Source organism: Meriones unguiculatus, chromosome 18 (genome assembly GCF_030254825.1).
Source record: "Meriones unguiculatus strain TT.TT164.6M chromosome 18, Bangor_MerUng_6.1, whole genome shotgun sequence".
Classification (NCBI taxonomy): domain Eukaryota; kingdom Metazoa; phylum Chordata; class Mammalia; order Rodentia; family Muridae; genus Meriones; species Meriones unguiculatus.
Window position 1 is genome coordinate 36,707,995 of NC_083365.1, and position 283,259 is coordinate 36,991,253.

The 283,259-nt window shown below is 41.3% G+C and overlaps 4 protein-coding genes and 1 long non-coding RNA gene across 16 annotated transcripts; 4 read left to right on the forward strand and 1 right to left on the reverse strand.

Moving 5' to 3' along the window:
* The first annotated feature begins 17,350 nt into the window (after window positions 1-17,350).
* Qser1 (glutamine and serine rich 1) lies at window positions 17,351-80,884 on the forward strand. 3 transcript variants are annotated; one of them, XM_021646361.2, is made up of 12 exons: window positions 17,356-17,742; window positions 43,900-44,006; window positions 46,591-50,268; window positions 60,039-60,355; window positions 61,793-61,909; window positions 62,526-62,659; window positions 63,779-63,996; window positions 69,021-69,158; window positions 70,500-70,597; window positions 73,173-73,325; window positions 75,398-75,493; window positions 77,055-80,884. In XM_021646361.2, the coding sequence occupies exons 1-12, from the start codon at window positions 17,582-17,584 to the stop codon at window positions 77,193-77,195; spliced, it is 5,358 nt and encodes a 1,785-aa protein (XP_021502036.2). In that variant the 5' UTR covers window positions 17,356-17,581; the 3' UTR covers window positions 77,196-80,884. The 3 variants fall into 3 exon arrangements, 2 of the variants coding, with proteins under 2 accessions (XP_021502036.2, XP_060227841.1); XM_060371858.1 differs by having other exon boundaries at window positions 17,609-17,742; window positions 46,566-50,268; XR_009587443.1 differs by lacking the exons at window positions 73,173-73,325; window positions 75,398-75,493; window positions 77,055-80,884 and having other exon boundaries at window positions 17,351-17,742; window positions 63,779-63,968.
* A 10,515-nt stretch (window positions 80,885-91,399) lies between these two features.
* Depdc7 (DEP domain containing 7) lies at window positions 91,400-115,810 on the forward strand. 7 transcript variants are annotated; one of them, XM_060371391.1, is made up of 12 exons: window positions 91,457-91,580; window positions 92,962-93,114; window positions 93,202-93,338; window positions 94,446-94,543; window positions 103,516-103,906; window positions 105,582-105,709; window positions 106,457-106,646; window positions 113,273-113,484; window positions 114,237-114,379; window positions 114,523-114,648; window positions 114,735-114,813; window positions 115,495-115,810. In XM_060371391.1, the coding sequence occupies exons 4-12, from the start codon at window positions 94,471-94,473 to the stop codon at window positions 115,686-115,688; spliced, it is 1,536 nt and encodes a 511-aa protein (XP_060227374.1). In that variant the 5' UTR covers window positions 91,457-91,580; window positions 92,962-93,114; window positions 93,202-93,338; window positions 94,446-94,470; the 3' UTR covers window positions 115,689-115,810. The 7 variants fall into 7 exon arrangements, 6 of the variants coding, with proteins under 6 accessions (XP_021502045.1, XP_060227376.1, XP_060227374.1 ...); XM_060371392.1 differs by having other exon boundaries at window positions 93,228-93,338; XM_060371390.1 differs by having other exon boundaries at window positions 92,962-93,338.
* Window positions 115,811-121,727: 5,917 nt separating this feature from the next.
* Window positions 121,728-154,702, forward strand: Tcp11l1 (t-complex 11 like 1). Of its 3 annotated transcripts, none has more exons than XM_021646365.2 (11): window positions 121,728-121,869; window positions 125,627-125,755; window positions 126,196-126,382; window positions 135,862-135,994; window positions 137,830-137,950; window positions 138,862-139,082; window positions 143,142-143,278; window positions 145,197-145,393; window positions 147,844-148,025; window positions 150,150-150,322; window positions 152,642-154,702. In XM_021646365.2, exons 3-11 carry the CDS (start codon window positions 126,220-126,222, stop codon window positions 152,839-152,841), a joined length of 1,527 nt encoding a protein of 508 aa, XP_021502040.1. In that variant the 5' UTR covers window positions 121,728-121,869; window positions 125,627-125,755; window positions 126,196-126,219; the 3' UTR covers window positions 152,842-154,702. The 3 variants fall into 3 exon arrangements, with proteins under 3 accessions (XP_021502040.1, XP_021502041.1, XP_060228068.1); XM_021646366.2 differs by lacking the exon at window positions 121,728-121,869 and adding an exon at window positions 123,119-123,357; XM_060372085.1 differs by lacking the exons at window positions 121,728-121,869; window positions 125,627-125,755 and adding an exon at window positions 129,334-129,442 and having other exon boundaries at window positions 126,253-126,382.
* A 533-nt stretch (window positions 154,703-155,235) lies between these two features.
* On the reverse strand, window positions 155,236-226,971 carry Cstf3 (cleavage stimulation factor subunit 3). The gene is made up of 21 exons (XM_021646368.2): window positions 226,736-226,971; window positions 211,020-211,121; window positions 210,803-210,898; window positions 175,588-175,620; window positions 173,476-173,573; window positions 172,562-172,628; window positions 172,385-172,419; window positions 172,177-172,303; window positions 170,758-170,835; window positions 169,414-169,576; window positions 167,142-167,251; window positions 166,195-166,311; window positions 165,761-165,835; window positions 165,038-165,181; window positions 163,524-163,626; window positions 161,394-161,463; window positions 159,997-160,192; window positions 157,091-157,244; window positions 156,388-156,482; window positions 156,193-156,253; window positions 155,236-155,953 (listed from the first exon to the last, which is right to left on the reverse strand). Exons 1-21 carry the CDS (start codon window positions 226,760-226,762, stop codon window positions 155,751-155,753), a joined length of 2,154 nt encoding a protein of 717 aa, XP_021502043.1. The 5' UTR covers window positions 226,763-226,971; the 3' UTR covers window positions 155,236-155,750.
* A 161-nt stretch (window positions 226,972-227,132) lies between these two features.
* On the forward strand, window positions 227,133-231,264 carry LOC132649023 (uncharacterized). Of its 2 annotated transcripts, none has more exons than XR_009587416.1 (3): window positions 227,133-227,595; window positions 227,788-227,924; window positions 231,126-231,264. It is a non-coding gene; the product is annotated as an uncharacterized LOC132649023 (long non-coding RNA). The 2 variants fall into 2 exon arrangements; XR_009587417.1 differs by having other exon boundaries at window positions 227,133-227,358.
* The last annotated feature ends 51,995 nt before the right edge of the window (window positions 231,265-283,259 follow it).

Sequence of the window (283,259 nt, forward strand, 5' to 3'; positions counted from 1 at the left end):
TCTGCCTTTGCTTTCTTTTTCCCTTTCTCTAGGAAGCACCCCCCCCCCAAATTCCTGCCCAGCCATGAGCTCTTTATTACAACCAAGAGACAAGTGAGGAAGGACAAATACTTACAAAATATAAGACTCGCGATAGGCCATAAAAATAACAATTCCAAGATCTGGCTAGTACTCAGCTCCCTGCTGGTTGAGCAATCAACAATTGAATACACAGAGACACACCTCCACACAATATACCCCATAAGAGAGCACCTGAGGTGGTTTGTTGTTTTTAACAAAATCTCAATTACTCGATTTTACCGATTAAAGTCTTGGGAGCAAAATGCTGGAGTGAAAGCTGCTATCTCAGAGAGGCAGAGAAAGTGCCCAGCTGACCTTCCTTCTCAGCCAGTGTCCCCTCAAACCCAATGTCCCTCCTCTTCATCTCTCTATCCATCTTCCTGACTTCCTCTGTTTTTTTCCAGTGTTTACTCCCTGTCAACTGGTTGCTTGCCCTGCCTCTTGATGTATAGTTGACTTTATTTATCTTGTTTAAAATATTCAAGGATTAAAGGTGTGTGCTAGGGTTGAGCAACACCACAACTGAAAACAGGTTTTTTGATTAAACCACACAATCTCAGGGTTCACAGTGTGATCAAATATCACACAACACTTCTCCCTTTTTGTCTAAATAAAAAGGAAAGATTTTTTTAACTCTAATACAGTAAAACTGTTTACAATAATGAAGCTATTTCTGCCAAGCTTTCAACAATGTTCAGTGTGGTAGTTTTCGGCAGTTTTAGGATTAAGTATTTTTGAGTTCAAAGTTCTGTAAATTGTTTGTGTCAGTCTTCTATGAACTCAGCAATTTAAATGTCTGGAGCAGTTCATAGTCCAGAGCTGATATTTGGAATGTGTTTGTCAGGTTACTGGCAATCCTGGCCAGGAAGAATGCAGCAATCAACCCAAAGGTGTCCACTGTTTACACAGAACCTGGCAGCAGAAGATGCATGGGGCAGTTTTTCCCAGTGGTTATTGTCACCACAATCCAGGAGAATTCGTCATGGCAGGGCCCCATCATCTTCTTGGAGACCTCAAAGGTTACTGTTAAAAATGGTCATGGTAGCTGGCAGGGTGACACAGGCCTTTAATCCCAGCACTAAGAAAAGCAGAGGCAGTTGGATCAATGTGAGTTTGAGGCCATCCTGGTCTACAAAGCAAGTCCAGGAAAGCCAAGGCTACACAGAGAAACCCTGTCTTGAAAAACCAAACAAAAAAATGTTCATGGTTTACTGTAGAAAACATGAACATTTTAACTGTCATATTTAGCAGATAACTGAAAGGTTTGAAGACCATAGGTTTGTTTGTTTTTGTTTGTTTGTTTGTTTGTTTTGTTTTGTTTTTTCAAGACAAGTTTTTAGCCCTGTCTGTCCTGGAACTCACTTTGTAGACCAGGCTGGCCTTGAACTCACAGAGATCTGCCTGCCTCTGCCTTCCAAGTTCTGAGATCAATGTACATCTGACGTAGGTACACAAACTTGTTCCTAGTTATCTGCTTCCTACTCAAACCTGAAAACACATACAGAAAGCTAGATAAATCTTATTTCTACAATTAGCACTACTACTACAATTGATTACTAGTATCATGGCAAAGTCTATATACACCTTATAGGCATATATATATATCATATAGGTTTTATTTGTACCTTGAGAAATAGGTAATATTTGTACTTTGAGAAAAGTTTTAAAGAGTCAAATGAAAACCAAATGATTATGAGATTGGTGGCAATGGAATAGTTTCTTATTTTTTGTTTTCCTCTGTCCCAAACCAAATGGCTCTTCTGACATAAGACAGAAATTTTGGATTTTCCTTTAACAAGCATGCATGGTTTTAGAAAAAGGAGAGAGCCACACTCCAACTTCAAGGCCAGTTTTAATTTTTAATTGAATTGCAACAACATAAAGACCATTTGTCATTTATGTCTATAGAGGGCAGCAGAGATGAGCTGGGGGCTGTGATACCTCTTGGTCAATTTACTCTTTTTCTTGGGACGTTTTTCTTCAGGGGCTTCATTTGTGTAGTGGTCTCCACAAACTCTTTTTTTTTTTTTAAGATTTATTTATTTATTATTTATATGGTGCTCTGCCTGCATTTGTGCCTGCAGGCACCAGATCTCATTACAGATGGTTGTGAAGTACCATATGGTTGCTGAGAATTGAACTCAGGACCTTTGGAAGAACAGCCAGTGTTCCTAACCTGTGAGTCATCTCTCTAGCCCTCCAGATTCTTTAGTTGGATGTTTTTATTTTCCTGGAAAGATAAAAACAAAAACCCTGCCTCAACCCTAACTACATGGTTTTTGTTTGTTTGTTTGTTTGTTTGTTTGGCAAGTTATGTCTTTCCTAGGGAAAAATGTTTTTGACAACAGAAGAACTATTATCTTTCTATTGAAGTTTTAAAAAATTATTTTGAAAATTTGAAACTAAATATATCTTAGTATGTATGGATAAATATACCTAAATTCCTTTTCCTCTTTACATATAAATTTAAAGTTTAAGTGTATTTCTTTTTAGATCACAAAGGATATTCACTTTAAATTTCAGGCTGCCTTTTCCAAGCAGCTTTTGATTTTAAGTCACTGTACTTCTCATGTGCCCGTGTGTGCCTCCCAAGCGCTGGGATTAAAAGTATGAACCACCGCCTGGCTCTAGATTCCTTATAACAGTTATTCTCATAGGATTTGTCCTGATTTAACTTGGTTTTCCATTTCCCCTGATTTTTTAGTGTTAGGCGTAAACTTTCAAGTTTTTGAATTTGTGATCTCTCATTCTTGCAGATTTATTATGAATTTGTTCCCTGGAAAAAATTTAATGTTCTAGTTTTAACTAAACATGATGTCAATTTGTTTACTAGCGCAGTATTTTCAGGTGTTCTGTCTATCGTGAGCTACATAAAATGTCTTGTAGCTAGCTTTGCTAGGCTTTGCTAGGTTTTGCCATTTGCATTCATACCTCCTATGACCAGGGTTATCTGACAGTTAGTGGTTTTCCACTTTGATTGCACTATGAACTGCAGAAGAATAGAGGTTTTCGTTTTGCTTTCCTAGTTATTTGTCTTATAGCCAATAGTGATGCACCGATTTTGTGGTTCGCTTCTCAGTACTGGCCATCCCATACCCCGGTCTATAGACTGCCACTTTCATTAGTTTTGGTTCCATCAGTGGTTGATGAACCATCAGTAAGCCATGCGTTAGCCAAATGCTGTGACCATTCTGTCGGTCCCCACAGTTCAATGGGTGCCTCTTTTGAGGGAGGAGGGAGCAGTTTAGGAATGGGGATTATAGACAACTGAGCTATTTCCTCAGTGTGGGAAGGTAGAGACCCCTTGGCTACCACATCCTGGTCACGAAGCAGTTCAGATAGGTACCAGTTCCACCGTAACACCTTCCCTTCCATAGCTAAGCCTGCGAAGGATCTGCCTTGGAGTAAATTCAATCCATCACTGTAAGGAGCGCCATATAGAGTGGATGGCAGTGACTTGAGTATGAGGTTCTCCATGCCTCAAAAATGTCCAGATCTGTTTCTCGAAGAGAGAATATTCTCTGTTTATAGAATGTGTTTGCAATAGAAGCCAACAGGCAAAATGTTGGTGGACTCTTTATGAAGAGTCCCCGGTTGCCGATTCACCAATAACTATGACATCTGTAATTAGGTTATCACCTTGTTCAGCACTGGTCAGGTTTGACTGCACAAAGATGAGTGTACCGACATTTGCAAAAGATGCTTTTTGTTCCTGTCCCCACTGGAAATTAGCTGCCTTCCTAGCAACCCTGTAGAGGGTTTTTATAATAGTCTATAAACATGTGATTTCTCTAGTGTGCAAACATACCAATTAGCCGCTGTATCTGAGATTTGTCGCGGGGTGATGGGATGAAAGGTGTGCACTGCCACCACCTTGTTCCCTGTAACTCCAGAAATTAGAAGACAACTAACTTCTATAGATCTGACTGTCTCTGCTGGGATGAAAGGCATGGGCTAACACTGCCCTGCTCAAATATTTTCTTAGCTCCAAATCATCCCAACTCTTTGAGACTTAGAAAACAAGTTTGAACTGTAGTAACCCTTTGAATTTACTTAAAACATTTTAAATTTCTTAACTGTGTTCTTAATACCAAACAACAAAAATATCCTTTTTTAGTGAAGAAGAAAACTCAAGATCTGATGTCCAAGATGCTGTAGGCTTGCCAGGCAGTGGTTATAGCGGAAAGCCACCTGTAGTGGCTTTCTAGACTCTACTTTATTTGTATTCAATAGACTCTACTTTATTTATTTCAGTTCTTTTCTAGACTCTACTTTATTTGGGGTGTTTAGGTCACTACCTCCCTCCCACCAACCCCCCATCCTTAAGTAGGACAGAGGAAAGGTTAGTGGAGAGAGGGGGGCCACGCCCCTTTAATTCTCCTATTAGTAAGGGTCAAGGGGTTATTTTAGGGCTCCATACCAAACCCTGTCAACCACAGAGGCAGCTAGCAGTCTCCTCCATGCCACTGTGCCCCGAAGCGTTTCTTTCCATCTGTTTGTCTGCTCCAAACTGCCACTGGGTCTCTGGTCTCTCCAAACTGTTCCACGCCACACAGCAACACCGAGTACCACACTGAAGGCCTCAAGGTCCCTTTCTGGCTCTCATATTTTCCTAAACCACGCCCTTCTCCATGCGGCATGTGGAAGGCCGTTACCAGCTGGCAAAGATCACACCCCACATGTGACAGTTAACAGGTGTGGACAAACTATAGCCCAACTAAAATCTCACATTTGGGATTAAAACAAAAGCATACTTACATAACATACAAAGAAAACACAAAACTTTCATTACAAGTGGTGGCACATGCCTTTAATCCCAGCACTTGGGAGGCAGAGGCAGGCTGAGCTCTGTGAGTTCAAGGCCAGCCTGGTCTACAAAGTGAGTCTAGGACAGCCAAGGCTACACAGGAAAACTTTGTCTCAGAAAAAAAGAAAGAAAGATGGTGTGGGCCGAGTAACAATCTACAGTCTAACATTCAAAGATGGAATTAAGACATGTGGTTTAAGAAAACCCATTTTTGGGGCTGGAGAGATGGCTCAGTGCTTAAGGGCACTTTTTGTCCTTCCAAAGGACCTGGGTTCAATTCCCAGCACCTACATGGCAGCTCACAACTGTCTGTAACCCCAATTCCAAGGGATCTGACACCTACACACTAATGCACACAAAATAAAAAATTATTAAAAGAAAACCCATTTTCCAGGGATGGAGAGATGGCTTAGCAGATAAGAGCACTCATTCACTGCTCCTCCAGGGTTCCTGAGTTCAATTCCCAGCAACCACATGGTGGCTCACAACCATCTATATTGGAATCTGATACCCTCTTCTGGCATGCAGGCATCTACATGCAGATAGAGCACTCATACATAAAATAAATAAATAAAATCTAAAAGAAAGAAAGAAAACAAAAACCCATTTTTTATTTCATGTCAGTAAGGCAAGTGTGCCTTTGGAAAATTATCATTCGAAAATATTATTTTTTATTTTTATTTTTCATGCCTGTATAACAACATGGTCTAGGGCTTTGTATTTGGTTGTTAATTATTTTGTTCCCTGAGGTCTGCTTGTTACAAGCAAACTACCGTGTACCTCAAATGCTGCTATGTAGCCTTGCCTCTAAAATTATTCCTGATTGGCTAAATAAAAGGCCTATACACCTGGGCAGGGCAGAAGTGAGTGGCAGAGCTAAGGTTCTCAGGCTTTGAGGACAGAAGGAGAAGGGAAGGAGCGAGACAGGGAGAGGACAAAGAAGGAAGCAGAACTGCTGTGGGATAGGAAAGAGCCGCGTGGCCCGGGAGGAAGAACTGAGGATTGGCATGGAGAGAAGCAGCCCAGATGGAAAACAAGTGCAAGTATTTTATGGGGATATTGGATGGAAAGTGGCCCAGATAGGATTATTAAAGCAAATGACGTGGAGTTTGGGGCTGAGAGGTAACAGGGTAGCTTAAACAAGACTTGTTTAAATACAAAAGGTCTGTGTCTTTTATTGATGGGTAGCAGATTAGTAATAATCGCCCTAATAATTATAGGCTTTTAACAATAAACATTATTAGCATTTATATTTCCTACAACATGCCTGATCAGATGAAAGGCATTTGATAGCCTTTATAAGTTAATTTGGACTGAATGACCAAGCTGTTACCACTCTTTATTCGGAAGATCTCTTTTCAAATCTCATCTTTATCCATTTTGACGGTATCCCCAGCTTTTTTTCTCCTGTGGAAACAAAGACAAAAACCTCTTCCCCATCATAACACATATCCCGGTTTACATTCTGAGGTCAACACATCTTTAAAATATACAGGTTGATTTAATTCAGCAGTTTTTCCCCTACTATCCAATATCTCTCTGTAGCCATTGTTTCTTTTCCATTAGCATTTAAACAATTTAAAGCTAATAAAGCACTGTGTAATCTATTTCTGGAGGTCTTTATTACCCCTATGTACTTATTAAGCGTAGCTTTTACAGTATGATGAGATCTTTCTATAATTGCTTAGCCTGTAGGATTTTGCAGTATACCTATAATATGATTTATGTTGTAATATTTTTTAAAAAATGTTTAATTTTACTAGAGATATATGCTGGGGCATTGTCAGTCTTAATTTGTATAGGTATCCACATAATAGACATAAATTATAATGAATATGTAATTACAGAATCAGCCTTTCAGAACTTAAAGCACTTGCCCATTGAAATCCTGGATATATATCTATGGTATGGTGCAAATACTTTAATTTTCCAAACTCTGCCAAAGGAAACACATCCATTTAGAAAACTTCATTTGTTTGGGTACATTTTGGATTACTTCCTGCAGGTAACAGAGTTTGATTATATAAAGAACAAGTAGGACATCACCTCATAATCTACTTGGCTTGTTGTCGAGTAACAGAAATCTTTCTTCCCGCTTTTGCTGTCAACATGGTGTTTCTTATAAGATTCTGAGCCTTCTAGAATATTTCCTATTAATAGCTGATTAATTTCATCATTACCTTGTGCTAGAGGGCCTGATAGACTCACCTGGGATCTGATAAGTATTATATACAATGGATCGTTTCTATTTCTGATTACTTGTTGTAGTTGAATAAATAGTGAAAGTAATTCTGAAGTGGTTTCAATATGTAAAACAACTCTTTCTGCATATTGAGAGCCCGTAACTATATTAAGATATTGAGGAAAATCTAGTACTACCATGAGAATGGCATACAGCTCTGCTTTTTTAACTGAATCATAAAGGCTCTGAGCCACTTTACTTATTTTTCCTGACTTATAACCTGCTTTTCCTGATTTATTTACATCTATATAGAATGTAAGGGCTCAAGAAATTGGTGTTCCTTTTACCATATGAGGGAGAATCCAATTAGTTCTTTCTGTAAACTGAAGTCTCTTGCTTTTAAGATATTTGTTATTAATCTCTCCCAAAAAACTACTGCAAGCTCTTTGCCAATATTCATTTTCTGCTGATAATGAGGCAAGTTCAGCATTAGTGAAAAGGTACCACAATTTCTGCTAGGTCTATTCCTGCTAATTGGCAAAGTCTCATTTTTTTTTTCCTTTCAGAATCAATTCAGAATCCTTTTTTACATAGGTCTTTAATTTTTTACTCTGTTTGTGTGCTAAAATATCCATTCTAAGAGAGTGTCTTCTCTCTGCATAAGAATTTCTGTAGGGGAATGAAGAGAGGGCAAAATAACTAAAATACAATCCAGCTTTGGATTCAAGAAACCCATATATGCATCTTGTAATCTCTTTTCTGCCAGAGCCAATTCTCTCTCAGCCTTAGCTGCTAATTTCCTTGGACTATTTAAGTCCTTATCACCTTGTTTTAAATAAATGATTTAGCTCTTGAGTACTTAATCCAATTGAGGGTCATAGCCAGTTAACAACTCCTAGCAATTTTTAAAAATCACTAAGAGTTTGTAATTGATCCCCTGATTTGTACTCTTTGTAGTCAAATTTCCTGTAAACCCATCTTATATCCTAGATAATTGAAAGAATTTCCTCTTTGTAATTTTTCAGCAGGACTTTGTAGTCTCCAGCAAGACAAAATTCTCTTTGTCAAACATTTTTCTCTAAGGTATCCGTATCTGAATCAGCCAGTAAGATATCACCCATATAATGATACGTTTTAGATTGAGGAAACTGTTTATGAATTATTTCTAAGGGCTGTTGTACAAACTATTGACACAAGGTAGGGCTGTTTAGCAGTCCTTGCAGTTAAAACTGTCCAATGTTATCTCTTTATTGGACAACTATTAGTATAAGTAGGTTCTGAGAAAGCAAACCTTTTCCTATCCTTATGCAAAGGGATTGTGAAAAATCAATGTTTTAAATAAATTACTATCATAGGCCATTTGCTGATTAAGTGATCCTTAACAAGATTTTGAGTCTTTAGACTTTAGAGAAACTCCACTTCTCAAAGAATGCTTCCAAAGAGGCAGGCCTCAAGAGATATCTTTCTTAATTCCAGTGCTGTCTCCCTGGGGATTGTAGCAAGCAACAGAGTCACCAAAGATGACTGACAAGAGCAAGCTTTAGCGACAGAGAAAATGATAGTGGAACTTCATTCCGATTTTCAGCATGATTTTTTTTTTTTAAGAGATAGGGTCTCTCTATATTTCATACACTGGCCCCAAACTCTTCTAGTCAAGTGATTCTCTCTGCCTCAGTCCCTCATCAAGGATCATAAATATGTATAGCCCTGTCTGTCTCATTTCTGTTGTTTTAATTCTCAATGATGGTTTAAGAGATTGAGATTAGGGACTGGAGAGATGGCTCAGCAGTTAAGGGCAATGTTGAGAGACCAAAGGATTCAAAATTAGTTTTTTTTTTTTTTTGGGGGGGGGTTGGTTTAAAGTTTAAAGCACAAGCCTGAACAAAGGCTAGCCAGGTGGAGACATGTCTTTTCTCCTCACTGCATTCTTTTCCTGCTCACTAGAGATACAGTTGCTAGGAAACAAGCCTGTCTCCCCCAGGACAGTCAAGGGAAGACAGACCATTAATGGTTTGGGGGCCTTCCTATAGCCAATCAATTCAAAATGCAATATCCCCTTTTGTGTTTCAACCATAGGCACTTGCCAGACGGGAATCCCCCTGCTTTGGGCGTGCTGGGAGGGACTGGAATCTATAAATCAACCACTTAACCTGAGCACGAGGCTCTCTGCTCTCCACCACTCTGGTGGTGAGGGTGGGAGCCCAAGCTAGCTTGTAATAAAAAGATCCTCATGTGTTTTGCAACAGATTCAACTCCTGGTGGTCTTTTGGGCTTTCATGAATCAGGCACAACACTGTCTGCTCTTCCAAAGGTCCTGGGTTCAATTCCCAGCAACCACATGGTGGCTCACAATCATCTATTCTGGGATATGATGTCCTCTTCTGCCATGCAGATAGAGCACTCATCTACATAAAAAAAAAAAGTCTTTAAAATTTTTCAATAAAAAAAGAGAGATTGAAATTAAGAGTTGTGGTGGGAAAGTCAGAGCTGATAGTGCCCCTCAATACAAGAAAGAAAATAGAACACTAAACCCCTTCACCATAATCTACCCATTTCTCTCAAACAAATCACTCAAAATCAAATTTGAAATATGACCTTTTTCAATCTTTTCTACACTATGGTTGGTCTATTTGTAAAATAGGAAATGTATGGATTTATAGACTATATTTCTTTTTTTAATTATTTATTTATTATGTATACAATATCTACATGTATGCCTTCACATCAGAAGAGGGCGCCAGATCTCATTATAGATGGTTGTGAGCCACCATGTGGTTGCTGGGAATTGAACTCAGGACCTCTGGAAGAGCAGATAGTGCTCTCAATCACTGAGCCATCTCTCCAGGCCTAGACTATATTTCTAATCAAGCAACTCCAAATATTGCATTTCCCAGTAAGTTAATGAACAACAACAACAACAACAACAAAAAGCCACCTCAAAAAAGGTGGGGTTCTGCGGTTCTCTCCAACTGAATCCTTCTGTTACCTGGAAGGCATATGTATCTAACACAATAGCTATAATAAACCCCTCCCTACACACACACACACACACACACAACTGCAAACATACTTAAAAGGTTATAACATTGGGGGCAGGTTTTCAAAATTGACTATGTGATTCTCAAGTGAGAATTTTGTAAAAGACAGCGTTGTGTGGCAATATCAAAAAGCTGGACGTGAGCCTGCAGAATGGCTCAGTGGGAATATGTATTTGATGCCTGTGGAGAGCGGAGAGAATGCAATCGCCATTACAAGATGGCGCCGACATCCGGCCTCGGCCCTAGTAAACAAGTAATAGAGCGCATGTGCAAGTTGCGAAAGCGCGCCAAGTCACTGCCCAGCCCGGGGTGTCATATGGGGCAATGAGCAAGCAGCCAATCAGCGGAGTACACGCCGCCCTAGGGTGTATTTAAGCAGCACCATTTTGGGGCTTGGGGTCTTCCTCCTTTCGTCGCTTGACTGTAATAAAGCTTGCTGCAGAAGGATCCTGTTGTCCGCGTGCGTTCTTGCTGGCGAGACGATTACGAGGGTCGCAACAGATGCCAACCCAAAAGACCTAAAGATAAAAGACCCAGTTGGTAGCAGGAGAAAATATAATTTTGTAAATTGTCCTCTGACCTCTATATGAGTACCATGACACAAGTGGAGCCCACTCACACATATACATTGCACACACACACACTCATAGTTAAAAAAAAGATTTACTTATTTTCATGTATATGAGTACTTTGACAGCTATGAGCTACCATGTGGGTGCTAGGAATCAGACTCTGGTCCACTGCAAGAACAGTAAATGCTCTTAACTATACTAAGCCACTTCTCCATCCCCATTATTGTTGGCTTTTGAGACTGGGCCTCGCTGTAGGCCTGCCTGACCTGAAACTTGTTTTGTATAGCTCAAGCTGGGCCTGGAATTCACAGAGATCTACCTGCCTCTATCTCCTCAGTTCTGAGACTACTGGCTGCACCACCACACCAGGCTAAATGCAATAATCCAAAAGAAGAAAATAGGCCAGACAGGAAGTCATAGACTGTTGAGCTTGTTACTTACAAAATAAAGACAATAAACTCTTTGGTCTAACACTCGAGGCTTCCTATCAGTCAACATAATGATTTCGTCTAGAATGGGAGCCGAGTGGGAAATGCGGAACATTGTGTTGCTGTTTCATTTTAACATAACTTCACGGTATACCTATGCTCTGAGAAGAGCGAAAGCGCACACTTCCTGAAAATTGCAGAGAGAGTCTTTCAGAGTTTTCTTCAGAGCAGAGTACTTTGGGGCCCCCCATGTGGACACACAATATTTTCCTTGAGATATCATCTACATTTGGGTGCTGGAGAGATGGCTCAGTAGATAAGAGCACTGTCTGCAATTCCAGAGTACCTGGGTTCAGTTCCCAGCATCCACATGGTGGCACACAACGCTATAATTTCAATTCCAGGATATCTGATGCCCTCTTCTGGCCCCCTCAAGTACAGGGCACACATGTGTTATGTATAGAGACATACTCAGGCAAAATACACATACACACACACATATTTATTTATTTATCTATCTATCTATTTATTTATTTATTTATTTTTGAGACAAGGTATTTCTGTGTAGCTTTGATTGTCCTGGACTCACTTTGTAGACCAGGCTGTCCATGAACTCACAGCAATCCACCTGCCTTTGCCTCCTTGAGTGTTGGATTAAAGGCATGCTCCACCGTGCCTGGCTTCACAAACACTTTTTTTTTTTTTGAGATAGGCTCTCTCTGTGGAGCCATGGCTGTGCTAGAACTCACTCTGTAGACCAAGCTGGCTTTTTCCTCTACCTCCTGAGTGCTAGGATTAAAGGCGTGTGCCACTGCTACCCATCTTCACACACACATTGTTAAAGAGAGGTTAACTACAGACAGAAAGGAGAGGGGTCATCAAACTGCATGAGCAGCATCAGTTCTTAAAGTGTCGGAATCTGTCAATGTGCTGTACTTCTTTCTCTTCATACACTGAAAACTTGGAAGTTTGGACATTTTAATTCTTCACGAGCGTCTTAGTTACTTTTCTACTGCTGTGAAGAGATTCCATGATTAAGGCAGCTTATAAAAGAAAGCGTTCATTGGGGGCTTACTTGTAGCTTAATAGGGTGAGTCCATGATCATCAGGGCACAGATCATGGGAACAAGGCATGCTAAGCTAATGGAACAGTAGCTCAGAGCTTATGTGTTGAGAAAAAAACCACAAGGCAGACAGAGAGCTAACTATGAATGGCAATGGTGTGGGTTTTGGAACCTCAAAGCCCATCCTCAGGGCCACACCTCCTCCAACAAGGCCACACCTTCTAATCCTTCCTAAACAGGTCCACCAATCACTGACCAAGAACTGAAACACACGACCTAACATTCCAAGCTACTAAAAAGGTAAGAGTTCCAGCTAGACCTGTCAATCACCTGATTCACTTCATGCCTTGTGAAAGAGAAAGGAGGAATTATCCCTTTACATGAATAACGTACTTTTCATTCTTAACTCTATCTCTTGTGCAGTTACCTATGGAGCTATATTCATTCAGCTCTGTTAAGGTCTGCCCACTTTTCTGTATCCTAACTCTGAAAATTGTAAGCATTCGCCCCCCCCCCCCCCATCTCTTTATCCCCTCTTCTCATATGCTGTTTTATGCCTGGGCACGCTTTCCCAAATACTCTGAATTTTCTCACTTTTTTTCTCTGAAGTTTCTGGTCCTCACTTCCACCCTGTGGCTACTTACAAACTGAATGGTTCTCTGTTTCTTTTCCTCCTCCAGGCGGCTGCTGCGGAGGGTTTGCTTTAAACATTATTAAAGTTGTTTCCAAGCTCCTGTTTCTGTTTGCAAGTTCTTTTCTTATTATGAGTAAGGACTCTACAAAGAAACCGCAATTTCCCAGGATATCTATGGCAACCCAGGTCGTGCTCCGCAAAATTTCAGGTGCTAGTTAATAGAAGGGGCTAGAGAGGCTTAGTGCTAGAGGTACAGTGAATTAAAAGCAGCCTGTCTTAGTGTTCCATCGCTGTGAAGAGACAACATGACCACAGAAATGCTTGTAAAGGAACACATTTAGTTGGGGCTGGCTTACAGGTTTAGTCCATTGAGCATCATTTCGGGAAGCATGATAGCGTGCAGGCAGACATGGTGCCGGAGAGGTAGATCAGAGTTCTATACCAAGATTGGCAGACAGAGGGAAGAGAGCCGTTGGTCCTGGCTTGGGTTTCTGAAACCTCAAAGGCTGCCTCCCTCTCCACGACAAGCTTCCTCTAACAAAGTCACACCTACGCCATCAAGGCCACACCTCCCAGCCCTTCCCAGGTAGTTCCTTCTTGATAACCGAGCATTCAAACATCCATTAGCCTTTGGGGGCCATTTCTAGTGAAACCGCCACATAACCCTTGCTTTGATGGAACCCGCGATCTGTGAGGGGGAAATGGTGGGTTACAACCAGTTGCGATTCAGTGCTAGCGTTAACTACAGCAGAAATTAGAGCCATGCGGTAGCTTACTTGAGAGACGGGCAGGAAGATTGCCGTAACTTCTTGGGTCACAGAAATGCCGGACAAATGGCTGACTGAACACTGTCCTGATCTCCGGTGTTCTCTCAGTACCTGTGGCTCCTCCCAGCACTTCTCACCCTGCCCCCTATTCTAAACCTCTCCTCTCAGGAGGCTGCGCTTTGGTTACCCTCGCCCACTCTCATTTCTCTATTCCCTAGCTGTTTTGCCTAGCTGGGCCTCTTGGTCTCTCGGACCCTGCCCCTTCATTTGATCGTGGGTGCTTGTCTTGCTCTCCTTCCCTGTTTCTCCTCTCCTGGTCTAGTTTAGTCTGTCAGCCATGTTCAGCCTGTACTCTTCCCTCTGTCTGGTTTCTCTTTTATATCTACAATAAAAATCTCCTTACTTTAGGAGTAGTCGTGCTCTCTTCCTTTTATTTCCTTTTTTTCATTCAGAGCTATAACGCATAGTGAGTTCCAGGCCAGTTTGGGAAGCATAACCAACCAACCAATAAATGAACAAAACACATAGTGGTAATTAAAATAAAGCACCACGGGCTGGAGAGACGGCTCAGGGGTTAAGGGCACTGGCTGCTCTTCCAGAGGTCCTGAGTTCAATTCCCAGCAATCATATGGTGGCTCACAACCATCTATAATGAGATCTGCTGCCCTCTTCTGGTGTGCAGGTGTACATGCAGCTAGAACATTGTATACATAATTAAAAAAAATCTTTAAAAAAAAAATAAAGCATCATAGAACAACTGAAATCTAAGCAACTGATTTTGCCTGGAGGAGTTGGGGTACCACCATGGAAGGTTTATCATTTCAAATGAGTCTTTAAGGAGGTAATGAGTTAGTGCTTTATACTGAAAAAAAAAAAAAAAAAAGGATTTTTAAAGAGTACTGGCTAACTCTTCCAGAGGACCTGACCTGAGTTCAATTCCCAGCACCCACACAAGCAGCTCAAAACTGCTTTTAAAAATCCAGTTCCAGGCAATTGGATGCTGTTTTCTGGCCCTTTCTGGCCCCTGGCATGCACATGGTGCACAGACATACAAAACACCCATGCACATACAATAATAATAGCCTCAATTTTATTCATTGATTGATTTCTCGAGACAGCTTTGGCTGTCCTGGAACTTGCTCTTTAGACCAAGCTGGCCTTGAAATGACAAAGATCCTCTTGCCTCTGCCTCCCTTTAGTGATGGGACTAAAGGCATGAACCACCACCATGCTTTACTTTTTGTTTTCTTTCTTTCTTTTGTTTGTTTTGGTTTGGTTTTTGTTTTTTGAGACAGGGTTTCTCTGTGTAGCCTCGGCTGTCCTGCCTGCCTCTACCTCCCCGAGTGTTTGGGATTACAGGCCTGCACCACTGCACCTGGCTTATCTTTGGTTTTCAAAGATAAGGTCTCACTGTATAACAGCACTGGTTGTTCTGGAACTTGCTTTGTAGACTAAGCTAGCCTCGAACTCACACAGATCTTCCTGCTGGGATTAAAGGATTGTGCCCATCCTGGACAAAAAGCCTTATTATTATTTTTTTTAAAGCAAACAAACTACCTTGTCATATTTTTAATTATTTTGTAACCCAGGGCACAAGTACTATCTGTAAGATACAACGCTCCAACATCCCCCTCTGCCCCCAACTTCTGGACCTGGAAAAGGCCTGAAATAGCTTGGTGAAAAGTTTGCAATGCTGGGGCATCCTTCTGAAGATCATTCATTCAGAATGAGTTTAAAAGTCAAATGTAGGGGCTAGAGAGATGGTGGTTGAGAGTGCTGTCTGCTCTTCCAAAGGACCTGGGTTCAATTCCCAGCACCCACAGTAGTTCACAACTGTCTGTAATGCCAGTTTCAAGGGATCTGACACCTTCACACTAAATGCACATAAGATAAAAAATTAAATAAGTTATTAAAAAAACAAAAAGTCATTAAAAAAATTTAAAAAAAGTCAAATATACATGGCCTTGCCATCTTAAAAGATTTGCTTACCTTTATCGGAGAACCACATTGTGCTCTATAAAAGCATGTATTTGTTATAGTAAAATATTAAATGATATTCACAGACATGAACAGTTGAGAATACTCTTGTATTGATTTTGAGTTAAACAAGTTTTTATTCAGCAGGCAAAGGAACATAGGATGATAGGAGCAGTATTATTTCAAAATACTAAAAATTTTCCTTAATGTCTTTTCTCTGATTTATGTGGCATAAACAAACTACATAACGGTGTGAGAGACTATAAAGGTTTTATTGGCGCTTGTTTGAGTTTTTTCTGTAAACTCACCCTGAGTACCAGTTGTGGGTATCTTAAACTAAGTTCCATAAAACATTTACAGCATGCCACTCCGTTTCCTACACTTTCCATGGAGACAAAAATTTAGCTTGTAAAAGTACTTGTAAATATAATGGCTAGTTGTGAAAACTTGTTTCATTTAAGTTCCAGGTCTCTCTCATCGGCTGGAAGAAAACTAAATGTTGTAAAGGATATTTGAGGTACTTCTCAGAAGGATCTGAGATTTGGCAAATTCCTTCCCCAAGGAAAACCACTTTCCAAAGATATCCTTGGTAAATGCTTTCTAGGATTAACACGAAACTGGCAAAGGTCACTTGCGTCCACACCTTCGGATTCATTTGTAAATAACCTCTACTTTTTTTTTTTTTTGCTTTCCTACCCAGGTGCTCGGCTGCCTTACAGGTGCCCCAGGGCTTAAACTAAAGACTGCATAGAAACAAAAGGACGTAGGAGCCGGGAGGAAAGCGTAGTCTTGCTGAATAAAATCAGTCTCGGAAGGGATAGCAGACATAATACGAGGTATTACGGAAGTTCAGATAGTCACCAGCGATAGTGTTAACTTTATTAGGTCTTCCGCTACGCTTGTCTGATTGGCTTAAACACCTTTGTGTTAGCCTTTATCTTGAGGGATAGATCTCTCTGCTAGGCACGTGATAGGTGTTAAACCAATATTGATTTTTGATTTTTTTTTTTTAAGGGAGATAGTCCTTAAATCTGAGCTTCCCGGTTACTTTTAACTTTCAATTTATGGCTCACGAGCCAAAAAACTCCTATGCTCCCTGAATTTCATTACTCATAAGGAGAGACGGCTTGGATAGGCACAGCCTCAAAGTCATTAAATTACACACATCACACAGCTTGGAAGTCAGATAAGGCAGTGTTTGGGCAGAGCCCTGCAGAGATTACAAATCTTGAGCAGAAAACGCCAGCACAGAGTGCGCAGTGAGTTCAAATGTATTGTAATTAAAGTCATCCAGATGGTAGTTGGATTAATCAATGATGAAGCAGTATTTATCTTGGGATAGAAGATTGTGAACTCCAGAGTGAGGAAATCCCCAAGGTGGGGGGTGGAGACAGTTAATAAGCGCCCCTGGGAAAGGCCCATTCAGCGAGGGCTGGAAAAAAATCGTTTGAATTTGAATCAATTTGAATAGTAAATCTCCCCCAGGAAGCAGGAACCAGACCCTCCAAGCTCGGCAAACTTTGGGAGGAAGCGAGTACTGTAAAGCAAGCAGCTCCTAGTCTGTGGTTTGGGGCGCAGAGAAAGAAACTGCAAGCTGGGGATTGAGCGTTTGAGTCCCTGTAACGACAGCGCTGGCAGCCTTTCTCCGGCTCCGCAGGACGCCGGTGCCCGGCCGCGTAGGCCTCGTCTCCTGAGCTAAGGGGTGGCCCCCGCGCAGCCCTCGTCCCGCCCGGCCCCGACTCCGCAAGCCCCAAGCGCGGGGCGCCGAGGGGGCGGGGCGACGAGCGGGCGGAGGGCGCGGGAGGTGCATCCTGGGAAATCCAACAACATGGGGCCACTGGGCTGCGGGCGCCGTGGCCGCCGCGAGTCCCGGCCGCAGGCGCCGCCGCTCGCCTAACGTCCGAGCCGAGGGCCCGCCCGCCCGCCGCAGCCCGGCGCCTCCGCCCAGCCTCCCCCGCCCCCCGGCCGCGCCATGTGAGGGGCCGCTCCCGCCACCGCCTCTTCCTCCCCGCGCCTCCCGCCTGCCCGCCCCCCGCCGCCTCAGCCCCCGCCATGGACGCGCACTACGCGCCCGCGGGCTTCGCCGAGCCTCCCGCGCCCCCCGCCAGCGTCGCCACGCAGCCCGCCGCCCCCGCCTGGGCCTACGAAGCCCGGGTCCCGGCCGCCGCCTCCAGCCCCGGCTGCAGCGGCAGCAGCCCCAGCCTCAAGGCCAGGTAGAGAGGGTGGGCGCGGGGTCTCCCTGGGCCGGGAAAGGCCGCGGATGCGTCGGGGCCCTGCGCCGCCCCGCTCGGGGCCCGGGACGGGTGGGGAGCCTTCGGGACGCCCTCCATCGCTCTCGGGAGAGGCGGTGGACAACTCCCGGCGGGTGGTCCCGGCAGGGAGGGGGCGCGGGGTGCGGGGTTCCCTCCTGGGGCGAGTCGGGGAGCGCGGCTGGAGGGGAGGCTGGGCGGGATGGAGGGGTGCAGTCGCTTCTTGGTACCGGACTCCCACATGTGAAGTTTCGGGCTTCCAGGCTGAAGTCAGTATCTGGGGAACTCGGACTGACTCCGGGGAAGGCCTAGCGGGGCGCCGCGGAGTCCCGGGCAGTGACATTCCATTGTATTGGAACCTGGGTGGCCGACAATATGGTGTTGGGGGCCTCGGCAGGGTGAAGGTGGGGTCGGTGGCAGGGGATGAGGAGCGGGGCCGAGTCGCTGACACTGCGGGGGACCTGGAGTGGCTGGGCTGCAAGGAAACCCCCCAGGGCGGGACGCCACTGTACTGCAGGGGCTGGGTGACATATGTTTGCAGTGGTGGCCCTGTTCCACGCGTCCAAAGTTGCTCTTGGGTTTCCTCTCCTTCTAACAACGGCAGGAAGTCAAGAATCCCTCTTTGCTCTCTGCGTCTGGGGGTGACTTGAGTGTTGGGAAGCATTGAGGGCTGGTAGTCAAAGAACACTCTAAAGGTCGAAGACCCAAAGCGTGCTTCTCAGTCTCGGCTCCAGCATGGCCAAAGGACCACAAAATGTGGACTCGTGTTTGATCCTTAAGCAGTACCACATTGAAACGGTCCCATTCGAATGATAACTGGAAGGCGTGGTTTGGTTTGGAGGCTTTGGGAGCGGGGTATTTTTAAAGCCACCTCTCCTGAACAATACTGAATCTGGTAGGTACAGCTTCTGACCCAAGAACAGGGAAATCCTGGCTTGCTAATGACTTCATCTTCAGCTACCAGCAGGAAGCTTCGTGCCTAGATGATCTCACCAGGTTTATAAAATGATTTTAACGACACGAGTGAACTTTTTGGTTCACTTTCCACATTACAGTATTCTCATTACCTTTGTTTTTGAGAAAGTGTCCCTTTCGTGATTTAGAATAGGTGTGTAAAGAGTAACTGGTCTTTGTCTTAGTTTGTACCTTGGAATTATTCCGAAAGAACGAAAAAATACTGCTTCAACAAAAGGGTAATAATAAACCTCAGAAAATCTTAGCCCTTTTGTTTTAAAGAGCCAGGATTTAAAAAGAGAAAGTGATTTTTCCAGTTTCGGGCTAACTGGTGAGATGCTGAGGTCTTTGTGAAATAGGTATAGTTTTGTGTTGTTGTAAGTAAGCCATTTTGAAGAATTTTAGAGATGATATTATTTGGTTAAAAATAACCTTCCTTGGTTATTTTTGGTGATAGTTTATCATTTTACAGAGAAGAGTTGCTTTATCTATCATAATTTAAAAATTAATTTTCTCTTCTGTGAACAGCAGTGATATGTGTAGCATTTCTTGTATCTCAAGTAAAAAATGTTTTATTAGGTGAATAACACTGAAATGCTGCCTAGTTATTGTCTGTTAATTTCTTTGAGCAAAGTATCTCTGAGGCAGGAAACAAACTGGCTGGTCATATTTTCCAAATTTTATCAGAGTAATAAAATAACTCCTGAAGGATCTTTGAAAACAAGCTTAAAAAATTTTTGTTATTGCTTTTTGGATGTTACTAGCACTTAAATGCAAGCCCCCTCCCCATTGCTTTAAAACATTTTGGAGGGGTGTGGTCAGCCAAATTATAGCATAGAAAATGCAGGCTTTCCCCCTCCCCCACAAAACCTGCTTTGTTAACATCTTGTGCTAGGATCAGGCCATCTGTACAGGACTGCTCACACTTCTTAATTGTATTTTACTTTTCCTAAAACGTCTTCTTTGATTTCAGTTACATCAGAAATACTGTATCTGGAATGGGCCTTCAGAGTCCATAAATATCAAGCATTTCAGAAGCTTCATCATATTTTTACATTTTAAAAAGCTGTTCCATAATTCATGTATCAGTTGAATGTTTTTGTTTCCCTTTTGTGGCAGTTTCTTTTGAAGGTGCAAATGAACACTAGCTGTGATGATGTAATATGGATATTTATCCATAAAGAATTAGCTTGTCTGACACCTTATTTCCTGTAACTTACTCAGAAACTGACAGATGGTAATGGCATTCACTTGTTACTGACATGGGATCTCACATTCTACGTTATGTCTTTGCTTGTTCCCAAAATGCATTTTCATCACTCTGCAGAAAGGTACCTGATAGATCATGAGTTTGAAACAATATTTTCTTTGCTACAACAGCTCCATCAGATGTTAGGTTTTTATTATTTGTTTATTTAGGTTTTTTTTTTTAATTTGTTTTTTTTTCCTAGACAAGGCTTTTGTGGAACTTACTTTGTAGATCACACTAGCCTCAAACTCACAGAGATCTGTCTTTCTCCGTTTCCCAAGTGTTGGGATTAAAGGTGACCATTATGACCAGCCATATTTGATTGTTTTAACAGTTGGAAAATGATGAGAAAGTCCAGTTTGTTTGTTTGTCTCTATGGAGAAGATTTTGGGCCCTAAGTGTTGGTAAAATAGCACTTGGTGGCTACTTGTGTAGTTTCAGGCTAGGAACTGGTCTTGTGCATTTCAACTTGCTTGTGTCCCTCAGTTTTAGAAACCAAATGATCATATGCGTTGCCCATCATCATGACTTTCTAGGAGGTTGTTTGCTTTTGTGCTTTCAACATGGATGCTCTAAGGAAATAAACTGAAGGGATTAAGAAAAAGGCTGAGGTTTATAAATCATATAAGTGAAAAAGAATAGGCACTTTTATCTGTACAGAAAGAAACAGAGAAGTGAAGATATATTTAACTGTAGCAGGGCTAGACAGGCATCTGTAATCCCAGTATAGAGGAGGATTGCTTTGAGTTCAAGGCCAGCCTGGTTTGCAGTGTCTCTCATCCCTACAGAAGGCCATAAGGCTTGGTGACAACACACAGAACTCTCAGGTTTCTGGACTGAGCAACTGGATGGCTGGAGGTGTGGACAGAGATAATCTGTAAGGAGAAATAGAGGTGAGATGAGTGTAAAAACATGAGCTCATCATTAAATGACCTTTACATCTCAAGTAAAAGGTCAGAGAGATCGTGGACTATGTGCTCAAGGAGGTTTGAACTGAAAACAAATAAGGTCATCTCCTTTGAGGTGGCATTTAAAAACACATCAATCCAGAGCTTTGAGTAAACATGAGGGATTTAGTTAGAAGAGGAATTAAAAGCTAGTCAAGAACAAGGAAAAGCTGTGGGTCAGAGATGGTGAAGGAGAACCAGGAAAGTACAGTGCAGTTGAAAGAAGGATGTTCAGTTCATAGCAAAAAGGACACTGAAATAGGATACTGGTATTGTTTCTATGCCAAATCATGAAAGCTTATTTAACTGTCACATGGGTGAATGACACCATGAGACTTTTACCATTCAGCAGTGCAGTGCAATGGCTAAACATCAAGGTTCAAGACTAACAATGCCCAAGTTTAAATCTCAGCCTCAAGACCTAGAAGCTCTGTGGCTTCAGACATATTGCTTAGTATGTCTGTCTCAGGTTCCTTGTCCATAAAAGAAACATAGAAAGAATATATACTGTAGGATTGAAGAGATGGCTCAGCAATTATGACCATTTACTGCTCTTGCAGGGACCCAAGTTTGCCTCAGTTCCCACCACCCACATAACACCTCACACATCTGAAATTTATCAGTTCCAGGAGATTTGATGCACTCCTCTGGGACACCATGCATACACATGATACACATACCTGATAGATGTGAGGGAATGTTGCCTTTATCTTTAAATATATTTCTTCAGTGCAAGCTCAAGAAATGTAATGACTTGTATTCATTCGCTCATTAAAATGTTCTGAGCATCTGAGTTCCTGATACTAGACCAAGTTTACAGGTACCACAGAAATAGGAAAGACACTGTCCTTCCTCTTAAAGAACTTGTGCTCTACAAGGGTGACAGGGTAATTAATATGTTTGTTACTTGTCTGCTTGGCTTCTAAATGTTAACATGAACCAGGCTTAGAGTTCCAAACTTTTCTCTCCACTTGCTCTAGCTGAACTTGATATGAATGAGGTGATATTCAAATTTATATCTTTTATTTTTTGCATCTTGCTCCTGCTGTTAAATAGGTGTTTTGAATATATATGTGCATATAAATATATATATATATATATACATATATATATATATATATATATATATAAATTCTAAAGCATGATTATCTTTTCCATCTTAGTAAATGCTACCACTGTTTACCATAATCCCCACAGGAATTATTGTAGTTGTTTTCTGTTGCTTTCCTTGCTTCTATTTTAGGCCCTCTAAATTTTGTGGGGTTTGTGTGTGTGTGTGTGTGTGTGTATGTGTGTGTGTGTGTGTGAGTGAGTATGAATGTTTTGCCTGCGTGTGTGTATGTGTACCATATGCATTCAGTGCTCTTAGAGGTCAGAGGAGGATGTAGGAACTGGAGTTATGGATCATTGTGAGCCACCATATGAGTACTGGAAATCTAACCTGACCAGTGCTTTTAACCTTTGAGCTATGTGTGCAGCCCCTACCCCATTTTATTTGGTATAGAATAGGCAGAGTTAACGTTTCAAAACTCAAACCAGGTAGTGCATTATCTTGATTAAAGCCTTCCAGTGTTACTCAGTGTCAACCTTGTTGGCCTATGAGGCCTTCTGTTGTCTGAGCCTCAACTAATTTTGAAGTCTTATCACACATTTCTCACATTGCACCATTCTTGCAGCCAGGTTGGCTTTTTCTCCAGAAACTTGCTGAAATTATGACTTCTGGTCTGACTGTTATTTCACCTGGAGTTGTCTTCGCTTTACTGTTTCTAGGTATTTCAGCCCTTTCCCAGATGTTTTCCTGACTGCTTTGATGGAGAGGCACAGAACCAGTTAGTAGTTCTCGTCGCTATCAGAATGTAGTTTCTCCTTCACATCATCATCTTTGAATTAATTCTACTGACTGTCCTGTAAGTTTTTAGTATTGCTGCACTTTCACCACCTCACTAGCCCTACTGCTAGAATACACATTTCATGAGACTGGGATTCATTTTGTAATTGATAGCATAAGCTAAAGAGTAGGAATATTTGGGTTTGTATTTTGACTCAGTTTCAGTATGATTTTCAACAAGTGCCTTGGTTCCCTTTATAGAATGAGGGCAGTAGCTTAGAAAGGCGTTTAAAGCCATGTCAGCGTGTACTGCAGTGCGAACAGCCAGCGCTGGTGCATGCTGAGTGCCAGCAAACATTCAGAGAATGGAGTAATAACTGCTTCCAGGTACTCACTTTGTTTCTTTTTGGGAGAGGTACAGATATGGCTGTGGGGACTTACAGGGAACATTCTTCTAGTTAAGATCATTGTGGAACATTTGCCAATTAAATTACACAGAAGCTGACTTGCATTGTTAGTGTTTTCTAAGAGAAAGGATTAACACTAAGGAGGAGCTTTCAAGAACAAGCAAGTGTTCAAGAGGAGGGACATGGACTCTGCTCCGCTAGTTTGGGCCTGGCCTTTGAACTGGCACAGCATCAGTTCTGTCACAGTCAGTCTGTGTTGTCATTAGGGGAGGGAGACTATATAACAGTATGTTTCATTTTGGGGGTTCACCAGAGTTATACTACCCCAGAATGAGTACTGGAATTTAGGGGGCTTTAGAGTTTAGTCTGTAATCTTTAGGGAACTTGAAAGGATCTTATAGGAAGATGATACTGTGAATGAATTGACTTGTTTTTTTCTTTTTTTTCCTCAGTTATTTATTTTATTCACTTTACATCTTTGTAGCCCCTTCTCTCCTCCTCTGCCAGTCCTACACCCTCCCCCTTTTCTAAGGCTTATTTTTATTTATGTGGTATGTTCTGTGCAAGTGTATGCCACTTGTTTGAAGATGCCTTTGGGGCAAAGGAGGGTGTTAGATCCACTGGAACTGGAATTAAAGGCAAATGTGGGTGATCAGCAGTGACCTCCAGTCCTCTAGAAAAGCAGCAAGTGCTCTTAAGAGCTACCTTTCTAGTAACCTCCCCCCAATTTAAATAAGTCCTGATGAGTTTTTTTTTTTTTCCTTCCTTCCTTCTAACACTTGTATTTACTTTGAGGTATTTGTTTGTACATGGCAAGACTGAAGAAATGTGAGTTCAGGAGTTTGTATAGAGACAATAAAGACTATCAGATATAAGATTTTAGTGAGTAAAGTATTTATTCTCAGCCCTTAGCTGAAAACTGTATAGCGTTTATGAAGTGCATGTCAGTGCACTGACTAGTAATTTTAGTATGGGTGTTTGCTTATATACATCTGTGTACATGTGCATACGCAGCACCCTCAGAGGCCTGAAGGAGGGTGTTGGATCCCGAGAACTGGCGTCACAAATGATTATGAGCTGCTCTGTGGGTACTGGGAATTGAACATGTGTTCTCCGGAAGAACAGCAAGTGTTCTTAACCACCAAGTCATTAATGCCTTTAATTAATTAATTAATTAAATTAATTCAAAGTTATTAATGCCTTTGAATTGGTTTAATAAGATTAACTTAGAAGTTAATTACAGACTTGCTTAGAATTGGCAGAAGTAGGAAACAGGTTGTGAGATTGGAGGCCTCCATCAGACAAGAGGGAGGCAGTAGAGTTTATAGTGATGCTGGGATAGAAAGGACGAGGGATGGGTCGGTGAGGCGGCTCAATCTGTAAAGGTGTTTATAAGCCTGGTGGCCTGAGTTCAGTCCCCGAAACTGTAATGGGGGCAGGAGAGGACTGACTCCGTTCAGTTGTCCTCTGACCACCATGTCTGCCCATGGGACATTTGCCTCTTCCAGAATAAAAGGAAGGAGTCAATGGAGGAATAAACAAAAAGATAGCATTAGCAGGGGTTGTTGGTAGCATTCATATTAAAGAATAAGAGAAAGTTGTGTTTTGATTAGTTTGAGAATTTCATAACAATGTGTTTTGATCATGCTCATGCACCTTTCCCAACTCTTGTGTTTTGAGATAGGGTCTTACTGTATAGTCTGGCTGGCCTGGAGTTTTCTACATAAATCCACCTACTTGTGCCTCGAAATTGCTGGGATTAAAGGCATATGTCACTTTTCTTTTTCTAAAGGTATATTACTTTTAATGTGTGTGAGTATTTTGCTTTCTTGTATGTCTGCAGCATATGTATGTACTGCTTATGGAAGCCGAAGAGGGCATCACCCAGAACTGGAGTTACAGACTGTTGTTAGCTGCCATCTGGGTACTGGGGATCGAACTGTGCTTTTAATACTAAACCATCTTTCCAGCCCTACCACCAGCGTTTTTTTGTTTTTAATTTATTTATTATTTATGCAGTGTTTCCCCTGCATGTATGCCTGCATGTCAGAAGAGGGTACCAGGTCTCAGTGTAGATGGTTGTGAACCACCATGTGGTTGCTGGGAATTGAACTTAGTACCATTGGAAGAAGAGCCAGTGCTCTTATCCTCTTAACCATCTCTACAGCCCCCAACCACCAGTGTTTTTAAGTGAGAAATTGTTCATAAGTTTGTCAGTATTTAAAACGAGGTTTTTGTGTGTATGTGTGTTATGAAATGTATTCATGTCATTGTGCATACACATGTGTGTACGTGGAGACCAGAGGTAATTGGTATCTTTACCGCTCTCTACCTTAGTTTTTGTGACAGGGTCTGTTAGTGAACCTGGAGTTCATTGTTGAACTATCTGGCTGGCCAGGGAGTCTAGGGATCTGCCTGTTTCTTCCTCCTAAAAGGCTGCAATAACAGATGCATGCCACCATGCCTGGCTTTTTTGTGGGTGCTGGGTATCCAGTTCAGTCTCATGCCTGAATACCAAGTACTTTACCAGCTGAGTCAGCTCCCTAGCTCCCAGCCTTTTTTAACATACGTGTTAACATACATATTTATTGTATACATAAACAAATGCTGATTCACTTTTGTCAGTAACTGCTGTACAACTCTTGTAGGCATTAAAGATTCAGTGGCAAGTCATATAGAAAAAAACTTTGTTCTTATAATTCTAGCATGCTTGGGCTCAAGTAAGAGGATCTTATGTTCCAAGTAGCTGGCCAGGACAAAATTAAGGTTTTGTAGGGTTTTTGTTTGCTTGTTTAATTTGAGATGCAGTCATTTAACTCATGCTTGCCTCAATCCGGCTGTGTAGCTGAGAATGACCTTGAACCTTTTGATCTTTCTTCCACTTCCCAAGTGTTAGGATCACTCCTGTTTGTGTTACCATGTAATTGGCAAGAATCTTTGTCCTTGTTGATCTTAACTCTCTAGCTATTAGGTGGAGGAGCAGTTAAGTAAGAACATTCCCTTTTTGAGGAAGCAGCTCGGGAAGCAACAGGTGTAAATGTCCTAAGGCAAGAAGTTTGACAGTTCCCTTCCCTGATAGAATCTTCCTGGTCCTGCAGAGTCACCTAAAGGACTTGCTGAAAACACTGGCTCCTGGCCCTGCTCCAGAGTTTCTGAATCAGTACACTGGGATACAACCCTGTAATTTGCATTCCTAACAAGTGCCTAGGTGATTCTGTTGCTGCTTATTTAAAGACCACACTGATGTGGATCTTATCTCTCTTGGCAGCTTACGTTAGAGCTACCTCTTCAGAGAGCTTTTCTGACCACTAAATTTATTTTTAATTATGTGTAGGTGTCTGCATGTGGGTATGTGATTACAGATGCTATAAGAGGTGTCAAAGTGCTAGTAGTTGGAATTACAAAAAGTTAGGATCCTTTCCAGGTGGTGGTAGTCGCACACACCTTTAATTCCAGGAGGCAGAGATAAGTAGATCTTTGAGTTTGAGGCTAGCTTGGTCTACAGAGTGAGTTCCAGGAAAGCCAAGGCTATACAGAGAAACCCTGTCTCGAAAAACCAAAATCAACAAACAAACAAACCCCCAACTTATGATCCTCCTGGCATGAGTCTTTCTATCTTGGTTGGTGTAGCTCTCTTACAGACATGCCCAGAGATTTGTTTCAAATTTGTTTGATTTAAAAAATGTTATTAAATTGACAATGAAGTGGACCTTTACAATTCCACCCCTTGTCAACTTGACATGTAATCATCGCTTTTTTTAATTAAATTTCATTTTATTAATTATACTTTATTCACTTTGTATCCCCCCATAAGCCTCTCCCTCCTCCCTTCCCAATCCCAGCCTCCCTCCCCCTTCTTCACGCATGCCCCTCCCCAAGTCCACTGATAGGGGAGGTCTTCCTCTCCTTCCTTCTGATCTTAGTCTATCAGATCACATCAGGAGTGGCTGCATTGTCATCTTCTGTGGCCTGGTAAGGCTGCTCCCCCCTCAGGGGGAGGTGATCAAAGAGCAGGCCAATCAGATTATGTCAGAGGCAGTCCCTCTTTCCATTACTATGTAACCCACTTAGACACTAAACTGCCATGGGCTACATCTGTGCAGGGGTTCTAGGTTATCTCCATGCATGGTACTTGGTTGGAGTATGAGTCTCTGGGAAGACCCCTGTGTTCAAATTTTCTGGTTCTGTTGCTCTCCTTGTGGGGTTCCTGTCCTCTCCAGATCTTACAATTTCCCACTTCTTTCATAAGATTCCATGCACTCTGCCCAAGAGTTGGCCATAAGTCTCGGCGTCTGCTTTGATAGTCTGCAGGGCAGAGCCTTTCAGAGGCCCTCTGTGGTAGGTTCCTAGCTTGTTTGCTGTTTTCTTCTTCTTCTGATGTCCATCCTCTTTGCCTTTCGGGATGGGGATTGAGCGTTTTAGTCAGGCTCCTTCCTTTCTCTTGATTAGTTTCTTTAGATGTACAGGTAATCATCGCTTTTAAGCCATGACTTTCCACGTTCTGTCCCCATAGGCTCAGTGCCATCTCAGTGAAAAATGTGTTCAGTCCAACTTCAAAAGTGCCCATGGTAGTTAACAGTTCCAACATTGTTTAAAAGTCCAAAGTTCAAATCTTAACTGAGAGTCAAAGCACCCTCTCAACTGTGAAAGTTTCACTCTTTAAATATGAAACGATACAGTAAACATTCTCATTCCAAAAAAGAAGAACCGGACACAGTGAGAAATGATTGGATCGGGCCTGGAGAGATGACTCAGTGGTTAAGATCCCTGGCTGCTCTTCTAGAGGACCCAGATTCTATTCCCAGAACCAGCTCAAAGCTGACTATAACTCCAGTTCTGAGGGATCTGACATCCTCAAACACATACATCCAATGCAGGCAAAAATCAAATAAACATAAAAAAATAAATTATATATTATTTAAGAAGGAGAAGATCAATGCATAGACCAAAACCCAGCAAGAAAAAAAAAAAGTAGATTCTGCATCTAAACTATAATTCTGTTTAGGCATGTACTAGCTTTCCTTCTCTGTGACAGAATACCTTAGCAGATTATTGATTTATAAGGAGAAAAGTTTGATTTTGGCTAATAGTTTCATCCATGGTAGCTTAAACTTTCACCTTGGGCCTGGGGTGCCACAGATCATGGCAGGAACATGTGGTAGACTCAGAGCCACGACTTCATTGCTAGAAAGCAAAGAGACTGGAAGGGCAGGAAGGTTGAGTTCCGTTATGCCCTTCAGAGGACACAATTCCAGTGACTAACTTCTGTAAATCTTCTTTCCATTGGCCTTCATGATCAACATCAGGTCTGGAAAGAAAGCTCCACAGTTAAGAGGCACTTGTTTCTCTTGGAGAGGACCCAAGTTTGGTTCCCAGCACCCACATATTGTCTCACAGCCATCCAGAACTCTAGTCTCTGACCTTCTTCTGACCTCCCCAAGTACCAGCCGTTCAAGTGGTACAGATATACATATGCAGGTATAATACTTATATAGAAAATCTGTTTTTTGTTTTGTTTTGTTTTTAAGATCAAAACTATAACAAGATTTTTATCTTGGCTTATCTTTAAAAAAAAAACTTTTGCATTTTTTTTTTTTGAGATGGGGGATTAACTATGTACCCCTGGGTGGTCTTGAACTCATAAAGATCTTCCTGCCTCTGCTTCCCAAGTAATGGGATTAAAGGCATGCACCACCACAACCAGCTTAAATATTTTTTTACACTTATATATATGTATTTGTGTGTATTTATATGTATGGATGTGTGTGCCACAGTATGATCAGAGGACAAATTGGAAGAGGTGGTTTGTAGCAGTCATTTTAAAAACTACTTTATTTGGAGTATTTAGGCCTCAACCTCCTTTCCAACTTCCCAATACTACGTGGGAGAGAGAAGGTTAGTGGGGAGAGAGGGACCCTTTACTTTGTCTGGCTGTTTATGGTGAAGGGGTTCTTTAGGGCTCTATACCAATCTCTGTCAACCACAGATGCAGCCAGCAGTCTCCTTCATGCTGCTGTGCCCCGAAGTGTTTCTCTCTGTCTGTTTCTGGTCTCTCCACACTGCTTCACACCACACACCAACACCTTCTCTTTCTCGGCTCTCATATTTATACCCTCGGAATTCTAGACCACACCTTCCCCATGCGGCATGTGGAAGGCTGGTAAAGATTATGCCCCACAGGTGACAGTTAACAGATGTGGACAAACTAAAGCCCAGCTAAAATCTCACACTTGGGATTAAAACAAAAGCATATTTACATAACATGACTGAAACCCAAACTTCTATTGCAGTGGTTCTTACTTGCTGACCCATCTCTCTATCCCTGACTTATGGCATAGTGGTTCACACCTTTAATCCCAGCATTCTGGTGGCAGAGATGGGAGAGTCTCTGAGTTTGAGGCCAGCCTGGTCTACAAAGTGAGTCCAGGACAGCCAAGGCTACACAGCGAAACCCTGCCTCAAATAATAATAATAATAATAATAATAATAATAATAATATATTTATATAACAATAATATATTATTGTTTATCCTTCTCTACTAGTACTTGTTTCATTATATCTTATAGACTAGACAGTTGTATGCTATCCATTTTCTCCCTATTAAATGACAGAAATCTTGTCTTGGGTATGCCGTATACTGGTATGTACATATACCCTAAATAAATACACAGGTACTTGAGCTGAAATTTTCCCTTGGGGAAAAACTTAAGTATAGCTAAATGGGTACATAAATATTTAAAGCTGTACTTCCAGTATAGGAAATTTGTAAAAGAAAAAAAAATATATATATATATATATATTAAAGCTTCTCATTTATTTGTGTGTGTGTGTGTGTGTGTACATGTGTACACTCAAATGCTAGAAGAGGGTGTCATGTCCCTGGAATTGGAGTTACAGGTGATTGTAAACCACCTGACATGGGAATTGTACCTTTGTCTTGTTCTTTTCTTTTTTCTTTTCTTTGTCTTATTTTATTTTCTTCTTTCCTTACCTCTCCTTTCCTCTTTCCTTTCCTCTTCCCTTCCCTTTCCTTTCAAGACAAGGTTTCTCTGTGCAGCCTTGGCTGTTCTGGACTGGCTTTGTAGACCAGGCTGGCCTTGAACTCACAGAGATCTGCCTGCTTCTGCCTCCGCAAGTCCTGGGCTTACAGGCATGAGCCACGGAGCCTGCCCAGCTAAAACTCTCCTTTAAAAAAAAAATATTTATTTTATATATATGAGTGCTCTATTTGTATGCCAGAAGAGGGCATCAGATCACGTTATAGATGGTTGTGAGGCACCATGTGGTTGCTGGGAATTGAACTCAGGACCTCTGAAAGAGCAGACAGTTCTTTTGACTGCTGAGCCATCTCTCCAGCTGTCAGGTCTTTTCTAAGAGCAGTATACATTCTTAAAAACCTACTCATTTCTTCAGCCTCCCCATGCCCCTGTGCTTTGTTTTCATATTTTTCATTTATGGAGAGTATGTGTGCGCACACATGTGTGTGTTTGCTAATATGTATACCACATATGTATAGTGTTCAAGGAGACCAGCAGAGGTCATCAGATAACCCTGCAAGTTGTGAGTCACCAAATGTGCTAGGCATTGAACCCAGATCCTCTACAAGAATGTCAAATGCTTTTAACTGCTGAGCTATCTCTCCAGCTACCTTTGACTATATATTGTATCTGTGTTTTTACTATAAATACATTGTGTGTGTGTGTGTGTGTGTGTGTGTGTGTGTGTGCGCGCGTAGAAGTCAGTAAACAACTTGTGGGGGTTAGTTCTTTGCCGTGGCAGGTACATTTACTCACTGAGACATCGTGCTCTGGCCTAAAGAGTTTTTAAACAAAAAAATTTAAGATCAAAGCCAAATATAATTTAAAATGAAAAAGGCAAGTAGATATAGACTATAAATTGACATTTTACACATTTTTTTCCCCTGCCTGCTCTCACTTTTTCCTGCATCCTTTGTACCATTATTTTGTTTCTTGCTCTGGTTGATTTGTCTTAGCCTTCTGGTCTACAGGAGGGTGGTGAGGAGCTATATAATATATTTACATGGTTAATACACACATATTTTGGTTATAATTACTCTCTTCCCCAGTTTCTCTTTGTGTCTGAGCTCAGTGTAGAATTTATAATTTTTTGAGACACCAATTCCCAAGATTTAGTTCTGCTTTCTCATTTTCCTTGTAGGTTCATTCTTAATCTGTCCCACAAATCTACATTTAATGTGTTTGATTGCAAAAATACAAACTGTAATTGCTGACTTGTTTTCTTTAAGTAGAATAGACCTGGTCCCTCTAATTCTAATGATTTTTTTTTTTTAAGACAGGGTTTCTCTGTGTAGCCCTGCCTGTCTTGAAACTCTATGTAGACCAGACTGGTCTTGAATTTACAGAGATCCACCTGCCTCTGCCTCTGTGCCACTGTGCTTTTTGCGTATTAATAATAGCTTAAGTAGAAATAAGGAAAGATGAGACTTCAGTTTGAATTTAGAAAACATCCTTGACTGTGGCAATTATTATTGTTGATCATAAGTGTATCTTACAAATAAGTATATCTTACAAACTCTCCTCTGTCTGCTTGTCATGTACCATGTTCAAGCAATCTCTTGTACTTAACACATCCTTAATAAACCCTAAATGGTAATGATCCAGCTTCCACCTTGACTTGTTTGTTTGTTTTGTTTCTTTTGAGACAGGGTTTCTCTGTGTAGCCTCAGCTGCCCTGAACTTTGTAGACCAGGCTGGCCCCGAACTTACGGAGATCCTCCTGACTCTGCCTCCCTGTGTGCTGGGATAACAGGCATACACCACCATGCCTGGCTTCCACCTTGACTCTTTTTGAGTCCTCTTTCCCATAAGTTGTTTTGGCCAATGGCTCGCAGTTGTGCTCTGAGGGTGTTTGTGTGTAGCTGCTTTATCGTCACAATTCCCTGTCTCATTTGTTCAGGAAGGTTCTATGTAATGGAAGTCTCGGTTTCTTTGTATGTTATGAAAATGTGTTTTTGTCTTAATTCCAAGTGTGGGATTTTAGTTGGGCTATAGTTTGTCCACACCTGTTAATTGTCACTTGCGGAGTGTGATCTTTGCCAGCTGGTAATGGCTTATTCCATGCCGCATGGATAAGGGTGTGGTTTAGGACTCAGAGAATAAATATGAGGCCGAGAAAGAGACTGTGGTGTGTTTGGTGGCGTGTGGTGTGTTTGGTGGCGTCCGGTGTATTTTGGTGTTGGTGTGTGGCATGGAACAGTTTGGAGACCAGAGATGGGTGGTATGGCAGTTTGGAGCAGACACACGATTAAGAGAGTAACGCTTCGGGGCACAGTGGTGTGGGGGAGGTAACTAGCTGCTTCTGTGGTTGGTGGAGATGGTATAAAGCCCTAAGAGAACCCCTTGACCCTAACTAGCCGGGAGAAGTAAAGGGCTCTGGGCCCTCCTCTCTCCACTAACCTTTTCTCTCTCCTACTTAAGGTTGGGGGGTTGGTGGGAGGGAGGTAGTGGCCTAAACACCCCAAATAAAGTAGAGTCTAGAAAAGACCACTACAGCTGGCTTTCCCTACATTTTTGCTTTGAGGCTTTGCTGTTTTCTGCAGGTAATCAGTTGCTACCAGTGATCGTCTTGAACTCTTTCTTTCTTAATTTTGTGCAGGGGATTGAACCAAGGTCACATGCTAGGCATGTGCCCTAATCATGACCTACACCTCTCAGCTACACTGTCAGCATTGTCTCTGGGCTCAGTCCTAACTCTTGAAAGTTTTCACAGTGAATTTGTAGTATACCCTCTCAAACTTCATTTATCTCACTACAGATTTTTAGAGCCTCTTGATGATAAAATAGCAAGTTTTTTCCTTATTTTTCACTGTTTGCCCCTGATAACCTCATAGCATCCTCTAGTAGAAGAATGTAGAATGCTTTACAGCTCTGCTAGTACATTTATATAATTTCATTTCCAGGGCCTTTCGCTACTCACTTTGTGGATTCTTGTCCTTCTTCCACCCTTCTCTACCCCTTTACTTCTTCTCAACCCCCTTAACACTAGATAAGAGAAAAGAAGATAGAGGGGAAAGATGGTGAAATTATCAAACTACTTCCTGCTGATTAGAGGCATCGAATTTCTTGGGGCAAGTTTGTTCTTCACCGTCTGGAGATCTAGTTTCTTCCTCTCATTTCTTAGCATACATCTACTTGACAAAATGCAACCAACAGCAGCCAGCTCAACCAGCCATCCGTCTGTCAGGGCCCTAATATTTATATACTCTCTGAAGAATCCCCAGAATTCCAAACATGCACTAGAAGAAAACTATCTGTAGCTGGCAAAACCACACCAGCTGCCAGAGCATGAGTCAAACCATAGTTACCTGCTGTGAAGCAGCCCAATATCCTCACACCTGGGATTTAAATGAAACTATTCCCATAATATCTCTGTGGGGCTTTTTGAGACAGGGTTTCTCTGTGACCCTTGGCTACCCTGGAATTCGCTCTATAGACCAGGCTGGCCTTGAACTCACTAAGAGCCACCTGCCTCTGCCTCCCTAGCCTCCCTAGCCTAATCCTAGTGCTGGGATTAAAGGACTGAGCCACCATTTCCTGCTGCTTGCTGTATTTCTTTCTTTTTCTTCTTCTTTTTTTTTTTTTTTTAGAAACCAAATTCCCCCCCCCCCCAAAAAAAAAGGAAACCAAATTTCCCACTACACCTTTGTATATGCTGTTTCATATTCTTAGGATACTTCTTTCTTTCCTTAGATAATTTTGTTTCTTTCTTTCAATATTCAGGTATCATTTTCTAGGGAAAGTCTTCTCGTAAAGTATTGTTTTTGTTTCCTCATGCTTTTTTTTTTTATCCTCATGCTTTTTTATATATCTGGTTTTTGTTTTTTGTTTTTTTGTTTTGTTTTGTTTTTTTGGGTTTTTTTAGTCTCTGGTATAACAACACCTGATTATCAGTAAATGTCATTGTATAGATACAACCCATAGGTGCAATAATAATGGCACTGGTTGAACATTTATGATGTGCCAAATGTAGTAATGTGCAAAATGGTGCTTATATGTTTCTTCAGTTTACGATTACAGCAGTCTGTCAGAAGCAGGGCCAGCTGTTGGTTATTACCCCTGCTTTTCATTTTTTAAAAAGATTTATTTATTTATTTATTTATTTATTTATTTATGTATGTATACAATATTCTGCCTGCCTGTACACCTGAACGCCAGAAGAGGGCACCAGACCTCATTATAGTTGGTTGTGAGCCACCAACTATATTGAATTGGGAATTGAACTCGGGAGGAGCAAGCAGTGTTCTTAACCTCTGCCATCTCTCATTATTACCCATGCTTAATAATGAGGAAACTAAAGTTTCTGTGGTTAGCCTCAAGTCACAGAATTTCTAAGTAATCAAAAACAAGGGGCTGAAGAGATGTCTCTGTGGTAAGAGCACCTCTTCTACAGGACCCAGGTTCAATTCCCATCACCCGCATGGCAGCTCACAACTGTCTGTAACTCCAGTTTCAGGGAATCCAGACATGTATGCAGGTAAAACGCCAGTGCACGTAAAATAAAAATAAATGAGTAAAAAAGTCTCAGAGATTCTTCAATTTATTTTTCACATTTTAATGAATAATCATTCATAAGCTATAGAGCTTATGGATGTTTTTAAGTCTTGGGCTATGATTAGCTAAAATAGAGATTATAGAATATTTGAGTTGTAAGTGTGATGGGCATTCTAGAGAACAAATAACAGTTTAGTTCAGTGCATTTACTGAGGTTTTTTGTTTGTTTTATTTTTTTGAGACAAGGTTTTGTCTGTGTAGCCTTGGCTGTCTTGGAACTCACTTTGTAGAAATGGCTGGCCTCAAACTCACAAAGAACCACCTGCCTCTGCCTATCCAGTGCTGGGATTAAAGGAATGCCCCATCACTGTCCTGCTAGTGTTTATTTTTGTACAGATTTTTTAAAAAATATTTATTTCATTTTTAATTGTGTGTTTGTGTGTACGTGTGCATGCATGCATATATAAGTGCTGGTGTCCACAGAGTTTAGAAGAGGAAATCGGAATCAGATCCTCTGGAGCTGGAGTTAGGGGCAGTTTTGAGCTAACTGAAAAGGGTGCTGGATCCAAGGCCCTGTGCAAGTACTCCCTCTTAGCAGCTGAGCCATCTCCACCCCAAGATCTTTTTAGTTAAGAAAACAGTCTTCCGTGTTTTGCTATGTGTGTATGTTGTGTGCATGTCTATGCCCGGTGTCCATGGGAGCGAGGGGACAGGGTTGGAAATGCACATGGTTGTGATCAGCCCTGTACTTGCTGGGAACTGAACCCTGGTCCTCTGGAAGAACAGCAAGTGTTTTTAACCATTTAGCTGTCTTTCCAGCTCCAAATTTTATACTGAAAAATATTATAAAGTAAAATATCTTAACTGGGAATATTAGAACTATAAAGAGCTGTGGGCTTTACAGGTAGGAGAACTAGTGCTCTAGAGGCCCCATGTTCTCCCAGAGTTTCAGTAGCAGCTGTAGAGTCAGGACTGATACTCGGGTTCCTGACTTTCAGTTCAGGACTTTTCCTCAACTGTGGAAAGATGATATTGCTAAGACTTAAAAAAAAAAAAAAGGAACTTTAAAGAGAATGTTGTTTTCTTTGTATTCTAGTTTCCAGTGGCTAAATTCTTTAACACAAAGAGAACAAAGTGATATGATTTCTTAGGACAAAATCATTCATTGATTGTTTAAATGTCTTACCATTTATTTGAAAGATCTAGCTTGTTTATCTAGGATTTAACACATTTCATGGAACTTTTAATTGATTTTTAAACTTGGAATGTGTCTTATTTCTTACAGACAAAGGGTAGGCTACTGAAGGAGTATTTTATATTATTAGTATATAGATATAACCCAAAATATGGCATTTTTAAAGCAATATAGTCAAGCATTTGTTCTTTATGCTCACAATTCCATCTTTATGACAGGAATTGCCATTTTAGATGTGTGGGTTTTGTTGTTTGTTTCAGATTTCTCATAGGCTTTAAAGTAAGTAATGTGTGTTTCACATTTTTTCAGGGGATATTTTTATTTAATTTGTATAGGTGTTTTCATCTGCATGTATGCATTTACCATGTGTGTGCAGTGCCCATGGAGGTCAGAAGAGGGCATCAGATCCTCTCTAACTAGAATTACAGACAAATGTAGTTTATGGGAAGCAAACCTGGGGCATCTGGAAAAGCAGCCGTGCTCTTGCCACTGAGCTAGCTTCCTAGCCCTTTAAAGCGGTTTGGCTTTGTTGTTGGTCATGGTTTTGTTTTTAATCTTTAAGGTTTGTTTTATGTGTGTCAGTATTTTGCCCCAGTGTGTGGACCATGTGCATGCCTGATGCCTACAGAGATCAGAAGCAGATATCAGATCTGGTTGTGGACAGTTGTGATGTCACCATTTGTGTGCTGAAAGTTGAGCTCTTTAACTACAAAGCCAACTCTCACAGCCCTTCTCAACTATTTTAAAACTTTAGTTTTTATTTAGTTTTTTTTTTTTTTTTTTTTTGAGTAGGCAAGATGACTTAGCAGGTAAATATGCTTGCTGTATAATCCTGACAATCTGAATTCAAGTCTGGAACCCATTTAAAGGTGTGGTTTTTTTAACCTCCACAAAAGTGCTGTGTCCTGTGATAGCCCCCCCCATTATAATAATAGTCAATTAGTGAAATTAGTTTTCTTTGTTAAAGCTAATTAGATTTAAACATTAGGAAAAAGCTGGGTGGTGAATCTCTGAGTTCAAGGCAGCCTGGTTTACAGAGTTCCAGGACAGCCAGGGCTATGTACTGGCTAGTTTTGTGTGTCAACTTGACACAAGTTAGAGTCATCAGAGAGGGGCTTTGTTTTAATCTCAGGTGTAGGATAAGAGGCTGCTTCACAGTAGTTGACTGATTTGCCTCGTGCTCTGCCTTGCTCTGTGGTTTTTCTAGCTGCAGATAGTTCTGCTAGTATGTGAAGTTTGGAATTCTGGTAACTGTTGAGAGGGTATAGAAATGCTAGATTGCTGAGAGTGGGGTTTGTTGTTTACTGGTTAGTGGTTAGATTCTGCTGGTTGCAGTTTGTCAAGTAATTGTGTGAAAAGAAATGAGAAAAAGAAATTAGATATCCTGATGGTGAAGATTAAACTTGCCCCAAGGAATTCTGTGCCCTTAATCAACAGGAAGTAGTCTGACAATAATTTCACCCTTTTCCCCTCTGTCCTTTTTTCTCTCCTTTCTAGTATTAAGGGGTTAGAAGAGGGTGGAAAAGGGTGGAAGAGAGAATGGAAGCCACAAAGTAGCAAACGCTAGCTTCAAGTGGCACCAAATGTGGAGCACTAGATACTGCAAGACTTTCTTGGACCTGCCAGTGGTTTAAATGAGGCATGGAGACTTGTCCTGGTTTAAAGCTTAGGCCTTTTGCTGGGTCAGTTTCCCAGCAACTATTTAAATTTTACCCAGCTATTCTATTATTTACCTCCCTGTTGCACACCTTCCTGGTTTTTATTCTCCCTCCTCATCTTGCCAGTTTGCATCTCCTTGAAGCCCTTCCCGCCCCTGCAGTGGCCATCTTTATCACAGCCAGTCACCGGACACACCTCTTAGATTGCCTCTAGGCTTAGAGGGCTGTTGCCCTGAAGTATCTGAGCAGGTGTGGAAGGACAAGTATTTACAAATATAAAACTGACTGGGCGTGGTGGCGCATGCCTTTGATCCCAGCACTCAGAGAAAAGCAGAGGCAGACAGATCACTGAATTCCAGGCCAGCCTGGTCTAGAGTCCAGGACAGCCGAGGCTACACAGAGAAACCCTATCTTGAAAAACCAAAATAATTCAAATACAACACTGGTGATGAGTCATAGAAATGACAGTACCAAAATCCTGCTAGCACTTAGCCCTCTAGAGGTACAGAATTATCAACTGAAAATACAGAGACACACCTTCACACAGTGTGAGGGAAAGTCACCCTGGGTTCTATAAGAAGGCAGGCTGAGCAAGCCAGTAAGCAGCACCCCTTTGTGGCTTCTGCATCAGCTTGTGCTTTCAGGATCCTGCCCTGCTTGCGTGCTTGTCCTGACTTCCTTTAATAAGGAACAGCAGTATGGAAGTATAAGCTAAATCAACCTTTTTCTCCCCAACTCGGTTTTTTGGCCATGGTATTTCATCACAGCAATAGAAACCCTGACTGACAATTATTTTATACTTAAAACAGAGTAGAGAGTAGTAATTGAATAATGTTTTTGGTTTGTTTTGATTTTGAGGGAAAAGCCAATTTTTCAGCTTAAATGACAGCAAATAAAGGAAGATGATAGTTTCTCCTTCAACATCCTGACTCACTGTATCCTACAACTGTGTTCCTCCCACTCGTGCTTGTGTGGCATGGAGGTGGAAGACTGGGACACATCTCTTTGTTTGTTTTCTTTAGGCCTCCGTTCGAGGTAGTGTTTAGAGAGGAGATGGGGAGGTTAATAAAGGTCTTAGGGAAGGCTGTGTTAGGATTTTGAAACTAAACCAGCTTCTGGGTTGCCTAGTAACCTATGACGTCATCGTGTCGCTGGCCAGGTGGCCACACCTGGAAGGCGTGGTTACCTTCCCCTTTAAAGGGACCAGCCGGCCATGTGGTCCCTTTCTTGGTCGCTCTTGCCCTCTTCCCCTTCTCTTGGCCCTCTCCTCTTTCTCTATCGCGGCTCTCTCTCTCTCTCTCTCTGTCTTTCCCCCTCCCTTCTCTGCCTCTCTTCATATCCACCTAATAAACCCCTTTCATATAAAAGATCTGTTGTGATCATCATGATTTAAATCGTACCCCTTACAGGCTGTGTGGAACTTTAAATACTCAAAAAATTTTTTTCTAAGCTCTTCCAAATACAGAAATTAGAAACAGTATCTGTATTGTGAAGAAATATTTTTTTTCACGATAGAGTTAAAAAATAAATTGACCATTGATTAAAACTAGTAGGAGTGGTTGTCTTTTTCATGGCACCTCCTCGGTGGTCCGCTGAGTCAGGATGAAGCTGAGTGTGTCCTTCCTTGCCACTCGCTGTCTGACGCTCATTGAGGTGGACTGTGAGCACAAGCTTCATACATTCTGTGAGAAGGGTATGGCTACAAAAGTAGCTGCTGCTCCGCCCCCTCTGCTGCCCCACCATTTCCTCTTCTGACAACCCTGGCCCAGTCTCCCCAATCTTTCAAGCTTCTGCATGGCTTCTGGCCTTCACCTGCAGGTACCTGACAGCGGTTTGTTCCCACCTCCTTTTTCCTGCCTCAGCTAATACGCCATTGGCTTTTTATTGACAGTGATGCTTCCATACAGACACAGGAGATTCCTTCTACATTGTTCGCCTTAGTATTTTCTGAATTCATCCTTTTTGGGTCTCGGTGCTACACACCTGTAATCCCAGCACTCGGGGAGGCAGAAGCTGTCCCATCTCATCTCTGTGCGTACGGGGCCTGCCTGTTCTACTAAGTGAGTCCAAGACAGCCGAGGCTACACAAAGAAACCCTGTAGAAAAAAACAAAACAAACATCCTTTTTGTGTCTTAACAGTACACTATTATATGGCTTTCTCATGTTTTGTTCACTCATTTATCAGTTGTTGGACATAAAGTTTGTTTCTACTTTTTGTTTGTTAGGAAAATGCTGTCAGCATTTGTGTTGCAAGTTTTTTGTGAGTCTTTTTAGTCTCTTAAGAGTGGGATTGCTGGGCCATAGAGTGAAAAAGAGGTTAGGGTTGTTAACTTTGTGATCTAGAATCACCTGAGTCTCAAAGAAGGATTATCTAGGTCTGGTTGGTGTGTTTGAGTGAGTGCGTGTGTGTAGATTATTTTTATTAGTTAATTGATGTTGAAGGAGCAGCCTGGAAGCAGGCAGCAGCATTCCCTGGATCTGGATCCTATATGTGGAGAAAGCTGGTTGAGCGGTGAGTTACACGCTTATGTTCTGTTTTCTTCCTGCTCTTGACTAGATAGTGACTAGTTGGTTCAAGTTCCTGCCACCCTGACTTTCCCTGCACTGATGGAATTGGGCGCCAAAATAAGCCCTTTTTCTTCTGAGTTAATGGGGTATTTTATTAGCAATAAAAGAAACTACCAGGGTTTTTTTTTTATATCTTTTAAATTTCAAAAAGGGAAAAAATAATTCTTTGAGACATTAGGTTAGACAAAGACTTTGATTTTAGCCAAAATGACAAACTGTATTTAGTAAATTAAAATTAAATACTGCTATATTGAAAATATTTTTAGAACAAGCTATGGATTGGGAGAAAATATTTGTATTTCTCTAAGGAGTTGATTCTAGAATATGTAAGCAACTCAAAATTAATAAGAAACAGCCCACATAAAATTGGACAAAAGACTTGTGTAAAATTTGACTAGAAATTTCTTCATGCCAGATGAGGAATGTGCTCAACATTGTTAATTATTAAATGTAATGAGATATCACTGCAAATCAATCAACTAGAATGACTGAAGAAATATGTGGGGAGCATGCATGTGTAGGCAGAGGCAGGTGGATTTCTGTGAGTTTGAGGCTAGCCCAGTCTACATAGAGAGTTCCAGGCCAGTCAAGACATTGTCTCAAAGTGTGAGCGAAAAAAAATCAAAACAACCCTGAGATTTCACCTTACCCCCATCAGAATGGCTAAGATCAAAAGCTCAAGTGACAGCACATAGCTGGAGAGGATGTGGAGAAAGGGGAGCCCTCCTCCACTGCTGGTGGGAATGCAAACGTGTACAACCACTTTGGGAATCAATCTGGTGCTTTCTCGATTAGGAATGGTGCTTCCTCAAGATCCAGCTATAACACTCCTAGACATATATCTAAAATATGCTCAAGTACACAACAAGAACATTTGCTCACCTATGTTTATAGCAGCTTTATTCGTAATAGTAAGAACCTGGAAACAACCCAGATGTCTCTCAGTTGAAGAATAGATATAGAAATTGTGGTACGTTTCCATAGTGGAATACTTAGCAATTAAAAACAAGGAAATTGTGAAATTAGCAGGCAAATGGTGGGACCTAGAAAAGATCATCCTGAGTGAGGTATTCCAGAAGCAAAAAGACACACATGGTATATGCTCATTTATAAGTAGATATTAGACATATAATATAGGATAAACATACTAAAATCTGTACATCTGAAGAAGCTAAGCAAGAAGGAGGACCCTGGGTAAGATGATCAATCCTCACTCAGACAAACGGGATAGGCATTGGAAGAAGGAGAAAACAGGAAACAGGACAGGAGTCAACCACAGAGGGCCTCTGAAAGACTCTACCCAGCAGGGTTTCAAAGCAGATGCTGAGACTCATAACCAAACTTTGGCAGAGTGCAGGGAATCATTTGAAAGAAGGGGGAGATAGAAAGACCTGGAGAGGACAGGTGCTCCACAAGGAGAGCAATACAGGTATCTTTTCTGAGGCTGATACTCCTACCAAGGACCATTCATTGCTATAACCTAGAAAACCTAGAACCCTGCTCAGACATAGCCAATGGCAGCTCAGTCTCCAAGTGGGTCCCCTACTAAGGGGAAAAGGGACTGTCTCTGACATGAATTCAGTGGCTGGCTCTTTGATCACCTCCCCCTGAGGGGGGGAGCAGCCTTACCAGGCCACAGAGGAGGACAGTGCAGCCAGTCCTGAGGAGACCTGATAAGCTAGAGTCAAATGGAAGGGGAGGAGGACCTCCCCTATGAGTGGACTTGGAGAGGGGCATGGGAGCAGATGAGGGAAAGAGGGTGGGAATGGGAGGGAAGGAGGGTGGGGCTACACCTGGGATACAAAACAAATAAATAATTAATATAAAAAATAAAAATTTAATTAAACAAGTGATCGAAAATCATCACAAAGCCCATTATTTTGTACAATTAAAATAATGGAATTTTTAAAATAAGAGCAGTTTATTTCTGAAGATTTTCCACTTAGAAATTTCAGACTAATGTTGAATTTGGATAAGTGAAAAGCAAGAGTGTGAAACTGCCAAACTACTTTTAGTTGGGCAAAAAGTGTTTTGTTCTTGTTGAGATAGGAACTCACTTTAGTGCTGATAGCCTAAAACTTTCAAAGATCCTTTGCTTTTGCCTGCCAGTCCTAGGGTTAAAGGTGTGTACCACCATGACACCTTGGTCAAAGAACTTGGATAAAACCTCTTTATGTTCTCTGGATATTTATTCTCTGCCAAATGTGTATCTCCCATTCCATAGGCTGTCTCTTCACTCTGGTGATGTTTCCTTTTGCGTGTAGGAACTTTTAGTTTTATTAAGTCCTGTTTGTTTAATTCTTGTTTCCTGAGCCATTGGAGACACATTCACAAAGTGGTTATTGATGCCTATAAGTAGACTTTATAAAAATCAAGAAATTAAGTACTACCCACTAGAGTCTGGAGAGGTAGCTCAGATGTCAAGAGCACCTAGTGTTCTTGCAGAGGACCAGGGTGGTTCCCAGCACTGACATGAGAGCTTACAACTCTATGTAAGTCCAGTTCTAGGGGATCTCACACTGTCTTCTGGCATCTTAGAGCTCCTCTATGCACGAGAAACATAAACTCACACAGGCGTGGATACATACATATAAAAATAACAAATCTGGGGGCTGGAGAGATGGCTCAGAGGTTAAGAGCACTGTCTGCTCTTCCAGAGGTCCTGAGTTCAATTCCCAGCAACCACATGGTGGCTCACAACCATCTATAATGAGATTCGGTGCCCTCTTCTGTCATGCAGATGTATATGCAAAATAGAGCACTCATATGTAAAATAAAGAAATAAAAAAAATAACAAATCTAAAGCTACACACTAAGAGGTAACCCATATAAATGGACCAATGAATTAAACATTTCTAATCCTTAGCTATCAAAACCATGGTGAGACTGCTCTTACCCCAGGTTACTATCTAAAAAATAAAACACAAGTAGAGGTGGTTGGAAAACACACACACACACAGAAACACACACAAATGTAGGGGGATTTGAATTAGTCCATATATTCTAGAAGTCATTATTGAGATTCCTCAAAGAACTAAAACTCCATACCATCCTGGTATACTATCAACATCATCATAGTGCAGAAATACCTGCAGTGTTGGGGATGTTGTTTTAGACCGTCGGTATTCACAATAGCCAGATTGTGATATTGGGTTAGGTGCCTCTCAGTGCGATAAGGAATGTGACATAAGTATCTGTTACACATGTACAAAAATGTCATTGTGAAAACATTGTTTTATTTTTACCAGTTTAATTTCTGTATCTTCAGAAAAGTATAAGACATGATAAGGGACTATTTTTGAAGAGGAAGGTAATGACTAGGATGGAAAGAGAAATGGAAGATGGGAATCCAGTGAAATATGAAAGTGCAAAGCATTATTCTTTCTAACCAATGTACTGATTTTAAAACATCTTTGTTTTGGCACTGTCTATATAATGATCAAGTTGCGTTGTGCTTATTAGGCCAGCATATTAGCTTATCAAACTCAGCGAACCTGTTCCTTAAAATGAATATGTTCCAATATGTAAACTATAATAAGCTTACTGTTTATTTTTAGTGCTAGGATCCAATGCAGGGCCTTCCGGTTGCAGCCCCCCCCCCCCCCCCCCAATCCGTGCCTGTGAAGTTTATTTCTGTTTTATGCTTTGGGCTTTTGCTATTTCCAGGTGTTTTTTGGGTAAAGCAACTTGCAACTGCTATTGCTCTTCTGTAAATACTTTGATTATCTCATTTTGGCTATATGTTTGTTTTGTTTTTTTAATACTGTCCTCTCTCATTTAAGCTATGAAGATGGACATGCTTCACAGTCTGAATCGGATATCCTACAGAGACAGACATTCACAGCCTCTCATCAGCTTCCTGGATATGCCACCACTCCTCAAGCAACTGGTAATAGTTCTTTTGTTAATTATATTGTGATTTTGGGTCTTTAGAGTGAATAAGAAGAAAAATCAGCTTTCATATTTTGGTTTATAATATGTAAGACATCTATGCCATGGAAATGTTAAAATGAAAGGGAGATAAGGTTTAGTTTAATGACACAGCATCTATGTAATTAATAAACAAGCATGCTTTTCTTTTTTGTACTTCTGGAGGCTTAAAATGTACTTAGCCAGAGCCAGGCATAGTGGTACACACTTTTAATCTCAGCACTCAAGAGGCAGATGCAGGTGGACCTCTTGTGAGTCCAAAGCCACCTTAGTCTACATTATGAGCTCTGGGACAGCCAGAGCTACATAGTGAGACCTTGTCAAGAAAACAGCAACATATACACACAGCCAATATAGTATTTGTTTTCTTTTCAAAATAAAACAGACTTGGTAGATGTAAATTTGGGGCCCGCTTTTCAGAAATTACTTTTTAAAATAAGACCAGGAATCTGCCTTTATTTAAGTGAACATTTTTCCTTAGAGATACTTTCTTCTACCTTAGATCTTTGGGGAACACTTTATATGAGAACAAGCAACACTATATAGCACTAACACTAGAGATTCTCCTGTGATGAGTTTTCTGTCTTCTGAGTCCCAGAGTGATCAGGCTGCTTCATCAGGAACTCTTTTACCACAATTTAGGGCCCCATCCTGCCAGGCAGATGTTTAATACCCCTCCCATCTTCACAATTTGAAAATTGTCTGAATAACACTGAGTTAAAATAAAATAAGATGTTATAGTCTTATGACTATAGTAGTGTGGCTGTGAGGGTTATTAATTATTGATTTTTCTAATGTACCTTAATACCCGGAACTTTTTATAATTTTAAAAATAAAAGAATTTAATGGGGCTGGAGAGATGGCTCAGAGGTTAAGAACACTCGTTGCTTTTTCAGAGGTCCTGAGTTCAATTCCCAGCAACCACATGGTGGCTCACAACCATCTATAATGAGATCTGGTGCCCTCTTCTGTCGTGGAGGCAGAACACTGTGTACTTAATAAACAAATCTTAAAAAAGAAAAAGAAAAGAATTTATTAATAACTGAACTTCAGTTTTTGCTTGTTTTTGTTACAGATCTCAGTATTTAACCTTGAATTGATGATTCTCCTGTCTTGAATTACTTGCAGGCATTATCACACAGAGCCTAGAAATTCTTTTTCACATTGATTAAAAATGAAGACATTGAAGCTGGGCATGCCTTTAATCTCAGTGTTTGGGGAGGCAGAGGGATGTTCAAGACCAGCCTGGTTTACAAAGTGAGTCCAGGACTGCCAAGAGTATATAGAGAAACCCTGTCTCAAAAAACAAACAGACAGACAAAAACCAAAAAAAAAAAAAAAAACTAACAAGTTGCCAGGTGGTGGTGGCTCACACCTTTAATTCCAGGACATGGAGGCAAAGGCAGGTAAATCCCTCAGGTTGGTTCAAGGCCAACCTGGTCTACAGAATGAGTTCCAGCACAGCCAAAGGTACACTCAGAGAAACTCTGTCTCACAAAACCAAAGCAAGGAAACAAAAGAAACTAACAAGTTCATATTGAAGGTTTGGTAATTATAAAAGATAAACTCAGTTTATATTTTATACTTAAAGTAGTTCCTTACCAGTTTGACAGGAGCAAAAATTAAGCTTTATTTTAATGTCTTCATAGGTAGTTGGCGAAAATATGCCTTAGTAATTAAGAAAACTTGCTACTTTTCCTGAGGACCTGAATTTGACACACATCAAGTGGCTCATAACCATCTGTAATTCCAGCTCCAGGGGATCTGATGCTTCTGGCCTCAGAAGCACAGACGTTGGGTACATGACCTCAGTGCATGTGTGTATATGTGCACGCGCACACACATTCATAAATAACTAAAACTAATAAAAACAAAAACAAAAAATTTATTTTGGTTTTTCAAGATATGGTTTCTTTGTGCAGCCTTGGCTGTCCTGGGCTCACTTTGTAGACCATGCTGTTCTTAACTCACAGAGATCTGCCTGCCTCTGCTTCCCGAAATGCTGGGGTTGTAGATCCTGAAATGTGTAGCCTCTTCTTGACATTACATTATTAATTAATAGTTTGATTTTTTTCATAACAATTATGTGTCTTTTGTTGTTGGACAGTTCATGAAAGGTCAATACATGGAGTGTAAGAGATTTCTTCAGTGAATGTAATTTGGTTTGGTTAAAAAAAAACCTTACAGAGTTAACATCTCTATTATTTTTTCATTTATTATGTTAGGTATAGGCAGTAGTTAATCTTAATTTTAATATTTTGTACATTTTGCTTTATTTTGTTTTAGGAATTTGGAGTAAATTAATTGCTACAGGCATCTTAATTTTGTCCAATTCTGTATGTGTAAACTCACCTATTTTAAGTGTTTTTGCTGTGTCTTTCACAACAAGCTAATTTTAAGTATAATTTTAAAAATTTACACACAGATCCAATATGTGAGGCTTTTTAGCCCATGGACAGACATTTCAATGTGCTGAGAGCTGTCAACATTTATGTAAATATCTGCTATAATTATGTAGGGTTTTTTGTGTGCTTTCTTCGTAGGCATGCATTCCTCAGCAGCAACTGAGCTGTTTGTTACAGGACCCTTGCCAACCACTGGAACGCTTCCACCACCGGCCCTGTCTGCTTATCAGCATCCAGCTACCTTTAGCAATAGAAACTTTGTGACCACCTCACCTTTGGTGCTTCAAGATTCAACTTTTAACACTACATCAAATGGGATTTTAAACCCTCATGACCCTTTGCTACAAATTAAGACTTCCCAGGGAACTGTTGCAACTGCTTTGGCATTTGAGCGCCTGGGCAGTTCTGCACTAAGCAATAGCATACCACCTCAGTCTTCAACATATCGCTCAGCGCAAGAGTCAGCACCCCATCTTTTACAACCTCAATTTAGTTTGTTGCCTTCAACACTTGGGGGAGCCCAGCAAACCCCTCAAGCCTACAGTTCAGCTCTTTTTACTAGTTCTGCTGCTTCCGTTGAAAGAGCCCTTCTTCGAGAATGCAGTGTCATTAAACACCACCAGCGGCCTTCAGTTACCCAGTCTATTCCGGCACAGCTGACTGGTTCACAGCACCCCCTACACAGTTACCTGTCAAGCGCAAGTATTGGTAATTTTCAGGAACCATCCAGGCAGTCTTTATCCTGCAGCTCAGTTCGAGATTCTACTCAGGTGAGCAGTGGAGTGGTGCAGCAGAAGACCACTCACGTCTCAGCAGGCCTTGCTCAGTCTTACTCATCGGTAATTCCGTCATCAGGCTATGTTCCTTCTGCTACAAAAGTAGATGGCTGTTCTACAGAACAACCACTAACATCAGCTACAGTTCCGAAGCCTCAAAGTGTAATTCCTTCTGTGCAAACACTAAACTATTCTAAACCTTTACATAACCAGAGCTCTGTAATATCAGGTCAAGCACAAATTTATTCTACAGCACAGCTACCAAGCCTTTTATCAGTCAGTCAGTCCCAAAATTATGGTTTAGTGCAGCCACATAATGTGCCATCGATTGTTCATTCACAGGTTTATAGGTCCAGCAGGGTTGAGAAATTGCCATCCTTATACAAAACATTGACTTTTTCTGGATCATCTCAGCCTGTAACCTCTGAAAACCAGACACTTAGTTATTCATCCAATCAGCAAGAGGTATTATCTTTAGTTACAAATGAGAATTACCCTGCTCAAACAAGAGACTTATCATCAGTCAGCCAGTCTCAAGATTATTCATCTGGTCACTCTCAGGGTTTATCACCAGTTAGCCAAACACAAGTCAATTATTCATCTCAGTCACAAGTTTTGTCAGTTGTTAGCCCTTCAGAAAGCTATGCGTCAGGACAGTCTCTGACATTAACAGCCTCTTCTCTTTCTTATTCTTCTGCCTCTCGGGGTCAGAGCTTGCCAGATTCTAGCCCAACACCAAATTATATATCTATGCATTCATCCCCAAATGCTCAGACCCAAGGATCTTCACCTCCTCAGCCCCAAAAGTTTTTGCCTACTGTGCAGTCGTCCTTTGCATCCTCTGCTTGTGGTCAGCCATTACAGAATAGCATACCGTCCCCTGATCCAAAGTCTTACGCTGAGAGAAAAATTGACTCAAATGTGTATACATCTTCAAAGCAAGATGATTTTCCAATGCAAAAATTACAGGCCTTGCAGTCACAAGCATCTCTCGAGTCATCAAGTCAAAGGCTAGCTGATGGGGAAGTGAGTGCTCATGAGGCTGTTTATAAGACACCAAAGGCAGATGATTGCTATTCTCAGAATGTGACCAGAAATAACTCTCACCTTGAAGACCAACTTGGAGTTGCTCTCCAGGGTTCAAAACAAGAAAACATGATTGCCTCAGTGACGCAACTTAACCAGCAAAGTGGCCAGCCCAATAATGCAGTAGTCCCTGATCTTAAGAAGGCAACTAATATAATGCAAACTCCACAGATAAGCTTGAACACTAAAGACCTCAACCAGCAGCACTCTCTCATACACAAGATGCATGAAGCAAAGGTTCAGGAACAGCATGATCAAATAATTGGTGCCTCATCTCAGATTCAGATTCCAAATCATGCTTTAAGGCATAGTCATCAGGCTCTTCCTAATACACCAGTCCTTTTAGATTCTACCTGTGACTTACAGATTCTTCAGCAGGCTGGGATTCTACAGGCTAGCCTGGGACAAGCAAAGGCATCCTTACAAGTACAGCGTGTTCAGAGTCCTCAACAGATAGTCCATCCTTTCCTTCAGATGGATGGTCATATCATCCAGAGCAATGGTGAGCATACTCAGCAGCAGCTCCATCCTCAAAATTCTGATATTATGAAACTGGACCTCCCTGAATCTTCAAAACCTTTGCAGCAGCTAACAAGGAAGGGCCCTTTCAGTGAAACCAGTCAACACGATTCAAAGAATCAGTTTGTTTCTCTGGGATCGATATGCTTCCCAGAGGCAATGCTTCTTAGTGATGAAAGAAATATTTTGTCAAATGTAGATGATATCTTAGCAGCTACAGCAGCAGCTTGTGGGGTTACACCTTCTGATTTTTCCAAGTCAGCTTCAACTGAAACCATGCAGGCTGTTGAAGGTGGTGATTCTAAGTCTCATTTTCAGCAGTCATTAGATGTCAGGCATGTGAATTCAGATTTTAACTCCATAACAGCTACAGTAGGAAAGCCACAGACTATTAATGACATTTCCTTAGATGGAAATCAGGTTGCTGTAAACCTTTCATCGGTACCCACTGTTCAGTCAAAAACAGTCCTTGATCAACAGCATATGGAAACACCTAGTCAAAATATGCCAACTAAAGTACCTTCAGCCATGGTTGGACCAGGTCATGAAGTCCAGGAGCAAAGTTCTGACCCATTCAAGAAACAGTTGGCTATAAATAATGAGTCTAAAGAAGATAATGAAATTCCTGTTGACAGTGCATTGAGTAATAACAGAAGTCAAGAATTTGTCTCTAGTAGTCAGAGCATAAGTGGAGAGAATGCAGCATCTGAGAGTGATTTTACCCTAGTGGGTGATGACAGTGGTGTGTCGATGAACCATAGAAGGAGCACACTTGCACTGCTTGCCATGGCCCAATCTGGGGATGCAGCCAGTGCTAAGACAGAAGATGAAAAGCAAGATGTAACGTATTTTAACCTTCCAAAGAAAAAAGCTAAAGGAAATGGGCAAGGTAAAGAGGAAGAGGATAGTCAAAAACAACTGAAAAAGTCTGCCCAAGGGAAGCGCCAGAACCCTAGGGGGACAGACATCTATTTGCCACATATTCCACCTTCCTCAGAAAGCTGCGATGAAGGTTACCAGCATCAAGAAAAGATGAGGCGGAAAATCAAAGAAGTAGAGGAAAAGCAGCCAGAAGTCAAAACAGGATTTATTGCTTCTTTTTTAGACTTCCTGAAGTGTGGGCCCAAGCAGCAGTTTTCCACCCTTGCTGTTAGAATACCTAATAGGACCAGACGATCAGGAACCCAAGTCACCCGTACCCAGTGTCCCCCACCAATTGCAAAGATGTCACCTGCAACACCTGCACTATTACCATCTGAGACTGGAGTGGTCAGCGCATCAGAAAAAGTTGACAGTGAACTTAAAAATTTAGAACAGTCATCTTCATTTTCTTCTGATGAGGAAGATCCTGGCATGTGTGGCCATGATACCTATAAGAACACCTCTACTCCCTTAACTGCGTGGGATGCTACTTCTGATAAAACAAAGAAAACAGGTAAAGTTTTAAACAGCTTTATAGCTATCACATCCCACGTTAGTTTTCTAGGTATGGCATACACTTTAAAATTTTTTAGTTCTGCAGATATATACAGTTCTGCAAATATATCTTACAGTCAAGAAGATAGCTGAGGGATTTGCTTTTTGACTTTTGCATGTAGGATTTTGGTTATGCCACAAAGAATCACCTTACACAGTCTGGTATCTGCATTTCTCCAAGCATAGACATTTTAAGTTAGTTTTAGAGTAGGAAGTGTTGTGTAACATAGGTTCTCTGTTTTCTTAATATCTCAGTTTTACCCAAATATTAGCATTTTAATATTAGATGTGGTTGTATACAAAATGCATGTGAATCTGGCTAAGAGAGACCTTTAGAATTCTCTGCTTCCTCCTGACTGTATTCCCAAATCATGGGATAGACACTTTACTTTTTCCTTCAATTAACAAGAAAGGTTTTGAGAAGTACCTTCGATAAACAGTTGACAAGAAAGTACACTTTTTTTTTTTAAGTTGGTTCTCACTATATAGACCAGGCTGACTTTGAACTCTGAGATGATATTAAAGGTATGAGCCACCAGTGCAGCTACAATTTACAATGTGACAGGAACAAGGGTCAGGATATGCACACAAGATTGGGCTGGAGAGATGATGGTTCAGCAGTTAAGAGCACTTACTGCTTTCCCAGAGGATGTGGGTTTGATTTCTCTAGCACCCATGTTGGGAGTAACACAGCGATGGGTTAACTTCAGTTCCAGGGGACATCTGATGTCTCTGGCTTCTTTGGGTACCTGCACTCTTGTTCCCAGTTACACACATGCACATCATTAAAAATAAAAGAGAAAGAGAGGCACCCAGGTGATATAACAAGTAAACTACCGATACCCATGAGACTAGTGACTAGTAAGAGACAGACTGGCATGTGAACCTAGTTTGTCTGATTTTAGAGCCTGTATTCCTACTGAGCTCTTGTGTTAATAGGAGTTTTAAGACTGTTTTATAGAGGATTGGAGAGATGGCTTTGAGGTAAGAGCGCTGGCTTCTCTTGTAGAGGTACTGAGTGCAATTTCCAGTAACCGCATGGTGGCTCACAACCATCTATAATGAGATCTGGTGCCCTCTTCTGGTGTGCAAGTGTACATGGAGACAACATTGTATACATAATACTTTTTTTTAAGACTTTTGTAATATGCTTCTTGGTGTCTAGACTCGAGGCTGTCTGCTTTAAGGTGTTATGAAATAATTGTTATCCTAAAAGAGTCTCATTTGTAGGTACGAGTCCCTATCTCAAAAAACAAAGCAAGCCTTGTGTGGTGGCTCATGCCTTTAATCTCAGCATTAGGAGGCAGAGGCAGGAGGATATCTGTGAATTCAAGCTCAGCCTGGTCTACATAGTGAATTCCAGGCTAGCCAGGGCTGCTTGGTGTGAGACTGTCTCAAAAAAAAAAAAAAGAAAAAAAAAGACAAAGACAAACAAAAGCACAACTCACTTTATGCCATAGGAAAATTCAGCATGAAGTCAGTCTTTAGATTTAAAGGTATTACTGTGGATGTGGCCAATCCTAGTAAGGTTTTAAGTCCCTCCCAATTCAGAATGCTTTGTTTTTACTATTCTGTTTCTTCTTAGGTTTATAGAACAAACCTTTTCAATCTCTGGTATAAATGTAAATTGTTCTACATCTTGTTGCCTCATTGGTAAAACCCCATTGTATATACAACGTTTTCTTCATCTGCTTCCCTCTCCCCCTCTCTGTTTTTGTTTATTTTTTATATATTTTTTATAATTTATTTATTTTATATCCCAATTGTAATCTCCTCCAGCATCTCCTCCCAGTCCCACCCTTCCTCCCTCTTCCCACCTTCCCTTTTCCCCCAATCCTTTCCCCTAGTCCACTGAAACTGGGATTCCTCCTCCCCTGCCATCTGACCCTAGCTTACCAAGTCTTATCTGGACTGCCTGGATCCTCTTCCTTTGTGGCCTGGCAAGGCTGCATCACCAGGGGGAAGTGATCAAAGAGCAGACAACCCAGTTCATGACAGAGACAGTCTTTGCTCTCCTTACTAGGGAACCCACATGGAGACTGAGCTACTACCAGCTACATCTGAACAGGAGGTCTAGGTCCTCTCCATACATGGTCCTTGGTTGGTGTATCAGTCTCTGCAAAGCCCACATGGGCCCGGAATTTTTTTTTTTTTTTTTTTTTTTTTGCTTTGTTGGTGTCCTTGTGGGGCTCTTGTCCCCTCCAGGTCCTTCTATGCCCCCCTTCTTCCATAAGACTCCTTGCATTCTGCCCAGAGTTTGGCTGTCTCAGCATCTGCTTTAACCTCCTGTTGGGTGATCCCCTTTCAGAGGACATCTGTGGTAGGCTCCCGTTCTGTTCCCTCTCTTCCACTGCTTCTGCTGTCTATCCTATTTGTCCTTCTGAATGAGATTTAAGCATACTTCTTAGGGTCCTCCTTGTTGTTTAGCTTCTTTTAGGTAGATCTGTAAATTTTAGTATGTTTATCCTATATTATATGGCTAATATATGCTTACAAATGAGTACATACCATGAATGTCTTTCTGGTTCTGGGTTACGACACTCAGGATGGTCTTTTCTAGTTCCATCCTTTTGCCTGCAGCTTTCATGATTTCCTTATTTTTAATAGCTGAGTAGTATTCCACTGGGTAAATGTGCCACAATTTCTGTATCAATTCTTCCAATGAGGAATATCTAGGTTGTTTCCAATTCTGGTTGTCACAAATAAAGCTGTTATGAACATAGTTGAGCAGATGTCCTTATTGAATGGTGGGGCATTTTTTGGGTATATGCCCAGGAGTGGTATAGCTGGATCTTGAGGTAGGACTATTCCTAATTGTCTGAGAAAGCGCCAGATTGATTTCCAAAGTGGTTGTACGAGGTTACATTCCCACCAGCAATTTCTCCATATCCTCTCCAATATGTGTTTTCACTTGAGTGCTTGATCTTAGCCATTCTGGTAGTTGTAGGATGGAATTTCAGGGTCTTTTTGATTTGCAATTCCCTGATGACTAAGGACATTGAACATTTCTTTTAAGTGTTTTTTCTGCCATTCAATATTCCTCTGTTGAGATTCTCTGTTTAGCTCTATACCCCATTTTTTAATTGAGTTGTTTGATTTGTTTGTGTCTAATTTCTTTAGTTCTTTATATAGTCTGGATATTAGCCCTCTGTCAGATATAGGGTTGGTGAAGATCCTTTCCCTGTCTGTAGGCTGTCATTTTGTTCTGATGACAATGTCCTTTGCTTTACAGAAGCTTTTCCGTTTCATGAGGTCCCATTTATTGATTGTTGATCTTAGAGCCTGTGCTGTTGGTATTCTGTTCAGGAAGTTGTCTCCTGTGCTGATGAGTTCCAGGCTCTTCCCACTTTTTCTTCCAACACATTTAGTGTGTCCGGTTTTATGTTGAGGTCTTTGATCCACTTGGACTTCAGTTTTGTGCAGGGTGACAGATGTGTCTATTTGCATTTTCTCCATGTGGACATCCAGTTAGACCAGCACTGTGTGTTGAAGATGGTATCTATTTGCATGGTTTTGGCATCTTTGTCAAAAATCAGGTGTCTGTAGGTGTGTGGGCTTATTTCTGGGTCTTCAACTTGATTTTATTGACCCACCAGTTTCTATGCCAGTTACCCTGCAGTTTTTATTACTGTTGTTCTGTAGTACAGCTTGAGATCAGGAATGGAGATACCTCCAGACGATCTATGTTAATCCTGCCAAGCCATGAACATGGGAGATCTTATCTCCGCCCCTGTATTGCTTGAAATTTTAATATTATTTATTTCTTTCTGTTTAAATATTTCTTGGAGGGGCTGGAGAGCTGGCTCAGCAGTTAAGAGCACTGTCTGCTTGCACTACCAGAGGTCCTGAGTTCAATTCCCAGCAACCACATGATGGCTTAGAGCCATCTATACAGGGATCTAATGCCCTCTTTTGGCATGAAAGTATACATGGATATAGAGCACTAATCGAAATGAATGAATGAATGAACAAATGAATGAATGAATGAATGAAGTCTTGGAGGGAGCTGGAGTTCAGCAGTTAAGATAACTGGCTGATCTTCCAGGGGACCCGGATTCAATTCTTAGCATCCATGTGGTAACTGACAACCACCTGTAACTTCATGTAGGGATCTGATGCAGTTGTGAACAGTTACAGACAGTTGTGAACCACCTGACCTGGGTGCTGGAATTGGTCCTCTGGAAAAGCATTCAGTGCTTGTAGTTGCTAGGTCATCTTTCCCACCCTTTTTTCTTATTCTTTAGGTTGTCTCTTCATTCTTGCAGTTGTTTGCTTTGTGTACTGAAGCTTTTTGATTCTGCACAATCCTACTTGCCATTTCTTTCCATTTTTCCCCTGTATTGGAAACCTAATCTGAGTCCTAACCTGTTTCTATGTTTTGAAGTATGTGCACACGTGCTTGTGTTCTTTTCTTCCTTCCTTCTTTGTTTTTTACATTTATTTTGTATGTTCGTGTGGGAGGGATATACCCGTTCCACAGTGCACGTGTGGCAGTCGGGGGAGCAACTTGAGTTACCTTTCTTCCCCCAACGACTAAACTCGGGCTCAAATTTCATGTTTTCAGTTAAGCTCTTTCATCTGCTGTGAATTAATTTTTGATAGGGTTAAAAAGTAGTGATGTAGTTTTTCTTCCAAATGTGCTGTCCAGTTTTTCCAGCACCATTTTTTGAAGAGGCCATTTTCTCCAATGAATGTTTCTAGCACCTGTGTTGAAATTCAGGTCACTCTGGCTGTGGGTCTGATTTTTGTGCCAGTTCTATGTTTTTGTTAGTAGTGTGATATGAAATCAGGGATTATGTAATTTCTGGCATTGCTCCTTGTGCTCAGGCATTCTTTAGCTGGTGGAGGTCCTTATGCTCCAACAGCATAAGGACAATGGAATGTTTGCAGGTTTTGTTTTGGTTTGTTTTTAGATTCGGCCTCTTGTATTCTATGCTGGTCTTTTTAAAATTTGCCATGCATCTGAAGATGACCTTGAACTTGTGATCTCCCTGCCTCTACTTCTGAGTGCTGGTGCATGGGCACATGCCCCATGCAGTGTTGAGAATGAAACCCAAAGTTTTTATACAAGCTGAGCAAGCATCCTGCCAGCCTGCTTACATCCTGTGCTGTCTCATTGGAGTTGTGATGGTGACTGTACTAAACTGGGTTTTTATCCTATGTTTCCTTAATATCAAAATCTTAATTCTTTCCCTTGTCTTCCTTTGCTGATATAATCTCCTTTTTGGTTCTTGACTTTAATACTTAATTATTGTATTTTCTGTCTACTGAATGATATCTAAGTTTTTACATTTCTTTATACCATACACTGGCCATATCACATTAATTGTATTTATAATAATCAGTTTTTAAATGATTTGTTATTTCGTTTTTTTTTTAATTCTATGTGCATAGGTGTTTTGCTTGTATGTATGTCTGTGTACTACTTACATGACTTTACCCATAGAGCCATCTTTCTAGCTTCATTGATTTCTTTTTTAACCAAAGAGCTGTGAATAGTGTTCAAACATTATTTTTCTATTAGATGGTTCCTTATTATTTTAAAAGTTAATTTATGGTTTTATTTTACCTAGTTTAAGCTCAGTTGTATACATAAAAATGTTATGAAAAAAATTTCTTTTGAGACAAGGTTTTACTATGTAGCCCTGGCTGTCTGGAACTCACTGTATAGACCAGGCTGGCCTTGAACTCACTGAGATCCACCTGTCTCTCTCTCCCACATACTGGGATTAAAGATATACAACATCACACCCTTTAGAATTTTATGAATTTTGTCAATGGCCTGGTAAAAATTCCACGAGTGCAAAGTACAAGCAAATACTTGTTTTTATTACTCAAATATTTTCTATATCTTTTAAATTTTTTCTAAAGAAGCCAGCAGGTGTAGTGGTGTACATTTTTAATTCTAGAACTTGGGAGGTAAAGGCAGGCAGGTATCTGTGAGTTTGAGGACAGCCTAGCCAGGACAGCCAGAGCTATATATATAGTAATACACTACCACCATCAGGCTTGGGGGAAAAATAAATAGAAAATTTCAAAAGAAAGAAAATAGATATATATTCTTGGAGGAAAACATTCCACCTAGAATTTCTCAGGGGTCAGATGAGATAATTCAGTGAATAAGGTTCAGACTACAAGAAGTCTTGAGTTCAGTCCTGGAACCCAATGTAAAGCTGGAAGGAAAGAACTGACTCCTCCAAACAAGCCCTGTAGCATGCATGCACGCGCGCGCGAGTGCGCACACATACACACACACACACATACACACACACACACACACACACACACACACACACACACGTACACGTAAACCACATATAATAAACAAGTAAAAGAAAAAAGAGAAAGTAAACACTTCAGGAATTATGAAAGTGGGTAGTTGAAACAAGTATATCAGTATTTGTGATTTTCAAGGTTGGGTTATATACTTATGAGATGACATATTCTCTTTTTCTTTGTTACTTATTTACATACTTATTTTTGCAGTACTGAAGGTAGGTTCCAAGGCCTAGCACATGCTAGGCAAGTATTCTACCACTAGCCACTAGCTTATATACTCAGTGGGAATTTACTTGACATATTTTGAACTTGTGTGATTGGGTACTTTTGTTTTTTTTTTTTTTTTCTTTTTTTTTTGTTTTGTTTTTGTTTTTGTTTTGAGACAGGATTTCTCTGTGTAGCCCTGGCTGTGCTGGGATTTTTTTTTTTTTTCATATCTTTTCTCCATTTTAATCAATCGTGCCCAGCCCAGGTTGCATAAAATGTTCCTAGTCAAGATTTTCTTTTTCTATATCAAATTTCTCCTTTTCCCTTTTTCATGATTTCTGTTTCTAACATTGCCATTCTAGTTTTGTTGTTTTTAGCGTTTTAAAATGTATGTTTTCATTTCTTTTGGAACATTTTTTTTCTTATGCAGCATAAATCATATGGAAATATTCAAATGTGCAAAGCAAAACACTCAGTATGTTTTCATAAATTTGAAAATACGGACATTATTTAAGCTATCCATATTTTCTGAAAACTTACTACAGTGTATCCAAGACTGTATACCGAGCACTTTCTAGTATAAGAAGACAAATCATCAATTTTTAAAATGAGCAAAGGGGGCTAGAGTTGGTTTAGTGGTTAAGGGCACGTATTGCTCTATCACAGTATAAATTCCAGTACCCTTATTGGGTGCCTCATAAAGACCTGTAGTTCCAGCTCCAAAGGCTTCTAGCTTATTTTAAAAAATGGGCAAAGGGTATAAACATTTGAACAAAATATTAAAAATTATCAATAACTGGACACAGGGGCACACATCTTTAATTTGTAAGTTCAAGGGTATCTTGGTCTATATGCAGAGTTTCAAGCCATCCAGGGCTATACTGAGTTCCTGTCTGAAAATATAAATAAATAGGCTTGGGCATGTTACTGTATGCCTTTAATCCCAGCACTCAGGAGGCTGAGGCAGTTGGATGTCTGAATTCAAGGCCAGCCTAGTGTATATATTGAGTGCTAGGACATCCAGGGCTACACAGAGAAACCCTGTTTTAATGTGTTTAAACAAAGATTTATTTATTTATTATTTAAATAGCATTCTATCTGCATGTGTGCCTATGTACCAGAAGAAGGCACCAGATCTCACTATAAATGGTTGTAAGCCACCATGTGGTTGCTGGGAATTGAGCTCAGGACCAACAGCCAATGTTCTTAACCTCTGAGCCATCTCTCCAGCCCCTTGATTATTCCTTTTAATGTCTTTAAACAATATTTGATAATTTTCACATACTTTTTATGCTCATATAAATTTGATTCTAGATATTTTATTCACTTCAATGCTCTTTTAGGTGAAATTATTTTCTTAATACCGTTTTTGGTTTGTTCCTTACAACTTAATAGACACACATTTGTAGATTGGTCTTTAATATGTCCTAATAATGTTCCTGACTTTGGTTTCTAGTAGTTTTTCAGTAAATTCCTTATGATTTCTGTATGTGCAAGGTTATGTCATCTAATTTTTCTTTAATAATTTCTTTAGATAAGAGCTGGGGAAGAACTACCCAGTGTTCTTCATTAGGTGTAATGTTAGCTGTGGGTTTTGTAAATGTCCCCTGAAGCTGAGGAATTTCTATTTTTGAGTTGATGACTTTTTTTTTTTTTTTTTTTTTTTTTTTTTTAGCAAGAAAAAGAACTAAATTTTGCAAAATACTTTTTCTGTGCCTCTTGATGGTCCTGTAATTTTCTTTTTTCTCCCATTGTACTGCTTACATAGTATATTATGTGAATTAAATTTCTAAAATTGCTAATACTAGCTCATACTAGTACAGCCAGGCAGTGATGGTGCACACCTTTAATCCCAACACTCAGAAGGTAGAGACAGGTGGATCCCTGAGTTAAAGGGCAGCCTGGTCTACAGAGTGAGTGCCAGGACAGCCAAGGCTATATAGAGAAAACCTGTCTCAAAAAAAACAAAACAAAAGAAAAAAACAAAAAGCACACTTTTACTTGTGTATTTATTCTTATTATTTATTTTTAAATTGTTTATTATTTATTTTTATGTTGTGGATTGACATCATGGCTTGTGCCTGCTGGAATGGACTCTATCACTAAGCTACAACAACTGTCTCTTGTATAACTCTTTAAATGTTGATGTGTTCACTGGATTTTGTTGAAGGTTTTTGTGTTTATATCATTAGAGATATTAACCATTGTTATTATTATTACTGTTGTTACATTGTCTAGTCTTCATATTAGAATAACACTGTATTGCTGGGCATGGTTATTCATGCTTCTGATCCCAGTACTCTGGAGGCAGAGGAAGTGGATCTTTGAGTTCAGAGCCAGCCTAGGCTATTCTGATCCTCTGTCCTAATAAAGTGAGTTATTTCTGGAGTTTTTTAAGTATTATTTCCTTCATTTTTGGTAGAATTCAACAGTCAAGTCTGTGGGGCTTGTGCCTTTTCTTTATAGGATAATTTTTAATTATTTTCATTTTTCTTATTGACTAATTTGTCTATTCATATTCATTCTTCCTGAGGTTTTTTTTGTTAATAGTTTGTCTTTCTAGGAGTTTGTCTATTTCATCTAACTTATTTATTTTGCTAGTATAACGTTTTTCATAGTACTGCTTTATTTTAGTAGTTCCTGGTGCTGTTTTAAAGTACTTGTTTGTGTGAAGGCCAGGGTTGGATGCATGTAAGTCTGTGCACTATGTGCATACCCAGTGCCCATGGAAGTCAGAGAGGGCATCAGAGCTCCTGGAACTGGAATTAGAGACAGCTTTGAGCTGCCATGTAGGCATTGGCAGTCTAACCAGGGTCCTCTGGAAAAGGAGCCAGTACTCTCTTAACTACTCCATCCTACTTAAGCTCTCCAGCCTGTTTCTTTTCTTTTCTGTATCCTATTATCCTTCCTTCTTGGAGGTCTCAAAGCCTTGGCTCTCTGACCTTTCCTTATTTTCTATCATTTTAGTGTATCTCTGTCTTTTGAAATTACTTTGATGTTTAATGTAGTTTGAGGCAAGGATAGGTAGGTCATAGCTGCGAGTTTGCATTGCAATCTTCTTATTCAGATTCAATTTGCACCTCTTTGATTCTTGGACTAAAAACCATTTCTTAATTTCTTTTCATGGAATTGTTTCCAAGCAGTTGATTACAAAAATAACTTACGTTAATGTTTCAGACTTCACTCAAAATATATAACTTTTTAAATATTTGTCAGTGTTGTACTTATGTGGTTCAATTTCAGAAGCTCTATCTGTGGTCAATCCTGGTGCATCTGCCGAGGCTGCTGGTGCTGCTCCCGCTTCTTCCACTGTTGGTGCAGTTAAACAAGATGTTCATCTGACTTCATCGGCTGTAAGCACCCTGGAAAATGCAAACTCCACAGAACCCCCCACAGCCATTGAGCTTGATAGTCTTCCTTCAGACCAGTTGGCAAAAGGACAGGAAACAGTTGCAATAGAAGGTTTTACAGACGAGGAAAATATAGAGAGTGGAGGAGAAGGTCAATACAGAGAACGTGATGAATTTGTCGTAAAGATAGAAGACATTGAGACGTTTAAGGTGAGTGAATGTTCCCAGCTTTAAAGGGCCTAGTTTGAGTTCTTGTGTTTTCATGATGATTTTGAGTATTCTGTTACTATGTTTGATAAGGTTGGACTGAATGTCTGATTTATACTTTAATTAATTTATTTAGCCTCTTACTCTGTAGCCCAGGTTTGCACTATGGCAAGGGCTATCACACCCAGCTGGTGTTGTGTTTTGAGATGGGAGTCTCATGTAGTTCAGGCTGGCCATAGACATGTCATGAATCTGAGGATGACTTTGAATTCTAGCCTCCATCCCTGAAATACTGGGATTGTAGGCATGTACTTACTATCTTACACAGATTTAGGCTGTCCTTAGGACTGAATCAGGACTTTGCATATGCTAGGAGATCTACTTTACTAACTAAGCTACATCTCGAGTCCAAATTTTAGCGCTTCGAATCTCAAGACATCCAACTGAATATATTATTAGGGAGTTTAAGAAAATGTTTATATAATTTAAAGAAATAACAGAACTAACATAAACATGAAATTGAATTTAATTTCATAATTTAAATTGTAATACCATGAGTGGTACAGTTAGTACAGAACTCTCAAGTCAAACTTCTTTTGATTTTTGTTTGTTTGTTTGTTTTGTTTTGAGATAGGCTCTTGTTACATAGCCTGATAACTCTCTCTGTATTCTTCAGGATAGTCTTGAACTACTACTGGCAAGTCTGTTGACTCAGCCTTCCAAGTTTTGGGATAACAGGTTGCCACCATACTTAAGTAGCCATATTTAATATGTTTTTGGATTTTTGTTCATTTGTTTTTACTGGTATTGTTTTTAAGTCGGAATGGAAAACAATGGATTTAGAACAAGGAAGATTATAACATTCAAATTGTCTATGATCCTACCATTCACAATTAACTCTTATTGTGACTGTAATATTTATTTTGGCTATTATAAAACTACACAAATGACAAGATAATACCATTAGCGGTTTTTTCCAGTCATTTTAGTTTAGAGAATAATTAAAGAGTAATGGGATTCTTGTCAGTGAGCTCCTTTTTCTTGGGAAAACTGAAATAGAGACTGAATACAACCATTTTTAAGAGCTGGGTTTAGCTCTATGGCAAACTCCACTCACTTTTTTAGCATGCTTAATCAAGTCCTTGATTTTGGTACCACAAGGGTGTGAAGTGGGGGGTGATTATTATAGAAACTCAGACATAGATAAGAAAAGTTATGCTGGATGTGATGGTACATACCATTAATACCAGTATCCAGCAGGCAGAGGCAGGTCAGTTCTGTACGTTTGAAGTCAGCCTGGTCTACATACAAATTCCAGCACAGCCAGGGCTTTTCACACACACCCCCTTCCACTCCCCACCACCAAAAAAGAATGAAAACATTCTTTAAATATAAGCATGTTGGTATTTTTGTAAATGTATTTAATTATGTTTATTATAGGAGGCTTTAAATATAGGAAAAGAGCCCCCAGCTATTTGGAAAGTCCAGAAAGCTTTGTTACAGAAATTTGTTCCTGAAATTCGAGATGGGCAAAGAGAATTTGCAGCTACAAATAGTGTAAGTAAAATGCTTGATTTCATCAGCTTTTCTAAACTGACCCTCAAGGATGAAATGAGGTAGGGTTAGATGTACTGACATTATTTCTGATATAGCACTGGCTTCCCTTGCAGAGGACCTGGATTCCATTCCTAATACTCACATGGCAGTTGTAACTGTAACTCCAGCTCTGGGGGATTCTATGCCCTCTTCTGACTTCTGAGGATACATGCACTCACATGCACAAATCCACACAGATACACATACACATATTTAAACAAATGAAAAGAGTAACAGAGCTGGGGGGAGCTCAGCAATCAACAGCACACACTGCTCCTGAAGAGGACCTGAATTCACGTTAGGTTGCTCACAGCTTCCTGTACCTCCAGCTTCTTGTCGGGCACCTGCACTCACTTGCACATGCTCCTTCTCTCTCTCTCTCTCTCTCACACACACACACACACACACACACATACACGCTCACTCTCTCCATCAGCCCTTTCTCAAAATGAGTATAAAAGTAGTCTGCTTACGGCAGACTACTGAAAAATACAAAGGATAGCTGGCAGTGAGGTCAGCAAAGGAATATTGATGTGTAGATGATATAATTATATAATTCAAATACTTCTTTCTTTAGTACCTTGGGTATTTTGGAAATGCAAAAACTAAATACAAAAGGATATATGTGAAGTTCATTGAAAATGCAAACAAAAAGGAGTATGTCAGAGTATGTTCCAAAAAGCCAAGAACTAAGCCTTCACAAACTATCAGGTATTGTTTTATGTCATGTATCTATGGGCTTATTTGGGTGTTGTTATTGTTGAAACAATCACATCAATTAAAGAGGCTGAGAATGCTGCAGTACCTTTTGCAGGAACCCTTTTCAAAGAAGGAAGTGAGCATTGTAAAGCTAGTAACTTTCTCTGGTGTGATAGATACTTCCTTTGGGTCTTTTTGGTGTCACTATAGTAAATGGGAAAAACAGAAGGTACAAAATGTTTTAAATCAAGCCAGGTATGATGATGGGCGCCTTTAATTCCAGCACTCAGGAAGGCAGAGGCAGGCATATCTCTGTGGGTTTGAGGCCAGCCTGGTCTACAAAGTGAGTCCAGGACAGCTGAGGCTACATACAGAAACCCTGTCTCAGGGGGGTGGGGGGGGGTGGAGTTTTAAATTTATGTCTTTACGACAACCTCTCTGAGGCCCTCTTTTGCATCCATAAAATGAAAGTACTGAATGAATGACAGGTCTACAGCAAGGTAATTGGGGACATACAGACCTGTGCATTACTAGGTCGCATCTAGTAGAATTCTGATCACAGATCAGTGTGCGTTGGTGGTCTGCAGCATGAATCTGGGAGGTAACTGGTATGATTTTGTCATGGGTGTTAGAATGTGGCTATGACCCTAGATACTCCCACCCATCTACGGTCATAAGTAGATCTAGTTGAATTAAGATCACTACCTGTTTTCATGCTGCTGACCCAGTTGTCATGGTAGATTTTAACCACATAAATAGATTCAGTCTAGGACAGATCTTCAGGGGCTCTCGGACAGATGCATTTGCATGTGTACATCAACCTAGTACCACCAGAACATGAGAGCTAGATTTGGCTTTCTGTACCTCATATTCTCTGGAAAATCTATTCATAAGGTGTTTGGTGGGGGTAAAGAAGATTGAGTGATTAGCCCCTTAATAACTGAACATAGAGTGTCAGCATTGATCTATTTCATGAAAATGCTACGGGAGTTACTTGAGTACATAGCACATGGACTTTATTTTGGCGGTGTTGGTATGAGCATGTTTAATCTTTTATTCATAAACGTCATTTTTCTTATTGCAGTTTTAAAAGATTTAATGATGTTAATGAAATTTGTTTTAACATTGCAGAAATGTTCCATCTAAGCCAAGTAGTATCAGTAAAACTTCTGACCCACCAGTATCAAAAACTGCAACTACAAAAGCCCCTGCCACAAAACCCAAAGTTAAACAGCTCAAAATAAAGGCTGAGCCACCACCAAAGAAAAGGAAGAAATGGAAAGAAGAATTTTCATCATCACAATCTGAATCATCTCCTGAGGTCCGTTCTAGCAGTAGTGAGGATGAGGGTGAGTTCCCCAAGAAATTAGTATTTTGATACTTTCAGACAGTGTGCAGGAATGGAGGGAGACAATGGTGATGGCAGTTCAGACTGGATCTTTTTACCAGCAAATTGATGCCATTGCACGAAGTTCCTTATGCTTTGCACAAATCATGCCCTACAGAATACACTTGGCCTACACCTGTAGCTCTCTAAGTTAGGAAAGGCAGAACTCACCGTGGTGTGTCCTCCAGTGAGGAATGCCAATTAGCTACTCTGTCTCAGGATTACAAAGAATCGTCTAGTCCTCACACTGGTGGCCGAGAGGATCTGGGCAAGTCCCAGCCCCCTTACCAGGCAACTCGCAACTGCCTATAACTGCAGTTCTTGCACACACATGGTGCACATAAGGAAAGAAACAAATCTCTTTGATTTTTTAATTTACTATTTATTATAATTTATTCACTTTGTATCCCAGCTGTAGCCCCCTCCCTCCTCTCCTCCCAATCCCACCCTCCCTCATTTATCTCCTCCCTGCCTCTCCCCTACTCCACTGATAGGGGATGTCCTCCTCCCCTTCCATCTGATCCTAGTCTATCAAGTCTCATCAGGAGTGGCTGCATCATCTTCCTCTGTGGCCTGGTAAGGCTGCTCCCCCCTCAGGGGAAGGTGATCAGAGAGTCAGGCACTGAGTACATGTCAGAGGCAGTCCTTGTTCCCCTTACTAGGGAACCCACCTGGAGACTAAGTCTGTGGGCTACATCTGAGCAGGAGGTTTTTGTTTTGTTTTGTTTTGTTTTGTTTTTTTAAATATCTTTAATTTTTTTTTTTAATGGCACACACTGCTGGACTGTGGTCATCCACCTGATGGTAAAGCCCTATAGCAAAGCCCACTGGTGCCCTGCTTTGTCCTCTAACTAGGGTTGTGCTCTAATGTCAGGGTGCATTCATCTTAAGACTATAAAACATCAAGGTGTCTTTACCTTAAATACTTATTGAGATGCTGTGGTGGCTTCTAAATTATGAACAATTGAGCAGGAGTTTTAAGTCCTCTCCATGCATGGTCCTTGGTTGGGGTATCAGTCTCTGCAGGGCCCCCAGGGCCCAGTTAATAAACAAATCTTAAAGAAAAAAAATCCTTAGTCCCTAAATTCTACATCTGTGTTTATGCCAGAATGAAAAAGGAAACAAAGCTAGGTTGAAACAACCCAAACTATAGTTAATTAATTAATATGAGAACATATGACATATTAAGTATATCTATCAGTATTTGCCATATTAGAGTTTAAACATGTACAGTGCAAGAATACAGCACATATTCCATTAGCTAGCAAAGCATGGAGTATTGTATATATAAGAAATTTCAAACAGTTCAGCAGAGGTTGGCAGACTGGCTCATAGACCTATCTGTTGCTACCCAGCTTTTGTGAGTATTTTTATTGAAACACAGCCCCACAGATACTGTTTGGAAATACATGGTTTTATGGAGTTGCAGTTTTGAGTTGTTAGTACAGAGACCATGTGACCAGAAAAACCTAAAGGATCCACTACAGAAAATTTTACTAACCGTTATTCCTCTAAAACGTGCTAATGAAGACAAAGAAAGATGGAGAGAAAGTGGAAGGCCATTCAAGCCATACTAAGTCTGAAAAGTTTGGGGTCTTTATGAACAAAGGAGAATTTTTGGAGGAATTCAAGTATAAAGCAACATGATAAACATTGGAATTTAATTATTAGACCTAGTTTCAGGTAAAAAAGTTACCAGAACCTAAGTAATGGCAACAGGAATAGAAGAGGAGACACCCGAAATTGAGGATGTGATCTTCTAGCACTTAAATGAAGGATTAATTGGTTGTTGGGGATATAGTTTAGGTTGATATCTAGGATGGTTTCTGAGTTACAGGTGTCATTGTCTGGGAGCTATTCATAGAAGTGATTTGAGTAGAAAAAATCCTCAGTATTAAAATCTACTTTAAATGTTTTGTTTTGTTTTGCAACAGACTCTCTAAGTAGTCCTGGTTGTCATGGAGCTGGCTATGTAGACCAGGCTGTCTTGGATCCTCCTGCCTGTGCCTCCTAAATGCTGGGCTTGAGCATGTGTGGTTTTGTTGTTGCTGACGTTGTTAGTTGCTGTGACAAACATGCAGTGTGTGCACACATTCAAGATAAGTGTAAATTTAAATAGTCAAGGTAGAAGCATATATCACTATTAGGAGGAAGTTCACTGCCAAATACATATTTAAAACATTATTTGTACTTTTTGCAGTTAGCAGTACTCATTGCTTAGAATAAGAGGAGTTCCGTTCTGGATTTGTAGTAATACAGATTCCTCAGGTAACAAGAAAAATTTACTTGCATAAGTAACAAGGCAGACCACTAGGTGTCACTAGTTAAGCATCTAATAATATGGGTTTATATGCTGGTGATTTTATTTTCACATTTAGGATTTATGTGTATGTTTGCATGCATGTGTGTGTAGGTATGCATATGTTATGGCACACATGGAGGTCAGGGGAGAACTTTGAGGGAATCAGTTCCCTTCTGCCTTGTGGGTTTCAAGAATTACTCCAGTCATTAGGTTGGTCCTGGAATATTTAAAAAATAACATTCAGGTTTGGGAGGCGTGGCTGAGAAGTAGAGTGTTTGTCTGGCATGCGTGGGAACCTGAGTTCAGTCATCATCAGTGAGCCTTTACATATTGGGAAGCCATTGAGCTTACAGTAATGGGTACAAGTTTTCTAGAATTTTAAATTTTACTCTGAATCATCTGTGGTTTTACATTGGCAAATACTGTCAGGTTTGTTTCTGCTTTTGAGACGTAATCTCACTGTGTGGCTCTGGCTGACCTCAAACTCACAGAGATCCAGCTGCCTCTGTCCCTAAAGTGCTGAGGTACGAGCCATCATGTCCAGCCTGGTTTTTGCTTTGGAGACAGGGTTCTCACTACTTAGAACTAACAGAAATCTGTTTGCCTGTTTCCTGAATGCTAGGATTAAAGGCTTTTACCACCATAATTGGAGTTAACTTTTAAAATTGTTAATCATTATGTGGTGTGTGTGTGTGGTTGTGTGTGTGTCTGTGTCTCTGTCTGTCTGTCTGTCTTGTCTATCCATGTTCACCTGGTGACTGGATATGGGTTTGTGTATTTGAGTAAGGTGCTTGCAGAGGTCAAAGGGTGCATTGAGTCCCTTGGAATTGGAGTTACATTTAATACTGAAGTTTTTGCCATTGAATTTAAATGAAATTTTTCATATGAATAGGCTATTTTTGCAGTAAAAAAATTTAATATATGTCACTAGAAGTGACATTTTAAGTGTAGATATAAAGAACTATCTTTGTGTGGGTCTTGTAGTGTTTTGTTTGGTTTGGTTTCTTAAAACCAGAGTCTCTAGAGTCTTAGGTGGCCTGCAACGTACGCAGACCAGTTTGACCTAGAATTAATAGAGCTCCTTCTGCCTCTGCCTACCATCACTATGGCAACTCTTGGTTTCTGTACTAGATAAGTCATTGTCTAGTTGTCTGAGGTATGGGATGTCAGAAGAGAAATGGGTTCTCACCTGACCTATGTCAGATGCTACAGTGGTGCCAGGCCGAAGTCACCTGGGAAGTTTTTCATATGTGTAAGCTTTAACACCATTTTTTTTTTTTTTAGTTTAAATTTATTTTAATTTAATTTATTCACTTTACATTCTGATTGTAGCCCCCTCTCTGATCTCCTCCTGGTACCACGCTCCCTTCCTCTTTTTCCCTCTCCCCTCATCCTCTGAAAGGGGTAGCCCTCCTCCCCTATCATCTGACCCCAGCCCATCAAGTCTCATCAGGACTGCATGTGTCCTCTTCATCTGTGGCCTGGCAAGGCTGCCCTACCCAGGGGTAATTGATCAAAGATCAGGCAGCAGAATCCATTTCTGAGATAGCCTCTGTTCCCCTTACTGAGATAGCCTCTGTTCCCCTTACTAGGGAACCCACATGGAAGCTGAGCTGCCTATCGGCTACAATTGAACAGGGGGTCTAGGTCCTCTCCATGCATGGTTCTTGGTTGTTCTCTGCAGCCTACCCCTGAGCCCAGATTTTTTGCCTCTGTTCGTCTCCTTGTGAAATTCCTATCCCCTCCGGGTCTTTCTAGCCTTTAACACCACTCTTTTTTGGTTTTTCGAGTCAGGGTTTCTCTGTGTAGCCCTGGCTGTCCTGGACTCACTTTATAAACCAGGCTGGCCTAGTGCTCACAGAGATCTGCCTTCCTCTGTCTCCTCAGCGCTGGGATTACAGGTGTGCACCACTATCCCCAGCCTTTAACATCTCTTAACTCCACTGCTAGTAAGGATCTGTTTTAGAAAGCTACCGCTCTGGGCTTTGTCCTGTATCACAGCCCCACAGTGCTGGCTCAAAGACACACACCTATAATCTTAGCACTTGGGAGGTTGATGCTTTTGAAGACTGAGTGCTGAACTGGAACTACAGAACTAGAAAAGCTCTACTGTGAATGTGAGTGTTATGTGTACCAGGCTGGTCTTAAATTTGGTAAATTGCTGTTGATGACCTTGAATTCCTGATCTTCCTTCCTACCTACTAGTGCTGGGATTTCAGGTGTGCATCTCCACAATTCAATTCATCTGGGATGTTTTTGTCTGTGTTAGCATGTTCATGTGTGTGTTGATGTACATGTGTAGGCCAGAGATTGGTGTCACCTTATTTTTTGAGACAGAATCTTCCATTGAATCTGGAGCCTAATGATTGGGCAAGGCTGGCTGGCTAGCAAGCTTCCAAGGATCCTTCTGTCTCCACCTTTCCAGCACTGGGATTCAAAGTGTGTGCCACTACACTTGGCTTTTTAATGAGGGTAACTGGGGATCTGAATTCAGATTTTCATGCTTCATAGCTAACACTTTACTGAGCCATCTCCCCCAACCCTGACTGGGTTGTCTCTAAACGAAGAATCAGGAAGGCTTAAATTGGAAGAAATTGTGTCCAATCTTGTTTATAGGGTATAAAGACAAATAATAATAAAATCAGGAAGGAAAAATTTAGTACCCTATTTCTTATTCATCCTAGAATTTGATCCTCCAGCTCCTTTTGTCACTCGATTTCTGAACACAAGAGCAATGAAGGAAACTTTCAAAAGTTACATGGAATTGCTTGTTAGCATTGCTCTGGATCCTGACACCATGCAAGCCCTAGAGAAGAGCAATGGTAATGGACTGCTGAGAAGCACATTCAAACCTTTTTTGTTTGTTTAATGGCGTTTTCTCACTGTTGTCTCTTTTGTTTTGTTTTTTATTCTTGGGTTTTGTTTGTTTTGAAACAGTGTCTCATTGTGTAAACAAGGCTGTGTTGAACTCAGAGATCCCTATTCCTCTGCCTCCCTAGTACTAAGTACTGTGTATGCTACAATACTGACATTATTTTTCCCTAGTGCTTGCCTGTTACGTATTTATGTGTATTGTAATTTAACAGTCTAATAACTGCAGGTATTTAATACATTATCAAAAGTGATTAATTTGTTACTGTCATATTGTTACTCTCCCCTTCTCGACTCATTCTGGATAATGGGTTACAATTCTTTTTCTTCCCCTTCATTGTCTTTACCTCAAATTAGAGTGAACTAAGAATATCTCAGCTAGGTATGGTGGTATACACCTTTAATCATAGCGCTCAGGAGTCAGAGGCAGGTGTATCTCTGTGAGTTCTAGGCCAGCCGTGAGACCCAGTCTCAAAGAAACAAAATCTTTGAGTGGGATTATAGTTAATGGCAAGGCACTTACCTAGCTAGTATGTGCAAGGCCCTGACTGCATCTTTAGTACTAGCCAGAAAAACAAGTCTTGTTCATACTCAATGTTTTACGTAATTTTAGTATATTAAACCAGTTTTTATCTTGTAGTATTACTACAAAATAATAAATGAGATTTAAATGATAATAATAAAAGAGGTTTAGAAAAACTAATCATCTTCTTAGCAATCTTTTTTTTTTTTTTTTTTTATGAGCTAAGGAGCCAGGAGTGGTGGTGTACAAATTTAATCCCAGCACTTGAGAGAGAGGCAGATGCAGGTAGATTGAAGCTACCTGGTCTATATAGCATGTTCTGTGCCAGCCAGAGCTATATAATGAGAACGTGTCCCCCCAAAAAGAAATAACAGGCAGGACTTTGCTAACACATGCCTTTGCCATGCATAGTTGCTGCTTTCTTATTGCTTTGATAAACCTACTTTGCAGGCTGACCTTTGTTGTGAAAGCCTTTGTTTTGTTTTGTTTGTTAGAGATAGAGTTTCTCTGTATAGCCTGGCAGTCCTGGAACTCACTCTGTAGACTAGGCTGGCCTTAAGCTCAGAGATCTGCCTGCCTCAACATCCAGTGTACTGTTATTAAAGACATGTACTACCACATCTGGCTTGATTTAAATATCTATTTCTTAAAAGCTGTATTTCATATAAACCAACAAATTTAATGTCTTCTAAGATACAGATAGTTTGAAGGGGAAAAGGGTCAGCACATATTTATATTAATAGTTTATCTTATTAAATTGATATTTCAGATGAGCTTCTTTTACCACATATGAAAAAAATAGATGGAATGCTCAATGATAACCGGAAAAGACTTCTTGTGAATCTTCATTTGGACCAGTCATTCAAGGTACTTCTTGGTGTTGATTAGCAAACCTCAGGGCAGTCAGTCCCAAACAAATAGAAAAATTGACTAAAGTCATTCTCACTTCTGCATATTTTAAAGATTGATGTAATTTATGCATATGAGTGCTCTATTTGCATGTGTGTTTGAATGACGACAGAAGAGAGCATTAGATCCCAGTATAGATGGTTTTGAGCCATTCTGTGGTTGCTAGGAGTTGAATCATGGTCCTCTGGAAGAGCAGCCGGTGCTCTTAACCACTGAGCCTTATTTTCCCCCCTGCAATGTTTTTAAATATAACAGCATATGCTATTTATTCACTATGAATCTGTTTAGCATACTTTTAGTTTTTATGTTTAAATTCATTTTTCAGTCATTTATTTGTAATGTTCCTCCTATAAAATGTTTTTCATGTTTCCCAAAACATGTTTCTCCCTTAACTTGCCATAATCAAGTCTTGTATTTCTTTTAAATTATTTTCCAAGCTATAGTTTATTTTCTCTATATGGATTGCTGTTTTGCTTACATGTATTTTCTGCAAAAATGTGCGTGCAATCCTCTTAAAACTTCTAAAAAACCTATACTTTTTGGGCTGGAGAGATGACTCAGCATATAAGAGTACTCAATGCTTTTCCAGCACCCACAGTGTCTCACGACCATCTGTAACTCTAGTCTTGGGATCCAATGCCCTCTTCTGCCACACACGTGACACACAGATATACACTCAGGCAAAACACTGTATACATAAAATAATAAAAAATCTTTAAAATTCTAAGAAATTTTAAGCTTAACATTGTGTCTATAACTAAATATTAACTGGGTGTATAGGAACATACCCATAATTTTAGCACTTGGAAGGTGGCGGCAGAAAGATGTGGAATTCTAGTTTTCACTATGAATGTATCTTAGCAACATAAGTTGGTATTTCTATTACCTGAAATACAAAACTGAAAGATATTCTGGACTCAGAAACTTTATCATAAAAGCTACTCAGTCCAGAACACTTCCCAACGTTCCTTTTTAATGTGTAACATCATCCTGAACTATTTGATTATGTCTACTTGGCCAAAAGTTTGTTGTTTTCTTTGTTGATAGTAATTACATTCACTTGTAAGAAAAGTTAAATACTCTTGAAATGCTTTAAATAGAAGATTAAGAAAAATCTTTTCTTTAGAAATAATTTGCATCATGAGAATATGTTGGATTATAGAGGTTGAGACAGGAGGACGATCATGAATTCTGGGCCAGATTGGCTTCCATAATAAGATTCTATTTTAAAAAATAAATAAGCAAAAGAAATGTGTAATACAGAGGTATAGGGGTGTATAGTTCAGTGAATGGTAGAATGCTTGCCTAAAATACCTTAAGTCCCAGGTTCAATGCTCTATACAACCCCCAAATAAGGAAGAGAAATGGAAATTGGTGCCACTTGCTATGATAAAGTTGGTGCCTTTTAAATTTAGATTCATTTGTCTTTTATGTTTCTGAGTATTTTACTTGCATGCATATAAGTGCACCACAGGCATGCAGTGCCTTCAGAGGTCAGAAGTCAGTGTTTGATCTCCCTAGAACTGTAATTACAAACAGTTGTAAGCCTTCATGTGGGGCGCTAGGAACCAATCCTTGTCCTCTGCAAAAGTAGTCTTTAACCACTAACACCTCTCTCTCTGGTCCCAGTATATCCTACAGCTTCCAAAGTTAGTGATACTCTGTCTTTACCCTTAAGCATCTTGTCCTCATTGAAAATGTCAGTTTTCTCCTTTTGTCTCTAGTGACCTACTGCCAATAAGTTTCAAATTTGCAACCTGTTTTTCATCTTTAAATTTTATTTGTTTTGACTGGCAGTTCTAGACCCAGAATTATTTAAGCACAGGGTGGGGGTTGTTTGTTTTGGGGTGTTTTGTTTTAAAGATCTATTATGTATACAGTGTTCTGCCTGCATGCCAGAAGGTAGCATGATTTAGAGCCACCATGTTGGTAGGTTTTAAAGAATAGACTGAGACTGGTTCTGCCGTGTCAGTGGCGGCTCCCTGTGTATGGACAGAATGCCATCAAACTCTGGCTTGGGGTCTTACCTCACAGGTGCTTTCTGGGCAGTCCAAGGAAGCAGAACTGAAGGAGAAGAAAAAAAATATACAGCCTAATTCTTACTGTCATTTTCCTCATCCTCATTTAGAATCTAATAACTTCACTGTAGCTGGTTTGCCTCTGGTTCAGGGTGTTAGTCATGGCTTAAGTGTTAAGAGCTTTGAAGAGATGCATATATCCCTGTTTTCCCTATTTTCCAATCAGAGAGGCATTATTAGTACTAACTCAGGAGTTTCTTCAGCATGGTGTGCTGCTGCTTTAAAAAAAAAAAAAAATCAGGCCATATAATTAGCCCAGATTCAAGGAATGGGGAGACAGAATCCATACCTTGTGGAGGAAAGTACAAGAAATTGTACCTGCATCCCCGCTGTGACCATCCACATGTGTACCTGAGTGTGCTTGTGTGTATATGAATTTTGAACGGCTGGAAAGAACCTGGACATTCACGTTAGTTTTCTTCTGATGTTAGTTATTATTCTTCATTATTTTAAAGAATGCTTTGGAAAGTTTTCCTGAACTAACAATTATTACGCGAGACTCTAAAGCAAAAAGTGGAGGATCTGCTATTTCTAAAATCAAGATGAATGGCAAAACTTACAATAAGAAAACCCTAAGGACTTCTAAAACAACCACTAAGTCTGCACAGGTAAGAACATATTGCTTAATGAATATATACCTTTTTCACTTAACACAGCTCCTAGGAAACCATTAAAAGAAGCAAATGTTTTATCATGAAGGGTCAGGTCCATGCGGTAGGAATAAGCAGTTGTGGTCTGAGGAGCAGGCACTCTGTTGTTTTTGTCCTCTGTGTGCCATGAACTGTATCTGGCAAATTGTGAGTGCTCACAGAATTTATAAAATAGACTATAAGAGAAAGTATCCCATGTTTAAGCTTATGTGTTTCTATATAGTTTTGAACCATTTTTAATTTATTAAAAAGTATCTGCAACATGTTTTGAAGTTTAAAAAATGTTTTCTGGGCTGGATAGTGGTGGTGGTGAGCACCTTTAACCCCAGCAATCAGGAGGCAGAGGCAGATGGATCGCTGAGTTTCAGATGAGCATGGTCTACAGAGTGAGTTCAGGACACCCAGGGCTAAAACAGAAACCCTGTCCCAGAGAAAGGGGGTGTGGGGTTGGGGGCGATAGAATGAATTCCGTAAGCCAGGCATGGTGGTACATGCCTGAATCCCAGTAGTTGGTAGGTAGAAGCAGAAAGTTTCTGCAGTGTAGCAATTCCAAGGATATAGGAGACCCTGTTCCAAAATAAAAACTATTTTCTATAGAATTACATTCACAAATGTAAGAAGTATGTAGTTACTGCATATAAGAACAATCAAGAGGCCAGGCACGGTGGCCCATGTCTGTAATTCCAGCACTCAGTGACAGAGGCAGGCAGATCTCTGTGAGTTCGAGGCCAGCCTGGTCTACAATTCAAGTCCAGGACAGCCAAGGCTACACGGAAAAACTCTGTCTCAAAAAACAAAACAATCCATAGGACCAGATGTGGTGTCACACACCTTTACTCTCAGAGAGGCAGTGGGATCTCTGTGAGTTCTAGAACAGCCAGGGCTATAATGAGTGACCCTGTCTCAGAAAAAACAAAACAGTGGTATTTGTTATTTTTCTTTCCTTTTTTTGTTTGTTTGAGACAAGGTCTCAAGATGCTGGCCTGGAGTTTGCTGTTTAAACCAGGCTAGCTTGAAACTCACAGACCCATGTGTTTCTGAAGGGCTAGGATTAATAATGCCACCATGCTTGCTTTAAAATTATTTAATTTATTCAAAGAAAAATAGACCCATTGATTGTCTCTCAGACAACTACAACAAAATGCTTTGTGTATTTATAGTGTGCAAATACAGTTCTAAGTACTGGAGGACTGGAGAGATGCCTCAATCACATCTATATACATAATCAAAAGTAATAAAATAAATCTAAAGCACTAGGGGTACCATAGTAAAGGGTAGTAAAAAATCCATGCTTTCATATAATTTCTATTTAGGGAATAAAGGTATACAGATACAATAAGCACAAAGTTATCCAGGTTGTAGGTAGGTAAAAATAAGTTGGAACTGGTGTGGATGCTGTTGATCAGTTTGTAGTGGGTGATCCCTTTCTTGTTAGAAAATAAAATGTTTCTTAAATTTATATATCTAAACCTAGCCTAGAGGAAAGACGAAAGGCTATGTAACATGCCGTCAGCCTTATTTATCTCTGAAGCCATAATAGAAATATTTTACTCTGCCCCTGCAATGGTAGTTCCTGTTTACAATTACATCTTAATTGCTTGGGAGGCAAATGGCAGGAGGATCAGGGGTTCAAGGCCAGCCTCAGCTTCATGAACCCAGTTTTAAAAAGGAAACAGAGATCCTGGAATAATCCTAGCACTGGGGAGGCAGAGGCCGGTGGTTCTGAGTCCCAGGCCAGCCAGAGCTGCAGGAGAAGACCCTGCTGCTACAGGTGCGGGGGGTGGCAGGAAGGCTGCCTTTTTGTTATCTGAAATGTTTCTATTTAGATTGTTCTATAATGCTAGTTTGTTTTTCAAATAGCATATGCTCATAACATGATAAAAGATGCATTAAATGTAATTTAAATTTAAACTTCTGTGAATATTAACACAACCTCATACCTAGCTATATAATACATTTTTCCAGGTTATTTTTTTGACTTTAACTCTGATGTTTCATGAAAAGTACCTATAAACTTCTTTCTTTTTTAGGAGTTTGCTGTAGATCCAGAGAAAATACAGTTATATTCTTTATATCATTCACTCCATCATTATAAATACCATGTTTATCTGATATGTAAGAATGAGGTAATTTCTTTTTATTTATTTAAAATGAAATAACATGTTTTTCTGAATTTTCATTGTTTGTTTGGGTTTGCTGTTGATGTTTCTCTGTGTAGCCCTGGCTGTCCTGGAACTCACTCTGTAGAGCAGGCTGGCCTCAAACTCACAGAGATCTGCCTCTGTCTCTAGTGCTGGGATTAAAGATGTGCGCCACCACTCTCTGCTCAGCAAAACCTATTCTAATCAGTACTATCAAGGAGTTTTTTTCTTTTTTTTTTAATTTAATTTTACTTTGTGTGTTTTGCCTGTATATATGTCTGTACACCATGTTTGTAATATGATTTCAGAAGTCAGAAGAGGGGGCATCAGATCCTCTGGAGCTAAAGTACAGACAGCGTGAGCCACCATGTGGATGCTGGGAACCAAACCCAGGTTTTCAATGCAATAACTGCTCTTAACTATTGAGCCTTCTCCAGCTTCATAGTACTGAGTTATGTATGTCAGGTTAAATTATCACAGAGCTGTACCTGAGATGTTAACGCAACTACCTCAAATAGAAAGATGTTCTTGGTTTGTTGTTGTTGTTTTCAAGACAGGGTTTCTCTGTGTAGACTTGACTATCCTATAATTGCTTTGTAGACAAGGCTGGCCTAGAACTCACAGCAATCCACCTGCCTCCCCAAGTGCTGGGATTACAGGTATGTGCTACCATGCCTGGCTAGAAAGATGTTCTTAAATCTAAAGGAGAGAGCCGAGGTGGTGGATGCAAACTAGATTGCCTATTTTTATAGTGATCTGAGATAGAGTTGACATCAGTATTTGTCATTGGGTAGGCAGTAACATAGCTCAGTGGTTTAGAGCACTGGCTGTTCTACCCGAGGACCTGGGTTTCTGGCATCCATATGTCAACCATTGTAACTCCAAGGAATCTGACACCCTTTTATGGCCTCTGTAGGCATTAGGCATGTAAGTGGGTGCATATACATGCATGTAGGCAAAACACCAACTTATATGAAATAGTATTTGTCATTGGCTTTTAATAAAAGTGGAAGGAATTGAGGAAGCATGAAGCAGCAGGGCATGGTGGCTCACACCTTTGATCCCAGCACGTGGAGGCAGAGGCAGGTGGAGCTCTGGCAGTTTGAGCCCAGCCTGGTCTACAGAGCTAGTTCCAGGACAGACGCTGCTACACAGAGAAACCCTGTCTTGAAAAACAAAAAAGCATGAAGCACTTTACTAAGACTTTTACCTGCCCTTTTGATCTCATCTGAAATTATCTGAAAAAAAAAAAAAAAATCATTTGCTATGACTGGGGATAAGCGTGGGTGAAAGTGATCAGCCTGAAAGCATGTGCACGCCTTTAATCTTAGCACTCAGGAGGCAGAGGCAAGAGGATCGCTGTGAGTTCGAAGCCAGGTCTATGTAGTGAGTTCTGGGCTAGCCAGGACTACATAGTGAGGCCTTTTCTCATTTCGAACAGACAGACAAAAAAAGGTAGTATTTGCAGGTATGTTTCTAAGGCCTTAGAAAGGATTTAAGTTTCAAGTGATATGTGTAAACTAATGCAACCATTTCTTTATTTTAGATATCATCTGTGCAGAAAAAAAATGAAGATTTAGGACAGGAAGAAATTGTTCAGCTTTGTATGAAAAATGTAAAGTGGGTGGAGGACCTATTTGAAAAATTTGGAGAACTTCTAAATCATGTACAACAGAAATGTTCCTAACATTTCCACAAAAACCTGTTTTTATAGCACTAATGAATTGTGGAAGGATAGTGTCACAGATAATCAACTCTCCAGCAGTGGCCTCTTGCGGCATCCCCACTGCCTGGGGAACCAGACCTCTGTTGAGGACAGTGGTGCTGCCACAGAAGCCAGTCTTTTTATCCTAATGAATGATTTTTCTACTTTTTAAACTGTGGGGTGATTGAGTTTTTGTTTTCAGAAACATCTATTGGCAAATGATAAAGTGTGCACTAAATATAATTTTATTGCGAAAGAAATAACATTGAAGTGACTGGACTTTCCCCCATGACTGAAATGAATGAAAGAGGTGGTATAAAGCATTTGTGTACACTGTGTAAATGATCTGGTATGCCGTGGCATCCTGTAGGAGAATGTCTTCAGTGTAAAACAAGCTCAGAAGCTGCGCTCTGCTCTGTGGACTCGTTTAACATGTCCAGGAATCTGGGCGTGGAACTGTGCAATTCTGTGACTGCTTTTTGTGTCGAGTTATATTGTGATGAAAAAGTGACGTACTATTTTCCCTGTTTCAAAGAAAAGTATTTTTGTTTATAGTGTGTTCTTCCTTTGGAAATTTTTCAATTATACATTTTATTTTACTAATAGTTGTATTTTTCACAAAGAAAATGTGGTTTTAATTGTTCCCTCTCTATACTTCATTGTTTTCAGTAAACCCTGTGTAGGTACATGTCATTAGCATTGTAGATTCTGTCTTGAAGTGGCCATATTTGTTCATATAGTTTTGCCCTAGTGTTACTCAGAATCTTCATTTGGTGCTAGAATTAGTTTAGCTTTATAAATGGGACTGTGTGAAACACTGCATTTAATTTCATTTCATAAAATAAATTTCTTACCAAACTAGCACTTGATTTATACTGATTTGTCAAGGTAAAAATGAGCTGTTGCTGGGCATAGTAGTGAATGCCTTTCATGCCAGCTCGGGAGGCAGAGGCCAACCCGGCCTACATTGAGAGCTGCAGCACAGCCGGGGCCACATGCTGAGGATGAGAGCTTGTCCCCTCACACCCCCAAAATTAACTGCTGCTACATTTGATGGCCCAGTGGGTAAAGGCATGTGCAGTGAAGCCTGGCAACGCACACTGTGGAAGAAGAGAGCCAACTTCCCAGAAGTCATGTCTGCGCGCACACACACACACACACACACACACACACGCTCAGCGGTATGCAGTGTTACACACAGCTCTCTAACTCTCAGAACTGGAAGTGGAGTTCTCCTTCGGTGCCTTTAGCCCTTACACACACTAGTGTAGCCTTCTTGAGTTTGATAGCATTTCAAGTGGTTTAGCCGAATGTATTAGGTTCAACATGACCTCGTGCTGTTTATTTTTGTTGCCGACAGGATGCCTTGTTTGTGAAGAAGATTTAATAGTGTCGTTCTAAACGATGGCCTTTTTTAGGATTCTAAGGAAGTTATCAATCATCATACCTTTGTTTTGTCACCATTTAGTGCCTTACTCCCCATCTAGAAAGCAGTGGTACTGTTCAGTGGCCAAATAAGACATGCTCATGTGGACACACTTGTCTGGTTTTGAGAACAGGTCATCCTTACACTTAAAACGCCAGTGAACTGCCCAGAATTGAAGTGAACACGCCACCTGATTTCAGAATGCCACTCGCAACGCTGGGTGAAAATGAGCACCTCAGTTAGGCTTACACACTTATTTCTGGTAATCATCGTACTAAAAGCAATATCCTTAACATTTGTACCTGCTGGTAGACTCTCTAGTATTAAGTAATGGGAGTTTCTCTCCAGGGTCAAATGTTCCATTTCTGAAAGTTTTAGAAAACTTACTTTGAGAACAAAAGCAACCTATTAGGCCTTTTTAATATAACGTATCTGGGTGATGCCGTTGGCAGGAGAATCGTCAAGCAGAGGAGAACAGGAAACAGCCATATTCCATTCTGATAGTATTGACCCTGGATCCAGTATCTTTCCAAGAGGGAGTTGATATGCTTATATACCTTTACCTTCATCTTGAATTAAAGTTAAAGGTACATGTTTGAATTTCATTATGATGAATAAATTTCTTAAGGTAAATCTTACTACAAAAATATCCTTTTTGTTGTTGTTGTTGTTTAAAGCAGGGTCTCACACTCTAACCCAAGCTGGTCAAAACTCACTGTCTAGTCCAAGCTGGCTCCAGATTCATGGCAGTCCACCTGCCTCAGCCACTAGAATGCTGGGATCATAGGCATGAGCCACTATGCCTGGCTTTCCCTTTCTTTTTGAGGGCAATTGCCGTCAACCTGTTGTATTCCCATTAATAAAACACACTTCACAGTGTAGAAGGCCAAGAGACCCTGTTTAGATGCATTGTCACCTCATTTATTCTCAATAGCATAGGAAAGCAGCCAACCTCAGGCCTTAGAGAAAAATAGGACTATATCATAACCATACACCAGTTCTTTCTCTGTAGGAAGCTAAGTACTTAGTTGGTTAGTGTTTGCCAGGGAAATGTATGATATAGGAAAACGTTTAGGTTGTAGAAAAAGAGGTAAAGCACATGTTGCCATAAGCTAGGAGAATGTTAAAGATTGGATTCTAGCTGTAGAGCTCTGGAGGGTTGGGAAATGTAGCTCAGTGAAAAGCACTTGGCTAGCATGTCTTGGGGCCCTGGGTTCCCTCCCCAACCTCCATCCCTCAAGCACACTTAGAGATCTGGGGTAATTCCATGTAAAAAGTATTCTATGTTGATATTTGTTACTAGCCCAGAAAAGTGGTTGCCAAAGGGGCTTCCTTGCCATTTTGATATAAACTAGTTACTATTTGATCCCTAATAAGACTAAATTTATGGTGATTTATCACAGTAAGGTGAACTAGAAACTGTCCATTTTCCTATTATTTTTGCCAAATTGAAGATATTGGTAAGGTAGGAATTAATCATGTTTTAAAATGTGTAATAATTTTTCCCATTATTTTGAAAGCTCTAAATTTATTTAAATTTCTACAACTTGAAAATGTATAGAAGGGTTTATACATTAAGGCTATTTTCAAAGCTTCACATTTTAAAACTAATTTTTCTATTAATTTACTATTTATTTTCCTTGAAGCAGATAAATTCCAACCTATAGCTCTAAAGATATACCCATAAAGTTGTTTTTGTTTGCTTTGTTTGCTTGTTGGTATCCATTACTGGTTCAGATGAGTGGTTAATAAAGGGTCTCCTTCCCACTTTCCTTATAGTCTGGTCTCTAGGGAAACTCACTGAGTCCCTCATGAGATCAACACTCGGGTTATTGATGCAGCTTTGTTTCAGATGTGTAGATAACAAACTTATTGTATTTGCAGAATGCATTTTTTTGTTTGTTTGTTTTAAATGTTTTAGTTCACAAAAATGCTTTTCAAATACAGTGAAGTAGCCCAGGATAGCTGCTCCCGTGTCAGGCATAATTGACACAACTGCACAAATGGACAATGTGTAACTCTGGTCTGTGCATTAACTCAGATGCACAACTCTTGACATCTGTGTTCACAAATGCATGTTTTTGAAAATCACCTCTATAACAACTAAGAATAAAAAGAAACCTGCATTTGTAGGCCAGAATTTTCAGTTGGTCCATTATACCTAATGTATGGAAATGTGAAAGACAATTTTGTACATTTGTTACTAACTCAGATCATTAAAGTGAAAACCATTTTTTAAACAAAATCAGAATGTGTTTGGGTTTTTTACACTTTTAAGAATTGAAAGCAGCAGATATTGTATAAGTTATATATTGTGTTTTTCTTGGAGAATATATAAAGTATTACCAGACTAGGTTGTATAGTGCCAGCGCTTGGAAGGCAGAGGCAAGCAGATCCCTTGAGTTGAAGGCCTGCTAAGGCTATATTGTGAAACCGTGTCTCAAAACAAACCCTAAACCCAAGTATTTCAAGTGAAGTTAACATGTAATATTTTGTAACTAGGTTAGGCCACTATTAAAAACACTACCTTACAAGTGCTAGAGAGATGGCTCAGCCATTAAACACTTGTTCTTACAGGGGAGCTGGGTTTGATTCCCAGCACCCACATGGCAGATCACACCCATTCATCCCTCCAGAGAATCTGACACCCTCTTCTGACCTCCACAAGCGCCAGGCACGTAAGACAGAAACATACATGCAGACAAACACTCGTGCACATAAATTTTTTTTTTAATCAGCTGTAAAAGTATTTTAGGATCCTGTAAATAGCCTACACTTTGCTCTATTAGCTCTGAAATTGCTGCTCATTCTTGAGAGAGCTTGTTGGCTAAGTGCATGCTTTCAGAGGACCCAGCTACTCTTACCAGTCCCCAACAGGCAGCTCATTCAAAAGCATCAATTAACAGAGGATCCAACATGCCCTTCTCACCAGGAACACATACATATATGCAGGCAAAACACCAAATAAAAAGGAAAGTTGCTCAAATGATCTGTATTGCAAAGCTAAAGGGTAGCTCTTACACTGTGTTTTGTTAATGTTTCATTACTATCTGATTTTAGCATTATATAAAAACTTACTTTGAATCTCAGAGTAGTTCTCTGGGCTCAACTGTTTAACCTTGTCGTTGAGATGTTTCTGGGCCTGTGATGTGGCTCAGCAGCTAGAACACATTCCTTGTGAGTCTGGTCTGAGTTTGATCTCTAGAACCTATGCAGAGCTGTAGGGAAAACACTCCACAAAACTGTCCTCTCATCTCCATATGTGCTCCTTGGCATGTCCACATCCTCTACCCCATCATACACAAAATTAAAAAACAATACTGCTTTTTTGTCTTCCAAATAGAAATATTTTATTTAAAAAAAAACAAAACTGTAATGCTCTGTTGCTAATAAAAGTGAAAGAAAGTCAAAGAAAGTGTGGGAAAGAATAGATAATCTTCCTCCACAAAGTTGGTGAAGGCCTAAAATGTGCCTTCAGTTCCCAAACATGGGGAAGTCACAAGGCTTGGCATTATGGATTACCCTGTTTTGTGGCTCAGCTTTAATTAAATCACCAATTTCAAAAAGAACTACGTTGAAATGAGAAGCATACTCTAAAAGGTGGTTTAGGTTATTGATCATTTTTAGTTATATGTACACATATATATTTATATATGTATATATAAATACATACATTATATGTATTTAAATATATATAAATGTCCTCTTCAGCTATGACGAATTAATTATTCAGTGCTGAGTGGTTTCAAATGAAAGGAAGGTACAATTACCTATTGGTCTGTTAAGCCTTATCTATTTTCTGATGTTTATCAGGAGTCAAGAAATTGCCGTGTTACGTGTGTTACACATAGCTATGCTGCCTGGGGAGGTGACTGTTTTTACTCAAATGGAGATTGTTCTTTAATTTGACATCTAGCTGTATTTAGGACAAGAAAATGACAAAAATCAGTTAACTTCCCACTGCATTCACAACTCTGACCACCTCTATTTTTAAAAAGATGTGTATGGGGTTTTTGTTTGTGTGTATGTGCACTTGGTGCCTGGTGGCCAAGGAGGCTGGAGGAACTCTGGATCCCCAGGGCTAGAGCTGCAGTTGTAAGGCAGTGTCTGTAGGTGCCGGGCCCTGGAATGGAGCAGGGGTGAGCCTAGCCACCGAGCCATCTCCAGCCCCCACCTCTTCACACATTTTAAAAGTAGCATACAAAGTAACTTGCTTCACTCTAGACTATTATAATCATCCTATTTTGATCTTACTCATCCTGTTCATCCCCTAACCCACTGCCCTCCCTCATCTACCTCTCCTGCTAGTCCCCTTTTCAAATAGTCCTGTCTTCTGTTTCCACATCACATGCATTCTATCGCCCTTTCCCTGCCCTCCTTAAGATTTCTTCCCTCATCCTATTTCTACTTTCATGACCACACATGCACACACTCACAAACTGAGATTCTCCAGGAGAACACAGTATCCGAGTCTGCCTTATTTTGCTTAACATGCCTTCCAGTTCTTTCCACACATTACAGGCCTGTGAGTCTGTGTGGAAACAGGGCCTCTAAAGAGATGGTGAAGATTAAATAAGGGTGGATACCAAGTCCCATAGTAATGTGAGTGGGGGAGTTATGAGTGCACACTGCTCTTTGCAGAGGATCTGAGCTCAGTTCCCAGGACCCTCGGTAAGAGGCTCACAAATGGCTGGAACATCAGCTCTATCTAGGGGATGCAACTACCCCACACACATGAACAAACAGCACTGCTACCCACTCTGACGCCTGTGAGAATACATTCATACACAATGAAAATAATACTAGGAAATGTTTAGGTTGTTAAAATGGCAACAACACACACTTAAATTCTGTACGAGCCCCTGTGGCCTTAGGACATCCTACTAGGAATCACACAAGACTACTTTCACGTGAAGATCACCATTTCTACATCTTTGAGAGCTAGACTTCTCAACCATATTAACTGTAATCCGGTCAGACACACCTCAGGAACCAATGCCTGATGTCATTACATCCCTTAGCAACTGTCTGAAGACAGTGACTTCAAAACCCACCCCAATCCTAAACAGAGTAAAGACAATGGAGTGTCCCCACTTTCGAGAAGCCCCAAAGCACCTTGGGTATCCCTTATTGTTCCTCCACCCAGCCCTCCCTGCCTAAACGCTTGTGCTTTAAAACTACACTGTGATCTAATAAACTCCAAACCTGGCCATACTGCCTCATTCTGGAATTATTTTGTAGTGAAGCCAAGAATCAGGGATTGTCTGGGGGCCAGGGGCCAGGGGCCAGGGGGTGGTCTGTTGGGAGTGAAGTCTTTGTGCACTGTGTAAAGATTGTCCTTGTAAACTCCACATTTGGCTAAGGCTGAGGATCTGGCTTGCTTCCATGTATGTGGACCTATCTGCATTGCCCACGTGGCACGCTGGGGTTGGCTACTCAGAGGCTATTTAAGCTGTGGGCTGGCTTTCCCCAGGGTCCGATGATTGTTCAAGGTTCCTGAATAAACTGCATTGAAAAAAAAAAAAGATTGTCCTTGTATATTCAAATGTTGATTTCTGTGCAGGTACAGATCTGTTCACAAGCAGGAATTTGGTACTCTTTTTTTTTTTTTTTTTTTTTTTGAAGCATCTCCTGTCTCAATATTTTGTAAACACTACTCCATTACCTTCTGATTGGTTTTAATAAAAATCTGATGGCCAATAAACTGAGGCAGGATTAGAAGGCTGTCTTCTGGGCTAGGAAATGGGGGTGGGGTCCCAGATAGGAACCGGAAAGAGGCAGATTCACCAGAGTGGAACTAAGATGCAGGTGCCAGAATGAGACTAAGATGATAGGTAACAGGCCTTGTGGCAGGAAGTAGGCCAGGCCAGTGTTAGAGTAACCGAGAACCTGCCCAGCCATAGTTCCATAAGCTTTTGATTAATGGAAAGGTCTCCGTGTCATTATTCAGAGCAAGGGCGGCCATAGAAAAAAATCATACTTTTACAGGGCTCCCTAAACGGGAGCTCAGGCTGCTGGTTAACAGTGCTTACCCTTTCCTGGGCTTTTGACTGGTTTGTTTAGGTGACTGGCTGGATTAACGCAGTGAATTCCCTATCTCCAGCCCACAGCTTCTGAGGTCCACTTCTCAGCGGGAGACTCCCCTAATTAATGGCCTATTGTTCTATCGTTCTCATCAGTTCTGCAACCTAAACAGATTGAGGTTTGGTGTTTGTTCTGACCCCAGGAAGCTTCTTTCCAGGGTTCTGTCCTAGAAACCACCTGGCTCACAGGCTATTATCTTCAGTCTCCTCCTCCCAGTTGCCTCTCCCCACTCCCACACTGTGCTGTTCTTGTGTCTTGTGAGAGGCTTGCTTCTCTCCTTGCATGGAAGATCAGTTCCTTTCAAAAAGAGTCGGGGTTTCTCTGTGCAGACCGGGCTGTCCTGGATTCACTTTGGAGACCACACTTGCCTTGAACTCACAGAGATCCACCTGTCTCTGCCTCCCGGAGTGCTTATGCCATGGTGCCCGACTCAAATTAGCTTTCTTATGATCTGCTTCTCTAAGAGGATCACAGAAAGATCCTCTCACTAGGAGCTCAGCGCTGCTTAGAGTCAAGTAGTACGAGCAGGGAGTTCAGCCCAAGGGAGCGCCTCTCTCAGCCAGTGATGAGTGCAGCTATAACAGGCTGCTGGGAAATACTGATACTCTGCTCTTCTAAGCAACGAAGCTCTTCAGTTGAGGTCCTCTGGTGTGGCACCTCTGCCTAACTCAGAAAAGCTTTATTCATTTGCTTCAGAGACTGTATTACCTGTAGCTTACCATTACCGCAGTTTGCAGAGGATTGAAATGGTTAGGTATATTTCTTTGTTTTGGGTTTTGGTTTTTGTTTCCCCTCCACCTCCCAGACAGGGTTTCTCTGTATAGTCCTGGAACTCATTCTGTAGACCAGGCTGGCTTTGAACTCATAAGAGATCTAGCTGCCTCTGCCTCCCGAGTGCTGGGATCAAAGGTGTGCGCCACCACTGCTTGGTTGGTTAGGTATATTTCTTAACATGTCTGTGTGTGGTTATGCAAACAGATTCAGGTGCCCTAGCTAGCCTGAGGCATTGGATCATCCCCTGGGCCTGGAGTTAGGAGTTCTGAGCTGTCTGACATTGTGCTGAAAACTGAACTCAGGTCTGGAAAATCAGTAGATATCTTATTTTATTTAATCTTATTTATTTATTTATTATTTATTTATACAGTTATTTATTTATGCATCCTACCTGCATGCCAGAAGGGGGCACCAGAACCCATTATAGATGGTTATGAGCCATCATATAGTTGCTGGGAACTGGACTCAGGACCTCTGGAAGAACAGCGAGTGCTCTTAACCTCTGAGCCATCTCTCCAGCCCCTCAAGGAGATACTCTTAACTGCCTAGCCACCTTTCCCTTAAACAGTTGTTTTAAAAGATGATTTTGATCCGGGCAGTGGTGGTGCACACCTTTAACCCCAGCACTCACAGCGGGGGTGGGGGGGGCCAGGGGGATCTGAGTTTGAAACAGGCCTGCTCTACAAAGTGAGTCCAGGACAGCCAGTGCTACACAAAGAAACCCTGTCTCATAAAAACAAAGAAAGATGGTTCTGGGGGCCAGCGAGATAGCTCGGTGGCTAAGGTGCCTGCTGCCAACCCCTAGGACCTTCATTCAGTTCACAGTGTAGGAGAGAATGGACTTCTGCCCGCTTTCCCCTGCTCTCTACTCTCACTCTGTGCCACGAATATATACCCTTGTAGGCATACACAATGAGAAAAAAATATATGTGTGATAATAAATATCAAACTGAATAATAATCTAACTCACAAGCAACAAAAATAAAATTATGATTTTTGGTGCTCTCTATAAAATAACAAATATACATTTTACTCTCTTTTCGTGTCCAGTGTTTTCCTTATACATATATAGTATTTATAAATGTTAAATATCACAAGATATAGCTTATTTTTCTGAGAACAATAAACTCTCTTTCCTTTGACTGAGAACTAAACATTTGCTGAGGAAAAAAAAAAACACAAGAGTACTATCACGCTCAGTTTTTCTTTACTTACTCGCTTGTTGGTTTGAGACATGGCCTCACTGTGTAGTTCCTGCTGACCTGGAACTCACTATGCAGACCAGTCTCACATCAAACTAACAGAGCCTCCTGCCTCTGCCTCCATGGTGCTGGCATCAAAGTGTGTATCACCACACCAGCCATATTTGTTTGGTTGCTTGGGTTTTGTTTGTTTGTTTGTTTTTGTTTTTTGTGTTGTTTTGTTTTGATTTGATTTTTGAGACAGGGTTGTAGCCTTGGCTGTAGACCAGGCTGGCCTTGAACTCAGATCCACCTGCCTCTCCCTTCCAAGTGCTGGGATCAAAGGTGTCTGCCAGCATGACTGGCTTCTAGCCAGTTTTTTAATTCAGGCTCCTGGGAAGCAAAGCAGGTCCTCACACCTGCTCAGCAAGCATTTCACTGACCGCCAACTAGCTCCCCAGCCATGTTCATCAGGTCTTTAACAGTAAGAAATTTGAAGTTTTAACTAATGTTGAACAGACTCAACAGAAAAATGTCTAGCATCCAATTTTGTAATGTATGTATAAAAATTTTTAACAGAAGTGATAGAAACTTGAAATAACTACCCCAACATCTCTTAGACCATCTATGGTATGTGGCAAGCTCCTACCTCAAAACAAAGAAAAAACCAGACTGGGGATGTGAGTGGTGGCATAGTGTCGCTTACCGTGACAAGGCTCTGGATTCCAGCTCCAGAATTGGGAGAAAAGAAAAAGATTCGGCACCACTAAATCAGCAAAGACAGGCACATTTTTAAGATGTCAGGGTTGCGGAAAAGCCTGAACTCTGGTGGATTGTAGTGGGAATGTAAAATGGCAGGACCATTGCTGATAAAAAGAGAGAAGTTCCTCAAAAATAAATAAATAAAATTAAACAAAATTATAATATGATACAGAAATCTCATTTCTGGGTATATACCATCTGGAGAATCTGTGTATTTGAATTGCTGGGGGGGGGCAGGAACTTGGTTTTATGCGCACTAAGCAAGTGTTTCAGCACTGACCTCTTTCTCCAGCTCTGAAAATAGAATCTTGAAGAGGTATTCGCACACCCATGTTCCCTGGAGCATTCATAAGCATCAAGAACTGGAAACAGCCCAGCAGCAGCGGCACACGCCCTCAGTCCCTCGGGAGGCAGAGGCAGGTGGATCTTTGTAAGTTTGGGAGCCTGGTCTACACAGCGAGTTCCAGCATAGTCAGGGCTTCACAGAGAAACCTTTTTCTCAAACAAAACAAAACAGAAGAGGAGGAGGAGGAAACAGCTGGAGTATCCATCGATAGAAGAAAACATAAGGAGCAGGGCAGTAGTGGTGCATGCCTTTAGTCCTGCACTTGGGAGGCAGAGGCAGGGGGATCTCTGTAAGTTTGAGGCCAGCCTGGTCTACATAGGGAGTCCCAGGAGACAGCCAGGACTATACAGAGAAACTCTACCTTGAAAAATAAAATAAAATATTGACACACAGATGACAAAAAAATAAAACCTAAACAAACAAACAAACAAAAAACCTGTTTTTTGGACAGAACAGGGTAGGTGCACATATGAATTCACAGTGATTATGACAACATACATAAACCCTGTCCAAACCCAAGACCAAAAATAAGTGGGGGGAAGGGAAGGAGGGATATGGGCACAAAGTCCCACCCCTAATTGAGGAGCTAATCACTTGTTTTGTTTCCAGACAGAGTTTCTCTGTGTAGCCCTTGCTACCCTGGAATTCACTCTGAAGACCAGGCTGGCCTCCAACTCAGAGATCCACCTGCCTCTGCCTCCCACGTGCTAGGATCAAAGGTGTACACCACTTCAGCCTTTTTTGTTTTTTTTTAATAGAACCCAGGACCACCAGTCCAGATGTGTCTCCTCCACCCACGGTGCGCTGGGCCCTCCCACATCAATCACTAATTAAGAAAACGTCCTACCAGCTTGCCTACAGCTGGATCTTATGGAGGCCTTTTTTGTCAATTGGGAGTGCTCAAGGTGCTAAAGTAGTGAGGAGACTGAGGCAGGAGAATTGCGGGAGCCCAGGAATGCAAAGCCAGCCTACATATGCCTTTGAGCCCAGCACTCTCAGCAGACAGAGGAAGCAGAGCTCTGTGAGTTCACAGCTAACCTGGTCTACATAGAAAGTTCTAGGCAGCCAGAGCTACACTGTGAGACCCCGCCTAAAATGAGCAAATAAATAAACAAACAGAAAACCTTTAAATTGAAAAAGAAATTATGATATCATAAAACCTGCCTGAAGCAGTGTGGCTCAGTGGTATAGTAATTGTCAATCTGTGCCCCACGGTTAGAGCCCTCGATTTGCACAAAGAGACAAACAAAGATGAATCCCCTCCCCCCAGTCATCAGTGTTTTTACACTGCTGGAGAAAACAGATTTCTCTTTTTTTATATTCATGCCAGCACAGAATAGACGAATGAATCATAAACTTTCTGTTCTGTTTTCTACCTCTTGACTGGCTCAGACTTGTTTTTTTGACCAACTTTACATCAAGTGAAGCTTTTCCCATAAGCTAGACATAGCTGACCGGTTTGAGAAATAGCTAAAGATGAAAGTGATTTTAAAGCATTCTGTACACGGAGTACAAACAGTGTTCCTGAGCCAGCCCCGGGTGGAATGTGCCTGTAATCCTAGCACTTGGGAGGCTGAGGATCTCAAGCTTGAGGCCAGCCTGGGCTACATGTGGAGTGGAGTGGAAGGTACGGGTGTAAGAGAAACCTCCAAACAAAAACCAATGTGTAATATTAACAGTCTGGGTGCAAGATGCCAATATTTTTATAGTATATGAAGAAAAAAGAAACAGAGCAAAACAGGCCAAAGGCTTTGCAGCTGTATACGGCATTAAAAAGGGATGGAAAGAGGGGAAAGAAATTTACTCTCTGTAATACTTGCTAGTTACAAGAGGAATTAAAGGTTTTTTGGTGGTTTCCTAAACACATTTTTAAAAACTACGAAAGCTGGTGTGCTGGCGCGTGAGTGTAGGTGTCCCCGGCTGAGAATCAAACCCAGGGCCCTGTGCAAGCCAGACAATTGTTCTACCACTTACCTACAGACATCCCAGCCCAAAGGGTTTACTAGAACAACCAAATCATCTGCTCCATTCCTAAGACTACACAGATGGGAGAGAAACCTGAGAGGCTGCTGGAGTTCCCAGTTTGGTAGGCAATTAGATAGATGCTTGCTGAAATGATTAGATGTGTACAAATGGGACCTGGGTCGCAGTGTCGCTTGCCTATAATCCCAGCACTTGGGAGGCAGAGGCAGGGGGACTGTTGTAAATTTGAAGCTAACTTGAACTACACATATGGTGAGTTCCAAGCCACCATAGGTTATACAGCAAAACCCTACTTCAAAACAAAATATAGAAATGAATAATAATGTTTAATATGTGCTACAAATAGAGGGATAAATCTGTGCAGTGAAGAAAGTGGGTACATTCAATGTAGATAGAAATGCCAGCATTCTAATTAGGATAGACAAGCAGCACAGACTTGTGGGAAAAATGCCTTGGGAATACATAACATTTCAAAATGGTCACTAGGCTAACCTGCCTTTTTCAAAAGGCCCAAGATTAGTGTTTGTCAAGATTTGTTTTCCAGGATGGAGAAATGGCTCAGTGGTTATGAGACTTTGCCGTGCAATCATGACGATGGAGACCTGATTCGCGCGTCTGCAGAGGCCAGAAGAGGGCGTCAGAAACTCTGGTGCTCAGTCCTGGTTGTGAGCAGGTCCACCGGTACTGGGAACCGAACTAGTGCGGCAAGAGCTCTTCTTATCTGCTGAGTCATCTCTCCGCTCCCCCAAAAGGTTGGGAGGTAGAGAAAGGGCGAGCAGTTGTGAGCACATGCCTTTATTCCCAGCACTCAGGAAACAGGCAACCAGAAATTTTCAAGTTCGGGGCCAGCCTGGTCTACAGAGCAAATTCTAGGACCGCCAGGATATATACTAAGCCTTGTCTTTCTTCAAAAGAAGAAGGAACGGAAAAGAAAAAAAAAAAAAAAAAAAAAAAAAAAGGAGCACGCATCAGTCGTTTGGGTTAATGATCTCCTACACCATTTAACCTTTCGGACTCAGCCAGCTTTGAGCTCCTGGTTTCGTGCCTCAACTAACCACGGATCTGAGGCACTTCGAGCAACAACCCTCTCTCTCCTCCCACTCTCCCCTTCCCGCAGCGTGTCCCAGGCTCCCCAGACCCAGGGTTAATTTAGAAGCAACACAGATTTCCTTGGCAGGCGGCCCCATAATCTTTCCTTGAGGTCCTTTGACCTCTAGACGTTGCTCTCCCGGGCCAGATAAGGTTCTGTTTGCTCTTTAGAGGGACTGGATGGAAAAAACTCCCAAGTATTTATTATCGTGACACACGTGGAAGCCCTTAATGTCGGTTCAGGCAATCCTCATTAAAAGCCCAGACAACCTGGTCCTAGCACTCGCAGGTGAGGGCACCGGGACTGGGAGCAGTGAGGCTCGCGTCGGGGTGCGGGCAGACCCCGGAGAGACAACTTAGAGCTAGCGGGTCTAGCCTCGGGCTAGTGCGGACTGGCCTGGGAAAAGCCACGCCCAGCCAAGCGCTTTTTACCTGGGCACCGCCCGCCTGGAGCGGCCTGGGGCTTTCTGGACCGCAGAGGCGGCAGCCTGGGAGTCGGCCCGCGGGACACGTGATCGGGAGGGGCGGAGCCGGCCTGGAGCCCCGCCCCCCGGGACCAGTTAAGCGGAGGCTGGCGCGCGGGCGGGCAGTCTGCGGAGCCAGGGGCCGGAGCAGCCTCGCGGACGGCGGAGTGAAGCTGACCTCGGTCATGGCCACGGTTCGGGACAAGGCGGCGGCGCTGAACCTGTCGGCTCTGCAGAGCCCCGCGCAGAGGCCTCCCGGTGGGTCGGAGGGCGGCGGGAGCGCGGGCTGTGGGCGGGTGGTGCGGCCGCGGAGGTCCGCGCTCTCCCCGTGGGTGGCCACCGACCCTGCCGCAGCTAGAGCCCAGCGTTTTGGGAACTTTCCCGAACCTCGCTCGCGGCGGGACCCGGTGACAAGCGCAGACAGTTTCCTGGCCAGCGTCTGGAGCCCCGACTCTGACTGCTTGGTAGGACCAGACGTCTGTGGCGCCCCAGACTCTGACGACGAAGTGTATATTGTGCGAATCTAACACTTACTGTACATGCAGTGTCTCGGTGAATCTGTTTTGTCTTTTTTTTTTTTTTTTCTTTTCTTTGATAGTTACGTGACTTTGGGAGGGAGACAAATTTTTGAATCTTGGAGGGCGGGTTTACGATCGTTGATGAACTGAATCAGATAATCCGTTCTAAAATTCCGATACTCTTGTACCTCTATTCTGCAAATAGGGTGGCTTGGGATATTTGGCTTTGTTTGGATAAGGTGCGACCTTTCCCCCCTTCTGGAGCTGCGGTTCAGAGAGCTGAAGAAATTGGCTCTCTACCAAAGCTTTTCATTTGTAAAATGCCAATTTGTGAAGCAGTGATTCCTTCCTCTAGGTCAGATGAGTGTATCTCCGAGGCCTCACTTTTGGATTTGACTTACTGGCTAATGCTCCATGTAATCTCTAATATCTTAATGATGAATTTTGCTAGAGAACTACTTGCCGTTTGATTTTCCCAGTACAGGTTGTAAAACCGTCTATAGAGGCCAGCTGTAGTGGTTGGCAAATGCTCTCAGCCCCAGCAGTGGGAAAGCAGAGGCAGGCAGTTCTCTGAATTCCAAGTCAGCCTGGTGTACACAGCAAGTTCCAAGCCAGACAGAGTTTGAAGATGAGGCTGTCTCAGAAAACAAGCAAACAAGAAACTGACTGTGTTCTGCCTTCACTTACAAGGCTCCGATCATTCTATCACTTGAAATGATACTGAATTGTTGAAATCTTTAGACTCTCTCTAGTAAGTGAGGTTCCCGAGTTCACCTACTTAAACATGAAGGTCTTTTTAATTTTTTTAAATTTATTTGCTCATTTATTTTGGTTTTTTGAGGCAGGGTTTTTCTGTGTAGCCCCAGCTGTCCTGGAACTCGCTCTGTAGACCAGGCTGGCCTGGAACTCCTAGAAATCCAGCTGCCTCCATCCCCAAGTGCGCCACCACCAGCTGGCCAATGGAGGTCTTTTCTAACTGAAATGTCAGTTCTGTGCTTCGGACATCTGTGAACAGGTTTTTAGATGGCGAGAGGGAATACATTTTGGAACTATGTAGATGACTCACAGAGAAAAGTGTTGACCTGTTGGCTAGCAGGTTTTTTTTTTTTTTTTTTTTGAAGGAAAAGACTGCTTACTGTCCTCTGCCCTGGAGACGTAGGGCTGAGGGCTCTGCTGCCTGTTCTCAACACTCTCACAGCTGGAATTCCGATTTGCTAATGTTTATTTACCCCTCTTCTACCCTGAGCTGCTTTGTCACAGTCCTTATGAGCAAGGTAATGGGAGCCTAGGGCTTTGGTTCCTTGCCATTCATTTTCTTTCCGTGTGCTCTGGCAAGCAGCTTTGTACTTTTCCCTTTTCAGGGATTAGTGACTCTTTATACTTTCAGTGGGCTATAAGCATGAGCAGGAACCTGACGGATGAGGAAGAAAAAGGGTTTTGTGCTAATCTTCAGCCAGAACATAAGACACCTGTATTAATACAGACCAACAAGAAGGCGGTATGTTATCGTGTTATCCCTTTATACTGTAACCTAAGTCTTGAGTTTGCCTGGTGTCACTTTTCCAGGGAGCTCAGAATACTCCCGTATGCTTTTTCATTAATCTCTGAATTAAAGGGGGGCCAAAGGCTGCTTTTGCTGATGCTCCTTTTAGCACATGTTAAAATCATTCTTGTCAGTAGAAATGTATTTTGTACCTACAGTCAGCCTTTCTGGAGGCATGTCAGAGTCAGTTTCTCCCTGAGGCCAAATAGGAAAGCAAACTTTGGACTGTCAAAGGCAATATCCAGTAAAAGTTGCAGTGTCTGTTTCTGTTGCATCGGAAAGTTTCCCGCTTGGCCTCAGCTGCCCAGGTGTAACACAAACCTCTGTGATATTTACTGTTTTCATGAAGTTTCATTTATTACTTACTAAATATTTCTGAGTAATTTTTTAGATTAATTTATTTCATTTTTTATGTTTATGAGTGTTTTGCCTGCTTGTGTGTATGCACACCAAGTGTGTACCTGGCCCAAGGAGGACAGAAGGTGCAGAGAGTCCTCTGGAACTGGATGTACAGATGATCGTAGCCATCATATGGGTTTCAGGAACTGAAACTAGGTTCTCTGCAAGAGCAGCAAGTGCCCTTAACTGCTGAGCATCTTTCTAGCTGCTGTTAAGGGGGCTGCAGAGATGACTCAGCAGTTAAGAGCACTGTCTGCCCTTCCAAAGGACCCGGATTCAATTCCTAGTACCCACATGGCAGCTCACAACTGTCTGTACCCCCAAATCCAAGGAATCTGACACCGTCACACTAATGTACATATAATAAAACAAAATAAATTATTAAAAAAAAAAAGCACTGGCTTCTCTTCCAGAGAACTCTGGTTTGACTCTTAGCACCCCCATAAAGGGTCACAACTGTCTGTAACTCCAGTTCCAGGAGTATCCTGACCTCCTCTTCTGGCCTCTGCAGGCACCAGTCAAGCACTTATACACATAAAATGATAAAATAAAATTGAAAAAAACAAATTTATGTAAATTACATAAGCATTCTTTCACTGGACTATACCCCCAGATCTTTTTGGGGGGAGAGTGGGTAAAAGATCCTTTTATGTTTATGTCTAGGTTTGTGTCTGCCCCATGAGAGCAGATGACCACAGAGCCCGGAAGAGGCTGTCACATCTTCTGTATCTGGAGTCACAGGTGGTTGTGCCCTATCACATGTGAGTGCTGGCAACTGGACTCAAGGCCTCTGAGCACCAAGTAGTCTTAACTTCTGGGCCACCTCTCCCATCCCTGCTGTTTGTTGACGAATGAGGACGGGATTGTCTGTTGTGGCTCAAACTTGCCGAAAGTTGGACATCCCTTACCTCAGCCTCCTAGATGCTGAGATTGCATGTGTGTACCATTATCTTCAGCAAACTGTATTGTATCTCTTAAATAAAATTCCCTCACATCCTAAATAATTTAATGGTGGTGAGTGCTTTTAATCTTAGCAGTAGGGAGACAGAGGCAGGTGGATCTCTAAGTTCAAGACTGGCCAGGGCTATATAGGGAGATCTGTCTCAAAAAACAACAACAACAAACAGTCCTCTGCTGTGCTTTCTGTGTCTTTTCATCCTTTGAGGAAATAGCTTTGGCTGCATGTATTTTGGACTTGACATCAAGGTCCACATGGAAAGAGTATCTTCCATTAGTATGGTCCTGAGTGAACAGATACATATTGATAGATCATTATTAACCGAAAAGGTTTCTTTTCTTTTTCTTTTTGTTTCACGTGCATTGGTGTTTTGGCTGCATGTATGTTTGTCTGAGGGTGTTGGATCCCCTGAAGCAGGAGCTACAGACAGTCGTGAGCTATCATGTGGGTGCTGGGAATTGAACTCCAGTCCTCTGGAAGTGCTGTTAACAGCCAGTGCTATTAACTGCACTCTTAACCATCTCTCCAGCCCTTTTTTTAAGTTGTGTTCTTTGTCCATTTTCTCTTCAGTGAGTTTCTGCAGGATATTATAACTATATTGCATTAGGTTGTCATGTCTCCTTGGGCTCCTCTAGACACTGACAGTCTCCTCCCTGGTTTTAGCTGACAACCATTGGGTTAACCTTTACAAGTGGTTTTTAGTAGTTAGCAATAATCTACAACTAACAAATGTTCATTAACCAGTGTTAACGCAGTACTGAGATGCCCCGTAATGTTGCTAAGTAATTTGAACTCTACAACTGTAAACAAACAAACAAAAACTTAAAAAATGTGCACCAGCTTTATTTCTTAAAGTTTTGTGCGAAAAGATGAGTTATTTTAATGACTTTTTAAAAGCTCAGTCCAAAGCTCTAGAGTGAAAATGTGATTGCGTACTTATTTATAAGTAGTATATTTTAGAAGGGCATGATGACACACACCTTTAATCTCAGAACTTGGGAAGGCAGAGCAGGCAGATCTCTGAGTTAAAAAACAGCCTGGTCTACGAGGTGGGTTTTAGGACTGCCAGAACCGAATAGTAAGACCATTTCAAGAGCAAACGGAACAAAGAGGTGTTGTGTGCCTATGACCCTCTGTCACGGTCTGCTTAGAGAACAGATGTGTTGATCTGTTCGTAGGAGCTTGTGTGATTTGGGTTGCTTCTTCCTTAGCTAGGCTTTTCACAGTAAGGGCGACTGCTGTTTTCCTGGTTGATCTTGATTGTCCCTTATAATCTTTGAGTAAGTGTACCACTGTCCTACCATCGTAGATTTATGAGTTGTCTTTAAAGGAATTATTGGTTAAAAACTTTATTAATTACTATGTGTTATTAAAAATGATGATCAGTTTTTCAGATAAATGACTAAAGGTTGGAATTATCTTGAAAATGTAATTTGTTGGTAAACTTGGGGCTAGAGTTCACATATCCGTGAGAGGCAAGTCTTGCCAAAGAGCTGTTTTCAAGCAAATAAAAATGTTTAATAGGCTAGATTTAACCGGGCACTTAGGAGGATGTGCAACCAACCCAGGCATGGCAGTTCATGGCTGCTCTTCACTTAGGAGTAAGCCGCAGCTTCATAGCAAGCTTGAGCCAACCTGGGTCATAAGGCAGTGTCTCAACAAGAACAAAGAGGGGACGATGATGTTAGAGATCTGGTTTAAAGTAACTTCTGAGCCTCTGGTTAGGCCACCTGCTGAGTTCTGTATCCAACAAGGTTCAGTGTGTCCTCACGCTTTATTTCTTTCCTATAGAACGTCCTTCTGTTTGATATTTAGTATTTTTATCTAAATGAAGGAAGTGCAAATTCAGTCTTTAAATTCTTGTAATTAGCAGTGTAGATCTGAAACCAGGCTTACCTAGATTATTCAACTGTTGTATTAGTTGGTCACGAAACTAACCTAGAGAGTTAAGTCTCTAATCCAGAGAGTTTAGTCTCTACTTTTTTCTCTTTCTTTCTTTCTCTCTTTCTCTCTTTCTCTCTCTCTCTCTCTTCTTTTTTCTTTCTTTTCTCTCTCTTTCTTTTTGTGACCGGTTTCTCTGTGTAGCCTTGGCTGTCCTGGACTCACTGTGTAGACCAGGCTGTCCTCGAACTCACAGAGATCCACCTGCCCTGCCTCCCTGAGTGCTGGGATCACAGGCGTGTACCACTGCATCTGGCTGAGCTTAAATCTCTTAACCAGAGTCACTGAAGCTTAGCTTTAGATTCTTAGATTCCTTTGGTTGGAATGTTTTAAAATTTTTTAAGTAATTTTAATTTCATATGTAAGGGTCTTTTACCTGCGTGTAAGTCTATATCATATGTGTGTGTGGAAGCCAGAAAAAGGTGTCAGGTGCCCTGGAACTGGAGTTACAGATGGTTGTGAGCTGTCCTGCAGGTGCTGCTACTCAAACCCAGGTCCTCTGGAAGAGTATCCAGTGCTTAACCGCTGAGCCAGCCCAAGTCCTGATGCTTTAGGACACAGTTGACCAAATGTTAGGAAGCTTCAAGATGTAGAATTTTATTTATTTATTTTGATATTTTTTTGAGGCAGGGTTTTAGCTCTTGCTGGCCCAGAATTCAGAGATGGGTCTGCCTCTGCCTCTGGCTACCGAGGGCTACAATTAAAGGTGTTCACAGTCCCTGGCTTCAAGATACAGGGTTTTCATGAGTCGTCCAGCTCATATGCTGCTGAGGCTGGAGGACAGACCGAAGCTTCAGCTGTGACTACTACACTCACAGCACAATCACTGTGTACTTTTGTCTCTTGATGTCTGTCTAGAAACTACAGCAAGTCAGTTTTATTCTGCTGACGTTCGTTTTCGGATCTGGATGGGTGATAGGCACTATCCTAAGCAGCACTGGTTGGGGGGAGACGTCACCACTTAAGAAAACTGGTTATCCTGGTAGACAAATTTTGGCACATTTGACTTGTCAAGTCCAAGGTACATGGTGTATTGCTGTATCTGTATGAACTTGAGCTCTGGGTCTGTGGGTGGTGATGCTTGAGGGAAAATATCCCGGAATGCAGTGTTTGGGAATTAATGGTCAGTGAGAACGGCAGGGACCTGAAAGCACTGACTTCTCTCATGCCTGGAGGCCTCTGGAGACATTATGTGGCACACAGGTGCTGACTGCCCTGACCTGTTCTTTAATCTTTCTTACAGTCTTATCCAACATGAAAGCTTCCTGATTCCCACATTTTAGTAGCAAGCTAATATGGGGAACTTTATTCCTCACTTCTTACTTAATTTCCTGTGTAAGATTAGCTTTTTCCATGTCATTTGGGCTGTATGCCCCTCCCTGTCACCATTCTTCGGTTGTCTTACTAATTTAAAATCAGCGACTTGGCCTTACTTTTTAGGATTCATGTACTAACCTACTTTGTGACTCAAGTGTTTTAACTTTTGTATCTTTAGCACTGTCACTAACACAGCTGGGTATGAGAACAGTGCCTGTATACCAATTACTTGGTTTACAAGGATCATTTGAACCTAGGAGTACTGGGCCAGCCTGGGCAATATTAAGACTCTGTCTTTAAAAAGGGAAAGAAAATTTCTTGAACTTTCTATGTAACCAAAGATGACCTTGATTTTCTGATCCTCTCATCTCACCAGTGTGTGAGCTGGCAGGCTGTTGTGTGACACCAGTGCATTTATTAGGGTTACTTGCAGGAGTATGGAGGAAGGATCACTTAAAGGAGCTAGGATGGAAGCAGCTGCAACCCCAGAAAGCCCACCCCAGCTCACAGAAGCTGGAAATAAGGAGCTCACTGCACACCTGACTCAGTTCAGATGGTCTCTGCAGCCTCACAAGTCCTCAGTGCTTCTATAACCTTGAGAAATACCTCTGCCCGGTTTCAGAGACTTCCTGAGGCTTTTGAGTTGTTTGTCTCCTCAGTCTTAAGGAGCTTCTGTTTAGAACAGCAGTTCTCAACTTGGGGGTTGCAGCCCCTTTGGTAAACCTCTATGTATACCTACATTATGATCTATAACAGTAACAAAGTTATGCAGCACCAGTGAAAATGTTGCACAGCATGAGGAACTGTAGTAAAGGTGGCAGCATTAGAAGGGTTGAGGACCACTGCTTTAGAACTTAAGCAGCTTTGGGCATAGGTCTGCACCATCAAAGTGCCGGGTATCAAACCCAGAGTTTTGTGCATGCTACACAAGCACTGCCAACTGAGCTGTATTCCCAGCACCTAATAACTAACTTAAAATGAAAATATGTTAAGAATTAGGAAAAGCTAGTATGTAATTACTATCTGTGTAACCCAGGCAAGTTTAACACACTCAACCTCAGTTTTCTGAAAATAGGATGATTAGTAACTAATTCAAAGAGACATATATCTGGTTAAGTTAGAGAAGACAGTTTGTCATACTATATGTTGGTGTTACTGATAATGATACAATGAAGATTTGAAGCCCACCTGCAGTCTCAGAACCTGAGAGGTTGAGGCAGGAGTATCATCAGTTCAAGGCCAAACTACTACATGGAGAGAGCCAGGCCAGCCTGGGCTACAGCATGAGTTCCAGGACAGCCAGGGTTATACAGTGAAACCCTGTCTCAAAAAACAAAAACAAAACAAAAAGACGTCTCAAGTCTCAAACACAAACAAAAAAACCAAAAACATTTGAAAGATTAGAGAGCCGGCATTAAGTCAAACCTCATTGTGATCTCTGGTATTTTAGGTAAATTAAGAACTTGGACTGTTGGGCACCCCGGATCTCTGAGTTTGAGACTAGCCTGGGATGCATAGGGAGACCCTGCCCAACCGCCAGAAAAGGAGGGAGGGGGCAGAAGCAGGTATTTGTGGCTGGGTTAGTGCAGCTAATCCTGAGTTCTGGATACCAGTTCTAAGAGTCCCCCAAACACTGACTGCAGCTTTACTGAGCAGGAAACTCTGGACTGCTGTCAGTCTAGTTATAGCTTACAGATTCTCATAATAGTCTCCATTCTTTGACTCTTGAAACTGCTTACCTACTATCTGTAAGGCTGGCAGCAGTTCCCCACTACACTAAAATTATCCTTAATTTTTGTTTGATGTCTTCCTTTCTTTTTTCTTTTCTTTTTTTTTTTTTTTTTTTTTTGGAGATAGGGTCTCATTCTTTAGCCCTGACTGTTCTGGAACTCAACTGTGTAGACAGGCTGGCCTCCAACTCACATAGATACACCTGCCTCTACTTCCAAAGTGGTGGGGTTAAAGGTGTGCACCACCATGCCAAGATATCATTCATTTTTTAAAAGATTTATTTATTATGTAAACAGTATTCTGCCTGCATGTCCACCTGCACACCAGAAGAAGGCACCAAATCTCACTATAGATGGTTGTGAGCCTCCATGTAGTTGCTGGGAATTGAACTCAGCCAGTGCTCTAAACCTCTCAGCCATCTCTCCAGCCCATTGTCTTCATTCTTAAACTTTAAAATTGAAAACAATCTCACTTATCATCTTGAACTAAGATAATAATAAGTAGGTAATAAATTATTCATCTTTTGGTTTTGAAAACCCACAAAGAAATAGCAGAGGGCTTTGTATATGTGCTATTAATTTTCATAGGAAAAAAGTTACATTTGCTCACAGTTACAAAATTATGCTCTTAAGTAATGTAGTGTAATGACTCATTATGCTCCTTGCACTTCAGCACAGAAGGCAGATCCCAAATGATGAGCTTAAAATTCATGGCTCCAGGGTACAGCCTGATGGCAGAACACATGCTGGGTGTGTGCTGCAGTACTCAGTTCAGTCCCCAGCGCAAAGGGAAAAGAGCGGAAAAATAATTATGTCTCCATTGCAGTAAAAAGAGATTTAAGGTAGATGAGCTGGCTCAGCAGTAAGAGGGGTTGCCACCAAGCTTAGTGGCCTGAGTTCCAGCTCAGAAACTACATGTTGGAAAGAGAACCAAGTGAGTTTTGCCAGTTATCCTTCACCCCCCATACACATGCTTTGGCCTGCACATGCCCACACAAAAAAAGTTAAAAAAAAACTTTAGCTGAGGTTTAATGTTCTTCAGGAGTTGTCTTCTGTCTTCATCAGATGTATTCTCTGCTAAAAATGTAGGAAGAAGGGCTGGAAAGATGGCTTTAGCAACAGGAGTGCTTGCTCACAATCAGGATGACCGGGCTTTGGGCCCCAGCACTCACAGAGCAATGTTGGGTGTCCTGTGCCTGGACTTGGAATGTGGCTTTGCACACATGCCTGTGCGCGCACACATACATACACTTTTAAATTTCCTTCCTTTCAGGTAGTGGTTCCTTCAGTGCTCCGGCTCTGGATTCCTTACTTTCAGACTCTGCGAGTAAGTGCTAACTTCCTCGCTTCTCTGCCAAGAGACCCTGCACATAAAGGGAGCAGGTGGAGTTTTGTTTTTTGGTAACAGAAGCCGAGCCTTAATTAGGACTGCTGGATTTTGAGAGGATCTTGAGAACTGTAGCTCAGAAGAGCATACCCTGAGTGTGTAAAGGGTGGAGGGGAGGGGAGAGCGGCAGAGCTACCGAGTGTATGATTGACTAAGTAGCTGGGTTCAGTGCCTTTAGCCCAGTAAAACCCAAGGATCGTTGTCTTTCCTTTTTCTTTTCTTCTGTGCATTTTTTTTTTTTTTTTTTGCCAAATAATCAGTTTTATTTAAGGACAAAATATGGGAAATTTTCTCATTTTAGTTTACTTTGTTTGTAGGTCAGATGACAACTTGTGGGGATCAGTTCTGTTCTCCAATGTGGGTTCTGGGGCTGAGCACAGTTGTCAGGCTTAGGGGAAGAACCTTCACCTGCTGAGTCATCTTGCTAGCTTGGAATTTTTTTTCTCTTACATTAAAAAAAAAATTGTTTGTTTTTTAAATGTGTATGTGCGTGCCTATAAAGCCTATACATGGAGGTCAGAGGACAGCTTTTGGGAGTCAGTTTTCTCGTGCCCCCGTATTGGTTCTGGGGATTGAATCCAGGCGATCAGGTTTGGCAGCAATTGTTTTTACCCACTGAGCCATCTCACCAGCCTGGTAGGAAAGTTTCCAAAGCTTATTTCCCGTGTGTGTGTGTTGGGCAGAAATCTTGTTCACCTTTATCTTTTGAAATAGTTAATAAACTTGTTGTTACTTTGCCCGGCTTGCTAGGTATTTAAGTTAGAAGCCTGCAAAACAGGAAGCTTTAGAAACATTAGTTTGTTCTTGTAGCCCAAGTGTGTGTGTGTGTGTGTGTGTGTTTGAATGACAATTGAGTCAATTCCAAAACAATTTCAGTGTGCTTGGAAGTGGCATATATCCTGTGAATACATTTTGTATCTCAATTTCAAGATGCTATCTGCCTCAGAGGTTACTGCTGAAGACCGGATAATTGGACAATCTTGCATGTAGCTGCTGGTAGATGATCTTCCCCTCCTGATTTCACTTCCTGATGCAGCTCCCTGCACATGCCACTCTGGACTTACTGGGCTATTCTAGGAGAGTGCATGCCCTTGGGCCTTTGGATTTTCTGTTCTCTGTTTTGGTGTCTGTACAGCTAACTTCCTGGTTTTACTCCAATCCCTATTGAGATACAATTATCGGAAAAGTGATTTTCTGGTTTCTGCGTTTATTTATTTGTTTGTTTGTTTATTTAATTATTTGGTCTTTGTGATTTTGTGTCTCCAGAGCTTGGGGCTGAATCCAGGGTCTTTCACTCACTAGGCAAACATTTTGCCACTGAGCTAAGTTTCCAACCTTTCCTGACATCCCATTTAAAATAGCATTTTCAGCTGGCTGTGGTGCACACCTTAAATCACAGCATCAGGAGGCAGAGGCAGAAGGACCTTTGAGTTTGAGGACAGCCAGTAGGACATAGATCCTGTCTCAAAAACACTGCCAAACAACTAAACAAGCAGCATTCTCAAGGATTGGAGATGGCTCAGTGTGTGAGAGCACTGGCTGCCCTTCCAAAGGACCCAGGTTCAATTCCCAGTACCCACATGCAGCTCACAGTCACCTGTAACTCCAGTTCCAGAGATCAACACTCTCTTCTAGGCTCTTCCTCAGGGACTAGGCAGTCCATGGTGCACTACACACACACACACACACACACACACACACACACGCAAAATACTCATACACATTAAGGCAAAAATGTAGTACTATTCTCAGGTCATCAAGGTGGCTCAGCATGTAGACACACTGCTGCCAAGCCTGATGGCCTGAGTTAGATCTCCAGGACACTTGGCAGAAGGAGAAACCGTGTCCCTGCAAGTTGTCCTTTGGCCTTGGTGTGAGTGCTGGGCTGGCATATGCGTGCCCACACACAACCCCATAGAAGCTTTGAGCGCATGCACACTAAATGTAGTGAAATGGCATTCTCTTATTCAGCCGTTGCTGCTCCCCCCCACCCATGTGTGTGCCTGTCTGTCTTTTGACAGGGCCTCACGGGTGATCCTTCTGCCTCAGCCTCCTGAGTGCCAGTGTCACAGGCGAGCCGCCATGCCCAGCAGCTGTTTTCCTTCCAGCCCTGGTTGAACACATACATGTTGTCTGGCTTGCTGATCGTGTTTTTAAATTAGCAGAGCAGACTTTACTATGTTCACCACTGTGTCTACCACACAGTACAACATTTAGTGTGTTGCAGGCACTAAATTTTTAAATAAATTGCCACCAATAACAATATTTCAATAATGTGCCCTTCTAATTTCCTTTTATTATGGCTTTTGGAAACTGCTTCCTTCTCTCCAGGAACTGCTTAAACCATATTAGAACAAACAAATGGCTAATGCACAGTGTCTCTGATTTCTCCCCTTTTAGGCTTCAGTGTGGCCCAAAGGCCATTTGGAGCCACGTACGTGTGGAGCAGCATCATAAACACCCTTCAAACCCAAGTGGAGGTGAAGAAACGGAGGTACCACTTAAAGCGGCACAATGACTGCTTCGTCGGCTCGGAGGCTGTGGACGTCATTTGCTCTCACTTAATTCAGAATAAATTCTTTGGTGACGTCGATATTCCTCGGGCCAAAGTGGTGAGAGTGTGTCAAGCTCTTATGGACTACAAAGTATTCGAAGCAGTTCCAACCAGAGTCTTCGGGAGAGACAGAAAGCCTACCTTTGAAGACAGCAGTTGCAGCCTGTATAGATTCACCACAGTTCCTAATCAGGACAGTCAGTTAGGCAATGAGAACAAAGTGTATTCCCCTTCCAGGTGAGTCCTGGCCTAAGGTTATCCCGATGGGCATAGTAGCAGAATTTTTTCTACTTTTTAAAAAAGATCGTAAGTGATAATTTTGACTAAAATCTAATCCTGGTAAATTTAATAAAATACACCAAAATGTTGGTAATGTTCTGGGCATATCCTAAACTTTACTTGTTCACACTGGTAATTTTGCAAAAAGCCAACAAGCTTTGTTTTGTTGGCCGGCAGAGAAATACCCAGCTCCTAGAGCATCGTTAGACTCTAGAAAGTGGTGGATTCGAAATGTGAAAGGTGAATGAGATCTACAGCTTCATGTGACATTTTAAAGGATTTGGGTGATTTTGGCTTGTGGGGTTTTTTGTTTTTAATTTTTGAGACAAGTTCTCCCTATATGGGGTTCAGACACTCCTGAATCCCTAAGCTCAAACCATCCTCCTACCCCAGCCTCCTGAGTAGCTGGGACCACAGGTGAGGGACACTGATCTGGAATGGTAAGAAAATTGGGACTTGGTCATATAGGTGTTGAAGGGGCCACAAAGATGAGCAGGGTGGGGTTGTGTTTTATTTAGAGAGGTCATTTTGGACTGAAAATGGTACCTAGTAGTCAGTGAGAACTAGGTAAGCAATGTTACATGCTATGGAAGGCTGCAAAAAAAGTGGTAGATAAAAGAGGGAGTCCCTAAAGACACAATGTGGGGACCAGTGATCAAAATAAGAGTGGATCACACTCCTATGGTTTGGTTTGGGTTTTTGAGGCATGGTTTCTCTGTGTAGCCTTGGCTGTTCTGGACTTGCTTTGTAGACCATGCCAGCCTCAAACTCACAGAGATCCGCCTGCCTCTGTCTCCCCGAGTGCTGGGATTACAGGCGTGCGCCACCATGCCTAGCTCATGGCCCATACTCTTCAAATGTATCTTCGTGCTTTGCTTGAAATTCTTGAAACCAAAAGTTTGCAACTATGGTGACTTTAGAAAGAACATTTTGTACATAAATATTCTATAATGCTGTTAGGGTCTTCAGCAGTATTTGGTAATGAAGCATATTAATATTTCTATAGGAAACAAAGGAGTATTCATATCAATTAGGATAAACAAAGACTGACAATTTCAGGATATTTTTTGTTTTTATTTGGTGCTTGTTTTGAGATAGGGTCTCACTGTAGAGCCCAGGCTGGACCACAACTTGCTGTAGATAGGAAGAAGCCAGCTCACACTAAACCAAAATTCTCTTGCCTCTATATATGGAGAGGCTAGAATTAGAAGTTTTACCACCAGGCCTGGCTCAGTTTTAGTGTGTTTTAAAGTTGGTGATACAATTGTATCATTGACTTACATCTAAATAAAAGTTGAGGAGATGCTATTTAGAGTATTTGTGTTTTAGAGCAGGATATAGTGATACCTGCCTGTAATCCCTCTGTTGGGGATGTGGAGGCCAGAGGATCAGGAGTTTAGGGCCAGGTTTATGGTGAGGTTGAGACCAGCTTGGGACTGCAAGAGATCCTGACCCAGGAGAACCAGTAGAGAGAGTGAGTGGGTGTTTTGGGATTGAATCAAAGACTCATGAAAAGTATTCTGTTCCACTTGGAATTTTCATGTGTTATGCTTTGGGTTTGAAAAATGAGCTCCCTACACTCTTGCAGCTCTAATACTAAGTCATTTCTGTGGACATATGAACTTTATTTTAGGTGCTCAGATGCATTGTTTAAGTCATCTGATATCAAGTCAAACAGTTTGGAGGACCTATGGGAAAATCTGAGTTTAAAGCCTGCCAACTGCCCTCGAATACATGCCTCCACCAGGCTGTCTCCTCAAGGTAAACTAATGGTGCAGAGTGGGAAGTAGAAGACTCAGCAGACACAGTTGTTGACAGCATTTCCTCCTAGCCATTATTTGAATTTTAATACTCAAGTGGAGAAAGAGCGTGCTGTGCGTTAGGCCTGTTTGTGTTAAGCCTCAACAGAAGTCTATTATTGTGAACAACACACCAGTGTTAGGACTTTTGAACACTGACTTTTGTCCATCAGCTGGCAGTGGCTCAAGTCCGAAATGTTTTGCATGCAGATTCTTACTTAATGTATGCTCTCGGACGTTTCTTTTCCTAAGACTTTATTAGGTTGCCTGAAAAGCTGGGAATCGTATTTAAAGTATTAAAGGATGCTTATGTTCTTCCTTGTGGCCATGGAATGTAGCCTGATGATTTTGATTTCCACTCTCCCTCCCCTGTCCTGGTTGAGTGGAAAGCCCGAGTTTTGAGATTGAATGAGCCATTCTTTCGTCCGAAGTCCTTATGAACATGGTATACTGCTTGATCTCTTATCTCCGACATATTGCTTTATATGGTACAAAGAATGACAAGAATTTCTGTGGTCCAGAGCCTGTTCTCCTACACTTTAAACAAGTCTTGGATTGTTTTGTTAGAAGCAGGCACTGCATGAGTTAGGGTGGCCTGGGACCCCACTTTTGGCCATACATTTACTAGTTAGACCTGCCTAGACAGGCACTTCGGTGAGTGTGGAATGACTATTAATTGCTACTTCCCACTTCATTGTTTTCTGTGTAGTCATCAGTGCAGTATGGCAAGAAGAGACAATTGGACGTCTACTGCAACTTGTCGACCTTCCGTTTCTTGACTCCTTACTCAAACAGCAAGAGGTTGCATCTCAAGCCCCTCAGTGTAAGAGACAGCCTGACATGTTCAAGACCAGTAACTATCTGGATCGAGGAATTCTCAGGGCCTATGGTGACTCTCAGTACGTGCCAATAATACAATTATTTCATGTTTGTGCACAGGTAGAGTGTTTGCCCAGTGTGCATAAATTGTGGGTTCAAGCCTCAGCATTGACTAAAATTAGGTGTGGTACCCCACACCTGTTATCCAGCATTTAGGAAATAGAGGCAGAAATTACCTTCAGCTACATAGCTACATAGCTAGTTTGAGCTACATGAGACCCTGTATTCATAATCCTAACATTTGGGAGACAGAGGCAGGCAGATAGATCTCTGTGAGTTTGGGGCCAGCCAGGGTCTTATACATGCTGAGAATATCTCAAAAACTGGTGTGTGTGCGTGTGTGCGTGCATGCGTGTGTGCGTGCATGCGTGTGTGCGTGCGTGCGTGCGTGTGTGTGCGCACGCACACACGCACGCACTAAGAACATATCAAAATAAAAAACAAAGCAAAATGGTGTGTGTCCTAAGATTTCTTTTTAATTTTTTATTAATTATAATTATTCACTTTGTAATCCAGCTGTAGCCCCCTTCCTCATCCACTCCTAATCCCATCTACCCTCCCTCTTCTCCTTCCATGCTCCTTACCCAGTCCACTGATAGGGGAGATCCTCCTCCCCTTCCCTCTGACCCTAGCCTATTAGGTCTTATCAGGACTGGCTGCATTGTCTTCCTCTGTGGCCTGGTAAGGGTGCTCCCCCATCAGTAGGGGTCGGTGATCAATAAGCCAGCCACTGCATTCATGTCAGAGACAGCCCCTGTTCCCCTCGCTAGGGAACCCTCTTGGAGACTGAGCTGCCATGGGCTACATCTGAGCAGGGATTCTAGTTGATCTTCATGCATGGTCCTTGGTTGGGGTACCAGTCTCAGAAAAGATCCCTGGGCCCAGATTTTTTGGTTCTGTTGCTCTCCTTGTGGAGCTCCTTTCCCCTCCAGGTCTTTCTTTCTCCCACTTCTTTAATAAGATTCTCTGCACTCTGCCCAAACTTTGGCTGTGAGTCTCAGAGTCTGCTTTAATACCCTGCTGGGTAGAGTCATTCAGAGTCACTCTGTGTTAGGCTCCTGTCCTGTTCCCTGTTTTCTCCCTCTTCCAATGTCCATCCGTTTGCCTTTCTGAATGAGGATTGATCATCTTACCCAGGGTCCTCCTTCTTGCTTAGCTTCTTTAGGTGTACAGATTTTAGTATGTTTATCCTATATTATATGTCTAATATCCACTTATAAGTGAGTATATACCATGTGTGTCTTTCTGCTTCTGAGTTACCTCACTTGGGATGATCTTTTTTAGTTCCCACCATTTGCCAGAAAATTTCATGATTTTTAATTGCAGAGTAGTATTTCATTGTGTAAATGTACCACAATTTCTATATCCATTCCTCTGTTAAGGAACATCTGGGTTGTTTCCAGATTCTGGCTATTATGGATAGAGCTGCTAAGAACATGGTTGAGCAAAATGTCCTTGTTGAGCATTTTTTGGATATATGCCTAGGAGTGGTATAGCTGGATCTTGAAGCACTATTCCTAATTTTCTGAGAAAGTGCCAGAATGATTTCCAAAGTAGTTGTAAAAATTTACACTCCTACCAGCAATGGAGGAAAGTTCCCCTTTCTCCACATCCTCTGCAGCATGTGTTGTCACTTGAGTTTTTCATCTTAGCCATTCTGATGGGTGTAAAGTGAAATCTCAGGGTCTTTTTGATTTGCATTTCCCTGATGACTAACGATGTTGAACATTTCTTTAAGTGTTTCTCTGCCATTTGATATTCCTCTACAGAGAATTCTGTTTAGCTCTGTATCTCATTTTTTAATTGGATTACTTGGTTTGTTGGTGTTTAACTTCTTGAGTTCTTTATATATTCTGGATATTAGCCCTCTGTCAGATAAAGGGTTGGTGAAGATCCTTTTCCAGTCTGTAGGCTGTTTTTTTGTTCTGATGACAGTGTCCTTTGCTTTACAGAAGCTTTTCTGTTTCATGAGGTCCCATTTATTGATTGTTGATCTTAGAGCCTGTGCTGTTAGTGTTTTGTTCAGGAAATTGTCTCCTGTGCCAATGAGTTCAAGGCTCTTCCCCACTTTTTCTTCTGACAGGTTTAGTGTGTCTGGTTTTATGTTGAGGTCTTTGATCCACTTGGATTTTAGTTTTGTGCAGGGTAAGAAATATGAATATATTTGCATTTTTCTACATATAGACATCCAGTTAAACCAGCACCATTTGTTGAAGATGCTGTCTTTTTTCCATTGTATGGTTTTGGCTCTTTTGTCAAAAATCAAGTATTTGTAGGTGTGTGGTTTTATTTCTATTCAATTCCATTGATCCACCATTCTGTTTCTATGCCAGTACCATGCAGTTTTTATTACTCTTGCTCTATGGTACAGCTTGAGATCAGGGATGGAGATACCTCCAGACTATCTGTATTGGATTGTTTTAGCAATTCTGTTTTTGTTGTTTGTTTGTTTTTCCTTATGAAATACAGAATTGTTCTTTCAAGGTCTATAAAGAATTTTGTTGGTATTTTGATGGGAATTGCATTGAATCTGTAGATTGCTTTTGGCAGGATGGCCATTTTCACTATGTTAGTCCTACCAATCCATGAGCATGGGAGATCTTTCCATCTTCCGATATCTTCAGTTTCTTTCTTCAGAGGCTTGAAGTTTTTTTCATACAGGTCTTTCACTTGCTTGGTTAGAGTCTCACCAAGGTACTTTGTTTTTAGTGGCTATCATGAAGGGTGTTGCTTCCCTACTTTCTTTCTCAGCCTTTTTGTCTTTTGTATACAAGAGGGCTACTGATTTCTTTTTTTTTTTTTAGTTGATTTTGTATCCATACACTTTGCTGAAGGTATTTATCAGCTGAGGGAGTTCTCTGGTAGAATTTTTGGGGTCACTCATGTATACTATCATATCATCTGCGAATAATGATACTTTGACTTCTTCCTTTCCAATTTGTATTCCCGATCTGCTTTAGTTGTCTTATTGCTCTAGCTTAGGACTTCAAGTACTATGTTGAAGAGATACGGAGAGAGTAGGCAACCATGCCTTGTCCCTGATTTCAATGGGATTGATTTATGTTTTTTCTCCATTTAGTTTGATGTTGGCTATAGGCTTGCTGATAATGCCTTTAGTATTTTTAGGTATGTGCCTTGTATCCCTGATCTCTCCAAGACTTTAAACATGAATTGGTGTTGGATTTTGGCAAATGCTTTTTTATCACTTAAGAAGCTGATCATGTGGTTTTTCTCCTTCAATTTATTTATATGGTGGATTATATTGATTGATTTCCATATATTGAACCACCCCTGCCTATCTGAGATGAAGCCTACTTAGTCATGGTGGATGATATCTTTTATGTGTTCTTGGATTCGGTTTGCGAGTCTTTTATTGAGTGTTTTTGCATCAATGTTCATAAGAGAGATAAGTCTGAAGTTGTTGTTGGGTCTTTGTATGGTTTAGGTATCAAGGTGACTGTGGTCTCATAGAATGAGTTTGGTAATATTCTTTCTCTTTCTATTTTGTGGAATAATTTGAAGAGTATTGCAGTTAACTCTTCTTTGAAGGTCTGGTAGAATTCTGTGCTGAAACCATCTGGCCCAGGGCTTTTTTTGGAAGGGAGACTTTTGATGACTGCTTCTATTTCCTTGGGGGGATATAGGACTATTTAATCTATTTACCTGAACTTGATTTAATTTTGGTAAATGCAGTCCTCAAGAAAATTGTCCATTTCATTTAGATTTTCAAATTTTGTGGCATATAGGCTTTTGTTGTACGACCTAATGATTTTTTTGATTTCCTCAGCATCTGTTGTCATGTCCCCTTTTTCGTTTCTGATTTTGCTGATTTGGATAGAAAGGCAGTTTCTCTCTGCCTTTTAGTTAGCTTGGCTAAGGGTTTGTCTAGCTTGTTGATTTTTCTTAAAGAACCTGCTCTTGGATTCGTGATTCTTTGAATTGTTTTGTTTCTAATTTATTGACTTCAGCTCTGAGTTTCATTATTTCCAATGGTCTATTCCTTTTGGGTGTCTTTTTTTCTAGGGCTTTTAGGTGACCTGTTAAGTCACCTGTAAGAGATGTCTCAAACTTCTTTCTGAAGGCACTTAGTGCTATGAACTTTCCTCTTAGCACTGCTTTCATTGTGTCCCATAAATTTAGGTAAGTCATGCCTTCATTTTTATAGAATTTTAGAAAGTCTCTAGGAATTGTACTCAGGACCTCTGGAAGAGCAGACAGTGTTCTTAACCTCTGAACCATTTCTCTAACCCCAGGAAGTCTCCAAATTTTTTTTTTTAATTTCTCCCTTGACCCAGGGGGGATTTAAAAGAGAGTTGTTCAGTTTCCATGTGTACGTAGGCTTTTTGTTATTTCTGTTGTTGTTGAGGTCTAGTTTTAGGCCATGGTGGTCTGATAGGATACAAGGGATTATTTCTATCTTCTTATATCTGTTGAGGTTTGCTTTGTGCTGACTATGTGGTCAATTTTGGAGAAGGTTCTGTGAGGTGCTGAGAAGAAGGTATACTCTTGAGTTTGGGTGAAAAGTTCTGTAGACATCTATTAGGTCCAGTTGATTTAAGCCTTCTGTAAGTGTCACTGTTTCCCTACTTAGGTTCTGTCTAAATTTTCTGTCCCTTGGGGAGAGTAGAGTGTTAAGGTTTACAAATGCAAGGTGCTCTTGTATTTGGGGCATGGACTGTCCTAAGATTTCTAACAGACTTAAAATGAACAGATTTGACGAATTTTTGTAATCTTGATTCTTGAGAATGCTTGTTAAATAAGTTAATTAACTAGTTTTCCAAGTAACTCTTTCACCTCCAGCCATCATTTTGAACATAAATCTCTTTTTAGTTGTTTTGTTTTGTTTTCAAAACAAGATCTCTCTGTATACCCTTGGCTGTCCTGGAACTCGCTCTGTAGACCAGGCTGTCCGCAGACTCACAGAGATCCACACTGCCTTCTGAGTGCTGGGATTACAGGTGTGCACCACCACCACCCGGCAAGATTTGTAGTCTGATAGTACAGTACTAAGAGCAGACGTAGCTTAAGGAAAATAACTTGAAATATTCTTCTCCTAAGTAAAGCTGTTAAAGATTAAAATGGCTGTTCATCACGGTGGCACATACCTCGTGATCCCAGCACTCAGGGAGGCCAGAGGAAGCATACGAGGCCAGCCTGGTCTACAAAACAAGTCCAGGACAGAGAAACCCTGTCTCAAAAAGCAAACAAAATACACAAAAAGGTAAAAAACAAAACAAAACAAACAAAAAACCAAGATTAAAATAACTTCTGTGAATTCAGTTGGTTTAATGATTAATTATTTTGCTTCCATAGGTAGTGTTCCAGTTCAGTTAAGGAAATGGAAGTGTTTAAGGAGGGCAACGTTCTCCTTCCTAGCTCTGCATTTCCATAATCATTAATATGAAAGGTTGAATGCTAACAGATAACTTAAAGAGCCTGGTGTGCTGGCATATACCTTTAATGCCAACACTAGAGAGGCAGAGGCAGGCAGATCTCTGAGTCTCAGGTCAGCCTGGTCCAAATAGTGAGTTTCTGGCCAACCAAGGCTACACACAAAGACCCTGTCTCAAAAAAAAAAAAAGTTAAAAAAAATTTAAGGCTTAAAACTTATGTGAAAGTGTTGATTTTAATGTAATAGCTATTAAGTCCTGCTTAGATAATGGAAAGCTCATTCTACACATTTACATTTCTACAACCTAAAGTAATGTGGAGATAGTTTTATAATTACCGTAATGTTCAGAATTTGTGCTAGAAATGACCTTAAAGATGTCTAGCTTCATCTTTTTTATAAACCTAGCTATCTGTGGCAGTAAAGAATGTGTAATAAATTTAAAGATATCTGGCTTTATTATTTTCTTTCTAAACCCTAGAGTCTATGGCAATAGAAGACATATAACAAATTTATTGAAATAAAGCACTTTCTGGGTGGGGATGTAGCTCAGGTGGTAGAGTGTCTGCCTCATTTACACATCCCTGGCTTTAGTCTCCAAACACCTGCTAATATGGTAGTAAATGCTTATAATCCAGGCACTCAGGAGGATCAAAAGTTCACAGTCATCCTCACCTTCATAGGGAGGTAAAGGCCAGCCTGGGCTATAAGAGACCGTAAACTCCCAAAGAACGTTTTTACCTGTTGATTTGATTGTTTTGAAATGTTATCTTGCCTCTAAAAGAAAACAAACAAAACAACAAAAACAAAACAAGAAACGTCTTTTTTTTTCATCCTCTGCTCTGTGGTAGGTTAAAGCTGGAGACAGCAGGTCTACAGGTGACTGAAGTTAGCAGCACTGTATGGTAGGGTTACTTACAGTTTTAAGAGTCATGTCTGAAACCAGATGTGGGTGAAGCACACATCTGTAATCCTAGCACTGGGGAGAATCAGGATTGGGAATCTGAGGCCAGGTTTTAATTTTGATGACCTTCACATCCTCAGTGTAGTTAATGGTATTTTTTTACATACGGAAAATGCAATGTAGCTAATTTTTAAAACCTGTCATACACATTTTAGGTGTATGGTAAATGATTCTACTGTCTTTAAGTGTGGACCATTTAATCCTAGTGGCCAGCTTGAAATAAGTAAGGAATTAGATACTATGTGTCTATTTTTCTTTGCTTTTTACAGTAACCCTTTTCTCCCTTGCTCTAGGGAGGATGAATGGGTCTCTGCAGCTATCGACTGCTTGGAGTATCTTCCCGACCAGATGGTTGTGGACATAAGCAGGAATTTTCCTGAGCAACCAGACAGAACAGACTTAGTGAAGGAACTCCTGTTTGATGCTATTGGCAAATATTACAGTACTAGGGAGCCTCTGTTAAACCACCTGTGTGATGTTCATAACGGAATAGCAGAGCTCCTAGGTAAGTGAGCGCCTACCAGATACCAGAGTCCTCAAAACGAACCTAATCAGTACTCTGTTGAGCTTGGAGGGGACCCGGGTTAGTCTACAGAGAGTGATTTGTTTTAACACATCTGGGGGTTACCTAAGACCTGAGCAACTCCAGAGGGCTATAGGAACTTTGGCTGCCTCAGAGCACTGCACGCCTCGGCAGGAGCGGCAGTTCTCTGTTGTACAGGAGTTACCAGCATGACCCTGCAGCCCCTCCAAGAGGGCAACGCTCTGCCCTTTCTGATCTACACAGTCACACTGCCACATGGATTTTGAAAACAAAACTGGGAATTTCAGAGAATCCCCTCTATTTTTCTTAGGTCTAGTTTTCAGCATTATATACATAGTACGCCCTCAAAATGTGTTTGAGAAATAGAGTGGGAATTTACAAAGTCAAGAGTTATACTTACAATCTGTGACAGGGGCCTATGGTATCAGTTGCTGATTTGAGAACAGGCTGTCTTTATGGTTTTGGTCATCCATTTTATTTTTATTTATTTAAATTGCACTTATTTGTGAATATGTATGTATGCATGCTGTGGCACAAATGTGGAGGTCAAAGGACAAATTTCTGGAGTTGGTTTGCTCCTGTTTTTGTTCCCACTTTTTGTTTTTGTTTTTGGAAATAACTTTGAGGAAGTATACTGCTTAACATGAACTGTAATGAGTTTTTTTCATTTTAATATTTGGTTAATTAAGCAATTTTTTTTCTTTTGGCTAAAGTAAATGGGAAGACTGAAATAGCCTTAGAGGCTACTCAGCTGTTTCTGAAGCTTCTGGATTCCCAAAATAGGGAAGAATTTAGAAGACTGCTTTACTTCATGGCTGTTGCAGCACATCCTTCCGAATTTAAATTACAGAAAGAAGTAAGTCTGTTCAAATGTTAATTGTTTTCAGTGTCCTCAGCGTCCGGTATGCTACAGTGACAGCCTATTTCTATTTGATATCCCTTTAGTACTAAACCTAGCCTTTCAAATACATAGCATGAGGTATGTCTTCATTCTTACAGAGTGACAATCGGATGGCTGTGAAAAGGGTGTTCTCAAAAGCTATTGTCAACAATAAAAACTTATCCAAAGGCAAAACTGATCTTCTGGTACTCTTCCTAATGGATCACCAAAAAGATGTTTTCAAGGTAAGACTCTGACAGTAACTAATTGTGTTTACTTGTAACTGATTAAAATGTACTTGAATAATTGTCCTGTGTCACTCCTTTTTAAGATTCCTGGAACTCTACATAAAATTGTGAGTGTTAAGCTTCTGGCCATACAAAAAGGAAGAGATCCTAGTAAAGACACAGGTAATTAAAGAATATTATCTGCATGGTCTCTCCCCCCAGCCCCCAGGCAAGATCTCATTGCAGCCCAGGCTGGTTATGGCTATATAGCCAAAGATGACTTTAAAGTCCTGGTCCTCCCGCCTCTGACTTCCACGTGCCCAAATCACAAGCGTTTGAGGCCACTCCTAGCTTAATGTTTTCATCATCTTCCAAATACAAGTCTATAGTGCTGATTTGAAATTATTTTTGCAATGATTAGTTTCAACTAATTTGAAACATTCCCCTCAATTTTCTAAGCTTAGCAGAGTGCTTCCTGGGTTAAAACAACTTCCATATTCTTGTCTGTTTTAAGACCTTTAAAAGTCATATTTCTTACCTAATCTCAGTCTCTCTCTTTTTCTCTGTCTCTCTGTCTTTCTCTGCACATGTGTAGGTCAGAGGACAATTTTCAGGAGTTGATTCTCTGCTTCTACCATAAGGGTCACAAGGATTGAACTCAGGTCATCAGGCTTAGAGGCAAGTGCCTTTCCCACGAGTCATCTCATAGGCTGGCTAAAACAGTTTGACCAGGGTTATCTTTACCCTCTCTAAAGCATTTTATAGAATGTCAAAGGAAAATAAAAAGGAAATAGCGCATTATTTTTCTAGTTAAATGTGAAGACTAGAGTCATTGACTGGGACTTTCTGCTTTTAAACCTGAAGGCTATATTTACTGCCAGAGAATTAATGGAAGTGACTACTGTAGCAGTACCCAGAAGAAAACCAAAGATGAACTTTTGAGCTTACTAAAGACTATTGATGAGGACTCAAAACTCTCTGCCAAAGAGAAGAAGAAACTGCTGGGCCAGTTCCATAAGTGTCATCCAGACATCTTCACTGAGTATTTTGGAGACTGAGTTTCTAATGTCTATATGTATGTGCAGTTGTATATTTTAAGGGCAAATTATGTATCCTAAAGATATTTGTAAGCTTGGATGTTTAAATATGAAGTTGTACTTAATAAAACTTTTTATACCCATATGTGTCAAGAACTGTTACTCAGAGGGTGGACTGCTGTAAGGCTGACCTGTTAGGTGAGTTATTTATAATTATGTCCAGTTTATATAGAGAATCATAGGGAATTAGAGAATAGAGCAGCCATGTGTTTATGTAAGTACTGGGGCTGGAGAGATGACTTAGCAGTGAAGAGTACTTGTTGCTCTTGCAGAAGACCTGGGTTTGGGTCCCAGCACCTTCATAAGCATGTGTAACTCCAGTCTCAGGGCCCTGCAACACCTTCTGACCTGTGTGGGCAATGTACTCACCTGTTCACGTAGGAAGTACTTCACAGGAAATCTAGATACATATTAGTAAGGATATTGATTTGTTTTGTCCAGTCAGGGTCTCTGTGTAAAATAGGCTGGCCTAGAATTCCTCCTGCCTCTCTGTCCCAAGTGCTGGAACTAAGCGTGTGCACCTCCACACCCATCATTTTTGTATTTTAGGAAGGTTCTCCGTTAAGGCGTAAAACAGAAACTGACAATTTTAACAGTGGATTTTCTAATTATCATAAGTAAACTACAGAGAGTTTTTTTTTTTTAAAGATTGTACCCATGTTTCTGAAAATTTAAACACTTTAAGCTTATTTTGGGGCTTTCAAGTATATAAAAATGAGACTGGAATAATGAACTCACACGTGTGCACATCAACAGTATAAACCAGCCAGGCATGGTCCGAGGTTAATCCCAGCACTCAGAGGCAGAGGCAGGTGGATCACTGTGAGTTTGAGGCCAGCCTGGTCTACAAAGCGAGTCCAGGAGAGCCAAGGCTACACAGAGAAATCCTGTCTCAAAAAAACAAAAGCCCACAGTATTGACCAGCCTCTCTCTTTTTTAAAGATTTATTATTTATACAGCATTCTGTCTACATGTATACCTGTGCACCAGATCTCACTACAGATGGTTGTGAGCCACCATGTGGTTGCTGGGAATTGAACTCAGGACGTTTAGGAAGAATAGCCCGTGTTCTTAATCTCTGAGCCATCTCTCCAGCCCAACCACAGTCTCTTAAAGAGCAGTCTTGTTTACTCTGTATCCTTGTCCATTCTTTGTTCTCATTCTGGTACATTTCAGACATAGCACACCCTTTCACCACATCTGTCCAAAGTGTTAAAACCTAATCACTAGCAGGATGTGGTGGCTTACACCTTTAATCCCAGAATTTGGGAGGCAGAGGCAAGTGGATGTCTTATTACATAGTTTTTCAGGACAGCCAGGGCTAAAAACACCTGTCTCAAAAACAAAAATAACAACGGCTAATCACTGTCAGAATTCTGCAGTTCCTTAATGTCAAGACTAATACCAATATGCAGTCTGTGCTCCAGCTTCTCAGGGTTATTCCAATAGGGATCCAAACAGTGTTCATAAATTGCAATCAACTGACTTGGCAATTACATTAATCTTTCACTTCCTTTGTGTCCAGTATTTCTTGTAAATTGTAGAGTGAAGGTTTTAAGCTACCAACGTAATGATTATTTTGGATTAACTACACTGACTGGGCATGTTAAGTGGACAAGTACTATAAAATACCACTGTAATATAACTGAAATCTTTTTTTCTCCTCTGTTAACATTTTACGAGACTGAATTTTATGTTTTTGTTTAGCCTAATTTTTCTTTGTGAGTGCATGTATGAGTGTTCTGGGATGTACATGTGGAGGCCAGGGGCCTACTGCCTTTTGCAACTTGGTTCTCTCCTGCCAGTTTCTGAGGTGGAGTCTCTTGTTTCGGCTTTGCTTTCTGCATACTCTAGGCCAGCTGGCTCTAGCTTCTAGGCAATTTGCCCCCTTCCCATCTCAATAGGATTGCTGGGATTACAGGTGTGAACTGGGCTCAAACTCCAAAAGTAACTGAGGAAGACATTGGACTGACCCTTCTGTATCTACCTCCCAAGGGCTAGGATGAGCAGTGTGTGCCATCACACAGTGTAAGCAAGGCTGGGGATGAAACCTAGGGCTTCATGCATGCCAAGCAAGCACTCTTGACTGAGCTACTTCCCAGTTAATTTCACTTGGGGCTTACGCCATGACTTGGTGGATGAAGACACCTGCCACCAAGCCTGATGAGCCGAGCTCAATCCTCAGGACCCATGTGGTAGGAGAGGACCAATTCTGTTTTCCTCTGTTCACCTGTGTGCCACAGCACAGGTGACCACACACACACACACACACACGTACAAAATCAGTGTAATAGGAAACATCTTAAAGTGGTAGGGAGAACTTGAATAGTGTTCCAATCTGCTGGCATACGATGGGTGACTTCTTATTTGCTGATGAAACTAACAGCAGGTAGTTTTCAAACAGGCTGACAACTATAATATATATGATACCAATTATCTTAGGAAAGCTAGGTTTGGAGTACAATTAAGAAAAAGCTGTAAAAGTGGTGAAAGAGGCTGGGCGCTGGTGGCACATGCCTTTAATCCCAGCACTCAGGCAGAGGCAGGTGAATCTCTGAGTTCAAGAGCAGCCTGGTCTACAGAGTGAATTCCAGGACAGCCAAAATTACACTCAGAAACCCTGTCTCGAAAAACAAAAAGAAAGAAAGTGATAAAAGAAGGGCTGGAGAGATGGCTCTGCGATTAAGAGCATGGATGCTCTTCCAGAAGACCCAGGTTCAAGTCCCATCATGGCATCTCAATTGTCTACCTCCACTTCCAGAGGAACCCTCAGACATTCATGAAGGCAAAACACCAATGCATATAAAAACACTTTTTTAAAAAAGTGGTGAAAGAAAAAGATCATGATAGATTTCAGAACAAGGCTACGGAGATTACTGAGACCCACGTAGTTGGAGCAGCTGCACGCTGTTTTGCAATCTTTTTTTTGCACATAACTAAAGCATGAATCTTTGGCTGTGAGAACTAATACCTTCAGGAAAAGACAGGAACATTTAGTTTCTAACTGCTAGCACTGTTCATGCTTTTTTGAGACAGGGTTTTTCTGTGTAAGTCTGTGGAACTCCCTGTAGACCAGGCTGGCCTCAAACTCAGTAGCCTGCCTGCCTCTGCCTCCCGAGTGCTGGGATTATGGGCCTTCACCACCATGCCAACTTGTTCGTGCTTTTCTATTTACTTTTTTTTTAATTTATTTTTATTTTTTATTATTTATTCTTTTATTTTGTACTGGCATTTTGCCTGCATGTCTGTGCACAATTCGTGTGTGAGTGGTTCAGATCCCCTGGAACTGAAGGTATAAGCCGTGTGGGCTGCCATGTAGAAGCTGGGCATCGAACCAGATTCTTTGTAGAAGAGCAGTCAGTGCTCTTAACTGCTGAGCCATGGCTCCAGCACTTGTTCATGCTTCTTGAAGAAGCAACATTCTAACAATGATCATTCCATGGAAAAATTCTAATAAAATCAGTTTAAAGCCAGATGGCCTGTGTCTAATCCCAGTACTGCAGCAGCTGAAAACAGGAAGGTTGTGCTTCCAGCTTAGCCTGAGCTTCACAGCAAGATCTCGTCTGGGATATGTGTGGGGAGGGTGGGGGTGACTTACCTCAAGAGTAATAAAAAATAAAAAAAATATATATTACATTTATGCATGTGTGTGTGCACTCAAGCGTACATGTCAAGATCAGTACAATTTGGAGTAGGATTCAGAACTCTTCTTCCACCGTGAGGATCAAACTCAGGTCATCAGCAATCTCCTTTACCCACTGAGCCAGCTCATTAGCCCAAGAACAGGATATTCAAATGTTAAATCTATCATTTTCTGAAGACATTATGAACTTTAAGCCATAGCACCAGTACCACTCTGAAAACCTTGGAGAACTGTGCTGGCTCACTAGAACTGTCCATACTGTCAGCTCTGCTCTCATTCATCCATGATGCCTGCTAAGGGGCCCAACCCCACGTGAGTACTCCATGTTTAGGTGATTGTGAGCTTGGCCTCCTTTCGGCAGGGTAGACTGAGGCTGAGCACCTCATCCAAAGGCAGCCTCCTGTAGACCAATGAGACAGGCTTTATGCAAAAGCCAGTTTGGCTGGCGAACTTCTACCCAGGCAAATCTAAAGCATGAAGGAGCAACACTGAGAAACCAGAAACAAGAAATTCTGTGTGTTCCCAGGGGGTGACAGTAACTCACCTCCAGGACATCTGTTAACTTTTCTTCCTCCAAATGCAGCCTGGCACTGAGCTGCCTTTATCTCAAGGTTAATTTGAGTTTCCAGTCTTTACAGCCACAGATTAAACTGGCACATGAGTGAGTGTTTATAATATTTAGGGGGAAAAGATTACAGATGAATCATCCTGGCCAGGCAGCGGTGGCACATGCCTTTAATCCCAGCACTCAGAAGGTAGAGGCAGGTGGATCTCTGTGAGTTCAAGGCCAACCTGGTCTACAAGGCAAGTTCAGGATAGCAAGGGCTACAGAGAAACTCTGTCTTGAAAAAAAACAAAAACAAAAAACAGATGAATTTCCCTAAATAGAATGGTTTTGGTATTGTTTCTAGCCTCTCCAAGGAAGACTTAGTTTTAGAAACTCTTCAAGAAAGGTAGATGTCTGTGTTCCATTCTGGCTGCATGTTTGAATCACCTGGAAAGCTTTCCATTCTTGCCTGGCATCACCGATATAGTTTTTAGATGACACAGTTTTAGAATTTCTGCACCAGCTGGGCATGGTGGCACATGCCTTTAATGTCAGCACTTGGAAGACAGCGGCAAGTGGGTAGTAAGAATTTGGTAATTTTGGTTTCTTTAAAAAATAACCGGAGCTGGGCGTAGTGGCACATGCCTTTAATCACAGCACTTGGAAGCAGAAGCAGGTTTGAGGCCTGCCTAGTCTACAGAGGGAGTTCCAGGATAGACAGGGCTCTGTCACACAGAGAAACCCTGTTACACAAAAACAAACAAAAACAAAAACCCCACAGAAATATTATGGGAATACGTTTTCATTTTAATCCCAGGTGTGGAAATATAGAGCCGCTTCACAGCAGGTGTCTAAAAACAAATACATTTAAACCTTGAATTTATGTATAAGGAGAAAGGGGAATATAGGTATATTTTTCCATACTAATATATGTTTAGCTTCAAATATTCAAAATAGTTTTTAAAATTTCAATTGAAAGATAATACTTTTTCTGTTGCCAAAAAACTATTTTGCCCTAGGAAAGACATAACCCACTAAAAAAGGAAACCCCCAGAGTTAGGGTTTGGGCAGGGTTTTGTTTTTATCTTTCTAGGAAAATAAAAGCATCCAACTAAGGAATCCAGAGACCACTAACAAATGAAGCACACGAAGAAAAAGGATGGCTTGTAATGGAAAGTTTTGGTGTCTTTAAAAACTCAGTTATGATATGTAAACAGGTTTCTGTGTTAACCCAGGTGTGGGATATGCGACTGATTCAGATGGTCCACAGCAGCAAACTATTTGCCTCGTGCTGGCTCTGAAAGGAGCTCTCTGCCAGCTGCAGATAGTTTAGTTCTGAGGACTCTGGAGAGAGAATAAATGCCAGAGCCCAGAGACAGAAAGGGGGCTCTAAGGAAGAGGGTTGCTGGCACTCCCGCCTGCTGAAGGTGACGTAGATGATGGACTACTCAAAATTTCAAAGTCCTGGCAGGAAAGGTGGCTTGTGAGGCACCTTACCTTTCCGTTCACTCTTCTCCCGAGCCCCAGGCGGCACGCCTCGGCTTTTCCGTACAGCAACATGGCGCCTCCCTGTGCCGCGTGAGTGTCTCGGAGCCGCCTGACCCCGCGCTCCCGCGGCCGGCACCCGACCCGACCCCGCTGCAGACCCCGCGCCAGCCTTCCCACACACAAGCACCCTAAACAAGGCCCAGCTCGGAGCCACCGATTGCCGAGCCGCGGCGTGACGCCGGGCGAGTTGTCCCGTCCGTCCGTACAGGAGCCAGGCGCCGCCCCACGCTGGGCAGGCTCACCCCGCCTCCCACGGCCCCAGCGCCGAGGAGCGGTCGCCGTGGCCGCTGCCCACCGGAGCGCGGCCGGGAGGACGGCACGGCGAGCCAGGCGGCCCGGGAGGGCTCGAGGCCCAGCTCCCGCCCGCCGCGGCGCCCGCCCCGCGGGATCCGCCGCCGTCGCAGGTGAGCCGGGCGGTCGTGGAGCCGGCGGGTTAGCGCGGGAGGGCGCCGTGGTGGTGGTGATGATGATGGTGGGGGTAGCACTGGCCTTTCTCGGCGGTCGGGCCCCGGGGGATGCCGAGTGGAAGCGGAGAGGAGACGGCGCTGGGAGGAGAGGCCCGTGGCCCAGGCCGCAGTCCGGGCTCGCCCCTGCCGCTCCCTCCCTCGCCCGCCCAAACAGCTGTTTACAACGGAATGTGGACGCGGTTCCTGGCTGGCTGGCGCGGGTGGGCAGAGGGCTTCCTCTCACCTAGAGACCCTTTCTGGAGGATTCTTTTGTGTTCAGCTGGGGCCCCGCGTGCAGCTCTGACAGATGCGGGTCCCCGTGCCAGGATCCTCCCCTCTGTTTTCTGGTAGGGTTGTCTGGTTGTTGAGCGAATGAATGAGAGCAATTGACCCCCGGATGCATCGTACAGCGCTTTAATTGCATAGGTGCCAGTCGTGGAGTGGTCGTTGTGTGCCAGCCTGTGGTCGCCGTGTAGTTTTAGCCATTAAATGAGGAGGCACGTTAACTGTAGAAAACTGAAGCCACACAGCCTCCAAAGAGCCGGAATCGGACTTGAGTAGTGACGGGAGAATAGGACATTAAAAAAAAAAATTGATCACTTTTACTAGAGTTATTGGCAGTTTTACACCGCGGGTCCAGTACTGCCCTGAACACCTTGGGCAGCCTCTCCCAGTACAATGACATCACACAGATGACACAGGGATTTATGGCTATCAACAAATGGGTATCTGTTTGCCCGGATTGGGGCTAGTACAGATAATACTAATAGAGCATTTGTGGAGAATATGGTTAGTCTTGGCTCCTGGGGAATTCAAAATCTAGGCAGTTTTGTTTTGTTTTTATAAGTAAAAATTAACACTTTCCCCATCTGACCCCTAACACTTCTTTCCCATCTTTACCACCTGCCACTTTTGCATTTTGGGTGCCATGGTTCTGCCAGAGGAATGAAACATGCCCCTTCTCACCTCCCATCCCCACCCCACTTTATAGCTGGGTGAAATTCTACTCCTTTCAAAGATAGGTCACATGTCCTCTTTTCTGGGAAGGTTTTCTCAGCTTCTTCCTGTTATTCAGAATAGCAGCGTCATGCTACTTTTGAGTTTCATGTGGCTCCCTGTGAGCGTATCTGTCTCCGGCTGGATTGTTTTCATCTTTCTAACCCAATTTAAATAATCGTATTTGAACGGAATTATGGCAGTGATGGATGCCAGCTGTCTAACAATCAGCCCTGCAGGACTTTGGAGAAAAGTGTAAACATTCACAAGGTTGAAGGATCCACCCTGGAGAGAGAGAACCTGAACAGAGTGTTGGGGGCAGTCTCCTGAGCTTCAGAGAGTCTTGCCTTTCTTCCTTTCTGCACCCAGTGAATGACCTCACCTGGGCAGCGTCTTGGCCTGTGAAGAGGATAAAGTTAGATGTGATTTTGTTTCTTATACAAGCTGAAGGTAATGCTATACATTGGTTCTGTCGCACTTCTGAACTCTAGTAGGATTTAGGACAATGAAAAGACGGGTTTTGGAAGGAAAAGTTGGGTCAGTGTGGTAACACGAGCCTTTCATCCGAGAACTCAGGAGACTGGGGCTGGCAGCTCTCTCAGAGTTCCGGGCCAACCTGGTCAACATAGTAAGGCCTAGTATGAAGCCAGAGAGCTCCATAGAGGGATTGTCTCCAAAAAAACGTGTTTGGCGGCGGCAGGGGTGGTGGTGGTGGTAGACATGCTGATACGGATGCAACTGGATTAGAAAGGTAAAATGCAGCTGTGCATGGTGGTAACCCCTTACTCCCAGCTCTCAAGAGGCAGAGTCAGAGGGATCTCTGTGAGGTGGTGACCAGCCTGCTCTCTGTATAGAGTTTCAAGCTAGCCAGGGTTGTGAAATGTTGTCTCAAAAAAAAAAGTATGTAAGGGGGCATTATTTTGGCTCACAGTCCAGCAGGAGCATGAGGTAGCTGGACACATTACATTCATGGTCAAGAAACAGAGACATGCTCATGCACGGCTCCCTCCCTCCCTTTTGTCTGACCAGAACCCCAGCTCAGGAACCAGTGCTGCCCACATGTGAATGAGAGTCTTCCCATCTCCGTGAACATCAAAAAAATCTCTTACAAGCATGCCCACGAGTTAGCCTAATCTAGACCGTTCGCAGAGGGTCCAATCCACACTGAAGCTACATGTCGTCACCAAGTGACAGTTGAGGCCGACTCTCACAACAGGCCTAAAAATTTCAATCCCTGTAACCTTTTTTATTTAATAGAGGTCTCTGGAGGTTTTGGGTCATTAGACCAAATGGTTCTTTCTTTCCAGTGTTCAGAAGTGTGTCAAATCTCTTTACAAATTACTATACTTCTTTAGATACTTTTAACTATCACCCCAAGTGTATAATTAAGCCAAATCAGTGTTTATTATGATAGTTTGTGATCTTCAAAGTGTCATTTTCAGTGATGTAAATACAGAAGCATTGTTTTTCTTAACTAGAAATAGCCTGAAAGTAGAAGGTGGGGAGGATTTAAAAACAAAACAAAACAAAAAACCAAAACTTGAATGTAATGAAAAGGTTCCTTTATGGGGCTGAAGAAGGCTCAGCAGTCAAGAGCACAGGCTGCTGTTCCAGAGAAGCCAGGTTTGGTTCCCAACATCCTCACAACCACCTGTTAACCCCAGTTCTGGGTTATCTGGTGGCGTCTTCTACATACCTGCAGGCAAATACTCATCCACATAAAAATAAATAGATCTTGAGCTGGGGCTCAGCAGTCACGAGCACTGGCTGCTCTTCCAGAGGCTGAAGCTTTGATTCTCGGCACCCACATGGTGTCTTACTACCATCTGTAATTCCAGTTTTAGGGGATCCAGTGTCCTGTTGTGACCAGCTCAGCCACTAGGCATACATGAAGGCAAAAACACTCATACATATAAAATAAATCTTTTGACAAGATGCCTTTATTGACTGGTTCAGACTGGAGTGTCAGGTAGTTTTCACGTTCTTATCAGCAATTAATAGAATGAAAACCCAGTCACATCCCTTCTGATTGCGTGCAGCTTTCTACTTCTGTTCTTTTGTTGATTAGCAACTACTTGAAAATACATGCCTCACTCATTTCCCTTTAACACGTTATGGAGTCTAGCCAGGACAATTTGTCACCGCAATTAACTAATTAGTTTGGGTCTTGAGATAGGGTCTCCCTATGTAGGTAGGCCTGCTCACTATGTAGACCAGACTGGCCTCTAACTCACAGAGATCCACCTGCCTCTGCAGTTATTCATTATCTTTTTAATCTAGAGGAAGGGTTGTGTATGTGTGTTCACCTGCACATGGAAGCCAGAGATGAGCTCTGAGTATCTCACAGGCCTGGTACTGGGCCTAGATTTCCAGCGTACTGGGCATCTGAACTTAGTCCTTTGTGCTCTCTCCCCAACCTCCATTCCCAGTTACTTTTGTCCACAGGATAGGACTAGGAAGCCATCCATCGCCTCAGCACAGGACGTTTAGTAAGAACAGCCCGTGTTCTTAATCTCTGAGCCATCTCCAGCCCAACCACAGTCGCTTAAAGAGCAGTCTTGTTTACTCTGTATCCTTGTCTATTCTTTGTTCTCGTTCCAGTACATTTCAGACATAGCACTTCCGTTCACCACATCTGTTTTAACATCTGTGTGTTAAAACCTAATCACTAGCAGCATTATTTCCAGTGACTGATATTTTGTTGTTTGTTTTCACTTAGTGACGCTGGCCTTGAGGTTGTTCCTTCCTCCACCTCCCAAGTGTTAGGATTGCAAGAGTGTGTGAGCAGGTCCAGCTTTCCGGTGACATCTCCTGTAAGCTCAGCACAGAAGGCAAGACTATGTTTCAGGTGGGTGTGGTGGTGCACAGCTTACAGACCTAGCATTTATGAATTGGAGGCAGGAGGACTGTGAGTTCAAGGCCAGACTTGGCTACATAGAAAGCTCAAGGACGGTAGGGGCTACACAGTGAAACACCAGCTTCAATAAAGACTTATGACTGAATCTCACTACTCTTTGCAGAAGCAGGCAGTTTAAGTCTTCTGTCATTCACACACACACACCCCCAACTTGTGACTTGATACTCAGAAGTAGGAGACAGACATTCCAGTTCTTCTCGATGGCTTACAGATGTCATTGGCTAAGTGTGTTTAATCACTGAGGTAGAGTATAAAGGAATGAAACCCTAGCAAGCCTGTTGAGAAAAGTGAAACTCAGGGACTAAGGGTTTGCCAGTAGTCAGTCAGTGGCATGGCATGAACAAGTTTGGCTCATTGTCTTTCTTTCCTAGGAAAGCAAATAGACTTAACTGAGGATGTCTGAAAACCTTGACAAGTCCCATTTAAGTGAAGCAGGAGAGTCAAAGCCGGATGCCTCTGAGCAAGGCCTGGAAGGAGCTCTGGAGTGCTCTGATGAAGCCTTACAGAAAAGAATAAAGGCAGATTCACCCAGTCCCCAGAGAGTGGGAAGACCTCACTGTAAGCAAACTTGACTTTGATTGTATTTTCAAATGGCTTCCTTGTGCTTGCGGCTCTGAACTAAGTTCTCATAGTATGACAAGCTTGCCAATGACTGGCAGTTGACAATAGTAGCAGTTTCCCAACTACTGCTGCTGCGTACTGCCTAGCTACTTGTGGGTTTACAGTTGCATGAGAAGTTAAAATTTTAGAACAGTGAATGTCCCATCTCTCTCCAGCCTCAGTGGCATTCCACTTTCTCTGAAGTAGTCTGCGAAACAGGAAGGTAGAGTCAAACAGTAGCTTTATGAATGAAAAGTCTGAGGCGCCTTTGAGCCAGGACTGTGTTTGTGCAGGTTAAAGAAATAATGAGTGAGTTTACCACACCTTAAATTCATTTCCCCAGGGCTTGGTTCTCACAGGCAGAGTGAGTGTGGAAATCACTAAGGTCCCAGCAGGGGGTAGGCCTCCTAGCTGAAAAGTGGCAAGCTCCGCCTGGATGCCCATCAGTTGCCCGGCTTATGTCTTTTATTAAGACAAACTTTTTGAAGTGAATCCAAAAATGCAGGTCTTGAGCGGGAGTGTCATAGTCTAAGAATGTCGGTGTTGATGTTATCAAACTGTAAATGAACAGTCGGTCTGCAGCCTGGCAAGGACAAATATTTTGGGGTTTTGAGATATGTTTCTAAAATAATAAAAGCCATTCCAGAATAGTTGATCAGTCAACATAGTTTTCTTATAGCTTGGACACACAAGTGAGCCTGTTTTCCTAGTTTATGGTCACATAGACTGATAAAGTAGCACAGATTGTGTCTAGGGAGGGTCACTGTAATAATGGCACCTGGTGTGCATATATGACTTACTGTCTCTGTGTGTGTAGAGGTGGTTTTCCATCTTTAACTCTACCTCCTAGGGTAGTTGTGAACCTTAGATGAATTCCTGTAAAGCACTGAGAACAGTGCTGCTTTTTTTTTTTTTTCTCCTCTTTGAGAACAGTGCTTAGAAGCAGTAAATGCTCAGTGAACATCAGTGGCTGTCACTACTACTAGTATTATTCATTGGCTGCATCTTCTGATGTGGATGCTATCATTTGAGTCTGAAATGGCCTCTAGAGGTCCATGTGTTAAAAGCTGGGATCCAGCTGTGGCACAATTGTAGTGAGAATTTTGGTTACTTGAAAAAACACAGAAATAAGACAGGCGTGGTGGCTCACGATTATAATCTCAGCACTCAGCGAAGTAGAGGCAGGTGGTTCTCTCCGAGTTTGAGGCCAGCCTGGTCTACAAAGTAAGTCCTGGACAGCCAAGGCTACACAAAGAAACTCTGTCTCAAAACAAACTAACAAAGCCACAGAAATATTATAGGAATAAGTCTTCATTTTAATCCCAGGGCTGCTTCACAGCAGGTGACTATCATTTCCCTTGTGCTCTAGCAGGGCCATGAATTTGCCAGCTGCAGATAGTTTCTGCAAGTGTGTGACATTTGAAATTCTGGGGACTTTTCAGAAATTATATAAATGCCAGGACCCTGAGAGGCAGGGGGCTGTTGGCTGAGGTTTGTTAAGTAATTGTGTGCAAAGAAAAAGCCAGAAGAAATTGATATGCTGACGGTGAAGATCAAACCTGCACCAAGGAACTTGACATCCCTATCAGCAGAGATAATGTTGCCCCCTTTTCAGCCTCTTTGACTTTATGCAAGGCTCTTTTCTTTTCTTAATCTCCTTTTTTCTCTCATATCTAGTGTTAGGGAGTTGAAAGGGGTAAAAGAAAAGGGGTGGAAAAGGATGGAAGAAAGAACAACACCCAAAGTAGCAAGCACACTGTGAGGGACAGAGACTTTAGGGGGAAGGTCCCTGGGAACTGCTCTTGGGGGTTGTTAGAGCCCAGCTGCTTCTTCATTCTGCTTCTCCTCTAGGCTACTGAGCTGAATCATGTGGACCTTGCCATTATGTGTAGTTCACCTCGGATGCAAAAGGATGGGTCCACTAGATCAGGGGCTGGGACTTGCAAAAGTGTAAGCCAGCTCCCACCCCAAATATTTTCTGAGATCCCGCCTCCTGTAGATCAGGCTGGCCTCAAATTCTCTCTGTACCTAAGAGTAACCATGAACTCTCGATCCTTCTATCTCCGTGTGTGTGTGTGAGTGTGAGTCAAGGTCTCATTCTCTAGGCTGCCCTGGAGCTCACTTTGTGGGTTGGCCTTTAACCATGTAGTCTGTCTCAGCCCCTGAGTGCTAGGATTACTGGTGTGAGCTACCAACAACTTTTTCTCTTGAGTTGGTTTATCTCCAATATTCCCTACAGTAGCAGAAAACTAACCGCTACTGCTAACATGGTTTCTATTAACTGTAATTTCCAATAAATGAGATTTTTTTTTTGCATTCTGTCAATGATGGCATGAGTCTAAATTAATGTGAAGCTGGTATTGGGCTACATTATTTGAAAATACATGTGCTTATGTCTATGACAAGAGTATTTTCCTAGGACCCATGATCAAGTTTTCAGGGAGCCAGAAGCTGCTAAAAAAGACCCAAGTTTCATTTCCAGCACCTACATTGGGCGACTTACAATAGTCTATAACTCTAGCTCTAAGAAATCCAATTTTTTTTCCCCACTTTGGGTTCCAGCACTCACATTCATATAGATGTACGTAGACACACACAATTCTTTTAAAAATTATTTTAAAAATTGATATTAGAGTTGGGTGGTGGTGGCGGCACACACCTTTGATTTCCAGCACTCAGGTGGCAGAGGCAGGTAGATCTCTGAATTTGGGGACTGCTTGGTCTATAGAGTGAGTTCTAGGATAGGATTACACAGAAACCCTGTCTGAAAACAGACAAGCAAACAAAAAATTGATGTTTCATTAAAAAAAATAATTGAAATTTAGGTTAGGATTGGGACAAAATTTCCAGCAGTTTCTTGAAAGACCTTAAACGTGCTTCTGTTATTTTTTACTACATATGTATAACAGTGTTCTCAGAATGTACAATTACAAAATCAGTGTCCTTCAACTTTGAAAAACATCGAAGATGCTGCTTGTACTTCAGTGTCAACTGGTCAACCAAGCTTTAATTCCTTTTGTAAGCATATCTATCTTATTAGCATGCAAAGGCTTGCCTTCCTTCCTTCTTTATTTCCTTCCTTCCTTCCTTCCTTCCTTCCTTCCTTCCTTCCTTCCTTCTTTCTTTTTGTTTGAGTCAGGATTTCTAGGTGTGACCCTGCCTGTCTTGGAACTCGCTTTGTAGACCAGGCTGGCATGTGTAGGTGCCCATTGAGGCCGGGGAGGTGGGCAGATCGCCCTGAGCTGGACTGCAGGCTGGTGTCAGCCACCCACATGGTGGTGGGAACTAAACCTGGGTCCTCCAGAATGCTAGCAAGTGCTCTAAAGAAATGCTTTAAGCTGAGGCACACACCTTTTAATCCCAGCATTCAGGGAGGCAGGGGCAGGCAGATCTGAGTTTGAGGCCAGCCTGGTCTACAAAGTGAGTCTAGGACAGCTAAGGCTACACAGAGAAACACTGTTTAAAAAAAAATGCTTTAAAATACAATTCTTTATGGTTTATTAACAGTAAATGTTGAATGTGTATATGTGGTTTTTAATGCCCTATGTATCCTGGGTCAAATAAAAGTTAGAGCGAAAAAGAATTATAAGAGGCAGGTGGTAATGGTGCTTGCCTTTAATCTCAGGAGGCAGAGGCAGGCAGATGGATCTCTGAGTTCGAAGACAGCCTGATCTACAGAGTGAGTGCTAGGACAGCCAGAGCTACACAGAGAAACCATGTCATTCATTCATTCATTATGTATATAGTGTCCTGTCTACATGTTAGAAGAGGGCACCAGATCTCATTATAGATGCTTGTAAGCTACCATGTGGTTGCTGGGAATTGAACTCAGGACCTTTGGAAGAGCATCCAGTGTTCATATCCTTTTAGCCATCTCTCCAGTCCCCAAGAAACCCTGTCTTGAAAAAACAACCAACCAACAGCAAAAGTTGGGTCTAGAGAGATGGCTCAGTGATTAAGAGCACTATCTGCTCTTCTGAAGGACAGGAGTTCAGTTCCCAACTACCCGCATGACCGTTCATAACTGTTATTCCAGTTCCAGGGAATCTGACATCTTCACACCAATGCACGTAAAATAAAAATAAATTCTGAAAAAAAAAAAAGTCACAAATAGGAAAGGTTTACAAAGCCTCATGCAGCCAGGTGTTAGTGTTGCATATCTTTAATCCCGGCACTCAGCGGGTAGAGGCAGCTGGAGCTCTGTGAGTTCTAGGCCAACCTGGTCTATACATTCTAGGACAACCAGAACTACAAAAAACAACAAAAAACCTGATGGAGGTTAATAATGCTTGACATTTGATGTTGATAAGCTTGGGGAAAATAGTAACCAGTATCTGTATATCTTATATCAGTTTCAATTACGTAACCCTGAGCAAGATGTATACATGTATTTACACACACATGTGTGTGAGTGTATCTCAAATCCTTGGGTTCCTTTGACTTTACAAATGGACGGTGCAGCTGTCACAGCATGGTTGGATGACATTTATAACTGCACCACAACCTTGAGCTGCTAGGATATGGCCATCAGCTCCCAGAATTCTCTTGTGCCCCTTGGCAGCAAATCTCTTCCGTCCATCGCAGCCCTTGGTAACCACTGATCTGCTTTCTGTATAATCTTGCTGTTTGTGTAACTTTATATAAATGGAATTTTAGAGCTGATGTGGCTCAGTGAGAAAAGGTGCTCCCTGCCAAGCCCCCTGACTTAAAGGTTCAATCTTGGGCACCTGCATCATGGAAAGAGAGAACAGACTCGCACCACTTGTCCTCTGCGTCCATACACATGTGGTGGCATGAACACGTAACAAACAAAACACTTGAGTATTTTAAAATAATTAAAAAAATAGCATTTTAGTGAATATGGTTATTTATATCTGACGCTATCACTTGAGATAGTTCTCTCGAAATTTGTGGTTTTGCATTAAACAGTAGTTCCTTTTTATTGCCAAGTAACATTTCATGTTTGGTTTTCTGAGACAGGGTTTTTCTCTGTAAAAGCCCTGACTGTCCTAGACTCACTTTGTAGACCAGGTTAGTCTTGAACTCACAAAGATTTGCCTACCTTTGCTAGTTTTTCAAATGCAAATTATTTGGGGGTTCCTTAAAGCTTATACTTCCCTCCCAATTCCCCAACCACAGGTGGGGGGGGAAAGAAGATTGTAAGGGAAAAAGGGGGCATAGCCCTCTTTACCTCTCCCTGCTGGGTAGGGTCGTAGGATTCTTTTGGGGGCAATACCAATATCCATCGTCAGGAAATCCAGAAGTCCAGGTAACCAGCAAACGGTAAACATAGCAGCAGGATGAACCAGCAGCAAGCAGTTGTCCTCCAACTCTTCCAAGGGACTACCTCTTCTTCCTCTGGGCTATCCTCTTTATAGCCCTCAGAATTCAACTAATTCCAGCTGGCAAAGAGCACGCTCTGCATGAGACAACAGGTGTGCCCAAACTAAAACCATTTGGGATTATAACAAAAACATGTTTCTATATCACAAACCAGAACATTCACAACATGCCTCTGCCTCCCAAGTACTGGGATTAAAAGTGTGTACCACCTCACCTGCTCACCATTTCTTTATTCTTCTGCAAATGATAGACATTTGAATTTATCAAGGTTTTGTGAGTAAGATTGTTAATATATGGGTACAAGTCTGAATATGACCTTATTTTCTGTTTGTTGGCTAATGGATTAGGAGTGGGGTTTCTGAGTCATGTGGTAAGTGGTTTTCTTTATAAAAAAAACCGTCAGGAGGGCTGAGAATATAGATCAAATGGCAAAGTGTTTGCTCAAGCAGAAGGATCTGAATTTGAATTTCCATAAGCCACATAAAACAGCTAGATATGGTGGCTGGCACATGCTTGTAATTCCAGACCAGAAGAGGCAGAGACGGATCAGCAGAACTTGCTGTCCGGACAGCATAGCGCACAAGGCGAGTTCCAAGTTCCAGACCCTGGCTCACAAAACAAGACCGATGGCTTCTGGGAAATGACATTCAAGATTGACCTGTTGCACATACATGTGCGTACACACACACACACACACACACACCACATCAACTGCTGCTTCATATCTCACCTCCACATGTTAAGTCTAGACACGATCTTTGTGCCTAGTTCAGGGTATTTGGCATGGTCAGGTATGCTTCTGGCCAGAACTAGTACATACGTAGTTACAGCTCACTCTGTTTAACTTGCATTTCCCTAGTGACAATTAGCATCTTTCCATGTACTTAGTAGGCATTTGTGTATCTTCTTTGAAGAACTGTGTGTTTGAATCTTTTGCTCACTTTTATTGGATACTTGTCTATTGTTGAATTCTGGGCTCTCGTAGAGCTGGTTTTATGTCTCTCAGGTGCTTTACCTGTGTTTTCTCTGGAGGCATACTTCCATGTTCTTAGTAGGTCTTTCACACAGTACGTGTGTTTTTGGTTTTTTCAAAACAGGGTTTCTCTGGGTAGCCCTGGCTGTCCTGGACTTGCTTTGTATACCAGGCTGGTCTTGATTTACCGGCCTCTGCCCCCGTGAGTGCTGGGATGACAAGCATGCGCCACTGCACCTGACTTGGAATACAAATTCTAAATAGAAGTCTAATTTATTAGTTTTTCTTAGTTTGAGCTTTTTGTATTGTAAAATTACTGCAGAGGCTTTTTCTACACATATTCTAGCTCTCAGATAATGCCATGGAGGTCTATTACATTTATTCATAAGGTTTAAAGCACTGTACCTGGGCAGATACTCACCCAGTCTACCCCGACTATGCTGGCCTAGCCTACTTCCCAGCCATTTGCTATATTACCTGCCAGCTTAGTCTTGCCTTGGCTGTTCCTGCTCCGTGTTTGTCTTCATGGCTCTTGGTGACCTTCTCCTCATGGCAACCTTCTCCTTTTCTCTCGCCTCTACCTGAGACTCCCTAACTGGAAGAAGTCCTACCTCAACTCTCCTCTTCTGCTCAGTTACTGGCTGTTCAGCTCTTTATAAACCATTTAGAGACGATGAGAACAACTTTTATACAACAGTGAGACAGAAGATTGTTCAGTAGCCATGACAATGTACACATCTGGGCTGCAACCAGATCTCCGGGCACAGAAATCGGCCTTTGAATACACAGTGCGCTAAGCCGCCCCTACCACTGTATCCTACAATACGCTCCTTAATCTAAGATCACAGACTTTCTTTCATCTTCTAAAACTTTTATTATCTTAGCTGTTTTATCGAGTTCATAACTCAATTTGAATTGGTTTTTATTTATCTTGGAGAAAAGAATGGAGGGTCTTTTTTATGTCATTGTTCTTGGGGATTTTTGTTATTAATTTGTTTTGGGAGAGGGTCTCTCTCTCTCTCTGTACAACAGGCTAGCCTTGAGTCTAGATTTGCCTGTTTTTGCCTCCTGAGTCCTGAGATTAAAAGTGCACCATCCACAGGGTGGTGGTGGCACGAGCCTTTAATCCCAGCACTCAGGAGGCAGAGGGAGGCAGATCTCTGTGAGTGAGGCCAGCCTGATCTACAGAGTGAGTTCCATGACAACCAGGGCTACACAGAGAAACCCTGTCTCACCTCCCGCCTAAAAAAAAAAAAGGTGTGCACCATTACACCCAGCTGAGTGTCTTTTGGTTTTCTAAGAGTTTAAATATATAAATAAATTTATATACACTGTTTATTTCTGTATTCTCTGTCAATCTATATGTCTGTGTATGTGAAACTTTATAGTCTTAATGATTATAGCTTGACAGAAAGTCTTGAAATCAGCAAAAATTTTCCAGGCTTCTTTCTAGAACAGTCTTGGCTCTCTGGGTCTTTTGCACTTCCATAAAAATTTTAGAGTCAATTAGGAAATTTCAAAAAAGTCTTCTGGGATTTTGGTAGAACATGTTTAACAATAGATTGACTTAGAGAAAACTAACATCTCCATATACTATCAAGAATTGAAAAAGTATTATCTAGGGACATTTATTTAATAAAAGTATTTTTGGGACATTTATTATATTTTATATAGGTATGATATTAATTTTATTTTGTAGTAATATTTTCTGGAAATGTTAAGAACTTTATGAGGAAGAATTTTAAATACTTCTACTACTTCTCCATATATGATTCAGTGAAGTGTTTTTTTTTTTTTTTGGAACCAAACAGGATATAGACAACTCTTAGATTTGGTTCCCTTTTTAGGAGGAAGAGGGGAACAAAGGGAAAGAATAAAGTTGGAAGGAAACTTATTTTTCTTTAGCCTAGAAACTTCTCATATGTTAAACCCTGGGCAGAGCAGTGACATTGCTTATCAGGTTTGAAGGGTAGAGCGTATCACCATGGGGGGGATCTTGGTGATTTTTTTTTGAGGTTTTGATTTAGCAGGTCTGTATACCATAGAATTCTAGTATCTCCTACCTCCAGTCTGTTCATTGGCAAGCTACAGAGATCTCTGTCTTAAACCAGGTTTAGATTTTGAGACAGTGTCATATCTATAACCCAGGCTGGTTTTCAACTTTAACTCCTGAACTCCTGATCCTCCTGCCTCTACCTCCCAACTTCTGGAATTGTGGGGCCTCTCATACTGCTTGTTTGTGTGTGTAGCTTTGACTGTCCTGCAATGAGCTCTGTAGACCAGGCTGGCCTTGAAAGCAGAAAGATCCACCTGCCTCTGCCTCCTGAGTATTGGGATTAAGGTAACTTTTTATTTTTAAAAATTTTAACATTTAATGTGTGTGTGAGTGTGATGTGTCTGTGTAGTCTCTGCGAAGGTTATTGAACAAGTGGATTTGGTTCTCTTACCATATGGGTCCCAGGGATTGAACTCAGGTTGTCAGCCTTGGTAGCAAGCACCTTTACATGCTGAGCCATCTCGTGACTCCTAGGACATTGGCTTCAACCTTACTTAAGAATTAATGCTATTTCAATTTTGGGAACTATCAGTGTTAGTGCAAAAGTAAGTTGTTTATGTGAGCAGAAAAGATCTTTTAAAAATATACTTGTTTTTATCTGTTTATGGGCTCACACATACCAGAGTGCACATGTGAAGGTCAGAGGAGTCAGTTCTGACCTTCTACCCTGAGGGTTCCAGGGATGAGTCTCCAATCAACAGGCTTGGCAGGCAGGCCCCTTAACCCACTGAGTTATCTTACACCCAGAGAAGGTGTAAGGTCTTAAATCTGCTACTTTTCTTTTGGGAAGACAGGATTTCACAGAGGCAGATCATAAACCTTCAGCTTATTGGAGTAATGAAAACCTGTAATTTAAATTTCCAGTCCCAGTTTGCTGTACTGTTTTCCACTGAGCAGTCTTAGTGGCAGCCATGTTTTGTGTAAATGCTCATTACTTTTAGCATTCTAGGTAAAAGAAAAATAAAAAGCTAACCCTGTTGTTTGCAATGTTGGGGTACAGTTATTACTGCAGCTGCCATCTTGGGCCTTAGCTTAACAGAGTTTACACTGCTTTTTTTGTTACAGCTAGCCCTTCTCGGCTTGTCACTGTAGAGGAACTTCTAGAAACAGCAAAAGGAGTCACCAACATGGCTCTGGCCCACGAAATTGTAGTAAATGGAGACTTCCGGATCAACGCTGTTGAGTTAGCAGAAGGCAGGTGCGTGCGTGGACTTGTTTATTGGAGCATTTCCCAGTTCCGGGACTGGCTTATCCTTCGATGCCAGCGTGTTCAAGTACATTCTTCCTTTTGTCCATCAGTGAGAAAAGTCTTCCTAGGTAGGCGTGACTTGTGAATGTGGGTCTGAAAGCCACACATGGTTCAGGATTCAAAGAAAGCATCTGGTCTGTGAGGACCTTCGATGCCATCTTTTCCCTGTCAGGACTTAGCCATTTCTTTCCTTCTTTTCTCAATGTTTTTAGTGCATTTTTATTCTTCTCCTTGTAACTGTGTCATTGTACTGTAGATGTCATCTAACTTGCACCCTTAGCCAGATTTTAAACTATGTGAAGACAAGGAAGCCAGGTGAGGAGGTACATGACCAACACTCAGAAAGTGGAGGCAGGAGGATCAGTTCAAGGTCATCCTCAACTGTGTAGTAATTTAGAAGCCAGGCTATAGGCATCCCTGTCTCAAAAACAAACAAAAAAAACAAACCAAGATAATAACAAAGATTAAGGCTGGAGAGATGGCTCAATAGTTAAGAGTGCTTACTGCTCTTGCAAGAGGACTGAGTTCAGTTTCATGCACCTATGCCGGCCAGGGTACAGCTGCCTGGAGCTCCACTTCCAGGTGATCCATCGCCTTCGGCCTCTATAGACACCTGTGTTCACATGTGTATCATAGGAACTTGCTGAGGTCAGAGAAACTAAAATTAGCAACTCTCAATTTTCCAGTCTCGAGAAATTTTACCATTTAAAATTTTATGTGCATGGATGTTTTTCTTTCATGTATTTATATGGAACATGTACATGCCTGGTGCCCACAGCGGTCAGAAGAGTGTTGGATTTCCTGGACTGGAGTTGTGGGTGCTGAGAAATAAGTCCATGTCTTCTGCAAGAACAGAAAATGCCCTTAGCCATCTCTCCAGGCTCCTAGTCTCCGTTCCCTATGGAACGATTAGCGCTATGCTAGTTACTTGGCTTTATGTTGGCTGCTAAGTGAGGGGAAAGCTACTCTTCTTTGGTTCTTTGTTTTGTTATTTTGATTTTTCAGGACAGGGTTTCTCTGTGTAGCCTCGGCTGTCCTAGACTCACTTTGTAGACCAGTCTGGCCTCGAACTCAGAGATCCACCTGCCTCTGCCTCGCTGAGTGCTGGGATTATCGGCTGGGATTATTATTATTTCTTTAACTTTTTGTCTTTTCTTTATATATATCTATATCTATATATGTCAGTTTATTTACTTTATATCCCAAGGGTGCCCGCTCCTTTCCTTCTTCTCAGTCCCCACACTTCCTTCCCTCCCCCTTCTCTCCCTTTCTCCCTAGAAAAGGGCAGCCCCCTTCCACGTGTTAACCTTCCCCAGCACATCAAATCACATGAGGTCTGAGCATAGCTTCATCCCTTGAGGCCAGGCAAGGCAGTACAGCCAGGGGGAAGTGATCCAAAAGCAGGTAACAGAGTCCATGTTAGAAACGGCTCCCCCTCTACTCACCAGGTGCATATTTCCTTGGTTCCAATGGTTTTGAAGATTTGTTGCCCTGTAGCCATAGAATTTATGGTTTTGAAAGTGATTTTATTTTATTTATTTTTTTTTTAAGATTTATTTATTATTTATACAACATTCTGCCTGTACTCCAGATCTCCCTATAGATGACTGTGAGCCACCATGTGGTTGCTGGGACTTGAACTCAGGACGTTTGGAAGAACAGCGAGTGTTCTTAACCTCTGAGCCATCTCTCCAGCCCTGAAAGTGATTTTAAACTCACACATATATAATGTATATTATATATATATATAATATTTGTCTTTTTATTTTTCCTATTGTCTTCAGCTTGGAGAAGAGAGTAAAGGAGATTGTGCATAAAGCATTCTGGGATTGTTTGAGTGTCCAGCTAAGTGAAGATCCCCCAACATATGACCATGCCATCAAACTTGTTGGAGAGATCAAGGAGGTGAGAGGAAGAGTGAGTGGGGCTTAGGGAGTATTCATTCAGCGTCTGTTATTATACCAGAAGATTAAAGAGATCGAGGGCCACAAAGTTAAATTATTTGAAGGAAGGGTTTTTGACTTGGCAGCACTGCCCTTTAAAAAAATTTTTTTTCAACCAAGCCATGATAACTTGAAGGTACTACTTTTGTATAACAAAGAAAACGTCCATATTATTTAGAGACTACAAACTTGGATTATGACATAATGGAGTATTTATAAACTTTTACTAGGTATGGGCGTATTCAATTTGGTCCCATTTGGACCAATTCAATGTTGGTCAAAAAGTGACTGCACCTTGGGCTAGAGAAGGCAGTGGAGGTAGATGGAAGGACTGTTTCTGCAGTGGCTTTAGCTTTCATATTGAAGAATTATTACTTGGGAAAATTGGACTCAGTGGTTGCCTCACAGGCTTCCATAGTAACTGTCTTATTACTAATAAGTTTGTAATAAGGAACTTATTACTAATAAGCAAAGGAACTTATTACTAATAAGTTTTAGCCAAACATCGTAACACAAACCTATGATCCTAGCACTTTGGGAAGCTGAGGCAGAAGGATAGCTAGCTTGTAGCCATATGCAGCAAAGACCTTGCCTCAAAGGACAGACACAAACCAACCAACAAACTCCCAGGTTTTTGTTTTGTTTCGTTTTGCATCCAGGTGATTGATCAAATATGAATGGAGCCTAAATAGCTATTTTAAATGATTTGTGTGCATGTTTGTAGATTTGTTAAATAAGAGGCTAAAAATATGTGCTACATTATAATAGCAGTTGGTGATCCTTTACTTTTGAATAGTAATATATTCTTTATGTATAATAAAAATGATGCCTGATGGAGAAATCCTGATTGAATTTAGCTGTGCTCTCTCGTAGACTCTGTTATCATTCTTGCTGCCTGGTCACACTAGACTAAGAAACCAAATAACAGAAGTATTGGATCTGGAGCTGATAAAACAAGAAGCAGAGAATGGGGCCCTAGACATTTCCAAGCTGGCAGAATTCATTATTGGCATGATGGGGACATTGTGTGCACCTGTTCGAGATGAGGAAGTTAAAAAGCTAAAGGACATTAAGGAAATAGTGCCTCTCTTCAGGTATGGAATAGTAGCTCCGTCACAGTATACCTAGTTGAAGACCTGTTTGCAGATTTTCACTTCCTTAAGTCTAGGGACTTGGTCATTTCAAAAGTGTTTCTAAAACAAACATCCAAAACATGAAAATGTAGGAATTTTGCCATTCATAGCCACTGTTTATGTAGCAGGCTAAGGGAGGATCTTGAGTTCATATTCAGTATGGGGCACATAGTGAGTGAGATACTGTCTTAAAAATGAATGAATGAGGGCTGGAGAGATAGCTGAGTGGTTAAGAGAACTGGCTGTTCTTCCAGAGGACTTGGGTTGAATTCCCAGCACCCACTTGGCAGCTCACAACTCTCAGTAACTCCAGTTCCAGGGAATCTGACACCAATGCTCATAAAATAATAAATACATCTTTTTGTTTTTTGTTTTCTGAGACAGGGTTTCTCTGTGTAGCCTTGGATGTCTTAGAATCACTCTAGGCAAGGTTGGCCTCAAACTCAGAGACCCATCTGCCTCTGCCTCCCCTCCCCCTCCCCAAGTGCTGGGATTCAGGCATGTGCCACTGCACCTGGCTTAAAAAATCATTTCTTTTAAATGAGTGAATGAATACGTCAGATAAACAAGGGAGAGAGCAGTGCTTAGCTCCTGCTGGTTGTGGCTGTGATGACTCAGGTTGTCCAGTCTTTTAACTTTTATAAAGAGAAGTTAGGAGATCTGGGTTTTTTGAAAGCACATGTGAGCATGTCTGGGGTTACTCTAAAAAAGTACCTGCCCATGGGCAGTTTCTGATGGCTTCTGCTTCCCTGTGGGTAGTCTTAGGGAACTTCTGGGAGTGTTTGTAGTAGAGATGATGCCTCTCGGGCCAAGCAGGCTGCTGTGGATTGTAAGCTGGACGGAACACCTGGGGAAGGGTTCCAAATGCATCTCTGCGTGTACATGAGCCTCTGGGAAGGCTGGTTCTAGGAGCCATGGACCCCAAAGCACATCTGATCCTTTTCCTGCTTTTGTGCAGGGCCACATCTACACCTGGACCTTGGTGGGCCTTGGGTTCTTAACTGCCTCTGGCCAGTGGGCCCTTAGCAGTTCATAGCCATGGTGTAGGCCCGACAGGATGGAAGGCATTTGCGGTAGCAGGTCAGGAGTTTGTCCTTTGGGTACAGAATGTGAACTAGCAATTATGCCACTGAACTACAGCATAAACTAACTCTTAAAACACAGAAAATGGGGTAGGAGGGAGGAAGAAAGAAGTTAATTTTTGTTCTTTTTTTGTTGGAAACAGTGTCTCTCCTTGTAGCCCTGGCTGTTCTGGAACTCCATTTGTAGATCACGCTGACCTCAAACTTGCAGAGACCCTCCTGCGTCTGCCTTCAGAGTGCTGGGACTAAAGACGTGCGCTACCTCACCTAGCTAATTCTCACTCTTAGCTTAGAAAATAAATTAACCTATGTAAGCACAAAGATAAAGGGGCTTCTACTCAGGGAAAGATTTCTATCCTTCCTTAGGCTGCCGGGAGGGCAGACCTGAACCAAGGAACAAGTTCTGGGCTGTAAAGGCAGTGTCAAGTGTGAAGAACAGGGTGAGATTAGGGGTTAAAAGCACTGTAAAACTTTGTAGTCTTTCAAGACTTGAGTTAAGTGTGTACCAAATTTGTTTTACTTTTTAGAAAAGATTTTTATTTCTAATTTTATGTCTGTGGGTATATGTATGTGAGTGTAGATGGGGAGGCCAGAGAGCTACCCAACATAGGTGCTGGGAATTGAACTGAGGTCCCTTCTCTCTGATGTTTCTAGCTGGTGTTAAGTTGACATAAAACTAGGCAGCGCAACTGATCAATCCCTTGCCAGCTTGACACACAGACTTACCACTTTTCAGTTAGAACCTTTCATTTATCCCCAAGATGGCATGTTAATATTAATACCACTATATAAAACATAAATAACTTTAACTGTCCCATGGGCAGCCAGGTGGTGGTAGTGCACACCTCTAATCCTAGCACTCAGGAGGCAGAGGCAGGCGAATCTCTGAGTTCGAGGCCAGCCTGGTCTGCAGAGTGAGTCCAGGACAGCCAGGGCTACACAAAGAGACCCTGTCTTGAAAAAACTCCCCCAAATAAATAGACAAATAAAAGTAATAAAAATAAAAGTTCCATGGTTTTTATAAATTCAAACATGTTAAAAGTTCCGTCTCAAGCCAGGCATGACACACACCTGTAATCCCTTGAGGAGGCAGAGGCAGGCAGATTTCTGTAAGACCTACAGAGTGAGTCTAGGATAGCCAAGGCTACAGCAAGAAACCCTGTCTCAAAAAAACAAAAGAAAAAAGTTCAGTCTCTTTAAAATACCCAGTCTCTAAAAACCCAAAATCTCTTTCAAAACCCGTCTCTCGACTGTGGGCTGTTACAGAAATTTAAAAACGGGGGAAGAACCAGGGCACAGTCACAAACAGATCAAGGCAAAACCAAACTCCACCTGTGTAAATCACTCCGTTTCCAGTATCTGGGACTCCCTGATGCTGTTTTGGGCTCCTGCAAAGAGCCTGGGTCATTTTTTTCCACCCTATGCAGTACAAACCAGCTTATTGGCTAGGTTCCGGCTAGCTCCACTTCACCATGACTGCTGCTGTCCCTGATCCTTCCATGGTGTCTGAAAATGCTGGGAGCTTCTGCTGCAACTGGGCTGCGTTTTCACCAACAGCCTGCCGTGGGCTCTCTTCATGGTGCAAAGCCTAACTTCTCCATGACCCCTTGAGTTCTGGGCCTTCACTGCGATTTTGGCTCCACCTTCACCAATGGTCTCATAGTGCCAAGCCTTAGTTGCTCTCTATGACCCCTTTATGCCATCAAAACCAGTACAAGCTGGGTGACTCTTACATGTTACCAAGTTCAGCTGTCAGTGTGAGGGACAACCTTGGTCACCTCTGACGCAGCTTGAGTACTGGCTTTGAGGAAACACTTCCCAGAAGATTGCACCTTAGCGATGCTCATCTCCTTAATCACTACAGATTCCTTACCCCAGCTGAACTGCACCACTTGTTGCAGTAATGTGAAGGTTTCACTTGAGTGGTTCTGGTATCTTGTCAACCACAGTTGATTCAGTCTCCAACCCCAGCTAGCCAGAACACAGATTGTCAACTCCAAATAGCAAATAGCCTTGACAGTCTTTAAGTGAGTCTTACACTTCCCTCTGGAATGTCACAAGCCAGGCCTCTATCGGCTCTACTGCTCTCAGCATCTTTCAGCTCCCACGGAAAAGCTCATTGAGCTTTGAACACTCAATGACTTCTAGCCCAAGGTTCCAAAGTCCTCCCACAACTGTCCCAAAACAACATGGGTCAGGTTTGTCTCAGCGATACCCCATGATCCTGGTACCAGTTTGTATTAGGGTTACTATTTGCTTTGCTGAAGCACTGTGACCAGAAGCAACTTGGGGAGGAAAGGTTTTACTTCACTTCAGTTGTGCATAACGGTTCATCATCAAAGGCAGCGAGGACAGAAACTCCAGCAGGGCGGGATCCTGGAGACAGGAGCTCATGCAGAGCTCGTGTAAGAGTGCTGCTTACTGGCATGCTTGGCCTGCTCCCCCCCCCCCCCCCTTAAAGCCTGCTTTCTTGTAGTACCCAAGATAATCAGCCCAAAGATGACACTACCCACAATGGGCTCGGCCCTCCCCGTCAATCACTAAGAAAATGTCCTACAGGCTTGCCTACAGCTCAATCTCATGGAGGCCTTTTCTCAACTGAGACTCCCTCCTCTCTAATGACTCTAGCTTATGTCAAGTTGACATAAAAGCAGCTAGCACAGGTCCTCAGAAGAGCAGGAAGTGCTCTTAACCCATCTCTCCAGCCCCCAAATTCTCTTTCTCCTTTCTCTGTAGACTAGGCTGGCCTCGAACTCCCAGAGATATAGATCCCACCTGCCTCTGCTTTCCAGAGTGCTGGGATTACAGGCATGCGCCACTGTGCCCAGCTTCAAATTCATTTTCTTAATCTATTTTTCAGATTTTTCCCCCCTTTCTAAGATGAAACATGTGTCTCTCTTCCTTTAAACCATGCCTGCTAATTGTTTTCTTTTTCCAGGGCAATATTTTCTGTGTTGGACCTAATGAAAGTAGACATGGCTAACTTTGCTATCACCAGCATTAGGCCACACCTCATGCAGCAGTCGGTCGAGTATGAGAGGAAGAAGTTTCAGGAAGTGTTGGAGAAGCAGCCGAGTACGTAAGCTCTGTGATGCCTTTTCATTGTTGGCTTTTGGGTTGCATTTTAATTACTGTAACACGTTACATAAAAGCCAACAACCGTTTCTAGCCCCAGACAAGAATGTATGAGGGTAGTGTAATTGGAAAAAGGAAAAGGATGGGGTGCTGTTAAACATCAGAACCAAAATACTAATAAATAAACTCAACTGACAAGCATGAGCTATGTGGATGGGGTGTGAGAGTAAAAATGAAAAGAATGAAGATTACTAGATTAAATTTTGATTTTTTTTTTTTTTTTTTTTTTCCCCCTCAGGGAAAATATCAGGTTCAGCTAGATTGTATTCTGGGTCATGATCTTTGTCTTTCATGACAAATCTCTTCTAATTAGTTTTTCTCCTGCTTATGGGAACAACAGGGAAACATCACTGTTCTTTCCTCTATGCATAAATCTGTTTTCACAAATAGGAAAAATCAGCTTTTACTCTTTGTTACATCTATTGTTGGTTGGTTGTTTTTTGTTTTTTTTTGTCTGTTTGTTATTTTATTTTTTTCTGAGACAGGGTCTCAAAATATATGTAGCCCTGGCTAGCCTGCAACACCGCCTTTCTAGTTCCAGGACTAAAGGCATGCACTGCCACACCTAGCTTTGGTTTTGTTTTTGAGCCTGGGCTCTGAAATTGTGAAATCCGGGCTGGCCTTAAACTAGCAGTCGTCTTGCCTCTGTGTCCCAAGTGCCGGGCATAGAATTGCAGGTAAACAGAAGAATCTAGGTTGGTTGTTTCTACCATGTTTACAGATGCACTGTCTGGCGAGTTTCATGTAGCCCCGCTTTGCTGAGGGGATGAAAATGGCAGTCTCTGAGTAGCTCTGGTTGCCTGCCCAGGTTGGGTGATTCAGTGGCTCCAAACGTTAATTTCTGCAGCCTCAAGTGGATGCTTGGGGCCGGGAAGAGTGGAAAGAGAGCAGAAGTAGTGGGAGGAGACTGGCTGGCACATCATTCGGTCTCTCCGTTGCCATGGTGCCCCTCAGGAGGCAGATGCCAAAGAGCGTGGTAGAGTCGGCCACCAGAAGCTCAGCCGCAGTGAAAGGCTCATTGCTGCACAGGAGCTCTCTAGAGCCTGCTCGTCAGAGTCTAGTCCTTGCCTAGCATCTCAAGGTCTCCAAAGCCTGGATGCCACAGAGAAAGGCTGTCTCCAGAAGGTTACAGGCAGGCTGAAGCCATGTGGTTCAGCAGTCAGGACCAAATGCAGAACTGTGCAGAGAACACCAGGGAGCGGCCGACAGCAGCTGTAACCCAGTGCCTGCTTGGTTTAAAGGAGGCCTCCACCAGGGCTGCAACTCTGCCAAGATGTGGAGGACAAATAGGGTACCTGTTGCATTACTCAGGAAAGCAGAGGGAGCATATTGGCCACTGAAAGCCAGCCGAGGCCACTGAAAGCCAGCCGAGGCCACTGAAAGCCAGCCGAGGCCACTGACAGTGCTCCCACCACAGTGAGTTACACACCGGCCTATGTGAGCCCTCAGTGGAAATGCTGAGCGATGCAAGGGACTCCAGCTGGTCCCGTCCTGTTTGTCTGTGGGCCAGAAGCACTACTGTCCCTTAGAAATGATGTCACCTGGGTGTCCAGCCTCCTCAAATGCGGTGGTCACTGCTAGAGAAGAGAGTGGGAAGGCAGGGGTCAAGGCCTGGCCAGGCACTTCCTCTGTCGGCCTGTGAGGCAGGTGCATTTCTTTGTAACAGGAGTAGACTTGTCCGAGGTCGTGAAGCTATCTGTGAGCAATGCAGTGATTTGGATTCAGTTCTGTGGATCCCAAAGTTCATTTTCTATTCTGAAATTCACTGTCAGAGTCCTCTTTACCTTCTTACAGAAAGTAATTCCAAGAAGTGTCTCTGCAAGTGTCAGGGTAATGAGTGCAACCCTGTTTTCCACAGATTCCCTGGACTTTGTCACCCAATGGCTGGAGGAGGCCTCAAATGACCTTTTGACTCAGAAGTGCAAACATGCCCTGCCGGCTGGGGGAGGGGCTGCTGGCTCTGGGGATGCTCCAGTGCTGACCTCTGTTTCTGTCCAGAATTATGCCTATCTGAAGCTTCTGAAATGGGACCACTTTCGGAGACCTTTCCCCGAGGTAGGTGCTGCTGGGTACTTCAGCCATTTAAGCTTTATCTCACACTGCTCAGCTTTTTTGAAAGAACCATGTTGTTTTGATGTAAATAAAACACCAAAAAATTTATTTTTTGTTTGAAATGGTAATTACTACTTTATAAATTTTTCAGTGTAGGAAATAATGGATTTTAGAGCTGGGCATGGTGGTGCACACCTGTAATCCCAGCCCTCGGCGAGGCAGAGGCAGGCGGCTCTCTATGAGTTCGAGGCCAGTCTGACTGCAAAAGGAGTCCAAGACAGCCAAGGCTACACAGAGAAACCCTGTCTCGGGAGGCGGGGGGGGAAAGAATAAAAAGAATGGTTTGCTCTTGGCATCATTTTCACTCTTATTACCATCCCTTCTCTTTCTCTCTCTTCTGCTTGTTTTTACCTTTTTTTATGCTGTCTCTTCTCTCTCCAAGTACCACACCCCCTTTCTCTGTGCATTCTGTGAATGAGACAGCATGCACTGTTATTTTCGTTTCCCTTTGCTCCATTATTCTCTCTTGTCCCTCTCTCCCCCTTCTCTCTCTTTCTCTTTCCTTTTTTCATTCTTTGTCTTTCTCTCTCTCTCTCTTTTTTTCTGACAGGGTCTGGAGTTTGCCATTTGTACCTGGCTAGCCTTGAACTCACAGAGATGCACCATGTCTTCTTCCTTTGCATGTACCACTCAGTGGTTTCTAGTATATATTCAGGCTTGCAGTGTCACCTTTGTAAGCACTGTCAGTAGCATCCTTTCTCCTCCTCCGAGTTCTGCCTTCTATCTCTGCAGCCTCTGTGGAATTCTTCTCGTATTCCTTCTTTCTTTCTTCCACAAGCTGTCAGCTTCCCTTCTTGCCTGAGCTCCCTGTTGGTACTAACGGGGGACCTAAAGTGATGCTGGCTTGTTGGAAAGTGGCTCTGGGGAGTGGCACGAGAGCCTCTGGAGCGAAGTTGTGGACCTAACATTTCTCCTAAAGCCTGGCTGTCGGGAAGATGACAGTTCTCGCTGGGACTGTACATCTGTGCTTGGCATTCAGCCAGGGAGCTCTGCATCCTGAGGTCAAGTCCTGCCAAAGTTGTGCCATCGTGCTCATGTAGCAGGGAGATAAGGTGAGGCTGTTGAAGGTCTACTGTAGCAAAGCTGGGTACTGAAGAGGACCTCAGTCTTCAGGGAAAGTTTTACTGCCCGAGAAGGTTGGGCTCTGACTCCTTTTGGGGGGGGAAGATGGAGGTTGTAGTTTTTAACACTATAGCTCAGGCTGTCTTCAAGCTCTTGTTAATCCTCCTGCCCCAGCCTTTGAAGTTCGAGGGTTATAAGCATAGTCAGGCATTGTCTTGACCAGCCTTTTAAAGCGAAGCAGGTTCCTAAAGCCTGTTTGATTAACCTGTGGAAACTGAGATCTGGGCCAGGCATGGTGCACACTTTTAATCCCAGCACACTGAAGGCAGACACATAGGTGGATCTCTGAGTCTGATGCCAGTCTGGTCTACAGAGCAAGCTCCAGGAAGGACAGCCAGAGCTATATGGTGAGACCCTGTCTCCAAGCCCACCTCCCCCCCAAAAGAAAAGAGAACAATCAAAAACCTCTGAACTGAATCAACATCTTTTTTACTCCTGCTGCCCTTCTCACCCCTCTGAGTCTCTGGCAGGGTGTGACCTGGCTTCCTTAACACGGATGTCTGTGGTAGGGAAGGACTGGGTTCTTTAACGTGAGACACAGTCTGTTTTCAGGTGTTTCAGGTGCTTTGTGTGGTTATCAGTTCTGCTCAGTTTATCATTACTGTTTTCTTTATTTACTTATCTGAGGTGGTGGTTGTTACTGTTTTGGTTTGTTGTTCAGAGACAGGATTGCACTCTGTATCTCAGGCTGGTCTTAGACTCATAGCAATTCTCCTGTCTCAGCCTTGCGAGTGGGTGGAAGGGTGCCCAGCTTGGCCAGTTCTTGAGTTTCCTTTGTCCTATTTGTACTAACATGAATAATTGTAGACCCTGCTTCGAGAAACTTCTCCTCTATCATCACCTGGTTTGTGGGAACAAAGATGGGGTCATAGGACTTGGATGTTTCCCTTTCAAATCTGGGACAGTCTGTCCTGGGTACACAGGAAAGCATTGGCCACCGTTGCTCCATCTTCTGACCCTTTCGTTCTTACTACTATCCCTCCTACTGACAGAGCAGTGGCTCTCAGCCACTTGAAGCTGGTTGGTGTTTTCATCTTTCAAGCAGCTGTACAGAAAGAGCCAACCCCCTTTTTGTATAGCCTGGGAGAGTAAAGGAGACTTGACTGAGGTCACAGTCCTGTGAGAACTAGAGTCTGGGTTTATCTCCAGACTCAGCTCTGAAAGGAATCCAGGAAATGTTGAGAGGACGCCACAGAGCAGGTGGAGGTGTGGCCACAATGCCCTCTGCTGGCGAGCGTGAATCTGCTCAGCACTGTGTGTGTTCGTTGCAGACCATTTTGATGGACCAGTCTCGTTTCCAAGAGCTCCAGCTGCAGCTGGAACAGCTGGCCATCCTGGGAGCCGTGCTGCTGGTCACCTTTAGTAGTGCCGCACCTGGACTCTCTGGCCAGGCCGACTTTGCCGAGAAACTCAAGATGACGGTGAAGATTCTGCTAACGGACATGCACCTGCCGTAAGTGGCTGGGGCCCTGCAGCCGATGAAATTGTAGTGTGCCGTGAGAGTTTCTAGTGTGCGGCCAGAAAGACTGCCTGCCTGCGGTTTACTCATGGCTGCCATGTTCAAGCTACAGGGACCTGTGGACTAGACAGGGCTCTAGGATGGTGGTTTTCTTTCTTTCTGTTTCTGTTTTTTTTTTTTTTTTTTTTTTTTTTGGTTGTTTGTTTCTTTGAGACAGGGGTTGTCTCTGTAGCCTTGGCTGTCCTAGACTCACTTTGTAGACCAGGCTGGCCTTGAACTCACAGTGATCAGCGTGCTTCTGCCTCCCAGAGTGCTGGGATTACAGGCGTGCGCTACTGCACTTGTCTAGATTGTGGTTTTCAAATGTCAGTGCTCAGGGCCACAATGAACAATGCTGTTTCTGCTGTGACTAGTACATTCCAACACACATGTAGAACTGAAGTAGACACCTTGTAGGTGGAACTAACCCTGTGTTTAACCTCTGCTTTCTAACCTAATCTTATTTAACAAAACACCCCTCTGTTTTCTACCCACTTAATTGCTTTCAACTACCAAGTAGCAGTAAAATCCACAACCTTAGAGAAACCAGTGTAACATATTCCTTGGCCGCCACGACAGCCAGTTGCTTTAGCTGTGGTTCTTGGAAGATAAAGATCATAGGAGAGACAAACTTTATTCCTCCAGGGTACCTATAACATTAGCTTCCTGCCATTTACACATAGCTCACAGACGGCCTGTGCCTGTCATAAATGTGTCATTTTATCATGTATCAAACTTCACATTGCGACATCTCTAGCAGACGTCCCTCAACACAGACAGTCCGTGACTCCCATGGTCATAGCACATAGGGTGGATTTGAATAGTTTCAGTAGGCCCAGTGCAGAGACTCTAAGAAGGAACCCATACCCTGGCCTTCTCATCTGTCTAAGTCAGGGTTTCTATTGCTGTGAAGAGACACCATGACCACAGCTACTCTTGTAAAGGAAAACATTTCACTGGGGCTGGCTTACAGCTGAGAGGTTTAGTCCACTGCTGGGAGGCAAAGTAGCACGGAGGCAGACATGGCACCGAAGAGGTGCTGAGCGGTCTGCATCTGGATTAGCAGGCAGCAGGAGTGAACAGAGTGCCAGTGGGACCTGGCCCTTATTCCCAGAAATCCTGGAGTGCAGAGGCTCTAGGCCCAGACGACCTTTACTTAGCAGTTACACGAGGCGCATAGTCACTCAGCAGTAGCTGTGAGTAAAAGCCGAGAAGGAAGTGTTCTCACGGTGGCCCTGCCAGCAGGAGGCTGTCCGCAGGTACGCCCAAGGAATCGAGGATACTTGGGTTTGTTTTCTGTTTATTTTTGGACTTTTCTTCTAAAAATAGCTAGTGTAGGCTGTGATCCCAGTGCCTGAAAGGCAAAACAGGAGGACCAGGAATTCATGGCTAGCCTTGGCTGCCTGAGACCCCTTCGAAAAACAAATCAAAACAAAGCAGCTGCAGGGGGTTGGGGCCATACCTCAGGGGGCAAAATGTGTACCACTTGCAAGGTTTTGGGTTTGATTTCTGACATAGTAAAAAGCTATCAGGAAACAAGAGTATTCAGTGTTGTTTCCCTCCTGTCCCACAGCTGTCAAGGCTCTGGTTTCTGTGTATTTCACTGCAGGTGTTTGAGGATATTTAGAAGTCATTCCATGCGTATTTCATCACATAGGCATGGACAAGACATTGCTTTGAGGCTTGGAGAGTAGCCCTGTTGGCACAGTGCATGCCTACTATGCATGTGCCCAAATGTGCCCGCCATGTGTGCACCCCAGTGTGCGAGCTCACAGCTCTAATCCCAGTGCTTGGGAGTTAGAGGCAGGAGCATCAGAAATTCAGGGTTATCCTCTGCTATAAAGTAAGTTCTAACCAGCCTGGGGGGGTTACATGAGACCCTGTTGACAAGCAAGCAAACCACCACCTCAGTATGGTTAGGAAAGAATGCACAGCCTGGGAGATGAGGGAGCAGGGAAGAAAGCCACAAATCCCTGCCAACCTCGGCACCGCCGCTCTTGTCAAGAGAGGGCCAGGGATGCATACTTTGTATTCATGAGGCCTTTGTTCTCCTTGCTTCCTTTCCCTTCTCTGTTCTAGTTCCTTCCATCTGGAGGATGCCCTGACTTCCATTGGGGAGAAGGTGTGCCGGGAGGTGAGCAGCTGCCTCTCCCTGTGTGGATCTTCCCCGTTCTCCATCAATAAGGAGACTGTGCTCAAGGGCCAGATTCAGGCCCTGGCCAGCCCTGACGACCCCATTCGCAGGATCATGGGTAGGTTGGGGGTCATTCTCTCAATTCTCTCAGAGGGTGTCTTCGTTACTTTCTATTGCTGTGATGAAACACGATGACCAAAAACAACTTGTGGGAGGAAGGGGACTTATTTCATCTTAGAACTGTCAGGTCACACATCACTGAGGGAAGTCAGGACAGGAATTCAAGGCAGGGACCAAAGTAGAAGCCATGGAGAAATGCCGCTTATTGGCTTGCTCTCCATGGCTTGCTCAGCTGCTTTCTTATATAGCCTAAGATTCGCTCCCAGAGTGGCACCACTCACAGTCCGCTAGGGTATCCCACATCAGTTGTTCTTCAGGAAAACGGCCAGGTATGGTAGATGGACCTTTAGTCCCCACACTTGGAAAGCAGAGGCCTGCAGTTTCTGAGTTTGAGACTAGATGGGACAGAGAGTCGTAGGGCATCCAGGACTGGACAGGGAAACACTCTCTTGGAGAAAAAAGGAAAGAAGGAAGGAGAGAAAGGAGAGAGAAGAGAAAATGCCCCACAGACTTGCCTTCAGCTATCTGATGGAGGCGTTTTTCTCGATCACAGTTCCTCTTCCAAGATCACCTTAGCTTGTGTTAACAACAACAATAAAAAGCGGTAACCAGGACAGAGGGGCTGGAAGACAGGTCCTCAGAAGAAAACACAGGGCTGGGCATGTGGTGCAGGCCTTTAACCCAGCATGCAGCAGATATAGAGGCAAGAGGAGCTCTGTGAGTTCAAGGCCAGCCTGGTCTACATAGTAAGTTCCAGGCCAACCAGAGCCCCATAGTGAGACCCTGTCTCAAAACAACCAATGATAGCAATGCAACAAAATCTGAGAGGGTTCAATGGATTATGAGTGGATTTGAGTGCTGCTGGATTAGGAGAGGGTTAGATTCCTCATCAGTGTGATGAGGCTGATCAAAAGAACAGGCAAGGATCCAGACACCATCATTATCTCATAGGTCCTGATTTCAGGGTCAGTCACAGCCTTGACTCAGATCCATGTTATTAAGTCATATTTTGTACAAAATAACTAATGTGGATTTCATAAAAATTAAGAGTTCTTTTCAAGCCTGCTTTATACCAACCCTGAATTAGCCACAGTTTAATCTGTGGGTCAACAAGGAGGCGGCTTCTGCAAATTGTAGAGATTTATACTTGACCAGGGAAGGCCTTTGAATAGCCGAAGCTTCCAGGTTGGCCTCAAACTCACAGAAATCTGCCTGCCTCTGCTTCCTGAGTGCTGGGATTAAAGGCCTGTGCCAACCCCCTCCCCCAAGCTTTGTCTCACCATTTTATATGTTTCCTGATAGGAGCCCCAGTCACAGACTGGGTAGGAATGACACCCAACCACCAATTCTGGGGGGCTTCCAGCTCTGGGAATCTCAGGGGAACCAGATCTCTTTAGGAATGGAGGCGTTAGACCCAGCAGACTGACAGCTGGGTTTGCATTGTAGGTTCAAAGGTACCAGTCTGTACTCGACAGGGTACCCCAGTATAGGAGACAGGGCAGGCAGTTTGAAAAGTTCATTCAATCAATGTAAGTGTCTTTAGAATGGAGTGGGCTAAAAGGTACCAACCAAAATTGTTCCTCTTAAGTAGAACAAGAGCATAGGTGACTTCTGTGGTCTCCCACTGTGAGCATCAAAGAAGGAAGCATGTTCTCAGTCATGAAAGACAGCACAAGTTAGCAGGACAGGAATCGTCCTTCCTCCTTCCCTCCTTTTTCTTCTTCTCATTCCTAATAGTTTCAGTTCTAGAAATTGAACCCAGGGTCATGCATTTCACCATGGAGTTATATATTCAACCCTCTTTACTTCTTTGAATTTTTTTCCCCAAGATTTTTATTTATGTATTTATTAAGACATGGTCTCTGTGTAGGTCTGGCTGGCCTTGAACTCATAAAGACCCATCTATCTCTGCTGGGATTAAAGGCATGTGTTGCCACCCCATCTTAAGATTTGTTTAGTGTTTATGTACTCATACAAAGAGGCCAGTGTTCTTAAGCTTGATCCATCTTTCTAGCCCTCAATTTGAACTTGTTCCTGCTTTACTTTTCTTTCTGCACATGTGTGCCCTATGGCTGTGGCCAGTGTTGGCTGCAGTGTCTTGCTCCTGCTGGAGCAGAGCATGCCTGTGCTGCAGACTCCTTGTGTGCATACGTGTGTTCTTCCCGCCCAGAAGTACAAAGTTCTGTGGATGTGATCTGGGGTGACCAGGAAAGAGCTCCCCCAGAAGGGGATGACTCAGTTAACCAAGACCTAATCAGACAAGTATGAAGTCACCCTGAGGAGCCACCCTGATGTTCACTCTTCCCTTCCACCACAGAGTCCCGGATCTTGACCTTCTTGGAGACATACCTTGCCTCTGGTCATCAGAAGCTCTTGCCTACAGTGCCTGGGGGATTGGGTCCCATTCAGAAAGAGCTGGAAGAAGTTGCCGTGAGATTTGTGCGCCTGGTCAACTATAACAAGATGGTGTTCTGTCCTTACTACGATGCGATCCTCAGTAAGCTCCTCCGCTCTTGAGGTGCAGCTGCCGCATGCCCACCTCATCTCAGACCCCTGCAATGCCCTCGCCGGCATGTGGTACATTTCCTGTTTAATAGCGCTGGTTCCAAAGGGAAGACCGTCGTGTCGCGGGTGAAAAGGCTTAAGAATACACCGACTTCTGTTTTGAGGACAGTCTTTATGAGTGCAAGTTTACAAACCCAAGAAGCTTTCGTTCTCTTGAGTTTATAGTAGCACTTAGCTTTCATTAGTGGGCTGCCTGTCTCTCTTGCTGCAACAGGTTGGAGGTGCCACTTCTCCCAAGGGGCCTGGGACCAGCCTCTCCTGTGGGTCATTCATTCTCAGATGTTCCATGCTGACAGTTGTAAGCTATGACTTGACCTTTTGTCCCGTTTCCAGCATTGCTCCCCTACTCTTGCTGTGGGTGCTCCATGATCGGGCTGTCTCCAGCCTTACAGTGTCCTATCCCACTCTTGCCCACCTCTGCCCATTTACTGTTTCTCGGCTCTGGCCTAACCAGTGTTCCAGAGCCCTTTTGTTCTACACCAGAGTTACTTGATAATTTATTTTGTCTTATTTTATTATTACTATTATTGAAAGAGCATCTCTCTATACATACTCCTGGCTGGCCTGGAACTTGCTTATGTAGAGCAGGCTGGCCCCAGACTTGCATCAGTCCTCCTGCCTCTGTCTCATAAATGCTGAGGTTCCAGGCCTCTGCCACCACACCCAGTGGCTATGACATGGTTTTTAAAGGCTTGTTTGGTTGGCTTACGATGTAGTACAGTGGTCAGTGACTGCCTGGCCTGCACAGGCCCTGGGATCTAAACAGTGGAAGATGTTATGTGCACAAGCATACATGACACCCCTTCACCACACACAGCACTGAGAAGCCATAGCCCCCGTAGCATCGGTTACTTGAAAGGTCGGAGGATTGTTTGTGCCCAGGAGCAGCTTAAGTAACAGACTCCAAATTAAAATAAGAACAGAGCCAGGCATGGTGGCATACCCCTTTAATCCCAGCACTCAGGAGGCAGAGGCAGGTAGATCTCTGCATTCAAAGCCAGCCTGGTCTACAGAGTGAGTCCAGGACAGCCAGAGAGAGATACATAGAGAAACTGTGTCTCGAAAAACAAAACAAAGAACAGAAATACTGTTCTTTCTATAGAAGTGCTCCTGAGCCATGATGGCGGCAGTTGAAGCTTACGGTATGGTAACATACCACAGCTTACCAGGTATGGTGACATATGCCTGTAATTTTAGCTCTCTGGAGGCCAAGGCAACAGAATTGCAAGGTGAAGGCTAACCTGGACTATATAACGGGAGCCTCATTCAAAACCACAACAGTGACCTATGAAGTCTAAAGAAATGAAATTATTTTACTTTAATCCTTAAAAGAGAGGTGTTTATAGTTTAGTATAAGAGGAAAGAAGAGAATTCACTGATGAGAACACAGATGTGCTGATGGAATTCTAATTGAGAAATTAGATTTTAAGTGTTAGAGGGAACAGCCCAACCTCACTGTCTAGATAAGGAAGTAAGAAGAGTCCTCAGTATTTGAGCAGAATTCCTGACACATCGTGTGCCATGAGAGTGCTTTGATGTGGTACAGATGATCTGTTAAATTTTATATTCTAATGTGTGTGTTTTAGACAGGGCATTATGGTAGAAGCAGAGCCATGAGGGTGGAGTGATCTCCAGCTGGATCCCTGAGCACCAGGGACTGAAAACTGTCCAGTAATGCCAGGCTTCAGGAGAGGGTGTGGTGAGCCCAGCCTGGGAAGTAGATCCTAATGCTTCAGAGGCTGAGGCAGAAGGCCAGCCTGGGCTGCATAGCAAGACCCCCCTCCTGAAAAATAAATAAACAAGTAGAACGATGGCTGTTTGAGGATGATTTCTTCAAATATGTGCTACACGCTATTCTAATGGTAATTTTTGTTTCCAAGCAAAATAATGTTCTGGGTGTGGTAATGCATGCTTGCTATTAATGTTTCCTGTGAATACCAAGATAAAACACCAAAAGCCCAACAACAAAAGTGAAACAGAAAAGACATATAATTGACTATACCCAGAATTTGACTTCTCGTGTACTGTTAACATTTACTGTAAATGGTATTAGATGAATATGTCTATAGTTATGGAAATAAAATCTGAAGAAGCAGAAGAAATGCTGAGGAGATGGCCAGTGGATGAGAGGGCTGGAGGATCTGACTTTGAATCCCTAGCTCCTACATAAAAAGCCAGGCGTGACTTTGCCCGCAACTCCAGCATTGGGGACAGAGACCGGCAGACCCTCAGAATTCTCCCACCAATCAAAAATGGTAAGAGTTACAGAGGGAGAGTGGTCTGTTGGCTTCTGCATGTGCACTTTTGGGTGCCCCCTCCCCACATAAACACACAAAGAAACGGGCATATTTTTGAGGACCTTTTAATTTTTCAAAGGACCTTTTAAAAAACTTATAACTACAAAACAGACGCCATACATTCTGCCATAAATAAAAACAAACAGTAAGGCAGGACTACATAAGCAAACTGAGAACAAATGTTTTCAGAAAATGTGAAAGTGTTTTACAATCATAAGCCATCCAGTTTTTAAAATAAAACTGTGGAAAACTCACAAATCTTCAAGTGGCATATAGAAGACACCCTTGAAAAGAAACAAGATGTGGCTCTGCCATTTTGTACTGTTCTCAAATATTTAAAACCTAATCTTGCTTAGAGGATAGGTCTGCTCCATATTCAAAATCCACACAGGCTTGGTTTTTGTTTTTCTCAAGAACCATATGATAGAGGCACCAATGACAATACAACTTTGTTTTAAAAAACCTTGTAACAAAGCATTGTCTCTTTAAAACATGACTTAAGAGGCAAAAAAGGAATCTTGGGTAAGAGTTTTTTCTGTGAGGCAGGCAGGTTTTGAAGCGATCTCATCGTATTCGTTTCTGCTGTCGTGCTCTGTAAATGTCGTGAACAGGGGGGACTACAGCCCCCTTTTCTTCATCTTCATCTGAATCCTCATTGGGCCTTTTGACAGCCTTGGTGAGTACAGCGCTGCTTTCCACTGGGCCGTTGCCTTCCACAGCCAGCTCTGGCGCCCCGCCAGTGATGATCCTCACAGCCTCCTCAACAGCTGTGGGGAGAAGCAGAGAGGACAGCGCAGGCTGCTTACGATTTCTGCTACTGAGAAAATGATCAGGTGATGCATTCCACTTGCACTGATGACATTTTATCAGAATGTGCCCAGGCCCACACAACAGAAAGCTCAGCTCACTCCAAGTGGCACTGCACCTCAGTGGAAGAGAACCATCCTTCCTCCTTGGGAAACAATAATATGGACTCCACACTGAGAATGGAGCTTCTGTTACTCACTGTTTGGTATCTTGCATCTTCGGAAAATTTCCATCAGTTCATCCACTTGTACAAAAGGACCCTATCATGACATGAACAAATTTCATCTCAGTTATCTGACAAGTTAACTATTGTGCACTTCCCCTTGCACAAGAGTAACACACACACACACACAATGACTGCGGCCCACAGAACCAGTGTGCACAGTGAACAAACCTGGAAGCAGATGGGAGGAGGGAGCAGTTTCATCAGAACCACAGCAGCAGGAGGCACTGGAAATACTCCACCAGGGACCGGGTGTAAGCCTGGAGCTGAGAGAACCCAGGTGTGAACTACGTGGGCACAGCTGCTATGTGAGAAAGCTGAAATCAAGTGACCTGCACATAACTTTCTATGTCCCTGCTTTCTTCTGAACACTTTAAAAAAATGTTACACTGCTTTAACTGCATTACTAACCGAAATGGGCCAGACAGGAAATGCAGTGTCACCCTCACGGTCACTGGGAGGCAAACATGACTTCACGTAGAGCAAGCAAGGGCTGGACTAAAGGACATTTTTGCCAACTATTTTTGAGTTACACAATGTTTTAATGAGATGGGTCTTGTTGAAAGAGGACTTAGAGGGGCCACTAACCACTCACAACTGTGGTGCAGTTTGTGATCCTGCAGTGACTTACCAGTAGGTCAAGCCATCTGCACATTACAGCATTTATGAAAACTGCCACTAGGAAATGGGTTATAAGGAAATGCAGCACTCAGATTTTTTTTTTTTAAACATTCCTAGTTCATCCAGTTCAAAGATTCCTGTCAAGTCCCTTGTCACTGTGACCTTGAGTCTAATAATTAACCTGCGGTAGAAAAGGCCAGGTCACGTCCCTCCCACACCTTGCTTCAAACAAGATCTCAGTTCTGGATCTTACGTGCTAAGTGCCGTGGCTGAAACGGGATCATCTGCTGAGTGTCTGGCTTAGGGTACTCTGGTTTTCTGTCCACTTCATCTTTCAGAACAGGCACTATAGAAGGAGCTACAACTGGGTCTGGAATTATAGCAGCTAGCTTAGCACGGGAGACGTCCTGAAAAATGCAGAACAGAAGAATCGGAAACCTGAAAAGGGTCTGTAGAGCAGTGTGCAATTCCACAATTGAGGGTACAGTAAGACAGGCTAGAAGGACAAGAAGGATGGAGAGGACGAGCAGGGACTCTCATCATGATAGATTGTTCAATACTCAACAACAGAAGCCATTGGTTTTGAAGGTTGTATTTTAAATATTTTACCTCAACCCCAACTAAGAACCAGGCAGGATCCTTACAAGATAGATACAAGACTTTGTGGGAAGAGTTGTATAAGAATGGGCACCAAAGAGAAAGTGGGGTAATTTGGAGGAAAATTCAAAACTTACATTTGTTTGTTTGAGACAGGGTCTCACTATGTAGCTTTGGCTCTTCTGAACTCACAATGTTAAACAGGCTGGCCTCAAACTTACAGAAACCCACCTCCCCTGCCTCTTGAGTGTTGGGATTACGGGTATGTGCCACCATGCCCAGCTAAGATAAATCTTTGATTTTGTTTTTTGTTATAGGATTTCTTTGTGCAGCCTTAGATGTTCTGGGCTTGCTTTGTAGACCAGGCTGGCCTCAAACTCAAAGCCATCTGTCTGCCTCTGTCTCCCTGTGTGCCGGGTTTACAGGTATGTACCACCACATCCAGCTCAAATTGATTTTTGGTACCTTCCTTCTATCAGAATTGAACAACATCTCAGTTAAAATGAAGAGCCCAGGTTAGGTGAAATCTTGCTTCATGAAAGCCAAGAAAAGGATTATCAGCACCTATGCTGGCTAATAGCATTTTGCTAATAGAATGAGTTTCCTTATAAGGAACACATATTGAGCAGCTACTATTTGTCAGGCCTTTTTAGCCAGACTGTTTTTACTTTTTGAGACAATCAGTAGCATTCCTGACACAGACTGAAGCTCAAAAGAGGATCACATAGCTCATAGGAAGTAGAGAATTAGGAGTACACCCCTTGACCTCAGATCTTTTTAACACCAGCAGGACCCTCTCCAAGGTATGTCAAAGGAGCAGTATAGTCACTTGTTAACAGGCCCTATCCATTTCAGTCCTTCAAATCTGCTAGACATAGTTGCTGACATTCCTATCGTGGATGAATCTGAATGAGTACGCACAGTGAGATTATTGGCTGTGGCGTACAACTTACTATGCCACCAACTACCATATTGCAAAGTACTCTAGTTCTCCCCAGATACAAACTAGTAATGGAAATACAGGCTGGAAAATTCACTAAAAAGTAGCTATAGTTAGAAATTGTAAAAATCTCACCCCCCCCCTTTTTTTTTGAGACAGGGTCTCACTGTGTAGCTCTGGCAGGTTGGCCTTGAACTTAGAGAAACTAAGACATATATGTCTCTGGGATGTTGGGGTTAAAGGGGTGTACCATCAAGCCTGGCAATAATTTGTCTCCTCAAAATGTTTTAAATTATATTTGTGTGTGTGTACCATACACATAGGTACATGTGTGTTTGTCAGAGTTGGTTTTCTCTTTCCATCATGTGTGTTCTAGGGATTGAACTCAAGTCACCAGGCTTGGTGGCAAGCTTCTTTACCCAATAATCTATTTTGCTGGCTTTCTTTTCATTAAATTCTTTAAACCCATTTTTTTTTATGGCCTTTCTTAATAATTGTAATAGAAGTTTTTGTTTTGCTTTGTTTTTTGTTTTTCAAGACAGGGTTTCTCTTTGCAGCCTGGGCTGTCCTGGACTTGCTTTATAGACCAGGCTGGCCTTCAACTCACAAAGATCTGCCAGCCTCTGCCTTCCCGAGTGCTGGGATTACAGGCATACCCAGCAAAGCTGTTCATTTTTAACAGTAAAATATGGGTTATTAAGAATCCCTTCAGAATATGATTATGGGGCTGGTTGGTACAGAACTGGAAATTCCATTAATGAAAAGGTCTAAAGATAAATTATGTATAATTCTTCTCAAAAGTTTTTAGTCTGGTTCAGACAGAGGGTGAAACTCGGGCCAAGTGAGTGCAGTGAGGAAAAGACTGATGGCCAAGAACATCCTATTGACAGTTGATTTAAAGGACTAAACCAAGACATACAGCTTCCCTGTGGGTTTCCACCTTGACCTTTGTTCATGCAAAGGGCACCGAAAGGCCAGAAATGATTTCTCAATGGTTTTTGGGACATGGGCTATTTCTGAGGATTCAGGAATCTTAGAGCTGAAGGACTAGATTAGTTTGTTATGAGCCAGGCATCTCCACAGATGAGTACCACTGTTAGAGAAGCCCGTTCCCCTGTGAGCTGCTGTAGAAAGCTCTCTCAAGGAGCATTCTGGATATAGCAAGCTGTGGTGTTGCTTTGTTTGTATAGCCTAGGCTGGCCTCAAACCTCCTGCCTTCCCTGTCCCAAATCCAAGGCTTGCAGATGTACACCACCGTGCCTGGTTATGGTCTTTCCTGGTGTCTTGACAAAATATCCAACAGTAAATACAGTTAGTTGAAGCTCAATCAAAAATGTTCATCAGTTGATAAGAATTATTAAAAAAACAACTAAAGGTTACATTAAGACTTTTCTTTATCACCCACAAGGCACTGACAGTTCCAGGTACACAATGAAAGTATTTATTCTCTCCTCTCAAACATTTTTTTGTTACTCTTGATATCCACAGACAACAACCACAAAATCAATGAATTTTTTGTCTTATTAGTAACATAAGTAACGTTAGAATGAAAGCTATCTATGAACTCTTAAAAAACATTGGGAAGTGGCGATACCCCAGGTGTCTTGGTGCTGAGTACATACCTTATAGCCCAGTGCTTTGAGTTCACTTGCAGAACAAGGGTATAAATCCATAAACTTGTATCTGTCTACCAGTAAAGCTGTTTCTTTGCCTTCATACTCTTCTCTGAATGCTGTAAATCGTCTTTTCTCCACTTTGAGTATGCTAGCTAAATCACCAATATTACTTTCAAAAGCTAGAAATCGAGCCCAGATTTCTCTGTAAGAATGTAAATATAACCAATACTTAGTCATAAATTTTTTTAATATTTCCAAATAACGGAAAAATAGGATAATATAATGAATGCCTGCTTTTTTATTAGGTTTAATAGTTGTTAGTATTTTTCCCTATTTAATTTTATTTTTGCCTAAATATTTGAAAATCAAGTACAGACACACTTTACCCAAATATTTGAACATTCAAGCCCTTACACACACACACACTTCTCATTTTTCTATTTGAGGTAAATAAGAGGCACCAGAGAGAGGATAAACAGTTGATAAAAAAGGAACCTAGACAGAGTTCTACAATTTTTCCTGTATAATGTTGCTTAATCACTTTGCTTAGTAGAATGATTTATGTTGTAGAAGATACTCTTTATTTAATGTATGACTAAAAATATATTCTAAAATCTACTATGATTGATTCACTGCAGCCAAACTGTGCATATCACTGTTTTGTTTACTTTGTTTTGTTTGTTTTCTTCCAAGACAGGGAAGGTTTCTCTGTGTCCCTGTAACTCCCTCTGTAGACCAGGCTAGCCTTGAACTCAGAGATCCACCTGGCTCTACTCCAGAGTACTATAAGTAAAGGTGTGTGCTACTACCACCTGGCTATGCACTATTTTAAATCACTGTTTTAATGTTCTCAGAGTACTTAAATGCCCCTAAAATAAGATACTGGGTACTTATGATACACCAGGAACAGTATATTCAGGAACCCCCACACGGGTAGCCATGTGTGTGGTTCAGTGAGAAGGTGAAGAGAATTTCTAACACTTAGGTGGCTGAGCTGGGGACCGAAGCCGAGGTGCGAAGTCTGAGTATGTGGGCTGTGCCACTATGCCATGTCACTCTCTCATGGTCAAAGCCACAGGTGGGCTGTAACATGGAAAACCAGCTTTCAGTACAACAGAGCCTTTGCTTTCCACTAGAGAGATACATTTCAGAAAACCAATATATTTAGTTCTAGAACTATTAAAGTGGAAGGATATAGTAAAATATTTAATAAATTACAAAGATATCTCAATATAACTCATCCTATATAAAATAAAACTGTAAGCTTAAGCAAGTATAAAATAGTAGGTAAATGAAATAGTAGGTAATAGGTAGGTAAAAAGAGACAGAACAGAAATTTCTCCTGAGAGTCACACTCAAGCACAGTCCCATAGGTCAGAGGTTACACACTTGGCATGACTTACCCAGACTTCTCAGGAGGAAGGCTTCCAGATGTTAAAACTCTTTCAAACAAAACTCGGGTATTATTGTCCTCTAGGATATTTTAAAAAGATTAAATGTTAAAAAAGTTTTACAAGTCAACAGTTCTTTTTTTAAAAAAGCAAAACAAAACCCAAGCTTTATCTTCGTTAATCCTCACAAAAATCCAATGCAGAAAAATAATTTGTCATAACTGATTTTTAAAAGATAAGGAGATTCGGAGGTTCAAAATCACTAGTTTGCCAGACATGTGGAGTAGGGCTTTATTTAGTGCCACCACTCAGGAAACAGGCAGACAGGTATCTGTGAGGTCTAGGCTAGTCTGGTCTATATCATAAGTTCAGGCCAGCCATAGATACATACCAAGATCCCTGTTGCAAACAAACACCAAACCCCTGCCCCGACACACACACACAGTGAGACTGGCTGGCTCATTGTTGTTAGTAAGAAAGCTATTACCAGAAGCCAGGTTGTTTAGAAATTTCCCCTAGAAATGGAGCTATGGATAGTCACAAGCTGCCATGTGGTTGCCGAGAATCAAACCTGGGTCCTGTGCAAGAACAAGTGCTCTTAAATGCTGAGCCGCCTCTCCTAATTGTTTTTTCTCAAGAAATTATATATCCTGAACTATCAATAATTGCAATAATTTTTATAGACACACACATGAATGGGATCTAGCATGGTATTGACATGTATAATAAAGAATGGTTATGTTACTATTAATCCAACAGAGTGGGAAAATAAAGATGTCAATGAACAGGTTTCTTTTGAAATTTCACCCCATAACCTCAGTATTTAACCTTACTACACAAGTATCTTCGGGTTTGGTGGTTGCAGACTTTTCTGTTTGTTTTTGTAGCATTGTACTCCATCCTTCCCATCTACTGGGCAAAGCTTTATTACTAAGCTCTATCCCCAGCCCTAGAGAGGTTTTAAATATCTGTGTACCCCTAGGAGATGAGAGACAAGTTACACAGAGTGACCAGAGAAGGACATGGACAGCTCTGTCTCCTAACTGGCTGTGTGGCTTCATCTACTGCTGTTGTACTTTCCTGATTCAAAGCCCATCTACCATTATTCAGAGAGTGCAAATACATGGTTGACAGGACTGGGGTATAGTTCAGCTGCTAGAATGCTTGCTGTGATAGCTATTCTTGGTTGTCAACTTGATTACATCTGGGATTAACTAAAACCCAAGTAGATGGGTATACCTGTAAGAAAAAAAAGATGTAATCCATATCTTTTGAGGGAGAAAGATCCATCTTTAACTTGGGCCACACCTTATAGTAGCAGCCTATATAGGGGATACAGAAGAAAGAAGCGTTTGCTCTTTGCCAACTGGTTCTCGTTTTTACTGGCATATAGTGAAGATTGGCTGAGATATCCAGCCATTGTTGGAGTAGCTGGACCACAGTCTGTACATCATTCTAACAACCACTCCCAAATACCTACATATATGTATGTATGTATGTGCGTATATGTTAATTTTGTAAGTTCTGTTCCTCTAGAGAACTCTGACTAATACACTTGCTTGGCATGCATGTTAGACTTAGTGCCAAGCACTGCATACATTGCGCATGGTGACAAACTTGCGGGCAGGTGTACTTCTCTGAGCTCAACCAAACTAGTCTCCATAGTATTATGTCAGCCAGATATAGAGCAAGAGCCTGTCTAAAACCAAAAACACTGAATTCACAGACGATAGGCCACTATTTCCTGGTGCCTATATTAAGTAGCTGGTTCTGGTGTGATGTTGGAATGATAACACCTTAAGAAAATAAAGTCACCCAAACCCCAAGGACATAATTTCAGATTGTTTAATATTAAGAACCATGGCAGAAGCTGGAGAAATGGCTCAGGGGTTAAGAACACTGGCTACTCTTCCAAAAGACCTGGGTTTGGTTTCCAGCACTCACACGGCAACTGACCGTAGTCTGTAACTTCACTTCCAGAAGATCCAACACTCTTCTACCTCCAATGGCAATGTGAACATGGGGACACAGACATAACATAAAAGCAAAACACCCATACACATAAAACAAAAATAAGGGAATCTTAAAAACACAACAACACACAAACACACAAAACCATGGCAGATTCTAGAATCAACTTACCATTGAGGTGAGAGAGATAGTCAATATAAGCCAACACATATTCTGGAATGTCTCCATATTTCTTTAGTCCCAATTCAAAAATTTTAAAGGCAACAGATTTGTCCTATAAGTAAAGACAGTACTGGTTTCCATGAAATGCAAACAATGTACTGAAAAGAATATTAAAGAATATAAGAGAATATTAAAGCTACAGACTTTAATAAGTATGGTGGTACACACCTATAATCCCAGCAGTAGGGACTGAAAAGCAGGAGGATTGCCACAAGTACAAGGTCATTTTACCTTACACAGCAAGACACTTTCTCAAAATAAAACAAAAAACAACAACAAAGAAAAACTCTACAACCTCTAATTACGACAAGGCACAGAAGAACTAAAATGGGAAATTAAACTCATGTCCATAGTAACTCCTGAACTAAATAAAAAACAACCTAAGGGTTAAGTTCGGCATAGGAGTTTTATGCTTATAGTTTAGGGCCAGCCTAGGGAATGAAGCAACTGAGAGAAAAAGAGCTGGGGATGTAGCTTCGTGGTAGAGCCCTTGCTGGAATGTTCCAAGCCCTGCGTTCAATCCCAGCACCACCATAAACCAAAGAAAAAGCCAAGCAGCCAATGTTGGCATGTTGTCTAAGACATAGACCAAGGCTGCCAGTGGTGGTGCACTATCTGAAATCCCAGTTCTGGGGACTACAGTGGAAGCTGGAGGAGCAAGAGTTTGGGACCAGGGCTAGAGAGATGACTCAGAGGTTAAGAGCACTGGCTGTTCTTCCAGAGGTCCTGAGTTCAATTCCCAGCAACCACATGGGGCCTTACAACCATCTACAGTGAGATCTGGTGCCCTCTTCTGGTGCTGGCTCACACACAGGCAGACTATTGTACTTTTAATAAATAATAAATAAATAAACCTAAAAAAAAAAAAACTATTAAAAAAAGAGTTTGAGACCAGACACTTACTAATAAGCACCTCAAACAATACAAAATCCAACAAACAGCAACCAGGGGGTGAGCTGGGATGGGTCAGTCAGTGGTAGAATTTGTCATCTATCAGTCCCTGAGTTCAATCCCTAATACTGGCTTCCCCAACACCCTCCCCCCAAAAAATCTAAGTAAAGAGCTTGTCTAGGCTGCAGGAGGCCTTGGGTTCAATCATCTCCAGTAGTTAACCAAGCAATCAATTAAAAAAAATTAAATGTGGAATTTAATAAGGCATAAATAGGCAAGCAATTGAGTTGAATAATGTTCAACATAATTTTACACAGGAAAGCTTCCTTCTTTACAAAATGGAACAATTACTTAAAGTAGGACTTTGTGAGATAGGTGTGAGTAGTTGGGGGTGGGTTACTATGTAAATCAGGCTGGCCTGGATGGAACTCATTAAAACATGCTTGTCTTTACCTACAGTGCTGGGATTAAAGGTATATACCATCATGCCCTTCAGGACTACTTTTCTTTTCATGAATATATCTCAGATGAAGGAAATTACATCATCATTACATAACCATTTCAGTATTTACCTTACTACAGTAATACTCCATGAGTGCTGCAGTGACATAGACATGATGGCGGGTTCTGGCATCCTCTCTTGCTTTTTTAAATATCATTCTTCCAGATTTGATACCTTCTGCTCTCCTTGCAAATTTCATATATTGGATATATACCTATGAGAAAAAAATTATTTGTCTCTGTACAAATTAGACAGCATGTGGCTGTCATAGCATCTAGTATCAGGACACTGAGTTCTGTGTTAATGTTTCTAGTATAAGAAACTACAGAGTAGAATTATAAGTTACTCTTCCCCAGGCATTAGACACATGCTAATTTTTATTGAGACATAATTTACATAACAAAGTCATTCTAAAGTGTATAATGCAGTAATTTTTCTTTTCTATTTTAAATTATCACCAGAAGGTCATACAATAACCACTACTAATTCTACTTGTTGTCGTTTTTCAGGACAAGTATTTTTTCTGTGCAGCCCTGGCTGTCTTGGCTGTCCAGAGCCTGGAACTCCTTCTGTTGACTAGGCTCACTATATAGTGAAAGATATCCTTGAACTCCTAATCCTTCTGTCTCTGTTTCCCAAATACTGAGATTACAAGTATGAGCCATCATGCCTACCAGTGTTTTGTATAGAGGGTCATATGATCTAAGAAGGTGTAAGAACAATGAATCTAACTGTATATGAATTAAAATTTTGTTGTATCAAGTTAGAGTATGATGGTTGGAGAGAGACTCACCAAGGTGGGGTCAATATCCTCAATTGCCAGAAGTCTGTTATATATACTGTGAACCTTCTCATACTTCATTCGACTCTAAGTGACAGAGAAGTGAATATGAATATATACTCACAAATGAGCAAATCTGAGCTTTAATCTGAGCTTTAAATCTGAATTTTCTGTTCCCACAACACACACAATGGCACCTGTATTGCACATAAACTTATATGAACTTAAGGACTAACAAATGTTTACTGTTACAATCTCTAGCAAAACAAATAAGCTACCAGAAAACTAGTAAAACTGTAAGCACTAGATGTAAGCCCAACATTCAGTAGGCTTAGGAAGAAGCATGAGTTTGAAGCTAGCATGGGCCACACACACAAACACACACACACACTCAAAAATACAGTCGCATGCACACGCATAATTCCAAACCTTTTGGCTCTTCTCACCTCTTCATAATCTGCATATGCAAAATAAAGGAGCATGTTCTTCTTTAATAAAGTGCTTATGGCTCTTTCATATATATTAGCAGCTTCATCACTAAATAATTTGGCATTGTTCATATCCTAAGAGGAAAAAGAAAGCACAAACTCAATAACTTTACATAGTTGAAGAGTAAAACTGAGACAGTATCCACTTTATTATGTACTTACTATGAAAACAATTACACACTGGCATTTAAGAATTATAAAAGTTACTGAGGATTTCTTCCCATTCTGGGCAGATGGGAGTTTCTAGGACTTGAGCCCAGGGGCCTCTACCATCCAGTTATGCATTCCAGCCCCCTTTGCCTTAAATTAGAGAAGAACCATTAAAATGCTTTAAATGATACCACTTTGAAAGAGTTTAAAAGCCACCATATTTTAATTCTAAGGAAGTCTAATTATGAGTGTTACTAAAGTTTATCCTGACATAAAATTTTTCTTGCTTTTTCTTGTTTGGTTTTTTGAGACAGGGTTTCTCTGTGTAGCCGTGGCTATTCTGGTGCTCATTCTGTAGACCAGGCTGGCCTTGAACTCACAGAGATCCAGCTGCCTCTGTCTCTCAAGTGCTGGGATTAAAGTCATGTGCCACCACCCAACAAGTTTAAATTTGTCAACATATACTTCTATATAAACTTTTAATAAATTTACATGAAAAATAATGAGTTTTATCTTGACATTTTCATACATATATACCACTATACTTTCCTAACATTGTGCCCATTGTCTTGTCTAGTCTTTTCTCCCTACCTCCCAAATAACTTCTCTTTTGCTATTTAATGTTTGTGTGTATGTGTGTTTAAGCCTAGACAATACTTACACTTTATTACTAAAATTGATGTTATAATTTTTAGTAAATCTTATTGCTGTATCAAAATCAGAAAAGGAGAAAGAGGATGGAGAGGGATACGCACCCCCTTTTCCGCAAGCAGCTTACTCGACTGCTCGAGATACTGGGCAGCTTCATACCAAATATCAGGGTGATGGCCCAGCACAAGTAGGCACTGTTCATAAGCAAACATAACTAAGGGAAGACAAGCACAAAACACTCAATTTAGATAAATGGCACGAACGACATTATCATCACAAGTACCACAGCTAGATTATTAGACCTAGTCATGGTCTTTAACAGTAAGTGAGAGTTCCAACATTTGAGAAGGATGTAGTCTATGCAGAAGGTAGTCATTAAGAAAGCCAAGTCCTCTGACTGCCATACAGACATAAATACACATACATAAAGTAGGAAGAAAGCCTGAGGGATTGCACTAAGTGGCGGCATCTGGAGACCAAAGGAAGCAGAAGATGGCCAGTGAGAAGTGAGACAGAGGCAAAGGTAGGTAAAATTGGCAGCAGCTGTCAAGGCTGTAACTCAGTGGTAGAGTTCTTGTCTGGCATGCATGTGGTGCTGGTTTTGGTCCCAGTGTCCCAAAATAGATGTATGCAAAGAAACAGTATTTATAAAGTCCTGCAAATTAATGAACCTGCAAAATTGAGTAATTCAGTGAAATTCCAATCCAGCAGTATCAGTAATTTGTACAAGAGTTACTCTTCTGGGCCCAGTGGTGGTGGCACACACCTTTAATCCCAGAACTAGGAGGCAGAGGCAGACAGATCTCTGGGACAGAGGCCAGCCTGATCTATATAGTAAGTTCCAGGACAGCTAGGGCTATTACACAGAGAAACTCTGTCTTGAAAAACAAGAAAGAAAAAACAAAACAAAACAACAACAAAAAAAACCAAAAAAGTCTTCTGAAGTTAAAAATTATAAACTGAAGACAGAAGGCATCTCTGTGATAGAGCATGTGCTTAGCATGTACAAATGCACAAGGCCTTGGGCTTAATTCCTGGCACGTCTCTATCTCCATGGTGTGCCTATGTATATATGTTTTCATATACATATATTACATAAGAAAACTGAAATAAAGCACCCCCCCAAAAAAAACCCACAAAAAAACAAAAAACAAAACCCCAAAAGATTAAAGTGTACTGCAAAGTGAAGCAGAAGTCAGAGCAGATGGGGCAATGAGCAAAGGTGAGGCTTGTATTATACAAATTCAACTTTCTATGAAATAAAACTCAGTATTCTTCAGAAGACAACAGAATCCAGTCTTTACAATCTATTATTTGTACATTTATAAAATGTTTGAGTATTTATACAGGAAACAAAGCATGAAACTGTGACCAACTGTCACAAGTCAAAGGACCAATCTCACAATGGAATTAGTAAATGAGAACTTTACAGCTACTGTAAAAATCATATGCAAGAATCTAAAGACACTTTATAGGAGTTGCAGAGATGGCTCAGAGATTAAGAACACTTGTTCTTGCAGACAACCTGGGTTCATTTCCCAACACCCACAGGGCAGCTCAAAACTATCTCTACCTACAATTTCAGAGGATCCAATGTCCTCTTCAGTCTCTTTGAGCATCAGGCACGTAAGTGGTACAAAGACATTCACTCAGTCAAGACATCTATACACACATACAATTAAGAATTAAAAAAAGGGGGCTGGAGAGAGGGCTCAGAGGTTAAGAGCACTGGCTGCTCTTCCAAAGTTCCTGAGTTCAATTCCCAGCAACCACATGGTGGCTCACAACCATCTATAATGAGACTTGGTGCCCTCTGCTGGTGTGCAGGTGTACACACAGACAGAACATTGTATACATAATAAATAAATCTTTAAAAAAAAAAGAAAAACAACACACAAAAACACATCGTGACACATGAATCTCAATAGAGAAATTAAAATGATAAAAATTCCCTGGAAATTCAAAGAACTAAAAAGTAATATAAAATGAACAATTTGCTGGATTAGCTTAACAGCATTTTGAATATAAAAAAACAAGGGGTAAGTGAACATGAAGATAGATTCATAGACATAATTATGAATAAAAATACATAAGTGGAAAAACAAGAGATTTAGAAATAAAAAAACACAGCCTCATCTGGGGATGGTAGCACATTTCTGTGACCCCAGCACCCAGGAAGTGAAGACAGAAGCATCATGAGCTGGAGCTCAGCTGAGGCTACAAAGTGAGCTTGAAGCCAACCTAACCTGCAGAGCAAGAGCCTGGAGTGGTGGGAGGGAGAAGAAGCAGGAGCAGAGCTTGAGGTAATCCATGAGGTTAACAGCAAACAGTCCAAGACACATGTAGTTGGGATCCCACGAGGGTGACTCTTGTTACCTCTTTTTGTTATCAGGGTCTGGTCCTCTGTACGAAGAGGGTTGCTCTTCTCCCACTGAATGTACTTCTTCCACATGTCGACTTGCTGAGCTTCTTGAGGAGTATTCTGAGGAGGCACTGAGGGAGCATTGCGATCCAAGCCCTTCATTACTGTCTCATATTCCTAAACAAACATTTACAAGTTTCTGATGAGCCTAGAACTCAGATATATGGGGAGTAAGTTGATCAGTAGAAACACTTTGTTTAAAATGTTTACTTTCCTACCTCTAATATCACTTTGTTAATATGATTTTAGAATTCAAGATTATCCTCAAACACATAGTGGGTTTGAAGCCAACTTGGGGTACATGAGACCCTGTCTTGAGAAGCAGAACTCAAAAAACATCCACAAACAATAAAACAAAACCCAAGCGTAAGGGAAGACATAACATAACTATCTTTGCAGGCAATGTAGGAGGGCCCCTCTGCAGGATGTATAATGTAAAAGATAACATGACTGGAGATTTGATAGGATTGTTATTGACGATGTTGGAGAAGCTAATTTGTACTATTTGGCTATTTTTCCAATGAATAGAAAGGTATGGACACTGCACAAAGTCTGTAACACAATATTCAGATAAGCAAATATGAAGAAAGGATATCAACTACTTCAATAATTTCAATGTAAAACTCTGTTTTGAAAAATATTTTTAGCCAAGCATGGTGGCTCATGCCTATAATTCTAGCACTTGGAACTCTGACATAGGAAGAGTTCCATGAACTCAAGGGTAGCCTGGCTGTTACAAAGTATCAGGGCAGTCAGCACTACATAGCAATACTCTGTTTCAAAAACAAACAGAACAACAACTTTTCAGATTGGGGATTGACTCTGTAGTAGAACATTTCCTAATGTGTGTGAATACGCACACACACAAACACACGTTCACACACACACACACACACACACACACACACACACAAATTTCTTCCAAATCTAACATTTTATCTCACATGTTTAATATAACTTAAACAATAATTTAAATGTAACTATATCATTTTGCCAGGCATTTGATGGCAGCACTCAAGAGACAGAGGCAAATTGATCTCTATGAGCCTGAGGCCACATTGGTTTGATTAATGAGTTTCACGACAGCCACAGCTACATAGAAAGATCCTATCTCCAAAACAACAAAACAAAAATAAAAATCATCATTTTAGACAGATATCAACTAGTTGCAGTTAGTTGTCATTAATTAGGACTGCAAATAATTAAAAATATCAAGAGGAATATCAGATAGGAAAGCTTTGCCAATTATTTCAATGATTTAATAACATCAAATTAAGTAACATGATAGAATTTCCTACCTTTGCTACACGTCTAGCATTCATGTAGTCTCTACTTCGATCTTCAATCATCTTTTTAGCTAAATGAATATTGATACCCTAAGGAAAAAATATTGTTATTGTTTTTTTTCTTTTAATCTCTCTCTTCTTTATAGTTCTTACAAACCAAACTCATAGCCTCCTGCATGCTAGGCAACTAGACAAACACTCTGCCACTGAACTACATACCCAGCCTGGAAAGAAACATTAAGTAGATTAGCAGCCAGATGGTCTAGTAGGTAAAAAGCACTTGGCATACAAGCCTGATAACTTGAGTTCCATCCCTAGAACCCAGGTAACGGTGAGAGAACTGACTCAATAAAGTTGTCCTGTGATCTCTACACATGTGTCATGGCACACCCTCCTCCTCCCCCTGAAAAACAAAAGCAAAACTCTGTCTATTGTGAGTGGGCTACAATTATTAGGAAATCCTTTTACTTATTTATGGTGCGTGGCTGGAAGGATGGGTGCACGTGCATGGAGGCTGGAGGACAACTTGCAGCAGTAGGCTTTCTCCTTCTACAGTGTGGTTCTGAGTATTGAACGCAGGCCATCAGGTGTGGCAGCAAGTGCCTTGACCTGTTGAGCCATCTTACTGGCCAAGAGTTTGTTTCACTTTCTTTCTTCTTTAAAAACAACAACAACAAACAAACAAACAAACAAAAATGTATTATTATTGTTTGGCTTGATTTGTGCCTGTGTACCAGTGCATGGCTGGTGCCCATGGAGGCCACAGAGAGACGGATTCTCTGAAACTGGAGTTACAAATGATTGTGAACAAGAATGTGGGTGCTGGGAATAGGTCGGCTGGAAGAACATCCAGTGCTCTCAACTGCTGAAGTTGAGAGCACTTTCTAACTCCTAGCCCACGAATTTTGATAGACATGAAATTATAAGATTCTATCTTATCCAGTCAAAGCAGTTATTAAGCAAACAAATAATAAGTGCTGGCAAGGATATGGACCAAAGGAACAATTGTACACTACTGGTAGGAGTATAAATTAATTCAAAAGTCAATAAGAGATCTCTTTCTACAAATAGGCCTACTATATGACCCAGCTATACAATTCTTGGGTACTGATGTAAAAAGGACTTGAAGCCAACATATCACAGAAATACTTGAATAATGTTTATTACAGTATTATAAAAAGAAAAACCCATACATTATTTTATTAGAATCAATATAAAACAATGTGTCTACGAATATATAGTTCCATGGTAAGGCATTTCCCTTATATGCATAAAGCTCAGGGTTTAATCCATGGTGCAGTAAAACAAAAGCCAGAAGCAGCAGCAGACACTGTGTAATTCAGGCACCTGACACTAAAGGTTAGCTCCCCTCAGTTTACAATAGATAACAATTAAAATGGCCAGTTTATAAAAAACTGTGGCTTAACATACCTCTTCATACTTGTTGTAGTCTCTCCAGAGTTGTTCTATGTTGATCATTGGATTAACACAACCTCGTTGATAAACTCTTCGGACAGCAGTTATTCTCTGATTTTCGGCATAAGATCCTACAGCTTCCCTGAAATTAGATAAGAAATATTATTGATTGTATCATGGCTAAATCAATTGTTTATATATTAAAAATTAAGGCAACACTTACACGCCTTTTAAGAAATTGATGTAATCCACCCAAATCTAAAAAATAAAGCAAAATGTTAATATTTCTTGATATTTTCATATTTAGATATAATCTAGAGTCTCATGCATGCTGATAAGTACTCTACCACCAATCACTATTCCCAGCCCTTGTGTATATATTTAAAAATTTGAACTCTACCTGATAGGACATAATTTCCATTCCAATTTTATCCAGTGCAAAGTCATAAGCTTGAGCCATTTTTTCTCTGAAATGAATATGAAAGATATTTTTAAAATTTGTGATACGCTGGGTATGGTGGCTCATACCTGTTATCCCAAGAAGCTGTTGACTCAGGAAGCTGAGGCGGGAGCACTATCCTGAGTTAGAAGCCATTCTGGGTTACATAATGAGTTCACGATCATCCTGGGATAAATATATAGTATACCTCATACTACTCTGAACTACAAAGGGAGACCCTGTCTGACAAAAGAAAAACAAAACAACAACAACAATAAAACCAACCTCAAACTGTTACAAATTCATCAGAGAACATCCAAGTTAGAGTTGGTGAAGATAAATGGGTATAAGTCATAGTGGGGAGTTCACTACCAAGCTGCCTTGGACATTGTAAGTGGCACACAGTACCACACAATGCCAAGCATGATGTGCTGAGACAATCATTAAGAAGCTTCTTGAAAGACGTTGACAAGTTTGTCAAAAAGTGCTATGGTGTTGTAAATACACAGTGCTTCAATATAGAAAAATTTGGACAAGTCAGCCATCGAGTAGAAGGTAAGTGCCAGGGGCTTTCCTGATTTCCTGGAGAATTCTGACTTTTCATACTTAGGTTTCTTCCCACCTGTAGCTCACAGACAAGACATGGTGTGAGTCATGTAGAAATGACTGTGTGTCTAGAGGCAACACGCACTGGCCCCTGCCACAGCCCCCAGGGTTTTTATGTGTAGCCCTAGCTGTCCTGGAACTCAATCTGTAGATCAGACTGGCCTCGAACCTTGAGGTCTCCGTGTCCCTGCTTCCTCAGTGCTGGGATTAAAGGCATGCACCACCACACCCAGCTCAACATGCATTGTTAAGACCAGGATTTCACTTACTTGTAACTTGGCAGTTTACCCTTGGTTTCTCTGACGTAGGAAAGATAACACTTCCATAAATCAATATGCAAAACCTTCATAAGGCATCTTTGAAATAGCTTTAAATATAAGAGAAAGTAGTATCAGGATCCAGTTAAATACATTTCAAATTTGCATATGAATTAAATAGCACATTAAAAAATAAAGTCAGGTCTTTCTAGGAATTTTCTTATAAAAGGCAAATAAGAGAGATGGCTTTGTGGTTGAGAGCACTGGCTGAGGACCTTGGTTTGATTGCCAACACCAATATGGCAGCGTACGACCATCCATAACTCTAGTTCCAGCAGTTTAGAGGCCTACTTCCGTGGCTACCAGGCATCTACTTCCGTGGCTACCAGGCATCTACTTCCGTGGCTACCAGGCATCTACTTCCGTGGCTACCAGGCATCTACTTCCGTGGCTACCAGGCATGCATGTGGTGCACATATATACATACACACAAGCATAATAAAAAAATTCTTTAAAAATTTTTTAAAAAGGCAAATAACAATCTTCCTTTCAGTTAGTCAATTAAAATCATGCTCATGCTTTTGGCAAGTATAGTCATTTTCTTCTCCCCGGAGCCATAAGTAAATACAATTATTTCTCTACTTCTTCATTAGATTAAATTAGCATATGAAATACATTTCACTGAGGCATATTTATTTTTTTCTCTTACTGACCCTTGTCCTCATTCCCCCCACCCCATTCCTGTTGGTCCCTTTTCTCCCAACAGCTCTCTCCCTGCTCTCATGATCAATGTTTTTATAATACACTTACTTTTCTCTTCTTCCCCTTAAATATTCTCTTCTCTCTTGGCCCCTTTCTAGTCTTTCTCACTCTCCCTCTTTAATACACACAACACACAGAGTGAGAGAGCGAGAAAGAGAGAATGTTTAGAATCCCCATAAAAGAAAAATGTAATGATCTGTTTGAGTCTGCTTAACATAGGATAGCTAGTTTAATTCACTTTCCTGCAAATGTCATGATTCCACTATGCATATGTACACTGTATTTTCTTTAATTTGTCTGTGCATAGACATCTAGGCTGTTGTGAATAGCACAGCAATAAACATGGATGTGTAAATACTTTTATGGTAGGACTTTGAGTATACTCAAATGTGGTATAGATAGGTCACACAATAGCTATTTCCTTGTTTTTGAGACAGGGTCACATTATGTAACTCTGGCTGTCCAGGAACTCTCTATGTAGAACAGGTTAGCTTCAAACTCAGAGATCCATGTGTCTCTGCCTCCCTAGTGCTGGGATTAAAAGCATACTCCACCACATCTTGCTGTTTATCTTTGAGACAGGGCTTCCTGTCTCCACCTCCCAACGGCTGGGGTTAATTTACAGGTGTGCAGTACAGTGTGTGTTCTTTATGTGGTGTGGGGGCTGAAGGCAGAGCTTCATGTGAGCTAGGTAAACCCTCTACCAACTGAGCTGCAGCCGCAGCTCCTACTTCTCACTTTTGAGACACCTCCACACTGATTTCCAAAGGACTGCACTACGTTACACCCTACTAGCAATGTTTAAGTACTTCCTTTCCTCACTCTACACAGGACTTACTTGACATTGTTTTTCTTGGTGTTAGCAATTTTGACTGGAATGAATTAGAATTTCAAAGTAGTTTTAATTTATATTTCCTGAAAGCTAAGGAAATTTTAAGCTTTTAAGAAAGTGAAATATTAAGCTGGAGTATGGCTCAGAGGTTAAGAGCACTGGCTATTCTTCCAAAGATCCTGAGTTCAATTCCCAGCAACCACATGGTGACTCACAACCATCTATAATGAGATCTGGTGCAGGCAGAATATGTATATATAATAAATTAAATCAAATAAAAAAGAAAGTGAAATATTATTTTGCTATAACTGCTATAATAATTTAATAAATTAAATAATTTTACTGTATTCATTTTATGGTCACATAGAAACATAGCCTTGGCTATCCTGGAATCACTCTGTAGACCAAGCTAGCTTTGAATTCACAAAGATATGCCTGCCTTTGCCTCCCAAGTGTTGGGATTAAAGGCATATGTCAGCACTGTCTGGCTAGAAACTTCTCAACTTCAAAATATATTTAAGAGAACTTACCTTTTCAACCTTGTCATAATTTTTAGCTTTAATCTGAAGGGAAACAAAGAAAAAACAAAGGATTAATATTACTCTTTTTAGAGTTATCAACACACTATTTCTGATTTTTTGACTAAGTTTTGGACCATTTTTAAATCAACCTTATAAAAATTTCATTCAAAAATAATAAATAAGTCAGGTATAGTAGTGGTGCACACATGTGATCCAGAACTGTCAATCATAGCATCCACGTGGTAGAGAGAACCAGTTCCCAAAAGTTATCACCTATTACCTGTCATTTATTATTATCACTACCACAAATTTTTATTCAGATTAAATTATGCCCTTTAAACTCATAATTTTTAAAATTTTTTCTTTGAGAATTTTATTCAGTATTTTTTAGATTACAATTATATAATTTCTTCCCTTTCCTACTTCCAAACTCTTTCATATACCCTTCTTGCTTTCAAATTCATGGCTCCTTTTAATTGTTACATACATATAGACATTGCTAAGTAAACACAACCTGCCCAATCTAGATGATGTTACTTATAATTTCAGGGCCGGCCGTTTGATACTGGATTACCAACTGGTGTGTTCTTCCCTGGGAAGACTGTCTTCTCTCAGCATTCCCTAGTTGCCTGTGGTTCTCTGTATGGGGCTGAGGCCTTCTGAGCTTTCTCCACATTAGCATGTCTGTGGGTATCCTCCTGGTTCAGCTCATGTTGAACCAGGTAGTCATGTTGGGGAGACTTTCCAGATGCAGCTTCTGACACAATCTTACAGCAAAATACTCTGTTCCTCTGGCTTTTACCATCTTTCCATCCTGTCTTCTACAATAACCCCTTAGCCTAAGGTCCAAGAGTTGTGTTATAGAGATACCAGTTGGGACTGAGCATCACCTTTGATTAGTTGTGGCTTCTGTTGCAAAGAGAATTTTTCTTGATAAGGAATGAGGATTACACTTTTCTGTCGTTTTAAGGACAAATCTTTAGACTGTAGTTAGGGATTCTGTTGGTTTAATAGAGGTTGAAGGTTCTTCTTCAAGATCCATAAATTCACCAGCCCTGTGTAATGGTGAGGTTTCTAATACCAGGCGTGAGTTCCTCCCTTGTTGAGCAGGTCTAAAGTCTAGTTTACAGAGCTGTTACTGCCAAGGTTTGCATACCACTACTGTGCCCTTAGAGTTGCTGTGCCATGCTGGTCATTGTTGGGGTTCATAGTTGGGTAGGAGCATTGGTTGCTTTCCTCCTTTGGAAGCTTACATGGTACCTTCTTATACCATGAAAGCTAATCCTTGGGGAAGTGGCGTTCAGGTTAGATATAGCTCAGGGGCCTCTGGTCCCTGTTTCTGAAGTGCATGGTGTCTGTAACAACAAGCCTATGTTTTGGGAGTCTCTTGGACCATCTAACATAAATCCTAACACAGGCCCTCTTTGAGCTGTTGGTCAAGGCTGTCCAAGAGACTCCTAAAATATTACTTTTGAGACAGGGTCTCACTATGAAACTTCAGCTTTCCTGGCACACTTTGTGTAGATTGGCCAGCCTGAACTCACAAAGTTCCACTAGCTTCTGCCTTCAGGGGGCTGGAATTAAAGGGGTGGACCATCAGGCCCAGCTATTTATCATAGTCTTTCCCAACCCCAAACTTCTCCCATATCCTCCCTTGTCTTTTTTTTCTCTCTTAAAAACAAACAGAAGAAAAAAGCCACTAAAAGCTATTGAGCCTGATTTGTGTTGGCTAACTCCTTTTGGAGTGTGGTTGATATACCTATGTTGTCACACCCTCTCCAAGGACCTACCATTTACAAATAACATTTTGGTTTGGGAAGGAACGTTGTATCCACTTCCTCTTCTATACTAGGATTTTTGTCAGGTTCTAGTGTGTGCAGGTCTGCTCATTCTATCAGTCCCTGTGAAAGGTATGTGCATTTGCCCAGTTGTGTCTAGAAATGATGTTTGCTTCAAATTTTCCAGCACCTCTGGCTTTTCCACTTAGATCCCCGAGCTTTGAGGGTTGGTTACAATAAAGACATCCCATTTAGGATTGAATACTCTAAAATTTCCCACTTTCTGCATGCTGTCCGATTATGGGTCTCTGTGTTAATTCTCATCTACTATAAAAGTAAGCTTCTCTGATGAAGGCTGAGTGATGCTTTGCTCTATGTAGATAGCAGTATGTCATTAAGGAATCATTTTATTGCAATGTTCTGTCAGCAGAATAACTGCAGTAGGTTTTCTCCTAAGGCCCATGACCCACCTAGTTTCAGGTTCTGTGCCTGGTATGAGTATGTCTCTTAGAGTGGGTGTTAAATTCAACACAAAAGTGGTTGTAAACCTGTAAACTTATGTCTTTTTCACTAAAAAAAAAAAAAATTTTTTTTTCTTTTTGGGTCAGGCACGGTGGCACTAGGAGGCAAATGCAGGTAGTTCTCTGTGAGTTCCAAGCGAGCCAAGTCTACAGAACAAGTTCCAGGACAGCCAAGACTATACAGAGAAACCCTTTATTGAAAAAAAACAAAACAAAGCAAAAAAAAAACCAAAAAAAAAAAACCCAACATTTTTTTTCTTTTTAAGTTATGGTCTGTTTTCCAGTGTTCCCTTTTCTATCTTAAGGTCTTCTGGTTATAGGCTAAAAATGTTGGTTTTTCAACACAGGATTTTTCTATGTAGCCTTGACTGTCTTGGACTCACTTTGTAGACCAGGCTGCCTCGAACTCACAGAGATCCACCTGCCTCCACCTCCCTCAGTGCTGCTGGGATTACAGGCATGCATCACCTAGTTTTACTATTTTTATTTAAAGTTTATCTGCTAGATTTTTCAATCAATTAAAGTCTCTGCATGACCATTCTATTTCGTTTCCCCTACTGCTGCTGTATTTGGCTCACAAATGGTTCCTGGCACCAGGTTTGCATCAAAATCAGTTGACTCCTCTCTGATATTTGAGGAGCAGACATAAACAGCAAGCAGGCTACCACTAGTCCTCTACCTAGCACAGGAATGTATCTGTGGTAGGAAGAACTCAACCTGCCTGTTTGGTTCAGGATTTTCTGTTTGTTTGTTTGTTTGTTTGTTTCTTTTCCTGCCCCCACCTCCACCAGACAGAGTTTCTGTGTGTAGCCTTGGCTGTCCTGGACTCATTGTAGACCAGGCTGGCCTCAAAATTAGAGATCCGCCTGTCTCTGCCTCCCCTAGCACTGGGATTACAGACCTGCGCCACTGAGCCCGGCTCTAAATCTTAATGTCTTGTTTTAGTTTTCTCTATATTCTACGCAAACCCCTCTAAGATATTCATAAAACCCAAGGCCACAATCTACTCATTTGAGTTGAAGGGTTTGAAGGTGAGTGTGAAAGAGGATAAATTTAACTCACCAGTTTCTTGCAGATGAAATTATTTACAGTTCAAGCAATTGGTCAGAAAAATCAAATTATTTATTGGTGACACTACCCAAGAATATAAATATACAACTCCCAATAGATGTAAAGTTGAAAAACATAAGGCAATATGTACAAACTTCCAAAGCAAGAAAGACTAAGATCATGTATCAATCTACAGTCACCAGAATGGTAAAACTTTAAACAGGTTATTAAGCAGGGGATGGTGGTGCACACCTTTAATCCCAGCACTCAGGATGCAGAGACAGAAGGGTATCTATAGGTTTAAGGCTAGCCTGAACTACACAGTGAGGTCCAGGACAGCCAGGGTTAAGTAGATAGGTGCTGTCTTAAAAAAAATAAAATAAAACAAACAAAAACCAGAAAGAAAAAAAGGGTATTACTACTATCAAAAACAATCAAGGAAGTTATGCACTAGCAGTCAAGAGAATGACATACCCTTTAAGGAAAGCCACTGGTAATAGCCATTATGGGAAAACAATAAAAAAAGACTCAGCCAGGTTGGTAACAGCATAGTTGATAGTGTTTGCCTGTAAGTATTAAGTCCTGGGTTTGATTCCCAACACCACATAAATCAGATATGGTGGCTCATGCTTGACACTCCAGCATTTGGGAACTGTAGGGAGGAAGATCAGAAATTTAAGGCCATCCTTGGCCACATGGCAAATTTGAATCCAGCTTGAAACAGATGAGACTCTATCAAAATTAAAAGAGACTCAATAATTCCATTCCTGGATCCATCCCAAAGAAATGAAAGCATCAGGTTACATAAAGTATTTGTACACAGCTATTTACTGCAAACATAAATAGCCCAAAGTAAATGCCCACAACATAAAGAGTATAATAAATTATGATGCCTCATATCGATGGATTATTGTGTACCCATATAAAATGAACTAGCTACACTAGCTAATTAAGAGAGATTTCCATATGACCATGATAAATGAGTGTATGTTAGTTATATATGTAACATAATTCACTTTTATGAAACAATGGTCAAAACCAATTTATGACTTTTTAATGACCATAAAAAGCCATGGAATGGATACAAGGCTGTTCAAATACAGTTTTCACAGCTGTCATAGTGATAAAGTATCCATCCTCTCATAAACAATAATTTATATTGTTTCCCCTAAACAAATTGGTCCTGTCTCCTGAATTCTTTGATTCTTTCTTTCTTATTATTCTTCTTTTCCTTCTTTTTTATTTTTTTCTGAAACAAGGTTTCTCTGTGTAGCCCTGGCTGTCCTGGAACTTGCTCTGTAGATCAGGCTGGCTTCAAACTCAGAGATTTGACTACCTCTGCCTCCTGATTTTTAATCCTCCTGGGATTAAAGGTGTATGCTACCACCAGGCAGATTATTTCCTTAATTGGTATTACCATAACAAATACATGCAGAAAAAGATACTATTGACTAATGTAAAGTTAATTTTCTAGCACTTAGTACATGGTCACAGATTGTCAATCATTAATTCAACAAATGAATACTGAGAATTCCTCTAGTAAGCCAACCTTGATAAAAATACTGTAAGAGAAATAATCTCATTATTCTTTGTATACGAGAGCATGTGTGTGTTCCAAAGAGCATGGAGGCTAGAGGACAACGTATAGAGTCTGTCCTCTCCTTCTACCCTGTGTCCTGGGCATCAAACTCAGGTCAGGCTTGATGAGCAAAGCACTCTTACCTGCTGAACAATCTCATTGATCCTATGTCCTGTTTTTGAAGGTTCTCTCAGTGTTCCTGGAGCTCACTAACTAGGCTAGGCTAGACGTCAATGAGCTCCAGGGATCCATCAAACTGTCTCTGCCTAGGGTTCCAGATATGATATACTCAGCTTTTATGTGGGCACTGGGGAATTAAACTCAAACTGGAGTTCTAGGCAGTTGTGAGTTGTCTGACGTGGGTGCTGGGAATCAAACTCACAAGAACCAATACGTTCTTAACCACTGAGCCATTTCTCTTGCCCTTAAACTCAGTTCCTTATGCTTGCAAAGCAAGCACTTTTTCCAACCCAAATTCCCATCATAATCTTCTCATTATTTAACAAAATATATATTTTTAAAAGACTATTTTTATGTGAAGTATTTTGGTAGCATGCATCTCTATGCACTATGTGCATGCAGTACCCTTTGAGGCTAGAACAAAGTGTCACATCCCCTGGAACTGGATTACATATGGTTGTGAGCCACCATGTGAATGCTGGGAACCTAACTCAAGCTCTCTGGAAAAGCACCCAGTGTGCTTAACTGCTGAGCCATCTTTCCAGCCCCTTAAAAATATTGTTTACAAATAACTGAGTAATTATTCTCAATTTGCTTTGGGAGTAAAACGTGCATTATAATAAAATGAAAAGAATGATCATACTCTACCAACCATTTAATCGTCACCAGCATCAGATTTGCTATATACACTATAGGAATGGTAATATTCACTTCACAAGGCTGTTTCAAGGACTGAAACTATAAATCATCTGAAAGGTCCAGGTGCTGAAAATCTACCAGCAATTAAAAAGTATAAACTTGTAGTGAGAAACACCTTGTATAATAACACATCATAAATATTCTTAGTCACAAGTCAGGTAGCACACCACTGCGACCCCAGCATCTGGGGGTGTTGAGGAGGGGAGAAGTCAGAGGAATGCCTACATAGCAAGTCCAACCAGCCAGAGAGACAGAGTGAGACCTTGTCTAAAAAAATAGAAAATTTCAGTCACATTCATTAATCTTATTATTCCGTTTCATACCCTCTACAGGAACTTACATTCATGTGTACAAACCACACACACACACACACACACACACACACACACCATACACAATTAGATCATAACGTTCAAGGTAAGCGGCTACATAGTAAGACCTTGTTCTTTGTCACAAAAAAACCTTCAAACAGTCTACAAATTTTGTTGGGTTTTTCACAAATTCACTATTTGGAACTAGTAAAAATATGTGTATTGAATAAACAGAAAGGTTTTTTTGTTTGTTTGTTTCTGGAAACAGGGTTTTTCTGTGTAGCCTTGGCTGTTCTGGAACCCCTTTGTAGACCAAGCAGGCCTCAAACTTGCAGAGATCTTCCTGCCTCTGCCTCCCCAAGTCCTGGGACTAAAGGTATGTGCCTCTGTGCCTGGCCAGAAAGGAAGTCTTATGGCAGATGTTTACAATAATGAATAAAGGAATTGCAGATCTATACTTCTAACTTGTTCTCACAATCTTTTTGACTCTAAAGTGCAATCCATATATTTTATGGGCCAAATTAATGTGAGTTTGAGGAATAGAGATGTCAAATTCTAATTATGAAAAAATAGCTTAGGCCAGGCAGTGGTAATACCTTAATCCTAGCACTGATGAGGCAAAGGTGGGCAATCTCTGAGTTCAAAACAAGCCTGGTCTACAAAGCAAGTTTCAGGACAGCCAGGGTCACACAGAGAAACCTTGGGGGGTGGGGTGAGTAGAGGGGAAGAAAAGCTTAGTTCTAATCATGAAACCTCAAAAAAAAAAAAAAAAAAAAAAGAATTCCTAAATATAAATCCTCATTTTGAGCATTTTTCTTCAATCCCCTAATAGAGTGAAAATTATGAATAGTTTTAAGGAATTTGCAAAAAAAAAAAAAATTTATTACAAATGGGCCAGGCATGGTGGTACACACCTATAATCCCAGCACTTAGGAGGCAGAGGAAGTAACATCACACATTTGCGGCTAGACTGGCCTACAAAGTAAGTGTCAATACAGCCAAGGCTGTATGAGGAGAATCTACTTCAAAAACCTACTCAAAATAAATAAATAAGTACAAAGAAGTTTTCAAGTTGTTTAAGTGGTTGGGACAGTTCTCCTTTGTGCTTCACTCAAAGTTTTAGAGTAAAGTTGTCATGAGAGGAACGTCTACAAATAACCAGTTTTTACCTAGCAGGTAACTACATGAACACCATATGGCACGCCTTTCTCCATTTCCAAGCACTAGTGTACAAAACTGAGCCTCTACTCATGGAGTTATATTCTAATTGTAGTGAAGACAATTTAGCAACTGAAAAAATACAACTTGTAAGTTTTGCCGATCTATATTTCTTAATTTTTCCTATAATATCTATTACTTAGGAAAGCCATAATTTTCCTATTAATTTTGGCTATTAAACAGGGCTAAGGGTATGGTATAGATAGAAAAAAAAAAGTATAGATAGGCTGGGCACAATGTACATGCTTGTAAGCCCAGCACTCAGGGAGGCAGAGGCAAGTGGAGTTTGAGGACAGCCTGGTCTACAAAGCGAGTCCAAGACAGCCAAGGCTACACAGAGAAACCCTGTCTTGAAAGAAAAAAAAAAAAGTACAGCTAGAAACACAGCAACAAAATTTAATAGTTTGGCCACACAGGTAGATGACTCCTACATTGTGAGCACTTCACTGTCATAGAATTAATTATTCACAATCATAACCAGAGATTCTAGACCCTTGTGAGTTATTATAAATATAATTAAATGTATTAGTCTTTTTTTAAATAAAATTATACCTTCACTAAACTCACTTCCCTTTGGACTACTTGTACTAATTACTGAGTACTACTTAACACTTCCCGTTCCTGAGTCGACTACAGAGTCTGTGAGGGCTGGGAGCTGTAGCTCAAGCGGTGGAGCACGTTCCTCAAGTTAGATTTGATTCCTGACCCTCTCAAGAAAGTGTTCATCATGTGTTCTTGTGATTTACCCAGTGGATTCTATTAAAGACATTATAACTTAATTGGAAACTTAAAGCCAATGTTAAGAACAATACAGAAATGGAAAAAATATAGAAATGAACTTAAATTACTTTGTGTATGCTCTGTATCCTATAAAATTCAGAGGAAAGGGAATGAAAAGCGGAGTTTGTATCAAGTTTTTATTGAATGGATGGAATCCAGCCACCATGAGAGGAAAGATTTTTCTGTAGAATAGTGAAAATATCTATGTAAGTAAGAATATATAGAGGGGCTGAAGTGATGGCTCAGGGGTTAATAGCACTTCCAGAGGTTAATAGTTCTTCCAGAGGACCAAGGTTCAAGTCCCAGCATCCACATGGCAGCTCATAGCTGTCTTTAACTCCAGTTCCAGGACTCCGACATCCTCACATAAACAAATGCACAGCAAAATACCAATGCACAAACTAAAAGTAAGTTTTTTAAAAAAAGGAATATATAATGATAAAAACAGGTTGGCTAATTACAGTGCAGATCCAGAGCCAGAGTTAAAACTGATACACAAAACACTGGGATGTCATTATGATTCTTCTAGCAGGTGCTGATGATGTAATTAGGAAAAAGATGGTCATCAGAAAAGTGGTGGTGGTGAGGTTTACAGATCAGAGAGAACGCTGTATCGTTTCTAGTGCTGTGAGTACTAGTTACAAGAATAGCTATTATTTATATGGCAGGGAATATTGGCCTGAGCCAGTCATAAAGAAAACAGAATAAGCAGTTATCCATTAAACAAATACGAAATCTGTTGAAAGCTGTTGCATAGTAAAGTACTGGAAAAGAAAGATCTATAAAAAGTACTCAAGAAGAGGAGAAAAATAAAGTACACAAAAGACAAGGGGTTATAGCAATAAGGGCATTGCTTATTTATTATAATTTGAAAGTTGAAGCAATTCAACTTCTTAGAACTAGTAACAAAATCCTGGCAACACTAGCAGCATTTATCTCAGATACTCAACAAGTTAATCTGTATTAACTCATGGTTAGATAAACAATCAGGTCTGTGGCTGGCGAGCTGGCCCACTTAAATTCAATCCCTGGGACATAGGAGGAAGAGAGCCGACTCCAGAAAGCTGTCCTCCAATTTCCATGCATGTCATGGATATGCTCGCATACACACACACACGAGAAATGAAAAACAATGCGGTTGAAGGAAGAACATGAGGGGCGGAGATATTTAGATTTGTCCAAGACCATACCACTGAGGTTTCTGGTTTTGTTTTTTTGACACAGGATCTCACTAGGTAGCCTAGGATAGCCTCAATTCATGATCCTTCTGCCTCAAAATTCACCTCTCACAGAGACACATTTAAAAAAAAATATAGGGGCTGGAGAAACGTCTCGGTGGTTAAGAGCGCGTGTTCTTGCAGAAGACCTTGTTTTGATGCCCAATGCACACATGGCAGCTCACAACTATCTGTAAGTTCAGTCCTTGGGTTCTGATGTCCTCTTCTGCGTTCCACAGGCACCAGGCACACCCACTGTGCACAGATAATCATGCAGGCAAAACACCCATACATATAAAAATAAAGCAAGCAAAAAACAAGTATGGCCATTTAGAATAGAGAATGGAAAGGGCTGGGTATGTGCCTCAGTTTGTAGAGTGCCTAGCATTCACTAAGTCTTTGGGTTCGATTTCCAGTACCACATAAAATGGGCTGCAGGCAGCTGGGCATGGGGGTGCACACTTGTAATTCCAGCACTCAGAGAGGTAGAGGAAGGTGGACTGCTCAGAGTTCCAGGCCAGCCTGGTCTACAAACTGAGTCCAGGATAGCCAAGACTACACAGAGAACCCTGTCTCACCCCTCTCCACCCCCAAAAGGGCTTCAGGCATTACTTAGCTATTGTCCAACCTTTTGTTCTCTTGAAATGAACTAAAAAACATGGCATGGTGGTACACACATGATACTCATACATGATACTCACTTCCAAGAAGTGGAGGCAGAAAAATCAGAAGTTCAAGGTTATTTTGGCTACACAAACTTGAGGCCCGCCTATGCTACACAAGGCCCTATCTCAAACAAACAAACAACAAACACTAAAAAAGAGACTACCCAGACATGATGATGTACACTTGCAATCCCAGCTAGCTGAGAGGCTGAGGCAAGAGGATCATTGAGCATAGAAGACTGAGACTAGCCTGGAAAACACAATATCCTCACAAGATAACAAAACAAACAAAAAAGGAAACAAACAAAACCCTGATGAACAATGGAAATATATCATATTATTTTAAATGTAAAATTTCAATGTTGAAGCACTCAAGGGGCTGTTTTAAAAATAATATACTAGGGAGGAGGCTGTGATCAGGATCTTAAGTGAATAAATAAATTAGTGAGAAAAAATAAAAATAACACACTAAATAGCATACACATTTTATATCTATGTATGTACTAGAGTGCAAGAGTTAACAGCACAGAAAGAATATATAGAGAATTGTAGACCATACTGTGAAGGCTGAGACAATTTTTCTATCACGGTTATATGTTTCCCTAATATTTTATTTCTGGGCAACTTTTACAACAGTTAAGAGGGTGGAGTTGTTTTGGTCAAACTGGTTTCTAACAGTTCCTCTTCAACTATCATGGGTGTTTTTCTATGCATAGAAACATTACCACCACAAACCTACTTTTAAATGTCTCAGATTTTACCCAGGCTAACAAAGCTAAATAACTGCTAAGTGGACTGATTTCAGCCATGCTTGGGAAACACAAAGCTTGGGCCTAAACCTCATGTTGTGCTACGAAGAGAGCACTGGCAATCCCTACCACTGAAATTTATATTCAGCCTTACTTTAGCGAACAAAACCAAGCCGTCTGGTATCACCAACCCAGTTACTACCTTTCAAAGCATAACCAACCTGCAGTATTTATTTTTTAGAAACAATGTCTTGAGCACTTAAGTGAAGTGCCACAGGCTGGCCTTGAGCAGAGGATTATCTTGCCTCTGACTCCCCAGTGTTAGGATTATACATTTACCTTGTTTTATGGTTTGTACATGTTGGTCAAAACTCAACCAAATTGAGCTTTCTCCAGACTTACATTCTTCTATTTTAAAAGCAACTGTCAGAACTCATTCAGAACTTACCTATCACCAAAGACCTGCAACTGTGAAATAAACCTTCCACTTATCCACTTACAGTTTATCGATACTCTAAAGTATTCCATGTTTTGAAAATTCAGTACTGTTACTTGAACACTCTTAAAAAAAAAAACCATTGGATTATGATCTAACACCCATTCTCTCAATCATATATGCAGTTTTCTGATTTTATTATTGAAATAACCAAATTACAAATACCTTTAAAATGCATCTAATAACATAATCATCTGTACCAAAATTATATGTTCAATCCCATTCCTTATACCCAAACTAGTCACTCGCTATTCTTTTTAAAATTCAAAATCATCATAGGGCTTTTAACTTGAAAGATCTTACCAGCAATCTTTGATAATGAAATACAAATCTTTGTGTTTTCAAGACAGGATTTTTCTGCGTAGCCTTGGCTGTCCTGGAATTGTTTGCAGACCAGGCTGGCCTTGAACTCTCAGAGATTCGCCTGCCTCTGAGGCCTCTGGATTGCTGGCTGGCCTAAAACTCTTCTGTAGAACAGGCTACCCTCTGTCTCATGAGTGCCGAGTAAAGGCATGGATTACCATACACAGCTGTTAGTTTCTTATAAAACAAAACACTGGAAATAATGAGCATAGAAAACTGGTTAATTAGCATTTACCTCAAAGAAACGTCTGTATGAACAGTACAAGTGCTTCCATTTCTAGGGCTCAGCTGGGATACACTACTTGCCTAGCCTGTGAGGCCTTGTGTTCAGTTTCCAGCACTAGAAAAGTACTCAACCATGGCAAAAATACAAGCTGCCGAGGGGGGGCTAGAGAGACAATCTAGCAGTTAAGAGCATTTGCTGCTGTTCCAGAAGACCAAAGTTCAAATCCCAACACCCATATTAAGTGGCTCACAATAACTACATTTAATTCCAGCTCTGGGGAATCCAACAACTTCTTGTCTCTATGGAATGTACACATACACATGTAAATAAAAATAACTTTATTTTGCCTGCATAAGTGTATGTGCAAATGTTAGATGCCCTGGAACTGGGTTATGGATGCTTGCGAGCTACCCATGGGTGCTGGGAAATGACCCCTGGTCCTCTGCAAAAGCAACAAGTGCTTTTAACCCAAGCAATCTCTCTACTCCTAATACTAAAAATAATACTTAAAAATGCTTTGAGATCTTTATAGACCTAGAAGTTATAGTGATTAGGTTAAAGGTAAAAGGTAGCTGGGAAGTGGCCCAGACCTGGATCATGACTTTTATTTAGTATAGCCTGGGATACACAGCAAAACCTTATCAAAAAAAGAAAGCAGTAGATAGATATGTAGCTAGAATCAAGACAGAGGCAAGAATATAAAATTTCCTTTTATACTGATAATTTTCTAATTTTACTACAAAAACATATTATCCTTTTAGACAAGAACAGATTTTTCCTTTTAGCCGGCAAAGGTTCAACTTTTCTTCCCATCTTCCTTTTACTTGGTACCCTTCCTTATGTTTGCCTTTTAAAATTAGTCCTTTGATTCTAAAATTATGTATCCATCTACGTAGCCTCAGTAATCAGTGCTAATGAAAGCCTCTAACAATCAGGGTTTCATTTCGTAGGTCTGGCGGCCTAGTTTACAGATCTGCTTCTATCTGAGTGCTAGGATTAAATGTGTGCACACAGTTCAACATAATTATAAGATTACCGTGAGTGCCAGGGAAATGGCTCAGCAGGCAAAAACCCTAACCATGAGAGCCAGACAGCACAAGTTTAAACCTGGAACTCACATAGAAGCCAGTGACACATGTTTGTAATCCCAGCACTAGAACAATGATAGGGGGGGTAGGGACAGAAGAATCCACCTGAGGGTAGTAGGCTAGCTAGCATGGGGTATACAGCACTGCAGTAGAAACAACACCCGCCTAATGAAGTGGATGGCAAGGCCTGACTCCTGAAAGCTGCCTTCACACACACACACACACACACACACACACACACACACACACTTCTTTAAGATTCCTTGAGTTTTCAAAGCACCCAGAATAGTATAGTGACACACAAACACACCCTTTTAAGATTCCTTTAATTTTCATAACAGCCAGAACAGTGTATGACATTCAACATTCAAATGTATGCAAAAGTCTACCAGCTGTTTGTGTAGTCATAAATATTAATACTCACATTTACGCACCATGGTCAAAATACTTAAATATGGCAACCTCTAGTAGATTTAAAAGCAGTGGCTGTTTTTCCAGAAGATCTGAGTTCAATTCCCAAGTACCCACATGGCTGCTCACAACTGTTTGTAATCCAGCTCTAAGTGATCTGACACCCTCACACAGACATTCATGCAGGCAAACATCAATGCACATAAAACAACAACAACAACAAAATCATTAAAAAGTACCATCTTACGTACATCAGGAAATGTAAAATGTATAAATATCTAGAAGTTGATTATAGGGTTTATAATCTTTAAAACCATTTTTAAAACTCCCTTCAATTTATCTGTGCATGTATGCACAGATGCCACATGAACATGTGGGTTAGAGGACAATTTGAAAATGTCAGTTCTCTCCTTCCACTATGTGGACCCAAGAACTAAGTTGAGTTGACAGGGTTGGTGGAAGCATCTGGATCTGATGCTATAGTACAGGCTCTAACATGGGGTTTTAAATTTGGTAGATTTTCATGATTTAGATCTTTACATGAGTATAATAAAAATCAATTAGATTTCCCATTGATTCTAATAAAGAGAAAAATGTTTTTATTTCTAGAAACATCTCTTAAAAAGCCATGAAAATAAGAAAGTAGACTGAAAATGAAATATAACCAACAAACTTTCCTTATGAGAAAAAAAGGGTTAAAAACTCTAAATTCTGTAAAGATAAGCTTTTTTCCTTTGTGAAAAAAAAAGATTAAAAAATTGAGATTTGGCTATTTCTAATTTAGCAGCTTATAACATTAGACTGTCAAATTATCAACAGACATGATTAAAAAATAGGAAATAAATTATATAGTGCTGAGTTGAGTTCTCAGCAGCCCTTTTTCAGTCTAGATCTGAGGACAGAGGAATAGGTACAAAGCCATTGCTCTGTCCCCCTCCTTATATCCCACTGTCCTACCACAGTATGTATATAAAGTACAAAATCTAAGGACAAATATTCAAATTTGTATAGGTTTTCATTGGATAGGGTGGGTTTTATTTTTGGAAAACCAGATTCTATTAATAGTATTTGATTATATTACCAATAGAAAAACCAAATGAAAATGTTTGATATTAGTAAGTAGAATATAATCTTTGTAAGAAATACTTATTTCAAAACATCTCTGAAAGATTTCATCATGATTTAAAAGTCAATCATTTCCCATTAAGTGACCCAATACAAGTCTCATAAGAAATAAGCCAAAGTCTTTATCACAAACATCTTTTTTTTTTGGGGGGGGGGAAGAGGAATCAAGAACAACTTCCATTCTAGATTAAGAGAAAAACTCTAAGGCAAACAAGCTGTAAATTTTGGCAACTAGATGGAGGAGGGAAAAGAAAAGGCCATGCCATTTTAGTTAAGCACTGAGGTCACCCACATGGGTGGTGAAGAGCCACATGGCAAGAGGAAAGCTTCCCAAGAAGCCCAAAGTGTTAGGGAAAACATATGTCAACTTAGGCCAGCATCCAAAAGAGACAGAGAAGGAAAAATTTAAAACTTTGCAAAAAGATTCAGGAAGGACAGACACAATAGAACTACATGGCAGCTCTGAAGTAACTGACTCTCAGCAGAGATGTCCTTTCAAAACTGTATAAAACTATTTTCACAAGGACACCAAGATCTTCTCATGTCTAATGTTGAATGGTAAAACTACTAAAAACTTAAAAGATGTATAATAAAAATAATCATAGATTTGTAGGATGGCTCAGCAGATAAAGCTCCTGCCACACAAGCTTGACAACAAAATCAATCCCTGAATCAACTTAAAGGTAGGAGAGAACTGCCTTCACAAGGTTGTTCTATGCCCTCCAAACTCATCCCCCCTCACAGTCCCCCAACACATGTGGTGTGTTTATAAACAAATAATAGTAACAATTAAAAAACAAATATGACTTAAGAAGTTAGGGGTTTGATCAACAAAAATAAAACTATTGAACGTGTAGCTGATAAACACAGCAAAACAAAAAATATATTGGTCCTTTATCACCCCCACAACTGACATTAGAAAAACAAGCAAAGGCAGTACACATGACACATTGATGATTTAAATATTGCTGGAAGGATTTGAACTTCTAAGGCAAGCAGTGAAGTACATGCCTGCAAAGTTAGAACCTGGGAAGTAGAAGCAGGACTACTGGGAGTTCAAGGTGACCCTTGGAGTTCCAGGCCAGCTTTAAGCATTTTACCCCTCTGTCCCTCAACCTACAAAAAACCCTCAAACCTCTAAATAGCAAATTACACCAAGGTTGAAAGTTTCCTTCAACTTACCCAATGTTTGTACAAATATGGGGTAAAAGAGGAAACTAAGATAAACTGGCTATCAGAGAAATTTAAAAAAAACGCATCTGAACATATGAAAATATGCCCAATCTTAAGAGAAATGTTAATAAAAACTTCTCTGAAATGACCTTTTATTTACCAGATTTGACAATTTCATTATGTAAAATACTTTTTTTTAAATTCAAAAGTACTGACAAAGTTAAAAGGCATAATAACAGTGACTAAAAATGACTTAGGAAACTAGGTGCTTTCAAAGATTATCAGTAGAGCAGGAATTTTAAAAATTAACAGCTTGGATGGAAGACCATTTGAACTTGAGTTCTGACAAATCTAGACTCTGTGATAGAGCAATTCTACTTCTAGGAATTAAAAAGATGTAAATGGATGTCTTGACTAAATGTGTTTGTGCCACTGTGTTGAGTGCAGCCGAAAGGACTTCCCTTGTTGGGTGCTCTTGAAGCAGTGCATGCCAGAGGCTAGAAGAGGGTCTCAAACCCTCTGGCTTACAGATGGTTGTGGGCCACCATGTGGGTGTTGGGTAGCAAACTTAGGTCTTCTGCCAGAGCAGCCAAGTGTTCTAACAATTGAATGTGGGCTCACACTTTTAGGAATTTAATCTACAAATATTCACACAACTGAAGGTGATGTATATAATTATTCACCGCGGTAATATCTGCAATAAAACAAGCTGGGGAAGCACTTGAATGTTCTGAAGCACAAGAGAAAGAAAGACGGTGAACTGTGCTAATGAAAATACCCACATTGGGACTGAAGCAGCTCAGTGGTTAAAAGCACTGGTTGCTCTCCCAGATAATCAGGGTTTGACTCCCAGTACCCACATGGCAACTCATGGTAACTCCAGCTCCAGGAGAGCTGCTGCCCTCCTCGAGCCTCCATGGGCACAAGGCACACACGTGGTGCAGATATGCATGTAGGCTAAAAACCCAAAACCAAAGTCATCTACTCAGGTGAAAATGAAGAAAGCATGCACTCAAACACATTAGGCATCTTAAAGTCCCTGAGAAAATGAACTTTACTGTAGAAAGGCTTTGCACCTCAAGGTTCCGTCATAGGTACCTTATTTCCTGACCTTTGACTCTTACTGACATATTCTAAAGCTGTTCTTTAGGAGATACATACATTTTTTGGCTTTCTATTTTTATGGTACTTGGGATTGAACTTGACAGGCAAGTATTTCTACAAGTGAGATATAGCCCTCACCCTTAAGTCTTTATTTTGAAACACAGGGAGGCTAAATTGACTTTGAGCTTGCTACGTAGCCCAAGCCGGACTTTAAGTGAGGTTCTTCCATCCAGCCTGCCAAGTAGGTAGAATACAGATATGTATCATGCTTAGACTTTTTTAGGTTATTATATTAAACATACTGTCAATCAGTTCTCAAAACAATCACAAAAACTTTTAAGAATGCACAAAAGAAATACATATTGAGACATCATACAGACTAGAGGTACAAAATTGTTCAACTTATCTATGTAGAGGTCAGAGGGCAACTGCTGGTGCCAGTTTTTACCTTCTACCTTGAGACAGGGTCCTTTGTAATTGCTTAATCAGATTAGCTAACCCACTCTTCTGGGGATTCTCTTTGGCTCTACCTCCCATCTCACCTTAGCAGGGCTGAGTAGACAGATGCCATTGCATCTGGCATTAGATGGGTTTTAGGAATCCAAACTCAGGTTCTCATGTTTACATAACAAACACTTTAACTCTTAATATTTCTCCAGCCCCTAATGGTATTTAAGGGAAAGATTGTGCTCAGCCTCTAAGCATTCACTGGAACTGAAACTAGAAATAGTGACATATGCCTATATTTTCAGCGCTTGGATGCTCGATGCAGGGGGGTAAGAATTCAGGGCCAACTAGATTTTTAAGACAAATTCAAGGTCAGCCTAATATTCACACTGTCTCAAAAAGAAATGAAATTTGAGTCAACGTCTTTAAGAAACTACTTGCTTGATGCCAGAAACTTTTGGGATTAAGCCGTCAAATAAAATTTACAAGGGACAGTAGAGTGGCTAAATTGGTAAGGGAGCTTGCTGCCAAGGCTGAAGACCTGAGTTTAATTCCTGCAACCCACATGGTAGAAGACAACGAACTTCTCCAAACTGTTAACCTTTCATCTCCAGATATAGCATGAATTCACCATATGTACACACACATACTTACATAAATGTAAAAAATTAAATTTACAAAACATTTACAATCTTTTATTAAAAAATAGAAGCCAAGAAGTTGAGCTGGAGAAATGATTCAGTAGTTAAGAGTACTTGCTTGCAGAAGGCTTGAGTTCAATTCTCAGCAGACACATATGGCTCCATATCAGACAACCCCTAGCCTCCACAGCCAAACATGTGACAGATACAGACACATAAATTAAAAAAAAAAAAAAAAAAAAAAAATTGAAGTCAAGGGGCTGGAGAGATGGTTCAACACTTAGGAACATATAATGTTTTTGTAGAGGATTGGAGCTCAGTTCCCAGCACCCACATGGTCTCTAAACCCAGCTCCAGGGAATCCGATCCTGTTTTCTGTATTCTGCTGGTACCTGCACTTATGTACAAATACACCTCTTGACATATATGTTTAACTCAAAAACAGTAAAGAACATTTTAAAAAAATCAAGCAGTGAATATAGCTGTTTATAAAGTCTACGTCTAATATGCTCCATGTCTAGTAAGGTCCGGGTTCAATCCAGATATAGCCCTCATGTAAAATGGTTATGGTGTTACACATCTATTAATTCAAGCACTTGTGAGATACAATGCGGGATGTCCAAAAATACATTTTTAACAGTATTTTATTAACCTTGACAAGAAATATACTCCATTGCATAATTTGAATACAATTTCTGGGCCAGATGTTTTCTTTCAGCAAATTGAAGAAGTAGTTCCACTGTGTTCTTGCTTCTGCTGTTGCTTTAAGTTGTCAAACTGTCATCAGTCTGAAGATCACAGATATTCTGCATTCACTTCTGAGGCTTTTTGTTGCTGTTAACATTCATCCTCATGTCTGGTTGCAGGTCTTTCCCACCCACAATCCTTCCTGGGACTCAATAAGCATCATGTATCTGTTGACTGAAGTCTAGAATCATAGAAAATTCTTCATATTTTTATTGCCTTTCATGTCTCTCTTCTACTTCTAGAATATCAAGAAATGTTTTGGTTTTCAGTCTGTTAAAGCTCCAAACTAGATTCCTTTGATTCTCCTTTGTCCTTTCACTGGTGTATGATCAATTAACCTAACTCAATTCTAGCTTGAAATCTTTGGAGGTGTGTAGCTACTACAGGCAGTTTCTTTACAGACTTAACTTCAACCAATATGTTCCATGTCTCAGATTTGGTGAGTTAATCACTGAGGAGGCCCTTACGAAGGTGCATACCTCCAGAAAAATCTGGATGATTACCAAGCATCAGTATCACAATTTAGGCCAAGTCCCCTTAACTGATGGTTTTAATTTTTTTCTCAATACTCAACCCATGTAACATTGTTACATCATTTTAAATAGCCTGCCGTGTGATTTCTCTATTCCATTCTTCAGATCAAACAAACTTCCCTCATCTTTTCCAGTTTGTAAGATGGCATAGACTTACTCGAGGTTCACCACTGTCACTGTAAGGATAGCCTTTGCGCACAGAACTCTAAGGGAACACATGCCATTGAACCTCCAATGCAGGAAGATCTTGAGTTTCATCACAGTGCAGAAGACGTCCAACCGCAGCTCAGATTCTCCCAATTTGGCAAATCCTCTCAAGACAGTGTTTAACTACTCCTTTGAGCTCCTTTTTCCATTTTCCTCCCAGTGAGGCTTTGATCTTTGCAATTCTTTGTTGTACGGTCAACTCTTCTATGCCTGATGTTTTAAAAACTCTACCGAAAGCTTAACTTCCAAAAAGGATGTATCTTAATTTGTTACCCCATGCTCTACTGTAGTACACTTTACTAACATCAATTCCCCCTCAAATTATATGCAAACTGTCTTGAAAAACAAATAAATTCACTGTGCAACATTCTTGAAATAGTAAAATTACAAAGTTAAAAAAAATTAAGATTTAACAAAATTCAATTAACCAAGTATATTTTTCAATTAACCAGAATCCCACTAAAAACTTAGAAGGCCAGCAATTTGGAATCTTTAATGTTTGGTATGCCTAAATGAAATGTTTGATTAAAAGCTTTAACAAGTTTTAAAAACAAAAGCAAACAATATTAAACATAGGCTTCTGTAAAACCAAAAGCTAATCTTTCAGATTTTTTGCAATCTAAATGTTACATTTAAGTTAAAACAATAATTAATATTCATTTTAATAATTAACTAATGTATGAGTATGGACTCTTGAACCATGGTATGAGGTCAGAAGATAACTTAATGGATATTGGTTTTCTCCTTCCCCATTGTGTGTTCCAGGAACTGAACACACATCATGCAAGAACTGTGGTCTGCTGAGCTATCTTGCAAGGGACCCCTCTTCCCTTTTTGAGACAGGATCTTTCTCTATATAGTCCTGGACAGCTATGTAACCAGGTTGGCCACAAACTCAGAGGTCTACCTGCCTTAGGCCTATATTTTCCATATTTTTTGAAAAATTGCACTAATAGGTTATGTGTTGGCATTATAAGAATATGCAGTATTAGTTATACCTATCAAAGAGATGGAGAAAAGTTAAAATAGTTATCTTCTAATTCTGCAATTCAACCCATAAAATTTGACCTATACTCTGAGTACATATGCAAACATCTTAGAAATTTTAGTTCAATACAGATAAATTGATGATTTTAAAAAATACCCTACTCCCATATATCAGGATAATTCAAAAGCAAGGACATGCCTAAATTTGAGAACTCTAGGGATGAAGCAGGATATAATGCCCCAAGACAGCCTTGCAACTGAGTAAGGCAAGAAAGAGAAGAGGGAAAGAAGAAGGGTGAGTGTCAAAGAATTTTTCTCTAAAATTAAATGTCTGGGATATTAGACAATTAAAAAGAACAGCCTATGGGGGGGGTACTTGAGATGGGTCAGCAGATAAAGGCACTTGGCCCTGAGCATGACAACCTAAATGTGAACCCACAGTCCCATACAGTATAAGGAGAGAACAACTTTGGTAGATCATGACATCTCCATGTGTGCCATGTCATTTGTCTGCTTATAAGTGTGCATATATATACTAAATGTAATAATCAGAAAACATCTTTTTAAAATCTCTTTAATGCCTAAGAATTTTTTTCTGGATCTGTATGTTATGTCACCTACACAAAACTTTATAATTGTACAAGTGTGACTTTGTTACAAACTGTTACATTATGATTTTTAGAAATTAAAATTCATGATTTGGGGCCAGAAAGATGCTCGGGGGTTAAGAAAACTTGCTATTCTTGCAGAGGACCAGAGAGTTTGGTTTGCAGACCCTACATGGCAGCTTACAACCATCTGTAATTCTAGTTCCAGGGAATCTGATGCCTTTTGACCTCAACGAGCACCAGACACATATGTAGTACACAGACATATATGCAGGCAAAACATTCATATACATAATTTTAAAAATAAACCCAAACCCAGGATTTGGAGGCATGTAATTTCCCAGCATGAATTTTTCCTCCTCTTTTTAAGACAGGGTTCTACCCTATACTATAGACAAGCTCAGATTCAAAAAATCCTGCCTCTATAATTTCTACTTACTTGGAATATAGTCCTGGTTATTCTAATGTTTTTGGACAGCTGTGGATTATATTTAAAGCTGTTTTAACTTTAGATACTAACATGATCTAGTTTCAGGGGACGTTCACTCCCTCTTCTGTCCTCTGCAGCCACTGCACACAGACACACAGTACACATACATACTTGCAGATAAAACACTCATACACATAAAAATACATACAGAAAATGAACTAGTTGTTTTCTATGTAGAGCATGCTAACTTAGAAGCTGTGTCAATTGATCGGCTAGACACTGACAATGTGGTTTTTTTAGAATTGACGGTTCATATGAAAACATTTTTCTTCTCTCAAAATAATAGACTTTGAGATATTAATGTTTTTTCAAACTACATAAATACAATTAAAGTGGAAAGTTTTTTAAAATAGCTTTTTAGTTTTTAGCACTTGGAAGTAAAAACTGAAACCCAAGGAGACTTTCTAACCAATATACAATGTCTTTAAAAATGGAATAGCAGGAGGATGAGCATGGCAGTGTACACCTTTAATCCTAGCACTCCAGAGGCAGAGGCAGATCCCTGTGAGTTTGAAGCCATCCTGATCTACATTGTGAGCTCTGGGACAGCTAGGGTTGTCTCAAAACAAACAAATAACAAACAAACTAAATAATATAGATGGCTGGGTGGGTAGGTAAATGGATGAATGGATAGACTGAATAGTAACTAGAAAGATGGCTCTGAGGTTAAGAAAACAGACTGCTCTCCTAAAGGACCTGAGTTTCATTTCCAGAACAACCTGGTAGCTCATAACCATCTATAATCTCTGTTGCGGGGGATCTCATGCCCTCTTCTGGCTCCTGGGGGCACTGCATGCAGATGGGGCATAGACATACATACAAGGAAAACACACCTACATATAAAAATTTTAAAAATCACATTACAGCAATCAAAACAAAATTTAAAAAGGAAAAAACCTTTATAATAATTTTCCATTTCTTAACTTCTAAACTTGCATTTTTCTATAACGAAATCATTCATACTTTTTCTGCAATGCTAACAATTTAGCTCGTGTTCTTGTACTCATGAAAACTTTCATCGTGGCACCTGCTTTTAATCTCAGCACTGGGAAGGCAGGGCTACACAGTGAGATCCTGCTTTAAACAAACAAACAAAGAAAAAACTTCATGTAATAGTTTATTTAGAATACTGGCATGCTTAGAAGCAAAACTCAAGCTTAAAACCATCAAGCTACACTAGGGATGGTGTGCCTCTATAATGCAGCACTTCAGAGGCAGAAACAAGAGAGGGATCTTTTTGCCAAGGCTCCTAAGCTAATATCCTAAATATACTTCAAGCTTCAGTGTACATATCTTCAAGAGGGTTTCCTTGGCCTGTCCTGTCTATATCTTTGATGTTTTCTACATCAAAGACGGGCATAGCAACTAACAACATCTAGCATGTTTATTCAGCAGACGGTGAAAAGCTAGTAAGTCTTCCTACAAATTCTTTTCTTTCTTTCTCTTTTCCTCTCTCTTTCTTTTTTTAGATACTGTTTTTCTGTGTAACAGAGCCCTGGCTGTCCTAGATTCACTTTGTAGATCAGGATGGCCTTGAACTCAGAGATACACCTGTCTCTGTCTTCTGAGTGCTGAGATTAAAAGTGTGTATCACCACACCTGGCCCCAGATAGCCTTTCTAACAATCCAGGGATCCATCAGTAAACTACACTACTGGAAAATATTTTTAGTACTATAGACAATTTTGACTACAACTCATGCAAACATATCAAACGCACCTGTTTCATTCTACTAAAAACCTCACATTATTAGGGTTCCGTAAAGGATGAGGCTTTCACATAAACAAAAAAACCTCAAAGTCTTGAATGTTTGTAAACACTATTCTGTGTTGTATTATCTTTTTGTTGTTGTTTTTTGCGTTTTGAGACAGGGTCTCACTATGTAGTTCTAGATGTCTTAGAACTCAGTATGTAGTTTAGGCTGTCCTGGACTCAGAGATTCTCTGCCTCCTAGTGGTGGGATTAAAGGTGCACACCATCACACCTGGCCCTGCCGGCCATACAATCTTAAAATTTCAATCCATTAAGTACTTGGAATATTAAAAGTCAAATTACATAGTTCTTCGAATTTGTAAAGCAGAACTAAGAGTTGTATAGGTAAACAACTTAGATTGTAAAATATAATAGCCTTTTAGAATCAACTTTAACAGTAGTTTAAGGTATCTGTATGAAGGGATTTTCATTCTCTGTAACGTAAAATAAAACATTAGAAGCCTAATAAACCATAAATCATGAGCAAGAGCAAGCCAGCTATGGCTGTGCACAGGTGTAATCCCAGCACTCAGGAATCTTAAGCATGAAGTCTGAGACCAGTCTGCAATATGTATTGAATACAAACAAAACGGAGTTAACATCTGGGCGTGGTGGTGCATGCCTGCAACCCCAGCACTCAGGGAGGCAGAGACAGGAGGATCTCTGTGAGTTCCAAGCCAACCTGGTCTACATAGCAAGTACAGGACAGCTAAGGCTACACAGAAAAACCCTGGCTCGAGAGAAAAAGAAAAACAAAAAACAGTAACTAGAAATGCTGATAGAGTTCCAATAAATTTGGGGTACTCATTCCCTACAGAAGACTCATTTATATTTATAAAACTTTCTAAAAAATAGATAGGGTACCCTTTAAACCAGCTTTTTAATTTCTTTTTCTTTAAAAGGTTTCTTTCATAATTTCAAGTAACTTAAGGACCTCTCACCATATATTCCAAATAGTCCTATAAAAAAACTTATTTTGCAAGATGTTTCTAGTAACTAGAAAGAAATGAATAAAGACAACCATTTAGCAAGCAGATATTAAAAGGCTAACCTGATGGTAATAGAGGCTTATAGCATAGCTCTTGGAAGGCACAGGTAAGAAGACAGAAGATTCCAGCTCTGCCCAGGCTATTGAATTCATATATACATGCACACTTGTATAAGAACATGTTTTACATTCTCTACCTTGGTGTCACTTTAATTATGATCCGTGTTACTAAAACAGAATCAGAGGGTCTGTTGTTCTTAAAATAATATGGAATGTCAAGAATTTCAAGAGCTGAGGGCAGCTTGGTAGCAGGGCACTTATTGACAAGCACAAAGCGCTGGATGTTATAACCCCCAACACTCTGAAAGACTTAAAAAAATTTTTTTTAAAACGACCCCTTTGATTTCAAAATTCTTTTCAGCTATTTCAAATTAGACCCATCCATAAAAAAATATTTTTAAAATGACCCCTTTGATTTCAAAATTCTTTTCAGCTATTTCAAATTAGACCCATCCAAGTACAAGTAAAAAAACCTAACAACACACAAATCCTGAGGAGGTAAATATCTAAAGACAAAAGGAAACAATGTAATCTCAGAAGTAGCCATTATTATCACTTGTGGGGTTTATGTAACATTTTCTTGTTTAGAAGTATGAGAGGCTGGGTAGAAGAAGTGGATCAAACATTTAATCCCAGCATCTGTAGGCAGAGGCAAGCAAATCTCTGATCTGAGACCAGCCTGGTCTATAGAGGTCTACAAAGCAGGTTCCAGGACGGCCAGGACTACATAGAGAAAGGCTATCTCAAAAGAAAGAAGCATGAGAGAAGTATGCTTACTTTGAGAAAAATAATCACAACTGTCATTTGAAAAAAGTACACAGGGGGCTGGAAGTGTTCACCTAGCACCCATGAAGTGTTCCCTAGCACTAACATAAAGGGGGCATGGTGGCTCATAGCAGTAAACAAATCACCCTCCCCCCAAATCAAGTATTTACAATAAAGATGTTGAAAAAAAAAAAGTATACAGAACAAGTACAAAGAATTTTTGAGATAAGAGATTATATAAAACAAGTTGGATATAGTGGCTCACATCTATAATCCTAGCATTTGGGAGGTCGAGATCATCTAAGGCTTTATAACAAAATGTTTTTTTAAAAAGTGTAATCTGGGGCTTCAAGTAAGTTACAGTATTCTGACAGCTTCTAAAAGATTCACTCAATATTCTTTTTTGTGGTTGAGTAATTTTTGTTGTTTTTGGAGACAAGGGTTTCTCTGTTTAGCTTTGGCTGTCCTAGAACTCACAGCAATCTATTTGCCTCCGCCTCCCAGAATGCTAGGATTACTGGCATGTGCCACCACACCTGGCTGAGTAATCTATTTTTTAAAGTGCACCTATAATTCTAGAAGTGTTATAGGAACACAGCTAATAAAAGAAACTAACAAAAAACGTGAATTATTAGTCTTCAATAGATCTACTTTCATAAATACTGTTTCTTGGTAGACAATTAAGAGCCCAAATTAAGAAATTAGAATTATTAAGGTCCAGGGTTGCTTAACTAGGTTTCTAAAAAAATTATTTAGCCATATATCAAAAAGGCAAATTATGACTAACCAGGGTAACACATAACACACAGAAAGATAATTTATTAAATGTTGCACAATAATTTGAGTCAGGGTCTCTCTACATAGCCCTGGCTGACCTAAAAAATCAGAGATCCATCTGCCTCTGCTTCCTGAGTCCTGGAGTAGGGCATGGGCCACTATGCTGGCTTACATATTTCATTTTGAGCACTTGGAATTGAACTTAAGGCTACAGAAGGAAACTACCACTGAGTATACTTCAAGGTCTCACTATTTGTCCAGAGTGGCTCTGTAGACTAGGCAGGTCTAATCCTCCTGCCTCTGCTTCCCAAGTATCTGAGATGACAGGGTCCTCTAAATGTGTGAACCCGTACCACAGATTGAAAATACTCAAAAGAGAAACTACATTGGTTTTGAACAGATTTTTTTCCTGATTACTCTTTAACAATATAGTACAAGTATTTCCATTTCCACAGCAATTGCATTGTAGAAGGTATTTTAAGAAATTCAGAGATGAATTAAAGCATATATACAGGAATTAAAATATACCTAAGTTAACTGTAGATTTAACTTAGACGAGCAACTGTGGATTTGGGATCTAGGCCCTCCATGGATATCAAGGGATGATTGACCGCAAGGGAAATGTTAAGAACTGGCCAATTAGTGCAGAAAATATGTTGAGAGTGTTTGGCATTTTTATTCAATTTAAGATTAAATAATTTAAAAATAAGTTTAAAATATAAGACGAGCTTTTGGGGGCTGGAGAGATGGCTCAGAGGTTAAGAGTACTAGCTATTCTTCCAAAGGTCATGAGTTCAATTCTCAGCAACCATATAGTGGCCATCTATGATGAGATCTTGTGACCGCTTCTGGCCTGCAAGCACACATTTCAGGCAGAATACTGTATAAATAATAAATTAAAGAGCTTCCATTTTCAAGGCATGATAATCTCCATCTATAATCCTAGAATTTGGAAAGCTGAAGCAGGAGGCTCACAATTTTAAAAGCAATCTGGAGAAAATAGAAAGCGCTCATTTTAAAAAGTACAAATATTTATATATTTAATAATTTTATGCCACAACAGATTAAACTTTGTGATCATTATATAATCTGGACTATCAACTCTAAGTATTATCCAATGCTTTTAAGTATTTTGTCACCTACCAGGTTCCCACTATAAGAACCACAACATTCAAATACTTTTAACTTCACATGTATGGATGCATTGCTGGCATGCATGTCTGCGTACCACCTGTATGCCTGGAGCTTTCAGGGGCCAGAAGACACCCTAGAATGTCATTTACAGTTAGGAAGTCAAGTGGGTGTTGGGAACTGAACCAGTCCCCTAAGAGCAAAATTACCATTCTAACAAGGAAGAGAAGCAGTATTCTTAACTGCTGAGCCATCTCCAATCCTCCCAAATTTTAATTGCAATACAAAATCAAAACTGAAAACCAATAAAACTAGTGGGCAAAGGAGTTAATTGTTATGTTTACAACATTAAAATTTGGTATTCATTTAAACTATTAAAGACTATGTTAGTTACTGGAAATAGTCACTAATTTTCTCAAGTTTAAGTGATCCTCTAATAAAACATGACACTTCCTTGAAGCTTGTCAAAGAGTTTGATATTGATGTTATCTTGTTTTTAAATGTCGAGTTTTAATTTATTGAGGAGCGGAAGCATGTACCATGGCACACATGTGGCGGTCAAGGACAACCTCTGTGGAGTATTAGGCTTCTTATTCCACCATGTGGTCCCTGGGTGCTGAACTCAGATCTTCAGGTGGTTGTGCCTTAGCCTGGCTGCGCCATCTCCTCAGCTATTTGGAGGGATGGGGATAGATGGGTCCTACACAATGCATGGCAGTGTTTGGCCTTCAACTCATTTTTTCGGCCTCTTCAACGTGCTAGGATTCCAGAAGACAGCACTGCTCCTGGCCAGTTTTATAAAAAGGTTCTAAAACAAGGACTCGGTGGTTAAGAACACTCTTGCAGTTCCTTTCTCGGTTCTATATGGTTCTAGGGGAATCAGTAACCTCTTCTAGCTTCTGCCAGGCATTGTGTGTGCAAAACCACACACAAACATAGACATAATTCCTTTAAACCAACACTAAATTTACTAACTAAAAAACGTCCCCAGTATAATAGCTCACATCTACAGAGGTAGGCAGGTAAGAGTTTAAGGCTTGATTAGATCTATAGCAAGACCCTGTCCAAGAAAGTAGGATGGTGATGGTGGAAAATAGCTCAACATATTCCTACCCCTGACTGTAGATCTAATAAGCGGTTACAACATTCCCAAATACCTGATAAATACCTCAGGGCATTTCTTGACGACATAAGAGCAAAATTACCATTCTAACAAGGACAGGAAATGTTCAGGCAGACAATAAAAAAAATTTGACTGTTTGCCCTCTAAGGTCTCAACTCCCCAAAGTGGTAGCTAGAAACATTTATTTACCATGTGTTTGTTGTTAAACCATAGAATTATAATACTGGGATAAAAAGTCAGACTCGTGTGCAATCTTTGGATCCAAACAAATATCTTCTCGCTATATAATTCATAGTTGAAACAATATCCTCCTTTGCTTTAAATATGCCAACGGTTCAGCATTTAAGGTATTGAGTGAAAACAATTCAAGACCATTACCACAGAACCGGCAACACTATTTCTTTAAATCCATTATAAGAGGCTGCAGAAATTAACATCATGAAAAAAGGGGCCATCTTCCATGTGTGAAATTTAAGGTAAAGAAAAACGTCATGTTATATGCAAAAGGTTAGGATTTTCTATCTATAATTAAATATGTTTAGAAAGTAATATCTAGAATTAAGACTAAAAACACATTTAGAACTTTTTCAGTATCACAACACATTATTTCAAAACTACATTTCATTTGCATTTGATGCAAATGTCTTAAGAACTATTGATTAACACCTCCAAATCGGAAAATTTCCTTTGGAAGTCAAAGGCATACAAAATGGCAACTTACCACATTAAGCCTCCCTGGACCTAAGAAAAGCAGGTGGGGTTTTCAACAAGGTGTAATCAAGGCAAATATTCACTATCTTCTTTCACATGTCTGTGCATTCCAGTAGTTGGGGGAGCATCCAGACTTCAACCTACTATACTAACCAACTACTTGTTTCCCTGCTAAGAATTTTCTAAGAAAAAACAGTTCAGTAATATACTAATTCATTGTTGTCCACATCCACTTTAAAGATCAGCTTTTTATCTGGGTGTAGGGACATCTCTTATGTCAGCACCGGGGAGGCTGAGGAAGAAGGAATGACGTGTGTTTGAGATCAGTCTGAGTTAGAGTGATACTGTCTCAAAATACAACAGGACCAGTGAGATAAGAGTCTAAAATTGCTTGCCACACAAGCATGGAAAGCTGAATTCAATCCCTGAAACACTCAGTGGAAGAAGAAAATCAATTCCCAAGTTTTCTGACCTCTGACTGCTGTGGTACTCACATACACAATATGTATGTCTGTAATCCAAGCTGTTGGAAAGTAGAGAAGGGGGATGAGGAGGAATTTAAGGTCACCCATCCTTAGCTACAAGCTAAGCATGAACCCAGTCTGAATTAAATCATCTCCTCTCAAAAAATGTAACGATACATACACACACACACACACACACACACACACACACAAACACACACATAAAAACCCTACCAAAAATGTAAAGTGTAGGATACAAAGTGAAAAAACTGTAATTAATAAAAAGAAAAAAAAGTGTAAACTATAAAAATTACTATTTACTTTTGTTTGCCGGTGTGGAGGTCACTGGACAACTAGAAGTTGGTTTCTCCTTTCACCATGTGAAGACATAAGTAGAACTGAACCCAAAATGTCAGATTTGTCGGTGAGTGCTACATCCTGCCAGCTCCAAGTTCATTCAAAACACAGTGGCACATGCCCGTAATCCCAGCATGCTAGAATCTGAGGCAGCATGATTAAGGGTTGGAAAGCAGTCTGGGACATCATGTATTTAAGAGAAAAGCAAAAGGCGGGGGGGGGGGGGCCTCCAAGAATCTTTCATATTGTAATAAAGTCAACTGCCACATTTTTAAAGTTTAGAGACCTTGAAAGGTCTTTTGTATGCTGAAGTTATTTCTATTTCCAAATATGGAAGCTGAATATACAATATTGTAAAGCATTTAGGCAGTTTTGTTTACTCATGGATACCATATCTTCACCCCTTGGGATGGGAGAAGTTCAGAGGATGATTTAATACCAAAATTATCCTCTTTGTTTAAAAAAAAAATACACATACATTTAAGGGCTATAGAGATGACTTAGTCGTTAAGAGCAACAAACACCAGTGCTGGAGAGATGGCGCAGTAGTTAAAAGCACTGTCTGTTCTTCCAAAGGACCTGGGTTCAATTCCCAGCACCCACATGACAGCTCATGACTGTCTGTAACACCAATTCCAAGGGATCTGACATCTTCACACTAATGCACATTAAAAAAAAAAAAGAGCAACAAACATGACATGAGTTTGGTTCCCAGGACTCCACGGGGTGGCTCACAAACATTTGTAACTCCATCTCAAGAGAACATGAAGTCATGTTCTGACCTATGTAGACTCCAGGCATGCGTGTGATATACACAGACACAGGGAAAACATTGTAACACATAAATCTATTCATTATTTAAGATTGATTGTATTCCCTGGGACTGGAGTTTCAGGCAGTTGTGAGCCTCCTGATGTGAGTGCTGGAAACTCAGAGCGGTATTTGATACTAACTACTGAGCCATCTTAAAATGAAAAGCCCTATTGTATGATCTTAATATCTACATTCTCAACAAGTTTTAAAAAGTAAGTACTATGTTATTCCACAAAGGTGTAAACTTAAGCTGAAACACTAGTATCTTCAGGAAAACTTTAAACTACTTGATTTAGTTCTATTTCAAAAATTAACTTCAGGTTGTACACGTCCTTTCCTCCGTTTCCAGATTCTTTCTGACACTGTAGCCTCCCCCCTGCCCCCTTCTATAGCCCAGACTAAGATGGAAATCACTTGTAGCACAGGCTGGCCTATAGCCCACCTACTTCAGCCTCTCAAGTGCTGATTACAGATGTGAGCCACCACCATGCACTAGAATTCTGCTTTACAAATTGAGAAAGCCAGGACAGATGAGATGGCTCAGGCTGTAAGCTTGCTTGCTTTGCCTCAAAGTTTGACAATCTGAGCCTGATTCCTAGTCCCTACAAGGAAGAAAGAGAGGAATTGTCTAATGACTTCCACAGGCAAGTGATGGCCCAAGTGTGAGCATGCATACACATATAAAATGAATCTGAAATTAAAGTTGAGAAATTCAAAGAACTTTAATTAGAGAGTGCTTTCCTAAAAAAAAGGCTAAATGTCAGAGAAGAGAATCTTTCCTAGAAGATATAAACTATAGGTTTTATTTTTTAAAAAAATTATCTAAAGAGCTATTCCTTTTGTGAATAGTTTTAATATGAAATGCCTTGGATTACACGCGAGAAAAAAATTATAGACGGTTAACAATAGCGACAACACTTAAATATCAGTGCTACACAAATGGGTGTAAAAAGGAAAAAGATACAATAAAACTTAAAATATTTTACTATTTGTAACAAGTAAGTATGCAAATACTTCTTTCATTTATAAACAGCACTATAATTATCCAAAGCACTTTCAGATACCTGATCACTCATTTATGGTTGCAAGCAATTCCTATTATTTTCTCTATATTTATGCATTTAAGAACAGTAGATTTAGAAGTTTTAGAGTAAAATCTGAATAATCACACAGACATGGACCAACATTTATTACACACAGGAAAAGTAGATCTAAGAAGAGTACAGATTTTTTAAAAAAGGGCTATAAAGCTGAGGTAGAAAATTTTCCATAGTCTACATAATTTTACCTGCATTTAAAAATCACATTGCTCAGTATATACAAAACATACAGTAACTTAAACTGCTATGTAAAGGCATTAAAACAGAATCAAGAATGGAGTTTATTTCAATTTAAGTCACTCATGTTCCTTCCATCTTGAGTTCACTTCCATTTTCCAAATAAGATTATTTTGAGAAAAGTAAAATTATTTTACAACCTACTATTTAAAAGGAAAAAGAAAACAAGTATAGAGCAAAGAATCCACATTTAAATTTTTAAATAAAAAGCCACCAACTCTCTACATACTTTATTACATCACAGCTTTCACAGACAGCAAGGTGCATCATTGCTATTGCCAGCAGTATAACTTCTTCCTCCTTCAGCTATTAATGAGAACATCCTTCTGTTTGCAAAGTCTTAGGAATGTGGCTCAAGTCAAGACATTTTGCTTGGAACAAGAAAATATTGTACCTTACATGTTATCACAGTGATCGCCTAATAATGTGAAGAGCTACAGAAACCAAAGACGGAGAGAAATTTAGAAGAATAGAGCAAAATTATGTAGTGTTCCTCAATTTCGTGATAGCCTACTGACCCATTAAATCCCTGAGAAAAGTAGCTCTTTAAAGAGCACTGAGATTCACTATGTCTAGAGGACCCTAAAAAACTGAACAACAACAACAACAACAAAAAAACGCTAAAAAAGACATTCTATGCAATTCAATAAAGCTGTAGATACACTAAAATGTTTCTTTTAATAAAAGCTAGGCAGTCATATTTAGACACTGTTCCTGATAACGCTCTATCATGTTATTTCTGCTTTTCTTATTAAATCTCCTGGGGCAGAAGTTAGAGAAGGCAAAAGAAAAGCAATGCATTTTGAAGACTTGAGACAAAAATGATCCTAAATATTATATGGAACAGTAAGTATGCTGGCCTAATTTTCAAAATTTATAAAAAGATACAATTTGATTCTAAATGCCCACTTATTAGGAGAATTTTACCTCCAATATCTTTCAACTGTTGCAAAACAGGAAAACACCTAAGAAATTAAAGGTCCCATTTTAAAACATGTATTTTATACAGATAAATTTACACAATGCTGTCACTGATATGAGAAATAGCATTTTTTTTACTAAATAACTGTTTATGACGTAGTCTTATTTTAAATTCATATTTCAAACTTAAAAATAATTTTAAAAACTTTTTTTTCCTTCTGTACTGAAGTAGAAGTTAAGAAATGTCCCTGGGGAAGCATTTTTTTTTTTCTAAAGAAGCGTATTTAATAAAGATGTTTGTTCTAGCAGAAAAAAAATCTAATGTATTTAGCTACACATTAGTTTAATTGAATCAAAGAAATGTAACAATATAAAGTTACAACAATGTATTAACAAAGCTTTATTTTCTTGAGTGTTCACACAGGATGTTATAAACAGTTTAGTATATTGTTAAGTACTCTAAACAGGTTATATGTTCTTTTCAAAAAATAAAGGTCACACTGAGTGACATGATCAAAGAAAATTTAGCTTTTGTGGGTCAAAAGGTAAATGTAAAAATAAAAAATAAGAGTAAACCAGCAAAGAGAAAGACAGTTTAGTGTATTTCTGAAACCGCCATTTAATTTAACATTGTAATTCCTAAACCAGAAATATGAAAGATTACACACACATATATTTGGCATAATTTTTCTCAATAATATATTTTTATACATACAGATATTTCTGTGCCCATGTCTTAAACATACATACATTCATACATAAATATATATATATATATAATTGTGTGTGCACGCATGTGTGTGTGTGTCTGATGTAAAACAGCTGCAAACATTACCACTAAACAAACCAGCCAACTCCTAGTAGCTCTGAACATATATATGAAACAAATCTGTTACTTAAACAACTTTCAGCTCCTTGGAATAACACCTACCCTTTCTTGTAATTATTTTTTAGAATATAGTTTGTATTTTATACTTAGGAGGAAATGGGGAGGAAAAGAACTTTTTTTTTGTGTTTATAATTACAGAATTAGAACCGCATTGCCAATTTCAGCTTAACTTAGCATCTGAATTTTAGAGAAAGAATTTCATAACTCAGCGGGTACTACTTTGTTTTCCAAAAGTAATTACCTTTCAATCATGTTTGTTTCCTATGAGTTTAAATATAAACTAATGTGTTTGTGAAGTCAGACTAGAAAGTAAAATGAGTGTAGGTGATTCGAGTTCTTGGTTTCATCAAGTAATGGAAGCAGCATTGTCTTCAGCATGCGAGACAGGCCTGTTGAGTTTCAAGCCCATCTACCTTGATGACTTAAATATGCAGAGGAACGAAATGGTACCAGGAGATAGGTTATGAAACCTTAAAGATATGGTCATAGGACAAACTACCAGACTCCACATAAGTTACCACCTCATTCACAAACACAAACACACAAACCTAACACACACACTCTCTTTCCTCCCTCTTCCCGACACACACACAATGTTCCTGTTACTGCCCAGTAATTTCCCTTCCCCCAAAATAACACAATCTAACCTATAGCACAGCTTCAATTGAGTACACTGGAGCCTCTGTTTAAATATGTTGCTGGTTGGAACTGTTCTGGGGCTACATCACAGGTGATACTGTCCTACAGAGTCTATTCAGTACCACTGATGGTTAAAGTCCTTTCAGAGGTCCCGGAAAGACCCACAGATCATCAATTTCAGCTACACTTGAGGCTGCAGAGTACTTATGTTGAGAATTTATATTACAAAATTGTAAAAGTACTGCATGAGTAGTAGAGTAAAAATAAAAAAGAAACGGTTATCATTTTTAGCTTAATGTGGATATTCCAACTATTTCCATTTCTCCCTTCCATCCCATTAAATTTATAATCTGTGAGTGATTACTTATTGCCAATTGACACTGGCACATTAACACTTCATTGTAGCTTTGATAGTTAATTATAGTCCTTAAAAATAAGATTTTGTTTTTTTTTTTTTATCATAATTTAGAATGGGAGCTTACATTAAAGTAAACATGCCTGACTTTAGTTAAGACAAAGAGAAATCAGAACATCACTGGGGTAAATTATGATTAAAAAGTTTTGAGTCCTATTAGCTTATCCCTGTATAATGTAAGCTTTATCAATTTAAAGCAAAAGAACTTTAAATTATTGAAGTGCTTAAGTTGACAATCCATGCATTCTTCATAAAATTAAAATGTGAAATAATTATTCTCCACAATGTTTCATTTTACCAGACATTTAAAATACTTGATTAAACTAAGCCAACATTTCTGTATTTTCGTATTAGTTTGTTATAGGAATAAAAGAAAAATGAGTTCTAAATAAATGACACAGGAGGCAATAAATTGACACATGACAAGTAAATAAAAGGCTAAAGCACTCCAACACCATTGAAACTGTTTTAATGTTGTTGCAACTGCAAAATGCAACAATCATCAGCTTGTGAAAGACCCAAATTTCAAAGTCATTTTAATTACTCCTTCATACCTATTTTACAAAATAAAGGCAGACATTTAAACCTTCCTTGTCCTGATTATACTATGCTCCTAACTTTTCTATCACTACAGTGTAAGCTGCAATTCCCATCAGATGCTATAAAAGAAAAAATAAATAAAATATTAACCTCTGCTTCAATGTACAGTTTCCAGAATCTGCCAGAACTGGGGAACTGGGCAACAAGGCGTTCGTAAGTCTTCCGTGCTTTGTCTATAGGTTGATTCTAAAATTGAAAACCAATAAACAGCATTTACAATGTTAGGACTATAAAAATATTATTACTGCAGAATCAAGAAGTGTGATTGGACTCATAGAGAAGGAAATGTAATCCTATATCACTAAACCTGTGCCTCTCGAATGAGAATGCTCCAAGCATCAAGGTCATATGGATTCTCTTCTAATTTCTTTTCCGCTTTCTTCACCTTCTCTGGGACATACTCAGCTGCCTGAAGGGGGAAAAAGAAGAATAACAAACTGAAGTTACTGTTTTAAAAATCTCATGCCCAATGAAGTCAAGTACAAAAACCACATCTACCCCTCGATCCAATATTAGCACAAAGCGTTAGAACATCATTTTAACAAAAAGGCATTATCTGGACTATGTAAAGTGCATACTTTGTCAGAGTTACACGTGAACATGGTGGTGCACCCTTCAATGCCAGCACTGGAGGGGCAGGATCTCTCAGAGTCCAGCCTGGTCTACAAAGCAAGTTCAAGGACAACCAGGACTGCATAAAAAGAAGGAGTGATCATTTTGTTCAATAAAAAAAGGAACTTTATTTTTATGTAAGATACTTCAAAGACACAATCTATAGTTTATATATACACCGTAATGGAAACTACATGAAAAGATTAAGATGTAGCTCTATGGTTAGTGTCGGCCTAGCATGCATGAAGTCTCAGGCACCACACACTGGGGGAGGGAGGGGTTTCACCCAATAATTCTAGCACTCAAAAGGTAGAGACAGGAAAATCCTAAGTAAAAGGCTAACTTTGCTTACATATGAGCTGTTTGCCAGATTGTGCAGAGGAAAGAGGATCTGTGTAGGTTTTTGAGGCAAACCTAGTCTACATAGTGAATTCCAAGCCAGTCAGGGATACACAGTTAGACTCTATCTCCAAAATAAGAGTTTTCCAGAGGGGAGTATTGGGAGGGAGTGATGAGACACACACAAAAGCACAGCAGTAGCCACTAATCTTACTAGTATAACGTCTGGTCAATATGTAAAAGCTCAGACTAGGGAAAAAAAAAATACAAGGACTGCAGCAAGGTATGTGCGGTAGCAGAGCGTGTGCTTAGAGTTAAAAAGGCCTGTGTTCGCCTAGAACCACTGACTGAAAAAGAACAAATAATTTTTTTAAAGATTTATTTATTTATTATGGATACAATGTTCTGTCTGCATGTACACCTGCATGACAGAAGAGGGCACCAAATCTCATTATAGATGGTTGTGAATTACCACATGGTTGCTGGGAATTGAACTCAGGTTCTCTGGAAGAGCAGCCACTGCTCTTAACCTCTGAGCCATCTCTCTACCCTCAGAAAATAACTTTTAAATGCCTAAAATAAATAAAATTTTCCAATGGAACAGAAATGAAATGTTCGATAATTAACAGATATTCTCAGTGTTGAGGTGAGGGGAAGCAGGTAGCAACAATGACCAAAATTTAATATGAATATCTGATACCGAATATCATTTTTAGCAACTCATCCTACTATACAACAACATACACGAAAACAGCTACTAGCCTGCTGTGTAAGACTGCTAATAAACAGCCATGTCTGTAAGAACCAGTTAAATTATGAAATTTGGAGTCACTGAAAACAGTAAGTATAAATAGCAACATTTACAATCTTTGTAATAGTGACTAAAATAAGGCTTAAGGCTGGCATGGGGTGCATATACAAAACATATACTTATTTGAAAACCATACCCCTAGAACTCTGAATTTTCACTATTCAACTGAGAAATACTTATGCAATGCCTAGTATATTCTAGACATTGTTGAAGGAGTTTTTGCACTTGACAGAGTAGAGAATTATTTCAAAAGGTTTCCTACTTGAAAAACCAACCAAATAAAATTTTAGAAGGGCATGGTGGTTCACACCTGCAATGTCACCACCTAGGCTGGGGTAAAAAAAAAGACTGAATTCAAGGACAGCTTGCACTACAAAGTAAAAACTTGTCTCAAAAAACAAAAGCAAGCAGGCTAGAGAGATGGCTCAGCAGTTAAGAGCAACTGCTGCTCTTTCAGGGGACCCATGGTTCAGTCCTAGTGTCTACGTCATGTGACTCCCAAATGACTGTAACTTCAGCTCCAGGGAATCTAGCAGTCTCTTCTGGCCTCCCTGGAAACACGCCACCCAACAGTACACATAAACACACATAAAAGCAGTAACTGCAGCCAGGTATGGTGGCTCTAATCCCCAGCACTTGGGAGGCAGATCTGTAAGCCCCAGGCATCCAGAAGACAGACACTATCTAGGGTGTGCGGGTGACTGGGAAGCAAAAACAAAGACTGAGAAATATTAGAGTTCCTAAACTAGCCTCAAATCATGTGTTAAAAATAGCATACAAGTTGGTTCAGTTCCCAGGACTCATATTGAGCCTCACAACCATCTCTAAGTTCCAGGAACTCCAATGCCGCCTTCTGGTCTCTCAGGCACCAGGCGTGTCTATGGTGCACAGAGATACATAACATATATACTCTGGCAAAACACCCACACACCCACAGAGAAGGGACGGGGGAAGAAAAGAAGAAAACCCTCTTAAGGTTAAGAACTAGGCATTAAGGTGGCTGGCAAGAGTGCCCAGTGAGCAAAAGCACTTCCCATGAAAACTTGATAACCTATGTTTGATACTTAGAACCCAGGAAAGTTGTCCTCTGACCTCTATGCATCCACATATACATATCATGCATGAGCAGCGCGCGCGCGCGCACACACACACACACACACACACACAATTGAAAAATAGTAACAGAATGATTGCAAGTCCTGCTTTGCATTCATGAGGACTTGAGTTCAGATCCCAGCAACTGCCTCAAAGGAACAGGTAGAGATGAGAGTACTCATTACTCAGGACATGCAGCACAAGCATAAGCACACTTACATGGAAAACTTGTATTTACTAGGATATGCAGCCAAAGAGACATAGTAGTGTAAATCTGGTCAAAAACTGTGACAGGGAGGGCCACAAGCCTTCCTGAGAAAGCTACAACTGTTTTGCTAAATAAACATGACTCACCCGTCAAACTGCCTTCTAAATATGCTTGTGCCCATTTATTAGTGCTGCTGCCAGGTTTGCTAAGAAGCTTCTGTTTGCAGTGAGCAGTAGTAATTATCACAGACTCATGACTGGTCAAAGTAGTCACTTCCATATCTACATTACCTTCCCCAGGGCTCACTTCAGAAGAGGGAATGGAAATGATTAAAAAGCCAGAAGAAGGGGGTGTGGTGCAGATTACTGCTTTCCTGGCAGAACACCATCACTGTATCCTAGAACACACAGCAGCTGTGATTATCTGTATTAGACCTGTAAAGTGAACATGGGCTCACTAGGCCCCTCCTGGGCATCTCTAGGCAGTTAATAGTTGCTGGGATAGAAAGAGACATTTTCTTTAGTGGTATGACCACAGTAAGATGTCCACACTCTTGAAAGCAACATTAATAAAACTCACTGGGCTCCCTAAAGGGGAAGATAGAAAGTATAAAAGGGGGAATTATATGTTCCAGAAGAGAATCAGAGGGAGAAGGAAAGAGGATAAAGGGGATACATATGATCAAAATACATTACATACATGTATGAAAATGTCACATTGAAACCCAATATAAAATACTAATAAAGATACTTTAAAAGATACACCATAAAGATAGTTTAAAAGATACACCGAGTCTCCATAGTCTCCATAAAGAATTGGGTTATTTATTTCCTGGTTCTGTTGCTAAAGCAAAGAAACAGGACACAGAAGGAAAACTGAGGGCAAGTTTCTAGCGCCCACCTGCAGTAGAGAGTAAGGTTGCAACTACACAGCTCAACAAAAGGTAGCCTTTAATCCCAGAACTTCAGAGGCAGGGGCAGGTGTATTGTTGAGTTTGAGGGCTGCCTATTTACAAGTTGAATTCCAGGACAGCAAGAGCTCCATAGTGCAACCATGCCTCAAAAAAGCACCAAAATCCAGCTTTTGCCTTCAGGCAACACTAGTGGGAAACAAGCAGGGTAGGAACATTAAACTAAATAAATATAATAAAAGCTACACTAATCCCCAGGGCTTGTTATCACTTAATTTTTCTCTGTGAATAACAACTTATATTATAATTGACTACAAGAATGGAGGTTATAGTAAGTTTATTATGCATTACATAATTGGGTCCCATTCTAACAATTAATTTTAGTAATAACATTGGGACATGAATCACATATCACACAAGCCACTCTTTTAAAAGGTGCACTGCCATTTTTTTCTCTTTGTTTTGATACAGGATTTTACTGTGTAGACCAGGCTAGCTAGCCTTCAGCTCAAGAGATCCAGCTATTTCTGTATCCCAAGGAGAAGCCCCTATGCCTGGCCAAGATACCCAGAGATTTCTTAAAGATGTAAGTTTTATCAATGTTTATATTAGAAAGTTAAAATGGATGTCAAATATTAAAGCCATTTAAATATTGAACCCATTTAAAAATAAGTATTTTGAGATGGAAATACATTGTTAAGTGGTAGATCACTTGTATTTGTAAGACTCCATGTTCAACCCCAGCACAAAGAAAATATCTTAAACATCAACATAAGAAAAAAAAAAAAAAAGGGCAGAGCAATGGTGGCACATGCCTTTATTCCCAGCACCAGAGAGGCAGAGGCAGTTTGAAGCCAGCCTGGATTATAGGGTGAGTTCCAGGATAGCAAGAACTACACAGAGAAACCCTGTTTTAACCAAACAATGTTTTAACCCCAAACAATGTTTTATAAAAAAAAAAAGTACTTTATAAAACAAAGAAAAAGATGTCTGCTGTTATTTTGTATATAGGCTAATTAACTTAGGTATGTGAGACAGGAACTCAGTACTGAGCTATTCCCCAACCAATGGTTGTACATTTGGGTGGCCTTTTAAGCATCTAGCTGAGAAGCTGGAGAGCCTTGGCTGCTCTTTCAGGAGACCTGGGTTCAGCTCTCAGCACTCACGTATATGGCAGCTCCCAACCATCTCTAACTCCAGTTCCAGGGTATCTCATCCCTCTTCTGGCCTCCAGGGGCACCAGGCACAGACATGGCACCAACATACATGCAGACAAAACACTCATACACATAAAATAAAAATAAAAAATTTCTTTTAAAAGGGAAGGAATCCAGGTGTGGTAGTGCACCCGTGCCTGTAATCCCAGCATTCAGGAAGGCAGAGGCAAAGGCAGGCAGTGGACAGCCAAGGCTACACAGAGAAACCGTCTCAAAAAACAAACAAGCAAAAAGAGATGTAGATAGAGTATTTGTCTAGCAAGCTTAAAGCTCCATGTTTGAGCCTCAGCTCTCAAGTAAAAAGTAATTTTTAAGAGCCATGTCATAGATGTATTTTTATTTTATGTGTATTTATGTTTTCTGTGTTTGTATGTCTGTGTACTGTATACATGCAGTGCCCAGAAGGGCAAGATAGGGGCATCAGATCCTTTGAAACTGAAGTTACAGGTGGCTGTTAATTGCCACACAGGTGTTCAGGGTATTGAACCCAGGTTTTCTGCAAAAGCAACAAGTATTCTTAAACGCTAAGCCATATCTCCAACCCCAATAAGTAATATTTTTTAAAGAATAACGAAGGCTAAGGATATAACTCAGTGCTAAAGTATTTGCCTAGCAATGAATGAGGCAATGGGTTTGATTCCAGCATCAAAAAACAAAAATAAAAACACAAGAAAATATGCAATTCTTTCTGTTTTTACTAGGGAGGTAAAAGGGAAAGACAGAGTTTTCCCCAAATAACTATCCAGGGTAAACTGAATAGGGGGTCAAAGTGAAACTGAAATAGACATTAACTTAGTTAGGCAGGCATGATGGCTCACACCTGTATCCCAACACTTGGGAGGTTCTGGCAGGTAGAGTGTAGGAATTCAAAGGCCAGCCTAGGTTATGTAATAACTTCTAAGACACCCTGGGCTACCTACATACACACATTTAAAAAGAGACCGGCTTCTCCTAAGTGACTCACATCAAAAATATGGGAAGAGCAGGATCTGTGGAGATGGCTTAGTAGTTACTGTTCTTCCAAAAGTCCCAAGATCAATTCCCAGAATCCTTATAGGGTAGCTCACAACCACCTGTAACTCCAACTCTAGAGTGATCTGATGCCTCTAACATCTGAGGGCAGTTGCACTCATATGCACACACATTATTAAAAAGGCTTTAAAACTATGAATGATCCAGGCATTATAGCATATGCCTTTAATCCCAGGATTTGGGAAACATAAGCAGGTACATCTCTTTGAGTTCCAGGATGGGATAGACAGGGCTACATAGAGATCTTCTCTCAAAACAAAAAAATATATACATGGTATGTGTCTGTGTGTGTGTGTATGTGTGTATCTGTAAATTAAGGGGGAAAGGATATCATTAAAAAAAAAAAAAGAATGGGGGGTTAAGAGGATTTAGACTTATACTTGGATAATAAACTTTTCTATGACCAATTGAAGAGATGAGCCTTATTCCCATTTTGAAGTAAGTACTTTCTATTATTGAATATACTAACTATAGTTAGGAAGAAGTAAGGAGGAAAGTCAGTATAGTATTATTCTTATATGTTCTGCAGTTTTACTACTTATTTTTGTCAAGTATATACTTAAAAGCAACTTCTAGCTGGGCATGGTGGTTCATGCCTGTAATCCCAGCACTTGGAAATCTGAAGTTGGAAGACTGGATTAAAGGTCAGTCTGTTCTGTACTCTGGGTCTATCATAGAGAGCGTGAGTTAGTGAATGAATTTAATACTACTCCTTAGAATTCTGAGGTTTACCAGCTTTCATTTACTTAAAATCACCTCCAGTACATGTTCTTTTCTTTTTTAGTACATGCTTTAAATGAAAATTCTCAGTCTACCAAAATCACAGTAGTCTGAAAATCGTAGCACAGACATCTGTATTTTCATAAAGCATAAAGCACTGACATAATTTTAACAAAAATGAGTCCCAAACTCGACTATAAGAAACAGTATATGGCATAATATTTTAGTCGGTGTCACGTGCCAAAAAAAAGACTCTATAATGGCTTTGGAAATTCCATATTTGAGTTTAATGACATCTTGATCATCAGTTTCAATGCATTACTGGTGTTGAAAATGAAGCTGTCTAGTATAAACAAAGGTCTAGCATTACACATAGTACAACAATTGCATTGCTGCCTTAAATACAATGTTTTTAATCAAGATACATAACAGAGTAACACATACTCATTATTTTTCAGTACAAAAAAAACCTCAAAAAGGTGAGGTGGTGGCTCATACCTTTAATCCTGCACTCTGTTGACCAGGCTGTTCAAGGATGACTAGGGCTACAGAGAAACCCTGTCTAGAAAAGCCAAAAACCCAACCAACCAAAAAAACTTTAAAAAGAGTAAAGGGTAGCCAGGCATGGTGATTCATATTCAGAAGGCAAAGGCAGGAGGACCACTGTGGGTTAGAGGCCAGCTTGGTGTATGTAGTGTTATAGGCCAGCCAGAGCTACAAAATGAGACCCTATCTCAAACAAACAAAAATAGTAAGGTATGAACTTGGTGTGGCAGTGTATTCCTTTAATGCCACCACCAGAAAGTTAGACCCTAGTTTACTCAGGAAGTGGAAACAAGATGAGTTTCTGGGCAGCCTCAGCTACATAGCCAGATCCTGTCGAAACAGTGTACTATACAACAATATTATTCAGGCAGGGTGATTCATGCCTGTAACACAGCACTTAAGAGACTGAGTGAGGCAGAACCGCCATGAGTTTGTGGCCAGCTTAAGGTACACAGTGAGTTCCAGAGTAAGACCCCATCTCACAAAGCAAAATGCATTTGGCTAGCATGCCTGAGGCCCTGGGTTCCACTCCTACCATGGAAAATACCAAATAAACCCCATTAGGCTAGGAAGCAGCTTCCTTTCTCTACTTTCCTCCTTTCCCTATTCATTTTTTTGATCCCCATCTAGGATCCAAACCTAATGCCTTAGGCAATTCAGGCAAGTACTCTACCAAACTCCATAGCAATGCTCCTCACTGCATCATTTGCTCTTGCACCTTGTTTTCATTTTGTATTATTTTTCTTTTGTTCAATGTACCCCTTAGAGCAACAGACAAATAAGATTCTGCCATTAACTTATACCAATGGGCTCACAGGCCACACACACACATTCACATATTCCCCTACCACAAAACCCCCGGATGTAACATATAGTTTGTGTAAGCAAGTTCACTGTACAGTGTTCAACATAATGACAAAAATCTCCTCAGGAATATCATTAAACAACATGACTATTACCTCCATGACTATTTATTCTATCTGTTCTAAATAATTTTCCAACTATCATGTATCTATTAACTATAAGCTGATTCCCAAACTAAATGATCCTAACTGAATTTTTGATAAAATAAGAAAACTGTAGATAGTACATATCTGACGTCATTTCTCCCTGCAATCTTCTTCAAAAAACAAAACAGGCCCAAAGTGGTAGTGCGCACCTTTAGCCCCAGCACTCGGGAAGCAGAGGCAAGTAGATCTGTATAGGATTTGAGGACAGCCTGGTCTACATAGTTGAGTTCCAGGTCAGTCAGGAATATAGTGTTCTGTGTTCCTCTCTCCTGTTTTTAATGATACTTAGTATAAGACAATTTTGAGTAGGTAAATTGGTTTGATTTTAATGTCTTAGGAAAAATGGACCTCTTTATTTGGCAATACTTGTTCCTCAGGGTATTAGATTTTTTTTTTTAAGAGGTGTAGTAGAAAGGATCTGTTAGTAGACATTTTATTTGTTGTATGAAAAAAGAAAAGTAAATAGCAAAGCTGTTGTGGCATATGCCTTTAATCCCATCATCCAGGAGGCATAAGCAGGCAGATCTCGGTAAACAGAGTTAGTTCCAGGACAGCCAAGGCTGTGCAAAGAAACGCTGCCTTGAAAAACCAAAACAAACAAACAAAAAAAATAAAATAGGTCACAGCAGCATTCTATGACTTTCTTAGGATAAGCACAAACTTAATTGAGTATGCTCAATGAATAAAGTATATTACAAGACAGGTGTCACATGCAGGACTATATGCCAGCTGGTCCTATGTTCTTTTGCCAATGTACATGAACCGTGTTCAATATCAGTCTGTTACTGGTATTAAACAGCAACAATCCCTCCAACTTTTCCAAAAACAAAAATTCTATTCAATTTAACTTAAAAAAAAAAAAAAGGGAGTAAGGTGTTGGTTGAAGTAATAAAGATAATCATTTAATCCCCTAGGAAGTTAATAGAAAGGGCTGGGGGAGTAGCTCTGTGGAGCATGAGCTTACCTTAAGCAACGTTCATACCCAACAATGAAAGAAAAATCACCGTTAAGAAAACTCTTGGGCGAGGGATATAGTTCAGAGGTAAAGCATTTGTCTAACAAGCCTGATACCCAAGGTTCAATCCTCAATAGTACCAAAAAACAAGAAAAAGTCCAGCATGGTTCTGGCACAAACCTATCATCTAGCATCTGGGAGGCTGAAGCAGGTCACCCGTGGAAAAAGAAATCTTTTGAGCTGAGAACATGCCTGTAATTCCAGCTTTTGGCAGATGGAATTAAAGGCCAGCCTGAGCTACCAAAGACCCAGTCAATCAACAACAAAAGAAGGAAACACACACACACAAACAAAAAAAGCAAAAACTTAACTTTTCAAACAAAAGTAGCCAAGATATTATTAGCTCACTAAATTAAATGGAACATTAGAAAAATAGAACAGGGCTGGAGAGATGTCTCAGAGGTTAAAAGCACTCGCTGAGTTCAATTCCCAGCAACCACATGGTGGCTCGAAACCATCTATAATGATATCTGGTGTCCTTTCTGGCATGTAGGTGTACATGCTGACAGAACGCTGCATATACAATAACAACAAACAAACAAATAAATATTAGGGGTGGGGAGTAGTTGGGCACGGTGTCGCAGGCCTGTAATCCCAGCACTCAGGGAGGTAGAGACTGGTGGCTCTCTGTGAGTTCAAGGACAGCCTGGTCTACACAGAGAAACCCTGTCGGGGGTGGGGGAGTAAAGAACACAGTTTTTGTCATTCTAATTTATTCAATATTTACCAAATTAAATTATCTACCGAACTATAGTTTAAATAGTTGGTTAAGACAGCATATAACTATAACTCAAAGCTCCAGAGTTACAGGCCAGCCTAGACTATAAAGATATCCTACCATTAAATAAATAAAACAAAATAAATAAATAAAACCTCACTGATTCAAATCCCCTTTAGATCTTTTCTTGTTTGACTGCCAACTGCCCAAATAAAATGACCCAGATAACAAGTGGGTTCTGTTTAAGGAGGAATGCAGATATGGTAGAAAAGCTTAAAACCATGAACTGATTTTTGGCAATAGTAATGAATAGATACAAACACCTGAATACTGATTTTTATGTGGTATATACATTCCTTTATGTCCAGAACAACAACAACCTAACATACAACAAATAAAATGTCTACTAACAGATCCTTTCTACTACAGCTCTTAAAAAAAAAAAAAATCTAATACCCTGAGGAACAAGTATTGCCAAATAAAGAGGTCCATTTTTCCTAAGACATTAAAATCAAACCAATTTACCTACTCAAAATTGTCTTATACTAAGTATCATTAAAAACAGGAGAGAGGAACACAGAACATGTTATAATGGAAAAATGTTATTAAGCATATAAAAAAATTGAGTCTAAAAACACATCGTCCAGCCAGGCGTGGTGCCGCACGCCTTTAGTTCCCAGCACTCAGGGAGGCAGAGGCAGGTGAATCCGAGAGTTTAAGGCCAGCCTGATCTACAAAGCCAGTCCAGGACAGCCAGAACTCTGTTACACAGAGAAACCCTGTCTGGAAAAACCGAAACAAACAAACAAAAACACTCCCCCCCCCCTCGCCAAATCAAAACCAAACCAACAAACAAAAATACACTGTCTAACATATTTGGTTATCCTGCTTTCTTCCTAATCGTCTCCCCTCACACCCAGCTTGACTTTTAAATGACTTGATAATACTGATACCTTTAAACAGTTTCTAAATACTAGCAAAATAAACTAGGTTTCAGTTAATACTATAAGGACTTCAACTTTTTCTCATTAAGAAGTACACATTACATTTACTTTCCCCATTTTCTCTATCCTCTCCAAGCTATTTTTCACTAGCAGGAAAACAGACTCATGACTCTTCTGGTTGAGAAAGACTGGAAGAGGCAGGAGTCCCACAAGTTCCAAATCAGCTTGGACCCCATCTCACAAAACCAGAACAATGCTTTTCTTATTCTTTCTTTCCTTTCTGAGAAAGACTTGCTATACAGTTCAGACTAGCCTCCACGCCAAGAGAACTCTTAAATGCCGGAGTCACTGCTGTGTACCACCATGCTTGTCTCTTAATAGTCTTCAGTTCTGTTTAGGTTTTCTTACCCATAATTAAGGGTCGTTTAAAAAAAAAAAAAAGATTTTTATTGTCATTTATGTGCACAAGATGTGTGCAGGTGCCCAAAGACCAAAAGACGGCATTGGATCCACTGGAGCCAGAGTTAAGGTGCTTGTGAGCATCTCTATGTGAGCACAAGTAACTGAACTCCAGTCCTCTAGGGCAGCAAGCCCTCTTATCGACGCAGCCATCTTTCTAGCCATATGAGGCCATCTTAAGAACTCAATTTCTCCAGATTTCCACTAGCCATTGTCTTAAACACCAAGAACTGTACAGCCAAGTCACATTTTATAACCCATTATACTTTTAAAGTATAATTTAATTACTACTTTTAGCAAAAGTCAAATGACAATGTAACTAAGATTTATTTCAATGCAATGAAGGCAGAGGAAGGAATAGAAAAGAGCAGGTCTGTAAAAAGGAAAGAAAGAGAAAGACCTGATACTCTTACGAACAATTACTGCCAAATAAAGAAGTCCATTTTTCCTAAGAAATATTAAAATCATACCAACTTACCTACTCACAATTGTCTTATACTAAATATCATTAAAAACAGGAGCACACATTACACTTTATACTATTTCTTTTTTTAATGTTTGAAATGTATAATTAAACATGTCAAAGCTGGGGTGGGGATGCTGGGAAGCTGGAGTATCATTCAGTAGTTAAGAGCCCCCTTACAAAGGACTTAAGTTCAGTTCCCAGCACCCAGGTGACAGCCAGCAATTGTAATTCCATTTCTAGGGGATCACAAGGCCCCTTCTAACAGCCTTGGGGGCCAAACATTCATGTAGTACATATACAAACATGCAAGCAAAACCCTCATATACCTGTAAGCCTAGCATGCAGAAGGCAGAGGCAGAAGGATGGCAGCAAGTTGCACAGTCTGGCTTACATAAAGGCTTCCTAGACAGCCAGAGCTATACAGTGAGACTGTCTCAATTAAAAGCCAACTATTCGTTATCTCCAATTAAGAACCAACTTACTACAAGTTTGTCAACTGATGGTTATTGAAGAGAACAGTATCAACAGATTACCGATTGGGGAAAACAGTCCCGTGAAGACCTCTAGCAATAACCACAACAACCAAGTAAACATATCTATCATTAACAGTGGAATAATCAGCAAAAAGTGCTACCTTGTGTTTTCATTTGATTTGTAGACAGAATTCCATTTTAAAAGTGGGGTTAGAGAGAGGGCTCATCAGTTAAGAAAGTGAATACTGCCCTTCCCGACGAGGGCCCCAAGCATCCACACTGGCTCACAACTATCTGTATCCAGCAATAGAGGGACCAGACTCCACGGGCTTCCATGGTCCAGGATGGCTCCCACTCTCCTGCCTCAACCTGAACCCTGGGAAAACAGGGGTTTGACACATCTACCTGGCCTTTTGGGCCAGCAAAATGTCCCAGGGTAAAGGTCGTTGCCACCAAGCCTTAGTTTAATCTTCAGGACCTACAGAGTGGAAGGAGGGAACTGATTTTCAAAGGCTGTCCTGTGACCTCCAAAATCCCACCAAGCACACTGGAGCCCCTCACATACGCATTCACACTCTCACATACATCCATCTGCAAGACTTTTCAAATGCTTTTAATTACAGTGTATCAAAGACATTAACTTCAAAACTATCAAGTTTGAGAATAAACCCAAGTATAAATTCTCCAAGATAATAGAGTAAAAGTCTATTAGATGACACCATCAAAAATTTCCCCAATCTCAAAATAAAATAACTGTCTTTTCAAACAGACAACAGAGGAGAGGAGAAGGTGCAGTCTAACAGGAAAACTGTTTATAAAATAAGCAAACACAGGATTCAGTGTTTTACCCAGACCAAATTCTGGTGTTTGGTTGCTTTTTGTTTGTCTTTGTTTATGAGACAAAGTCTCTTATAACCCAGACTACCTTTAAACTCACTATGTAGCCAACACTGACTCTGGTCTCCAACTCCTGACTGCTGGGATTACAGGTCTTTTGCCACAAAGCTTGGTTTAGGTAAAGTTTAAGATCTACTCTGGCTTGGATTCCAGAGCTTTGTGCACTCTTGCCAACTGAGCAGCATCCACAACCCTATAAATCACAAATCGAATATGGATTATGTTAGAAATACATCATTATCAAGCCACTGCAGGAACCTATAATCTCAGTTCTTGGAAGACAGACATTCAAGCTGGTCACCACCAGCTACAAACTTGTGTAAGACCCTCTCTCAATAAGAGAAAACAACCAGAAGCTAGGTTTAGTGGTGTGCTCCTCCAATCCCAGTGCAGATCTCTGAGTTCAAGGAAGGCCTGATCTACACAGTGAGTTCCAGGACAACAGGGCCAAGAAACAAACAAACCAAACAACATCCCCACCAAAAAAAATAAAAATTAAAAAACCCAACCAGAAATAAGGTAGGACTAGATTTTGAGTGGGACAATGGCATGGTAGTTACATAAGCATTGATGTCATTATATAAGAGAATGTCGAAATAGTGTGGGCTGCACTCTGATATGTCAACTTTCAAAGAAATGTGTACAGAGAAAGAGAAGATGTCAAGGCTAGAGGTAAACATCAGTAGTAGACGCTCGCCTAACAGGAGCAAGATCCTAGATTTTGAGCCACAGCACCATCATACACAAGAAACACATGTGTAAACACATATATGTAACACTATATATATGTGTATATATATGATACTATATATACATACATATATATATGACAAAACCTTTAACCATTGTTGGGCCTGGTGAAAATTATAATAGGTGTCATGAATTCTTCAACTATTTTTGATGTAAACAGCATACTAAAATGCACAGAAGGCAAGCCTGTTATGGTGGCTTGTATCTATACTCTCAGGACTCAGGATGCTGAGGCAGAAGAACTGCAACTGAACTCAAGGCCTGAGTTATAGAATAGTCCTAAATTTAAAAAAAAGCTAAATATGGTGGTGCATTCCAAAGGCCTTAGAGGTAGGCTACCTCCATTAATTCGAAGCCAGCCTGGTATACAAAGCAAGTTCCATGCCAGGCAAGATTACATAGTGCCACTGTCAAAATACAAGAGGATTGGAGGATGACGGTTTATAAGGTCTCAATCACTGTTTTCATTAAAGCATCACACTGTTGAGGCTGTTAGCTCAGCAGTTGAGAGCGTCCCTGCATGAACAAGGCCCTGGGTTCAATCTCCAGCTGGGGTGGAACAGCATGCCCCAAACAAAACAAACAAACACCGAACAAAATTCTGCAAACAAAACCGTGGCAATATTTTTCTTTACAATTTTATGTAAAACAATGAATTTTAGACACATCCAATGAAAACCTCAATAAGCAAAAATGCAAAAGCACTGCCCAGACTTCAGGAATGAAATCAGTCCTTAAGCAAGTGTTGCTTACTTTCCCAAAGTAATTAAGTTACAGTTTACCTACACTTCATTAACAAACAGTCCTATTTTATGTCATCTGTCAACCTCCAATAGTTTCCATTATAAACTGGAATGGGGGGGTTACAAGCTTATTTTGTTCCAGCAATATTAAATTTAGGACTTTGTATGTTAAAAAAAATATACAAGGATCAAGATCGAAACATACATCTTTCATAAAATTATTTTTGTTTTTTACACTAAAAGGCAAATACTACCCTACAAAATTTAGGATATAAGAGCAAAAGAACCCGACTTGGAGAAGCTAATCCTTGTACTGGAGGCCAAGGAAGCAAGACTGTCACAAGATCGCACCTATTCAGAAAAACCCGGAAGGAAGGAAGGAAGGAAGGAAGGAAGGAAGGAAGGAAGGAAGGAAGGAGGAAAGGAGGGAAGGAAGGAAAGACAGTAAAAAGGGGGAAAGCTCATTATCTAAAAATCTGATTTGTAAAATACCTAAGTATTCCCATCTACCATCCAAACAGGTGGTGCTAAGATACTAAAGCACATTTTCAGTTTTCAATGTAGCAAATTCTGCAACGTTTGCGTAGTCGCAAAAGCAAAAAACAAAGTTCCTAGGAGAGAGAAAAAGGGAGCGAATCCACGAAACCAAAGCTCGGTACAGCCGTGCTGTTTCTGGACCTTCGCTCTCTCGGGGCCTACTCTTCCAGGCTGGTTTCGTTTTTATTTCAGAGGGCGGCGGACAAGGGAGCAGAGAGAGGGAGATACTGCCATCGCTGGGACATGTCAGAACAAAACGGGATCAAATAAACCGTCCCGACCGGAGAACTGCGAGGAACAGGGCGAAGCAAAGACCCAGCTATTGTCTAAGTCAAATGCTTGCTCTGGGAACCCCACGGAGAAGCCAAATTACTGGGAGACCTCGGGGGATGTGTGCTCCCGTTCCCCCTGGGCTCGCTAGACCTCCAGAGAGCCCTTCCTCACGCGAACACGGCTGGAGTGTTCGCACCCGCAGGGCCTGAAAAAGGTCGCCACGAGGCCCCACCGCCCTCGTTCCTCACCTGCTCCGCGGCTGCGTCTCCTGACATGGCCTCGGGGGGGGGGGGGGGTTACAACGTACACACCGGCCGGCAATGAAAAGCTAGAGAGGGAAAAATTAAACTGAAGACACCCTCCCCCCAAGAACCAGTATCGCTACCCCCTGCCCAGCAGAGCCGGAGCCGCCACCAGACTCGCCGCCGCCCACTCAGCTATGAATTAAAATGGCTGCGCCCCAGCCGGCAGAGGGGGTGTGAGGCGCTTCCGCATTCACTTCCGGGACACTGGGCGGGGCTGGGGCGCAACTCCCGGATTATTGGCGGCGCACAAGCGCAGAGCATCCCAGGGGGCGGGTCCGGCGCGGGAGCCGACGTCACGGTCCGGAACTGGTGACGCCGCGGTCCGGATTTCGGAGGACGGCCGGGAAGGTCCAGCCCATTGGTCCGTGAGCTCCCGCGCTTCTTGGAATTCAATGACTGAGTTGCAGAGTTGGGATCCTCCCTGTTGGAGCCTGACTGCCAACCCGTCCGGTTCGAGCGAGCTGACCATTTTAGGGAATAGAGTTGAGACTTAACGAGAGGTGCCGCTCATGTTTAGGGGATAAGGAATCTTACTAAAGCGTTCTGTACGCCTTCTTTTCTCAGAGGTGAGGGGAGCAAATCGAGTCCGTATTAGCTTTTTAGGTTTTCGATTTTTTTTCGAGGCAGGGTTTCTCTGTGTAACAAGAGCCCTGGCTGTCCTGGACTTGCTTTGTAGCCCAGGCTGGCCTCGAACTCAGATCTGCCTGCCTCTGGGATTAAAAGCATGCGCCACCGCGCCCGGCTGTCGCATATATTTTTGCTGTCACCATTCCCCACAAGACCCGGAATTTTATCTCATCAAGGTTTGTTTCTTGGCTGCAAAATTGCACTAATAGTTCGGAACGAATGTTGCTTTGCATCTAGACTTCTCACCTCACCAGAGGGAGTAACCTGGGCAGTTTGCTTTCTCTGTGTCTCAGTTTCCTTGTCTATAGATAGGAATAACCACAGCAGCTGAGATTTAACTAAAAGTGAAAACGTTTGTTTGGCTTAAGAATAAATGAAGTCGCCGGGCGGGAGTGCTAGCGCACATCTTTAACCACAACACTCGGGAGGCAGAGGCCAGCCTGGTCTACGGCGTTCTAGGACAACCAGAGCTGTTCAGTGAAACCTGTCTGGAAAAACAACAAAAGTTAAGTTCGTTTTAGTCAAGAACTTTCTATTTGTCCTCCAAGCCATCAGACGCGTAAACAAAGGTTCATATAGTAACAGTGATAGTAACATTTGATACTGGAGGTCTGAATACATCAGGAGTCTTTCCTACAATAAAGTATCAATCTTTTAAACTGTTGCAGATGTGCAGGAACCAGCTTAGAAGGATATCCACAATGGGCCAGGAAGATACTTTGCTATGCTGGCCTAAAAACCTGAGTTTCATCCTGGCGTCCAGTGAATTGGCAGGAGAGAACCAACTTCAAAAAGCTGTCCTTTGACCTCCGCACATGCCCTCTAGTACATGAATGCCTACCCTCATACACAAGATAAATACATAATTCTAAAGATAGCCACAAAATTAAGCCAAAGTGCAGACTATAAAATAGCCTGTGTGTGTGTATATGGATATGTGTGTATATATTTGCATAAATATTGTGAAGACATTTAAAGATGTTACTGTTAAGAGGCAGAGTTAAGAGTTACAAAGCTGGGCGGTGGTGGCACATGCCTTTAATCCCAGCAGAGACAGGTGAAATTCGGTGAGTTCTAGGCCAGCCTGGTCTACAGAGTGAGCTTCAAGACAGCCAGGGCTACACAGAAAAACCCTATCTCAAAAAAAAAAAAAAGAAAGAAAAGAAAAAGTCAGAGTCAGAGAGAGCTGTGGGAGTACAAGACAACTTTGTCTACATAGTGAGCTCCAGGCCAGCCATAGCTACACAGTGAGGCCCTTTCTCAAACTTGGGGTATGGTGCCAGAGAGGTTACTCAGTTACCACCTGTGTTGTCTTATGTCAATTTGACACACAAACTAGAGTTATCTGAAAGGAGGGAACCTAAATTGAAAAAAAGCCTCAGTAAGATCCAGCTGTAAGGCGTTCTCTTAATTGGTAATTGATGAGGAGGGCGCAGTCCATTTCCTGTTTGAGTTTCTGTCCTGAGGTCGTTCAACAATGGACAGTGCTGTAGAAGAGTAAGCCTAATAACTGCTTTCCTCCCCATGTTGTTTTTCAGTCTTGTTTCATCACAGCAGTAGTAACCCTAACCCTAAACCATCTGACCCCAGTTCTAGAGAATCTGATGTCCTCTTCTAGTCTCCATAGATGCTATTCTTGAAAATGAAAATGGTGCACAGATATACATGCAAGCAAAATACATTAAGTATAAAATATGCAGAGGTTTTGTTTTGTTGTTGTTGTTTTTCTGAAACAAGATCTCAGTGTGTAGCTGAGGCTGACTTTGAAATCTGGATCATCCTATCTCCCTAGTGTTGGGATTATAAAATTGAACTATCATACATGGCTCATATCTCTTTGCAATTTGTCTTGCCAGGAATGGTGGCTCACTCTTTTGATCTCAGTACTCAGGAGGCAGAATCAGGTGGAGGCCAGCTTTGAGGTCTACAGAGAGTTCCAGGACAGCCTGAGCTACAAAGAAACCTGTGTCGAAAAACCAAAAAAAAAAAAAAAAAAAAAAAAAAAAAAAAAAAAAGCGAGCAAACCAGCTGGGAGGTGGTGGCACATGCCTTCAATCCCACTTGGGAGGCAGAGACAGGTGGATCTTTGAGTTCAAGGTCAGCCTGGTCTACAAATCGAGTCTAGGACAGCCTGTCTCGAAAAACAAAAGCAACAACAGCAACAAATTTTTACTTTTATTTTTCTTCTTTTTTTTTTTTATCATCTTTATCTTTAAAGATAAAAGTTCAGAAAATAGGGTTGGAATATAGCTCAGTCTACAGAGAGCTCACCTGGCATACACAAGTCCTTTATTGATCCCCAGCACTAGAAAAACCCACAGGCCTATGATTCTAAAACTCGGTTGAGGTTGGAAAATCAGGAGTTCAAGGTCATTCTTTACTGTTATTTAGAAGCCCACCTACCATATATGAGACCCTATCTCAAAAAAAAGTGTGTGTGTGTGTGTGTGTGTGTGTGTTCAGAGCCAGTGAAATGGCTCAGGGGGTGAAAGGTACTTGCTGCCAAGCCTGATGACCTAAATTTAATGCCCAGAAACTATACGGTAGGAGAGAACCAGCTACTACAAGTTGTTCTCCGACCTCCACATTTGAGCCACGGTACTTGTAAGCCACCCACTCATCTAAACACACACACACACTCTAAATAAATGTGCCTACCACTTCCAGAGATTAACATTTTTGGCATGTTTGCTTTCCATGCATGTACTTACAGATATATTTGTGTGTTTCTCTGTTTTGGTTTGGTTGTTAGCTTTTTGAGACAAGGCCTCACGCTGCAGCCTTGGATGGAGTAGCACAAGACTACCCGTCATGCTAGGCAAGCTACATTGCAAGCTAGGCCTGTTGACTCTTTACCCTCCACCGAGGAGGAGGAGTTGGGAAGGGTCTTGGGACCCTCATCTGAGTATCCTACCACACCTCCCAAACAACTGAAAGCAACTCTGCCCTAACTGTACATAGCCTTGGGGTCTTGAGAAAGGGATTAGAGGATCTAGGAGGGGAAAGGGTTCCATCCGCGTCTTCCTAGCCACGCGGAAGTCCTCATCCCTGCTGGATGCAACCCTTCTAGTGTGACTGCTTTAAAGTCACCTATTGACTGTCCTCAGCCCCTCTCCTGTTGCTCCATAGGTGAGCCTGATAAACTCCGCACCTAGTGAACATTGGTGTATCTTCCTCAGTTCATCACTGGGACCTTAAGAGGGGGGTTACTCAGGGTTTACTTCTCTCCCATGGAAGAACTTTTAGCAGCATTAGCCTCAATCTTATGAGGATGGTCTTGCCTCTGCTGCCTAAGTGCTGCTACATTTGGCCGTTTGTGGGGGTTTGTTTTGTTGTTGTTGTTGATTTGCAAAGTAGTTTAAAAGCAAATTATATCCATCCCCCAAATAAATCAATTTGTGTTTTCTGAGACTAAGAACGTTTTCTCTTATTATTCACAAGACCATTTATCATATCCAAGAATGCTTACAAGTATTTCCTGACATTAATTACTACCTAGTCCACATGCAAATTTCCACAATTATTTTAACAGTGTCCTTTTTTTGTATATGAGCTGGATCAAGTCCATGTCCGTCTGAGCACTAACTGCTGAGCTACACCCTCCATTCCCAATTGTGTTTAAAGGAGGTATTTACAAATCAGTATTCAATCAAGTTACAGGACTTGTGTTTAGTTATTATATCACTTTTATCTTGTTTTATTTTAGAAAATGTTCGGGGGATGGAGAGATGGCTCAGAGGTTAAGAGCACTGGCTTCTCTTCCAGAATTCCTGAGTTCAATTCCCAGCAACCACGTGATGGCCCGTTACCATCTATAATGAGATCTGGTGCCCTCTGCTGGTAAGCAGGCAGAACACTATGTGTAATAAATAAATAAATAAATAAAATCTTTATAGAAAATGTTCACCTTTTGGGCTTGTTTTCTGTTTTGTTTTGAGACAGTGTTTCTCTATGTAGCCCTGACTATTCTGGAACTCAATATTTAGATGAGTCTGGCCTGGAATTCACAGATGCCCTCCCCACCTCCCCTGCCTCCTCTGCTTCTGCTTGTGCTAGGTTTAAAGGTATGTACCACCATGCCCAGCCCAGGGATGAAATTTTTTCACTTCACAGATACTTTGAAAATATTGTCTTAGGGTTTCTAGTGCTTCAGTGAAACCTTAATGACTATATAGCAAGTTGGAGAGGAAAGGGTTTATTTGGCTGACACTTCCCAGATTACTGTCATCAAAAGTCAGGACAAGAACTCAAACAGGCCCTGAACTTGGAGGCAGGAACTGATGCCGAGGTTATGGAGGGCTGCTGCTTATTGGTTTGTGTCCCCTACTTTCTTACAGAACCTAGGACCACCAGTGCAGGGGTGGCCCCACCCACAATGGGCTGAACCCTTCCCCATCAATCACTAATTAAGAAAACACAAAACCATCTTATGGAGGCATATTCTTTAGTTTTTTGTTTGTTTGTTTTAAGTGATTTATTAATTTATTATGTATACAGTGCTCTGTCTGTTTTTAGTTTTTTAAGACAAGTTTTCTGTTGGTATACTTTTTAAAAAGCTCTTTTATTTAGGTTTCTTATCTTTTTCTCCCTACCCCACCCCAATCCTTTCCAACACCCCAACACCAGGTAGAAGAAAGAAAGGGTTAGTGGAAGAGGAAGCACAGTTCTCTTAGCACTTCCTTCTGGTTAGGATCGTTGGATTCCTTGGAGCCAGCCCAATCCTTGTTTCAGAAGATCTCCAACTTCTTGTCTCACAACAGCAGCCAGGAGCAGCAAGGGGAAAGCAGGATGAGCCTAGTTCTTTCTCAGAGCCCCCACATGCTCTGGGCTCTGGCATTTATTCTCTCCCCATAGTCCTCAGATTTAAACTGTCTGCAGCTGGCAAAGAGCTCCTCTCAGAGCTCGCATGAAACAAATAGTCTGCTGCTGTGCATCATCTGAATCAGTCGCACAAGACAAAAACATACTTATATCCACAACAGGTTACTCAATGTAGGCCTGCCTGTCCTAGAACTTGCTCTGTAGACCAGGCTGGCCTCGAACTCAGGGATCTGCCTGCCTCTGCCTCCTGAGTGCGAGGATTAAAGGTGTGTGCCACTACCACCAGCAGAAAGGATCTTAAGCATTCAGATAGTAAGACACAATGCCTTCTGGATCCATATTTACTTCCGGAAGTGCTTGGCATTGAATCTAGGCATCTCTTCTGTAGAATGTTTCCTGTGTCAGTGAGCTACACTCACAGCCCCACATTTATCTTAATTGCTGTGCCACTAAGACTGACTTGGCACCTACAAGTACTGATTTAATTAAAGTGTGACTGCTAAAAAAATTCTAGAACTTAGGTGGCTGAGGCCAGAGGAGATCTGAGATTTTTGAGGCCAGCCTGGAATACATAGTGAGACCTTTTTGGGAGGGAGAGAAGAGAACAGAAAGAAAAATGTACTTGCAATGGTTCTGTGAATCTGCCAGATGGCGGCAAATAACAATTTTTATCTAATTATTGACAGTGGTGGTAAACCCACTGATATCTATCTATCCATCCATCCATCCATCCAGATAGACAGAGAGATATATTCCAAATTCAACTGGAGGCTAGCACTGTAGTACCAACTGTAATCCCAGCACAAGGGGGTGCAAGAGGGTCAGAAATCCAAGGTTAGCCTTGGTTACAGGTGAGGCCTATATGGTATATATGAGATTTTGTTTCTAAAAAAGAAAAAAAAATGAAAGGAAGAAAAGAAGGAAAATCTATTGGAAATGTTAGAATTCTAAAGCAATAGCTGGGCTTAGTGATGAGCATGGTGTCTGGCGTAGCAGCAAAGGCTTGGGTGTTATTTCTGAGTTAAAATACCTGGTTAACTGGAGGTGGTGGCACACACCTGTAATCCCAGCACTAGGATGGTAGAAGCAGATGGATCTCCATGAGTTTGTTGCCAGCCTGGTCTTCATCAAAAAATCTAGGACAGCCAGGGCTACGTAGAAAGACCCTGTCTCAAAACAACAACAAAAGACTTAAAAAAAGAGAAGAAACAAAGCAAAAACAAGCAAGCAAATAAACAAAAAACCCTAGTTGAGCTTGACCACCACACGCTGGGTATAAATCCCATTTACTCTGCATACTTGCTCTAAATATATCAAGAATGGCCAACCTCTGTGCCCATGCAGTGATATTCTTGCCACATCTGTCTTCCTTTTATATTTTGATTTATTTTAGAGAAAAGGTTGACAGGCACATGACTTCAGCTATGAAGAGGGAAGGATGAATATTTCAAAAGCCTTTCTGAGAGGGACACAGATATAGCTGGGATTTTATTTTTAAAGCATGTGTAGCACTTTCAAGAAACAAATTCTTTTTTTTTTTCTTTTTAACAAGTTCTTAATATGCTGCTAGAACTGACTAGCATGAAGGCTGACTTATCTTGATTTAGAATGCTGACCGGACACATTTTTTCATGCCTGAAATTTAATCTGACTCTCTTACTTGAATTTAAAATATTTTAAAGTTAAGCTAAGTCTGGATAATCAGTTTAAAAGCACCAAGATATTCAGTTACATTTATTTTTAAAAGATCTATTTATTTATTTAGATGATGAGTCTCACAGGCTGGCCTGGAATTCCTTTGTAGGCCAGGATTGCCTAGAATTCGCAGCAACCTACCTGCCTCTGCCTCCTGAGTACTGTGATTAGAGCTATGGGCCACCATGCCAGCAAGAGTTATCTCTCTCTCTCTCTCTCTCTCTCTTTTTTTTTTAGATGTGCATGACTGTTTTACTTGCATGTATGTATGTGTACCATGTGTGTTTGGTATTTGAGGAAGCCAGAAGAGGGCATTGGATCCTCAGAAACTACATTTATCAAGGATTATGAACTGCTGAAATGGTGCTAGGAACCCCAGTCCTCTGCAGTTAGGGCCAGCTGTGATGTCACAAGCCTGTATTCCAAGTATTAGATATTGATATAGGAGAACAGAGAGTATGAGGATAAAATAGAATTGAGCTTGAAGCTGTCTGCACAACATAGAAAGATGCTGTCTCAACTACCGCTCCCTCACCAAACACGTAAATCAGACTGGGGGTACAATTCACAGCTGGAGTGCTTGTCTAGCATTTGACAGATTCTGGGCTCAATTGCTAGCACGAGGGGCTAAGTTTAAAACCCTATAAGAACAATATTACAGTAAACCGAGCAAGAAAACAAAAATAAACATTTTCCTACTTCAAAAAACTATTTTTATTCACCCTGGACCTTCAGAAGGTGGGCACAGCCTCGGCATAAAGAATGACACCCGCAAGTTCCTAGGCCTCTAGAAGCCGCAACCGACTCTGTCAATGGTGCCAAGGACCATGAGTCTAACCAGATGAATGTGGCCAAGGCTGACAATGTCACAGGAAGGTTTAATGGCTAGATAAAAACCTATGATATCTGTGGGGCCATTTGCAGGATGGGAGAGTCCATGGGGCTGGCTAAGGCTGAAGGCATCTGAAGGGGCCTCTGAGGCAGCACAGAACACACTTAGGCACCAAACTCTGAGCACAGAGGAGATTTATGGAGGGACAAGCAGAATGAGGGGTGGAGGTGAGTTGTTCTGATCAGACAGAGAGGATGGCAGGGCTTTTTGCAGGAGTGCCGTATTCAGGAAGAAAGGAGAGTCAGTTCGAGGAGCTGGTAAGTCCTCATTGCACAGGTTAGCCAGAGTAGCCAAATAATGAATTTTGGTTTCTAGACCTTGCTGTTCTGATAGGTGGACCTTGGAGTTTTAGTCAGGCATAAGGAAGTGGCCAAATAAGGGAATAGATTGTGGGGGCTGGCTTTAGGAGTGTAATCTAACGGTTTAGCAAGGGAGAGGGATAGGAGGAGGGGAAGACCTGCCAGCGACATGTTTGCAGAGTGGGCTTGTTAGAGAACCTTTCAACACCTCCCAAAGAACTTCTGGCCAGAGGAAATTGGGGAATCTTTATCATAAACAAACATGAGAAACCAACCAACCAAAAAACCCCACCTATTTTTAAGCTAGCATGGCTCATTTAGTAAGGAGCAGGGATGGAAGGAAGGAAAGAAAAAAGGGAGGGAGAAAGGGAGAGAGGAAGAAAGGGAAGGGAGGACATTTTTTATTTCCTACAATCTTTTCATCTTTAATCATATGCAAACACTTCTCCCACTGTGGTGCACATTAGACAAATACAAATGATTACTCGGACAGCTACTACACACCTTTGTTGCAAGATGTCTAGAAATGAGGCTGGACTGCAGCCCCCTCTCTGCTGGCTAGTTTTTATAGTTCAAGGGGGTGCTATGCCGCTTGCTAGGAGAAAAAAAAAAATGGCATCAACAGTCTTAGGCAGCTGTGAATCCTATAAATTGCAACTGTGTTCTGTTGTTTCTTCTCTGTTTTCCTCACTTTTTATATGAGCCTTTTCACTTAATGACTCATTTATAATAGAAGTAAATTGTTGTTGTTGTTGTTGTGTGTGTGTGTGCATGTGTGAGATCTTCCATTATGTAGAAGTCACCAGGGTTGGTGGTGAGAGTGTTTACTGGCTGGCAATTTTGCTGGCTTTTTTTTTTTTTTTTGAGACATGGGTCTCCTTTAGTCCAGTATGGCTTTAAAACTTAAACAAGATATGTAGCTGACACTGACCTTGAACTCCCAATCCTCCTGCCTCTCCCTTCCCAAATGCTGAGATTTTTTGTTTGTTTGTTTTTGTTTTTGTTTTTGAGACAGGGTTTCTCTGTGTAACAAGCCCTACCTGGCTGTCCTGGACTCACTTTGTAGACCAGGCTGGTACTGAACTCACAGAGATCCACCTGTCTCTGCCTCCACGTGGGATTACAGGCATGTGCCACCACGACCAACTCCAAATGCTGAGATTAAAGTTGGGCACCACACACACACAGCTCAGAAGCAATTTTAAAAACAGATTTTATGAACTCTGGAAGCTACTTGGTGGTTTAGAAATAAGGAACATTTTAGGACTTTTCTTTGACCAGGCTCATTGTGGTCCTGTTTCGTGAGAACTGCACAAAGGAAGTGTTCATTTTCCGAGAGGAAAAAGATTATCTACGGTCTCCATAAATTTACATTATTTAAAATGCACGCCTGTATTCACCACATGCATGCCCTCAGATAAGGCTGTGAGCCTCATAGTCTCGGTGTGATGGCGCTCCGTACGCATTCCCCACTATTGTACCGCTTATGTGACTTTCACCCAGACACTTCTATATTCCTGCTGTGAGGCCCCAAACACGTCGACTCCCCGATGGTCATCTCATTGTTTACCAGTTATGGCACACAGAGGCTGGAATGTGCTCTTCCGGCACAAAGAGTTCTACTGGAAGCCTAGAGAGAATGAAGTGTCTTCATACTTCAGTGACTAAGGGGAAAATACTGTGGAGAGGGGAGGAAGCAAGTTCCAAGAAGTATATGCTTACTATCTCTGGGCCCGTTCCTTTGTCAGTGAGGTCATACATTTTGTCCAAGTTGGGGCCCATTTATCTCTGCTAGCTTCCTTAATTTATAGCATGCACCCTAACTCCGGCTAACTGTTTAACAAACATCTTTGCTTTTTTTTTTTTTTTTTTTAAAAAAAAAGGAACCTAAAAAAGAAAAAAAAGAATTTTTTAAGGATGAGGAACCTAAAAAAAGAATTTTTATTACAGCTGAGGAAAAGGCTTCCTCGGTAGAGAGCTTGCATGAAGCCCTGGTACTGTTTAAACTGACCAGGTATAGTGACACATGTCTCTAGGCAACAGCATCAAAACTTCAAGGTCATTCTGAACTACCTAGTGAATTTAAGACTAACTTTAGCTGTATGAGAACCTAAGTCAAAAACAACAACAAAACTCCATACAAATTCATTACTATAATTGGGGTAGAGGAACCACACACACTAACAACAACAAAAATCCAAATATTTAATTGACAGTGAACTAGAAGAGTTTTTTTTTTTTTTTTTTTTTTTTTCTTTTTCTTTTAAAGACAGATCTCATTATGTTCCCATGGCAGGACTGGCCTGGAACTAATTATATATTACCTCTTGTATCCACAGAGATCTGCCTGCTTCTGCCTCCTGAATACCGAGATTAAAGAGAGGCACCACCATACTGTTGTCATAGTAAAAAATGAAACTCTCAACCATTCTATTTTACCAATAAGGACTCAGGAGCCAGATGCTGGGGTGAAAACCTGCTAGCTCAGAGAGGCAGAGAAAGTAACCAGCTGACAGTCCTTCCCAGCTCAGGTCTGGATGGAAAAGAAAAACAAAAACAAAACAAAACAAAACAAAAAACCCAAAAGTCTCACTAGGTCAGCTGAAAGCCCAGGGGGAAAAGGCCAAATACCCTCAACTCAAAGTCCCTCCTACTCTTTGATCCCTGTCAGCTGGTTTCCAGCTCTGCCTCTTGACCTAGGGTTAATTTTATTAAATCCCATGTGCAGAAAGCTCTTAGATTAAAGCTATGTGCTAGGGCTAGGTAATCACACCATAATCACTGGTTTACAATAAACAGAAAGTTCTTGGATTAAATGTATGTGACAGGGCTCAACCACATCAAAGAAACAGGGTTTTACAGTTCACAGTTTTGGGGTTCACAATGGGATCAAATATCCTGCAACACCATACCTTGAAAATTAGTATTTTCATCTAGGTATTGGTTACAAGTATATATGATTACATTGCTCATATTACACAGGCAAATCAATTCCTAGGTGATTCTAGATGAACAATTAATCTGCTTTAGTGGTGCTAATTCTCTAAATCAATCAGTCTATCTATCTATCTATCTATCTATCTATCTATCTATCTATCTATCTTTGGTTTTTTTCTGAACAGGGTTTTTCTGTGTAGCCTTGGCCATTCTAGACCAGCTTTGTAGACCAGACTGGCCTCAAACTTACAGAGATCTGCCTGCCTCTGCCTCCCTGAGTGCTGGGATTACAGGTATGCACCGCCATGCCCAGCTTCCCAATTTATTTAAGGTGTCTGGATCAATGTTCAAGTATAGCCTTCTTAAGATCTGTGGCTGGGGCTATAACTCAGTGAATGAAGCCATGTGTTCAAATTCCAGTACATCACACACACACACACACACACACACATCCCACATACTTATACATATATGTAGATTCTTTTCAAACACTTTATTTAAGGTTCTTAAACGTCTCTACCTCCCTTCCAACCACCCCAACCCTAAGTATGAGGTTAGTAGGGAAAAGGGCAATAGACCTTTTTTTAGCTACTTCCTGCTGATAAGGATGGATGGGTTCTTTGGGAATTACCCAAAGATCAAGATACTAGCAATCTAGTTGAACAGCAAAGCAGCAGCAGTGACACTGGTCAGCAGCAGCATAATGCATCAGTAACAGTGATTAGACTCTGCCCAAATGGCACAAGTCTGCCAAAGTGCCCAAACTCCTCCAAAGCAGCAGGAAAAGTTCTCTGGAGCGTTTCTCTCTGCAAACACAAGCAAAGCGATGCAAACTGCTACAAAATGTAGAGACACAAAAAGTGGGGTCTCACTGTCTGTGGGCTTCTATTTACCCCTTCTCAGAGTCCATGCAAGGATGTTTTCTAGCTCACAACCCTTGTACTAGGTAGTTTCCAGCTGATAAACAAGAAGCATATTTTCTCTGAGGACAATTTTCCATGGGGTGTTGGTATAATGTTCTGGTGGAATATATACAATTTACCCTTGTTCATTCAAATGCTGATTTCTCTACCCCACTAACTGGATTCAATCTGGACATTGCATTTTGGTGCTTATCCTAAGCATCACCTGTCTCAAGTTTGTGTAAACATGCCACCAGTTGTTCTCTGTAATTGTCAAGTAAACAACCAGCCAATGCTGAGCAATGGAGAGAATAGGGTGGGACATCCTGGTCTGGAGGGGAGGAGAAGGAAGTAAGTGGGGGGAGTGGGAGCAGAGATCAGCAGGAAAGGACTTGGAACCATGAGGAGAGATGAACCAGACCTAAGATAAGACTAAAAGCAAGTATAATGTGGGAAATCCAAATGGGAGGAAACAAAGCGGGCTTGGAGGTTTAGGATGGAGGAACTATTACCCAGCATTGTGCTCTAGGTTAATTAAATAAATTCTAGTCTCTGTGTGGTGATTTGAGCATACAGCTTTTTTAGGGATAACCACTGTTTAACTAAAAGATAAATCAACATTAAACTTTAATAATAAAATTAAAAAAAAACTTTAATAATAATCAACAACAATAGGGGCTGTTTTTCGAGGGGGTGGGGAATTCCCACATCCCACACTTAACACGAAAACAAAAAACATATTCATATGACACAACTGAGTTTGAAAAGAAACCAGAAACTTCCACTTCACACACACACACACACACACACACACACACACACACACACACAGGGAAACAAAAGTTTTTATGTAAAAATCTGAACACTTGAATTTCAAATAATTTTTTTTTTAACTAGGCATGGTGTTGCATGGCTTTAATGCCAGCACTTGGGAGACAGAGACAGTCGGATCTCTGAATTTGAGGCTAGCCCAGTCTACAGAGTGAGTTTCAGGACATCCAGGGCACAGAGAAACCTTGTCTCAAAACACACACACACACACACACACACAGATAAATGAGTAGTAATCGAGCATAAAAAAAGATACCTGGATGTCAGAGAAAATCTGGAGGACATTTGGTAAAGGACAAAGATGGAGCCTCTGTGTGGGAGCCTCCCAAAGCTACCTGCTCATTGCATGGACACGCAAAGACTCACAATGCTAAAAATAATACTAATAGAACCAGGTATGGTGGCAGGTATGGTGCCTTTAGTCCCAGCACTCTGCAGTCACAGGATCTATGAGAGTTTGAGGCCAGCCTGGTCTACACACATTTTTTTAAAAGAACTTGTAAAAACAAAAACAAAAACCAAACAAACAAGAAAACCAACTCTGCTTTACTCACATATCCGGCATATTACAGAGAAATGATGCAGATTAAAACAAGCAGCTTCAGAGGCGGCGGAACTAGGTTCAGGAGAAACAGGAGCAGAGAAACAGAAACCTTTCTCAGCTGATTCACACGAACAATGTTTTATTCTGCTAGCAACTATGTGTGACGTGTGTGACCTACTGACAGCCAAGGAAACTGCCTCAAGCCTCAGGGTCCGGGGTTGTGCTGAGGGTCAGTTACATGAGGACACACATCACCTTAGCTCCTCAAGCTTCAGACCCTCCACAGATCAAATTAACATATCTGAATCGGACCTCGGATATGTAAAGACAGAGACTGGGCTTAGAGGTGTAGCACAATAGTAGAGGCCTTGTCTACCATGTTCAAAACCAGAGTGTCTCAATACTTAGCACCACACAAAAATTCAGATGCTCACGAGGGGAGCTGTTAGCCTAAGCGTTCTATTCAAGCTGATGTGTGTGTGCTCCAGAATAGAAGCTACACACAAACACAAAGAGGCTGACTCAAGCCTGAGGGCTCTGCTTGTGTGGGGGTCAGTTATATGAGGACACATGGGACTTGCATAATCAGGTAAGATATTCCAAGGACTAGGAGGTTATTTCCCAGAAGCAGGCTGAGGTTGAACTCTTTGTTTTATTTTATTTCATTTTTATTTTGAAAGTTCTTTTTTTAAAAAATTTTATCTAATATACATTGGTGTTTTACCTCCATGTATGTCTGTGTGAGGATTTCAGATCTCCTGGAACTGGAATTAGAGACAGTCGTGAGCTGCAGCATAGGTGTTGGGAGTTGAACCCGGGTCCTTTGGAAAAACAGGAAGTGCTCTTAACCAGCGAGACGTCTCTCCTGCGCCAAGGCTGGGGTCTTATTTGAGCATCTAGTTAATAGGCCTCATACCTCAAAACATTGTGGTATATTGTTTAAATGTCTCCAGCTACATCTAACCAAGAACCAGAATATTCAGATTGATTGAAAGTTGGTAGAAAATTGTCTTTCCTTTTAAGATATGCCAGTGTTATGAATTTTTAAAAGTTGGAAACCATTCTGTATTAAAAGTTTCTATGTTCTACCTTCCTACTTTCTGACGCTATGATTTTTGTTTTATTTTTTTTTAAATAGGATAGAATGTAGCCTACTTGACCTTGAACTCACCTCCCATCAGAAGATGAACTTGAATCCATGATCCTCCTGCTTCCATCTCTCTAGTGCTAAGATTACAGGCATGCACCACAATGCATGGCTTTGTTTCTATGAATTTGCTTTCGATACATCATATGAATAGAATCATAAAGTATTTACCCTTTTGTCAGTGCTTTTTTTTTTTTGTTTGTTTTTTTACTTATTTTTTTTGAAGCAGGGTCTTCCTATGTACTCCTGGATAGTCTGGAAAACACAGAGATCCTCTTGCCTCTGTTCCCCAGTGCTGGGACTAAAGGCACGCGCCACCTTGCCCAGTTTATGACTGGGTTATTAGTAAAGGTTTTCAGGGTTCATCCATATTCAACATGTGACACGATTTTTAGGCGATCTGTAGTTGAGAACGGTGTGTCCTCTTTTTGTATGTTTCCTATATGTGGACTATACATAGCATGGAATACTGCATTACCAGTGCCTGTAGCACTTTTTTTTTCTTTCTTTTTCTCTTTCTTTCTTTCTTTCTTTCTTTCTTTCTTTCTTTCTTTCTTTTTTTTTCTTTTTCTTTTTTTTTAATGCACAGTCTCACTCTGTAGCCCAGATTATCCCTTGGACTCCAAACCTTTCTGAACCAATTTCCTGCATGCTGTGATTGCTAGTCTGAGCCACCGCGTCTATCATGTTTCTTTTTCCATTCCTGTGTCAACTAACACTTGGTTTCTCTCATCTCTTAGCTATTGTGAATCATTTAGGGTGAACGTGGTTGTTCAAATACTTCTCTAGTCCCTGTTTTCAGGGATGTACACCAGAAGTGGACATGGGGAAATCATATGATAAACTCCCTTTTTTATTTCTGTGAAGAATTTCCATACTATTCCCCATAAAGGGTGCGCCTACACTCCCGGCTTAAAACTTTCCCATATCCTTAACAGTGCTTGCTAATTTTTTGTACAAAGGGGGCAGAGATTTCTGGGGGATTATATTACATGTACATTACCTGGACATGCCAGGTAAGCTTATTCTTTTTTTTTTAAGTTTATTTTTGTTATGTCTTTATGCACACTGTGTCTTTAGGCACACTAGAAGAGGCCATCAGATAACAGTATAGATGGTTGTGAGCCACCATGTGGCTGCTGGGAATGAACTCAGGACCTCTAGAAGAGCAGCCAGCACTCTAAACCACTGAGCCATCTCTCCATCTGCTGCAGCTTTATTCTTCTGGTTAAAGAATTACTTTCTGTTTTGTTTTTCAAGATAGGGTTTCTCTGTGTTTCTCAGGGTTTCTCTTTAGCCATTGACTGTGTGCCAGAACTTTGTAGACCAGGCTGGCCTTGAATCCATAGATATCCAGAGGCCTGCCTCTGCCTCCTGAGTACTGGGATTAAAAGTGTGTGTCACCATGCTTGGCAGAAAAAAAAAAAAAAAAAAGAAAAGATTACTTTTTATTAAGCTGGGTGTGGTAGAACAGGCTTATAATTCCAGCTCTTGGAAGGCAGGGGCAGGCAGATATATCTTTGAGTTCAAGGCCAGCCTGGTCTACGTAGTGAGTTCCAGATCAGCCAACGCTATGTAGAGAGACCCTGCCTCAAAAACAAACAAACAAAAAATGATAAGTAATAAAAAGGTTGTGGGTTTTTGTTTGTCTCTTTTGGGTGGGAGTGTTGTTGGTTTTTTGTTCTTGTTTTGTTTTTCGAGATAGTCTTACTTAGCCTGGCTGGTCCTGGGTTTGCCAGGTCAGGGATGACCTCAGTATCACCAGAGGCGTAGTGTGTGGTATGCATTCGTGTGCGTTGGCAGGTATGTGACCACACGCGAATGTGTTCTAAGGATCCCCGTCTCTGCCTCTGGATGCTGAGGTTGCACGTGGCCTGCCACTCCTGCCCATCTTTAACAAGGGTGCTAAGGATCCAAGTTCTGTTCCCCGTACTTCCCAGTCCTTTTATCTTTTATTTTTGAGATAGGGTCTTTCTAAGTTGCCCAGGATGGCTTTGAACTCTTTGTAATCCAGGCAGGTTTCAATTTCAATCTCCACTTCAGCCTTCTAAGTAGCTGGGATTATAGACCAATGTCACCAGGCCAGAGGTTCTTTTTTATTTCCAAACAGGGACTCCCTGAAAGCCCAGGATGGCCTGGAGCTCACTATGTAGCCCAGGGTTTCTCAGAATCCCAAGGGCTAGGGTTTCATGCGAGAGACAATACTCTTCTATCTATCTATCTGTCTGTCTGTCTGTCTGCCTGTCTCTATCTATCTATCTATCTATCTATCTATCTATCTATCTATCTATCTATCTATCTATCTATCTATCTATCTATCATGTGTACACATACGTTGTGGGGTTGTGCAGGTGCGCACAGTACCCGTGGACGCCAGGAGAGGGCAGCGTATACCACGGAACGGAAATGGTAGGCCTCTGTGAGGCAGCCTGGTGCAAGTGCTGGGAAACAGACTGTGGGCCTTCTTCAAGAGCTGTGTGAGCTCTTAGCCTCTGAGCCTTTCCCTAGCTCCCATGCGTATGGAAATCGGACACAGTCCAACTTGTCTATGTTTGCTTTCGTTACTCACGTTTTAGGTATCACAGCCAAGAAAAAAATTACCAAATCCAAAGTTCTGACGAATCCTTCCTCCTTCCTTCCTTCATTTCCTCCCTCCCTCCCTCCCTCCCTCCCTCCCTCCCTCCCTCCCTCCCTCCCTCCCTCCCTCCCTCCCTCCCTCCCTCCCTCAGACAGGGTCTCACTGTGTAGCTTTGGCTGTCCTGCAACTCGCTATGTAGGCTAGCCTCAAACTTACAAAGATTTGCCTGCCTCTGCCTTCTGAGAGCTGGGATTAAAGGTTTGCACCACTCTAACTGGCAATAGTCTTTTCTTGTTCGACCTTCTGATTTAACTCAACAGAGAATGTTACCCTGCTTGATAGTATAAAAGCCAACTATTTGTCAATTTTTCTCTGTAAATATACTTGAAGAAATCCGTGACAAGTATATTCTCATGCATCTTATAAATGTGCAAACAGCAGAAAAGGATTTTTTTTCTGAATATCTTTCAAGGTTATCGGTAAGTCCTAATGTGTAAAAGTCAGTTGATTAAAAATAGCAATAATAATAGGAGGAAAATAATTCATTAGGTCCAGCAAGATGGCTTAATGGGTGAAGGTGAATCACAAGCCTGATTACACAAGTTCAAACTGGAAGTTGTCCTCTGACCTCCACATACGCACTGTGGTGCACGCATGCGCCCCCCCCATAATGATGATGATGAGAGCAATAATAATTAGTAAGTTAATAATTTATTACTTTATTAAATAAATACATACATTTCCAAACTGAAGTTGTGATAAAAAGGGCTCTTTAATGACAATGTCACATGCTCTCATTTTGCTGAGTCCCTCCAGAGAAAAACAAAACAAGACAAGTATGCCTCAAGTAACATGAAAGTAGAAGGTAGAATGATGCAAAAAAAGGTCCTTGGATGAATTGAAGTAAAGCCCTGTTGGGTTTGAGGGTTGTGTCCTACAGATGTACAAACATAGCTCTGTAGCTGCCTGAGGGGATCGTGTTTACAGACCGCACCTGTCAGTGCCCGGCCTGAACGTAGTCCCTGTTTAAGGCTTCCAGCTGGAGCTGGCAGTTGTAAGGATTAAATTATTTAAAGCTTTCAGCTGGCTAGTGTAGGCAAGCGGCAGCTTAGAAAACACTTAATCTATTTTTTAAAATCTGTTCCTAAGTTTGCTCTGCTTCTGCTACAAGGCTGCATGTGCCACCCACCTGTCACATTCTGGAATCTTTTAAATTCATCCAAGAGAGAAGGAGAGCTATAAGGAATGTCTATATTTTAATGCCTATAATTTAATTCTAATACATAAATCACAAATCGCTAAGCCTCTAAAAAAGAGGGACTGCTTAAATTGGCTTCATAAGAAATTTACCACGTTCTTTCCTTATTTCCATAGGGATCTCTCTCATGAAGTTTTGGCTTTTGATTAGAGTTAGGAGGGCTTTCAGTAATACTGTTTGGGTACTTTCAAAGGAAAGCATTTTTTGAAAAGGTAGCTCTAGTCGGCGTGGTGGCGCATGCTTGTAATCCCAGCACTTTGGGAGGCAAAGGCAGGTCGATCTCTATGAGTTGGAGGCCAGCCTGGTCTACAAAGTGAGTCCAGGACAGCCAAGGCTAACAGAGAAACCCTGTCTTGAAAAAAACAAAACAAAAAAAGTGAAAAGGTAGTTCTGCTTACATCAATTATTTTGACAGCACATTGCAATGTATTTCACTTCTTTTTAGAAAGCGAGAGCTACCTAATAAACCTCACTGTGCCTTCCAGTGACCCAACAATGTATTTGGATGAGGCTGGAGAAGTCTTGTGCGGAGGATTTATTACAAAAATCCTCTTAGCTGTAATTAACCATCACCCAGCGGCCCAGCGTGGGGTTTTCTCCGATGAAAGTTACAGGAGGGATGGCTTTCTTCCTGCTAGAAATCTTTTTTCCAGCGTTCTCCCTCTCATCCCTTTGAATGTGTTAGATGTCTGTCGGGTAACGCTATGTCTGCAAAGGTAGCCGTCGCTGACGTCACTCAATGGCTGACCTTTTCACGCATGGCTCTAAAAATAGAAGGATAAAGCATTTTCCTAAATTTTTGTATATGAAATGAAATATGATATCCCTGTATTCTTATTTTCCTAGAACTTAAATGTAGATTTTTTTTTTTTTGGAGAGAAATAAACACAACGCTATAATATACACACAAAATATTGAGGGGGTAAGATTCCAACCTTTTTCTATTGTAAGTAACAAGATCTATTATTTGAAAAGCTAACAGAATTTAATTTAATATTACTTTTTCTCAAGACTTTTATTACAGCTGGGCATGGTGGTGCATGCTTTAATCCCAGCACTCCTGAGGCCAAGGCAAGTGGATCTCTGTGAATTCAAGGCCAGCCTGTGTCTACAAAGGGAGTCCAAGACAGCCAGGGCTCTGTTACACAGAGAAACCCTGTCTCAAAAAAAAAATAGCATTTTATTACTTTATTATTAATTAATTACCTTTTTAAAGACAAGGTCTCACTATGTAGTCCTGGCTGTCCTGAAACTTGATATTCAGACCGGGTTGGCCTTGAACTCAGAGAGACCCTCCTGCCTCTGTCTCCCAAATGCTGGGATTGAAGGCCTGTCCCACCATGCCCAGCAATGATTGTGATTTTTATTTAACTCTATTTCAACCTGACACAATGCCATCGTTTCTCCAGTTTGACTGCTAGAGAAATGGCTCAGCATTTAAGAGCGCCGGCTGCTCTTCCAGAGGATCTGGCTTGGCAAATGGCAGGTAGTGGCTCACAGCAGTCTTTAACTTCTGTTCTAGGGGATCTGACATCCTCTTCTGGCTTCTGTGGGCACTAGGCACAGACCCATGTGTAGGAAAAATACCTATACACATAAAAAAAAAATTCAAGTTGTTTAAAAAATGTTAAACTCTTGGGGCTGGAGAGATGGTTCAATGGGTTCAGAGCATTGGCTGCTCCTTAAGAGGACCCAGGTTCAATTCCCAGCACCAACAGGGCGTCTCACCATCATCCATAACTCCAATTTCAGGGGCTCTGACATCCTTTTCTGGTCTCTGATGACATTAGACACACACCTGGTGCACAGACATAAATGTTATCAAAAACATCCATACACAAAGCATAAAATGAAATAAAAAATTTTAATGTTTGGCTCTGCATTTTGATTGACTGTGGTTTTCTGTAATGGTCTCTGCCTTCTGGAAAGAGAAGTTTCCTTGATGAAGGTTGAGGGCCCCTCTTATCCATGGGTAGTTAGGGTTTATGCTTGTTTAGTGAATGGAGCTCATATGTTCTCCGGCAAGATCCATGACTTCACTGTTCCCGAGTAGTTGGCTAGGTTTCTGGTTCCAGGGATGATTTCCCTCTTGTACAGCGGGTCTTAACTCCAATTAGAGACCCATTGACTACTGCCAAAACATGAATGCCACTGTTGCGTGCTTAAGATTATTGTATTGTTGGGCATAGTGGCACATGTTTGTAATCCCAGCACTCAGGGAGGCAGAGGCAGGCGGATCTCTGTGAGTTTGAGGCCAGCCTGGTGTACAAAGTCACCAGGACAGCCAAGGCCACACAGAGAAACCCTGTCTCAAAAACAACATACAAACAAACAAGACAAAATAAAGTTAAAAAAAAAAACACCAAGGATGATAGTGTTTTCATGCTGGTAATTATTGTGGTTCATAGGTGTCATAGCTGTTAATTGCTTCCCTCTTTTGCAAGCTTACAAGGTGCTTTCTGGTGTCAGGAAAGGTAGTCCTCAGGGAGGAGGCATTTAGGTCAGTTCCAGCTCAGGGGCCTCTGGCCCTGTGTCTGAAGCACATGGTGTCTTTAGCAATAGGGACTTACCTTCCACCTCTGGAGGGCAGCCAAAAAAAAAAAAAAAAGAAAAATCCCAGGAGGCTTCAGCCTTATTCAAAGAACTACAGGCAGGAGAGCAGGAGAAATAGTCTTCTCCAGCGAAGAGTGCACCAAGTGGTTATTCAAAATCAAATAGTCAATCCTGCAAACATACATACAAGTAACATACAGACTGAGCAGTTTTTACTTACCTATTTAGGACTATGTATATATATATATATATATATATATATATATATATATATACGTGCAACAATAATGAATAAAAAAGAAGACCATGGGAGGGGAAGAGGGAGGGGCTTATGGGGGGATACAAAATGAATAAAGTGTAATTAATAAAAGTTAATAAAAAATTAAAAAAAAAAAAGAAAACCATGACTTTGAAAGAGCAAAGAGGGATATATGGGAGAGGGAAGAGAGGGCATGTGATAGTATATATATATATATATATATATATATATATATATATATATATATGTATTATATTTTATAATTTCAAAAAATAAAAAAGATAACTGAACAATATGTTTATCAATGGGTATTATCCCAGAACTATCCCAGCAAAGCTGGGGTGCCCTGCTCCATTCCCACTTCTGGGCCACCTCCCTCAGGGTCACTTTCTAGCACTGAGCTGGCTCCTCAGGGATCAACACACACTTTCCTGCTCCTCACAGCTGTCACACGCCTGCTCTATTTCCTGGGGTTCCTCCTCCACCTCATCCTACCCAAGTCTGGCTATGGTCTGGTTCAGTTTGCTTAAATGACCCCCACCCTTCCTTTCTGTCCCTGAAAATAAACAAGAAGGCTATTTCCAGACCGAGGAAGCAGGGCACCAGGAGGAATCCAGAGTCCAGATATTTCCACTGTCACAAAGGCGTCCTTTGTCTGGGCTCAGCTCACCCCTGTGCGCCTGACTTCCCCTCAGGATCTATAAGGGATCAAACCAGTATGGCCAGATATGGGGGCACAAGCCTGTACTATCACCACCAGAAGTAGGACTGGAGTTCAAGGCCAGCATTGGCTACATTATCAACACAACAAAACTTCATTATGCTTATCTGCTTTTTCTTCAGGTATGTGTCTTCTTCAGCTAGTACTTCTTCTCCTTCAAGTGGGTGACACCGGCACACACAAACAGTCGTGGTACGAAACTGTTAAACAATGGAACAACCAACAGGCTCTTGAATGGTGTCCAAAGGAATTACGGAAGATGGTGAGATGGCTGAGGAAAGGCTCTTGCTGTCTGACTGAAAAGTTCTAAGTTTGATACCCAGAACCCCCTAAAGGTAAAATAGACTCCACATAATTGTCCTCTGATGGCTGCCAGCATGCTGTGGTGTGGGTGTGCACAAACACACATTGATAATAAAATAATATGAAAAAAATAAAGTATGGGTGGCCTCTAATCCTGGTACTGGGGAGACTGAGACCAGAGAACAGTGACTTTGAGGCCATCTTGAGCTGCTTATGAGGCTCTCTCTCTCTCAAAAAAAAAAAAAAAAAGGAACACTGCTTAGTCAGCAAAGAGTCCCAAATAAGCCTGGCTGATGGTACAGAGAACTAAAACCACAGTGCTCCAGAGCTGGAAGCAGTGGGGCCAGGGTTTCAGGATTATCCTTGGCTTCAATGTAGTTCCAGGCCAGCCCGGGGGCTACTAAGATCCTGTCTCAAAATCACAAAAATATATATTTGGCCAAGATTGTGGTGCCTACCTGTGATGCCAATACTTGGCATAGGAAGTCCAGGGTTCAAGGTTATGTTCAACTGTACCGAAAATTCCAGGCTAGACTGGGCCACCCAAGACCTTGTATCAAAACAAAACAACAACAACAACAAACACAGCCTCCGTTTAGCTACTTCAGCTCCTGCCCTCATTTACAGAGCCCAGGCGGACCTGCAAGCACCTGAATTTTCTCTTTCTGGCTTAGCTCTCTCTTGGGTTGGTGTTTATCAAGATCAGTCAGGCAAGCATGGTGGTATACAGCTGTTAAGCCCAGCAAGAGAATTGTTGTAAGTTCAAGATCAGCCTGGTCAACATAGTGAGTGAGGTCCAGGCCACAGTCTCAAGAAAGTAATAATAAAATAAAATAAAAAAAAAAAACAGCCAGTAGTCTAAAAATTTAATGTCTGCTTTTAAAATTATTACCTATAGTCAGCCAGGTGGTGATGGCACATTCCTTTGATCTCAGCACCCAGTAGTCAGAGGCAGGTGGATCTCTGAGTTCAAGGCCAGCCTGGTCTACAGAGGGAGTTCCAGGAGAACCATGGCTACACAGAGAGACCTTGTCTCAAAAAGAAAAAAAAAAGTAGCACAGTTGAGCCTTGGATTTCCTAGGGGATTAGTAGGTCAGATGTGGGCCTTACAAATGAGGTCTACCTCTTCCTAACTCATTTCTTTGAGACAGAATTTCTCCTGTAGCTCTGGCTGTCCTGGCACTCCCTCTGTGACCAGGCTGGCCTTGAACTCACAGAGACTGTGTCTGCCTCTGCCTCTGCCTCCTGAGTGCTGAAATTAAAGGTGTGGGCCACTACCACCTTACCCAACACAGTTCTTAAAGAGGCTACTGATAGCTATCTATGGCCAACCTCTAAACTCTGGCCCAAGGGAGGGCGGGAGAGCTCTTTCCTGTAGACCGCTTTGAATCACTTCACATATTAATTCCTCCAATTTTAAGCTGATAGTTTTGTGCCTTGGATTTAAAAAAAATAATTCCACATCTATATTTAATTAACAAGGCTCTTATTTTGTTTTATGTTTTTCTTAGAATAAACTCAGTAATTCCTTAGAATGCTGTCCCTGGTAATTTCTTTTGATCCAACAGAGAAATTAGATCAAGCCTCTTACTTCCTAGAGCTGTAATGGAGATTAAATGAGTTAGCATTGGTGATGCATTTAGAGCAGTGTCTGACACATGAAAACACAAAAATGTTAAACAGATGAAAAGTTAATGTTTTTGTTTTTTCAAGACAGGGTCTCACCATGTTACCCTAGCTGTCCGGGAACTCACTTTCCAGACCAGGCTGGCCTCGAATTCAGGGATCCACCTGCCTTTGCCTCCTGAGTGCTGGGATCAAAGGTGTATGCCACCATCGCCTGGCAAAAAATGTTAATTTTAAAACAAGTAACTGATTCAGATATATCCGTCTAGATAGTATTAAGACATTATTATTTAGGGACTGATGAGATGGGTTAGTGGCTAAGGACACTTGCTGCCAAACTTGAGGACCTGAGTTCAATCCCCAGGACCCACATAAGAGAAAAAACTGACTCTTTCAAGTTGTCCTCTGACTTCATTGTGGGTCTACTGGCATCATGTGCACATGCACACACACACACATCAAAATAAATAAATAAATAAATTTAAATGAACAAACAGAACATCATTCATTGAGACTTAACCTGGTGGTGCACTCCTATAAGCCCAGCATTTAGAAGATAGAGGCAGGAGAATGAGGCATTTCAAACCATTCTTAATTAAAGGTCAAGTTCAGGAAGCCAACCTGGACTGAATGAGACTCAGACTCAAAAACAAACAACATCAAAAAACATAAAAATAATATGTAAAACCAACAACCACCTCCCAAACATGATCATTTGGAGCAGTGAAAAATATTTTTATGTAGTCTAGCAAGAGTTCTAGAATGAAATTAATCGATTTATAACTATTTTACTTTGTACTAGAAATTTTCAGTTTCAAATTTCAATCAATAAAGACATTCTTCTTTTGAATAACTAAATATAATACTGATTGTTTTGAAGTGTGGAGAGGAAGGTTTTATTTATATAAGATGAAAATGTCTTTCATATAAAATAAAAATGTAATTTGAAATTTAGCTGGAGCTGGCCGGGCATGGTGGAGCATGCCTTTGATCCCAGCACTTGGGAGGCAGAGGCAGATGGATCTCTGAATTTGAGGCCAGCCTGCTCTACAAAGTGAGTCCAGGACAGTCAGGGCTACACAGAGAAACTCTGTCTCAAAAACAGACAAGAAAAGAAAAGAAATTTAGCTGGGTTGTATAAAATGTGAGCTGAGTGAGCTATTTGGGGCAAGCTAGGAATCAGCATTTGGCTTGGCCTGTGCTTCAGCTCCTACCTCCAGATTCCTGCCTTGAGTTCTTGCCCTGATCCCCCCCATGAGGGATGGACTATAAACTGTAAATGGAAATAAGCCCTTTCTTCCTCAAGTTACTTTGGTCATGGTGCTTATCATAGCAGTAGAAAGCAAACTAGAAAATTACCTTTAGTTGTTTTTTAAGACAGAGTCTTGTTTTGTAATCCAGACTGGCTTCATTCTCATAGTTTTCTTGAAAAAGTTCCCTGAGAGCTGGAATTATAAGTATGTATAGAAATTATAATATACGTGGTTGCTTTATACGTTTCAATATGTTTGTTTTAGACTAATTAAGACTTAATATTCTAAAAGGAAATGGCTTAAAAATTGTAGATTTACTTTATATGCATGAGTGTTTTGCCTATATGTATGTATATGCACCACATGTGTGCCTGGTGCCTACAGAGGCCAGAAGAGGGCGTTAGATTCCCTAGAACTAGAGTTATAGACTCTAGGTCGTGAGCCACGGTGTGGGGACTGAACCTAGGTCCTCTCTGAGAGCAGCAAGTGCTCTTAACTGCTGACTAACCCTCCAGCCCATGTAGATATCCATGAGGAAGAGCTACCAGCTATACTGTGACGAGAAAGAAAGAAAGAGAAAGAGAGAGAGAGAAAGAGAGATGGAGAGAGAGAGAGAGAAAGAAAGAAAGAAAGAAAGAAAGAAAGAAAGAAAGAAAGAAAGAAAAAAGAGAGAGAGAAGAGAAGAACAGTATGTATGGCATGCACATAAATGCCTTCTGAACAATTCTATTAAATGACTTATACTCAAAATATAGTACAAGTAATGCTTGTCCAGGAGTGGGAGCTGAGGCAGGAAAATCCCTGGATCCCAAGCAATCAAGGTCAGCCTGGGCAACACAAAGAGACCCTGACTCAAAAATACACAAACAAACAAAAGGAGGAGGAGAAGAAGACGAAGACAAAGACGAAGAAGAAGAAGAAGGGAAAGAAATACAGTATAATCAGCTTTCCTTTCCTCTCAGTGACTCATTAAGCCCCAGAGGAAATTTCTGTAGGTGCCTCTTAACTTTTTGGCCATCATTTGGGTAGCCAAAAGTCCCCCAGAACACGTATTTTCAATAATAGTTTTATTTCTGTAGTTACATTGTCCAGTCCAGTGAATAACTGAAGTCCCAAACCCACATGAATGAGCACTTAGCTTTAGTTCAGCTCTGCCTTATCCATGACCAAAGGTCAGGCCTTTCTCTTATGCTGCCTACCACCTGATACCTAAGTAACTCAGGCTCCTTGGAAAAAAACAGAGAAGAAAAAGCTCTTATGTGATTGACAATCAGGCAACACCTTTTGGGACTTCTAAGAGCAGCAGGCTCTTACTCTTACTCTCAGGGGAGAGTTCATCACCCCAGAAGTGGCAGCAGGAGCCTGCTGCAACTGGTCTGCATCTGCAGTCAGGAAACAGGGAGATGGATGCTGGTCTTTCTCCCCTATTTGTTCAGCCGGAGACCCCAGCCTATCGGATGGCGCTGGCCACATTCAGCACGTTTCTTCTGCCCTCAGTTAAACGACTCTGGGAACAATGTTACAGACACAGTAAGTATATGCTGTGCACATATAAAATATATACACATATATATTGTACGCATATGCCGGAAGCATATTTCCCATTTCCCCCTGCATCTCCTCCGTCCTCCCCTTTGTTGCCTGAGACAGTTTTACTTCTCTTTAACGTCATATATGCCTGCACTATTTTAGATGTTCACATAAAATCTAGAAACGAGAAAATCGAAATGGCTTCGTGGTAAAGGTACTTGCTCCAAGTCTGGTGACCCGAGTCTAGTTATCAGGACCACGTGGTAGAAAGAACTGACTCTTGCTAGCTGTCCTCTGACCTTCACATGCTCGCTGTGGTACCTGAGGCACAGTAGACACATCCAAATACACACACACACACACACACACACACACACACCTCTCTTTCTGTAAAGAGAAATAAAATTTTAACTAAAACACATTCGTCTTTCTGAGACTAGTTTAATTCACTTAATACAATTGTCTCCAGTTGCATCTGTTCCCATACGAATGACGAAAGGTCCTCAAGAAGGCTCCGAATTGTGTCTGTAGACCGTTGTGTCCATAGCCGTTCCTCAGTTGCTGGACGGTTATATTGGATCCATAACTCAGCTGCCCTGAATAACGCTGCAATACATAATGACGTGAAAGTGTCTCTGTGATGTGTTGGCTCGGAGTCCGTCAGGCGAACACATGTAAGTGGTGTAGCTGGCTCCTATGGCGCAGATCTCTTATATAAGCTTTTTTTTTTTTTTTTTTAATTTTGGAAATGTCCATGTTGATTTCTATAGTGGCTGGACTAATTACATTCCTACCAGCGGTGCACGAAGCTTTCCTGCCGCTTTAAACCTCATTTCAGGTTCCTATTTGCCCTTGGGTACACTCGGTGTCTGTGCCAAGTTTAAGTGAGCCGCTCCAGATGAGTCCTAGTGAGGCCTGGCCTCCTTCTGTCCCCCACCTTCTGAGTGCAGAAATTAAAGGCGTGCATCACCGTGGCCAGTGTAAACGCAATTAAAACAATCTGTTCTTTCACGATTTTACAAACGCACAAACACACACACACACACACAAGCACACACGTGCACACACACAATGCACTTTGGTCATATTTCTCCCTCTATTCTTTCTAGGCCCTCACTCAGCCCCTTCTTTCGAAAAAGTCCTCCCTTACTGCACAAAACTGAGTGTGATGGTGTCTGCTTGTAATCCCAGCACCCGGGAGGTGGGGGCAGGAGAATCAGGAGCTTAAGGCTAGTCTAGGCTTAAGAAAATAAAACAAATAAAGCAAACCAATTGAAAATGTAAGGGTTAACAGAACTAAGATAAAGTCAGAATACTACTAGAAGCATGATAGAAAGAAAAAAGCAGAAAGAGGATGCCAGGGGTTGGGGGGGGGAGGAAAGAATCTGAGTACAGTGGACATGTCAGTAACCCCAGCACTTGAAGGCGGCGGCAGAAAGATCAAGCGTTCAAGGCCAGTCTTGTCTATATGTCAAGTTTGAGTCTAGCACATGCTACACGAGACCTTGCAACAAAACAAATGAATAAAAGGTAAATAAAGAAATAAACTCTTCTGTAAGTTGCCTGTGTTTTGAAGACTTCTTTTTGCTTACGCTGAGGGTAAATACCCCAACAGCACAAGGAAAACGCACAAGGATGACTGAGTCATCTCAGCAGACAAATCCCCTTTTCAAATCACTTTCAAAACCACAAAATCCATTAAGACTTCTGCATTAGTGACTATTTAATTGCTGCCATGAAACATCATGACCAATGCAACTTACGAAAGAAAAGATTATTTATTTATTTTTCCTTTTACTGAAATAGATTTTTTTTTCCTGACATAGTATGTCCTGATTACTGGGGGGCTGGAGAGACGGCTCAGCAGTTCAGAGCACCGGCTGCTCTTCCAGAGGTCCTGAGTTTGATTCCTAGCACCCACACGGCAGCTCACAACCATCTAAAACTGTAGTCTTGTGGGATACAGTGCTCTCTTCTGGTGTGTACATGCGTACACGGAGACAAAACACACACATAAGATAAATAGATCAGTTTCCCCTCCCTCGACTCCTCCCAATTTCTCTCCACCTCCTCTAGCATCTGAATCCAACCCCTTTCTGTCTCTCATTACAAAACAATCAGGCTTCTAAGGGAGAATATGATATAATGTAATACGATTTCAAAAAGCCTAACACGTAAGAGGCAGGCGAAACGGACAACCGGAGGAAATAAGCACAAGAGAATGCGCAAGAAACGAGAGGCTTGCTGGTTCCCCCACTCTCGAATCCCATAAAACACTAATCGGGAAGCCATAAATAAAAGAAAACACGTATAAACAATAGTAAAAAGAAAAAAAGAAAAAGAAAAGTCCTGACGTGACGTTATAAGAGAAGGAACCTCCAAAGATGCCTTCGGCCACTCGCCGCTGGGCGCGCAGCTCCCTTTTAAGACTAGTTTAAGGCGTAGTCTTTCCAGTGAGACTCCCTCGGAGAACGCTAACATTTCATTTGCTGGTGGTTATCAAGTGGAGATCGTGTCTCAGTTGGGGACAGGGGCATGTGTCTCCTCCTTTCAGCTACAGGACTCCATCTGGTGCAGACCGGTGCAGGCCAGTGCGGTCTGGTGCAGGCCCTGGGCATGTGGCCTCAGGATCATCAACTGCGTGATCAGGTTGGTTTAGAGAGTCTGGTTTTCTTGGTCTCCTCCGTCAGCTCTGGCTTTTATACTCTCTCTGCAGTGTTCCCTGAGCCCCGAGGTGAGGGATTTGGTAGAGACATCAGTTTAGGGCTGAGTGTTCAAGGTCTCTCACTTGCTTCATAGTGTCTGGCTGTGGGTCTCTGTATTTATTCCCATCTACTGCAGGAGGAAGCTTCTCTGAAGGCGGGTGAGCCAGGCATTGCTCTGTGAGTATCATACCATGTCATTAGGAGTCAATTTATTGCTACGTTTTTTTTTGTTGTTGTTGTTGTTTGTTTGTTTTTGCAGAACAGTAGTACTGAGAGACCAAAAAGATTAAAAATTAGCAGCTATCATTAAGGGCTGAACTATGTGGGTGGAGAAGTCTGTTGATGCCCTGAGGGGAAGGACTGCCTTACTGCATTCTTTCCCCACCCACTAGAGATAACAGTTGCTAGGAAACTGGCCCATCCACCTAGGGAGGGACACCTGGTCATCAATGTTCTGGGAACCTTCCTATAGCCAATCGATTCAAAATGTAACACCTTGACCAATAGATGCTTGCCAGGCAGGAATCGCCCCTGCCTTGGGCATGCTGGGATGGACCAGAATCTATAAATCACCCCACTAACCTGGGTGCGGGGCGCTCAGCTTCCACCGCTTCGGCGGTGGGTGCTGTGTAGGCCCAAGCTGCAGCTTGTAATTTTCAATAAAGAGACCCTCATGTGTTTTGCAACGGAATCGATTCCTGGAGATCTTTTGGTGGCTCTCGAACTGGGTATAACAGTACTTGGCATTACCCTAGTTCCCTAGGCTACATACTTTAAGGTTCTTGTTCACCTAAGCTGTGTCAAGTATGAGTTCCATCTCAAGGAAAGGGTCTTCAGGCAAATCACATATTGGTCAGTTACTCCCACAAGTCTTGTGTTAGCGTATCTGGCAGACAGGACACCACTGTAGACCAAAGGGTTCGTAGCTAGCTTGGTGTTTACGATTCTCCTTTGGTAGCATGCAGAGAACCTTCCTGTCCCAAAGAAGCTAGCATGTAGGGAAAGGCCCTACGTAGGTAGCAGCCCACCTACCTTTCGTGTTCTGTGAGGCCTTGCTACCATTTGTGGAGAGCAGCCTATAGTCTTAGCAACAGCCTGGGTTGTCTGAGGGTTCCCATGGGACCCCTTTGGCCAACAACTCAATTGGATGGAACCCATTCTCCACACTGGACATAGTGACGAGAGACATCCAACTGGGGTGCTATCTCCCCCATTATTTTGAAATTTCATTTAGATCACCTTCACAAATGTCTGTATTTTAGGAAGCTTCTGCTATATCAGGTTTCCATACTACCCCTCAAGCGGCCCTAATTTAGCTGTCTCTTCCCACATTGCATCCCTTGTCGCTCTCTCCCCTCCCCCTCCTGATTTGCTTCCAGTCCAACTCCCCCACATCAGTCTATAACTATCTGTTCTGTTTCCCTTTCCAAGGGAGATCTAGCTACCCCCAACACAGACGCCCCAGCCCCTTACTCTATATCTAGCCTCTGTGGTTCCATGCCTTGTAGCTTGGTTATCATTGACCTAACATCTAATATTTCTATAAAAGTGAATAAATACTGCATTTGCTTTTCTGGGTCTGGATTTCCTCACTCGGGATTATTTTTGTTTCTAGTTCCATTCATTTACCTGCGAATTTCATTTTTTAATGGCTGATACTCCACTGTGTAAATACACCACATTTTCTGTATCCATCCTTCTGTTGAGGGACATCTAGGTTGTTTCCAGTTTCTGGCTATTATGTATAGAACAGCATGAACATGGTTAAGCAAGTGTCGCCGTGGTAGAATAAGTGTCCTTTGGGTAGATGCCCAAGAGTGGTATCGCTGGATCTTGAATAGATCGCTTTCCTGAGGAACCACCGCACTGATTTCCACTCCCAACAGCAATGGATGTGAGTGGGGAGTGCAACATGCCACCTCTTCGCCAGCACGAGCTGTCACTTGTTTTATTCTGATGGGTGTAAAACGAGGTCGCAAAGTGGTTTGACTTGCATCTCCCTGGTGGCTAAGGATGCTGAACATTTCTTTAAGTGCTTTTCAGCCATTCGAGATCCCTTTTCTGAGAATTCTCTGTTTAGATCTGTGCCTCTGTTTTGGGGTTTGTTTTTGTTTTTTGAGACAGGGTTATGTAGCCCTGGCCATCTTAGAACTCTCTCTCTGTAGAACAGGCTGGCCTTGAACTCAAGGGTGGCCTTGCCTCTGCCTCCCAAGTGCTGGGATTAAAGAAATGTGCCACCACCATCAAGCTTATACCTCATTTTTTAAACATTTTTTTTTCTTTTTCTTTTCTTTTCTTTTTTTTTAAGACAGGATTTTTCTGTGTAACAGCCAAAGCAGTCCTGGACCTTTCTTTGTAGACCAGGCATTGTCTGCCTCTGGCTCCTGAGTTTTGGGATCAAAGGCTTGTGTCACCACTGCCTGTCTATTGTTCCTCATTTTAAAATTGGGCTGTTTTCTTGATAATTTTTGAATTCTTTATATATTTTGGATATTTGCTCTCTATCATATGAGTACTTGGTAAGAACAAAACAAAACAAAACCCTTTTCCCATTCTGTAGGCTGCTACTTAGTACGACAAACAGCGTCCTTTGCCATGTAGAAGCCTTTCTGTTTCATGAGGTCTCATTTGTTAATTATTGATCTTAGTGCCTGTTTAGAAAGTCTTTTCCTGTGCCAATGAGTTTAAGGCTCCTCCCAACTTTCTTTTATAGTTTTCAGTGCATCTGGCTTTATGTTGAGGTCTTCAATCCATTTGGAGTTGAGTTTTGTGCAGGGTGATAAGTATGAATCTATTTGGGTTCTCCTATATGCAGCCATCCGGTTTGACCAGCCCAAATTGTTAAAAATGCTATCTTTTGTCCAGTGAGCATTTCTGGCTTCTTTATAAAAAGTCAGGCATTCATAGGTGTGTAGATGTAAGTCTAAGTCTTCAGTTTGATTCCATTGATCAACCTGTCTGTTTTTGTGCCAATACAATGTTGTTTTTATTACTATAGCTCTGTAGTATAACTTGAAATCAGGGGTGGTAATACTTCCAGAAGTCCTTTTATTCAGAATTTTTTAAAGCTATCCTCTTCTATATGTTTCCATATAAAGCTAGAAATTGTCTTTTCAAGATCTCTGAAGAATTGTGTTGGAATTTTTATGGGGATTGCATTTAATCTATAAATTGCTTTTGGTAGGATGACAATTTTTACTGTTACTCCTACTGATCCATGAACATGGAAGATCTTTCCATCTTCTCGTATCTCCTTCAATTTCTTTCTTCAGTGTCTTAAAGTTTTTGTTTTTGTTTTGTTTTTCCATACAAGGTTTTTACTTGCTTGGTTAGATTGGTTAGAGTTGCCCCAAGATATTTTATATTAGTTGAGGCTATTGTGATAGGTGTTGTTTCTGTGATTTTTTTTTTTTCTCAGTTTGTCTGTTATTTGTATACAGGAGAGCTACCGGTTTTTGTGTTAATTTTCTATCCAGATGTTGCAGGATATTTAATCCCATTATGAACCCTGAGAGTATGAACTGTAACTTGTTTCTAATTGTGATATGGCTCAGTCTTTGAGTCTAGAGCCTTCTGTTTACTGTAAACAGGTACTTGTGGTGTGGCTCAGCCTTAGCACACACCTTTAATCTAAGAGCTTTCTGTAAACAGGATAAAGTAAAATTAACTCTAGATCAAGAGGTGGAGCAAGCAACCAGATTGACAGGAAGTGAACAACAGGAAAAAAAAACATAGAGAATGAAAAGATGTTTGGAAGATGGATAGAGAGGTGCATAGAAAGTAGAAAGGATGGGACATTGAGTTAAAGGGTGGAGAAGGAGAAAGGGTTTTTTTGTTTTTGTTTTGTTTTGTTTTCCCTTCTGGGATGTGAACTGAGTAGGAAAAGTTTTTTCCTTCTGGGACATCAACTGAGTAGGAGGGTCAGCTGGGTGTTTTCTCTGCCTCTCTGAGCTAGCAGGTTTTCATTTCAGCATTTGGCTCCTGGGTCTTTCTTGGTAAAATCAAACGATTAATTGAGATTTTCTTTTTTTATAACAACATTCAGCCACTTTGCTATGAGAGTAGCCTGGTGAAAATATTTGGATCACTTATGTATATTATCTACAAATATTGATACTATGTCTTCCTCTTTCCAACTTGTATCCCCTCGAACTCTGTCTTACTGCTTTGGAAAGGATTATACTGAATAGCTATGGCAAGAGTGGACAACCTTGTCTTGTTCCTGATTTTAGGGGAATTGGTTTGACTTTCTTTTCATTAAAGTTGATGTTGGCTATAGACTTGGTTTTTGGGTTTTTTTTGTTTTTTTTTTTGTTTTTGTTTTGTTTTTTGAGATAGGGTTTCTCTGTGTAGCCTTAGCTGTCTTGAACTCACTTTGTAGAACAGGCTGGCCTCAAACTCACAGAGATTCGCCTGTCTCCGACTCCCTGAATGCTGGGTTCCTGATGGCTATGGACTTGTAAACTGCCTTTATTATGTTGAGCTATGCCCCTTGTGGTTCTTATCCCTCCAGGACTTTTATCATGAAGGAGTATTGAATTCTTTCAAAGGCTTTTTCTGCATCTAATGAGATGATCATGTGATTTTTGTCTTTTAATTTGTATCAGTTTATTTTTGTCCAACCATCCCTGCGCTCTGAGATGAAGTCTACTTGATCATGGTTGATGATCGTTTTGCTTTGTTCTTGGATTTGGTTTGCAAGTACTTGCTGAGAATTTCTGCATCATGTTCATATAAATTTGATCTGTAATTCTCACTGGCTGGTGTTAGCGCACATCTTTAATCCTCTTTTTTGAGTCTTTATGATTTGGGTATCAGGATAACGGTAGCCTTGTAGAAAGAATTCAGCAATGTTTCTATTTGTGCAATACTTTTGCAGTGTGGGAATTAACTCTTTTTTTTTTTGAAATTCTGGTAGAATTCCGTGCTTCGGCCATCTCGGTTAGAGGTCAGAAGAGGGAAGGAAGCACGCTGCAGATAGAGTGGTTGTGAGCTGCTCAACGTGTGTGCTAAGAACCAAACTTGGATCCCCTGGAAAAGCAGCAAGTACCCCTAACCTCGGAGCCATCCCTCCAGGCCTCGAAATTGATTGATTGGTTGCCTGAGGCGAGGTCTCGTGTAGCCCAGCCTGGCCTTGCTTGTACCATGCTGGATGCACTTGTGATTGCTCTTTACCACCCGAGTTACTTCCTCGGCCTCCAGATGTTTGGAACAAATTAAAAGCACAATCATAACTGAGGAAGAAAAGTGAAGAAGTAATGGAATTATACAAGTTTCCTTTTTCTTTCTTAAAAAGGTATTTGGTGTGTGTGTGCGTGTGCATGCGTGCGTGCGTGAGTGTAGATTCTTGCAAGCTACAGTATGAGGGTGAAGGTCAGGGGACTAGTTTTAGGACCTTGGTTCTCTCCTCCCACTCCGGTTTGGGGTTTTGGTATTTTCTCTCGATTTTGTTGTATTAGTTTCTAAAACTTCTCGTCTGTGTATGTGAATGCACACATTCGCGCAGACGATAGCGGTTGTTGGTGTGGTGGTTAGAGGGCAGCGTTGAGGCTCCTGTTTCTGCCCCTGCGCTCTGTATTTGAGCTTCCTCATATCCTGCACGGATGCCCTGGGATCACAGATGTGTACTGTGCATTCAGACTTATATGCAGGTCCAGGGCTTGGACTTTGGTCATCAGAACTGCATGGCAGTAAATTTTTTTTTTTTTTTTTGAGACAGGGTTTCTTTGTGTAGCCTTAGCTGTTCTGGACCAGGCTGGCCTCAAATTCACAGAGATCTACCTGCCTCTGCCTTCCTAAGTGCTGGGATCACAGGTGTGCACTGTCTCATGGTAATAATTTTTACCAGCCAAGAATCACTACCTAGACTCAGGTCTTTTCCTTTAAATCACCATGTGACTTAGTTCTTGGCTTTCTTGTTTGCTGACTACAGTATATTAGCTCAACTTTTTCAGTGCTTATTTCAGCTTGTGGTCATTACTAAACCAATCAGCTATGTTTGCTTCAGTTTACTAAAACCCCATTGAACACGACTTTAATCATGAAGGTCCAGAAATGGAAGGACAGTTAAAGAGAGGGAAAAAAAAGAAAGAAAGAAAACTGTGTGTGTAGCTGCTCAGGTCATAGCTGGTGGTTACAGCCTGTGGTCAGTTATCATGGTGGACACATGCTCTCAGAGGCGTTAAACCTGCTCCCTCCTGGCCCCCCACCCGGTCGGGTGTATGTTCTGTTTTCTTCCTTTTTTCCTCCACAGCCAAGGAGATAAAGGGGAGCATCTATAGTTTTGTGCAACCCAGTGACAGCCTTTGTTCTTGCCCTCGGGGTAAAATTCAACGCTCCTCTTTATTCATTCTAAGAAAGAAAATCCATTCTAAGAGGCTCTAGACTCTAGAGGAAAGCTTCGCTAGCAGGCGGGTTACATCACACATCACACAATAAAATTTAATAAAACCCCCACTAAGCAGTTCTGTTGTCCCCTTAAGCTCATCCTGGACTACCAGCTAGTCCTCCCTAAAGAGTGCTTTCTCAGGCAGCCTTCTGAGTGCTGCCTGCTCACAAACAGCTTCACAGTTTCTAGGACCTTCCTTCCTTCCTTCCTTCCTTCCTTCCTTTCTTCCTTCCTTCCCTCCCCCCCTCTGTCCCTCCTTCCTTCCTTCCTAACTCCTAAATCTATTTTTCTCTTGCAGAATGTTTTTTGTTTTCCCTTGGCTTCTTCAGTTTTTCATCCTAACCTCTGTTACAGAACGTAAAAAATAAAATGCAACAAACAAACAAACAACAAAATCCAAAAGCCCCCAAAACCAACCAAACAACTTCCTGGAGGTAGAGTGCAGCTCAGTGAGGAAAGCTCAGTGATTCTTGAGGCCCTGGGTCCAATCCCCAGAGCCTGATAAATGAGTAAACAAATGAGAATTTTCTTTGTTTGGAAATAATTCTTTTCGGTCACAAGACAAGAAAGCCATCATAAGGTGAAGGTTCTGGGTGTATTGGCATATGTAGCTAAAAGCATTAGGGCTTACAAACCCCCAGAATTTTAGCTGTAGGGCTATGGCTGCAGCTCAGCTGCAAAGTGCTTGTCTGATATGTATGAAGCTCTGGGCTTGATTAGATTCCTAATCCTGGGGTGAGGGAAGTGGGGAGTAGGGGCAGAGTTAATGTGCAGGTGCACACAGGAGGCCAACCTTGTGACACAGAGAGACACTGTCTTAAAAACCAAAATCACCGTGTGTAGGGAAGGCAGGCAGGGGTGGGTGCTGGAGAGATGGCCCAGCAGGTAAGGGCAAGTTCTTGCAGTGGACTGGGGTTCAATTCCCAGCACCCACTCAGCAGCTCACAATGTCTGTAACACCAGTTCCTTCTAGGGGGTCTGATGGCCTCCAAGGGCGTGCCCTATAGACACATGCTCATACACATAAAATACAAATAAATGAATCTTAAAACAAACAAAACAAGGTTGGCTGGGGGATTAGAGCCTATAAGCCCATCATGTGGGAGGCAGAAACAGATGGCTGAAACAGTTCAAGGCCAGCCTGGTCTACCAAGCAACTTCCAGGCCAGCCAAAGCTACGCAGTGAAAACCTGTCTCAAAAAATCAAATCAGCTTGGCAGGGTGGCACACACCTGTGATCCTGGCACTCAGGGAGGCAGAGGCGGGAGGATCTCTGTGAGTTTCAGATCAGCCTGATCTACACAGCTAGCCCAGGACAGCCAAGGCTATACAGAGAAACCCTGTCTCCCAAAACAAAACAAAAGAGCCTGAACCCTAGAATAAAATTTAATGAGAACTCATTAATCATCCTCTCAAATCTGTTTTTTCTTTTATAATTTATTATTTGTATTTTATGTGTGTTGGTGGTTTGCCTGCATGTATGTCTGTGTGGTGGTATTAGATTTCCTGGAACTGAAGTTGCAGGCAGCTGTGAGCCACCACATAGGTGCTGGGAATTGAACCCAGGTCCTCGGGAAGAGCAGCCCTAACCACTGAGCCATCTATTCAGCTCCCTATTTCCCTTCTTAAAGTAGATGGATTTTGGTGTGGCTGTATGACTAAAATTACCGCCAAGGGAGCGGGAGCTGAGGTGATCTGTACATCTTGAAAGCCAGGCGTGGTGGTGCACTCCCACAGGGCAGGCACGGTGGTTCATGACTATAGTTCCAGCGCTTGGGAGATTGACACAGGGCGACTGCTGCAAGTCTGAGGCCAGCCTGAGCTGAACAGTGAATCAGGCCAGCTTGGTCTACAGAATCCGAGTCCGTTTCAAAACAAAAACAAAACAAAGTCATTGGATTAAAGGGAAGAAAGCTGGGTGTTGATTTCTTCCTTTTCCTGCTTCGCTGGAGCAGAAAATCAGATGAAGACAGCAGCCCAGCTCGGGTCAATCTGGCACAGACAACACTCTCATGGCTCTGTGCTGCTCCTAGTGCGAGCCGTTCTCAGCATCGCCAGCGTCTCCTGCCAGCCTGTGAGTAAGGCAGGATGCTAAGCTTCTTTCCAGAGGCGCGGAATCAGAGTCTGCAGTCTAAGTAGATGCCCGCGTGATTTGTACTGACGCTAAAGTCTGAGGGGAAGACTGGAGCCTGTGGTGGATGGAATCCCGAACACCAACGGCTGAACTACCCACACCTGCCTACCTTTGATTCCTCCCAATTTGCTTTTAATTTTGGTAAAATACACGTAACATAAAACTTCTTGATGACCTGAGACAGAACTCGGGTTGAAGCATGTGTGAGATTTTAGGTTCCATTGCCAGCAAAACAATACACAACACACACACACACACACACACACACACACGCCACCTTTAACTGCTGTGGGTTGTATTTGTGTGTGAGTCTTACTGAAGTTCTGACTTGCTCAGTCCCACAGCAACCACGATTAACAATAGTCCAGGAGTTTAAGCACACACATGATGTTGTGAAACCCTCACCACCAACCGTATCTAGGGCTTTTTTCGTTTTATAAAAGTGACTCTTGAAACTCTATACCAGTCAAACAGCAACTGCCCTGTTTGTTGTCCCTGACCCCACAACAGACACTGGCAGCCACGCGTCGACTTTGGGGCAGTTAGGAAAGGGAAAGAGATCTCCTAATTACCCACTGCCCAGGTCCCCTCTTGTAGGACAAAAGAGTTGGTTCCCTCAGCTGCTGGCTGTTGGCAGCTGACAGTCTCAGTCAAGGTCCTCTAGAATGAACAGAAGCCAACCAGTGTCTTTCTAGGGTCTGCAAATTCACATCCAAAAGATTCGGGGGTTGGGGTAGGGGCACTCCCGTGTCCCTAGACCTTCCTAATTCTACCAGAGATTACTCACTGCTACTTCATAACTGTAATTTTGCTACTATTATGAATTGTAATGTAAATACCTGATGTGTAGGATGGTCTTGGGCGACCCCTGTGAACGGGTTGTTTGCCCCACAGAGGGGTCTCGACCCACAGGTTGAGAACTGCTGCTCTAGAGCCTCACTTCTTAATCTATGGGACCCAGAGGGGTTGAGTAACTGAACACGGGGGGGTTGCAAAAATATTGGTCAGTAAAAGGTTGCTGAATGCACACGTGGCCATCAAAAATTAATTCCGTGTCAAAGGTAGGATGGCCACAGTGTTTCCGGCAGCCTCTGCCTGTGTCTCATGATGTGTCGTCACTCCAGCATTGTTCCTGAATTGCGTCATGTCTTCCCATGTGCTAGCGATGGCTGCCTAAAACACCCCTACTCAGATCTGAGACTGTTTTATATTTTTTTAAAAAAAGATTGATTTATTTATTATACAATATTCTGCCTGCATGTACACCTGCACTACAGAAGAGAGAACCAGATCTCATTATAGATGGTTGTGAGCCACCATGTGTTTGCTGGGAATTGAACTCAGGACCGTTAGAAGAGCAGCCAGTGCGCTTAACATCTGAGCCATCTCTCCAGCCCCCAGAGACTACTTTATGTTATGAATTGCGGTGTTTTTATTTTACACGCAAATTCTTCTGGTCTTATAGGAACATAGTGGTTTAATTATGTAAAACAAATATTTTGAGTATTTTCTCATTGTGGTTCCTCAGCATGTATGTATCAGTTGCCTGTATATGTAGGTTTTATTGTGTTGGAATATTTGATTTTATAAATTGGAAACATGTTTCATAAAAAATATTAGATGAACTTGATATTAGATTAGGACATAATCTTTGAAATGGCCGCAAACACACTTCTGCCATTTTGCGGTATTTGTTTATGCATAGATATATTCCTCAAATGAATGATTATAAAATCAAGATATTAGTCAACTCTGAAAAAACCTGAAGATTCGGGCTGGGGAGGTGGCTCAGTTGGCCATGCGCTTCCCTCGTACACAGAAAGTTCTGGGTTAAATCCCCAGTAGCACGTGAACAAGGCACAGTGGTGAGCAACTGTAATTTCAGCACTTGGGAGGTAGAGGCAGGAGGATCAGAAGTTCAAGGTCATCATAGCAAATTTGAAGTCAGGCTGGTCTAACAAGGGACCCTGACTCATTAAAAAAAAAAAAAAAAAAAGGAAGAAGAGGAGAAGGAGGAGGAGAAAGCTTCTTTTCATCTTGAAGTAGAAAATATGTAGCCAAAGGCCTGGAGAGATGGCTCACTGGCTGAAGCAGTTGCCACTCAAGCATGAGGTCTGGCGTTCAGATCATCAGACCCACACGAAGGTCGAGTAGGCATGACAGCCCCCCAGTAATCCTGTCACTCAGATGAGAGAGACCGTGGATCCTTTGGGCAAGCTGGCTAGCTAGAAGAGCCAAATTGTAAGTCCAAGTTCACTGGGAGACTGCCGCAGTCAATCAAGTGGAGAATGACTGAGGAAGACAACCAGCATCAACCTCCAACCTCCACATGCACACGCATGTATGTACATGCAAAAAGCCCAGTCGAGACTTAACCCTTTGCTGTTGCTTTTTGAGACAAACTCTCCCTATGTAGCTCTGGCTGCCCTGGAACTTACTAGATAAACCAGGCTGGGTTTGAACTGACAGAGAGCTTCTTGCCCGTGCTCCTTCCCGAGTGCAAAATTAAAGGTCTATAATCACCATTTCTCTCTGACTTAATGTTTATGGAAAAATGAAGGAGCACATCCTCTCATTAGAATTTGTGTTTGCAGCCTGGCGGTAGTGGCGCACACCTGTAATCCCAGCACTCTGGAGGCAGAGGCAAGTGGATCTCTGTGAGTTCAAGGCCAGCTTGGTCTACAGAGTTCCAGGACAACCAAGGCCACATAGAGAAACTCTGTCTCAAAAAAACTAAAAATAAATAAATAAATAAATTGTATTTGTGTCTTTGATAAGTGGTAAAATTATATGTATGTTGAAGAAAGGTTTCAAGGTAAATATTCTTCACCGTTTATTATCAGTAAATGTTTGACTTGTAGACTTGTAATACGTCTATACACTAAGCCGCAGACAAATTTCTAGGGAGCAAAGGGGACAACGGTCCGAAGGACCGTTCCAAGCTTGCACTTCTCTTGATTTAGTCAGTCATTGTCTTTGTTAGGGTTACTAGTGCTACAATGAAACATAGGCCATGGAGAGATGATGTTACTGGCTTGCTCCTCATGGCTTGCTCAGACTGCTTACTACAGCCTGGTCTTGTGCGTGTGTGTGTGTGTGTGTGTGTGTGTGTATCTGATATTCTTTTTACTAATTAATTCAATTTACATCTCAGTCATAGGCCCCTCCCTCTTCTCCTCCCAGTCCTCCTCCCCTACAGCCTGATCTTCTTGAGGCAATTGCTCCAATTGAGGCTCCCTCCTCTCCAGTGACTCTAGAGTGTGTGAAGCTGACTTAAAACTAGTCAGCACAGTCATAAAAAAAAAGACTTAAAACTGTGATGTGATAACACCAAGCTCCGTTCTTTTTTAAAGATTCATTTTGTATTGTATGTGATTCTCTTGCCTGCCTGAATGTATGTGTGCCACGTGTGTTCCTGGTGTCTGTAGAGGCCAGAAGAGGGCGCTGGATCCCTTGGGACTGGAGTTGTGGGTGGTTGTGAGCTGCCTCATGGTGTAGGGGATTGAACAGGGGTCCGCTGCACGAGCAAGTGTCCTTAACTGCCGAGTCAGCACTCCACCCCTTTCCTCTTTCCTTCTGCTGTCTCCAGTGGGGCTTAATGGCCGTGCACAGCCCTCCGTTCTAGCTACAGCACCGCAAAACAAGGACCGCCAGTGTCCCGGAGGCCATGGTAGTTCATGCCTGTAATGACAGCATTTGGGAAGTTAAGGCAGAAGGGTTACTACCAGTTGAAGGCTATCCTGGGCTGCATAATGAGTTCAGGGACACTTTGGTCTAAAGAAAAAGACCCTGTCTACAAAACAAAAGCTCCCCCAATCTCTCTCTCTCTCTCTCTCTTTCTCTCTCTCTCTCTCTCTCTCTCACACACACACACAGGTTAGAGGACAGCCTAGGCTAAATAATGAGATCTTCTTTCCGTCTCTCTCATCTTTGGCTCTGTCTCTCTTTCTCTCTTTGTGTCTTTCTGTCTCTGTCTCTCTGTTTCTTCCTCTCTTTGAGTCTCTGTCCCCCATATATATATATATATATATATATATATATATATATATATACTTTAGCTGTTGTCCCTAAAAATTTATCACTAGCTAGACATAGTAGCCCATGCCTTTAATCCCAGCACTTGGGAGGCAGAGGCAGGTGAATCTCTGTGAGTCTGATGCCAACATGATCTTTGTAGTGAGTTCTAGGACAGCCAGGACAAGAAGAGAGAGGCTGTCTCAAAAACAAAAACAAACAAACAAAAACCCCAACTAACCAAAACCCTGGGAAGTGGGGTTAGGGATGTAGCTCATTTGCTAGAGCACTTGCCTACCATAAACAAGCCCTGAGCTGGCTCCCAGCACCACATAAACTGGATATATGGTCTGTAGCTGTAATACCAACACTTAGGATGCAGGAGGTTCAAGGTTATTTTCAGTGCTACAACAAGCTCAAGGTCAGCCTGGGCTATACGAAATCCAAGCTCAAAAACAAAGCAAGGGGGCTGGAGAGGTGGCTCATCAGTTTAGAGCACCTGTTATTCTTGCAGAGGCCCTGGGTTTGACTCCCAGTACCCACACGGCGTTTCACAACAGTCTGTAACTTCAGAGCCAGGGGATCCAACCCCCTCTTCTGACTTTTTTGAGCACCAGGCACACACAGGGTGCACATACATACATGCAGGCAAAACACTCACAGACATAAAATAAATCGACGAATAGGTGCATTTTAAAAAGGAGGGGTGGGGAGCAAACTTGTCGGGCAAGGATGCTTGCCACACAAACCTGGTGACACACGTCTAATCTCTAGAGCACACAGTGAAGATGAAAGGAAAGAAGTGCCTCCACAAAGTTTTCCTCTCACCTCCCACTGTGAGCTGCGGCTTGCGTGCCTCCCCCCACCCCACCCCATGGCGTACACACAATAACTTTTCAAAGCCTTTAACAAAACAAAAACCGGGAGGAAACTTTTTGAGTTTATATGATAGAAAAATAGCTATGGTTAGGTAAATATAAACAGGATTTTCACTGATAGCTACAGGAGACATCAAAAGTTGTGAGGGCTCCAAGATAACTCTGAGGTGGACAGCCTCCTTGGCCTCTGTTCATTACTCGTTGGTATCAGATGGCACTCCTAATCCAGTGACATTCGCGTGTAAAACAAAACGCCTCTGCTTTGAGAATCACAGCTCAAAAAAAGCATTACTGTAAATAATTAAAATAAATTAAGTTATTGTGCATACTTTTTATGACATTGGGAATGGTCACAAACATAAATTACAATAAGTCTCTGAAGATAATTGTTTACACCATTTATTACCGTTTTTTACAAATACGGAGACAGGCTCAGAGAGACTGAGCCACTTGTATTGAGCTGCACAGCAAGTCAGAGATCTCGACCATACACTCACTAGCTCACTATGCCAGAGACTGAGATGGCACTGAAAAATGATGTGTTGCTGGGAGGTGGTGGCACATGCCTTTGATGCCAGCACTCGGGAGGCCGAGGCAGGCGCGTCTCTGAGTTCGAGGCCAGCCTGGTCTAGAGAGGGAGTTCCAGGATGGCCAAGGCTACCCAGAGAAACTCTCTTGAAAAAGCAAAGAAAAAAAGAAAGGAAGGAAGGAAGAGAGAAAGAAAGAAGAGGGAAAAAAATGGCGTGTCTCTGTTTCAGGGTGAAATTGCTGAAGTCTGGGCATTTACTCTCACTGCAGTCTCCGGAGAAGGCAATTTCCTCCGCCTTCCTGCCCCTGTTTCCATGGACACAGTTGCTCGTCAGGAAAGCTTACCTCTGCCTGGTTTCCTGCAGGGTAACTGAAAGGCTAGAAGTGCTCTTTTATGAATGGTTGTATTGGGTTTTTATCCTAGGATTCACCCTCTGTGGGCGCCTGACATGGGCACAGGGGCTGGCCTGGAAGCTGGTGTCACCCTTCACTCAGTGGAGTCTTTTCCTTCCAAAACCCGGCCAATCCCGCCTACCGTGCCTGGGAATTTACAAGTACATTTCCTGTCTCCTTAGGGGCCTGCGGGTGGGGGGCGGATCTCAGCCCTGGTGGTCTATGTTAGCTTCATGCTTCTGAGCCACTTAGCAACCATATCCCTCAAAGCAGGCAGCGGATGGAGAAGTGACAGGGAAGACAAGGCATGTCTCCTGGAAGCTTTGCTTTTTATAAATAATAAATGATTAAAATATCTTAATTTCGTAACAGACTCAGGGACATCATGGAATATAGTATGGACTCTTCAGGGACGTTTATGATAAAGCCTTGATTTAGATTCCCAGCTCCTGAATGACCAATGGAGATACACATTTTTTTTTCCTTTGACTTGAATTGAAAGCTGCAGTAGCACTTTAGACATTTCTCCAGGGCAGTGTATTGCAATCCTTTAACACAGTTCCTCAGGTTGTGGTGACGCCCAACCATAAAATTATTTTCATTGCTACTTTATAACTGTAATCTTGCTATTGTTATGAATCGTAACCTAAATGTCTGTTTTCCAATGGTCATTTGAGCCCTAAAGGGGTCGTGACCCACAGGTTGAGAACACTTCCATAACGTTTGACTTAAGATCACAATTAAAATATTACTAAAGAGACCTTAAAAGTCACAAACAAATGGGAAGACACCTGTGTTCACGGAAGAAGAAGAAGAAGGGCTAACTCCTGAAAGCTGTTCTCTCCTAAAATGTAAGCTCTGTTGTACTGAGAAATTTGATTTCTTTAAAAACCCAGTTATGGTAGCCAGGCATGGTGGCATACTCTTTATAATCCCAGCACTGTGGGAGGCAGAGGCAGGTAGATCTGAGTTAGAGGCCAGCCTGGCCTACAACACAAGCCCAGGACAGCCAAGGCTACACAGAGAAACCTTATCTCGAAAAAGAAAAAGAAAAACAAAACAAAACAAAAAACCAGAACAGACAAACAAATAAAAACCCAACCCAGTTACAGGGGCTGAAGAGATAGCTCAGAGGTTCAGAGCACTGACTGTTCTTCCAAAGGTCCTGAGTTCAGTTCCCAGCAACCACATGGTGGCTCAGAAGCATTTATAATGGCCCTCTCCTAGCATGCAGGCAGAACACTGTATAAATAATAAATAAATAAATCTTAAACAAACAAACAAACCCTAGTTAGTGGGGCTGGAGGGATGGCTTAGTACTTAAGAGCCCTGGCTGTTCTTCCAAAGGACCCAGGTTCGATTCCCAGCACCCACATGGCAGCTCAAAACTGTCTGTAACTTCAGTTCCAGGGGACCAGATACCCTAACACACACATACAAGCAGGCAGAACACTAATATACATAAAATAAAAATAATAACTCATTTAAAAAGTTATGTTATGTGAATATATCTTTGTTTTAATCCCAGCTGTGTGATCCTGGGCTGCTTCAGTTTGTCCACAGCTACTAACTATGATTGTCTAGTGCTCTAGGAGAGGCATGATTTTTACCAGCTGAGTTTAATTCTGGGGACTCTGGAGAGGGTATAAACAGGAGAGCCCCGAAAGGGCCTGTGGCAGCTGCTGCTCCCCCTGCACGAAGTGGAATAAAGAGCTCTACATCTCCTTTTACCTCTAACCTTGTCTTCCTAGGAGTATTGGGGGGTTAGAAGGGATTAGCATGAAATAAGGGTTGGAAGGGTGGTAGATATAAGAACCCAATAAAGTGGCTAAAAATAGTACGCCTACACTCTGTGAAGCATAGGTTTTTATAACTCTGTGGTTGGCATTTGCTGGAGCTAGGAATATTCCAGAAGATCTATTCCACAGCCATTTTGATATACTTGTTAACTCCCGCTCAGACCCTTGGGAGGAAAAGCAAGGCTAGGGCAAATTCAATAAGCATGAGCTGCCTACGCTAATTCTTCGCGGTCTCCTGGGGGCCCAGTCATTTTGTTCCCATGCTGGTGGCCTTCCGAAATTCTCATTGAATTCAGCTAGTCTTTCTGGAGAAAAAAAAACAGGGGGGATTGATAAAGAGAATAAGAAGCATTAAGTCATGAGTCCTTCAATTTTTTTCCTACCACAAAGACTTTCTTAACTGGGACCAGAGGTCTGTGACGATGTCCATAGATGCTGGAAATGAAGCTTAGGTACACACTGTTTAGCTACCGCTCTCCCAGAAACCAGGCCAGCGTTCCCCTTTTGCAGGTGTGTCTCTGGGAGACAGAGTTGATAAGAAAGCATGCTGTTGCCGTAGCGCCCTCTTCCCCTTTTGAAGCAAGATCTAGCTTTTTAGCTCCATCTAACCTGAAACTCAATATGTAGACCAGGCTGGCCTCAAACCTGTGATCCTATAGCCACCCAGTTAGTGACATTACATGTATATGCCATCGTGATGGGCTGAAAAACTATTTTAAAATCATCTTTCAGTATAAGTAGCAAAAATGTATATGGAAGTTTCCACCACACCTAGCAATAAGCAAGTCCCAGGTTGAGCTAAAATTTACGTTGCAACATAAAGCCCAAGTAGGGTTAGAAAAATGATCTGTGAAGTTTTGCGTAAAACCTCTCCGGGCAGAGTTTCATTAAATGTATATTAAGAATTCTATTTTTGTAATGTGATGCCTTTGATTTTGCTTCTTTTGATGGGTGGTGAGTCATTAGGATGAAACAGGGTCTCACTGTGGCCCATCCTGACCTGAAGTTGCTGTGCAGCCAAGGCTGACCCTGACCTCCACATTTTCCTGTCTCCAGGTCTAAAGGCATGGTGTACCATGTGATGGCTTTGCTTGGCTGTCAGCTTGGCTACATCTGGAATGAACTACTATCCAGAAATGGAGGGTACACCTTTGAGAGATTTGTTTGCTTGGGTTGAAGCAAACCCACTTCTTGTCTGGACCTTTGAGGCAGGAAGACACACACCTTTGATCCAGATCTTAAACTGGAGGACACACATCTTTATCTGGATCTTGAGGTGGAAAGACACTCCTTTAATCTGGGCCGCACCTTCTGCTGAAAGTCTATGTAAGGACATAGAAGGAGGAAGCTTTTGCTCTTTGCTTGCTCGCCTGCACCTTGCTAGCACACTCATTCCATCACTGGCATTAGAGCCTGCTTCTTTAGGATTCCAGCGTATACTGAAGACCAGCTGAGACATCCAGCCTTTTGAACTGGGCCACTACTGGATTCTTGGATTTTCTGTTCATAGCCAGTCATTGTTGGGTTGTAGCCTGTAAGTCATTCCAGTAAATCCCCATATTTCATATATATATATATATTATATATAATTTGTTCTGTTATAATAGAGAACCGTGACTAATATACACCATTCTAGGCTTACTCCTTCTTTCCTTTTCCTACGAAAAGAGCCAACCTTTAACACTATAAACTCTTACAAACCTTTTCACAATTTGGCATCAGATATTAAAAGTTTTAAAATGTTCGTAGCCTTTGACCCAGCAATCCTGGCTCTTGGCAACACATTCTAAGAAAAAAACGTTGCGAACACATGAAACTGCAGCCTTAGTTTAACAGCGCTGTGTTAAAAACAGCCTAAATAAACAACGAGAATAGCAAAAGGGACAAGTAAATATGGATTACTTTGCAACCACTAAAATTTATAATTAGGCAAAACTCTGTGGTAGCTTGAAAAATAGCTTCTGAGATAATGTTATTTGAGGTAACCAGGAGACACATGTGTACATGCCTTGGGATTCAGCTATTTCAACGTGCACTTTCAAAATGAGGAGACAAAAGGGAAACACAAGGGAAAACAGAAACAGTATGTTTAGACAGTGAGATGGTAGAGATTTTGTTTCTTTTGAAATTTACTCTACTGTTAAACTATTATTGTGTGTGTTATTTTTTTTTTAAAGGAGGTGTAGTCCTGGAAATTCAACTCTTGTTTTTGAGAGTTTAAAGGGTTTGAAAGAATAATTCCTTCCTAGGTTAAAGTCAGGGTCCTGGTGAAAGTCATCCTGGCCCCTTATGATTCACATGAGCACTTACTGTGTCCTAAGCATCGAGAGTTTTTGTTTCTGTTTGAAAGCCTTATCTTCCTAATCTATCACTTTGGTCTGTTTCTTGGACTGCCTCAGGAGCTTCTTCTTGCCCCTTTGATGCCCATCATGACATCTCTGTCCCCTTCCCCAGACCCTGATTCCAAGCCTTGTTTGCCTTCTTCTGAGACCATTCCACTGCACTGCCCAGGCAAGCCCTGTAGTTGGCACTTTTCTGCTTCTGCTGCCCTGGTGTTGGGAATACAGACTGTGCCTCCTCCCCAGTCAGACCAGGTTTTATGCCTAGATGAGCTTGAGGGATGTTAAGGACTATATAACGGGCTCTGGGAAGGTGGGTCCTGGAGCCCGTGAAAAGAGCACTGTAGTGAGAATTTTGGAGTTTTGGCTTCTTTAAAAAAATAATATAAGATTATGTTTTTTTGCTTTAATCCCAGGCATGGGAAATGGGACTGTTTCACAACAGCTGACTGTGATTTGCCTCATGGTCTAGCAGGGGCATAATTTTGTCAGCTGCAGATAGTTTCTGTGACCGTATTGATGTTTGGAATTCTGGGATTCTTTACAGAGGCTATCTAAATGCTGGTTTCCTGCTAGGTGGACTGCTGGTTGGTTGTTGGTGCATTGTTGGTTGGTTGTAGGTTGGTTGGTTGTTGGTTGCTCCTGTCATCAAAGACCAAACTTGCCCCAAGCAACTCAATGCCCCTAACCAGCAGTAAGTAGTCTAACCAATCCCACATTTTATGCAGAGATCTCTTTCCTTTCCTCTCTATCATTTTTTTTTCTCTCTCATATCTAGTGTTAGGGGGTTGAGAGAGTGGGAAAAGGGTGGAGAAAGAGAAGAAGAACCCATAAAGTAGTTAATCTAGCTGGAGACCATCCTTCTTCACTGTGCGGGGAGTCAGAAACCTCACAGAACAGGACACCTAGATAAAAACCTCCTGTAGAAATGGATCCTCTGCCTGTCAAGCTCATTGTCAAGATGACTGATGGTATCTAAGGATTAGAAGGTGGCAATGAATCAGTAATAACCTCCTCATTTGATTTTAGTAATAGTTCTTATCACACTTGATCCATTTGTGTGTTTATGTGTCTGTATATTGTGTGTGGAAGCATGTGAAAGCCATGGGATGACCTGTGAGAGAGAGAGTCACCACTCTCTCACGTGGGATCCAGGGATAGAATTCAGGCCTTGGGCTTGCTGGCAAGTGTCTTTGCCTGCTGAGTCATCTTTCTGGCCTTCATTTGATGGTTTTAGGGCTACACAGAACATCCTCCAACTCCTAAGCATTGTAGTGGCTGGTAACAGAGCATTATGTTAGCATCTAACTCCTGTGTGTGTGTGTGTGTGTGTGTGTTTGTGTACATGTGTGCTTGAATGTGAGAAGGCCAGAGACCCTCAGGTGTCTTGCTCTGTTACTTTCTGTTTTATTCTCTGGAGACTAGTTCACTGGCCTGGAACTAGGCTGACAATCAGCAAGCGCAGTGATCCTCCTGTCTCTAACCTCGACAACTAGGGTGACAGGTTAGCATGGCCATACTCAACTTTTCACTTGGGTGCTGGGGATTCCAGCTCCGATCCTTATGCCTGTGGAGCAAATTCCCACCCTCTGAGTCATCTCTCTAGCCCCAACACTTTACTCTAACGATTTTTGAAGGGAATTTTTTTTGTACTATATTTACACGCTTCCTAGAAGTTTCAAGTTATTTGAAAATGAAAGAAAAAAGGAAAATAAAAAATTTACACACACATTACATATACATATATATACATATATATGTATGCATATATACACATATATGTAATATGCATAGATATTAGAGAGAATGAACAGTAAAGATATGCCCTAAGCTACTCACAGTGGATAGTTCAGAGAGCAAAACAGAGTAGGAGCAAAGAGATAGTTTGAAATGTTCTTCTACAAACGTGTGTACTGTCAAGAAAAGATGGACTTGTAAAGAGAAAGGGCCTAACCTGAAATAACTAAATCCTTTTGGTTTTGGTTTTTGGTACTGAGGATCAGATGGCCCTGATCAGTGTGGCTCTTAACATGACTAGGGGTGTCAAGAAATTGAAAGAGAACAGAAAAGCTGGGGTCGGGTAGTCTGTGCAGGCTCTCCTGGAGCCACACCTACTAGTGTGATAACCAGTCCAGGACAGCCAAGGCTACGAAGAGAAACCCTGTCTCAACGAAACAAACAAACAAAAAACACAAACAAACAAACAAAAGACACAAACAAACAAACAAAAAACACAAACAAACAAACAAAAGAACAATTAGACATAAACCATACTTCTGACACTCTGGGAAATTCAGACTAATGTTTTGTCTTATAGTTGCGGTGTTGGGGTTCAAACCCGTGGCCTTACCAGTGAACTACAGTCCAGCAGTAAGTAGACCGACAGTTTAAAAACAAAACTATTCAATTGCGGTGTGACCAGGCAGTGGTAGTGCATACCTCAAGCACTTGGGAGGCAGAGGCAGAAGGATCTCTGCGTTGGAGGCTAGCCTGGTCTACAGACTGAGTTCCTGGACAACCAGGGCTACACAGGGAAACCCTGTCTCAAAAACCAAACCAAACCAAACCAAAATGACAACAACAACAAAACCAGAAACAAACAAACAAACAAAAAACCCAAAACTAACTAATTAATTAGTTACTTGTTATTTTTGAGGCAAGGTCTCACTTACGCATCCCTGGCCTGGAAAGCCCTGCACACCTGGCTGATCTTGAACTCACAGAAACCGCTTGCTTTTGCCTTTCAAGGGTGGTGATTAGATTTATGGAACACCACTCCTAGCCCCTCCCCCCCAAATACCTTCACATTTTTAAAAGTTCAATCATCTTAGTGTGTGTATGCCATGTCCTACATCTGGAGGTCAGAGGACAACTTGGTGGAGTCAGTTCTCTCCTTCCATCCTGTGGGTCCTGGGGAATGAATCCGGGCCTTTGAGCGTTGCGGCAAGCACCTTTTCCGGTGAGCCATCACGTGGGCTGAGATTTGACGTATCTTAAAGATCATTTATGTATTAACTCCTACTAGTAAATGGCTTCCATCGCTTTAGACTGTTTTGAAGAAGAAGTTAGCCATCCTTCTCACAGCTAAGTTCAGTTTCCAATTTGTTCCTATTGTCTAACTTTTCCTTTGTTGGTGTTTGGAAAATTGTAAGTTATTGAGTCAACAGAGTTGTGTTGTACTATATTTGTATAAACAGAAGTAATGTCGTGAAGAAATATTTAGAAAAGAAACAAAAATGAGTGTACTAATGGGACAATGTCTGTTACAAATATTATGTTAAAATATTAATATAAGCTGGGTGCTGCGGCACACCCCTGTAATCCCAGCACTCTGGGGGGCAGAGGCAGGCCGATCGCTCAGAGTTTGAGGCCATCCTGGTCTACAAAGTGAGTCTAGGACAACTAAGGCTACACAGACAAACCCTGTCTTGGAAAAAAAAAAAACAATATATGTGTTAATATAAAAGCCTGAACTTTTCTTTTTTGGGGGGTCTGGGAATTGAACCTAGAGCCTGTGCCTGTTAGGTAAGTGCTCTGCCACTGACCTGTGGACCCTCAGTCCAAGAGTCTGAGATTTCCTTATAACTGTATGAATGTTCAAGAATTTAATAATTGTTTGAAGAGGGTTTTACACTCAGTTTCACACTCATGCTAGACTATAATTTAACTTGCTTTTGGTTTGCCTCAACAGGTACAATTGGAGAGAAGAAACAGGGCTTGGATATAGCTCAGGGGATAAAGACCCTGCTCCAAAAGTTTGAAGACCTGAGTTTAATCCTCAGCCTCCAAGTAGAAAACATGGCACAGTGGCAGGCTTCGGGGAGCCGAGTGCTGGGGGACGGGGGACAAGTCGGCCCCCTGGACTTGCTGGCCTGCTAGTAAAGCTCAGATGGTGAGTTCCGAGTTCAGCAAGAAATCTGATCTAGAAAAAATAAATAGAAAATAAGATGTGTTGGGAACTTGGAGTGGTGGTACACACTTTTAAAACAAGCAATTGGGAGGCAGAAGCAAAGGATCTCATGAGTTTGAGGCCAGTTCCAGGTTAGCCTCAGAGAGAGACATATAATAAGACCCTGTCTCTAAAAAACAATAAAAACAAAAACAAGCAACAACAACAACAAACAGTGAATGCAGTTGAGGAAGATACCCCAACATCAACCTCTGGCCTCTATAAGCATGCATACATACATATACAAACACAAAGGAGAAAGAAAAAAACAGGAGGAAATATTTCAAAAACTAATCAGTGTTACGTAAATTTTTTTTTTTAGGAAGTTTTAAGACCTTGAGAACAGCCTGTAGGCAGGGCTGCTTCAGGCTTTTGAGTGACATTTAGTGGCATTTCTTGTGTGGAGTGTTTTAAAGTCACGCACAGAAACTATTTACATTTTAGGTATGTCTCCATACTAGCGAGGACCCCGTCATACACAGCCATCACAGGTTGATTTCTGGCCCTGTTCCCCAGCTCTGGACAATAATAACTGCTACCTGACACCACAGAGCACTCAGTCTTAGCCAATACAGCGGGGCATGATGGTACACGCCCACAATCTCAGGGCTCAGGAGGCGGAGTAAGAGAACCACAGGTTCGAGGCCAATTTGGACTAAAGTGCAAAGCCTTATTAAAGAAAAGGAAAAAAAAAAAAACCACAAATACAGCCAGGCATTTATACACTTATGAAAAACCTGTCCTCAAGGTGCTTGAATACAAAATGAACTCGTATTTGGAAGGCGGTTAAATTTACTTTTTCTTTCTTTCTTTCTTCTTTTAAATGGCACACGTAATTAGGTTTTTGGTTTCTTTTGCATGCCCAAAGTACCTACTACAATGCTTGACGCACACACACACACACACACACAAAAAAAAAAAAAAAAATAGAAAGGACTTGTTGACTCAAAAGGAGAAAAAAAAAAAACAAAAAAACTTACTTCAACATGCGTCCTTAGAGACACATTCCCTAGTTCTTATTCCCTATGGTTTTTATAAAAATAGACCAGGACTACACTGTGTTACAGAAGCAAACTCAAGCTTCTAGAAATACTGGATCGTGCCTGTTTGCTTTTTACCCTTTTCCTGACAATTATAGAAAAACTGCATGTGATCACACGTGTGCGCGCACACACAACGCACACACAGAAGGCTAGTTCACCTTAAATTTTCACTAACATTCTCATTCACAAGGAATCAGTTTAGGCACACACTGTTCTAATGTTTGAAGAGTTCTTTCTTGAGCCAGGTGTGGTAGCACTGACCTGTATTCCCCACTCCAGAGAAGTCTTGTGTTCGAAGGCCAACCTGGGCTGGAAAGCAAGTTCAAGATTAGCCTGGATACGTAGCAAGATCCCACCTCAAAATTAAATGTATTCATCTTTTCAATGATACAATAATGATAGCAACAATAATAGTATACATACTATTCCAAAGAACACAGGGTTTGGTAAATGTAAGCTTTGAGAAGATATGTTTAGGGATACATTTCTACAAAATAATTGGTTTGGATTTAGAAAAAAAATGTTTGCATTTGCATAGATTATTCATGTGTGTGGCTCTTTTCTATTCTGCTCTGAGACAGGGTCTCACTATGTAGTCCCGGAGAGCTTAGGACTCACTGTGTAGACCAGACTTGCCTTGACCTCACGGAGACCCTCTTGCTCCTCCTTTCTGACTGCAGGGATTGAAGATGAAAGACACCATGACCAAGATGTGATTCTTTAAAGGCTTCAGGTTTTCGTGAACTTGATTTTCATTTAAAATAGAGCAAAGCACAATTTCCCGCCCTAATCATCAGTATTTATATTTCCACAGAAAGGCAGCTGAAAGACTAGCCTCTGGCTTTGGGTCACCTTGTTTCAAACTGTGCCTTAGTTTCCTAACCCGAGTTTCTTGCTCATGTGTGACTTCTAGGAGTGGGCCTACACAAACTGAGAAACAGGGGAAACAGAATCCTGTTTAAAAGCTCTAGCTTTTGGGTTTTGTTTTTTTATATTTTTGGTTGTGAACCTAGCCTTTAATAGCTGAATCATTTCTTCAGCTCTATTTTTATTATTTTAAAGATTTACTTTTTCGTGTGTGTGTCTTTGTCTGTCTGTCTGTATATACCATGTATGTTGTAAATAAAAAAAATGTGTGTTGGGCTATATAATGTTTATTTATTTAGTCCTAAGATTATCACAAAGGTATTATTTAACCCCCTATCACAAATAATAAGACATAAACACCTGTTAGATTTTATAATTGCCTTATTTACATCGGGCCGGGCAGATATTTCACTTACACCGTCTCAATAACCTCACCATCCATCTCCCAGCCCCCATCCATTGCCATCTGCCTAACTAGTGAGTCATCTCCTCACACCAAGCTCTAGCTGTTTGTTTGTCCATTTATTTTTTTATTTATTTAAGTTTTTCAAGACGGGGTTTTTCTGTGTATCCTTGGCTATCCTGTACTCACTTTGTAGACCAGGCAGGTCTTGAGCTCACGGAGATCAGATTGCCTGCCTCTGCCTCCCTGAGTGCTGGCATCACAGATGTGTGCCACCTCGCCCAGTTAAGCTCTAGCTTTACAGAAACAGGGTTTTCCTTGGTTAAGTTGGTTTCACACCTCCTCTATAGTCATCCATTCCCCCAAGTCTTTCTACTGCATCTGTGGGGCATATATATATATATATATATATATATATATATATATATATTTTTTTTTTTTTTTTTTTTTTTTTTTTTTTTTTTACTTCTCCTCTAAGCACTACTTGAATACTCCGTCCCATTCCAGATTTCTTTGGTCTTTTGAGACAGAGTTTCTTATAGGTCAGACTGGCCTCAAACTCAGCACATAGCCAAAATGGCCTTGGGTTTCTGATCTTCCTTCCTCCACCTCCCAAGTCTGTTATTACTAGCATGTAATACCATGTCCATGCCCCGTTTTTATGTGGTGCTAGGATTCTAATCCAGATCTCACTGCACACGAGGCAAGTACTCTGCCAACTGGTCTACATCCCCAGACCCTAACCTCACCCTTGTTTCAGCCGTCAAAACTTCCCTGTCTCTAATGCTATTTCTTCAGGAATTTGCTAGGCAAAGTAACAGAATTTAAGAAAATAATTATAATAAGAATGTACATTGCTTTCGGTTAGTATATGGGATGGCTAATCTTGCTTGTCGACTTGATGGGATTTAATATTACCATGGAGTTGAGTCTCCAGTTCTGTCTGAGGAACATTTTAGATTAGGTTCATTGGAGGCTGGGGCACCCACCTTAAGTGTGAGTGGCATCACTCTCCAGGCTGGGTCTTGAACTAAATAAAAAGGGGAAAAAGCAAGCTGAGAACTATGGGGCACCACTCTCTGCTCCCTGATTGTATTCAGTATGAACACCCACACAGGCCCATGCCGCCTCAACTTCCCTAGGTGACTGACTGACTGCACCCTTTAACTGTGACCCAGATTAAACTCTTCATTTTTCTGTTTGTTTGTTTTTTGAGACAGGGTTTCTCCGTGTGGCCCTGGCTGTCCTGGAACTCTCTCTGTAGATGAGGCCTCGAACTCACAGAGACCTGGCTGCCTCTGCTTCCTAAGTGCTGGGGTTTAAGGCGTGAACCACCACCACCCTGCTAAAACTCTTCTATCTATTAAATTGCTTTTTTTTTTGTCCCAGCAATGAGGAAAGTAATTAATGCAATGTATTACAGAAAAAAATTGTTCAATGCCTAGAATATTCAAAACCATGAACATGGGGCTGGGGGATAGTTCAGTTGGTAAAGTCCTGGCTACACAAGCATGAAGACCTGAGTTGGAGCCCCAGCACTCACATGAAAAGACAAATATGTCCATGTATGCTGGTAATTCCTGCCCTGGGGAGGCAAAGCTAGGCAGAGTCCTGGGGACTTATTAGCCAACCAGCCTCGCCTAATCAGCCATGAGTGCTAGTGAGAGACCATGCCAGGAATCAAACTAAAGCATCAAAACCCAAACAAAACAAAACAAAACAAAACAAAACACCTCAGAAGGCTGATCGTTCCCAATCTCCAGCCTCCATGTACACAGGCACATATGTAAACATGTGCTCCTGTGCACGCATTCACACGCAAAGCCAGGAAAGTCATGCTGTTCTTGGGAAATTCTCTCCCGAATCACAGCTCTGGTAAGTTATTTTAGCCCCAGTGGCTCATGGTCATAATGACTTCTACCAGGTCCCTAGGAATGAGACGGGGTGGGGGGGAAGAACAACCAAGGCAAAATTTAGATGTGTTAAAAATGTGCTTATGGCCTAGAAGTTTATTGTTAATTTGTACAACATGTTCCGAAGGGAAAAGAACAGCTTCCTAAATTTGAACTTGAGGTTGACACAGAGAGGAGCAACCTGACACTTCTGTTGCAACCATCCTATTTGCAACAGCCAGAAAAACAAACTCAAAGAAAAAGTTATCTCTGAGGTTTTGGTAAGGTGCGACTGAGTGGATGATGTCACTTTTCCTTTCTTGAGCTTCCAGAGCTCTGTGAGGCCAGCGTCCAGATGT

Excerpts from the sequence above, each read along its gene's own strand:
- Qser1 (XM_021646361.2), top strand. The coding sequence starts at position 17,582 with ATGGACGCGCACTACGCGCCCGCGGGCTTCGCCGAGCCTCCCGCGCCC. Across the intron at positions 63,997-69,020 it reads TAGCAGTAGTGAGGATGAGG|AATTTGATCCTCCAGCTCCT; the intron begins GTGAGTTCCCCA and ends TATTCATCCTAG. Across the intron at positions 69,159-70,499 it reads AGCCCTAGAGAAGAGCAATG|ATGAGCTTCTTTTACCACAT; the intron begins GTAATGGACTGC and ends TTGATATTTCAG.
- Depdc7 (XM_021646370.2), top strand. The coding sequence starts at position 91,508 with ATGGCCACGGTTCGGGACAAGGCGGCGGCGCTGAACCTGTCGGCTCTG. Across the intron at positions 91,581-103,515 it reads CCCCGCGCAGAGGCCTCCCG|GCTTCAGTGTGGCCCAAAGG; the intron begins GTGGGTCGGAGG and ends CTCCCCTTTTAG. Across the intron at positions 113,485-114,236 it reads CGGAATAGCAGAGCTCCTAG|TAAATGGGAAGACTGAAATA; the intron begins GTAAGTGAGCGC and ends TTTTGGCTAAAG.
- Tcp11l1 (XM_021646365.2), top strand. The coding sequence starts at position 126,220 with ATGTCTGAAAACCTTGACAAGTCCCATTTAAGTGAAGCAGGAGAGTCA. Across the intron at positions 126,383-135,861 it reads GAGAGTGGGAAGACCTCACT|CTAGCCCTTCTCGGCTTGTC; the intron begins GTAAGCAAACTT and ends TTTTTGTTACAG. Across the intron at positions 148,026-150,149 it reads CTAACGGACATGCACCTGCC|TTCCTTCCATCTGGAGGATG; the intron begins GTAAGTGGCTGG and ends TCTCTGTTCTAG.
- Cstf3 (XM_021646368.2), bottom strand. The coding sequence starts at position 226,762 with ATGTCAGGAGACGCAGCCGCGGAGCAG. Across the intron at positions 172,420-172,561 it reads TGGAAATTATGTCCTATCAG|ATTTGGGTGGATTACATCAA; the intron begins GTAGAGTTCAAA and ends TTTATTTTTTAG. Across the intron at positions 165,836-166,194 it reads CATATGCAGATTATGAAGAG|AGTCGAATGAAGTATGAGAA; the intron begins GTGAGAAGAGCC and ends TCTGTCACTTAG.